Source organism: Thamnophis sirtalis, unplaced genomic scaffold, assembly GCF_051295495.1.
Source record: "Thamnophis sirtalis isolate CommonGarterSnake01/CBP01778 unplaced genomic scaffold, rThaSir2_p1.2 scaffold_4, whole genome shotgun sequence".
NCBI classification, from domain to species: Eukaryota; Metazoa; Chordata; class Lepidosauria; order Squamata; family Natricidae; genus Thamnophis; species Thamnophis sirtalis.
This window is the reverse complement of record NW_028261384.1, coordinates 20956937-21216169: the sequence shown is the minus strand read 5'-3', so window position 1 is coordinate 21216169 and position 259233 is coordinate 20956937. Positions and strand designations below refer to the sequence as shown.

At 39.4% G+C, this 259233-nt stretch overlaps 1 protein-coding gene across 18 annotated transcripts; it reads left to right on the top strand.

Annotated features, from left to right (window-relative positions):
- The first annotated feature begins 83861 nt into the window (after positions 1-83861).
- Positions 83862-256385, top strand: SVIL (supervillin). Of its 18 annotated transcripts, XM_087712568.1 has the most exons (41): positions 83862-83996; positions 131144-131218; positions 178922-178991; positions 183793-183884; positions 187530-187587; positions 187687-187838; positions 189538-190189; positions 194436-194519; positions 196511-197386; positions 197819-197989; positions 198641-198675; positions 201080-201141; positions 201415-201554; positions 202210-202305; positions 204452-204701; positions 206731-207283; positions 209565-209754; positions 212739-212871; positions 219152-219199; positions 219680-219757; positions 224759-224906; positions 226403-226492; positions 226572-226658; positions 230948-231125; positions 231958-232130; positions 232288-232443; positions 233675-233811; positions 234261-234408; positions 234541-234686; positions 236580-236755; positions 238432-238573; positions 239130-239406; positions 239917-240068; positions 242901-243006; positions 244957-245164; positions 246227-246360; positions 246922-247077; positions 247808-247951; positions 252449-252570; positions 254177-254332; positions 254422-256385. In XM_087712568.1, exons 5-41 carry the CDS (start codon positions 187580-187582, stop codon positions 254506-254508), a joined length of 6651 nt encoding a protein of 2216 aa, XP_087568694.1. In that variant the 5' UTR covers positions 83862-83996; positions 131144-131218; positions 178922-178991; positions 183793-183884; positions 187530-187579; the 3' UTR covers positions 254509-256385. The 18 variants fall into 18 exon arrangements, with proteins under 18 accessions (XP_087568694.1, XP_087568695.1, XP_087568686.1 ...); XM_087712569.1 differs by lacking the exon at positions 178922-178991; XM_087712560.1 differs by lacking the exons at positions 83862-83996; positions 131144-131218 and adding an exon at positions 135457-135602.
- Positions 256386-259233: the final 2848 nt, after the last annotated feature.

Below are 259233 nucleotides of genomic sequence, written 5' to 3'. Positions count from 1 at the left end.
CAGATCACATGGCCGGCAAGCCACTCCCACAAAGGAGGCCACACCCACAGTGTAGGTTCCAAAAAAATTTGAAACCCACCACTGCTCCGGAGCCTGGGGAAGATGAAAACGCCCCTCCCCTGCCCCTGCCGTGGTAAAGAGGCTGACTAGGCCATGCCCACCATGGCCACGCCCACCCAGCACCTGGGCACAGAAGACATTGCTGAAATTTTTGAAACCTGCTCCTGGTTACAAGGTGCCTAAATTCTGACAGGAGAGGAGAGGGGAACGGACACTGCAACAGTTGTAAGCGTGAGGACTAGTTGTAAGCTACTTTTTTCAGTGCCTTGTAACTAAATGAATGGCTGTAAGTCAAGGGATTCCTGTCATGGGCTCGGCTCGGCTGCTAGATCCGTGTTTCTCAACTTTGGCAATTTTAAGATGTGTGGATTTCAACTTCCAAAATTCTCCAGTCAGCAATGCTGGAGGGTGAGAAACACTGTCTCTCCAGCTGTGGACTGGGGGGGGAGGGGGAGTCCCTTAGGAAGAAGTCTCATCTTATACACCTCCCCCTCCTTGGAGCCCCTTCCCCCAAGCAAGAGACCTTTTGCTCTTCTTCTGTTGCTTTCCAGGGCTTCTAAAGGCCTCTCTCTCTCTCTCTCTCTCTCTCTCTCTCTCTCTCTCTCCCTCCCTCCCTCCCTCCCTCCCTCCCTCTCTCTCTCTCTCTCTCTCTCACACACACACACACACACACACACTCACACACACACACACACACACACACACACCCTTCACAGGGCTTTGTTTTTCTTTCTGACTTGTCCTATCATGAAAATAAATGATGAGAGGGAAGAACAAGGAATGAGGGGGGGAAAAATCTTTTTTTACACTTGGGGAACAAAGCTGGCAGCTGTTTAGAGGGGGCATAGCTAAAATATCAAGTTCCTAGCCCTTTTACTTTTTTTTTCCTAATCAAAGATAACTTAATTAGCCTGATTCATTGTTTGTCTGTGTGTGTGTGTGTGTGTGTGTGCACTTGCACGTGTATGTGATGCATTTGTGTAAGGTTTCAGAAGTCCCAGATTTAAATGCCGACGCAGTTACCAAAGTGAACTTGGACAGGGAAGCTGCCACTTTAGTCCATAGTTAGAACTGAGGTGACCATAAGGCTACTTTGCCATGCTTTATCCGTGTTGTGATGATCGAAGGTTGCATTTAATGCTAATGAAAGTGCTCTCCTTTGCCCAAGGTTTTATATTTTATTACCAGTAATTAGGAAAATTAAACAACAAAAAAGCAAAAATATCAAAACAGGAAAGAAATATGTATACACACCAGAAGTGATATTCTGCCTGTTCACCCCGATTTGGGTGAACCAAGAGTGGCATTGACAGGAGGCTCTGCCCACCTGCCCAGACATCATCATGGACGCTCTGCGCATGCGCAGAAGCCCCGTGCACGAGCTCCATGTTCCGAACCAATAGCAAAGGAAAGAGGATTTCATACCTGACACATAAAACAAAATTTACACTAGAGCAAAGATTAAAATGAAAATATGAAGAAATAAGTATTGTTAAACAATTTTAGTTTCCCTTCCTTTATTTAATGTTTTAGCTTTTTGTGTGAAATATATTGTATGGTATTCAGAGAAACCATTTTTGCTGAAATTTGGTTAAACTTTTATAAATACATACAGTAAGTTTTTCCATTGTCCAATTTTGGTTGCCCAGACTTGCGTTGTCGGCCAGGTAATGTTGTGTCAGACTGATTCTTGCTGCTGTCAGCATATTGCAGAATAAGTTGTGATGCTTTCAGTTATACTCTTTGGCATCATGCCTAATAATGATCCTGGTAAAATTCCCTTAATGCTTGACAGTACCACAGAAGATATTTATTTATTTATTTATTTATTCATTCATTCATTCATTCATTCATTCATTCATTCACTCACTCACTCACTCACTCACTCACTCACTCACTCACTCACTCACTCAGTTGTAAGACCATATATCTCATCCAAACAATTCTGTGTACAAATGGTGAAAAAAAAAGAATCCAATAAAGACAGATTTTAAACCATTTGATAATCAGTTTAAATGAGTATGTACTATCATTAGGTATTATCAACCACAAATTAAAGAACTCTTTAATTCAGAGAATCTGAGTCAATGCTGCTGTCTCCATCCAAAATTTATTGAAATCTTTTTTTAGAAGGCTGCTAATAAAATTGTATGGACAAATCCGTGTAGCCACTTGAAGTCAAGACTAACTAGAAGGACCATAAGAACAACAACATGACAAAAACTCTGTTCTTATTTCAGAAATTTGATGATGGTCTCTTGTAGTTGTCGATAGTATTCTGAAATGCAGGTTCCCAGAACAAGAGTGTTTTTTCCCCTCCTGGCTTGAATGTGAGAGAGGAAAGGAAAGTTTGTTGGACATATTTGTCTGTGGTGCAATTCTGGATTTTGATCAGAATTTTGGAAGAGATGTAAGATGTAATTAAAACCAGAAGAATAGAAAATCATCATACTTGACTGAAAGCACAACGCTGCTTGTGCAACAAACCGCTTGCTTAAAAGTTGGTGTTTAGCAACTTGTGGCTGGGCACACCCAAAGCGATTAGTTGTTTAGAACAATGTTTATGTTTGACCTGATTTAGTCCAACCAGGACTAAATATATGGCAGTGATGTTTATGAGCTGTTTTCCATGCCATTAACCTCAGCCAAACACCAAATTATTTTGCAAAACAGCTGCAGACCAATCCAGTATAACTATTGAATTGGTTATTGGGGTATAAAAATTAATTTGTTAAAAAACAAAATGCTGAAATGAGAGCATAGTGAATGGTTAGAAATTTTGGAGATTGTTGCCTGGTCCTTGGCACTCTGGTATTCATTCTATATTGCTTGGATACCCCACACATTTGACATTTTGTAAACATCTATGTACTCTTACAAAATGCAACCATCTAGGTCAGGGGTGTCAAACTCGATGCCCGCAGGCCAGATCCAGTCCGTGGGGTGCTTAAATCTGGTCTGGAAATAACAAAGGACTAGGTTGCAGTGCCTCTGGCATCCAAAATGGTCTGGATGGCTTCCTGCAGCACTCTGCCAACCAAAAAAAGGATACGGATGCCCCCTCCCCCGTGTCCCGTTTTGGCCGGCAGTGTGCTGCAGGAGAATGTCCAGGCTGAAAATGGGGCATGGGGGATCCAGCCTGTGGGGTGCTTAAATCTGGCCCACAGGCCTGGAAAAGCAAAGGATTGGGCCACAGTGCCTCCAGCAGCCAAAAAGGTCTGGATGGCCTCCTGGAGCACTCTGCCACGGGTGGCCCTTCTGCATCTCATTTTGGTGAACAGGATGCTACAGGAAGTGTCTATTTCACCTCCCCTGTTTCCCCCTACCTTCCCCAGGCGACCCGCAGAGGAGAACTACAATGAAATTTCAAAGAATCCAGTTTGACAATCCTGATCTAGGCGAGTACTCAGAGTGGCTGGTTTATGTATCTGCCAAATTGTTCAAATAACAGGTTGTTACTCCATACCTGCTATCTGTCAATGAGTCTCTTCCTGATGGTGGGTCAAGAGGAGTGTTTCTCAACATGTCAGTTTTAGACTGGGTGCCCTTCAACTCCCAGAATTCCTCAGCCAGCATAATGAACTAGAAGATCCTATGATGACAGGATCAGAAACCCAAAGCTAGTAGAAACAAGCCACCTTTCCGGTTTAAATTGACCTTAGGTCAGGGGTGGGTTCTAGTTGTCGCTACTGCTGGTTCGCTCATGGCCCTGCCACATGCTTCATGTGCATGCTCCACTTGATGTGCGCTCTGCACGCATACGCAGTATAATAAAAAATTGCTCTGTGCATGTGCAGAAGCAAAAACCCAAGATGGCGCCACCTAGGGTGCTGCTGGGAGAACCAGTTTGGGAGCGTGGCAGGCCTCGGTAGCTGTGGTTAGGCCCCCAAACTACTACTGGTTCAGCCAAACCAGTCCGAACCAGTAGGAACTCACCACTGACTAAGGTGTTAGATAAGATCTGAAAGACATTTTTTGAAGTGTGATCAGCTCAGGAAGATACCTCTTCAGATACAAGACAGTCTCTCCTACAAGTCAATCCAAAATGCCCATGGAAGACTGTATCTGCAGAAGCCCAAATGAGCCCAAAAGAGTTGGGAAGATCTTGACTCATTAACCACATCATTGAAGAAGTATACTGGATGGGTGTCCAAAGTAACAATTAAGTCAAATGAAGACAGAAAACAGCTTTTTAATAGAACATATTTAGTTGCCTCATCAAATGAAGAAGGCTACTGGACAATGTTGCACTGCAGTTTGAATAAGGTGAGGATGAATCCTCCAACTCCCTGAGAGGGTATTCTGGATATGAATTCTGGAAGCTGAGTTCTAAGAGTACCTCAAAAGTATCAAGTCAGGTGCAAAAGATTTTTGCAATAAAAGAACAAACTGCATATGTGTTAAATATACTTGAATAGAATATTTGGAACCAGAGACTTCTATGAAGAGTGAGCTGCATTCCAAAAAGTAATGGGTTGGGCTAGTATAAATACCAAATATCATTGTGTTTGTTTATTTAAACATTTCCAGACTGCTTCTCACTAATAAGCAATTTGCAATTAGTTGCACTTAAAGTAGAAAATTAAAACAGTTGATAAAAGTGTACATTAAAAGAGCATATACACAACATACAAAATAAAATAAGTAATGAAACAAACATTTTAATAAATCCTGGATTTAGTTAGTAATAAACAGTTACTCTTCTGTCTCCAACCTTCCTTTTTTACAGAAGGTTCTTGAAAGAGTGGGGGGATCACTCCAAAGCAGTGTTTCACAACTTTGGTAACTTTCAGATATGTGGATTTCAAGTGCCAGAATTCCTCAGCCAGCATAAGGAATTCTGGAAGTTAAAGTCCATGTGTACTAAAGTTGTCAAGTTTGAGAAACACTGCTTTAAACAAAGTAGATTATCTGAATCCAAAACTGATTTCAGGTTTGATAGGGAAGGGATATAACATTGACTACACTAATACTTTTGTTGATATTTAGAAAGACATGGTGTATTTCCTTTTTGCTCTTATTAGGCCTCTGGTAGACTTTGGTACCATAAACCATAGTATCCTCTTGACCACTTATAAAGGATGGAGATTGGGGTTCTGAACTTTAGTGGTTTCACTCCTTTCTCATCAGTTATTCTTCATTATACATCATCATTCTGGGCCACATTGACCATGTGGTCAAAATCATGGCCCAATGTCTAGAGGCTTTTAAAGTCTTGATTGAAAGAAATAGGTTGAGTTTTTCTTTCTATGTAAACGTTCTCTGTTGGCTGTGATGTCAAAGGGTTGGTACTTCCTCTGAAATAGCAGATCCAAGATTTGGTGATTCTTTGGGGCTCATAGCTAATACTGGATGGTCAGATAGAACCTTAGACAGGGGGATTTTGCCCAACTTCACTTAGTTATGGACTGAGTAAACCTGGGAGCAGCAATTATTCCCCACCCGGTTGAATTATTTCCATGCACTCTTGAGAAACAGCAATTGGTACAAACTGTAGCAGCTCACATATATTAAGTGGCACTAGGAGACCATGAACATATCACAGCTGTACAGCATGCCCTCCCTTGTCTACTAGTAGGTTTTTGTGTTCCGTGTAAAATGCTGGTTTTAACCTATAAATGGCTTAGTATCAAAGATCACGTTAGGACACAGGTAAGAACACTGTATGTGGAAACATGCTTTTCTTTTAAAACCAACACTCTGAGGTTGGGATAGAAATTCACAACAAGCCAATGAAAATAACAAAGAACTGGAGTGTTACATTCCAGTTCCAATCCGTAGTACTACTCCAGCATTTTGAATTAACTGGACTTTTCAAAATGTATTCAAGGGGAGACCCATGCACAATACATTGCAGTAATCTAAATGAGAAACTACCTGATAATAGCTTTTGATACTAGATTGCCTTTGTCCATTTTTATTTGATTCCCTGTTTAATAAGAATTAAATAGCATTAATATTTCTCTTTAGTCATGTATTCCATAATGTCTTCATATTGCTGTTTTACAAATTAACATTTGATTATAAGTTGGCAGGTCTTTAGAGATCACATGCTATTCTGAAACCTCAAGAGGGGAATCTTCGCATTGGTCTTATGGGACTAAAAACATCCAGGGGCTGTGAAATACCCCAGTCATTGCTAGGAAGATGAGTTTATTCCTGTGGAGAAATAAAAGTTTACATTCTCCATCTTGTCAATTATCAGCACTGCACTTTTTCTTTCCTGTCAAGTAGATTAGAAAGGCTTCAGCAAACAAACAATTGGATTTTATTTAGTGCAATTTATTTATTTGTTCTATTTTTCTGCATGGATTTTGGAGAGGAAATGTAGGCTAACAAGAGGAGCAATAATGAAAACAATGTGTTGTAAAAGGGAAAGAATCTAAACATATAAGGAAGTATCTGCTATCCCTCCACTCCCGTTCCTGCCTATCCCATCCTTGTATATTTGAGACCATGTCAATCAATCCTTCTGCTGAAATATACGTATTTTGGGAGGACATGAACCATTTACTTGCAACATGGTTTCTAATCAGTTTAGACCCATTTCTCATCCTCACACAACTCCAACAGGATTTCAACTCCCAGAATTCCCCAGGCAGCCAAAAGAGTTGAAATTCCATATCTTAAAATGCGTGAGGTTGAGAAATACTTGTTCGGATTGAATTTTTTTGAAATACAGATAGTCCTCAAGTTACAACCACTTGTTTAACAACTGTGTTAAGTTGTTAGTTAGGACAGTTGAAGTTGTGATGGTGCTGAAAAAAAGTGACGTATGACCACTCCATACACTTTTTTAAAAAAAGTAAATGTCTATATCACCCATCTCTTTAAGAGGCTTAAAGTTATATAATTAAAATACAAAACAAAAGTTTAAAACATTAAATAAAAACTAAACATCTAAAATTTAATTAATTTAAATTAAGATGGAAGAAAGGAAGCAAAATGCAAGTGAGGAGGAGTATCTCAAAAAGGTGACTTTGTAACTCAGAGTCCTTGGTGATTTCTGAGTTTAGTTATTTTCTTGCAAATGTTTATTTTAAAAAAATTGTTTGTAAAAACTTCACATCTTTGCAACACATTACATTTTTACCTATCTGTTGTGTCTGTTTTATCTATACAAATAAATCTTTTATAACTATGACTTCATATGCATTTACATTATTTCATACTTTTTTCATTCTATATCTAATATTCTATATGTTCTATGTATAGCAGTTTTACTACAATTATGTTGTTTTGTATAATATATAATATATATTTTATAACTATTACTTTATATATTTGTGCATTTACATTATTTCATACATTTTTCCATTCTATATGTAATATTCTATATATTCTATGTATAATAGTTTTTACTACATCTATGTCATTTTGTGTAATATTTATTTGCAATAGTCTATCTCATATTTCAGTCTTTTAATCCTTTTCCTTTCTTTTTTGCTTTCCTGCTTTTCCCCTCCTTTCCTCTAGCCAATTGTACAATAAATCCCATACGGAGTAATATTTAGATTCGTCTTTCTCTTTTAGTTCTTTTGTGAGCCTATACGTGGGGCAGCCCTTGAAGAGCATTCGGAGACTTCAGCTCGTCCAGAATGCAGCCGCGCAAGCGATTGTGGGTGCACCTTGGTACACCCACGTTACACCTATCCTCCGCGAGCTGCACTGGTTACCGATTGGTCTCCGGATATGCTTCAAGGTGCTAGTCGTCACTTATAAAGCCCTTCATGGTATTGGACCTGGGTACTTGAGAGACCGCCTGCTGCCAATTACCTCCCAAAGACCCATTAGATCACACAGATTAGGCCTCCTCCAGGTTCCGTCTACTGGCCAATGTCATCTGGCTACTACCCGGGGGAGGGCCTTCTCTGTGGTGGCTCCGGCCCTTTGGAACGAGCTCCCCGCAGAGATTCGGATCCTCACCTCTCTCCAGGCCTTCTGAAAAGCCGTTAAAACCTGGCTGTGTCGGCAGGCCTGAGGTTGATGAGTTCCCTTCCCCTCTCGAATTGTGTGGCTGTTGGTTGTTTTAAATTCCCTTGGGGTTTTTTGTTGTAGTTCTTTGTGTTTCCCTTCCCCTCCCTTGGGTTTGTGTGCCGCCCTGAGTCCCTCCGGGAATAGGGCGGCATATAAATAAAATGAACCTTGAACCTTGAACCTATCCATCTCTGCACATTCCAATATTTTTTTAATTACATTTTCTTCTGTTGGTATATAATTATTTTTCCATTTTTGTGCGAATATAATTCTCGCTGCCGTAACGATGTGTAAAATTAAGTATAGTATTTTTTTCATAATTTCCTTTTATAATCCCTAACAAAAATAATTCAGGTTTTAGTGCAATTTGACATGTAGTAATCTCCTCTAGCCAATTTTTTATTTTTTTCCAATACTTTTTCGCAGCTGTGCACGTCTACCACATATGGTAGTATGTTCCATGTTGTTGGTTGCATTTCCAACAGATAGGTGAACACTCCAGGAACATTTTTGCAATTCTCGCTGGTGGAAGGTGCCATCTGTAGAACATCTTGTACATCTTGCAGATGTTTCATTATCCAAACGATGTAAAGCCACCAATGCTGGGGTCTGCCTAATCTATTAACCACCTCCAAGATGCCACACCACCACTGAGGCCCAGGGGTGCTGGAATGCCTTTCAGAAGACCAGAAGGTGGGTGTAAATCTCACCTCGAGCGGGCATGATGTTCCAGATGGTGGGAGCCACAGGAGAAAATGATCTTCTAGATCCTGCCAGCTAAAATTCCTTGAGTGACAGCATGCCTCTTCTACCAGCACAAGTGGGGCGGGCTAATCCCATTGGGATGAACTGGTTCTCAAATACAGACTGTGATGGGATTCAGCTAGTTCAGGCCGGTTTGGACAAACCGCTTGTTAAATTGCTGGCTGGCCCATCTCCTCCCTGCCCCGCCTCTTCCAGGAGTCCTACTAGGCCCAAAACAGGGCACGGGTGTGCGGCATGTTTCCCCCGCAGCCTGTTTTTGCTCACAGGAGGCTATAGGGAGTCCTACTAGACCTAAAATGGGCATGGGCAGTGTGGCATGTTGCCCCTAGGGCCCATTTTTGCTCCCAGGGGGGTGCAGGAGGCAAGTGCTGTCTGTGACACCTCCTGGCCATGCCCACCATGGCCACGCCCACCCAGCCAGTCATTAGGGCAGAAAACCAGCCATTAAATTATTTGAATCTCAACACTGAGTAAAGAAATTTATGATCAAGCACCCCCATAGTAAGGTGACCAGATTTTCAGATTGGTAAAGAGGGACACCTTTGACCAGGGGGGAGGGCATGATTAAAAATTTTATACAGAGCAACAAAAATTTTCATACAAAGCAAAAGTAGTATTGTAATAGTTTTTTTTTAATTTCAACATAACTACAATTTACAAATATAAATTGTAACTGTTGCCAAATATCAAAATTTTGATCACGTGACTATGAGAATGCTGCAACGCTAAGTGTGAAAATGGTCGCTAAGTGTGAAAAATGGTCATCAGTCACTTTTTTCAATGCCATTGTAACTTTGGTCACTATACCATGTTGTAATATAGTTCCTTGTGTAGGTGTGTGTCCTCCATGGCCTAGTTCATACTAGGGCCTGCAGAGCCACGCTGAATCACACAGGAGAAAACAAACTCCTAGAACTCCATAACATCCTGATATCCTGATAGTGCAGAACATAACATCCTGATAGTCCATAACAAAACATCCTGACCAGGATCCTGACCAGGATATGACCATATATAGACAGAACTTCCCTGAGCAGTAGATTAGAAATTGTACTTTTACAGGCTGTTTTAATCACATGCTATTGCTCCTCCTGCCTTTGTCCTATCTCAATAAAAGGGGCTCTCAGACTCTCATCTGGGTCGCTCCATCCCGAGAAAATTTGTCTCCTGTCTTTTCTCAACATTGGCCTCATGGACGACCCACGGGAACATCACATTTGGTAGCAGAGGATGCTTACTTCACAATACCACCTTTCTGGCCACAGTTCTTAAGTGAATAACTGCAGCTGATAAGTTAGTAACATAAGTGAACCTGGTTTCCCCATTTGACTTTGTCAAAAGGTGATTATATGACCCCAGGACACTGAAACCATCATAAATACGAATCTGTTGCCAAACATCAAAATTTGGATCACGTGACCATGAGGATGCTGCAATGGTCGCTAAGTGTGAAAAATGGTCATCAGTCACTTTTTTCAATTCCATTGTAACTTTGGTCACTAAGCCCATTATACCATCGTTCTTGCCACAGTTCTTAAGTGAATAACTGCAGTTGGTATTTTGTATTTTGGATAGAATCTTTTTTTTAAATAGCTTAAGACAATTTTAAAAAAGAATCCACACAGAATGAATTGAAGTAAAACATTTCAAACTATTCTTTCTATGCACAATATATTTCAAAGTATTGTGCATAGAATTTTTAAACATGGTTTCACTTCAATTTATTTTGGATAGAATCTTTTTTTAAATAGTCTAAGACAATTTAAAAAAAGAATCCACATAGAATTTTAAAAAATCCTATGCACAATAAATAAAATATTATTTTAAAATACAATAAAAAATAAAAGAAAAAAACCCAGCTCACTTAGCAGCAGGAACAAGTGAGCATTCCAAGTCAGCCCAGAATGAAGTAGATGTTAATACAAAGAATTGAGCAAATTGAAATGGTGAAATTAGTCAGGGAAATATTTTTCAAAGAAACTTTGCCACGATTTTTTGTACACGAGCAGACCTCCAACCTCCGTGCCCCTCCCCTCCGGAAAATCCAAGAAGTAACACTCGCGACCTCTCTAGCCAAGTGTTTCCTGCAGCTCTATGGTACTTGGTCATTTTTTCTTATAAAATGAGGTAAAAGGGGTGCGGGGGGGTCTGTTTTGTTGCTTTAACATTTTAATATCTTCAATGAAAGTACTGAGACAGAGAGAGGGATTAGACAGAGTGTCTTTTGTCTTGCCCCGGTTAGGATTTCTTAAGCAAATTCACTGGGCTTTCAACATGAAGCCAGAAAATCGGGACTTTTTAAAAACGGCTTGGGACACGGGACAAATTGTTATAAAGCATGATTGTCCCGCTGAAATCGGGACGTCTGGTCACCTTACCCCATAGTCATGTGATCAAAATTTGGACACTTGACAAACCAGCATGTATTCACACTGGTTGCATCATCTCAGTCTCACATGATCTCCAATTGTGACCTTCCCAGGGGACTTACAACAATGCATGAAGCTAGAGTTTCTTAACAACCGTGGTAATTCACTTAATGATTGTAGCAAAAAGATTGTAATATTGGGTATGACTTACGTAACAATTGGATTGCTTAGCAATAGAAGTTCTTGTCTGAATTGTGGTCATACATTGAAGTTTACTACAGACTTTCCTTTGTCAAATCTTAGGTTTAAAAAAAAAATCTCACACACCATATCATTTTACAGAAGTAAAAGAAAACTCTTTCTCGTTTGAACTTCACCTGGCAGATCTGTCTGGAGCAGATTGCACATATTAGAAGATTGTGGTCCATTAGAGGCTGTCGAATTAGTCAAGCTGTGGGCAGAAAGAGGCTGGAGAAGGCCTTTGAGCTTAGAAACATCCTTCGCCTGGTCTGACAGCTGGAATTTGGAGTGTTTTTCCAGCTGCTTTTGAGGGCTCCGGCTATCACCCTATCCAGATGTTTAACAACCCTCATTAGGCCTCAAGTAAAGGCAAAGTTTTGTGGGGGGGAAATAAGCCGTAGCTTCATTTATCTATTATTTTAAGATTCTCCTAAGTAGTTGGCAGAGACAAGACAAAGCAAGACATGTGGGACTTTGTAGACAGGAAGAAATCCAAATAGCCTGAAGAGATGCTAATATCCCAGATTCAGTCCATACTCAAATCCACAGAGGAAGAGGGATTCTATGAGGCACTACTACGAAGTCTGGTAATGTCATTAGGATTACAGAAATATTTTCGGTAGAATTTTAAGGTACCAAATGAGATTGCCAATAGTGAATGAGGTGTGGTGCTAACTATCCTTATGGAAGCAGCAGCTGTGTATCTAATTAGCCCCCAAATCATTTCTGATAGTACTTGCTCCCAAGAAAACCTAAGAAGCTAGGTTATGTTCACACAGAATCCAACTGAATTGAGGCGGTGTATTTATTTCATAAATAAATAAACAAATCTTTGATCCAAATAGTTTGTTATTGTACCATCTACATGCATTGCAGATTCATTGAGTTTTAAGTCCAAATTCTGTCTGTTTCCAAGCTATTGAGAGAAGCCTCATAGGCTCAACTCAAGCTAAACTATAAATACTGATTTAGGAACTGTCACCCCAGTTCAGCTCTGTCATGCCTGCGTGTGCACCTCCCTCCAGCCAGATGGTCTTTGGGTCTCGGCCACACATGCATGTGGGGTATGGGGGGGGCATGCTATAGCAATAGCAATAGCAATAGCAGTTAGACTTATATACCGCTTCATAGGGCTTTCAGCCCTCTCTAAGCGGTTTACAGAGTCAGCAAATTGCCCCCACAGTCTGGGTCCTCATTTCACCCACCTCGGAAGGATGGAAGGTTGAGTTAACCTTGAGCCAGTGAGATTTGAACCGCTGAACTGCAGATAACAGTCAGCTGAAGTGGCCAGTTGTTTCACCGGATTTGGCATTGGTTACTAGTCGGGCCCCACCCAGGGGCCTAGGATGTCGTAACATATTTTTGTAATATGCGTGCAGATCCAAGCAGTGCGGCTTTTTGCATTTGACTGATGGTGATTTTGTCAATTTTTAACTGTTTTAAATGTAATTCCAGTGCTTTTGGAATAGCACCCAGTGTGGCACACTGGGTGCTATTCCAATACCACTGGAATTACCACTGCTGGTTTGTGCCATAGTCGTTGAATTTCAATTTTTAAGTCCTGATATTTTGCAATTTTTTCATGTTCCTTCTCGGCGACCCTGCCGCAATGTCACCTGGTATTGCGATGTCTATGATTGTGACCTTATTTTTCTCAACCAGTGTGATGTCTGGTGTATTATGCGCCAGTATTTTATCCTTTTGTATACGGAAATCCCATAAGATCTTGACCATCTGATTTTCGGTGACTTTTTCAGGCTGATGTTCCCACCAGTTTGTTGCTGTTTTAATATTATAATTTTTGCACAAATTCCAATGGATCATTTGTGCTACTGAATTGTGCTGCAATTTATAATCAGTCTGAGCGATTTTTTTATAGCAGCTGAGTATGTGATCAACAGTTTCATCAGCTTCTTTGCAAAGTCTGCATTTGGCATCATCAGAGGATTTTTCGATTTTGGCCTTAATGGCATTTGTGCGGATAGCTTGTTCTTGCGCAGCCAGGATTAGTGACTCTGTTTCTTTCTTTAATGTACCTGCTCTTAACCATAACCAAGTTTGTTCACTGTCCACTTTATCTTTTATTTTTTCCAGAAATTGGCCATGCAATGCTTTGTTCTGCCAACTCTCCATTCTTGATTTTATCACATCCTTTCTGTATTCTTGTTTTGTCTGTTGGACCTTCAGTAGATTTTTGTTCTTTACTTCGATTAATAGATGTTCTTGACTTTCTTTTAAATAATCAGCCAGTGCATGTTTTTCTTCTTCAACTGTTTGCTTCATTTGTAATAATCCTCTGCCACCTGATTTTCGGGGCAGATACAATCTATCAGTATCACCACGTGGATGTAAACTGTAGTGCATTGTCATTAGTTTCCTGGTTTTTCGATCCAAAATGTCCAAATCAGCTTGTGTCCAGTTAACTATACCAGCTGTGTATCTTATAACTGGTATTGCCCAGGTATTTATGGCCTTGATTGTATTTCCACCATTCAATTTAGATTTCAAAATTTTCCTAACTCGGTTGGTGTACTCTCGTCTGACAATAGTTTTTACTTCTCCATGCTTGATATTATCCAACTGCAGAATGCCTAAGTATTTGTAGGCTTCATTTTCTTTGCATTTAATTAGTTGGCCATTGGGCATTTCAATTCCCTCACATGCAGTGATTTTGCCCCTTTTTATGGATACAGTGGCGCATTTTTCCATGCCAAACTGCATTGAAATATCGGTGCTGAATACTCGGACTGTGTTTGTCAATGATTGGATTTCTATTTCTGACTTTCCATACAGTTTCAAATCATCCATATATAGTAAATGCGAATTTTTTTCAGCTTCTTTCGCTGTTTGGTAGCCTAATTTCATTTTTTTACTGATAGGGGGATCATTGCAATGATGAAGAGAAGAGGTGAAAGTGAATCACCCTGGAAAATTCCTCGCTTGATATTAACCATTCCATAGATCTCATTCCCTACTGCCAACTCAGTTCTCCATTGTTTCATCGCCTTTTCAGTAAAGGATGTAATATTTTTGCTAATGCCAGTTGTTTCTAAGCATTTTATGATCCAACTTTGTGGCAGTGAGTCAAATGCCTTTTTGTAATCAATCCAGACCATATTCAAATTCGTTTTTCTGTTCTTACAATTTTCTAATATTATTTTATCAATTAGGAGCTGATGTTTTGTGCCCCTGCTCCTTCTTTTGTTGCCTTTTTGCTCTACCGGCAAGATGTTGTTTGTTTCCAAATAATCCATCATGTTATCTGCAATAATGCCTGTGAGTAATTTGAAGGTTGTTGGCAAGCGTGTTATTGGTCTGTAGTTTTCAGGTGTTGTTCCTTTAGTTGCATCTTTCTGAATCAAGTATGTTTTTCCAGATGTCAACCATTCATCAATTTGGCCCTTTTGTAAAATTTCATTCAGTTGCATGGCCAATATTGCATGTAAACTGGTCAGATATTTGAGCCAGAAACCATGTAATTGGTCCTTTCCAGGTGATGTCCAATTCTTTACCTTTTTTACTCGATTTTTGACCATCTCATTTGTTATTTCTAATACTTGCATTTGTTTGTTGCCAATGCTTTTCTCAAAGTCCTGTATCCACTTTGCTTCCTTATTGTAGTCCTTTGCATTTTCCCACAATTCTCTCCAGAATTCAACTGTGGCCTGCTTTTCTGGTTTTTCACTTTTGGTGTCACCATTCACATTAAGACTTTGATAAAAACACCGTTGGTCTGATCGAAATTGCTGATTTTGTTTATATTGAATGATTCGTGCCTCATATTTTTCAATTTTTCTAGCTGTTGCTGTTATCTACAATCTACAATCTCTGCAGCTTCATTGATGTTTCTTGTATCCAATCTATATCTTCTGATTAGCCGATCTATGGTTTTGTTGTTTTTAAGCCGTTGCTCATGCATGTTCTTTAAATTACTAGCATCTGCCCTTAATTTTTTGACTTTTTGTTCTAATTGAATTTTCCACTTTGGCTTTGATGCTTTTTCTGTTGTGTGACTAGGTACTTTGATTTTAATGCCTAGTTCATTAATGACTATTATAGCTGCACTGTACATTAACTAGTTCGTTTCCAAGATGGATCCCGATTCAATTGTTGAAAACACTGCATTAACCATTTTCATGATAGGGGTCAAAATTTTCTTAGGCACAGTTTTTAGTGATGGTAAACGTTGCCTTTCCTCATTAAGCAGAAAATGCTCCATGATCTTATCCTTCAATTCTTTTTGTTTTTGAGTTAGTTCATCAGTTGGTTCAGTGATAACTAGTTCTAGTGGTGGTGGTGTTATTTCCTCCCCGAGAGCTTCTTCTGGGAGTTCTACTATAATGTCTTTAGTTGTGTCTTGAATATCAGTTATTTCCGCTTGTGATATTGTTTTTTTGGTTTTGCAATTTGCCTGAAGTTTCCTCAAGTTCAACTTCACTAAACACTTTATTCCGTATAATAAATCGCCTTTGATCTGCTAGTCGTTGTTCACTAACATTTGAATCTGGATATTGTTGATTCCATAATTCATACATTCACTTTAAATAACCTCTTTTTTCTGGCTCTGTGTTGTAGTAATAGGCCATTGTGGCACAGTTTTCATCTGCACTATATTTTTGTTGTTTTGTTGGCTGGTCCACTTGTAGCCCACTTGTCAACGGATGTCCAGGGACCCCAACATCCGCCGCGGCCCTTTTTAACCCGCGCGACGACCAATGCGGTATAAAATTTTTATTCGTTTCTTTCACCATATTGTATGGGTTAGCGGGGTTTTTTTATGGGGCCAGGTTGCCAACCTGACCCCAACCTTCCTCCTTTCTCATCTCATCCGGGCTTGGGACCAGCAATGGCGGAGTTGTTGTTGTTGTTGTTGTTGTTATTACACAATTGTATCACAGCGGCCAGTTGTTTTGCCGGATTTGGCATTGGTTACTAGTCAGGCCCCACCCAGGGGCCTAGGACGTCGTAACGTATTTTCATAATATGCGTGCAGATCCAAGCAGTGCGGCTTTTTGCATTTGACTGATGGTGATTTTGTCAATTTTTAACTGTTTTAAATGTAATTCCAGTGCTTTTGGAATAGCACCCAGTGTGCCAATTACCACTGGAATTATCACTGCTGGTTTGTGCAATAGTCATTGAATTTCGATTTTTAAGTCCTGGTATCTTGCGATTTTTTCATGTTCCTTCTCGGCAACCCTGCTATCACCTGGTATTGCGATGTCTATGATTGTGACCTTATTTTTCTCAACCAGTATGATGTCTGGTGTATTATGCGCCAGTATTTTGTCCGTTTGTATACGGAAATCCCACAAGATCTTGACCATCTGATTTTCGGTGACTTTTTCAGGCTGATGTTCCCACCAGTTTGTTGCTGTTTTAATATTATAATTTTTGCACAAATTCCAGTGGATCACTTGTGCTACTGAATTGTGCCGCAATTTATAATCAGTCTGCGCGATTTTTTTTACAGCAGCTGAATATGTGATCAACAGTTTCATCAGCTTCTTTGCAAAGTCTGCATTTGGCATCATCAGAGGATTTTTCGGTTTTGGCCTTAATGGCATTTGTGCGGATAGCTTGTTCTTGCGCAGCCAGGATTAGTGACTCTGTTTCTTTCTTTAATGTACCTGTTGTTAACCATAACCAAGTTTGTTCACTGTCCACTTTATCTTTTATTTTTTCCAGAAATTGGTCATGCACTTGTTGTTTTTGTTGTTGTTGTTGTTATTATTATTACCAGTATATTTGTGTGTATGTGTGTGTGTGTGTGTATGTGTAGATAGATAGATAGATAGATAGATAGATAGATAGATAGATAGATAGATAGATAGAGATAGAGATAGAGATAGAGATAGAGATAGAGATAGAGATAGAGATAGAGATAGAGATAGAGATAGAGATAGAGATAGAGATAGAGATAGAGAATTTTTCTCTGCTTCTGAAAATGATACATTCTGACAATATACTATATTCAAAAATTTTGAATACAATAATAAAACTCCAAAAACAACCCTTCAAATGGTCATTAAACAACTTGTTGTAAATTGAAAACTAACTTTACATCAACCAGCTTTCCAGAGTCTTTCCATTTTGTTCCACATGAAGAAAATATATTGCTTGACTATAAGACCTTTGTCATGCCTATATTATGAAGTAGGAGATTTTATTTTATGCCAGAAAGACAAGAACAAGTGTCTTTTACTTGGATCCCCCCCCCCACTTTTCTGGAAGCAGGCTAATATAATGCTATAGGGCTTCTCATGGAAAAGAGCAGCTGGGTTCTTTTCATTCCTTTAGCTGGTGTAAGAGGCCTGACTGTCCTTCAGCTTGCTTCTTCAACCTTCGGAGATCAGCCAAGGTCAGGGCAATGATTTTGAAATGGTTAGGGCAAACCCAGAGTTGAGCTTGACTCTTGACTTCATAAATCTCAATGCCAGAGCTCAGTTCAACTCGCTGAAGGATCAGAGTGAAATACTACAGTGCTTGGATTTCCTACATTTTTTAGGTTTTTTTTAAAAAAAATTAAGCATTAGTTGCTCTGGCAGCCTTCTCAAATGTATTGCAGGCTTGTTTAATCAGTCACAGTCAAAGTGCTGACTGGGCCTAATTGTAGTATAGTAATCAGAGCACAAAGGAGAATGGGAGAAGGAAAATGCTGGTCCCAAGAAGCATGGAAGGCGAAGTCTTTTGTTCAGATCCAAACATTTAGACTCCCATTGGTTTCCTTGGGGGAACAGTAGAACTCCTGCCCTTCAACAAATATGAAAAATGAATAATCCCCATTGTTTACTTATGGGGTTATGCACTATATTTATGGGTCAATGAATAAAAGCTTGGCCAGAGATTACAGAAGTTGGCCTGCAGTTCTCATGATTCTTCTTCATTACCTAGGGTGAATGGGAGTTGGGGAACATATGATGTAAGCAATGCCTGGGGGAGCATATGATTTAAACAATACCTAAGATAATTTGTGTATCCAACATTATAACACTGCAGAGCTAATATTTTCGAAGGAAGCAAGGAATTAACAAATAGATAGTTGGGCTGTAGGTAAAACAGCCTCCAAATCTAATCAAATATAAATACCAATTATAAGTATAATGGGTACTAAGAAGAAGGAGGTTAAAAAACCTGGGTTGTTGGGAAGTCATAGAACAAACTTAAAGTTTTGTGTAAAACTCAAATATGTCTTTGCTTTTGAGGATCAGCTCACAGTTTTTCCTGTCATGGAATATATACAAAGAGTTCTTGGTCAAAATGGAGCTAAATCAGTGGTGGGATTCAGAGGTGGTTGCTTCCGGTTTGGCCTGGATTGGGTGAACCGGTAGTAGCGGTGGTGGGAGGGTCCGCCCACCCAACTGGACACCCACATGTGCAGAAGCATCACACACATGAGCTAACTGGTAGTAAAAAAAATGAAACCCACCACTGGTGGGATTTTAAAAAATTACTACCTGTTCTGTAGGCGTGGTTGGTAGGCATGGTGTGGCTTCGTAGCCATTGCTTGGTGGGCATGGCAGGGGAAGGATACTGTAAAATCCCCATTCCATCCCAATCAGCTGGGACTCGGGAGGCAAAGAATATATGGGGGTGGGACCAGTCAAAGGAGGTATTTACTGGTTCTCTGTGTTAGATACTAGCTTCAGTTATAATGGTTTCCACCAAGGTCCTCTGTTCCGGTGGGAACAGAGGTTTAATCTCATTGGTCGAAGGGTCTGACAGCTCCCTATAAAAGGGCTGCTGTCAGACTCAACCTTCGCTGGATTGTTCTTACTTGTTGTGTTATAATAAAGAGCTGTTGTTGCCTTTAGCCTGAGTGTGCCTTTCTATTACCCGATCTAACATCTGAACTACTCAAAATTTCCACTACAAGTTCTCCAGAACTGGTCAGAACTTGCTGAATACCACTTCTGGGTTAAACATCATATAAACCCAGTGAATCATTACTGAACTGATTGCTTCCAAATACTCTTTGCTCACTGACTGAATGTAGTTTGAATTGTTTCTTCTCTTAAATACATACAACTTAAGCAAACTATTTTTGAAGTTTGTTAAATTAAGGTGGCAACCCTGAGTGTTTTTGCAAATAAATACTGTTTCACTGAACTATGAATTATCTGATGCTTATGAGACTTTGATGTCCAGAGAATTATTGGTGTCTGACACTGGCAACAGGTCAAATCACTGAACATTCACATAAAATGGTTTCCCTTTTGTCAATTCATGCCATTGATTAAGTCATAACTTCCTATACTACATATTCCTATATTACAAAAAATATCTAGTATATCCAGACATTATCTACCCAGCCATACACTGTCTGCAAATAAACTATAAATATTGGTTTCACATCAGAGTCCATATGAACACATTGTTTATACTTTTGCATTTACTTATTTGCGGTTTTACCAAGTTGAAATATTGAAATATGACATCAAGCTCTAATCCAGATCAGAGAAAGCAAAGACAAATGGCAAATCATACACACACACACACACACACACACCCCTACCTTTTTAAAATACTTTGGAGTGTTTAAATGATTAGTTTTTCTAAATTAAGAAATGGATCTTATATACCTAATGACCAGTATCATCTTTAAAATATTAATTATTCATGAAATACATTCCTTTGTTGTTTTATTAAAGTTCCTTGGGTGGGTTGAATGATTGATGTTGCCTTAGAATTAGGTTTGGAGTTGCTTCATACAGATGTGTAGAATAGCGAATGCATAATTGTAATCAAAATACATACTATTGGATAGGTTTTTTTTCTCTAAGGAATCTGAAGTGATCAAGCAGAAATTGTTTCTTGTATTCTAATTCAATCAGGGCATATGAGTAACGTGTGCTGCTTTTCCCTCTCTATTATCTGAAAATATTTGTCAATTTTTTTAGACTCCAGTGTTCATTACATACATAGATACTAGAACTATTTAGTTAGTTAGTTAGTTAGTTTGTCAACCATGTACGAGATAACAGGTATAAATATACACATGGACATGAACACAGGAAGTGGGTATGAATAAATGAGGACAGTAGGACAGGGACAGTAGCCATGCAGGTGTGCTTATGCACACCCCCTTACAGACCTCTTAGGAATCGGGGAGGTCCACGGTAGACAGTTTAAGGTTAAAGTTATGGGGATTTGGGGATGTAACAACAGAGTCGGGTAGAGCATTCTAGGCATTGACCACTCTGTTGCCGGAGTCATATTTTCTGCAATCGAGTTTGGAGTGATTTACCTTGAGTATGTATCTATTGTTTGCCTGTGTATTATTGCGTGTATTAAATGCTGGTGTTTTTTTTTTAAATGATGTTGGTCTTTTTAAGGAAATGTCCATTTATCAAGCCACCAATAGTGTTATTGCATGTCTTCCATTCCAAAAATAAGCCTCCTTGAATTCAATTAGGCTTACTCTCCCGCACCCCTTCGTGTGGTTAACTATTGAATAAACCACAGATTTAGTCAAAATGAAACAAGCCATTTTGTGTGTAAGTTTTTTTTGAGAGAGTTTTCTGTTCCATGACAGGGACTTTACACAAGAGTTGATAACTCAGAAGTCTCTCAAAAACATCTGGTCAGAACTGTAGAGGGCTTGGTTCCTCCATTTTACTGAGAGCATCTGACACAGGAAGTCCATTAGTAGCATGGATATGAGTTATTGAAGGAATTTTTTAGCAATCTGAATTCAAAACCTGGCTAGCACAACCTAGCCTACAGAGGGATTTGAGGGAAGCAGATTTTATTCTGGAAAAGGTGTGGGACCAGAGTTGAAATCCTCCCGGTTCGGCCGAACTAGTAGAGATGAAGCTTCTAAGGATCGTGCAGCTCAGCTGTGAGCTGCACGATCATCGGAAGCTTCTGTCCCCCCCCTCCCCCGCTTTTTAAAGCACCTTTTCCTGCTTTAAAAGTTGGGAAGCTTCCAATGGGGGGGGACAGAAGTCCTCCCCCCATTTTAAAGCATCTTTTCCTGCCTGTTCGCCCAAATTGGCAGGAAAAGAATTGCTTTAAAAAGTGAAAAAAGTTGCCCATGCCCACCCAGTCACATGACCCTCCACAAGCCACACCCAGAGAACCGGTGCCAAAAAATAATAATTTCACCACTGTGTGGGACCTCTTGATTTTGCTTAGCCCTGGCATTATTGCCAATAGTGCAGAATGGTTGGCAATGTAATGTAACATCTGGAAGGCCAAATGTTTCTCATGCTCCCTCATTCTTGGGAGTCTAGGCATTTATTCTTAATTTTAAAGCAAGGTAACATTGGGGAACATTAAAGATTCAGATAGATAAATTCCTGTTTTGGGTGTTTGAAAATACTTGTACGCTGTGGAAGAACATATCAAAAAGCTTGTGTGTCAAGTTTAAAGAATCATATTTGAGTGTCTCCTTTCACTATCATCAGAGATATTATTGTCATTCCTTGATATTCCAAGGCAATCTCATATCCGCCACTTGCTATACCCAAGTGAATGTAATATCTTAATATCTGTAATACTTTGTTTCTTTTATTGAGAAGCCATGAATTAATTTGTTTCAATTTTTATGGCCACCCACCTCAATTTTATGACTCTGGGAAATGTTGCTGATTTCCAATTGTGTAACTGAAACTAGTTACTGTATATGCTGGTCTCTAAGTTTTCTAAAATCTTGTGGTTCGGTTTGCAACTCCGTGATGTACAAAAATATATGTATAAAGGGAAAGCTCATAATTTGCTTTATCGTGAGAACCAAACACAGAAATTAGATGAAAATTTATATGTTTTTTTAAAATTGCAAACTGATGTGGAAATAAAAATGATGGGATGAATTTAAGATTGGCAAGTTCACTCAGCCTGAATAGCCATATTTTCCATTACTTTAAAAGCCCAGAGGGTAAATCTTTGGCTTAAAGACTTCAGTGTTTAAAATATATTTCTATAGTGATTGTGGAGGAGTCTCTATACTGTGTGATCCATGTGTGTTATACTAGCAACCAAAAATGTATCTTCCTAACAGATTTCTAGAGTTTCTAATGTGGAAGCCAATTGGTAAAAGAGGAAGATGTGCTACCTCAGACAAACAAAAGTTGAACAAAGTGATTGAAGTATCTAAAAGGTGTTTTTTTATAAAAAAAACAATTATAAGGACTGTCATGGCTTCTTGTGTCAAGTGACCTGCATTTTTCTATATAGGAAATCTAAATGTGTCTTAATTCAGAATTTGGAAATGGAAAAGTGCAATATAAGAGAGACTTAAAGGAGACAACGTCAGTTTTGTTCAAACTTTGGTTTATTAAAATGAATTAATGTTTGTACGAATACTTCCCAACCCCCATTTTTATGGATTAAAGTCATTTCTCATTAGGCAATTTGCAAACCTATTGTTTGTCTTTCCTGTACATAATTAAGTTTATTTTGCCAAGTTCTATTATTAGCCCTAAATATGATGCAAACAAAAACTAGAATAAAACGTTCTGATTCTTGGTTCATAGAAGAAAAAGACAGGAAAGTCTTTATCTACTAACTTTAAATTCCTTTAAAAATGTTAGGAAATCAATCAGATCACCTGAAATTAGATAATAGTTCTAAATCTGAACTATGCATTATATTAATACAAGAAATGATCATTTGTTTGCCATAATATGAATCCAGCATTACAAATGCAGATTAAAAATCTCTGTTTTGACCACCTGAAGTTTATCTGAGTAACTGGGGACATTGTAACCAAAGTACAGGGTTGGGAAAGTATATAAATATTGTATTGCCCTCCAAAGCCATGAATGATGATCTAACACATCACAAAATACCCTTATTGGGTTTTTCCAAAGATGCTTTGTTTATTACAATCAAACAAACTGAAGGGAGTAACTGTAGTCAAGCAGAAGTTTTAAATTTATTGTAACCTTGGCATAGATTATCAAGAAAGCAAAGTTGTTTTAAAAAGAAAGGGGCCATGAAAAATAAGATGTTTTTCTTTTTCTTGGAAAGTGAAAGAATTAATTTTGGGAATCTGGATATCTTAGAGCAGTGTTTCTCAACCTTGGCAGGTTGACAATGGGTGGACTTCAACTCCCAGAATTCCGCAGCCAGCCATCCTGCCTAGGGAATTCTGACAGTTGAAATCTACCCATTTTCAAGAATGGTGTAATTGAAAATAATCCTGTTTTTATTTCATTGTAGCCAAAAGGGGGAACAGGAGTTCCTCAAATTATTTTAAAAAATCAATAAGTTGGTTATCACTTGGATCATGTGCCTAATTAGCAAAAGCAATGGCATTTAGACTTATATACTTCCCCGTGGCATTTATAGCTCTCTCTCTCTAAGTAGTTTATAGGGACACAGTGGCTCAGTGGCTAAGATGCTGAGCTTATCGATCAGAAAGGTTGGCAGTTTGGCAGTTCAAATCCCTAGCTCTGCGTAAGGGAGTGAGCTCCCATTACTTTAAGGTGACCAGACGTCCCAATTCTCGTGGGACAATCACGCTTTCGGACAATTTGTCCCTTGTCCCGGGGCGTTCTTAGAAAGACCCTATTTTTGTGACCGGACCCAATGGGGATTTTCTAAACCCCATTGAATCCAGAAGAGGGGAGAGAGACAGGGAGAGAGAGAAAGAGGGAGTGTGTGCACAGGAGTGGGGATTTTTTAAAAGTCCCATTGAATCCAGAGAAGGGGAGAGAGAGGGGGGGAGTGTGTGCACAGGAGTGGGGATTTTCTAAAAGTCCCATTGAATCCAGAGGAGGGGAGAAAGAGAGAGAGAGAGAGAGAGAGAGAGAGAGAGAGAGAGAGAGAGAGAGAGAGAGAGAGAGAGCGAGCACAGGAGTGGGGATTTTCTAAAAGTCCCATTGAATCCAGAGGAGGAGGAGAGAGAGAGAGAGAGAGGGAGGGAGAGAGAGAGAGAGAGAAAGAGGGAGTGTGTGCACAGGAGTGGGGATTTTCTAAAAGTCCCATTGAATCCAGAGGAGGAGTGTGTGTGTATTTGTGTGTCTGTGTGTATGTGTGTGTGAGAGAGAGAGACTATCACTGTTATAGCTTATGATTCTTGATGAATGTATTCTATTTTTTTTTAGGTACACCGAAGACAAATTCCTTGTGTGTCCAATCACACTTGGCTAATAAACTACTCTACTCTACTCTACTCTACTCTACTCTACTCTACTCTACTCTACTCTACTCTACTCTACTCTACTCTACTCTACTCTACTCTACTCATTTCTATTTCAATTCTAATAAGGAGTTTAGCTTCTCTCTCTTGAAAATGTAAGCTAGCATAATGCAAGCTAGCTTTAGCTTTCAAACAGTTCATTTAGTGACCAAACTTACAATGGCATTGAAAAAAGTGACTGATGACCATTTTTTACACTTAGCGACCATTTTTCACACTTAGTGACCGTTGAAGCATCCTCATGGTCACGTGATCAAAATTTTGATGTTTGGCAACAGATTCATATTTATGATGCTTTCAGTGTCCTGGGGTCATGTAATCGCCTTGTGTGACCTTTTGACAAAATATAAAATTTTTAATCAAGCCGTCCCCCCGCCCCCAGTCAATGGTGTCCCTCTTTACCAATCTGAAAATCTGGTCCCCTTACGTTATTTGTCCTAGCTCCTGCCAACCTAGCTGTTCTAAAGCATATAAAAATGCAAGTAGAAAAATAGGAAACACCTTTGGAGGGAAGGGAGTAGCGTTCTATGCACCTTTGGCTTTTAGTCATGCTGGTCACATGACCATGGAGACTTCTTTGGATAGCACTGGCTCTTTGGCTTTGAAACGGAGATGAGCACCTCACCCTAGAGTGTGAGCACATACCAGGGGTGGGTTTCTCGCCCCGTTCCAACCGGTTGGAACGGCGCCGGCGGTGTCCTCGTGCATGCGCGCACGCATGCGTACTAGCGTCTGTGCGATGCTCCAGCTGCTCCTGGAGGATCGCGCAGGCGCTGTGTGCATCCTGCGCATGCGTGGAAGCGCAAAACTCGTTAAAACCGGGTAAGGAGCGCAGGTGGGCGGGTGCGCCCTTTGCCGTTCCCGGAAGTTACTTACTTCCGGGTTCGCCAACCAACTGGTTCGCAGGGACCGCCGCGAACCGGTTGAAACCCACCCCTGGCACATACGTAACACATATGTGCGAGGGGAGCCTTTACTTTAAGTAGTTTACAACGTTAGCATATTGCCTCCAACAATCTGGGCTCACTTTACAGTACTGACTTTGGACGATTGTAAGGTTGAGTCAACTTTGAGCCTTATCAGGACTGAGTTCCAGGCTGCAAGCAGAATTTGCCTGCGATACTGGATTCTGACCACTGTGCCCCCAGGGCTCCAAACTAACCAAATTGCAACCTTCTGGACTATGAGAGCTTCCTTTTTACATCACACACTTCCTGCCTCCCTTTCTTTAAATTTCCTTTGAACTAAGCCTAAACTGTGGTTCTATTAATTTGTTGAGCTTCTTTTGCAAAGGTCTTCCTTGTTCAGTTAATGGTCAAATATTCTTATTAAAAGTTCATTAGATGGCAGGAGTGTCCTCATCAGAGGTGGGTTCCAGCCGGTGGTGGGTTTCAAATTTTTTTAGAACCTCTTCTGTAGATGTGGCCTGCTTTGTGGGAGTGGCTTGCTGGCCATGTGACCAGTTAGAGTGGCTTGCCAGCCATGTGACCAGGTGGGTGTGGCTTGCCAGCCATGTGACCAGGTGGGTGTGGCTTGCCAGCCATGTGACCAGGTGGGCGTGGCCAACTTGTAAAATGTGGTGAAACTCACTTAATAATGCTCTTGCTTAGCAACCAAAATGTTGGCTCAGGAACTCTGGCATTTGAAGCACACAAGTCTTAAAGCTGTCAATTTACAAGACCCTTGCACCCCTAACCCTTTAGGGGAAAAAAACCCAGGGGTGTTCAAACTTGACAGCTTTAAGACTTGTGGACTTCAACTCCCAGAATTCCTCCTCTCGCTCTTCATCTTGATGATGTGCTGATGGGCGGGGGGAGGGAGCTGGAACCAGTTCTAAATGGCACTGTAGATTTGTGGAACTTATAGAAGAGGTTAGAACTGGCAGGAACCCAGCCCTGTTCCAGGTTCTTCTACTGCCAGTTCACTGAGGGACGTGCTTTGTTTGTATGTGCTTCAGGCAGGTGGGCACTTCAGGTGGGCGTGTGTTTTGGGCGTGGCATGCTTGATGCGTGCTATGTGTGCATGCATAGTAGTAAAAAATTGCTTCTGCGCATGAGTAGAAGCAAAAAACAAGATGGCGGCTCCTACAGCGCTGCTGATAGAACCGGTTCAAGGGCATAGCTGGCCGAGTTACTACCTACTCGGCCGAGCCCGTCTGAGCTGGTAGGAACCTACCCCTGGTCCTCATCCCACATAGGAACTGTATATTCCTATTCTTAAATCAAAACATCATGGGCCTCTTTAATGACCTGGGAACTTATGATGCTAGCATACGGCTGACATTCAGAGTGATTTCCCATCCATGAGCTCTTATGAACTTGGGTTACGTTTCCTTAACGTTGTTCCTAGAACTCCCTACAGTGCATTTGGCAACATAAATGCTTTGCTGAAACAAGGGGTTTTAAAGTATTTTCAAAGGAAAAGGAGAGGTAGTTGTTCTTAAATCATTTGCCTGATGTAAAGCAGGTTTTGTGTTGACTTGGCAAATGCCAGGAGAAGAGTCAAGATGAAAGGGATGACAGAAATGTCAGCATTTTTGAGGCTCCCTACCTCTCTTGCCAAATGAATCAAAATCGGCAGCAAAGTTAGCTGGGGGGGACAAAAATAATAGGGAGAAAATCTGCAAGATAACATCTGTTCAAGTGTCAAAATTCATTAATGAAAAGTTGGGGAAACCTGCAAGCCCACTCAGGGTAGTTGTAAAATCTGTGATTCTCAGCATATGTGCAAGTCAAGATCACATTATCATTTTTCCTCCCATCAGATGCAATTGCATCCAACAGATCAAAAGAATTCTGGTGCAGCTTAAGGAGCATATGAAAATGCTTTACGCATGTCGTTACTCAGGAACTGTTTTAAAACTGTTTTTAGCTTTGTTGTAGTATGTTGCCCAGAATCACTTCTTTTTGTGAGAAAACAGTTATATAAATTTGATAAATATATAAACAAACCCTAGGGGCTTTCTGCTTAGAAATTGGATTGCAAATGCAATAGATGTTGAAAATGCAAAATAAAGCACAGTGACATCATCACATTGTAAACAAATATGGAAGCAGATTTTAAATCATCTTTTAATGGTATATTTGCATGGATCTACAATCTACAATCAGATCTACAATTAGATCTACAATCCCTTTCAGTATAATGTCTATGATTTGAAGAAGAGAAAAGATATTAACATTAAACAGGCATGTAAAACCCCCTTTCTCTCACTAATTATTAGTGAAATAATTGTTGCAAGTTGTTTTTCCTTCCAGCCATATTCTGAACATTACTCACTTCTTGCGTGCCAAATTTGTCATGTGAGAACCACGTCCATCCTACAAAATACATTTGTATGTTGTAGTTACATGAGTGAATCTTGGAGGGACTGTCGAAGAATGGTTAAGAGGACAGAAAATATGCAGATCTTATTTCGAAGTAGTAAAGCACGTAAAATGTGCCCTTAGGTCCTGCTGAATTATTTGATCACAACCATATAGAAAATCATTTCTTGCTTCACTTGGCTTTTCCTCTTGTTCATACAAAAACTACTCTAAACCACAATGAAGCATTACTTGGTTTGCCTTCCTGTTTCTACAACAGTCAACCAGATTCTCCAACCACCGTTGTTGCTCTAGAGCTATAGTTCCTGACATACTACCTTGAGATCTTCAAGGAGCAAATGCCAGCACTTGTACCTACTGACTACACCAATCTCCATTAATTTTCCTCTTTCTAAAGTCCACGAAACCTGAGTAACACAAAACAACTATCTTTAATTAATCTACCAAGTTTGGGATAGGGACCTCAAATAAACTTATCATGGAATTGTTTCTTATTTTTAAGCGAAGACCACCAAAACAAAAACTCCAGTGGAATGACTGAGTTCATTGAATGCATGAGTGTTCATTTTGGAATACTCACCATATCAGTCAAAAGGAAAGCATATCAATTAAACAAACAAACAAACAAATCTTTCTTAGAAAAGAAACAATGTCAAAATGCATGTATGTTGTAAGGCTCACACAACACCATCTATATTTAGGAAAGTTACATTTTACATACAAAATACCAATAGTCCTTGACTTAAAACTGCTTATTTAGTGATTGTTTAAAATTACCTGAAAATGGTGGCTTATAACCATTTTTCACATGTTGCAGCATCCCCAGGTCACGTGACCAAAATTCAGACTCTAGGCAACTGGCTCATATTTTTGGTCGCAGTGCCCTGGGATCATGTGATCAGTTTTTGCAACCTTCTGATATGCAAAGTCAGTGGGGAAGCCAGATTCACTTTACAACTGTGTTACTAACTTAACAACTGCACCAGAAAGGTCATACAATTGGGCAAAACTCTCTTGACAACTGCCTAATTTAGCAAGAGAAATTTTGGACTTAATTGTGGTTGTAAGTTGATATGTACATGATAAGAAAAAAATGAAAACAGTAGGTGAGGCTGTCATTAAAAAGGTAAAATTATGCTGGAACTGAGTCACACCAGTTTATATGCAACATTTACAGAGACTGGATATGAATTGATCTGTGTATTTCTAGTTTGGGGCTACTGGTCTCTCATAATATTTCTATTTATATTTTATGTCATTCTTCTAAATCTTACCAGAACTAACACAAAGCACTTGGCAGGAAAAGAGGGAAAATAGGAGTGGTGAGGCTCGGATTACTGTGTTGAAATTATGGTTTGCTTACACATAATCTGGCTTATTTTGAAGGCACCAGAGCTTTTTCCCTTGGGTCTCTTGTTTCACACTGCAGGGTGCTCTGACCTTTACAAAACTTTGATTTGGGAATTGATTGCCTTGGGATACTTATGAATGATGCCATAAATTCCATGAAACTGCAGGAAGTAGTTAGGAAAAGACATATAAACCCTAATCTTCTTTGACATCTCTCAGGGTCACTGTAAGCTTAGCGCTTTTTCTATGTCAACATCAATGGCCACCAACTGTGAGCGGAATTTTCTTTCTGCAGCAAGGGTTCTCCACTTGAGTAGCTCGCGGGTCATAATTTCAAAGGAGTTAAGGGGAAGTAAGTCATTTTGTATAAAATAGTTAAGTTTGAATGATTATTAGAACCAAATGGAAAAAAATATGGTGCTACCCTCCCTCCTCCCAGATATTAAGTACAAGATATAAAAATAATTTATCCGCCTGGCATTTGCAAGCAGTGAAAAAGAGAAAATTACATGATGTCAGGGTTCCAAGTAACACCCCCAATGAAAGAAGACTCCGAGGATTGAAGTTCCATTTTATTAGAGACGTCATATTGGCACACCTGGGAAAACACAAATCCAGGTTTTTCCCACCCAAATTAAACTCCAAGCCCCTGCCCAACACCCACATGTCCGTCACATGGTCCAATCACGCACCATCCCAGGTGCAGGGCAAGATGTCCTTGACTCTCTGAGAAAGGAATGTAATTATGACTATCTGTCTGTCTGTCTATCTATCTATCTCTATCTCTATCTCTATCTCTATCTCTATCTCTATCTCTATCTCTATCTCTATCTCTATCTCTATCTCTATCTCTATCTATCTATATCTATATCTACATCTATCTATCTATATCTATCTATCTATCTATCTATCTATCTATCTATCTATCTATCTATCTATCTTCCATATATATATATATCTTCCATACTTCATATAATCCCACTCTCATTTTCCCACAGCATTGAATGTGGCAGGCCTAAAGGCCTAATGCAAAAGATGGCTTCCAGGCCTGACACATAAATGGACAGTGGATTATGATTGTAACAAACCGGCATAGTATGAATGAGCAAAGGGCTATACAAGCAGAAGTCAAGAACTAAACATACCCATATATCCCTTGCCTTCCATGCATTTGCACTTACTCCAAATACAGCACTCATCTGTGTTTTCTTATTTATTTAGTGTATGGCATATAATGTCAGGGAAATCTACAAATGCTAGACACAATGCAATCCTGACAACCTTAATTGCTACTTTACTCTGTTTGGCGCTTGCGTCTTTATCCTTGGTCATCATAGGGAGCAAACTAGCTTAAACCAGCTGACTAGCGGTACTTGGCTTGCTGGCTTTCTAGGCTCCTCTGCCATCTTGCCTCGCCCTCACCTCATGTTGCATTGTCTTGTGTCTGGCCAGGTCCAGTGCCAGCTTCTGCTCTCCACATGTACATGAACGCAGCTAGAAACTACCAATTTATCTGCTTGCAGTATTGCATGCTTTCAAACTGGGCAGGAGCTAAGGAAGAAATGATGGGAGTCCATGCTTCTCATGCGGCTGGGCTTGAACTGCTGGAGTGTAGACCATTTCTGGTTGGCAGTTTCAGAGTCACTGAGCTGCTGTGCCACCATGACTCCACCCTATGTTTCCTTTCTAGACAGAAAGAAGGATGAAATAATAAGTTCCTTCTTCCTGGTTGTAGACTTTAGGAGAAACCCTCTCATACTACCGATGCTTACAATACTAGACAACACAGTATCAACAGTAGAGACCTTCAAAGTTCTAGGTTCTATCATATCTCAAGATTCAAAAACATCACCAAAAAAGCACAACAGAGAATGTTCTTTCTGCACCAACTCAGAAAGCTCCAACTCCCCGAGGAGCTCCTGATACAGTTCTGCAGAGGAATTATTGACTCTGTCATCTGCACCTCTATAATTGTCTGGTTTGGCTCTGCAACCCATATAGACTTAAGAGGATAATTACAACTGCAGAAAAATAATTACTACCAACCTGCCTTCCATTGAGGGTCTGTATACCGCACGAATCAAAAAGAGGGCTGTGAAAATATTTACAAAAAAATTGAATTGTTTCAATTCCTACCCTCAAAACGACAGTATAGAGCACTGTACATCAGAACAACTAGGCACAAGAACAGTTTTCCCCCAAACACCATCACTCTGCTAAACAACTAATTCCCTTAACACTGTAAAACTATTTACTAAGTCTGTATTACTATTAATCTTCTCATTGTTTCTATCACCCCTCCTCTCTCTTATGACTGTATGACTGTAACTTTGTTGCTTGTATCCTTATGATTTATATTGATTGTTTCCTAGTATGATTTGATTGCTTATTTGTACCCCATGACTGTCATTAACTGTTGTACCTTATGATTCTTGATGAATGTATCTTTTTTATGTACACTGGGAGCATTTGCACCAGTGGTGGGTTCTGGATACCATTGCAACCGGTATGGTGCAACGGAGCCTGGCGTCCACCACATGAATGCGCATAGCGTGCGCATGCATCCTTACCTCCTGCGATGCACTGTGTGACACTCCAGCTGCTCAGTGGAGCATCAAGCAGATGCCATACGCTGCATGTGCAGAAGAGCTCAAATGCAGGTAAGGAGGGTTGGCGGGCAGGTAAGCCCTCCAGAACACCATACTGGAATGGTACCCAGTGCTGCCAGCAGGCACCGGTACGCCCATACCGGGATGTACCACCTGCAACCAACCACTGATATGCACCAAAGACAAATTTCTTGTGTGTCCAATCACACTTGGCCAATAGAGCTGAGGGGGCACAGTGGTTAGGGTGCAGTACTGAAGGCCACTACAGCTGACTGTTATCTGCAGTTCAGCGGTTCTAATCTCACCGGCTCAAGGTTAACTCAGCCTTCCATCCTTCCGAGGTAGGTGAAATGAGGACCCAGACTGTGGGGGCGATATGCTGACTCTGTAAACTGCTTAGAGAGGGCTGAAAGCCCTATGAAGTGGTAGATAAGTCTAACTGCTATTGCTATAAAGAATTCATTTCTTTATAGCAATAGCATTTATAATAGCATTTATAATAGCATTATAAAGAATTCATTTCAATTCTATTCTATTCTAGTGATATACTGCAGTTTTTCTTACTCAAACAGAAAGTTAGCCTAGAGATCTAATAAGAGTTGTGTTCAGAACCCAGAGCTCAGTTCAAGTGCTGATGGGGATTTCCAGGGATTGAGCCAGAGGCAGCTATCAAATGGGAGTTAGGAATATGGCTTTAGAGCAAGAACGTCCTAAATAAAGTTAGGCTGAAGAGATAGAACCAGGAAGACCATTATTCATAACTTTAGCTTTCAGTAGTCCGTCTCGTTGCTAGACGGAAGAGTTAAGCCTATATTCTGGGTTTAGGCCCACTGTGGGAAGTACTCTTTTTCAGGCCATGGAAGTGTGGTTTAACCTCAGGCCATCCCTGAGTTGATTTTGGCTAAAACTGACCTCTTTTTTCTCAGCCTTTATTGTTTTTCATATTTGCACTAGTCTAACCCTGCCAATTAAACGTGTCATGTGAACATTGCCCTTCAGTAATCAACAGCTCTCTTGACCGGGCATGAATTTTCCAAAGGAAGCTCCAAGCTGTGTTAGGAAGAATCAGGTTTCCTCCCACACAAATTCTGATTGCAGAACTGATTCAGCATAAGTTTCTCTATTCTTCTTCTCGATTGGAAAGAGTCACTTTCCCCACACTCTGGTGGGTACTGCATTCTGGAAACAGAGAGGAATTCCCTGCTATTAACAAATAGTAAACAAATAGTAAACTTTAATAAACTTCTGTTATTAAATTTCTGATGCATTCTGTATAAAGACCTTTAAGGAGAATCAGTGTGATCAAGACCGTCCATCATAATCAGAACAAATTCACTGCTTGACATTTTCCTTGCCAATATTTCCATCCAACTAACTTGTCAGAGCCTGTGATAAAAAAAGTATTAGAAACCTTATCCTGTAAATTATATCCTGATCAAGAACTATCTGTACCCCGTCACCTTTTAATCAATGTTTGGCTGAGATCTGAGCAACAGAGTATGAAGAGTACTTGAAACAGATTAAAATAATTATTTACAAGCTGATTCCTCTGAGAGAAATACAGTTGTTTTCATCAAATAATCATGACTTTTCCCTTGATTTTTCAACTGACTATATCTCAATAGAGCTTCAAGCTGAATATGCCCCACCCGGATTTCTAATGTTTTAGAATTTCATACAGGCATTCATTTCTATAAATTGTTACAAGTTTAATCTTTCCATATTTTTTTTGGATTTATGCTTAACTAATTACACAACCATGCTCCTTTGGTAAATATATTGTGAGTGGATTTCTCCATATTAGTTCATGTTTGCACTGATTTTTTGAATCGTTGGACAATTCCACAAATAACATCCTGCCCATGTCTTCAGATAGGAGGTGGTATTCAGCAGGTTGTGACCAGTTCTGGAGAACCGATAGCATAAATTTTGAATAGTTCAGAGAACCAGTAAATACCACCTCTGACTGTCCCAGCTGATCGGGAGGGAATGGGGATTTTGCAGTAACCTTCCTCTGGAGTGGAGAGGGAATGGAGATTTTACAGTATCCTTTCCCTGCCACACCCACCATGCCATGCCCACCAAGCCATGCCATGTCCATCAAGCCATGCCACACCCACAAAGGCATGCCACACCCACCAAAGCATGCCATTCCCACCAAGCCATGCCACACCCACCAAACCATGCCACACCCACCAAGCCACACCCACAGAACTGGTAGTATAAAATTTTGAATCCCACCACTGCTTCAGACATTTTCAGAAACTGAATATCATGGAGACGACAAATGTGGGGAAGTGGTGGTCATCCAGGAGCAAGTGAACTATAGTTCCCAACACATAAACCCTATTTATAGGATTTTAATTATGGCAATCACAAGAAATCTGAAACCTTATGGAAAGTTATGTTATATTATCATAGCTGGTAAAGCATTGATATGGCTCTGACTGGTCCTAGAACATGAAATTATTGGAGAATTGTTTTAACCTATAGAAGATTGTATGTGTATGACATGTACTTGTGTTTTTAAAACCTGGTATCATAGCGAATTACTAAAAAATTCTCTATAAAGAATAAAACCTACTTCATGTAGTCTGGTGGGTGTTCAATCATTTGACTTGCCTCACATCATTGAGTGAGCATGAATTATCTTAGGTCTGCATACAAAATGTATAATGAAGTCAATGTATATAAATCTCATAATAAAGTTAAAAAATACAAGCTATGTATACGCTATGTATATTTCTTTATATGAACACAAATTGAGCTTTTACAGCATGAACACATTCAGGCAGAGGTTGAAATGCCCACCCATCATCCTTGAATAGAAAATTATACCACTGTGAAGCTGGCTGTGTTCAATATTGAGACAACTGAAGAAATATTTAACACCACTGGTGAAATTCAATTTTTTTTACTACCAGTTCTGTGGGCGTGGTCCTGGTGGTCCTGGTGTGGCTTGGTGGGCGTGGCAGGGGAAGGATATTGCAAAATCCCCATTCCCACCCCACTCTGGGGCCAGCCAGAGGTGGCATTTGCCGGTTCTCCGAACTACTCAAAATTTCCGCTACCGGTTATCCAGAACCTGTCAGGACCTGCTGAATTTCAGCCCTGTTTAACACCATTAAGCAAACACTACCTTAGGCTAAAAGGGAGGAGGGAATGAGAAAGCAAATTAAAACTAATTCTACTTTGATTTCCTCCTCCTCCCCTTTCTTCTTCTTCTTCTTCTTCTTCTCCTCCTCCTCCTCCTCCTCCTCCTCCTCCTCTTTCTCCTCCTCTTCCTTCTCCTTCTCCTTCTCCTTCTTCTATATTTTACTCCTTATAATACATTATGCAGAAAAAGTTTGGAAGAAATTTCAAATGACTTATCTATGAACTTGCTAGATTTATTTGCTTACAAAGACACTTTCTTAGACAAAGTCCATTCTTCCCACATCATCTCTGTGGACTTATTCCAAAAATCTTTTGAAATAAGTTATGTCAAAAAATGAAGCTCAAAACCACAAGATTGAATCTTGTAAATGAGGCGATTATGAATCTCCATCTACTCTGAATGGTACCAACTACATAGAGCAAAATCAAAGGAGCATCTGCATTATGGTATGTGAGTTCCTCTCTCTGTCTAGTTGCTATCTAGATATTATCTTGCAGGTTAAATATACTTTAAATACTGTAGTAGTATTAGCCCTCCCTGAACAAAATTACAGACTGCTTATTTAATTCTTCCCAAATGTATAGTCAAGGATTATAGTAAAACTATATCAATCAAGCACAAAGTTATCCAGCCAACATGTCTTATTTACAATCTTATTGCTTTACTTGAACACATAATTGGAAATAAATATATTAGTAAATATGTGCCTAGTGAATTTTTCTGTGGAGGAGTGCTTGTTCTTGATATTGGCTTTTGTCAATCTTAAAATTGTCCCAGGTTGTCAGGCAGCTCTCTGAGGTAAAACAAGTCTATGTTACGGCCTGCATGGAAACACATTTCTTGTAAAGACAAATTAAAGAAACCAGGAAAAGCAAATGTTCATAGAATCTAACCATTTATGGCTTCCCAGCTGGGGAAATCACTTACTGTCCAGATTGAGGAGCACCCATGTAAAAAAATAAAATAAAAATAAATAGCAGACACTGTTTTTCCAATGGCATAAACTCAAACTATGCAGAAAGCTGCAACATTTATGTCAGAAAAGGTTTTTTATTTCTTTTGGCAGGCTAAATAACTGGAGAACATGGTCAACAAGAATTCTACCTCTTGTCTCATAATAACAAGCACAATGTGATGCTGGATTTAAGATGATTTACTACACAAAGGGCACTATCTCTATTGAATCTTCAAGCTCTTGGACTACTACTCCTTCACTCTACTCTCTTTTCATTTGGAATGTTTTCAAATAGGGCTTTTGTTGGAGGTCATCCTAACTGATCCTGCTTGTGAGTTAGTACACAACCTTTCTCACCCTTCAGATGTATTGAAGGACAAGTCCAGGGTGAAATTCAGCAGATTCTGACAGGTTCTGGGGAACTGGTAGTGGAAATTTTGAACCGGGAAATATCACCTCTAGCTGACTCCAGAGAGGGATGGGAATGGGGATTTTGCGATATCTTTCCCCCAGGAGTATGGAGGAAATGGGAATTTTGCAGTAAGCTTCCCCTGGAGTGGGGATGGAATGGGGATTTTACAGTATCCTTCTGCTGCCCTGCCCAACAAGCCACGCCTGCAGAACCGGTAGTAAAAAAAATTGAATTTCACCACTGGATGTCCCTAAATTCTCAAGCCAACAGCTAGAAAATAACAGCTCGAGGAGTCCTGACCTGTCCTCATTAATGGATCTAGAACCCTTTCCATACTAGAGCAGCTAAAACAGTTTCTCTAATCTACCTATTGGACATAACAGGATATATACTGCATTTTTCTGAGGGAACTTCCTGTGTAGAACCCTAAGAACATCATCATTAAGCTTTCTGAAGCAATGCAAGGCTCACCTGTGAAATTCATAGGGAAAAAAATCAGGTGATGGATTTCCATGATCTGTCAGGCTTAGTGGGAAGGGAACTGTTTTATGGAAGAACCACATATCTTGTGATAAAAATGATCTCCCTATATGATTGGGCAACACATTAGGAGATGAGACCTTATAAACGTTTTCTAGTGAATCCCTTCTTCAAAAGTTTTCCCAGTAAAGATAATTATGATAATCGTCAGTCAAACTGAACTTCCTCAATACACACACACACACACACACACACACACACACACACACACACACTCTACCATCACCACCACATATCACATACCACAAGACCAATCTGTCTCTGGGGAGTTCTCAAGCATTCACTAAGATTTCTCCTTTTGTTCTAGTTCCAAGAAAAATGAAAAGATACTTTTGATATTCCTATCCAGAGTCAATATGGAAGCTAATTTTCTAGACTCCAAAGGAATTAAGTGAACTTTTAAAAATACATACATAGACAGTGAGAGAAGAAAAGGGGGAAAATCATGCAGAATTCAGATTAAATCAACTCAATTTCTGCTTATGTTTTCTGTGGAAAACGTCTGCTCAGATTCACCGTTTTATGAAGTTTTTCCAAAGATCACAACAATGACAGATTGTGGTCAGCATTCACTAGTATTCAGGGCTGCTGTCCTACCATTATTCAAATGAAACAACCAACTTGAGCCTGCAGATTCTGGCAAATGAAAAAAAAAAGGCTGCTGAGTAAGGTTGCCATCATGGTAGAAGATGCCCCTCAGTTACCTGTGTTGGAGTAAAGTTCAGGTGATCACCTTTAGCATCAGGCTGGGCAACACCATTTTTTGCAACTACTTTGGGGTTAATTACACTATCTGTGTCTATTTGCAGCACATTTGTCCAACATGGTGACTTTCAGATATAAGGTTGCGCAATTGGCAACTCTAAATCTCAACTAACAAATGCTCTGTGGCAATAAAAATCAGAATACCAAATAAAAGTTGGGCAGAAACATCCTTGTAGATGACCCACACTCTGTCAAGGACCTAGGAGTACTCATCTCACACAATCTAAGCCTCAGAGCTCACTGTAACAGAATTGTCAAAAAGGCATTAAGAGCTGTTAACCTAATTTTGTGAAGGTTCTTCTCCAGCAACAAGGTACTGCTAACTAGGGTATGCAAAACCTTTGCCAGACCAGTTCTCGAATACAGCTTGTCTGCCTGGAATCCACACTGTATATTGGACACTAATAGGTCTAGAGGTATTTCATGAGAAGAGTCCTCTACTCCTCTGCTCACAATAGAATCCCTTCTATCCCTTAATTGGCCTTCTGCCAATTACCTCCCTGCGACCAATTAGATCTCATAGATTGGGCCTCCTCCGAGTTCCATCTGCCAGCCAGTGCCGGCTGGCAATTACAAGGAGGAGAGCCTTCTCAGTAGTAGCTCCGACCCTTTGGAACGATCTCCCCGTGGAGATTCGTACTCTCACCACTGTCCAGGCCTTCCGCATAGCCCTTAAGACCTGGCTAGCCCGTCAGGCCTGGGGACAAAGATAATTGCCCCTCCCGAATGATGAATGAATGTTGCTCATTATTTTATTCTATGTTTGTCTACGTTATTGTTTGTATATCCCTCCCTTGATTTTATGTAAGCCGCCCTGAGTCCCCTCAGGGAAAAGGGCGGCCTATAAATGTTAATAAACCTAAAAAAAACCTTATGCCACCAGGCTCAAAATTTTGGGCTTGGACAATCTGGAACTGCGCCACCTGTGGTCAGACCTAAGCATAGTACACAAAATTGTCTGCTACAACGCCCTACCTGTCAATGACTACTTCAGTTTCAACCACAATAATACAAAGGCAAACCATCAATGCAAACTCAAGGCAAACCACTTCAAACTCGATTGCAGAAAATACGACTTCAGCAACTGAGTGTTCAATGCCTGGAATGCTTTACACGACTCCGTTGTTACATCCTCAAACCCCCCACAGCTTCAACCTTAAACTGTCTGCTATGGACCTCATCCACCAACGTGCCTTCCACCCCTGTCCTACTGGCCCCATTTACTTGTATTCATGCCCTTTGTTCATGTCCATGTTCATACTTATACCTGCTATCCTGTACATGTTTGACAAATTAATAAATAAATATGACATAAATGGTTATCCTGATAAAAGATTATGGTATCTGAAGTCCGACACATCTGGATCAGTGATGGGTTTCAGCCAGTTCACACCTATTTGGGAGTACAGGTTAACTTTCTAAGCAGTTCAGAGAACCGGTTGTTGGAAGAAATCACCTTGTGTTTTTTTCCACTTTACAGGGTTAATCCTATAAGGAAGGCAGGAAGGAAACATCTTTATTGGCCTGCTTACAGAAACTGCGTCTTCGGTTAACCCTTATTCTATTGTAACAGCTAAGGTGAAGCGCCCATCAAAGTGAGTGACATTGAGTTGGCCACGCCCATCCAGTCACATGACCACCAAGCCATGCCTACCCAGCTGGTCATTAGGGGAAAGAAACGGTTGTTAAATTATTTGAATCCCACTACCGATCTGGATGGCACTAGAGTGGGGAAGGCTGGCATAAATGCAAATCTGCCAGAAATTTAAACACCCCCCCCCCAACCTATTAGCATAAGCAGGAAGTTTAGCTGTTCAGACTATGGATATACAGCCTGATCTTAAAGTGACATCCTACATTGCCCAATTTTTCTTGTGTTTGGTTTGGAATGAATGGCTTGTGTGCACAGTACATGCCCTGAGCTTACGATCCTATTCTTCTCTCTAAATCAAAACATGTCTGTTTTAAAATATGTGTCTTTCATGGCCAACCCACACAAATGTTCATCACTGCAAGTATGCCCCATCATAAATGTATGCTAGATGCTTATACCATTGTGCTGCTGGTGATAAAGGATGTTTTCTTTTGCTGACACTGTACTTCAAGCCCCATGGAAGTGATTTCCTCCCTTATGATTGCTTAGTGAATAACATTTCCACAACTCAAAATGTGCACAGCAAGCATACTGGATATTTTTTAGAGTTGGATTGGAGAGGGGGGAAACTTGGCCGCACTTGGAAAGAATTTGAACAGATGTTTCCAAGCAAAGATACAAGTACTTTCTTGTCTTAAAGGCATTCCCTTGGGTGAGACAAGGATAAAAGACCAATGGTGAGTTTTTTGCATTGTAATTATAAAAGGAATACTCATGTTGCAGACCTAAGTAACCCCTGCTGCTAGTTAGAATTTACATGACATAGAATAGTAAAAACTGCTTCAAATGTATTTTTTTTTTTTGGTACAATGGTTTTGTTGATTTCTGGCCTTCCAAGGAATTCCCAGTGTGGTATACAACCTAAAAATTATGTGCACAGCAGAAATTCAATTTAAATAACAGCAACATTCTAGAACATGATACATTTCAGTAGTGTAACACTGCAGGCTGTTTTAATTAAGAGGAAAGTGTGAGAACAAAGCTGTAAAACATTTGCAAATCGTATTGATGGTGCTCAACTTAGAACCATTTGTTCAGTGACTTTTCAAAGAGATAATGGCACTGAAAAAATGACTCATGACTGGTCCTCCCCTTATGATCATCCTCACAGTGATATCATCAGAATTTGGGCACTTGGCAACCAGTATGAATTCATGACAGTCACCCAAGGTCACGTGATCCCCCTTTGCAACCCCCCCCCAACCATCTTACTAGAGCCGAGATGGCGCAGTGGTTAGGGTGCAGCACTGCAGGCCACTTCAGCTGACTGCTAAGCTGCAGTTCGGCGGTTCAAATCTCACCGGCTCAAGGTTGACTCAGCCTTCCATCCTTCCGAGGTGGGTAAAATGAGGACCCAGATTGTTGGGGGCAATATGCTGACTCTGTAAACCGCTTAGAGAGGGCTGAAAGCCCTATGAAGCGGTATAAAAGTCTAACTGCTATTGCTATTGCTATTGCTATCTTCCGACAAGCAAAATCAATGGGGGAAACCAGATTCACTTTAACCACTACATGATGAACTTACCTGCAGTGATTTGCTTAACAATCATGGCAAAAAATTGGACACAACCCGCTTAACAATTGCTTTGCTTAGTAACAGAAACTCTGGTCCCAACTGCTATCATAATCTGAGGACTACCTATATTAGAGCAGAAGTGGCTAGATTGCGGTACTGCGGGCTATTCCTATGACTGCCGGCTGCCTGCAATTTGGTAGTTCGAATCTCACCAGGCTCAAGGTTGACTCAGTTTTCCATCCTCCCGAGGTTGGTAAAATGAGGATTTTGGGGGGCAATAGGCTGACTCTGTAAACCACTTAGAGAGGGCTACAAAGCAGTGTGAAGCAGTATATACCAGTGGTGGATTTCAAAAATTTTCACTACTGGTTCGGTGGGCCTGGCTAGGTGGGGGGGTACTGAGTGGGTGTGGCCAATTTGACATCACTCACACCCATGCCCATTCAGTCACATGACTCCCACCAAGCTACGCCCACAGAAAAAGGTAGGAAAATTGTTGAAGTTTTTCTTTACCTGTGCAAGAGATTTCCCTACACACAACAGCTGAGAGACGGTGGCAGTGGGGCGCAATTTGGGAGTGACAGATGGGGCAGGGGATGGGACAGGGTGGGGAGGGGCGGGTCATGAGATGAGCATCTTACTAGAGACTGGCAGCTCTGGATCTTTTTCGGGGCCTTCTTTAAAAAAAAAAGAGCTTGAAAACTTCCCAGGATGCTTTGGGAGGGAGAAGTAGGGTAGCGTCACACCCCACCCCCCCCGCCTGGGCACCTGCAGCCTTGGAGAAACTCTTGATCACTGGACAGTAAAGAAAAATTGTTAATTGCCTTGCACTCACAAGAAAATTTTCTATATGTGCAAGGGCTGGGAGTTGCTCCAGAGTTGCAGGGGGGCAGTCAACAAACTTTGCAGCCACTATGAAGCTTGCCAGGCCAGGCGGCCCCCTCTCCCACTGGGCTAGCATCTCCCAAAGCTACCGCTGTTGCAGCTGCGGCAGGGATGGGACGGGGCAGCCCAGCAAGCTTGGTGCCTGAAAATGGTGCAGAGGCACGGGTGTAAGCTGGGAAGAGGGTGCAGCACATGGGTGGCTCCCTGCAGCTTTAGTTCATTCGGGTTGCAGCTGAGCTCACTGGCTTGAGCCAGCAGATGGAGCCACCACAGGGTGCGGCTGGGAGCATGCTAACCTTGCCCTCCCCAAGTGCTAGGATTACGTCGTTGCCATCGCCCCTGCCCAACTTGCCCCTGGCTAGCTCCCAAGCTAGGAGGCAGGAGCTGGTTCCCCCTCCCCTCCCTATCGCCAAAATGAGGTACAGGATGCCATTCAGGCAAAAAATGGGGTGCGGGGGAATGTACGCTGTCCTCCATGCTCTGTTTTGGCTGGCAGGGTGCTGCAGAAGGCATCAGCCCATCTCTCCCCCGCTGTCCCCGCCAGCCTGCAGAGTAGAACTATAATGCTGATCCAGCCCTGGCTGCCCCTGGCTTATAGAATATCCTTTCCCTGGTGATTTGTGAGGCTCCCACCTTTTTAGCCTTTTGGAAGGCTATCAAGACCTGGATTTTACCCAAATGGTAGGATAGGATAAACTAGAATAGATAGAAGAAGGATAATTGGACTTGCTATGAGGCGTCATATTGACACTATAAGAAACCTCTGGCTGCTGTGACAAGGGATTCATCCTTCTTTTATATACAATATCTGAGAGGCTAGATTGCCATCAGTTTGGGTTGGTGTGACAGTAAAAGAACGCTGTCAAACTAAGGCTGATCTCAAATATTCCTTTCAGCTTGATGATTTTAGAAAATTGAATTGGATAGTAATTATTTTTCTTTCTTTCTTAATTTATAATCTGTTTTCCTCCAGGAGGCTTCCTCCTTCATCGTCCCAAAGGTGCTTTTTCAAAAGGCAACTGGACTTTTTGATTTTTCTTTGAAGACATTTCACTTCTCATCCAAGAAGCTTCTTCAGCTCAGCTTCTTCAGCTCAAGCTTCTTCAGAGCTGAAGAAGTTTCTTGGATGAGAAGTGAAAGACCTTCAAAGGAAAACCAGAAAGTCCCGTTGCCTTTTGAAAAAGCACCATTGGGACAACCATGACCTGGATGACTGAGGGAATGTCTGCATAGACATTCCCTCCTTCAGTTCTCCCTCCACTACCAACTATAGGATCATTTGAGCTGAAAGATAATGACAGACTTCAAATCACCAAGTGACCTTCAAAAGCTGAAGGTAGACTTGCATCTAGATCTCCCCAGTCCTACTCCAAAACCTTAACCTTTATTCTATACTGACTTCAGCCACCAAACTATCTTGAAATAATTGGTGGAAGATATTTAATGAACAAAAATTAGATTTGCAACAAAATGTTGGAAGGCAGCAAATGAATGCAGAGCTGTATTATACAGACAGGAGGAGGAGTAGCAGTAGCATAACAGTATAATGTAATATGAAGACAAAGAATAAATGTTTGCAAAGGAAAGAAGGATTTGTGAATATCATGGAAAAAATAATTAAAACCAGGCATAGCTGCAGCAATGAAATTTATGCTTGTTGCCCAAAAGAATATGCTAACTTTGCCGCATCTCTGGCTGTTCAGTTGCAGAAAGCACCAAGGTACATTTCAAGAAATACATACCTTGAAGAAACATATATATTTGATTACTGAAAGGGAACAGATTGTGTTTTTTTTCCCTCTGCTCATCTGCTTTCACTATCTTCTTGTCAAAAACAATAAAGAAGTGGTCTTTAGGTTTTCTTCTCCATGGTTTACAGCAGCTTGACCCTATACTATGGGTCAAAATTGATCCGAATGGGGTAAGTTAGGAGACCATTTCATCTCTCATGGGCTTGATTTCAATGAAAGACTTCCATTGTTGCTTTTGAAAAAGAAAGCTGTGTTGACTATTCCAATCCTTAAATCCTTGCAGCAACACTTTTATTTTGGCAGGAAAGTTGGTTTGATAATATTTCAGAGATTTAAGAAGCAACTTCTCCAGTCTGCTCTAGTCAGAGCAGGTTGGTTGGTGGTCTTTTAGAATAGGAGTTGGGGAAAAGAAATTATATTAAGTTAGTTCACTTAATTTGGTTCACTAAATAAACGTAGTCGAGATCACATAACTCACTAAGCCATAAATCTTGCTTTTCAAAATACAAAGCCTGGGTGTATACATAAACTAAACTAAAAGCAAACAAACCATATTATGACCTAATATGATATGTTAAACCAGCTGGTGAATAGGCATGATTTTATAATTTAATTGCGCTAAAGATTGACAAATTGTTCATTGATGAATTTCAAAGACGATTCTACTTCCTCTTGTTCGCCCTTGATTAGCAAATCTACTGTTAAGTGACTTCTAACTTATGATGTCACTGAAAAAGTAACTTTATGAAAAGCTGGCAATGAGTCGCAAACATCAGCATGTGATGTCAATCTCAGTGGCGGAATTCTTTTTTTTTCACTAACAGTTCTTTGGGTGTGGCTTGGTAGGTGTGGCTTGGTGGACGTGTCATGGCTTGGTGGGCATGGCTTGGTGGGTGTGACAGGGGAAGGATACTGCAAAATCTCCATTCCCTTCCCACTCCAGGGGAAGGTTACTGTGAAATCCCCATTGCCTCCCGATCAGCTGAGACTTGGGAGGCAGAGAATAGATGGGGGCGGGGCAAGTCAGAGGTGGTATTTATTGGTTCTGCGAAGTACTCAAAATTCTGGCTACAGGTTCTCCAGAACTGTTGAGAACCTGCTGAATACCATCTCTGGATGTTATGCTTAATGATTATGGGTGATTTGCTTAACAACTGCAGTGTAATTGTAAGTCTGGCAAATGTGATGGGGTTTTTTTTCATTTTTTTTTTCATTTTCCCTTTATTTGTATGCCGCCCTTTTCCCTGGGGGGACTCAGGGTGGCTCACAGTTCAAAAAAGGGGGGGGGAGGACAAACAATTTCCAACATACAGACAATACAACGTATTAAAAAACACAACAGCCACACAAATTCGAGTGGGGTTAGAGTCTTAACCCCAGGCCAGCCGGAACAGCCAGATCTTTAGGGCGGCGCGGAAGGACTGGAGGGTGGTGAGGGTCCGAATCTCCACGGGGAGTTTGTTCCAGAGGGTCGGAGCAGCCACCGAGAAGGCTCTCCTCCGGGTAGTTGCCAGTCTACACTGGCTAGATGATGGAATTCGGAGGAGGCCTAATCTATGCGATCGTATCGGTCTAGTGGAGGTAATTGGCAGTAGGCGGTCTCTCGTTGACTTAATGACTGCATTGCTTAGTGATGGATATTGATGGTAACAATTTCAGTTGTAACCAAGAGTATTCACTTTGTCATCGTTGTAGTTAATGAAGGTTTTAAGTAACTAGAAAGACACAAGACTGGGGAAATCACAAATCTTGGTATTTGGGAGAGCTATTAACTAAATCACCAGAAGTAACTTTAGGATAAAATTCTGGATCAAATGGGATAGTTGTGCATATGTACTTAATATTTGTACATGAGCCAAAATAGTCTGAGAAGCAAAGATTAGAAACACCAAAAGTGGTTTTATATTCTTAATCTTATATAGGGAAAAGGTCAAGAACAAAAGCCCTAGGAAAAGTTGTAGATGGTAAACAGAGTCATCATATTAGAAAGACAAATCATGCCAATTTGGAAGATAGCAGTGAAGCTAGCATATTAGATATAGGTAATCCTCAATTTAAAACCATTCATTTAGTGACTGTTTGAAATTACGGCACTGAAAAATGTGACATGATCATTTTTCACACTTACGAACGTTGTAGCAAACTTGTGGTCATGTGATTTAAATTCAGATGTTTGGCATTGGCACGTATTTATATTGGTTGCAGTGTCCCAGGGACATTGTGACTTCTGATAAGCAAAGTCAATGGGGTAATCAGCTTCATTTAACATTGAAGTTACTAATTTAACAACTGTTGTGACTCACTTAACTGTGGCAGAAAAGCTTATAAAATGAGGCAAAACTTACTTAGCAACTGTTAAGTAAGTGTTAAGTAACAACTGTTAGCAATAGAAACATTGGGTTCAACTGTGGCCCTAATTCAAAGACTGTGAAGTGTTCTATAAAAGTCAGCTATTATGGGCTGGACAAAATAAGTGTAAAACCCAGTATTGTCACCCAGATCTACAAAAACAACAGAATTGTGATAGTTTACTCGAAATGAAGTGCCAGAAGATTAGAAAGCAGGGGGTGGGGGTCTTACTTTAAGTCTTGGACAACAGGGAAGATGCTCTATTGTTTATTTATTAATTAGACTTATATTCCGCTTCATAGGGCTTTCAGCCCTCTCTAAGCGGTTTGCAGGTTTTTTTAGCAAACTGAGTCAGCAACGTGCCCCCACAGTCTGGGTCCTCATTTCACCCACTTCGGAAGGATGGAAGGCTGAGTCGACCTTGAGCTGGTGAGATTTGAACCGCTGAACTGCAGATCACAGTCAGCTGAAGTGGCCTGCAGTACTGCACCCTAACCACTGCAGAGTTATGCATTTGAGATCTCTGCCTTGCACTTTCAGTATCAGGTAGGGTTGAACGCATTGACTTTGTCTCATGGTTTGCAGGGGTTAGGGAGAACCTCTAACTAAGATTGTGCAGTTCGGAGAATTCCTAAATCCCATTCCTGGCTAGCCCTACCTGCCCCTCCCAGGAGTCCTTACGCGGCTCGTTTTGGATGCAGGTAAATGCAGGGTGCGCATGGAGGCTCGACTCCCCCTTCCCAAAAACCGGGCCCACTAGAAGTTCAGGAAGGCCAGAAACGGGCCCATTTCTGGCCTCCAGAGGGCCTCCAAAGCCGGTGAAGGCCGTTTTCGCTCTCCCGGAGGCTTAAGGGAAGCCTCCAGAGCCCAAGGAGAGCAACAGACACACACACCGCCATGGTGCAGGAGGCTGAATAGGCAATGCCCACCATGGCCTCACTCACCCAGCAACCAGCAGAGAACCCCTTGCTAAAATCTAAAATATTTTTAAATTCTTAAAAGTGTTTATGCACATATCTGGAGGATGCAAATTAGATAAATATTACTTGACTTTTGGATCCTATTTTTCTCCATCATTATGAAGAATATAAGCATAGTTCTTTTCCCAAATCTGTTTGTGAAGCACTAACATATCCTTCTCCTTCCAAACACATACTGAATCAAGAACAGAAATCTTACGTGTGTATTAACTTTCCCTGGGTTTCTTTTGTTTGTAGGCATTTTTTTAAAAAAAAAAAATCTGTAATTTTCCATCTCAGGATAATGTCCAAAAGCTTTGTTTATTTGTAAGACCTGTTGGAAATGATTAAGTGGAGGGCAAATGCACTTATCTCTGAAATATATAAATATAAACGTCTATCATCTTGTATTGCATTCTTTCACTGAAGATATGGGTTTCATATACAGCTTTGACCTGGGTTGAAAACCTTATTAGGGAAAGAAAGAAGACCATGATTACCATGTGCTTGGAATTTCATCAGCACTTAGAACTGTTTGTCTGGAAGGCAAACTTTTAAAAACAAGATAAATTGCATCATGCTCCCAAAGTACAATTTCTGACTAATAAATTGTTTCAAGAAATAAAAATAATTGGAACACCAGGACTTGGAAGAGCATTCAGAGTCTATAAGAAAGCTTCAATCAGAATAGAATGCACTCATCTAGCAAAGGTGAAAATCCTTTCACCTGATATTCCCAAAAATGCTTTTTTAAGAAGGCAATTGGACTTTCTTGTTTTTTTTCTTTTAAAGTTGTTTCACTTCTCATCGAAGCAGCTTCTTCAGCTCTGACAGGATAGTGCAGAATGGAAGGATTTATATTCCTTCCAGACAGCTGGTCATTTGCATCCTATTAGAGGGTCATTGAAGCACTTGGGGGTTTATTTGTGTCCTCAATCACCTGAATAGTGCTCCTGGTACCTGTAGTCTGCAATCCGCCTCCCTCTGGAAATCCATTCCTACTCCCACACCATTCAAAGGGTGTTTATCCCAAATTGTATTGCTGTAGAGAATATCAGTCATCCAGGTTGATCATGGACAACCATGACCATGATGACTGAGAATCTCTGCAGGCTTTTCACCTGATATGTCGTTAAGGTTTTTTTTCAAATGCTCTGACTTCAGATTTTATGTTGAGGAAATCTTGGAGCAGAAAGCAGCATTTGAGGGTATTTCTCCAAAGTATGAACTTTTGAATAAGAGTTTTTATCTTGCCTTCTCACATCCAGCCATACCAGAGCAAAGCAGCAATATTCTTACTACAGTTAGAATAGAATAACAGAGTTGGAAGGGAACTTGGAGGTCATCTAATCCAACCCCCCTGCCTAGGCAGGAAACCCTACACCACTTCAGACAAATGCCTATCCAACATCTTCTTAAAAACTTCCAGTGTTGGGGCAGTCACAACTTCTGTAGGCAACTTCTGTTCCACTGATTCTAACTGTCAGGAAATTTCTTGAAGAGCCAAGGTGGCGCAGTGATTAAATGCAGCACTGCAGGCTACTGCTAGATCAGCAGTTCAGCGGTTCAAATCTCACCGGCTCAGGGTTGACTCAGCCTTCCATCCTTCCGAGGTGGGTAAAATGAGGACCCAGATTGTTGGGGGCAATATGCTGACTCTCTGTAAACTGCTTAGAGAGGGCTGAAAGCCCTATGAAGCGGTATATAAGTCTACTGCTATTGCTATTGCTCCTCAGTTCTAAGTTGCTTCTCTCCTTGATTAGTTTCCACCCATTGCTTCTTGTTCTACCCCCAGGTGCCTTGGAGAATAGTTTCACCCTCTTCTTTGTGGCAACCCCTGAGATATTGGAACACTGCTATCATGTCTCCCCTAGTCCTTCTTTCTATTAAACTAGACATACCCAGTTCCAGTTCCTGCAACCGTTCATATGTTTTCGCCTCCAGTCCCCTAATCATCTCTGTTGCTCTTCTCTGCACTCTTTCTAGAGTCTCAACATCTTTTTTACATTGTGGCGACCAAAACTGGATGCAATATTCCAATTATTTGACAGTAATTCTTGCCAAACTCAACAGTGGTTAGTTGGAATAGGATTATGCTATGCCTGAACTAGCCAACAAGCTTCATTAGCTGAATAAAATTCTTGCTCCTAAACCTGTACAACGTGTTTAGATAGACAACTTTTAGTCCTGATTGGTTTTCATTGTTCTTTAGCATGTTGTGTTCAGCCTACCTGGTTAGTTTCCATTTCAATGTACAGATAGTCCTTGATTTACAATAGTCCATTTAGTGACCATTCAAAGTTACAACAGCACTGGAAAAAGTGACTTATGACCAGTTTTCACCCTTACGACTTTTGTAACATCCCCAGGATCACATGATCAAAACTCAGATGCTTGGTAACTGACTCATACTTATGACCGTGGTAGTGTCCCAAGGTCATGTGATCACCGTTTGCGACCTTCTGACAAACAAAGGCAATGGGAAAGCTAGATTTTCTTAACAACCATGTTACTAACTTAACAACTGCAATGATTCACCTAACAACTGTGGCAAAAGGGGTCATAAAATGGGGCAAAACTCACTTAACAAATGTCTCACTTAACAACAGAAATTTCAGGCTCAATTGTGGTAGTAAGTTGAGGACCAGCTGTGTTACAAGTCCCAAAATGGATTAATTCAATTATTCAAGAGTTTTGGACAGACCCCTCCAAGGAATGTCAGGAGAAAAGAGATATAACTGGAATATAATCCAGAATCAGTGGTGCATATAATAGAAAAGAAAGTGACAAAATAACAATTAAATGTGTTTTACTTTAAATAGCAATAGCACTCAGACTTAGCCCTCAGACACTTCACAGTGCTTTACGGTCCTCCCTAAGCAGTTTACAGAGACAGCGTATTGCCCGCAACAATTCTGGTGCTCATTTTACCGACCTCGGAAGGATGGAAGCCTTAGTCACCCTTGAGCCTAATAAGATTCAAACTGCCAAATTGCAGGCAGCTGGCAGAAGTAGCCTGCAGTACTGCATTCCAACTACTATGCCACCACAGCTCTTGTATATATGATAAAACTTAAAACTTCAAGAAGTGAAAATGCAAAGAATTTGAAAGCACTACCATGTTTCCCTGAAAATAAGACAGGGTCTTATTTTCTTTTGACCACTGAAATAAGCATTTGGCCTTATCTTCAGGGAGGTCTTATTATTTTTGAGGTGCAGGAGGCAGTGAGCGTGGTCACTTCATGGCTGCTGCTGTGTTGCAATATTTTCAGAGAGGGCTTATTTTTGGGGGAGGGCTTATTTTAGAACATGCATTCAAAAGCCTGATTGGGCTTATAATTTGGGGAGGTCTTATTTTCGTAGAAACAAGGTAATAATAAAAGTTAAGGAGCAACATGAAAAAAGTGAGACGTTAACTTGAAGACCAAGTTAAATGATTACAGCAACCAGTCTTAGAACAGTGAAAATATTGAAGTGGTGAATACTTTTTGCCTTTCATGATCAGCCATGAAAGAGGAACAAGTAGCCAAGAAATATGCTACAGTCTAATACCTGATAGAACAACCATGAAAACCCAGGAAATGATATTCAAATGCCATGATGTGTATATACCCTAGAAAAGTCAAAGGAGTCAAGCTGTAATGATCCCAGTGACACTATGGAAGTAAAAGTTGGACTTTGAAGAATAAGAATAAAAGGAGTATTCATGTTTTTGAATGTTGGTGTCACATAAGACTGCTGATCATACCCTAGAAAATAAAGGAATCGTTAAATAAATGAATCCAGATTTCTTACTTAAGGCAAAAATGTCTACGTTCAAGTTATCCTATTTTGATGTGAAGACCTAATTCTCTGGAGAAGTTAATATAATGCTGGGAAAGGTGGAAGAAAAGAGAGAAGAATAATCAGCGATAAGGTGATCCACTCAATTTCATCAGTGATGGGTGCGCCATTAGAAAACATGAAGGACCAAGCTAAGGACACATTCTCATAGAGAAAATATACAGTATTTGTGTCATTGCTAAAAGTTGATACCAAGATGAGCATTCTTGCTCTAGGCTAAACTCAATCTACCCATTGAGTTAATTAAACTGTTGCAATTATTCTGAATTCAAATCATCATAAATTAAGTTTGCTTAATAATGCTCTGAACTTTCTCTAACGCTTTCCATTTTAATCACTTTAATTCATCCAACACTTACCGTCAAGATCCATTTATGAGGTTTTTTTCTCACCCCAACCCCCTCTTTTCTAGAAGCTACAACTCTGTGGTTTCTATGTGTTCTGGAACAATATCTCTCCTCTGGAGTACATTTTTTCTTCTTCTTCTAAGTGGCGCATGTCTAATCTATTTGTGAGGATATCTAGACCTAGAAGATTAGGTAGTCAGATTGTACATTGTTGGAAATGTTTGATTCAGCATTGTTGCAATTTTTGCTTTAGCTTTTTTTTTTGCTTATTTAAAAATTGAGTAACTTAGATTGTGAATAATTTCAGTAAATAAATGAACTTAGATATTGTCCCTGAATGGAGATAATGCTTATCTCAGATTGTCCATTCTTATCTGAGCTGAACAGAGCTAGGCAGATGTGAATGTGAACTAAAAGACTTGTTTTCTAATAACAGATTGTGGATAAAAGGTTTCGCACAAGGTTGTTCATGAACGTAAGTACATATTGTTTACTCTAACAAATTACATAGTATTGGATCTGATCTGACTATCTACTAGGCAGTTTTCTGTGGGACTTAGCAAAGTGTGCTTAGAATGATGGAAGACACTGTTTCAATTCAAAGGCATCAGATTGGAGATGGATGGTGTCAGGCATTACATATTATTAGCTTTTTCTATCTTGTATTGTATCATGTCTTCTGTAGTCATGACATAAGCCTAAGATTGAAAATCAGGCTTGTCAGATTCTACATCTTTTCTATCATGCTCTAAGGAGTGGGGAGTTGGTCTCTGACAGAAAGCCACTTGAAGAGACTAGAAGCATTCTGAAATGTGGATTTACAGCTGGTTGTTACGTATAAGTTGGGTTGACAAAATCAGAAATGAGGAGGGGATAAGCCACTTGGGAAAGCCAAAGGAAATAATCAAACTATCAAAAAAGCGAAAGATAGAATATTGTGGACATGTAATGCGATAACTGGAAAAATATGGCATCCTTCACTTAATCTTCCAGGGAAAAATTGAAGGCAAATGAGGTCCAGGTTGAAGAATAACATCATGGCTTCAGAATCTAAGGCACTGGTTTGGATAAAACTCAACAGTACTTTTTTGTGTGGCTGATCATAAAAATAGGATCGCCAACATGATTGCCGATGACAGATACAAGAAAAAGAAAAGAAGACGCTTCTATTATCTCTTTTAATCTGGATCTATGTTCCCCCAGTGACTTAAGCATTGCTCGGCCATTATTGGGATGATACAAACCTGTCTTTTTGGGAACAATCAAGTAATTATGCAAACTGCTTTAGTTCTTTGTTCCTTGCACCATAAACATGTCTTCATATCTTCTTTTTTGCTTTTTCTTCACAGTTCTGCATTCACGTCATTGCTGTGAGCAAGACAGCCTTAAGCCATTCATAGTTATATGACAGATAGTGTTTTGCTCTCATTCCAATAGCATCCAAGGACAGCTTCAAAGTACAAAATCTGGCTGGCTTTGCTTCCCATTATCTTAGAGTCAGGAGACTACCATTACTTGAAAAAGGCTGGTTAGGATCAGCAAATTCTGTCGGGGGAATTTTCTTTTAACCAAGGATAGGTGGAGTACCCTTTAACTGAAGAATAAGGAAAGGTCATTGGTGGGAATCTTGATGTAACTTCTTCCCAAAATCAAAGCAAATAGCACAAAGGAAGTGTTTCAAGATGTAAGTGGCTTAGTTTGATCGTTTTAGTCTAATCTGCAACTAATCCTTGGATTTTGATTTTGCAATCTTTGTGGGAAAGCAGAATTTCCAAAACCAAGTCTTAGGAATGCTGATTTTGGCTTCAGCACCTTTGAGAGGTAGTTACTTTTACCGCCAGACAACAGACAAGCAGAAATTAAACCACAGAAGTTGAAATGTGATGTATTCTGTTTTTTCTTCCCCTTTTGGCATAAAGGTAAATAGACGCTGTAGTCAAAGGTATAGAATTATGTAGCCTGAGACAGGCTTTTATGTTTCTGAAACAAGTTAGACATAAAGGGAATAGGTATGCATATCATGTCGGGGTCAGTTTTTAGGGATAAATAAATTTGTCTTCCTGTTTTGGCATCTTCCTGTTTGCTGTTTTTCATACTTAAATTTGATTGGGATATTTTAAAAATATTTTACAGAAAAAGTATACATTCTTCCTACTACTGAGATTTTTGTACACATGTATGCTTTGTTTTACTTATTTGAATTTATTAGCTACCCAATTGCGATAGACTCTCCGTGGCTTAAACCAGGGGTGTCAAGCTGGATTTCTTCAAGGGCCGGATCAGCATTGGAGCTGTCCTCCATGGGTTGGCCAGGGGGAGAGGGGAGACGCGATGGATGACAGACAGGATGGACTCCTCCTGCAGCACCCTGCTGGCCAAAACACAACCCCGCACAAGCCCCTCCCTTCTCCCTCTGCCCCATTTTTGGTAACAGAGACACCCTGGAGCGGTTCATTGCTATTTCCAGGCCACTCTGTGGGCCAGATCTAAGCATCCCGCAGGCCGGATTTGATCCATGAGCCTTGAGTTTGACACCCCTGGCTTAAAGCATACAAAATGCAAAACGTGCTTCCTATAATGTGGGTTAATATATTGTTTTCTGAAATATTTATTTTTATTTGTTAAACATAACTTTGTGATCACAGTTTACACAAGATACTAGCAAAACTATACTCGAGATGCCTCAGAGAAGAAAAAATACCTGATGCATTGAAAGATGCTGAAATGATTCTTACACACACACACACAGAAAAAAAAAACAGAGGACCAGGAGGATATAAAGAACCATCATCCAAAAAGCCTTCTTTCAGTCATCTACAAGGTTTTCAACAACATAATAGTAAAAAGAGTATTGAGAACATTAATATTCTCAATATTGATATTATTGAGATGCACAGCCAAAGAAGCAGGCAGTGGCTACAGCACAATGGATCACATTCAGGTTGTTCAGCAAGTCAATGAACAACACAACGAGTACACCATGGCTCTGTGCATTGCTTTCATCGATTATGAAAAGGCATTTGACTTGATTATTCCAGCAAGCAATAATCAAGGCACTGCTCAACCAACCTCCGGGGGTGATGTCAGGACAAGTGTGGGGAAGAAATCAGGGCTCTGACTTCTTATCTCAATCTACACATTTGGAGGACCCCTGCGGGGGTGCGCTAATCTTGGAGAGAGACATGGAGGAGTAGGGAAACCCTAGGACTAATGAGGCGGAGGGCAACCGCCCGCTAGGACATGCGGATACTCTTTTAATCCGGGATGCAAGCGTCTGCCTTGTTTCAATGGCGGACTTGACGTATCGACAAACTATCTAAAAGGGGAAGGAAGAATGTAATCAACCTGTTGTGTCATCGAGTGGATTAGTGGATTGGCTTGCGAGTGGAAACAGCAGTGAGTGTTGGCAGAAAAGGAAGATCACAGAGAAGAACAGGCAAAGTAGTGAGTCTATAGAGATCAGGTGAGAGCCCTATAGGAGAGCGGCCACTGTAGGAAAGAAAGCGGCAAATTTTTAGAGGCAAAGACCGGCCCGAAAGAACTAATTGGCGTAAGTAAGCAAGCGGAGGGGAGACAACAAGAAAGAGCACGAACTGGCTCTATGACATACAGACTCAAGTGGTGGAAAAGAAACCGAGAAAAAAGGAGGACTTGGAGAATGGTGGTGTGCTTGGGGGCGGCGGCTGACATATAGCAGTTAGGAAAAAGAAGAGGACAACAAAATGGAAGGGGAAGGCTGATGCAACAGCTGTGCTGAAATTATCTAGAACTATTTAGAACAGAAGAGCGTGGACAATTTTGCAGACTGAAAAGAAAAGTAATTCAATCCAGAACTTTAAAAAAAAGTAAAAGAAAAGGTGTTGAACAAATTGACTGCATTAATAGTTTAATAAAATAAGTTACAATTATATATATTTATATATAATATTTATAATACCTATAAACAAGTACTCAAATCTATATTTATATTTATAAACAAGCAAGTGGAAAGCTTGTGGATATACTTATATATATATGTCTATGGTTATAAATATCTATTTGAATTAATTGCAGTAATTACACTAAGGATATAATAAAATAATTACATTTTTAAGCTATAGCACTGTTGGTATAAATGAGTACTGAGTACTCTCTCTGTTCTTCTCTCTCTCTATTTGCTTTTTCCTTCTTATTATTACTGGTTGTTATTGAATAACTTAGGCATATATATATATAGACATTATTTAAGTTGCTTATACTGCTTTAGGCCTATTGTTTGTGGATTATTATAGATAGAACAAGTTAAGTCAAGGAATTATTTAAAAAAACAACAGCAAAGCATATATATTATATTATCAGTAGGTTTAGGTTTAGGTTTTGTCTTAGGTTTTATTCAACTTGTATGCCACCCTATTCCCGAAGGACTCAGGGCGGCTAACAAAACCAAGGGAAAGGGGGGGAACAATACAAAAGGGAAGGCAACAGAAACAAACAACAATACAAAACAATTTTAAAAGGCCTCAACAAGCGCACCAATTCGAGTGGGGATGGAACTCAACAGCCCCAGGCCTGCTGGAACAGCCAGGTCTTAACGGCTTTACGGAAAGCCTGAAGGGTGGTAAGGGTCCGAATCTCCATGGGGAGATCGTTCCAGAGGGCCGGAGCAGCCACAGAGAAGGCCCTCCTCCGGGTGGTTGACAGCCGGCATTGGCCAGCAGATGGAATTTGGAGGAGGCCTAATCTGTGGGATCTAATGGGTCTTTGGGAGGTAATCAGCAGGAGGCGGTCTCTCAAGTACCCAGGTCCAATACCATGTGGGGCTTTATAAGTGACGACTAGCACCTTGAAGCGTATCCGGAGACTAATAGGCAACCAGTGCAGCTCGCGGAGGATAGGTGTAATGTGGGTATACCGAGGTGCACCCACAATCACTCTCGTGGCTGCATTTTGTACCAGCTGAAGTCTCCGAACACTCTTCAAGGGCTGCCCCATAGCAATAGCAGTTAGACTTATATACCGCTTCATAGGGCTTTCAGCCCTCTCTAAGCGGTTTACAGAGTCAGCATATTGCCCCCAACAACAATCCGGGTCCTCATTTTACCCACCTCGGAAGGATAGAAGGCTGAGTCAACCCTGAGCCGGTGAGATTTGAACAGGCGAACTGCAGAACTGCAGTCAGCTGAAGTAGCCTGCAGTGCTGCGTTTAACCACTGCGCCACCTCGGCTCTGTGGAGCGCGTTGCAGTAGTCCAGTCTTGAGGTCACAAGGGCGTGAGTGACTGTTGTGAGAGCCTCCCGGTTCAGGTAGGGATGCAATTGGTGCACCAGGCGAACCTGGGCAAATGCCCCCCTGGTCACAGCCGACAAATGGTGATCTAAAATCAGCTGTGGATCCAGGAGGACTCCCAAATTGCGAACCCTGTCTGAGGGGCGTAAAATTTCACCCCCCAGCCTGAGAGTTGGAGAACATGGCCAATTATTGGGAAGGAAAAACACAAGCCACTTGGTCTTGTCAGGATTGAGAGCAAGTTTGTTTACTCCCATCCAGACCCTGACAGCCTCCAGGCACTGAGACATCACGTCAACCGCTTCACTGAGTTGGCACGGGGCGGACAGATACAACTGGGTATCGTCCGCATACTGGTGATATTTTATCCCGTGCCGCCGAATGATCTCACCCAGCGGCTTCATGTAGATGTTAAACAGGAGGGGGGATAGGACCGAACCCTGTGGCACCCCATATTTAAGGGGCCTAGGGGTCGACCTCTGTCCTCCAACCAACACCGACTGCAACCTGTCTGAGAGGTAGGAGGAGAACCACCGAAGAACGGTGCCTCCCACCCCCACCTCTCGTAACCGTCGCAGAACGATACCATGGTCAATGGTATCAAAGGCCGCTGAGAAGTCAAGGAGCACTAGGACGGAGGAATGGCCCCCGTCTCTGGCTCTCCAGAGATCATCGGTCAGTGCGACCAAAGCAGTTTCCGTGCTGTAGCCAGGCCTGAATCCAGACTGAAAGGAGTCTAGATAATCGGTTTCATCCAAGGACCGCTGGAACTGAGAGGCCACCATTTTCTCATCAACCTTCCCAACAAAGGGGAGGTTAGAGACTGGATGATAGTTATTTAAAATGGCTGGATGCAAAGACGGCCTTTTCAAGAGGGGTCTCACCACCACCGCCTTTAGGGGGGGTGGAAAGAACCCCTCCTGGAGGGAGGCGGTAACTATCGCCTGGATCCAGCAATATTTAATGTAACAGTGTATAGCCTATTAGCAGCAAATTTAGTCTTGTGATTAAAAGAGGGGGGAGAATATTGATAGAAAAAAAAGATAAGTTGAAATAAAAATAACAGTCAAGATATCGGATGCTAATTTGGGACAACATATATAATATACTAAAGGAACAAGATAAATTTTTAAAAGAGATAGTGAGTATCATAACAACATCACTGAAAGCCGGGAAAAAGACAACTGTAAATTCAGCAACAGAGGTATTGACTGCTTCTCCAGCACCCCAAAGGTCAACAGAAGGAATGGCTACAATGGAAAAACCAGATTCCAGATCAAATATCGAAAATGTGCAGGCAGCATTGCTAACCATCCAAGAAACTCTGATCAAGCTTCAAGAGGCAGTAACTAAAAACCACAGTGAATTGAAAATGGATATGAATGAAATGAAACTAGAGATGAGTGAAATGAAAAATGAAGTTAAAAATGACATACAGAAATTAGATAATAAAATGGGAATAATACAACAAACACTGGAAAAAATGAACAGTCAATAAAAGCGGCAGAAAAAAGAACAGAACAAACAGAAGAAACTAGACTTAGTTGAACAGCAGATGAAAACATCAACCAAAAACTTTGGTAAATATACCATTTCATACAAATGGCTATCCAACATCTTCTTAAAGGCTTCCAATGTTGGGGCATTCACAACTTCTGGAGGCAAATCGTTCCACTGATTAATTGAGCCAAGGTGGCGCAGTGGTTAAATGCAGCACTGCAGGCTACTGCTAGATCAGCAGGTCAGCGGTTCAAATCTCACCGGCTCAGGGTTGACTCAGCCTTCCATCCTTCCGAGGTGGGTAAAATGAGGACCCAGATTGTTGGGGGCAATATGCTGACTCTCTGTAAACCGCTTAGAGAGGCCTGAAAGGCCTATGAAGCGGTATATAAGTCTACTGCTATTGCTATTGCTATTGTTCTAACTGTCGGGAAATTTCTCCTCAGTTCTATGTTGCTTCTCTCTTTGATTAGTTTTCACCCATTGCTTCTTGTTCTACCCTCAGGTGTCTTGGAGACTAGGTTGACTCCCTCCTCTTTGTGGCAACCTCTGAGATATTGGAACACTGCTATTATGTCTCGCCTAGTCCTTCTTTTCATTAAACTAGACATACCCAGTTCCTGCAACCGTTCCTCATGTTTTAGCCTCCAGTCCCCTAATCATCTTTCTTGCTCTTCTCTGCACTCTTTCTAGAGTCTCAACATCTTTTCTACATCATGGCGACCAAAACTGAAGGCAGTATTCCAAGTGTGGCCTTACCAAGGCATTATAAAGTGGTAGTAACACCTCACGTGATCTTGATTCTATCCCTCTGTTTATGCAGCCTAAAACTGTGTTGGCTTTTTTGGCAGCTGCTGGCTCATATTTAAATGGTTGTCCACTAGGACTCCAAGATCCTTCTCAGAGTTACTACTATTGAGCAAGGTACCACCTATACTCTACTTGTGCATTTTGTTTTTGTTGCCTAAATGTAGAACCTTACTCTTTTCAGCATTGAATTTCATTTTATTAGATAGTGCTCAATGTTCAAGTTTGTCAAGATCCTTCTGTATCTTTAGCCTATCTTCTGGAGTGTTGGCTATTCCTACCAGCTTGATGTCATCTGCAAATCTGATGAGTTCCCCATTTATTCCCTGACCAAATCATTGATGAAGATGTTGAAGAATACTGGGCCTAAAACAGAGCCTTGGGGTACTCCACTGCATTACACACACACACACACACACACACACACACACACACACACTCTTCATCTAAGACTCTGTAGAGATTCTCAGTCATCCTGGTCATGGTTGTCCCAAGGATGCTTTTTCAGGAGGCAACTGGACTTTCTTCTTTTTTCTTTGAAGATGTTTCGCTTCTCATCCAAGAAGCTTCTTCAGCTCTGACAGGACAGTAAGGAATGGAAAGATTTATATTCCTTGCAGATAGCTTGAATCAAATTATAGCTCATCATCTCTCAATTGATGCCTTCCAGAAACTGTTGTTTTCTGTGGCTTTTGAAACAAGGTTTTTCAACTGATTCTTAATACTTGACAAATGCAGGGCAAAGAGAATGCCAGGAAAAGGAAAATCTTGGCAGCATATCAAAGGCAGAAGGTGCAGCCCTGAGATAAGTGGCAAACAGAACAAAGGAACCCTAGTTACTTCAACAAGTAAGCCACAGCAATATTCACTGTATTTTCATTATCTTTCAAAGAGGCATTGGTTTAGAGGTTGGTAAAGCAAGAGCCAGCAATTCCCAGCTGTTGTATGGCCACTAAAAGCCACACCATAGCACTCTTAATGCAGAAGAGAAGAAGGTCCTCTATGCATAACTTTGTCCTGCCAATGGGAAGTCCATTTGTATGTCTTAATGATTGCTAACAGTATTCTAATCTAGCTGAGCTGCATCTTTCAGGCTACTGACAAAGCAAGTTGAGAAGTCAAGCTATGTTTTGAAGGATCAAGTAAAATATGTGATGAACCCCCAAGGCTTGGTCACAATTCTGATATAGGCACCCAGCTGAGGGTGACATTTATCTGACCTTGAGTGATTTCAAAAAGCTAAGTAGTTTTAGACCTAATTAATATATTGATGGAGTGGGAGACCATCAGGAAATTCCAAATGAGAAAACTGGAAAACATCCAGGAAGAACAGAAAGATATGTCATACTCATTTTGTGATCCATGTGATATAAAGTTACTTTTCAGATGTGTATGGTATCTCTTTGACAAATGAGGTATAAATGGAGAGAAATGTAGGAACAATAATACATAATATACAAAGTCTACAGGTATTTCCTTGACAGTCAGCTCATGGGATTTGCAATCACTAATGTTACAATGAAAGTAAAGGTTCCCCTTGCACAGATGTGCTAGTTGTTCCCGACTCTAGGGGGTGGTGCTCATCTCCATTTCAAAGCTGAAGAGCCAGCACTGTCCGAAGACATCTCCGTGGTCATGTGGCTGGCATGACTAAACACCAAAAGTGCATGGAACACTGTTATCATTCCACCAAATGTGGTCCCACTTGCATTTTTACATGCTTTCAAACTGCTTGGTTGGCAGGAGCGCACTCTGGAGCTCAGGAGCTCACTCTGTTACGCGGTGCTAGGGATTCGAACAGCTGAATTGTTGACCTTTCTGATTGACAAGTTCAGCCTCTTAGCCACTAAGCCACAAAAGGACAAATTAAAGGTTACCATACTAGAATCTATAAGTTTAGTGAGCTTGATGGGCATTAGATGTAAATTACATGTACCTTATACAAGAGGAAGAAAGGAAGGAAGGTTATCCATTTCTAATCACAGAACAATCTATTGTTCACTTGCATCATTTCTCTTACAATCCAAGATTCCTGATACATTATCATTTGCATTCAGGTCAATGTTATCTTAGATTGGAATACTGGCTTATCCACTGGGAAGCAAGAGCTTTGGGGGCTGGTTTAATTGAGGAGGAAGAGTGATTGAATTGAACATACTTTGGCTAATCGAACTATCCATTTCACCAATGTACAGATCTGCATGTATCTCACTGCACAAGAACCATTTCACAAATGCATGGCATAACACAAAAGAACACATCTATCAGAGCAAGATTCAGCAGTCCATCTGCATCTGAAAGATAAAGACCATTCTTCTGAAGATAGCAAAGTCCACATTCTGGACAAAGAGGACCACGGCTTTGAAAGATGAGTCTATCTATATTAAAATTGAACAGCCCTCTCTCAACAGAGGGGGAGAGATATGACACCACCTATCCCTTGTCTACAACACAGTCCTTTCAGAACTCCGAAGAAGATTCCACCCATTTGGACTCCAATTCAGGTGACCCTGAGAGTTCTGATAAACCCCCAAGTGGCCTCAGTGACTCTCAGAAAACTAACTATCAACTTTTAGATGCTAATAACCAAATGACTGCAAGGGATATAAATCCTTCCATTTTTCATCATTCAACCAGAACTGAAGAAGCTTCTTGGGTGAGAAGCAAAACCTTTTCAAGGTAAAAAAAAAAACTAAGAAAATTCAGTTGCCTTTTGAAAAGCACCTTTTGAACAAGCATGACCTGGATGATTGAGAATCTTCATAGACCCTTCCAGGATGGAAATCCCCGCACCTTTCATACCCCAGGCCAAGCAGTAGAGCCAGGTTTTGAGGGTGGGCCCAAGAGAATGGGGCCAGATCACACCTTGGGGACCATGATGTTTTCCAGACAGTGGAAGCTATGTCAGAAAATTAAACCCCTTTCTCCAGCTGGAATTCCTTGATTGATGGGGTGTATGACATGGCCATTCTCCCAGAATGGAAAGGGAACATCAACCATGGTGGGATCCTGCCTGTTTAACAACCAGTTCATTGATAGCGTGCACAATTTTAACAAAACTTACCTCCAAGTTACTTCTGGGGAGTAACACAGCTGAGACATGACAATCCGCTCTGCCACACAAATCAGCTGAGATGTTATAGGTAAGTAAAGTACAAGGGTGGGCAGGTGGGCCCATCTGATCGTCGGAGTGAATCGGTTTGCTCCCCAGCTGATCGTCAGAGCTACCGGTTTGCCCGAACCAGTCCAAAATGGCTGAATTCCACTCTTGATATCAACCCCATTGGAGTGAAATGTTTCCTCAGATAGAATGACCCATGCCATAAAGGGCCTAAAAGTCATAACAAACACATTTAATTGGACCTGGAAAAAACCAGGCTACCAATGTTCTCTCTACCAGCCTAATTTGTTACCTACTGTATAGATAGTTTCAGAATAAATGGATGGCATATGAATTCCAGTTAAGTTCTGATGCACTGAATTCACAAAAAACATAGAACTAAAAATCTATTGATCAAAACCCTACCTAGGCACTAGCTGCATAATCATTTGGGAAACTGATTTAATTGCCAAAGAGCAAAGCTCTAAAAGCCATTTTCGGAATGAAAATGACTTTTCATAGTTCTCATAGTTTCATAGTTTTCATGTTTGAGTTATTGATTCTTAAGTGGCTTAAAGAGAAAGTGAAGCAAAATAGCCGGTAAAAAAAGAAACAGAAATGGTAAGGGCTAAACAAAATAAACAGAATCAAGTCAAACTGTACAAAGAACTTTATGAAGCAGGAATTTAAGAAGAAACACAGGCTTCTCACTTGGTTTCTAGGAATAAAGCAAGGTGTATTGTCTTTACAAAACCCTAACATTTATTCATTGAATCTGTGGTAACAGGAGACTACATTCAAGATTTCTGATTATGCATATAAATCTTACAGACAACTTCTTTTCTTTTACCCGAAGTATGAATGGAGGGAATGAGAGATGGAGTCAGAGAAAAGTGAATTAATTCTAGTGAATGGAATCAAATTCATATTTTTCCATTTTTAACATTTAAAAAGCACATAGTTTTGGAATTTATTTTTCAAATTTTCAGAAGCTAAAATGCCAGTGGTTTTCAAATGAAAATAAGCACCTCCACTTTTGTAAATGTAGCAATGAACAATTTTCTTCCCTGACTTCTAATCAAACTTGTCACCCACCAACTTAATATTAAAATAATATTTTAACTCACCTCATTATTTCTCACAGTTACTTAAGGTTTTATAAATGTATACAGGGAAAAAAGGAGGGAAAATACTGTAATTGTTTTCATATATTTCCTTTAATTATTGGCACTGGAAGTAAACTTAGTAAGGGGTTTTAAAAATCATTTAAAGTAAAGCAATCTCCCTAATTTATTTAGATACATATGTTAACATAAATATTGGTATTTGTCGTGATATTTGTTCTTTGAATTGAATAATAAATAAAAATGTAAAATCTCTTAGCATAACTCCTAGTTTTGCTATGGTGCTAGTTCTGGTTTATTTCTGTGTTAATTTTCATAGAGAAATCTGCTATTCTATAGTCCAGATTATCAGAACTACTGGTTATATTTTGAAAGGTGGTAAAGACAGTTTTCTCTCGAGCCGATCAAGTTGCAGAAAATAGAGCATTGATTTTACAGATTCAGACTTTGTCCAGCCTCTGAATGCCACACAGAAAGAAAGAGAGATATAATTCTGAAACATTTTTATAATGTACAAAAAAGGAAGAGGCAATGAAATTGAAGAGCTACTGAAATTAAACCAAATGGAAAGTGGTTGATGTATTATGGACAAAACAAGGATAGTAAAACATTATTGTTAATTCAGAAAGCAATTGAAATTCATTCTTTGCACTAGCATAAAGATCAACTACCTTCTTGACCTTTTAAGAACACCGTCTTCACCGAGGCCCATATGTTGTCTAAGACAGTTCTGATAGCTAGAGTTCCATTTCTCTGATCAAATCTTGGCACTGAAGCTGATGCATATTGAAATTTCACTTCACCAGGATTGCTTTATGTATTGGAACAGTTTCCATGTACAATTCTTTTGGACATATGAAATAATCTGCAGATATTTCCATATACTTAGCACTCGCTGGAGAAGACTCCTGCCAGTCCCTTGGCCTGCAAGGTGATCAAGCTGGTTATTCCCAGAGAAGATCAACCCTGACCGCTCTTTAGAAGGCTAGATCCTGAAGATGAAACTCAAGTACTTTGGCCACCTAATGAGAAGGAGGGACTCCCTGGAGAAGAGCCTAATGCTGGGAAAGATTGAGAGCAAAAGAAGAAGGGGACGACAGAGAATGAGGTGACTAAATGGAGTCACCAAAGCAGTAGGCATGAGTTTAAATGGATTCCAGGGGACAGTAGAGGACAGAAAGGCCTGGAGGAATGTTGTCCATGGGGTCACGATGGGTCGGACACAACTTCGCAACTAACAACAGCAGCCCTTGGAGAACCAGTTTAGTGTAGTGGTTCAAGTTTGGTTTAGATACCATGGGATTGTAAATTCTAGTCCCAACTAAGACATGATAACTATTGGGTGACTTTGGGTCAGTTACTCTCTTTCAGCTCAATCCACCTCACGTGATTGCTGTTTTGGGTTGAAATAGGAGGAAGAAGGAATATTATGTATGTTCCACACTTTGAATTATTTATAAAGTAATAGGTGGCCAAAGTACTTGAGTTTCATCTTCAGGATCTAGCCTTCTAAAAAGCACTCAGGGATAAAAATCTAACATAAATGTACATACAAATATAAATACTTGGGCCATGAGTCTTGTGAAAATAATGTTAATGATTTGTTGGATTCATAAGTTGCATTTCAGCCAAAGAATGCTAACTGCCTTGAGCTCCATGAAAAGCACGATTGACAATATACAAAAAGAGCCTGTTAATTCATCCACCAAACTAACTTACATGTTGCAGTGGAATAGTTGAGCCAATAAAATGCAAAGCTGAAGATTTCAAACATTCATCTCCCAGAAGCTACCTGGGACTTTATATCCTGTGTCCACCTCCTGATTTGAAATAATAGCTTGTAGTTCCTGCTGTTACCCATCATCTCTTCTGGTTTTCCTCCCTTAATCCTAGTATGTGAGAGAAATAAAGATTTTTATTCCTTATGCTGCCTTTATGGCAATTACCCTGTTTACCTGAAAATAAGATTTCCCTGGATAATAAAGCCAATCAGGCTTTTGAGCGCATGTGCTAAAATAAACCCTCCCCTGAAAATAAGCCCTCAAAATATTGCAACACAGCAGCAGCCATGAAGTGACCACGCTCTCCACCTCCTGCACCTCAAAAATAATAAGACCTCCCTGAAAATAAGGCCAAGTGCTTATTTTGGGGGTCAAAAGAAAATAAGACCCTGTCTAATTTTTGGGAAAATACAGTAGAATATATTTTAAAAGTCAAAATAATTTTTATATTGCACGCTCCTGGCCATGTGGCATAGAAGTATGTTAAGTGGTGATTTTAGGCTTTTTTTTCTTTTTGAGAGAGAGGCCAATCATACTAGACATAATATTATTTAGCATATGACATATTATACATGAACTTGCAATATATCTTAACCTTTCATCTAGATATTTTATCGGGATTTTTAATTTAGATGAAATACTAGAGATAAAAAGATGAGATATTGCATTTTCTGAAACTTTTATGTCAACATTCAGTGCTCTGTGCAAAGGATTGTACATCCTCCCACTCAGCTATTTAACTTTTAGAAGGTCAAAGTTCAGCAGGACTGAACTCTGAAAAATGATATTGCTCATACCACAATAAGATAAAAGCACAAAGTACAGGCAAGTGATTTATCAAGGACAAACACAGTACTAAAAGATAGAAACTGTCCTTTAATTAACAGGAATAACTTGGATATATTCTGCCTGTTTAATTTTGAAATTAATTTAAAACATAATTGGATACTCTTGTGTTTAGCCTATTTGCAGAAATATTGCCATGCCTCTGAGTTTATTCAGATTTATGCAAATCTACTTGCTATGGTGCCTCCTTTTCTGTTATTCTTCACCAAAGTTACTAGGCAACAATGTGTAGAAACTGATGGAGATACTTTTCAAAATTAAAAGAGATTAGGTCCAATGGCATCTAAGAGAAAAATCAATCTCATTACAACAGAGGGCATTATATGCTCTTTGGGTGTCCCTTCTTTTAATCTTCTGAAAAGGGATTTGCATCTGATGGAAACCTATTTGTTAAATTAAAGAGTGGAAAGGCTTAGATAGGAGAATAAATTACAGATGCTTGGATTAGAGAAGGGTTTGTCATTTCCTGGGTCTAGTTGATTAAGTCAGTATCTAAGAAATCAGTGATGGAAAAGTTGCAGCTGCTTGTGCCCTGAAAGGAGAAAAGTTCACACATAAGAGTGGGGTGTTGTTATAAGGCAGTGTTTTTCAACCTTTTTGTGCAAAGGCACACTTTTTTCATGAAAAAAAATCACGAGGCACACCACCATTAGAAAATGTTAAAAAAATTTAACTCTGTGCCTATATTGACTATATATAAAGTAATTTTCCCACGGCACACCTTACACTATGTCACGGCACACTAGTGTGCCGCGGCACAGTGGTTGAAAAACACTGTTATAAGGCTCCAAGGTAAAATACACCATGTGCCCTACTTTATTTCTCTCATTGCAGTTTCCGAGTAAGTTCTAAGCTACAGTTCTAAGCTACAGTTCTAAGCTAGGGTTTGCTTAACCACGGCAGATTCACAGAATATGCAACAAAAGTATTATGGCGTTACGTATCAGGGGTGGGATTGAAAAATTTTAGCAATTAGTTCTCTGCCTGTTTACTGGGTGGGCACGGCCATTGGGGAGTGGCCTCGTTGGCTTCTCGCACCAAGGAAGTGGGGGGGGCATTTTTGCCCTCCCCAGGCCCCAGAAGCTTTCTTCGAGCCTCTGGGAAGGTGAAAACGGCCTCCCTCCGGCTCCAGAGGCTTTCTTCGAGCCTCTGGGAAGGCGAAAACGGCCTCCCTCGGGCTCCAGAGGCTTTCTTCGAGCCTCTGGGAAGGCGAAAACGGCCTCCCTCGGACTCCAGAGGCTTTCTTCGAGCCTCTGGGAAGGTGAAAATGGCCTCCCTCGGGCTCCAGAAGCTTTCTTCGAGCCTCTGGGAAGGCGAAAACGGCCTCCCTCGGGCTCCAGAGGCTTTCTTCGAGCCTCTGGGAGGGCGAAAATGGCCTCCTCGGGCTCCAGAGGCTTTCTTCGAGCCTCTGGGAGGGCGAAAACGGCCTCCCTCGGGCTCCAGAGGCTTTCTTCGAGCCTCTGGGAGGGCAAAAACGGCCTCCCCGGGTTCCGGAGGCTAGAAACATTTCCAGACTTCTGGTAGGCCAGTTTTTCGTCCTCCCAAAGCCTCTGTGCAGGACCTGCATTTAACTGGCAGGATGAATGGGCCTTGTTGAGATTCCTGGAAGGGATGGGCAGGGTCAGCTGTTCCTTGTAACTACTGGTTCAGCGAACCAAATTAAAATCAATATCTGGTTCACTTGAACCGGTCTGAACCAGCTGAATCCCACCCCTGCACATAATGCATGGACCTAATCTCAGTTCCAAAAACCAAATAAATAGCTCAGCGATATTTCACTGGATTGGATCATTTTCTTTTCCAGACACAAATGGATGCTATAGGAGAAGTTGAATCCTCAAATGAGAGAGGAGATTCACACACATTGAGAAACTACCCTAACAGTTTCTGCTATAAATAATGAAGAAAAACTTTTGTATGCCCTTGAGTTCATTCCTGTTAACTGCCTGGTGAAGTCGCTGCAGTTTTCTTGGCAAAGTTCAGGAACTACCATTACTCCCTTCCAGTGGTGGAATACGACCAGTATGCCTCAGTACGAGTGTATCAGTGTCTGCTGGGAGCACCAGGTACTGTTACGGTATGGTGCTCCAGAGGGCCCACCTGCCCACCCGCACTCCTTACCTGTATTTGTGCTGTTTGGGGCTTCTGCGCACAGAATGCACGGCGCCTGCACAATGCTCCGCCAAGCAGCTGGAGTGTTCCGGACGTGTCACAGAGCATCGCAGGTGGTGCTGTGCACATTCATGTGGTGGACGCCTGGCCCCGTTGCACCGTACCGGTTGCAAGGGGATCCGGAACCCACCACTGCTCCCTTCCTAGGGCAGAGAGAGAGAAGGAGAGGGAGAGGGAGAGGGAGAGAGAGAGGGAGGGTAGGAGGGAGAGAAGCCCAAGATCGTCTAACTGACCTTATGCCTGAAGTAGGACTAGAAGTCCTGAACTCATTGTTTATAGTCTGGTATTTTAATCATTACACTAAGCTGCCTCTCTCTCTCATTCACTTAAACATTATATATATTTTTTCTAGAGGAGATGGTTGAACTGCTGATTGTTTGGTTGCCCTTTCCGTCACTGGAGCTGGATTTTGTTCTCCTTCTTGGAGGAGAGATTAAACTCTCGTTCTCATTCCTGTCATTACATGGGATTACTGCAACATTGACCAAGCAGCAGAGGATCAAGGCTTCTGTGAATCTAACAGTACAGCATGTACATCCTTGGGTGCCAAAAATACTAGAGAGGCACTGAGAGTTGTATCACATTTATAGATTCTTCATAGCTTAACACCGTGTCATAAAAACAGTGCTGAAGTTTTGTTATTTGATATTGGATATGGCATGTATTCCTCACAACAGATTTTTTGGAGAAATGGCACCCTGTGGCCCTTTTTAGGGTATGCCCTTATTGTCTCGGACATGATTATGGCAAATTATAGACCCTAACTTTGTCCTTGGGGTGCTATTATATTACAGCATTGTCCATTGCATGCAAATGTCACTCTTTGGATCTCCAGATTCTCTAGCGATTAACATTTGACTGGGACTGAATTGGTCATCTAAATAATCTTGCCTAAACTACTTGGACCTTACAAGGGAGCACTGGTAGTTCGACTGATTTCTAAGGCCTTTTCCATTTGAATGGTCAAAGTTTTGCTCGGTTAGTTTGATCTAGTTAGAATGCATCTGGTTTGAGATTGTTTCATTCTTAAATTTTATCTTTGTTTTAAAAAGTGTTCCAAGGATTTCATTAGACTTCAAAAGCAGCACAAAATGATCAATATGAATAATAAATGAAATGAAAATTCATATACTGCTTATGCAAAAGCCTCGAGTCTACACCCTGGTTAGTTCACATCCTGAAATGGTTTATTTATAACTATTGATAACAGTTTGTCCAACAAGAAAGATATTCTAGCATTATCTCCACTTCAGCCTAAACAGCTAACCAGCTCTTCACATTTTACTTTCGCAAAGGACAATTTAGTTTAGGGACAGTGCATAATTTGGGCTAATTGGGGGCATTGCCCCCCGCTGCTCGACACTCCATGAATGTGCCCCCCCCCGTGCATGCGTGCAGATCTCCAGCATGTGCCCCAGACCCCATGCCTGCATGGCAGAAACCCAAATATCAGCTGGCTGACGGGAGGCGCTGGCGCATGTGCGATGGACCTGAGCTGGGGCAATGGCTTGTGTGCCCACAGAGAAGGCTCTGTGTGCCACCTGTGGCACATGTGCCATAGTTCCAGCATCATGGGTATAGGTCTTCTTGCCATCCTACATCCCGATTTTATTTTGAGAACAAATTGAACAAGCTTTTAATCAATGTGTTAGCAAATCAGCTGGGAAGAATCTTGACTGAAGGATTCTGAAGGCACGGATATCTTACGAGCTCTAGATCTCTCATGTGCACAGAACACAGAGTGGCAAGTTAATCTGCTTAGGAAGTGGAACACCACCTTCAACCTTTCCATTTCCAGAGAATGAATTCAGCCTGGTTTGCATGTCCTCCTCATTTCTGCTTCCTTGCAGCATGAAAGTCTACCCTGTTTATCATCATGGCAACAGATCCTTCAGTGGTTATATGGATTTAGTCCAAGGTCTTTGGAGATTCTCAGTTATCCAGGTCCTGGTTGTCCCAAAGGTGCTTTTTTTCAAGAGGCAACTGGACTTTCTTTGTTTTTCCTCGAAGACATCACACTTTTCATCTGAAAAACTTCTTCAGTTCTCTAAACTGAAGAAGCTTTTTGGTTGAGAAGCAAAACGCCTTTAAGGATTAATTGATTGATTGATTTGATTGATTTATTACATTTATATGCCGCCCTTTTCCCCGAAGGGGACTCAGGGCGGCTCACAATTCAATCAGGGAAGGGGGTACAGACAGGGGGATAAAAAAGACAAGACATAACAATACAAAATTTAAAAACACACAACAACCATACCATTCGAGAAGGGGGGCGAAAACTCTTAGCCCCAGGCCTGTCAGAACAGCCAGGTTTTAAGGGCTTTGCTGAAGGCCTGGAGGGTGGTGAGGGTTCGAATCTCCATGGGGAGCTCGTTCCAGAGGGTCGGAGCAACCACAGAGAAGGCTCTCCTCCGGGTGATCGCCAGTCGGCATTGGCCGGCGGATGGAATTCGGAGGAGGCCTAATCTGTGGGATCTAATCGGTCTATTGGAGGTAATTGGCAGCAGGCGGTCTCTCAAGTACCCAGGTCCAATACCATGAAGGGCTTTATAAGTGAAAGACAAAGTAAGTCCAGTTGCCTTTTGAAAAAGCACCTGTGGGATATGATAGTCCAATCTTAATGTCAGAAGTCCATGTATTGGTGGGAGTAGAAGCAATGTTTGGCACAGATAACACCAGGTGGCTTTCACACACTCTTAGTAGGGGAAATATTTTCCCTTTTGCCCCTCTCTCTGCCTCTTGTCAAGCTTTTCCCTTTTTATTAAAAAAACAAACAAACCCCAAACCCTGCCATTTTTGTATTTTTTCCTCTTGAATATGGAACCATCCTCTGGAATCTTTGGTATGGTTGCCAAAGGCTAAAAAAAGTCACAGGAAAGTTCATGAACAACTATTGTTTGAAGCCTGAAGGATATTCATTCCTATTTTACAATTAAATAACTGAACTGTGCAACTTGTCCCCTGGGGCACAGCATTGTTGCTGAGCCACTTAAAAATCCTTCCATCCTCCCTAATTCTTCACGATCTTTTCCCACTCCTTTTTGTCTTCTATTATGCAGAAAAGCCAAAAAAATCCTACCATTTTTCAGACACATAAAGATTTATCTGCCCTACTGACTCTTTCCTGCCTGTGAAAATCGAGATCCATTCAGGTATACTGTTTATTTTTATTGGTTGACTGTGGAGCTTGTACTGCTGTGCAAGATCTTCTCGATACGTGCATTTGGGGTTTTTCTTTTTGGCTATGAAAAACAGAAGTTACAAAAAAACTCCAGCAATCTGATACTCTTGAACTGAAATCTCAGTTCTAGGCTTCGAAAAGCCACATCTTCTGCAGGCAAGTTAAGAATAACTGTAAGAGGAACTATTTGAAAAGGTTTGTGATGCTCCAGCCTCAGCAAGCTACAAATGAGTAATAAATTCAATTTCAGTAGAGGCAATAGTAGCATGGTTAAGTTTTTGTTGTCCTCTATTAAGGTTCTTAACAGTGTTTCTTCTTATTAATTAAAGTTGTGAATAGACTAAAATTTCACAAAATGGATATTTCCTCACTGGTTTTACTTTTAAACCAGATTTTTTTTAAAAAAAAAGAACTTAGAAACTCAATGTTAAAATTATTATATCCATCTCAGTATCTATGTGAAAATTGGTTCCTTCTGTCACATCAAACGCTACTGTTTGTTAACACTTCTAGGGAGCTGTATGCAAGGCTTTCAAGGTAATGCACTTTTGCTGTAGAGATTTTCAAGGGGGGAAATTATAATGCAAATCCGGTGTTTAGTTCGATCCCTGGACCAATTCCAGGTACTCATAAATTAATTAGCAGATGTTTGCTCTCTCCAGATCTGCTCTTCTGAAGGTGAATAGGTCCTATAGCTTTTCCCACCTCCCTGAAAGCCCATATGAGTTTCTTAGCTTCTTGACATTTCCAAGAAGCTAATTGAGAATGTACGAATCTTGAACTAAAACCATCTTTTTGGGGGCAAGAAAATATCTTCTTTTACCCTCTATGAAAGCTGGATACAAAGCAAATGGGCTTTGAACAGGCATAGAATGTCAAGAGAAAGTTAGCAATAATGTAATTTTCTGATATATCATGTGTTTATGGTTTAATGCTTTATATGTATGCAACCAAATTTATCTAATATTCTGTGTTTAGGGAAAGTATATGTATATATATTTTAAAAAGTATAGTTTAGCATTCCTCATAAAACTTTGAATCCAGCCTAAACTTTGTCATAAGAATAAATGATTTTTGACAATTTTTTAATGTAGTTCTCTCCCGGTATGTTAGAGTACAATGTCCATTGTCCTGCAATAACTATAATTGTATAATAATATATTGTATATTACTGGAAAAGCTGAATGCAAAACCTCTAATTAAGATAAAGGTTCCCCTCACACATATGTGCTAGTCGTTCCCAACTCTAGGGGGTGGTGCTCCTCTCCATTTCAAAGCTGAAGAGCCAGTGCTGTCTGAAAACATCTCCGTGGTCATGTGGCCAGCATGACTAAATGGTAAAGGTGCATGGAACAGAGTTACCTTCTCACCAAAGGTGGTTCCTATTTTTCTACTTGCACTTTTTTTTTTTTACATACTTTCGAACTTCTAGGTTGGCAGAAGCTGGGACAAGTAGTGGGAGCCCACCCTGTTGTGAAACTCTAGGAATTCGAACTGCCAATCTACCAACCTTTCTGATCGATAAGCTCAGCCTCTTAGCCACAGAGCCACTACGTCCCATTTACCTGATTAAGATAGGTGGATTTTAATTCCCAGAATTTCCCCTGGCTGGAGGATTATGGGATATGAAGTCTGAAGATCTTTAAGTTGCAGAGATTCATATGGGTAGTCCTTTAGGTATGACCATGATTAAGCCTGGAAATTACAGTCATTCATTCCAATGGTGGTAAAGTGAGTCAGCCTATGACTACATCTGATTTTACGACTTTTTTTTTGCAGCAATTATTAAGCAAATCCAGGAGTCATTAAGTAAATCCATTGTATGATATGGGTTTCATTGGAAACGTAAAGACCAATTTCTGGCAGAACAATCCATTGTGTTTATCTGATTGCAGAATGTTGCAAACAGTGTAAATGTGAGTCGGTTGTTAAGTGCCAAAATGTGATCATGTAAGTTCAATGTTGGAACTTCAAAACAGGGCCATATGTAGTTTGTTTTGGGAACTGTAACTTCACACAGTCACTAAGCGACTGATCATAAGAGTCAATGACTACCCATACAGATAGGGAATTCTTTCATTGATATTGGTTAAAAAAAACAAAAAAACACTTGCACTAATATTAGAAAGGGGAGTGTAGGGAGGAATGTTTGCCTAAGAAAAATACATGGTTGCAGTTCCCAAGGAGACAGGTCTATGCCCTCGACATTCTCCAGTTTCAAGATACTGCATTGTTTGCAATAAACTATGGTTTGCAGTCTAATGATATGGGCCCTTTGTATACCCTTCCTCTTCTGGAATGGCCATAAGGAGAGGGTCAGAAGTTTCCACTTTTGATTAAACATCCTTCTCCGTCTTCATTCACTAATAAAACATAGACATATCTGGTATATGCACAGTGCATGAATTATAATCTTTAAAGGTTTAGGCCAGTGATGGTTCAGCACCGAGTGTTGAAACTGGAGTGTGCGCGCTCTGGAGCACCACAACCTGGAAGAGAGCAGCTGGTTGGTGCACATACGCATTGCGGCCAGCTGCACTTCTGGGTTCTGTCGTGTGCATGAACGCCAAACAGATGGTCTGGCATGCATATGCACTGGCCAGCTGTTTTTGTCCAGTGCTCTGGGCTTTCGCACAAAGACCAGGTGCCGGCGTACATATGTGTGCCGGAGCCCGGAACCTGGAAGAGAGCAGCTGTCCGAAATGCATGCGGGTAGTGGAACCTGGAAGTGCAGCTGGTGACAGTGCATGTGCCCACAGACAGGGCTCTGAATGCCACCTCTGGCACACATATCATAGGTTCGCCATCACGGGTTTAGGCTGATGGGGCATACTGTTCCTACGTTGATAAACACAATATTGTTTATCACTGGCAGCTGTTAGATTTAAATTGGTCCTTATTTGATGCACATGTGATGAATGTAACATTGCCAAACATAAATTCTTTAGTGTCTTTGGCAATTTCTTGCTGTTGCAATGGACCGCTAACACAAATGGTCACTACCAGGGGTGGATTCTGGCAGCCACTCTTGCTTGTGGTTGTGCAGCGCATGCAGCACTAAAAAAATGCTTTTGCGCATGCGCAGAAGCAAAAAACAAGATGGTGGCATGGGAGAACTGGTTCAGGGACGTGGCAGGTCTGGGTCGCTGCAAGTTCCAGCGGCCAGGCTGCCAAGTTACTATCGGTTTCAGCCGAACTGGTAGGATATCTACCTCTGGTCACCATATGGTAAGATGTTAAATGACTATAGCTATAAATGTTGGAATTCATTAAGCTCTATGCATTGGATTCATTCCTCTTTGCGCATGTGTACACACACACATATGCAGATAAATGGGGGAATACAGTACAGATAGCCTTCCAATTACGACTACAATTTGAGCCCAGAATTCATGTTGCTAAGTGAGAAATTTATTAAGTGAGCTTTGCCAAATTGTATGATTTTTTTATGCCAGTTTTGTTAAACGAATCACTGCAGTTGTTTAATTCATAACACGGTTATTAAGTGAATCCAGCTTTTCCATTGATTTTGTATGTCAAAGGGTCACAAAAGGGAATCATATGAGGCCCTCCGAAGGTCTGTTTTTACTGACAGAGGAACCAGTGAGGTTCCTTCGCTGTTCCCAAGGCAGCCCCGTGGACGAGATCCGGCCCCACGGGCCTTGAGTTTGACACCCGTTTTAAAATGTCTATAGAATAAGCAACTTTGAGTTGCACAAACAGGCAGCATACAGATAGTCCTTGACTTATGACTGGTTGCTTAATGACAAAAGTTCAAAAGAGGTAGGTGTTTGCAACTGGCTCACATTGATTACTTGCTGCAGTGTCCCATATGCCCACAACCATGATTTGCAATGTTTTTTTCCTACAATCTGGGAACCCAGGTTGTACTCAGAAGCATTCAAATTGCAAACCTGGACAATGCCACATGTAGGAAGGCTGAACTAGTAATTATTATGGCTATTAGGCTTTTAATTTACAGCATTTGAGGACATTCTGTGAATTCAGAAAAATCTAGCCCTTGATGGCGGTGAATCTGTGTCACACAAAGCCCTCTCTGTGGGCACACAACCTGTGTGGGCTCGGCTCAGCTCTACCGTGCCTGCACGCATGCCTTCTGCTGGCCAGCTAATTTTCGGGTCTCTTTCGGACATGGCGGGCGATGGGATGCATGTGGGATAGCCATGTGCATGCGTGGGGCAGATGGAGGGGTCAGGTGCAAATGTGTGGGGTCACATACCCATGCGGGGGACGGAGATGGGAGTGCAGGGGGTGGGGTATAACCCCTGTGGTTCATTTTTGGTCCCAGGAGATTGCAGGGAGGCCAACTAGGCCCAAAAGACGGGACAGGGGGTATCACATGCACATGCGTGGGGAGGACAGGGAGCATGGAGGGCATGTGTGCATGCACAGGGGGCCAGGCAAAGTAGCAATAGCAATAGCAATAGCAGTTAGAGTTATATACCGCTTCATAGGGCTTTCAGCCCTCTCTAAGTGATTTACAGAGTCAGCATATTGCCCCCAACAACAATCCGGGTCCTCAAAGTGGGTGTCACACACACACATTGCAATATGGGTGTGCGCTTGCTCGTGGCACGACAAAACCGCACTCGTCAAAATAGTGGTGATAAAGTCACGTCGCTAAAGCCGCGACATCATCACCACACGTCAACACCGCCGCGACAACAGCGCGGCAACAGAAGGGTGCTTTAAAACAGCGCCGCGGCAGAAAGCCAATTTAAATTAAGGTAAGGGTTAGGATTAGGTTTAGGGGTTTGCTTTAGGGTTAGGTTTAGGGTTAGGGTTAGGGTTAGGGTTAGGTTTAGGGTTAGGGTTAGGTTTAGGGTACTGAGGTAGGGTCGCGTTTTTCCTTAGCGCTTCGAACGGCGCGGATTAGCCCTTTGCGCTTATGTCTCCGCGGATAAGGGCTTCGCGGTATTGTGGTGGAACCGCGCTTGCTTTTGTCATGTGACTACAAAAAGATTAGCCATCACTGATCTAGCCTTTAAAGCAGAAATTCAGACTAAGATTAGGGCTATAGTGTTCCCAGAGGTGGGTTGCAAATCCCAGCGCTATTGGTTCGCTTGTGCTCGTGCCGCTTCTGCGCATGTGCAGAAGCATCCGGGTGGAGCCTCTCACTGCCGCCACTATTGGTTCATCCGATCTGGGCTGAACACAGAGCAACCCACCTCTGAGTGTTCCTATGGGGTGTGTATGTGTATGTGTATTTTGGTACCTTCAACTGGCAACTGTCATGACAAGTCCCTGCATTTTTCTTGGCAAGGAGTCCTTTGGCCTAGCCTTTCCCCTGCTGGGAGAAAGAGTGGCCCAAGGTCACTTGGCTGGCATCCACATTTAAGTCAGGACCAGAACTCCACATCTGTTTCTAGTGGCTCGCAGTGATGCTACCCCTTGGCTTACTTAATTATTGTTTCTCTATTAAACCAATTTTTCCGGGTTGGCGTAGCACAGACCACGAATTGAGCAAACGCGGCTGCGTTTTTAACAACAGATTCTGTTGTGAAATGCATTGTGTGAATTTTCTCAGAAAAAAGACTATCCTGAGAGCTGAATTGCAGTGGCCGTTGGGAATTGTTGTGAAATGTATTTACAGACAGTGCAAGACCTGTGAGCATACGGGGCAGAAGCCTTTTTTTAAAATATCATTTTACGAGGTCTGATCCCTGCAAGGCAGATTGAGAGAGAGAGGGAGAGAGAGCGCGCTGTAGAAAAGTCAATCCATAACCGGCGCGTTGCCCGTGGGGGAAGAACCACGGAAAGCAGAATGAGACGCGGTTCCTTTAAAATGGAGTTAAGAGCCAGGAAAAAAAAAAAGAAAGAAAGAAATAAACCGGGCAGCGGCTCAATTTTACAGATGCCGGCGAACCAGGTCGGCTGCCAGGCTGTCGCTTTCTGGAGAGCAGCTGCGGCAGCAGCGCCAAGAAAGGCTCGCGCCTTTGCAATTAATAACTCCGCGGGGCTGCCGGTTGGGAGAGGTAAGTCGCGAGATCGAGGTGGAATTAAAAAAAAAAAAGCAACTTCTTCTTCTAAAAGCAGAAGGGAAATCCTCTTTCTCAATGCAAATTTTAAAAAAAAAAGCCTTTGCAATTTGCAAACGTGCTGCCTTAGTTCTATGAAAGTCGGGTGTGTGTGTGTGGAAACTTCGCCTAGGAATTGGGCCGGCTGGTCCGCTGCTTCACACTAAAGGCTTGATTTTAATGCAATCAATGATCTGAACGTGGTCTAGACGGCAAGCGAGCTAGCCAGTTTTCGATTCGCGTCTGGGGCGAGGGGTAGCGGCTGCTGAGTCAGGAGGCATTTTTTCAAAGTGACTTTGGAGCAAGGATTTTGCAACAGGTTTCTTCAGTGGCAAGATGTTGCAAGGACCGTCCCTTCTACGGAACTCGGCTCTTCTTCAGGAAACAGCCTGAAAGTATGCTTTGTTTCGTGGTTCTTCGCCAACAAAGCTTTCCTTACAGAAACGAATGCGATTCGAGCCTGGCCACTTATGCTCAATGGACAAGGAATTTCCTTCCCCCACCTCAAAAAAATAGGACGTCGTAAATTTGCATAAGGTTTGTCTAGAAATGAAAAAAAAAAGACGAGCGGAGGAGCTGCTCTGTCCTTTCAATAGAACCCACTATCTCTTGCCCCTTGCAGCAGACTGACAAGATAACATGTAGGTTTAACAGCTCCGTCTGTTATTCATTTGCTAATTGTGGATGGCCAGCTTCAAGGCCCTATCTGTGGGTCTTTCTTTTGTGTTTTGGTCTAGATAAAATAGCAACAGACAAGTTGTCAAAGGAAGGGTATCATCTTTGTAGAACAGACTACAGCAGACCAAAGTCATCTTTCCATTTGGTTTTGTCACCAAAAAAACCCCCCATTTCATTTAGTCAACTTTAATCAATTGTGAACCAGCTTAAACTGCCACCGCAACTCTAGGTAGCATGCAATCTTTTTAATTATGTGCCATAAAGTGGTTTTTGACTCCTAGCAACCAGATACATCAGGCATGTTCAACTCATGGGCCGCATGTAGCTCTAGAGAGCTAGTAACATAGCCCCACAAGATCATAAACCTTAAACATTATTGTACGCACATATATTAACTATATTACATGCCTCATAGGAAGCCTAGGCAAGCCAAAAGGTTAGACATGGTTGACATAGATTTCCCCCAGGATGATTTAGCCCTAATTGTTCTTTCAAGCCTCCCAATGGTGCACACATCACTATAAACAAAACAAAATACTTCGGCAACCCTTGCTGGGGAATCCACAACTAGAAACACTATGCAGACATCCATCGGTTTCAAAAGTGGGGATTCAAATTGCCTGATGAAGAATCTCCAAGACCTTCTTAAAAGTCAACAAGGTCCTGCCATGTGGACTTGTGTGGGTGGGTGCTGTTTTTTTGTGGGGCCTGCCACAAAGAAGCCCATCTCTGACACAGTTCCATAAGATGGAATTGTTTTAACAATGTGATTTGATATGAGCACACTCGTTTAGATCCCCAGAATATACACAAACAATTCAGTTGTGCGCTTCCTTTTTTTTACCACTGGTTCACTCATGTGCACAAGAGTCCAGTGGGTGGACGGAGCCTCCTGCTGCCGGCACTAACAGTTCACCCGAACTGGGAGCAACCCATCCTCTGAAACAATTGGAGAAAAGCAACGACATAAATATTCAAGAAAGAGCCAGTTTGCTATAGTGGCTAAGGCATCCTGTTAGAAACCAAGAGATTGTTAAGTTCCTTCTTGAGGCACAAACCTAGTTGGGTAACTTTGGGCCAGTCACTCTCTCTCAGCCCTAGAAATTGGGCAATGGCAAACCACTTAAGAAATCTTGATAATTGAAGAGACTTCTGCAGGCAGTCAACCCTGATTTGAAGGCATTATCTAAATAGCTATCTCTATCTAGATAGAGGAGATCAGTCCTAGAGGAGATCAACCCTGACTGCTCTTTGGAAGGCCAGATCCTGAAGATGAAACTCAAGTACTTAATGAGAAGGAAGGACTCACTGGAGAAGAGCCTAATGCTGGGAAAGATTCAGAGCAAAAGAAGAAGGGGACGACAGAGAATGAAGTGACTGGAGGGAGTCACCGTTGAGCTTGAGGATGGTAGAGGACAGGCAGGCCTGGAGAAATGTCTATGGGTCGCAATAGGTCGGACATGATTTTGCAACTAACAACAACATCTAGATAGCTATCCAGGCGCCATTATTCCCTAAACTTCTCTCCCAGAGAAGCCTGAAGGTGATGCTTAATTAATGGAGACATTATGTGTATAAGGATACAAACAGCATAGGCAAGTGTATGTGTGTACACACGCATACACACACACACACATAAAGTATATTAATAAATTAATACCAAAGGCATTGTTTTCTCTGGACGTTTTTATGGAATTGCAGAACCCTGTTTGGAATGCCCTGATTTTTACTGCTTATATATCAAAGAGTTCATTTGGACATAGCTCCAATATTCAACTTTTAAGAATATCATCTTATTTTGGAATTCTGTCACCCTCGGGCCAAAGGATTACCTAGAGCAGGGGTCAGCAAACTGCGGCTCTGGAGCCACATGTGGCTCTTTCCTCCCTCTGCTGTGGCTCCATCACCAGTCGGCGCCACAATTTTGAGAGGAGCTTCCGGTGGGGTGGGGGAGGGAGAGAAGCACAGTGCGCTAGGAGAAGACTCTATGGCAAGGGGAGGGTTTTCCAGTTGTCTCCACTATTAATAGGGCTTTCAGTTATGACAGAGGAAAAAGTACACTGTGCAAGGAGGAGACTGTATGCTGGGTGAACTGAACTTCTGGTCAGCTCCAGAATTGAACAGGGGGCTTCCGGTTAGGACCTTTGTGGTGCCCGGTGTTTTCTTTTCTGTGGGAAACGGGTCCAAATGGTTCTTTGAAGGTTTAAATTTGCATCTCCTTTAAAACAAAATCCTGATAATCTATATTAAATTGTACTCAAATGATTCCTTTCTTAAAGAAAGTTCAGCATAGTTCAATATAATAAGAATAGGATAATTCACGTAATTTGGTGCCCAAGTAAAAATATTTTTAATGGTATTAAAGCCTGGGTAAGATAGATTCATACTATATTGAACCGGTATTTCTTTTACTAGGCAGTTAAAGGTAAAGGTTCCCCTCACACATATGTACTTCCCTGTTTCCCAGAAAATAAGAGTTCCCCGGATAATAAGCCCAATTGCGCTTTTGAGCGCATGCGCTAAAATAAGCTCTCCCTCCCCCCAAAAAAATATTGTAACATAGCAGCAGCCATGAGGTGACCACACTCGCTGCCTCTTGCGCCTCAAAATAAGACCTTCCCGAAATTAAAACCAAGTGCTTATTTTCGGGTTCAAAAGAAAATAAGACCGTGTCTTATTATTGGGGAAACACGGCAGTGCTCATCTCCATTTCAAAGCCGAAGAGCCAGTGCTGTCCGAAGACGTCTCTGTGGTCATGTGGCTGGCATGACTAAATGCCGAAGGCGCACAGAACGCTGTTAGCTTCCCACCAAGATAGTGGTGGGATTCATTTTTTTTTACTACCAGTTCTGTGGGCGTGGCTCGGTGGGTGTGGCACGGGAAGGATACTGTGAAATCTCTATTTCCTCCCCACTCCAGGGGAAGGTTACCTCAAAATCCCCATTCAGTCCCAATCAGCTGAGACTCTGGAGGTAGAGAATAGATGGGGGTGGGGCCAGTCAGAGGTGGTATTTACCGGTTCTCTGAACTTCTCAAAATTTCCACTACCGGTTCTCCAGAACTGGTCAGAATCTGTTGAATACCACCTCTGCACCTAGGGATGGGTTTCTGCTGACATTATTGTTGGTTCGGTACATGTGCAAATTTGCACATGTGCACTCACTCCACTGATGTGCATGCCTGATGCCTGCTCTGTGCGCAGTTGCCTATAAATAGGTCTGCACATGCGCAGAACATTTAAAAAGGTCAAAAAAAGATGTTGCGGCAACTGAGTAACTGGTTCGGGGGCGTGGCGAGCATGCCATTCCTACCAGTTTGGAGACCCAGTCACCATTTCCACTACTGATTCTACTGAACCCGTGCAAACCGGCAGGAACCCACCTCTGCTCTGCACCAAGGTGGTCCCTATTTTTCTACTTGCATTTTTTATGTGCTTTCAAACTGCTACGTTGAAAGAAGCTGGGACAAGTAACGGTAGCTCACTCCATTATGTGGCGCCAGGGATTCAAACCGCCAAACTGCCGACCTTTCTGATTCGACAAGCTGAGCGTCTTAGCCACTGAGCCACCATGTCCCTTAACTAGGCAGTTAAAGAATAGCATAATTCAGGTAATTTAATGTTCATTTAAAAACATTTTTAATAATATTAAAGACTGGGAGTAAGGTAGATATTTTAACTGCCTAGTAAAAGAAATACCGGTTATACTTGCACGACACACTTATCCATTATTTATTCAGTTAGACCATAAACCAATAAACTAATCATATGTGCTGAGATTTAAAATATGCTCATTATGAAGAAGTTGGATTGGCAGTAGGGAGTCAGATCCATGTTTTCATTCAAGCAATAGTCCCGTGCACTCCCTTAGCCCAACCACTGCATAGGGAGACTGTTATACAGCCAAAATGAATGACAACTCCTGTGTGTGTTGCCTGAACTTAGAAAAGGCATTGGATAAGTGCAATTAAAAGAAAAAGATGCAGTGGCTCAATGGCTAGGTCTGCAGTTCGGCGGTTCAAAACCCTAGTGCCATGTAACAAAGTGAGCTCCCGTTACTTGTCCCAGCTTCTGCCAATCTAGCAATTTGAAAACACGTAAAAAATGCAAGTAGAAAAATGGGAACCACCTTTGGTGGGAAGGTAACAGCTTTCCGTGCACCTTTGGTGTTTAGTCATGTCGGCCACATAACCACGGAGACTTCTTCGGACAGCGCTGGCTCTTTGGCTTTGAAATGGAGATGGGCATTACCCCCTAGAGTCGGGAACGACTAGGATATATGTGTGAGGGGAACCTTTACCTTTAAGTGCAATAAGTAAGTTCAGTGTACCTTGTAAATGTAGCCAGTGGGATGGATGATCAAATGGGGATCCTGTCCTCAATTCCTAACTTTGCTGGAAAAAGATGAGGAGGAACAATAGCTGAATCTATTTCTTACACAGCAGTTTAAAAGGAAACAAATGGTTTAAAAATCAGACTCGGCTCAGGTTTAATTTTCACATATAGTTTATACCTTGTACAATAATCTTGTGCAATAATCTTAACAACCCAACGACTTACTGCGCAGCTCACCTGAGGTTATCAAATCTGTTGAGGGTCTGCTCATGTCTGCAGTTTTTTGGTATTTTTAGGTACGGAACAAATGAATGCTATGGTAGGTCCTAAAATAGGCACACTACAATTAAACAAAAAAGAAGAAACTTTGCTTTTGTTCAGCCCCCTGTAACTTATATGGTTCTCAGCTGCCCAAATCTAGGATTGTGAGCTCCAGAATATACGATTGGGATGGTAAATAAATTTTGGGGAAATATAGTTAACCATGTCTTTGGGCCAAAGTTACCCCAATCTCAGGTTATATGTTTAATGCACATACATAATTAATATACTGCTTTGAGTATGAGGGACAAAACAACAGTTTTTACCAAGTAATGCAGATATGGGGCATGGCTCAGTGGCTAAGATGCTGAACATGTTGATCAGAAAAGTTGGCAGTTTGGTGGTTCAAATCCCTAGTACCGCATAATGGAGTGAGCTCCCATTACTTGTCACAGCTTTTGCCAACCTAGCAGTTTGAAAGCATGTAAAAATGCAAGAAGAAAAATAGGGACCACCTTTGGTGGGAAGGTAACAGCGCTCTGTGCTCCTTTGGCATTTAGTCATGATGGCCACATGACCATGGAGACGTCTTTGGACAGCGCTGGCTCTTTGGCTTTGAAGCAGAGATGAGCACCGGTTCCTAGAGTCGGAAACGACTAGCATATATGTGCGAGGGGAACCTTTACCTTAATGCGGATTTAACACATATTGTTTCTAAGAGGTAAATTGTTCCAAAATTGGAATTTGGAAAAGTTAGATTAAGAGTTACAGCAGTTCAACTCAGCTATCCATCTTCATGGTTGAACATCGTTATACAACTGACAACCACAATTAATCACAATATGTGTATGTTAATTTCCTACATCAACCACTCTAGAAAGCTGTGCTTATGATACAGAGGGAATGATTGGTTCCAAATCACGCAGCGGCATGGCTGGGGCTAGATTCAGTCCTGAATCTTTTTGGTTCTACTCCAGTAGCATCTTAATCATCATCTTCGGCAAATCCTGGGATTCCTAAGAGCCTCTTGGAAATCCAGAAGTCCTGGGATTTCCCGGAGGCCTGCTTTAGAAATATTAACCCATCCTGACCCGGCTGAACTTTTTCAAAGCCGCTAAGCAAGGCGCATAAAGCCTTTTATGATCTCCCTTCCCGAGGCGAGGTGGGCTTCGGAGGTGAAACCACCGCAGAAGGCTTAAGAGAAGAAGAAGAAGAAGAAGAAAAATCTCCCAGAGCTAGAGAGCCACTTTCCCTAAATGGGAAAAAGCGCTCTTGACATGCCCCAAAGTAACCCTTTGTTCTCACCGACGCTCCCTGAGCGCTGGGAGCTGCCCAATAAAATCAACCCTCCGGCGGGGCACAGCTGATCAAACCTCGCCTTTCTTTTCTCTTCCTGATTCATACCCGGGAAGGGGGAGACAGGGCGCCCCTGGTCTCCGCCCCCACCGGGAGGAAGCGTTTCCAGCTCGCTCGCTCTCGGCGCTCTTGTGCTGTGTGGCGGACAAGGGTGCGGCGGAGACGGCGGTAGCCCTCCCCTTCCGTCCCAGCGCGAAGGCACTCCTTGGCGCTCCTGCCCGCCCGGGGTCACACAGTTCGGGGCGGCTGCTGCTGCTGGCAGTGGGTCGGTCGGAGCAGCTTTCCCTCCAGCCAGGGCCAGGTCGGCGGCGGCAGCACCGGCAGCGGCAGCAGCAGCTGCGGTTCCTGCACGAACCCAACTTTCCCATTGGGCGCCTGCGAGCCTCCCTGGCCGGCCGCCCGCCCCCGCCAGCTGCTCGCGCTCCTTGCCTGCTTCGCCGCCGCGCGCGATTCGGCAGAAGTTTCTCCTTTGTTGGGGAAAAGTCGTGCGCTTCGGCCAGCCGGGATCGGGGGACGCCAGGGGAGCAGGACAGGTGGCGGACGTCGGCGCTGGGTTGGCAGCCTGGGTCACGCAGGTAATGTGTCTCTTCCGGCTCGGGACTTTCTTGCGCTTTCTTTTTTTTTCTTTCTTTTCTTTGCAGCGAGGCGGCCAATAACACTGGCCCTCCAGAGAAGGAAGAGGCCAGGTTGTGTGAAAGAGAGACGGGGTTGCGGGTAAGGGGGGAAGGGGAGGGAGGTAGTAAGATGGTTTTGCAACGCCACGCCGTTGGGGAGAAAGAGGGAAGGGGGCTCGCTCAGAGTTGAGGCTTGCGGGGGCGCATTGAGAATCCCAACCCTTGGGGTGGGTAGGGGGGAAGGGAGGGCAAGGAGGGCTATTGTGCATTGCCAGGTGGTGGGATCCCCCCCCCCCCCCAGTTGCCGTTCAAAAGCTCCCTGGGCTGGAAGCGAAGCTGGTTTCCAGGGCATGATGAATTGGCTGGCTTCCGGGGACGGTGCACATCCGCCCACTTGCAGAGAAGCAGCTTTCGGCTAAAGAGGTGCTCCGGGAGCAAGATTGTAGCCCTAGTAAATTCCGTTTACTGCTCCGATGTGCCTTGCTTGCAGGCTTTCTGTCAACCACGTAAGAGCAACGCGTTCTTGGAAGCCATCTGACAGCGCGGTGTCGAGTCTCACAAGGAGTGCCAAGTTTTGTTTGTTTCTGATATGGAGCGAGCGCCCTTTAATAGGCTTATCAGCGGGTCCAAAGTGGGGAAAATAGCGTAAAAAATTCCATCCTTATGCGCAATAGAAGCTGAGGGAAAACACGGGTAGCAAGGCTGTCCCCCTCTTCCATTCTGAGATAAATAACAATACATGTTGCTGTCTAAGAAGTGGCTCCATAAAAACCATTCAACTCAAAGTCTAAAATCATTTCATTGCATCACTGGGCAAAAGCCAGATAAAAGTTAAACATGCTTCAGTCTGTTTATATTTTTACCTACTGCTTTGGAGTGTTTTCAAAGTGTTTTCTCATTTCAGCAATTATGTCAAATATCAACTAAGTCCTTTTAAATTTTTACTTTTCTCCAGGCATCCCTTGAGATTGTCCTCATTGAGTCTAAGGAGCCATAGCGCGTATGTAAAGCAAGCTGTTATTTGCAACTGGATAGATTTTAAACTTAAAGTGCTTTCCAAGCTGGCTGTCTTGAATAATAGTAATGTTTCCTATTATTCAACTGCAGGGGTAAATTTGATTCTACCTTCAGGAACAGAGCAGTGTTAAGAGAAAGGGATTAGCTTTCAGGAAAAATGATACTAAATGTTAAACAAACCTTTGTTTAACTTAACATTAGTTATCTTTGGCCATGGATAGATTCAATTTTTTTAGAATTCAGTTCATTTAAATTGTATATATAGGCAGACATACAGGGTATTTCAGATTTAAGTTTTAGAAATGCAGCCAGCTGCTAAAGAGATGTAATCCAGATAGTTTTTGATATTGCAGAATGAATAAACCAGAGTTGGGAAATTTTCAGCCTGACATATTTTCAGCTTGCCTGTTCTTGCACTGCAGTTGGACTTCAAAAAATGTTTCTTTAGGTGAAGTAGAAACTTCTTAAAAGTCTAGATCTGATCCAAACTCCTTGCCCTCTTCCCTTCTTAAATAACCTGTAAAATACCTTTGGCTAATACTTAACAAATTTCTCATTCTGACTTTCCTAATGCACATGCTATTTCTTATAGCAGACAACGTAAATAAAAGAAGCACAGTTCCCAAATTTAGAGGTAAAACCTTGAACCATAGCTCTTGGCCTGGTACCCCATAAAAGGATTTACTCTTAACTAGTGATGCCTTCCAAATATGGCCAAAGTCTTATCTTTTAGCTTCTTTTCATCACTGACCATGTTGGCTGGGGCTGCTGGGAGTTGTAGTTCAACAATATTGAACCTCAGTACTGCTTGGAATAGAGCCAGTGAAGTGAGTATGGTAAAAATCTGGTTCTATTTATTTTGTTAGCATTATTTTTCCCAAAAAGGCTGATTTGATGACTAAGAAGCTTTGTTTTTTGAAAGGCAAATCTTACCCTGTGTTTCTTTCCTAAGAGTTATGTAGTCTGTTCAATATAGAAACAAGTCTTTCTGATCCTCATTTCTTTTAGCTACAATAGTAGCAAGAATAAATGCCAATTAAACATTTTGTGGGGGGGAAAGGGTTTTATTTTCATCTGGAAGCCACCATTGAAAGGGTTTTAGATACACTACTGTAGTAGCCTGCCCAAATGTTGTTTTTTGTATTTACAGCCCACATTTTAGCAAATTCTTCTAAGAAATACAGACTCCAAAAATCTTTCCATATTCTTATTTATTTGTGGCCTGACAGGCATGTTTTAAAAGTAAGCAGAGTAGTGAATGACACAAATGCTTAAAAATCCACTTAAAATGTCCTTATAACTCAAGAAGGAAAGAAAAAAGAAACACATCTGGAAAAGAAAAAAAAACCTCGGGGAGTATCTACCTAAAGGTGTTTCCTTGCCTTCTTATGGCCACATTTGTGGCTCTTGTAGCATTCAGTGCAAATAGATCAAGCAGTACAAACGTGAAAATACATCCAAGTAATCTGAGGAAGCTATTTGAATGAGAGCACTGAAATTTTGCACACCAAATCAAGAAAGAAGTCCAATTGCTATGACCCAACTTTTAGACAGCTTTACCTGGATGTCTGAGAATCATCATCAATTTCAATGCAAATAGATACAGAAATAAAGAAACGATAAAACAGCAACCAGAACTTTTATTTTGTTTTACAAAGCTATTTATCAGAAAGCCGTTTTTACCCAATTTAAGTAAAACCCTTTAAGTCTGTGTAAATGTCCCTGTTTTGTAACTGGGTAATGCCCTTGTTATCCAAAGAAAGACTAATTTTATCCAATTTGGGGTAATTTAGCCAGATTTGGGAAACACTGGGTTAAACTAAAATTTGCAGTCCTGCTAGAAATTGCAGTCGGTTCTTCAGGCCAAAGTCCTTTCTGAAGAAGAAAGCCAACGGTGGTAGGTGAAAGGAATGATTGGGAAACTAGTTGGCTTTCTCTATAAAACTCTGCTAGGATTAAATTATATTGGCCTGCTAAATTGTTCAAAAACAGAAGGCAGTTACTGTATACTCTTACTTCTGATGAGGCTAAACCCTTGCCTAATCTTACACTGTGTGTGTGAGAGAGAGAGGGGGGGGTATTCATCAGGTTCTGACCAGTTCTGGGGAACCGGTAGTGGAAATTTTGAGTAGTTCGGAGAACCGGTAAATACCACCTCTGTCTGGCCCCGCCCCATCTATTCTCTGCCCCCTGAGTCCCAGCTGATCGGGAGGAAATGGGGATTTTGCAGTAACCTTCCCCTGGAGTGGGGAGGGAATGGAGATTTTGCAGTATCCTTCCCCTGCTATGCTCACCAAGCCACACCCATCAAGCCACACCCACAGAACCGGTAGTAAAAAAAATGAACCCCACACTGGTGTGTGTGTGTGTGTGTGTATGCGTACCCATGCATCTTCAGCTTTCGACTCCTGGTAACTGCATGGATTAGTCCCTGCAGTTTTCTTGGCAAGGTTTTTCAGAAGTAGTACCAGTGCCTCTTTCCTAGGACTGAGAAAGAGTAATTGGCCCAAGGGTCATCCAAGCTGTCTTTGTACCTAAGGCAGAACTAGAACTCACAGTCTCCTGGTTTCTAGCCTTCTGCCTTAACCACTACATTAAAATGGCTCTCTTATACATTTCAAAGGGCTTACATTATTGTTCAGTGACTCTCCATTGGGCTTTCTTAATAGGCAATTTTCAGTGAGAGTGGTTGCAATGAAAGCCCTTTCCATTTTTCTCATGTATTCAGAAGCCTGTAGCCACTTGGGAATATACCAGATGTTCAGCCTTATCTTCCTGGAATCTGATGAGAAGTTTGGGATTGGAAGAAACTCACAGTGTGAATCTCTGCTATAGCTTTTATCATAACTTATCACATTGTCGGTTAAAACTTGCAGCTCTGGTAAATATCTCCTAAAGGCAAGCCACATGGTTATCGTCATTCATTGTATGTGGCTTAATCTTCAAGCCATAATGTTAACTAATGTCTGTGAACATTTATATCGTCCTCTTTGGTATGAAAACCATTATCACTTTGTTGAAAAGGAGAAATATGGAAAGTTAAATGAATGGAAGTATTTATAAATAGTTCTACCAGTGGCTACAAGCTATGCAGAACTTTTGAAATGCACAACATTTCACTTGTTTCATATTTTGCTGCTGGACTGCTGAAGATTTCTTAAAGTTTTGTGCATTGGTGTTATTTAGCTGTGAGTAAAACAGAACTGAGTGTCAGGTTACTATGTTCTTCCCCATGTTAATATCCTCTTTGTTTTGAATCACTTCAGTTTGAACTTCTATAATTACTGTGGTGCTAAGTATAGACTGGGCTGAAGTCTGAATTGTTCAAAACTATTTTGTAAGCTAAGTGTTCTAGCTAAGCTGAATAACATCCAAAAAACAGTGCCTGGAAGTGACAAATGTCATAGTTAAGAATAGTCTCCTATCCATTTTAAGATTTTAATCTTTTTAAAATCATCAGCATTTCAATCTTGTTCACGTCAAATGTTTGCTTAATTTGCTGGCCCTGGGTAGATATAAATGCAGTTTTAATTACACATTTAATTGTAGTTGGGAAAGATGTACTTATAAGTAAGTAACTTAAGATGTAAGGTTTCTTAAATGTCTTACTGAGTAACATGGTGAAAGTGTAACGCAAAGAACTAAAATTTGTGAAGGATTAGAGATAGCTATTGGTTTTCTCTGGTTGTGTAGTCATCATTGTATTTCTAAAAGCTCACCGTTAGATATAATGAGCTGAATTTGGTTACTCTGATCTGGCAAATTTAAATGAGATGAAGATATGAAGCAGTTTCTGCTACAAGATAATCTTAGAGGGCTGTAATTAGAATGTATGGTCTTTATATACATTTAAATGCTCTGATCTTGGTTTTTGAAATGATAGTAGATGACTGATTTATAATCTTAAATTTGTTCCTGCAGATTTTGTTGTTTCTAAAATTCTATGGCATGATCGAGGTAAGAAAAAGCTGTTTCACTTGAGTAACTTTGATCATGGTTTATGCAATTTACTTGGAATTGTGGGTTCCAATGAGATTCTGAGCCAAGAAATAAAGCTACACTGGTTGAGTTAAACCAGTGTGTAGAAACTGAAATGTGATTGACTTGTTAGAGGTTCAGTCTGTTATGTAAACATAGTTTTAGTTTATGCCAGTTTCTAATCCCTGCTGGTTGGAATTAGTAGTTTAGAGTCCAGTGTTTTGAAATTTCATGTCAAAAAGGTGAGTTTACTTTCATGGAATTGTAATTTAAAAACTGGACATGCTTTACAAACAAGAATCATCCTTAGCTCAAATCTCAAATCTCCCAAATATTTCTTGCCTATCACAACTGTAGTACAGCAAGATGCTTTGCTAAAAGCTGTTCTTAAATCTTCCAGATTTTAATGAAAAGATATTACTGTTTATAAATGGAATGGATTTAAAGATTGTGTTTGACTACTCTGTTTATATTTAAACAGGAAGAAAAAAAAATCACAGTATGTTTAAGCTTTCTTTAAAAAAACAATCCTTCTTTAAACTAGCAACGAAAGAGAATGTATTGAGTTTATTTCTGTTTTTGAGAATGCAGAAATAAAGACACATTCTGGAGATTCTATAGATTATTTAAATTTAATAAACAGTCCTTCTATTTGGGATTAAAATGAGACCTTCTGTCTTAATCCTTTGGAATTTTATCATTCATGGGAAAAGAAATATTTCAGAAAAACATGAATAGGAGCGCAATTTTTTACCTATAAAAATCAGATGCCATGCACTATTGGGAGAACATGCGCTTATAAATTATTTTGCAGTAATCAATATGCAGTGATCATGAACAACACAGATATACTTAAAATATTATTCATATTCAAACATCAAAAAATGTAAAACCTCCTCTATTGATGAAATGGCTGGATTCACATATCTTTTAGCCCCAAAGTGGGGAGGGGGAGGAAAGGTTCCTACATTTTTTTTTTTTTTGATCTTGTGGAAATTAGGCTCACAAATGAGACACTTTTACCCAATAATCCCTTATCATCCATTCACAACTCTTTCTTCTGATACCTTGTCCTATTTATTTATTTTTAATTGCATTTTTACCCTGTCCTTGTTCAAGATAGCTCATAGGATCATAGTTACAGATGACTTAACTCTCCAGGCTAAATGAAGATTAAGCTGGGTTTTTCTGATCCAGGTGTAACATAGTGAACTGTAATGTATAATATTCAGCTGATGCTTTTCAAATGCTGAGGCTTATACCTATATGTGCAAAACTGGATATATACCAGTGGTGGCTTACGACTGGTACACCCCGGTACAGGTGTACCGGTGGCTGCTGGGAGTACCAGGTACCATTCCAGTAAGGTGCTCCAGAAGGCCCACCTGCCCGCCAATGCTTTTTACCGGTATTTGAAGTTTTCGTGGCTTCCACGCAGGTGCACGGAGCACATAGCGCCTTGGCAATGCTCCGCTGAGCAGCTGGAGCATTGCGGAGGGGTCATGGAGTGTCGCGGGCGGTAAGTACACATGTGTGTGCTGTGCGTGTCTGCATGCACACTGCGCACGTTCATGTGGTGGGCACCTGGCCCCGTTGCACTGTACCAGTTGCACTGGGATCCAGAATGCACAACTGATACATACCTTTTTTCTTTTATGTATTTTTAAAGTAATGTCCAGTTATTTCAGATCAGTAAGTATCCAGTAATTAATATTCAGCAAAATGAATTCAAGGGGAATCTTGACTGCAATAACTGAACTGCTTTCTTTGATGCTGAGGATTAAACGATTTGTTTTACAATCTCTTGTTGTAGCTACTTGTGCATGGTAAGGAACAGCTGGAGTGCATGCGCCAGGCTTGAGTTGGCTGCTTGTTACCCTTGCTTCATGGTGTGTGTGCCTCTAAACATGCAGCATTATTTTGGATTATAGCCTGGCCAGAAGTGTTTTGCATTTCCCAGCTGTTTCACAATTTTTCTCTGCGTAGCCCCATCAGCTGCTTTCACATATGTAATTTCAGCTATGTTGGTGCTCTGATTTCTGTTTAAACCAATTTAACTACTTATTCAGCTCCTGATAGAGTAAGCTTGTAAATGGCTAGAATAATTTAAAAGAAGCTTATTAATTCTGGGAGTGCTTTGACAATGTGTAGTTGCTAACATTTGGCAATCTAAAATGATTTGTCAAATGAGTAATGTTATAATGTAGTACCTAATGCGATATATAATAGTATCGGATTACAATGGCAGACTAAATTTCAAAAACAAGCAGAATTTAGAAAATACACTTAATCATTGGGTTAAAGAAAAATGGTAAGTAGGCAAGAAGTTGAATGAAATATATAGACCTTCATAAGAATTGACCAGCACCTGTTTTTCAAATACATGGATTCAAATAATTATTCAATGAGAGGCAATGACAGTTTCTTGGCAAAATGGACTCTGGTCTTATGCAAGAAATAAGAAATTCCTGAATATCAGAAAGGACAAATTGAGAAGAAGCTGTTAATTCTCAGATATCTTTTTAATCGATATATACTGGCTCTGCTGAACATTTAATTATCATAGTACTATCTTACTGTATGTCTAAGGATATTTACCCATGTAGTATGACTGCATTATTGTTCTCATCTTTTTCTCATCTGTTCAATCACACTTGGCCAATAAAGTATTCTGTTCTATTCCCATTTTCCTATACGCCGTTCGGAGAGTCCAAGCCTGGGTTAAATTCTGCCTGACTGCCCTGGACTGAATTGAAAGATCTTTAGCCATGCCTCTTCTTCTGGCTCCTCAGATTTTTTCAATTCAGCCTAGCCCAAGGACATGTTTTAAATGGTTCCAGACTATCAACAGATATTTAACCTTAACTTGGACTTTCCGACCAAATTCTTCTTCATCCTGCAAAGAAATAAGGTCTACCTTTCAGTTCTAGTATTTGAGTTTATTGCTGCTATTTGCTGCCAGCGCTTGTCCCAGGCTTCTCTGGGCGCACGCAGTCCCTTTAAATTGCTGGGCGATGCTAGCCGACTTGGGAGCCGCCACAATCGCTCTTTATCTTCGTGCAGCGGTCAGCGGCAAAATGGCCCAGCCGCTTGCGATATACTTGAGTGTTGGCCGCGACGGTCAGTGGTACGAGGACCCAGCTGTTCGCACCATCGCTTTGCAGATTTGAATTTTGGCACCATTTTTCCAGCAGTTAGTCATCGTGGTGGCCATTTTGGTTAAGGGAAAAACTTCCGCTGGCCATTTTGTTTGCAGTTTTGCTGCGTTTTCCCCTTCCATTAATGAGTCAGTATTGGAGAGTGGTGGCAGCGCGACTTGTTCTGTCCGGCAATCCGGCAGTCAGTCGCTCCTACCCCACTGATCGTTAATTGATCATTAACAGTGAGGTGTTGGTCCTTGCCTTGAGCCTCCTTCCAGCTGTTAACCCTGCAGGTGCTGGGAGGTTGAATCTCGCCCCAGAGGTTTCCTTGTGGCAGCACAGGCTTAATTACTCATTTCAGCCATCAATCTTCACGACTCTGAATCAGCAGCTGCAGCTACCCTCACATCCCCAACAGTGTTACAGGTGATGAGTGGTACCCAGAGTACCCTTACTCACAGCATAATGGCAGACAACACTAATCAAAGGCAATGCAGCCAGGGGCCTCTAGCAGCAGGAACCTTATTAGACAGGCTAGCAAAGCAGCCGCAGAGGCCCTCAGCAGACAGAGCCAGGCTGGTGGGAAGAAAGGAACAAAGCCCCAAGACCAAGTTGCCCCCAGGCACCAAAAAGCACCAGAACAAGCCCGGCAACAACTGGTGGCTAGTTCTCCAATTCCTGCAGTGAAATCACCAGAGGCCCCAGCTCCTACTAATCAGGACTCACCATGGTCAGGTAGTGAGGATGAGGGCCAGGAATTTTCATCAGATGACTACTCTGAGTCAGCTAACTCCCCTAGCCCATCCATGGGAGGTAATGCTGATTTGTTTCAGTGCTCATTAGAAGCAGAGGATTCACCTCCCGTTTTATCACTGGCTCCACAACATCCTCTGCTCTGCCGGGCCACTAAGTGTAGGTGGCCCTCTCCCCTGAAATGCAGGAAGTCATAGCCAAAGCTATATCCCAGGGCATTGCAGAGGGCCTCAAACAATGTGCCAAGGGATCTCGCAGGTCCAGGTCTTCTTCCTCTAGAGCTGTTCCTTCAGAGTCTCCCCAGGGATCCGCCTCTTCCCATTCCTCACTAGACAACAAGGATTCGGCTGTAGATGAGGAGGTCCTTTGAGAGCAGGATTTTTCCGGGGATGAGGGAGCCATCACGGATAAGCCAGCCTTTACTGGGTTGTTTAAACATGCTTCGTTCAAAACATTCTTGAGCAAAGCTAAAACAGCCACTTGTATGGGAGTAACTGCCACTGATCCTTCTGCAGTAGATCCATCAGACTCTAGCGAAGATCTTTTTGAGAAACCAGTTGTTCCCCAGGAGATTGTGCCAATTCCCACTATGTTTTTTAACATAGTGCAGCAACAGTGGGTTCAACCGGGCACTCTAGCCACACCTGGTAGCAGTGATAAAAAGCTTTATATGGTGGATGCCTCCCTGGAGGATTTATTAAAATTACCTCAGGTGGATCCTCCGGTATAAGCCCTTACATCCTCCTCAGTCTTGCCTCCTGACCTATTAGAGGGCTTGAAGGCAGAGGACAAGAGATCAGAAAGGGTATGTCACAAGACCCATCAGGCGGCTGCCTGGGCCATTAAGACAGCCACCTTGGCATCTTTCATGTCCAGGGCATCTCTCCTCTGGTTCAGACAGTAATCTGCCAAGCTTCCAACAGGTGACACCAAACTGAGGCAGGAGTTCAATAAGGTCTTAGCGGCAGCAGAATACACTGCGAATGCCACCCTCAACTCCGCTAAGTTCGCCTCCAGAGCCCTTGCCTCAAATGTCACCACCAGGCGGCTTTTGTGGCTTCACTACTGGAACGCTGACATGAGGTCCAACTGGAAGTTGACCTCTGCCCCCTTTAAAGGAAGGGAGCTTTTCAGGGAGATCTTGGACCCTGTCCTAGTCGAAAATAAGGACAAAAAGAAAGTTATGCCATCCGTCACCAAGAAAACAGAGTGCAAAAGCTCTGGTTATTTTAGAAAGCAGTCCTTTTATTCCTCAGAACCATCCACTAGCACCGGTCAGTACCACTGCCCATACAGTCAGGGACCAGACCGGTCACAAGACCATCAACCCATTTGAGACAGGGCCAGACAGTAATCCTTCTCTAAGTGGCCCTTTTGTGGCGGATCAGGCTCTAGGCCTTTCCGTCACTATAAGTGACAGCCAGTTGACCATTGGAGGGTGCCTGTGCTTATTTCAGGACCGATGGGAGCAGACCACATCAGACCAGTGGGTACTTCAAACAATCTGCCTGGGTCTGACTCTAGAATTAATTTTCCTCTCTCCCCGCCACTTCATTTGCTGCCCCACTCCTTTCTCTCCAGCCAAATGGCCCCTATTGGAGCAAGAGATCCAGCACCTTTGTAAGATCAGGGCAATAGAACCAGTACCAGCAGGTCAAGAGGGGTCAAGTTTTTACTCGATCCTGTTCATTGTCCCAAAGAACTCCGGAGAGTGGAGGCAGATATTAGACCTCAAAAGACTAAATTACCATCTAGCATACAAACGCTTCAAAATGCAGTTGCTCCAGTCGATCTTGAGCTGCATCAGGCCAGGGGATCTACTAACATTAATAGATCTCATAGAAGCATACTTTCACATTCCTGTCTGCAAGGCCCACTGCAGGTTCCTGAGAGTCTACTATGCAGGAACACATTATCAATACCGAGCACTACCATTCGGCCTCTCATCGGCTCCCAGGACATTTACAAAAATTCTGGCAGCCATGATAGCGTCTCTGAGGTCACGTCCACATCATCATACAATCACCGTCCTGCCAGCAAGCGGTCCAAGACCTCCAGGTGACCATGAGAGCCCTGCAAGACCACGGGTTATCTGTCAACATGGACAAAAGCCATCTCACTCCCACCACCAGGTTGCTGCATCTTGGTGCCATAATAGACACTGTAAGTTGCCAAGTCTTTCTGTCGCAGGAGCAGATCTCCAGCCTCAGACAACTGATTCTTCAGATGATAACCTCGCGGACCGCGCCCATCATCCTGCTGTCAAAGCTGCTGGGCAAGATGATCTCTTGCCAATCAATAGTACCGTGGGCAAGACTACATTCACGACAATTGCAATGGTGCCTTCTACCCCACCAAAGGGCCAAGAAGAGCAACTCCCCTTCTCTGATCTCAGTTCCCCTCAAGGTCCAGCAGTCCCTGAGGTGGTGGGATTCTCCTGCTCTGACCAATCGATCACTCAGAGTGGTGCCTGCATCCAGACTCTTCCTCAAGATCACACAGAGGTTTGGCTGCGCTTCAGTTGACCTGTTTGCCACCCTGGAGAACACTCACCTCCCTCGCTTCTTCTCCAGGTACAAATCTCCAAGAGCAGAGGGAGTCAACACCCTTCTTTGCCGCTGGCCATCCGGCCTGCTCTACGTGTTTTCACCATTGCCTCTCCTTCCCAGCGCCATCTGCAAGATTCTCATAGAACAGGGGAAGATAATTCTCGTAGCACCATTTTGGCCCAGATGGGCCTGGTTTGCCGACCTCGTGAGTCTCTCCATCAACAAGCTGTGGCGAATTCCTCCAGGAGAGGTCTCTCTCAGCCAGGGGGCTCTATTACATTCGGGACCCCAATGGTTGCAGTTGGTAGTCTGGCACTTGAGAGGGACCGCCTAGAGATGGACAGGCTCTCCTCCAAGGTCATCCAAACCGTCCAGGCTGCACGTCAACCATTGACTACCAGAATTTATGAGGCCACTTGGGTGGCATTCGCAAAATGGTGAGTACCTGGCAGATAAATTCCACTTGCGCCTCTATACTGCAAATTTTGGACTTTTTGCAAGATGGATTGAACCAGGGGTTGGCAGCAAACACGCTCCATTGCCAAGTGGCGGTGCTATCTACTGTCCTCGCTCCCAGTAACCATCTATCCCTAGCACGTCATTCCAAGGTTTGCAACTTCCTGAAGGGAGCTTCTACCTTGCCCCTCCCCCCCCGGTCGTTCATTGATATCCGACCTGGGAGTTGAATGGGGTACTCTGGGCTCTAGTCGAGTGTCCGTTTGAGTCTGTGACCTGAAGCACCATTCAAACCTGTGACCTGAAGCACCTAACTTTCAAGACAGAATTCCTGACCATGATCACCTCGGTACGTAGGATTTCGGAGATGGTGGCTTTGTCAGTCAGAGAAGACTTGTGTGTCATACATCCAGGCAGAATCATTCTCCGCTTAGATCCTTCGTTTCTCCCGAAGGTCATCTCATAGTTTCATCAGATCCAGGAAGTCATTCTTCCAGACTTTTGTCCTTACCCAAGACATCCTACAGAACGCAGATGGCACAAACTGGATGTGTGTCGAACCATTCGCAGATACATCAAGCGCACTGTGGTGTTCAGGCGATCGGAATTGCTTTTCGTTTCCTTTCAACTTGCTACCATGGGGCTCAAAGTCACCTTCGCCACATCGGCCGATGATTGCATGCTTGCATTGCCCTTGACTATCAGCTCCAGTCTAAACAAGTATCATACCGCATCACGGCCTACTTTACAAGAAGTGCCGCGTCCACAGCAGCCTGGGCAACCAAGCGCCCATAGAAGAGATCTGCAGAGGGCTACGTGCGCCTCACCATCCCAATTTGTTAGATTTTTTTAAAAATTAAACCTAGATCCTACAAATTGGACAAGTTTCCATCAGCGGAAGCAGCATTTGGGAAACGGGTCCTTCAGGGTATCCATGCCTCTGGAGAGACCACCGAATCACGTTCTTCCCACCCTAGTGACATTTAGCTTGGGTATATCCCATGCTTGGACTCTTCAAGCAGCATACAGGAAAATGACCATTGGCTTACCTGAAGGGTTCTTTTCTGTACGCTGCGAGGAGAGTCCAACCCCGCCCTAGGGTCTCTCTCCCAGCTTCCATTTGTATCTGATTTGAACTTACTTGATGTGGATTTGTGATTTTTCTTTCCGAATTTGACATGCAATCTATTTGACTTAAACTAATGACAGACTCAATGGAACCACCTTCGAACAGTGTTACAGGTCCACGCCTTCATCAAAAAAATCTGAGGAGCTGGAAGAGGAGGCAGGGCTAAAGATCTTTCAATTCAGTCCAGGGCAGTCAAGCAGAATTTAACCCAGGCTTGGAGACCCCTCGCAGCATACAGAAAAGGACCTTTCAGGTAAGCCAATGGCCATTCCCATCCCTTCCCTTCCATCCAAATTCATTCTATTTTATTCTATTCTATTCTAGCTGTGGCAAAGATTAGCGCTCCAGATGTTGAACTATTAACTCCTAATATTGTTCAAAGTTGACTCTCTTCACTGAGGTTGCTTGGAACAAATACTTGGAAGTCATATCATATCAGCCTTCATTTAAATAGAGACATATGGGTGCCAGATAGTTTTACATAAATTAAAAGCTGGCTCATGTTTTGTTTGCAATCATTTGTAAATAATGAGGTTATTGCCTTGTGCGAACACCATAAATCAGTCAGCCATAAAGTAGGAGAGGCATTCATATCTATACGGAGTTGTTTGATGTTATAAATGTTAAATTGCCGTTTTCAATCTTTTGTATTTCTAAGTCCAGTTAACTGTGGGGTGTTTTTCAAAATCCCATTTTATGAATCCTCCAATTAAGGATTGAAGATACAAAGTGGCAGGAAAATCAAACTTCTCCATTACAGAATTGTCTATACCCCATTTTCCCAAAAATAAGACCTCCCTGGATAATAAGCCAAATTGGGCTTTTGAGCGCATCCGCTAAAATAAGCCCTCCTCCAAAAATAAGCCATAATAAATATAATAAAATAAATATAATAAATATTGCAACACAGCAGCAACCATGAGGTGACCATTCTTGCATGTAAAAAAAAAAAAAAACCTCCAGAAAAATAAAGCAAAGTGCTTATTTCGATGGTCAAAAGAAAATAAGATTCTGTCTTATTTTTGGGGAAGCACAGTCGCTATGAACCATATCCACTGCTATCTGCTTTGCTTGTGGAAAAGTTGGTAATATAATGAATTATTGCCAATTCTTCGTACACTGGCTTATGATATGCTAAATAATAGTAGAGAAATTGGGATGCTCCTAATATTATTTTAAGTATTAGTGTGTGAAGCAATTATTTCAAGTTTGAAAAGAGTTGTTACTACTTTTCTGCAAACTTTGAAGTTTGAAACTGGAGTTCTGAATTCAGAATAAGTCTGTTCCGAATTTGGAAGGGTTCTGGAATGGGACATTTCAACCTCAACATGTTTCAGATTCAAAATATTGAGACACTCTGAATTGTGAAATGCTTGAACTGTCTGTAAACAAATTTGTCTGAGTTGGAGGCTGACTAGATGAAGCAGGCTGTGTAAATAGTGTGAATCAGTGTAGTCATGTGCAATCTTTAGTATTCTCTGAGCTTGGTTGTTTGCTTGCACACATTTTATTACCCAGCCAGGTATCATCATCAGTGACGTTAACCTGGTTGGGTAATGAAATGTCTGCAAGCAAAGAGTCAAGATTACAGAGCACTAAGGATTCCACAGTTAAATCCTGAGCCAAAAATATTCTTTATTGGAAGAGTATAGTTCTGCCTTTTCTTTTACACACAGTTGAATTAAATTGAATTAAAGTTTCTGAAGTGTTTCTCATTAAAGAAAGAGAACCAATACCTAGTTTTTTGTTGAGTTTGGCAAACCGGTTAGACTTGTTCTGGAAAATCTATGTTTTCCGGAACATGTTTGGTTTTTGTTCAACCTTTCGTTCAGGTGGGGCAGGGAACTCTCCCCAAAAGTCCAGGAGAGGAGCAATGGAAACCAAACAGAGACAGCGCCTTCGATCACGTCACTCAGGCAAAAACTGTCTTACTTTACAGCAGGTGGCGGCAGCGGCGGATGTGTGTGTGTGTTGCACATAAGGCAGCAACCCAAGGTCAAAACGCCGGTCGAGTGCTGAAGTGAGCGGGTATCCTGCCTGCAGTTCCCATGCTGGCTGCCCCTTCCTGGTCAGAGCTGGAATGCCTCCGCGTTTAAGCGCAAGTAGATGCTGGCCTTCCTCCGACCGGCCTGGGCAGCTACTGGAGAGACATGGGCCCATTTCAGCACCTGGCAGCCAGATGCCCTCGCTTCTCCAAGCATTTCTTTGCTAACCTGATTTCCAGCTTCATCGCGTTTCTCTGTGGCATTTCTCGCCATCATGTGCAGGAAAACAAAAGTTTGTGGGACTTTAAAAAATTCAATCCATTCCAACTTTGCATATATTTTTTTTCACGAGAAGCTGGAATTGATTGAACCTTTTTTTAAGGGAATCTGGTGGTGGTGGGTGGGGCAATCTCCGTGGCATGGTGCTGTGCTGCAATGGAGAAACAGGAAATGGAACAGCCAGCATGAGGGAAGGAAGAGCAGGAAGAAGAAAGGGAAAGCGGTCTCCTCTTTCCCTCACGCCAGCTGCTCCATTTCCCGTTTTTCCATTTCAGTACAGCATCCAGGATCTACATTGATAGCCGGAGGGGGTAATTTAACAACTGGTTCACCCAGGGTCAGATTGACCAGAGCAGGAGGCTTGTCCCACATGTGTGGCAGAGCTGGAGCACAGGGATGGGCCACGACGGCCAACCTGACTCTGGGAAAACCAGTTATTAAATTATTTGAATCCCACCACTGGATATATTAGTCTGTAGTGGCAACAAAAGCTCCAGGGTTTTGGTATCATCTTCCCTGTCTGTCTAAGTCCTTCCCCGTTAATTAATATAAAAGAGATTATGTAGTACTGTTAACCTATATGCCCAGTCTTTTTCTTGCTGGAGTTGGAAGTTGTCTTATTTATTTATTTATTTATTTATTTATTTATTTATTTATTTATTTATTTATTTATTTATTTATTTATTTATTTATTTATTCATTCATTCATTCATTCATTCATTCATTATATTTTTTATTCCACCTTTATTACTTTAGAAGTAGTTCAAGTGGTGAACATATATACAGTAATACTCCTTCCTCCTAATTCTTCCTTACTCCTTACTCCTAATATTTTCACCACCATAGCAACCTTGTAAGGTCAGCTGGTCTGAAAGAGAATGATTGGCCCAAAATCACCTAGATGGTTTTCATGCCTAAGGTAGATTAGAACTAAGTCTCCTGGTTTCTTACCTTAACTACTAAACCTGACTTCCTATTATGGATGAAATTCATCTCGTATTTGGAACAGTCTTTTAAGTTTTATTCCTTTCTTATTTGGGAATCTTGCTCCATGTCTCCCAAGTAAGACCTAAAGATTTAGCCTGAACTTAACATGTAGTACTGTACATTTCAAAAGCTTGCTTCTTCTTCTGTCTATAGCACAGAACTAAACTTCTGTGTATTTTTCTTCATTTGTATACATATTCTAGAGCTGCCTGTAGGAAGTGTATTGTAATTATTTATACTGTTCTCCCAAAAATAATTTAATTTTTTTTTTATAAGACCTCCCAGGATAATAAGCCCAATTGGGCTTTTGAGTGCATACTCTAAAATAAACCCTCCTCCAAAAATAAGCCATCTCTGAAAATACTGCAACACAGCAGCAGCCAGGAAGTGACCACACTTGCCTTCTCCTGCAACTCAAAAATAATAAGACCTCCCCAAAAATAAGGCCAAGTGTTTATTTCGGGGGTCAAAAGAAAATAAGACCTTGTCTTATTTTTGGGGAAACACGGTAATTATTACAATAAAAAGGCATTATAATATCTTACTCAAGAAATGTTGATTGAATTGCTAATCTGAGTGTTTTGGAGGCAAAACACTATTATAGAAATCTCTCACTCATGACTATTTCACTAACATTCTTAATATTTTATTGGGAAAGATATACGTTTATGAACAGATGGATTTGTTCATTGGGCAACAGAGATGAGCCAGTTTATTCAGAAAACAGTTGTACAAAACTTTTCATTGCGAAACTTCATCTAGCAGTCAGCAATTCCTAATTGCTTGGAATGCTCTTCAAGTATAACATCTCATTATAATGATATATAATTATCTCATTAAGAAATGAGATAAAAAGAATGACACTTAAAAGAAGAAATCGGTTAAAATTTATGGCAAAAGCTTAGCATGACTAAAACTACAATATAAAATAAATTTAGAAACATATATAGAGAACAGTAAAATTCAAGAAAAAATTTCAGGATAAGTACCAGGAAAACTATATTTTAAATATTAATGAATTGACAGTAGGAATTTTCATTTTCACCAAAAAATCAGAAATAATCCTCCTCAATATATTCCCACAGAATGTTTTTCAGTCTTTGTAACTGGATTGTAGGGCTATCTATTAATAATTGCTTCTTTGACTTCCTATAAGCTTACCCTATTTTTCAGATTATAAAACGTACCTTTTTTCCTCAAAAAAAAGAGCCTGAAAATCTGGGTGTGTCTTGTACACTGAATACAGTGTTTTTTGCCTCCCGAAGCCCCACCCCCTTCACCAAAATGGCCATGCATACCCTTAGGGAGTCTTTCAGAGAGCTCCTAGGGGCTAGGGAGGGCAGAAATGAGCAAAAAACACCCGCCCCTAGCCCCAGCAGTACTCCGTAAGCCTCCATAAGGCTGTGCATGCAATTGTTTTGATTAAAAAATGAGCTTGCTTTAGTGGCTCGTTTTTTGGGGGGACCACCCCCAGGAGGACTTTGCAAGCCCCCGCCCCAAGGCTATTCATGCCTCTTTTTTTTTGACAAAAGGGGCCCATTTTTGAAAAAAATGGGTCGTTTTTGGGAGGTTTGCAGAGTGCAAAAATGTTTTTTTCCCGTTTGGAAAACTCTTTAACTGATTGATGAGATTAGATAGATCTAGTGCTGTGCCAGCAGAAACAAAGTCTTAGGTGCTGCAGATTGTCAGCTATTTCCTTCCCCAGCACATGGATAAATACACCTGGAAACATCAAACTACCTACCCCCCCCTCTCTCTCTATCTACCTACTGTATTTCTCTTTCTCTCTCTCTCTCTCTCTTCCCCCTCCCTCCCTCCCTCCCTCTCTCTACCTACCTACTCACTCACTCTCTCTCCCTACCTATCGACTATATATATATATATCACTGGGGGATTCTGGGAAGTGAAATCCACACAATTTAAAGTTGCCAAGTTAGAGAAACATTGCCATAGATATTCTAAGCTGTTTAGGGTTTTATACATCACCACCCACACTTTGAATTGTATCTGTTGGTTTACAATGGGAATCATATCATCACTGCATTTTGCACTTGTTATTATGATCTGCAGTGGCCATAATATTTGCAATGCTTCTGTTTCCATCACTCTTTAGTCATCCCTGATAGATCTTGAACGGGTTTAGAATTGCATTTATATAGATTTTAACACTTCCAGCATTTCTTTTCTGTCAGCTTACAATTGGTCTCAAATATAAGAATGAAAACATGCATCCATCATCCATTCCCTGCTGGTTGGGAATTCTGGAAACATATTCTAGGAGTTACCAGATTGGGAAAGATTGTCTGATGTCACTTGGCAGTTATTTACTGAATTTGAGCCAGAGATATTTTTCAATCATACCTGAATATGCCAGAGATTGAATCTGTGCATTCAAAGAATGTGATCTATCATTGAATTATAATCAACACTATTTGAATGGCCATGTGATAAACAAACAGTATGATACTACATTTTTCAGCTGTGATTATATTTTGTGTTCTTGTTATAGATCATGGATTATACCTTGCTTTTCTCTTCCTCTATTTCTTTACATGGACCTTGCATGTTTATTCTCTCTTCCCCTATTTCCTTATTTCTTTAAACAAATTATATGCACGCAGACACAGACAGACAGACAGACAGACAGACAGACAGACACACACACACACACACACACACACACACCCCAATTGTATAGATTTTGGCATTTATAGTAAATAGAATTTACGATTTACGATTTTACGATTTTATTGTATTTCTATGCCACCCTATTCCCAGAGGGACTCAGGGCGGCTCACAAACCAAGTCGGGGGGGGGGGGGGGACAGAGAAAGACAACGGACAACACAACACCACAATTTTTAAAAACAGTCAACAGCCACACCATTCGAGCGGGGACAGGAACTCATCAGAAATGCATCAGAAATGCACTGAGCAGAGTAAAACCAAATATAACCCCAAGAAAATAAATTTAAAATTCATTGGGTTACATCTATGAACTTACAAGATATATGCTTCAGTAGACAGAAAATCCTATTCTTGTAGGATTTGTTATATTTGTTATATGTAGACTTGTTATATTTATTTACCATTGGATATGGATTGTCCTTTGAATAGAATCAGTTCTGGCCTAGAAGATGTTTGTGGTTTACCAAATACATATGTTGGTTTGACTTCATTTTAGAAGATGTAAATAGTGTAAAATCTGGATTTTTGAATAAAGCAATATATGTTCAGTGAATTGGGGCAATTGTTTATTGAATCCAAATCCTAATAATGTAAGTAGAATTGTATCATTAAATAAGGTGGATTTGCATCCATGTTCATTGCTAGTGAGCTGTTTTGCTGAAGTATGTCACAACTTCTGTCTACATCTTGCTGTTGCCTGCAATGCTTATTGTACTCTTGGGCAGTACTGTATTGTTCTAGTGAAAAAAGAGACTATCAAGAATAATATGTTGGAACTAGACTTTAGGTTGCATGAATTATTTATTTTCCTTTCTGTTCATTAATTAGAGGATATTTCCTTGAAGCACATTGAATAAGAAAGAATTCTGATTTAACCCACGGGTGATTAGTAAAGATATATCTAGATTCTAGCCACAGATGGGTTTTCTGGGCATTTCTGTCCTTATTCGTTTTAATAATGTGGTTGTGTTGTGTGATGTAATGCCCCAGTCTGTTATCTTAAATGACAGTTTCACAATCTTTGGATGTTAGCTTTTCAAACTATAATTATGGAAGCTGTAATTCAGATTTTGGAGAGCATTACATTTTGATTTCTTGAAAGTATCTAAGGTAATAAGGATTAACCTCCTTCAATATATATACGCACACATATATACATAAGACTATTTTTTCTTTTAGGAAACCACATTATTTCTAACATGGGAAATGTTTCGTGCTATTCAAAGCATAGTAAATTGGGAGTAAATGTCTGGCTTTTTAAATTAAAAACTCATGAAATCTGACCAGCTAATGAATTATGTTATTAAATCAATTATAATATTGACTTAATAGCCTGAGGGTTAATATTCCTGTATCTTACATTAATTTTCCAAAAAAACATCTCCAATGTATTCCAGATTAGGTGAGCATTGTGTGGGTGTAAGTCAGGGGTTCTCAAACCTTTTTAAACAGGGGGTCAATTCATAGTTCCTCAGCCTGTTGAGGCTGGGGGGGGGGGGGCATGGCTAGGTGGTCAAGTGACTGGTGGGCATGGCTAGGTGGTCATGTGACTAGGTGGGTGTGGCCAATTTAGCAGTCCATTAACAATGCACACAAATTAAACTTTAATTTGTTTTGCTCCTGGGGGGTGTTTTATTTACTTTTGTTTGTATATTGCTCTTTTTGGTTGACATTTTTTATAGATCATTTTTTAAATTGTTTAAGAGTCTAGTGGTCCACTTCAGGAAACTCAGTCTTGCAGCAATTCTTCTTAGCCCTTACAATCAGCAAGTCTCTCTCTCCCCCCACCTCTCTCTCCCCTCTCTCCCTCTCTTGTCTCTCTCTGTCTTTTTCTCTCTATCTCCCTCTGATATGTCTCTTTTTCCCTCCCTCTTTCTCTTTCTCTCTCTCTCCCTCTCTCTCCTGGAGGCAGGAGAGATAAAAAAATGAGGCACACAAACTCCCTGGGAGGCTTCTGTGTGCCCTGTTTTGACCTGCAGAGTGCTACCTGAGGCGGAAGAGGCCAAAAATGAGCCCATTTCTTGGCCTCAGGACATCTGCATGCCCCGTTTTTCACCTCCCTGCCTCCATTAGCATTCTGCAGGCTAAAAATGTTGGCCTTACCTTCCATTTCCAGCCTGAGAGGCTCACAAAGGTAAGGCCTGTGCTTGGCCAAAGGGTGGGGTCCTGTGGGTGGACAGAGAAATGTGGGTAGGGCAGCCTTGTGGACCTGCATGGGTTGGATTAATGACTTCGGTGGGCCGTATATAGCTGGTGGGCCATAGTTTGAAGACCCATGGTCTAAGTCATTCCCATAGTAGCTGTCAAAGTTATGGTAGAAATATGTTTCTCAATCCTGACAGCTTTTAAGATGTATAAACTAGTGTAGGGGTGTTAAATCGATTTCATTGAGGGCCGCATCAGGGTTGTGTTGTTGACCTTGGGATGGTGTGGGCATAGAGCTCGATGTCACTCATGTTGTGGTTGTGTGGTGGCCAAGCGCTCTGCCAATGAAAACGGGTTCCCAACCTCCATTTTCACCTATGTTGGCCTCCTGCAACCCTCTGCCAGCCAAAACAGAGCTCATGAGGCCCTCCCAAACTCTATTTTCACAGGCACCATGGGCCAATCCACTGCTGTTTCCGGGGCAGACTCACAGGCCAGATCTAAACATCCTGCAGGCCGGATCTAGCCCACAGGCCTTGAGTTTGACAAACCTGGTCTAGTGCATGGAGATAAACTCGTATTGATAACCGTCTTACCTGAATTATGGAAAGAGATGATCACAATTATTTTATTATTATCCCCAGGTTTCTGTCTCTATCAGGGGTCCTCAAAGTTTTCAAACAGGGGACCAATTCAATGTCCCTCAGACTGTTGGGGGGGCCAGACTGGTTGGGTGAGTGTGGCTAGGTTGTCATATGACTGGATGGGGGTGGCTATGTGGTCATGTGACTGGGTGGGTGTGGCTAGGCAGTCATGTGACTGGTGGGTGTGGCTAGGTGGTCCTGTGACTTGGTGGGCATGGCCAATTTAGCAGTCTATTAAACAATACACACAAGCTTTAATTTGTTATGCTCCTGGGGGTGAAAAGGAGATTAGTTAAGGGATGCGGCTGCCTTGGGGTGAGTGTGCCTCTTTTCCCCCCATCTCTCTCTCTCTCTCTCTCTCTCTCTCTCTCTCTCTCTCTCTCTCTTTCTCTCTCTCTCTCTCTCCCTCCCTCCCTCCCTCCCTCCCTTTAGAAACGGGCCCATTTTTGGCCTCTTCGGCCTCCAGAAGGTGGGGGGCAGTGGGTAGGTGGGGCGATGTGGGTGAGGCAGCCTTATGGTCCCTCGCAGGCTGGATTAATGGTTTTGGTGGGCCGTATCTGACCCCTGGGCCACAGTTTGAGGACCCCTGGTGTATATGGTACTCAAATGCTCATAGGTCATAGTAGTGTCCTCTGGTGTTGTTTTGAAGGATATCTCAGAAAAGATATACCTGTTCCTGTGAAAAGATATAACTCCTTGTCATTTCTTAGAGCCGAGGCGGCGCAGTGGTTAGAGGGCTGTGTGAAGTTTCCGCTGTTCGCCCATGAGGCCAATGTTGAGAAAAGACAGGAGACAAATTTTCTCGGGATGGAGTGACCCAGATGTGAGTCTGAGAGCCCGTTTTATTGGGATAGAACAAAGGCAGGAGGAGCAATAGCATGTGGTTAAAAACAGCCTGTAAAAGTACAATTTCTAATCTACTGCTCAGGGAAGTTCTGTCTATATATGGTCAAATCCTGGACGTCATTGGTAGGGCACATCTCAGGATGTTATGTTATGCATTATCAAGATGTTATGGCTTTCTCGGAGCCAGTTGTCTCCTGTGTGATTCAGCGTGACCCTGCAGGCCCTAATATGAACTGGGCCATGGAGGACACACACCTACACAAGGAACTATATTACAACAGTGCTGTACTGCAGCCACTTCAGCTGACTGTTATCTGCAGTTCAGCTGTTCAAATCTCACCGGCTCAGGGTTGACTCAGCCTTCCATCCTTCCGAGGTGGGTAAAATGAGGACCCAGACTGTGGGGGCGATATGCTGACTCTGTAAACCGCTTAGAGAGGGCTGAAAGCCCTATGAAGCGGTATATAAGTCTAACTGCTATTGCTATTTCTTTTACTGTAGTTTTTTACTGTAATTTGAAAAAGGTATCATTTATGTGACTATCAAGTAAACTTTTCTTCCTTCTGAACTTGGAATAATTTTTACGATTGAAAATCTAGACTTGGCTGCCTTACCTCATTTTTCCAAGTCTGACGATATATTATATCGATATACTACAGGTAGTCCTCACCTTATCACCATTTTTTTCAGCTACCATCCGAAATTCACAACAGTGCTGAAAAAAATCTAGTCCTTGTACTTAGGATGGGTCCTTACACATACAACTGTTCATGTGATCACAATTAGGGTGCTTGGCATCTGGCTCACATTTATGACTGATGGCAGTGTCCTGCTGCCACAGGACCACAATTTATGACCTTTTTGTCGATTTCCAGAAAAATTATCCATTCGGAAGAAGGTGTGTGTGTTTAATTATCATCCTATCAGTCATAAAATTGGGTCCGACTCTACATAACGGGCATAACAATCGTATGACGAAAATTCTAGTCCCGATTGTGGTCAAAAATTGAGGTCTACCTTTATTTCAATTTTCTCTTCTAGTTTTAACAGACCAAACTTTCGTTCTCTTACTCTGAAATGCCTTGAAGATTGTCCATTTTCTCTGTTCATGCTTTATTCCTTTTTGGTTTTGTGGAAGAATCTCAAATAAAATTTCTCTAAGGAAAGGAATCCATCAACTTGGTATTTCGTGAAAACATGTAGCCTTTCTAAAGCCAGTTCTCAGATCTTTCTTAACTGATTAAACTTGAAAGAATACAGTTCTGCCTTGAGGGACACATACATGGTTTAGGTTCATTCGTAATGAAGATTTAGGGAGTTGGATAAAATTCAGGAAAAAGATTTCCCAGAATACAAAAAAAGAAAATGGTATTTCTATAGAAAATGTTTGACAGCTGAGTAAACAAGTTTATGAAAACCCACCCAAACTCTCTTCCCCCTTTGCTGTTAACTAGTCCTGGTCTCCCAGTCATGTATTTTTTGGCTGAATATTAGTTTTCAAGTAAGATCTGAAATATTGTTCAAATTTTAATAGGTATGGCATGAAACTGGGCTTGGAAAATTCTTTTTCTTGTGTTCTCCTCCACATAAGATAGGATATCACACGTACAGTGGTTTTCAACTTTTTGAGAAAAAAGTTGGTAGAAGAGAACATTTGTATTTCAGGAGTAAATTATGGTGTCCTTGTTACCCTCTGAGCTTGGTGGTTTTCTTGCAGACGTTTCATTACCAAACTAGGTAACATTACCTGATGATGTTAACCTAATCTAGTAATGAAATGTCCACAAGAAAACCACCAAGCTCAGAGAGCAACAAGGACACAACAAAAACAGTTCTTTTCCTTATAATGTTTCAAATTTTGTTTTTTAAAAATTACTCCATGGTCTGTTAAGATTTTTAAGCTAATGCCTGCCTTCTAGGTGTATTTATGAACCACTACAAACAGCTAGAAACTCTAGGTGGCTCTACCATTTAACTATAGTTAATGCTTTTTTCTGGTGGTATATAATAAAAATATAAAATTTAAGAGGAAATGAATGTTCTTCTGAACTTAATGAGGAAGGTTCTCTAAAGAAAGTTGTGAGACTGTTGGTTTATCCTTTGTCTAATCCTTTTGGAATTTTTCAAGAACCGAGGCCATCATTTCCTGTTGAGATGTTTATTTTCTATACTGTACTTACGTGATTAGAAGTGGGAAAAGATGTTTTTAAAAGAAGAGCAGATTCTTCTGTTTCAGTTATTAATATGTAATGCATGAATTGAAGTGGTCAATGTACCGATAGAAATGAAGATAGTTGGTCAAAGTCAGTCAGGAGTCAGAAGATTTTACATAAGGTTCATCTATGTCATATTGTATAAAGAAATCTAGTTTTAGTCACTGAAACTCTGTATATTTGAAGCCCAAGCACTACAATGTCTTAATTGCCCCTCTTTCTCCAGGATAGGGGACAAAATGAGGAGATATCCTATATAAGCAGACTTGAACTATTAGAGAAAAGTCAATACTGCAGGCTACTTCTGCTGACTGCTGTCTGCTTGCAATTTGGCAGTTCGAATCTCACCAGGCTCAAGGTTGACTCAGCCTTCCATCCTTCCGAGGTGGGTAAAATGTGGACCCAGATTGTTGGGGGCGATATGCTGGATCTGTTATCTGCTTAGAGAGAGTTGTAAAGCATTGTAAAGCGGCATGTAAGTCTAAGTGCTATTGCTTTTACAGAAAGTCAGGAGATAAATTTGGAGGGAGCCAATAGCACATCTGTCTTTTAAAATAAACCCCGCTAGAATGTTCTCATCTTAGAAAGTTGAAAAAAACCAGTTTTGTAGAGAAAAGACAATGTTTTAAAGGATAGTATAGCAGATTATTCTGGCTTGTACACTGACCCGTTTATTCTAAATATGGCTCCCTGAATTTGTGTCTTAATGAAAACCTCTGGTTCAAAGTTAAAAGGTACTTTTAGTTTCATCCTTGCCAGCACATACATGCATAAACTAAGGCATGTTCTATAAGTGTATGCATCATCCTTGACTAATGCTTCAAGGATGGGTCAACTGATGGAAACTGCAGTTTATGGAAGTAGAAGTATTTTGAATACAGTTAACTTTTGATAGTATACCTGTGAATAGCAAGATATTTGTTTTGGCATGTCACAAGGCACATAAAGAATATATGTGAGTTTTGTGGGAAAAAATGCTAGTGGAGTTTGCTTCCTGAATAAATATGATTTTCTGTTATTGTGTTTATTGTATCCCTAAACTACAAAATACATTTCAAAAAGGCAACTATATCATAAGATCTTAGAGGAAGATATTTTAAATGGAAGACGGCATTGAAAATGATGACAGTATCAAGGAAAATACTATGGGTTTCTCAATTATGTGATTGAGCTAACTTCATATCAAGCTAAAATCTTATATTGACTGTGAACACGTAGAATAGTGTGACTGTATTTTGTTTAGGGATCACAAGAAACCAGCATCACAAGAAAAACATGGGTTTTGTTCAGACTTGCTTTCCCCAAATCTAAATGTAGATTTCCTTGACTTCCTTTTAGGCTGTCAACTTTCAACTGATTTTAGATATCTGGCATGGGTTTTCATATTTTTTTTCAGAGAAAAGAAAGGGGATTATTTTTGCAAAAATGCAACCACTGAAGAGCCTTTCCCATGAAGCATTAAATGTATTATAATCTTATACAAATAGACCTGAATGACAGACATTTCTAGCTTTTGAATCTGGAATTTGGGGTATGCAGCTGGTGAAGTAATTGCTCACCGGATTAATTTTTGGGACTCCTATACAAAAGAAAATACCTTCAGGCAAATATATATAAATATTAATATTTATAAATGCTTATTGTAGCAGCAGGGCCAAGCCTGTAGAATGAAAGTTCAGAGGTCTCAAATCATCTCACCTTTCTGCCTTAGTATAACTTCTCTATCACTAGCTGTCTATGCTATTTCACCTGGCATCCTTTCCCAAGCCTAATTTGTATGAGAGGTAACAAGGCTTCCACAGTATGTTCTGTTTTACTGCTGAATGTGTATGTATATATGGAAATAATGAAATAATGTTCATATCTCCATCTAGTGGTCATATAGCCTTGAGCATTCAACATTTATTTTCTCTATTTTGACAGGATAGATAATTCCTATAAGAGCTAAAGAAAATGAAACTTTTTTTTTTTAAAGAACTTCATTTGTTAACATGGAGCCATCCCCTGGTTAAAGGAAAGAAAGGTGGAATTCCTCAATAAAACAAATACTTTCCAATAACAGAATATCAAAGTTGGAAGGGATTTCAGATGTCTTCTAGTCCAACCCCCTGCTTAAGCAGGAAACCTTATACCATTTCAGACAAATGGCTGTTCAATCTCTTCTTAAAAACCTCCAGTGTTCGAACATCCAAAACTTCTGGAGGCAAGTTGTCCCACTGATTAATTGTTTTAACTTTTAAGAAATTTCTCCATAGTTCTAGGTTGGTTTTTTGGATTAGTTTCTGTTAGTTAAATAAATTAACATGGGGGGGGGGTCTAAGAAAGGAACAAGAGATAATAAGATCATGCTGGTCCTCTAGAAACTGCTCTTTTGTCACTCAGCTCAAAATATTACAGAATTCCAAGCTTATAAAGGAAAAATGATTATTGAATGATTCTAAGGCTACATTCATGAATCTAATAATAAATCTATAACAGTTTTGGATTTATAATTATGCACTATTTTGTACATCGTCGTAAGGGGGAAAAGATATCTGCACACCAAGAAAAATAAAAGTCTAATGCAATATCATTATCTAATTCTACAGAAACAACCTAAATATTAATGCAAAATCTTCTTTCTCCTGAATTTCTCACAGCTTTGGAGGACAATGCAATGATGCACATTTTTTCCTAGTTCAAATGTGACAGTTTTTTCCCAAGTTCTGTCTTTGTCTTTTAAAAATAACAAAACTTTTTATTTATCAAGGAGGGCACCTCCTGAAACGTAACATTAAAAATTATACCTGAAAGGTGTCCATTCATTTTCATATTTAACTTCATGCATTTAGTTTTAGGAATGAAGTGGTTTTTAACTTACAATCTTTTGTTTAGCAACTGCTTCAAGTTACAACGGAACTGAAAAAAGTGACTTACAACTGGCCCTCACATTTATGACCATCGCACCATTGTCATTTATCTGCCCCCTTGCTTAGCAATGGAAATTTGGGTCCCAGTTCTGGGACCAGACTGCCGCTAGTGAGTAGTGCTATAGCATCACCTGAGCTAGTTGACTTTCCTTCTTCATTACTGCTCAGTAGTTGGAAGCAATAAATGTTTCTCGTTTAATTTCTTTCTCTTCTTATCTGAAATTAATTGAAATATTTCCATAAACAATAAATCAGTGTATCAAAAACTAAACATTTGATTTTTCACTTTGGCTTCATTGTCCAGATCTCCCCCTATAGGTTTTTAAAGCTATATCATTCTGTTTCCTTATTCAGTGGACTTAACAACAGTGTTTCCTAACTGTGACAGATTTGCAGTGTGTGGATTTTAAATGTCCTAGCCAACCTGGGCATTGTTGAGAATTCTCTGAGTTGAAGTTCACACACCTGGCAATTGCCAAGGTTGGAAAATAGAGATTTTTGGGAAGCTGTCTAAGGCAATCTTCATACTGCCTTACAGCAGCATGTTCATATTACAGATAATTCTTGACTGGCAACAGTTCACTTAGTGACTGAAAAAAACGACTTATGATCATTTCTCACACTGATGACTGTTGCAGCATTCCCATAATCGCGTGATTTTCATTCGGATGTTTGATATCTCACTCACATTTATGATGTTTGCAGTGTCATAAATGTGAGTCATGTGATCACCTTTTGCAACTTTCTGTCAAGCAAAGCCAATGGGAAAACCAGGTTCACTTAACAACCGTGTTACTAATTTAACAACTGCAGCAATTCACTTAACAAATGTGGCAGGAAAAGTTGTAAAATGAGGCAAAACTTAGTTAACAAATTTTTCACTTAGCAACATAAATTTTGGACTTAACTGTAGTCATAAATTGAAGACTACCTGTACTTGTAAAGCAAAGGAAAAAGTAAAATATCTCTTAAGTCAAGCTCACCCTTAGAAAGTTTCTGGACATGGTTTCTTGGATGTGAATTGTTCTTGCTTTCTACTTGGATTCTTTTCAATTTTTCCAGTCTTACCAGCCTGAAATGTCTTGGGGTTCTTCAATCCAAAAACTAAGCAAACCTCAAACTTAGATATTGAGCCCAAGCCATTGTTTAATCTGTTGACCCTCTAAAAATTCAAAATCCTTACCTTGTAATTGCAATTACTAATAAAATAAATGTTTATTTCTGTGGCAGCCTTTTTTTTTTTGAATGACTATTTGGTGCTGGCTTAGAATTATCACTTACCTTTCTTGAGATAATTATCATTTATACTTCTATTGCAGCTCACTTTAAACTTGGCTTAAAATGTCCTTTCATGCAACTTAAATGAAATACTGAATTAGAAGTTCGTTGTTTTGCAGTGAAATGTGATAGACTGCATCTGGGTTAGCAGACCTTCTAAGATACTCTGACAACTTGATTGTAGTGTAATTCAAGTATCCTGCATCTTTTCAGCAGTAAAATATGAATCCTGTGCACAAAGAAACCAATTCATCAGTTTAAATTCCTGAATTCACTATAGGTAGAAAAACTTAATCACAGGCTTCTGCTCCTCCTGATAAATTTGTCCACAATTGAACTTTTGCGATAAAATATAATAATTATGAAATTTAGGATATGAAGAAATTGGTATAAGTATTCATTTTACTGAAGGAGTCCATGTTTACCATTATATTTTAAACCATTTTTAAAAAATATCTTGCTTCTCAAGTAGTTTTCTCTTCGTCTGTGAAGATTTAGGCTTTTAACTGTGTTAAAAGTCCATGAAACTCTTATGTGACTCTTGGTGAAGTTTGTATCTATAAAAAAAATCAGCAAACTTGTATAAACACATACCAGTTACTTTGCTTATCATCTTTCCAAGAAAGGCTTTAATTAGTGGTTAGATAAGAGTGATTTATTGTCTTGGACTACAGAGCTTATATCCGTATTCTAACTTGGAATCTGCATCTGTTTTTCAACTTGCTGTCTTCCAAACCCGTTGACTTTTATCTGTGTTAGCTGAAAATTAGGAGAACTAACATCCACACAGCTAGAAGGAATCATATTAGGCAAGGCTACTGATGTTGTGCAGCCATACTGGGAGATGATGGCAAGAATTAACTTTGGGATTTCTTTTTCTGTTTTTTGTATTTTGCAATCATTGATAGTTTCTGTATATTTCTAGTAATAAATTACACTCAAGTGAGGGAGATGGATTAGAACCTTTTGTTGTTCAATAGTAAAACTTTTTTAAAAAGGAAGAATAGGGCTACTCTACATGGAATACAGGTAGTTTTTGATTTACAACTATACTGAGCCTGGAATTTCTGTCCTGCTGCAGTTATGTTGAGTCATATCCAATTTTAGGACAATTTTTACATTAATCAAATCAAACAACCATTAAGCAAATCCAACTTCTGCAATGACCCCCCATTTTGCCATACATCAGCAAAAAAAGGCCACAAGTTGCAATCATTTGACTGCACAACACTGCAACTGTCATAAATGAGAGCTGGTCATAAATGAGTTTGAATTGAGCATCACCTCTGTAATTGCAGAAGTGAGGCAACAGTGTAAATATAATCACTTTTTTGCATAGCTTTTCTAACTTTAAAGCAATAGTTAAGCAAACGGTTGTAGGTCAAGAACTATCTGTACAACAATCTAAGTGAACAGTAGAGATATCCAGCAAAGTGTTACTTTTCTGTGTATTATTATCATCATCATCTAGACATTTCCTAGAGTTTTGCAGCCCAGATATAATAGTCCTTGAATAACAGAATAACAGAGTTGGAAGGGACCTTACAACATCTGTATGTCTTTAGGCTTAACTATAGACTTAGACACCACTTCAAAGTGCTTTAAGCCCCCTTGAAACAGTTTACAGAGTCAGCAAATTGTCTCCAACAATCTGGATCTTCATTTTACCCATTTTGAAAGGATGGAATGCTTCCTAACATCATATCTTATTCCAAAATAAATATAGGGGAAATATAGGATGTGTGTGTGTATCTCTGTATTTGTATCTATCTATATGTGAAAGTGTATTAATGATTGGACAAGGCAGAATGGCAAACGGCTTTCCAAATATTGCCAAGAAAAATGCACCTTTACTTTCATACTATTACAAAGAGATGTACTCAACATAAAGCTGTTTTTACTCAAGTAGAGAAGGGTGTCCATAATATGACCCCCAGGTTTTTTAAACCTGTTCTTCATATAATCTGCAACTTTGATGTTCTGTCTACAATAAGTATGGGTGATGTATGTTTCAAATATACATCCTTTAAGACCCTGGAGCTAGTTTGTGATACAAATGCACTTTGGTGCCACATTTTGACATTTGTGTTCCTAAAAACTACTTTCCTCTATTCTACCTCCAGGCTGTTGCATTTCATAGTGATGTAGGAAGCTATAATGTTGTCCTGGAGCTCCAAAATCCCCCCCCATTCTCTCCCCCCCTGAATATATGGATGAAAAGGATTATGTATGTCCTGCAAACAGGATACTGCATGCTGAAAGAACTCGGTTTGTTAATGCTCATATATCAAAACATTTGCATCTGGAAAGTCAGACTGATATCCATAAATGCAAAATCTTTTCAGATGGTTATAGTGACACAGACCTGATGGATATGAAAACAGCAACTTCTCCGCCAAACAAAACAAAGGGAAAAGAACACACCCTTCCTGTATACCTACAGCTGAGTATCTGTTGCTTCATACAGATGAAGCAAACTTATTTCAGCACTCTTCTCTGGTTGAGGATAGGGATGGGGAAAACTTTGCCAGTTCTGGTGTGGATCTGAGGAAATGGACTATTATCTACAGCAAGATGTCAAACTCAAAGCCCCGGGGCAGTGGTGGGTTCCGGCTGGTACGGTCGTATTGATAGTAGCCTGGAACAGCGGCCATTTTACCGGTACAATCGCTCGTTTGGCCCACCCACCCACCCGCATTCAATACCTGTTTTTAATGCAACCGGCCAATTGCGCAAGCACGCACAGTGTGCGGCGCCTGTGCGACCTCTGACAAGTAGCTGGGTGTCACAGGGGTGGTGGCGCCTGTGTGCATGTGATGTGCATGTGCACGAATAGGACGCCTGGCCCCGTGCGCAGCATACCGGTAGCGATGGAGAACAGAACCCAGCTCTGCCCAGGGGCCTAATCCGGCCTGGGGGAGGATGCTTAGATCTGGCCCATGGGACTGCCCTGGAAACAGCAAAGGACTGGCCCACAGTGCCTCTGCCAGTACAAACAGAGCTCAAGAAAGCTTCACGTGGCCCTTCCGAACTCCGTTTCCACTGGCAGAGGATTGCAGGAAGCCGTTGCAGCTAAAAACGGAGCTCAGGGGCCAGTTTTTGCTGGCAGAGTGCTCAGGCCCCCGTTGAACTGGCCACACCCACCCTGCCTCCCCCAAAGTCAAACACAACCCTGATGCAGCCCTCAAATTGAGTTTGACACCCCTAATCTACAGGGATTGTTGGGGCAATCAATGTGTGAGTCTTTGAAAACTCTTGGTTACTGCAGGTTTATGGAGATACCTTCTTGGGGGCCACTTCAGAAAAAAATACTTATTAAACTCCTGGCTTAACTCTAGTTTTATCAGAAAGCAAAATTATTAAAATAGTGAGATCTCTTTCCTTACTTGTTTGCAACTCTGTAAAGGCTTTAATTATTGGACTTGTCTTTGTAGACCTGTTTTATCCTTGAATTCCCTAGGGGTGGTTAAATACCATTCCTGTGGTTTCTGTCGGGATGCTAGCTTTTACATAATAGAGGAGGATAGGAAGTGGGGGAGTTACTGTAAAGCAAGAGTCAGCAATCTTTGGGCCGGAAGCCAATCTGGCTGTCAATGCGGTCCAAGGATCTCTGCTTGTTTTTCCTGCCAGGAAGTAACCAGCTGCTAGAAGGAAATCTTAACTGCTGATTTCCTCTTGCTATTGATGGCTTGGAATCAATAATGATTTTGAAAACTAGTTGCTCACCTCCACTATTGATCTCAGGCGAGGCTGTTAGAAAAATCCTCACTGCCTCCCCTTTTTTCACAGCACCAAAATCCCAGCAAGGAGGACAATGGAAGAGTGCAAGAGATGGATTTTGGCAGGGTGGATTTGATTTAAATCAATCCGATTTAAATCACAATTTAAATCCTTAGTAAAAAGGTTTGATTTAAATCAACTCGATTTAAGAGCAACTGTCCTGCAGGGGCTCCTCCTCCGCTGTTGACTCACTGACAATCTCATTCATTTTAATGGGAAGGCTGGTGGTGTGGCAGTGACACACCACCAGGTGAGGGACATGGCGGGCAGCAGGTGAGTGGATGCCTGCTAACAGGAGCTGCCATGATGGATCTGAAATGACGGGTGCTCTTTAAATGTAAGAACCAGGGTGGGATATAGCCAGTTTGCATCATTTCGGTAGAACTGGTTGTTAACTTTGTGAGCAATTTGGTGAACTGGTTGTTGGAAGAAATCATTAGGGCAGAGAACCGGTTGTTAAATTACTTGAATCCCACCACTAATAAGAACTCATTCTTGCTGCTAGTCAGAATTTTTATTGTTATTATTTGCAAACAAAATGAAGGTTTCCTATTTAGCTTGCAGAGCTATTTGGCTTGAATTCATTGAATGAGTTGAAAATGTAAATATTTCGGAATATACAGCCTCATGCTACGGAACTAAGATCCATTTCATGCTGAATAAACTAAATTATTAATGTATCTTAGAAAGCTACCTTTAGATAGATTTTTATTCCAAAAGTATTTTATCAAAATAAATTTGATAAAAATTTTAAAAAATCCTATTTAAATAAAAAAATCCAATTTAAATTTTAAAAATCACTTTTTTTTAAATCATCAGTTTTTATTCATCCTAGATTTTGGATTAGAAAAAGGATTAAAAGTGGATGCATAAATACTGCCTCTGATCTGGCTACTTGTGAAACTCTCAGAGGCAAATGTGCTGCTATAAAGAAAAGAATGTGTGCCTTAAGGGTTAAAGTGGGAACATTAGACTCAAATCCACCCGCAATTATGGAAGCTCATGATGTCCTTAGGCTAGTCACATTCTCTTGACCCACCCACTTGCGGGGTTATTTTGGGTATAAAAGTAGAGGAAAAGCTGTTAGAGATGTCACTGAATTTTCGGAGAAGACATAGAATATAAATTTAGGAAATAAATACCTTCAATTTTTTGATTTTTGAATCTGTAGATTACTTGTAGACTTCTTTGTGTGCTTCATTTCAATATTTGTATCAAACTCACTATTAAATACATTAAAGTCATAATAAACACAAGATGTAATCTTTAGATCCTCTAATACAGGGGTATTAAATTTGCGGCCTGCAGGCCTGATGCATCACTCACTGGCCACGCCTACCCCCGATTTAGCACAGTGGGAAAAAGTCATGATGTGTCACATGACGACAATGTGACACAGTGAGTTTGACATCCCTGCTCTAGTACCACTTGAATGTATTCAAAATTGAATGTTGAAACAGCTGTATATGGATCCTACTTCAAAAATAAGAGCTTTTTTTGTTTGCATGTTACAGAAACCCATCAATTTGTAAAACTAGTAAAAAATTGACTTTGGCTTTGTATCCATTTGGTGAATGAAGAGTTGATTGAGTGATTGACACTTCTGCATTGCATTATGCAAAACAAAGTTTTTGTTTTGACTTGCCCTAATTCTGTTTACAACTGGAAAGCTTTATGGCTGCTGTCAAGGTGATAAAGCCAACAGAGCCAACCAAATAGTAACATTCCTTGTATAAGGAATTAAAGTGCAGTGATAATACCAGAAGAATAATTCTGTAGGATCACTAATGCTGCATTTTGGTCCAGCATTTTGTTCTCACCAAGAGAAAATCAGGTACCGTATTTTTCAGAGTATAAGACTGAAAATCTGGGTGGATCTTATACATTGAATACAACATTTTTTGCCTCCCGAAGCCCCGCCCTCTTCACAAAAAGTGCATATCCTTATGGAAGCTTTCAGAGTGCTCCTGTGGGCTGGGGAGGGCAGAAATGAGCAAAAATGGGCCGTTTTGTGCCCCCCAGCCCCCAGCAGCACTCTATAAGCCCCCATAAGGCTATGCATGCAATTTTTTTTTATAAAAACGGGCCCGTTTTCTGCTCATTTTTGCCCTCTCCAGAGCATTCTGCAAGCCCACCCCCAAGGCTATACATGCCTTTTTGGGGGGGGGGGAAATGGCCCCTTTTTGCGAAAAACTGGCCATTTTGGGGAGGTTTGCAGAGTGCAATAACTTTTTTTTCCCTTTTGGAAAGCTCTTTAGTTATAATGATTGATGAGAATTACATTGATCAAGTGCTGTGCCAGCAGAAACAAGTCTTATGTGCTGCAGGTTGTCAGCAATTTCTTTCTCCAGCACATGGATAAATACACCTGGAAACATCTACCTACCTACTCTCTCTCTTTACCTACCTACCTACCTACCTACCTACCTACCTACTTACAATCTCTCCCTCCCTCCTTCCCTACTGTATTTCTCTATCTCTTTCCATCCATCTACCTACCAACCTACCTACCTACCTATTGTATTTCTCTCTCTATCTACCCACCCACCTACCTACTCTCTCTCTCCCTACCTACCTACTGTATTTCTCTATCTATCCCTCTATCTACCTACCTACCTACCTACCTATGCTCTCTCTTTCTCTCCGTACCTATCTACTATATTTCTCTCTCTCTCTCTCTCTCTCTCTCTCTCTCTCTCTCTCCCTTTATCCACCTACCTACCTACTCTCTCTCTCTACCTACCTACTGTATTTCTCTCTCTTTTTCTTCCTCTCTATCCCTCTATTGACCTACTTACTTTTTTAAAAAATTGCTTCTTCAAAACCTTGGTGCGTCTTATACTCCTGTGCATATTATACTCTGAAAAATATGGTACTTCAGGGTGCTTACAAGGAAAAGAGATGGAGATAGGCAACCTTTCCTACCTTTTTTCTCTGCAGTTATTATTTGGATGCAAGAGGCACCAACTTGGTAGTAACATTAAATCTTCAAAGTAATCCTTGGTAGATTCCCCCTCCCTCCCATTTGCTAAATCTCCTTTTTAAAAACCATCTAATTTAGTAGCCATCATCATGTTTTATGGAAATGAATTCCAAAGGTTAACCAAGGTTAACTAATCAAGGAGAGAAGCACCCTGGAATTACGGAGAAACTTCCTGACAACGAGAACAGTTAACCAGTGGAACAGATTTCGTTCAGAAGTTGTGGGTGCTTCATCACTGGAGGTTTTTGAGAAGCTACTAGACAGCCATTTATCTGAAAAGGTATAGGGTCTCCTGCTTGAGCAGGGGGGTTAGACTAGAAGACCTCCAAGGTCCCTTCCAGATCTATTCTGATTGATTAAGCAAATTAAGATACATTACAACACATGGGTCTTAATGCAGTAAGTAAGTTCTTGGGGGATTTGTGTGTGGCCACTGTGAAAGATTTTTTTTTCTTATTCATATTCTTTGTGTTTTTAATCAGTTAACAATCCATAAAATCCCAAGCCATCCCATTCTACATCTTCTTAGCGCCTTGTCAAAGGCTTTCCAAAAATCCAAGCCTACAATGTTTACAAGATGACTTCTAGTCCTTCCATCTACTGACATTTAAAAACGGTTGGATGGGAGTCCCAACTTTACAGAACTGCTAATTTTTCTTCAGCAAGACTCATTGTTCTGTGTACTTAACTATTTTCTATGATTTCTCATCTTTATCTGTTTGCTCCAAATAAACTGACTTTAATTTCTTTAGTCCTCCCCCTTTTAAAAAAAATGTGTTGAACTGGATAGCTTCTAGTCCATTGGGACTGAGGCCTGTTTGAGGGATAAATTGTATATTTTTACTAAGAGCTCAAGAAATCTCTGAGAAAGTAGTATAAGGCTGCCTTTTTTCCCCTGCTCTTGTGTGAATATAGCTGATTAAAGTTTCTTTGAAAAAAATATGGTTAAGTAATCCATGGCTTATGAATTCAGTAATTTTAATTCACTAGCTCAAATGTATCCATAAAAGGAAGGATTTTCATCTATTTTCTGAGGAGGACTATTTGCAGTGAGAAATCCAGTTATGTAGAAAGTGCATTACTAAAACAGTGTTACCTGTCCAGTTTATTTGCTAGAAGTGTGGAATACCTTTGTTAAAATTGTATCTGCCTCAAAGAATTCTGCTTAGTTAACTGAACTGTGTTCAGCTACTTTTTAAACCAACATTAGCAGATAATCTGGGGTTAACTCCTATTTTTATAAAACTAGGTGGCTTCCATTAACCTTCCCAGGCAATAATTTAGTTGCATATACTGTTTTGTATCACAAAGCTATAAGGTTTGTCTAATTGATACACACAAAGCTTTGTGCTAAAGAAATTTAGTAATATGGTAGAAAAGTTTTCTACCATAAAATAAAAACTACCATATTTTTCAGACTATAAGATGCCCGGAGTATAAGAAGAGATAATTTTTTTAAAAAAAAATTTGCCCTCCTAAACCCTCTGCATGCCCCATTTTTTCCCACAAAAAACAGGGCGTGCAGAAGGCTTGTGAGGCCTGTAGAGTGCTCCTGTGGGCTGGGGAGGGCAGAAACACCCACATTTCTTTTGAAAAATGGGTCAATTTTCACTCGTTTGTCTCCTCCCCAGCGCCCAGGAGCACTTTGCAAGCCTCCCAAACCCTCTGCACGTTCATTTTTGCAAAAAAAATGGGATGCGCAGGATAGGGTTTCAATGCTGTATTCAGTGTATAAGATGCATCCAGATTTTCACTCTCTTTTTTGGGGGGGAGGTGCATCTTATACTCCCAAAAAACAGTACATTAGATCTATTTTTGTTTAGGATACAATTTTTGCATTAAATCATTCTATGAACCTTCTCTGATTTAAGGAAATATTTTTGCAAATGTTTTACACATAAGAGCGGGTGATATTTTTGCCTGTGGTTTGCCTTTACGAAGGGAAAATGTCAGTAATATTTGCAGCTTATTTTGCCCTGCTATTTATTAGAAAATAAATATTAAGTTTTAATTTTCAGGCACTTCAGAGAGGCTCAAAAAAGCCTGAGTGCCAAATATGCTCCATAGGTGAGATGAGTATAGATGACAGATCCATCCTTAATTAAATGATAATCTGTTTCTCAGTATATAAAACCAACATGCTTGCATTTTGTCTACAGTACATGATTAAATTGCTGCTTAATTCATTATAGCAGTTCTAAAAGTATAGGCTTTCAGTTTCTATTGAGAATTCTACTGTCTGGGGAATTCTGGGAATTGAAGTCCACACAACATCCAAGTTTTGGAGGTTTTATTTATTTACAGAATAACAATATTGGAAGTCACAGCCGGACAAATAGTTTTGAAAACTGTGTCTCTCCATGGGCTGTCAGACTCCTAAAAACCATATGGCACTACAAACAGGTTAATATGACAAATTTCACTAGTGGCAGTGTAGTGTGTAATATGTATATACCATGATATAAGATCACACACCAGAGTAATATACATGTTGCACAGAATATGACATACATATGGAAATGTATGACTAGTTTTTTCCCCCTAACTACTTATAAAAGTAAAGAATTATTCTTTATATTATTCATGTTGTCTTGTATTCTTGTATGGACGGCACCAGTAGAGGCTAAACCAATTTCATTGTATACATGATGTACAATGACAATAAAGGCTTTGAACTTTGAACCTTGTAGGTCATTTAGTCCAACTCGCTACCTAAGCAGGAGACTCTATACCAAGGGTATCAAACCCATGGTCTGGATGCATCACGCACTGGCCATGCCCATCCCCTGTTTATTGAAGAAGAAAAAATTCAACCATACATTATGTGATGACAATGTGATGACATGAGTTTGACACCCTTGCTCTACACCATTTCTGACAGATGGCAGAAGTCTTTTAATTAATGAAGGTTTTGATTGTTAGTTTTATCATTAAGGTAAGATTAGTATTTAAATGGGGTTCATGTAAACTAGCAATAGTGAAGCGAATCATAGGAAAATAAATAGCATACATGGAAGAACTACTGTATTTTCTTTGTGGTTTCTTAAGAGTTCTGTGATTTTTTTTTAAAAAAAATACATCTGTAACTTGTTCTTAGCGCCTACATATTAAGCAAAGGCTGAAAAGAATGTAAGCTTTTTGAGGGTTGCTTAGTGTTGCAAGCAGTTGGAATAAAAAAATAATTTCACTAGATTATTATTAGGCAACAGGGCAAACTATAAGATGATTGATTGGTTAAAAAAAAATCCCCTGAAATTTTTTTTGGCTCCTGGTGACCATGGACACACAATGTTTATTTTTAGAGTAAGTTGTACCAATTTCAATGGAATGTATTTCAATCACTTTTAGGAAGGAAATGGTCTTTCAAAGCTTCATTACATTGTTCCTCAGGAGCAGTAATCAGCCATGTGGCACAAGAAACACTATCAAAGCAACTTTTGTGATTGTGGTTTCCTGCCCCCACTTAGGTTCTTTTATCTGGATTTCAAAATTCTTACGCACATCTTCATAATTGCTGGAAATGTGGGTACTTTTTGGTAGTTGTCAGGTCTGCCGTTCCTGCCAAAAAAAGCCTGAACACCACAATAGTCTCTTCGTTGACCAACCAAGCATCTAATCTATTGTTTTGACTTGTAGAAAGTGGCATTCATGAATTTGTATAAAATCGAAAGATAATAGAGAACGATGACCAACCAAAAAGAATTTCAAGAGAATGCCAAGGATTATGGAGAATCTTCAATAAATTATTAGGTCAGTGTGCAGTGCTGTGAATTTTTGGGTTTATTATTCATAAGCTGGCACAGGCTGGTGCTCCTGGTCCAAGGGTGTCAAGCTTACGTCATCACATAATGTATCGCAACTTTTTTTCCCCTTTGCTAAAACGGGGGGGCATGGCCAGAGTGTGACGCATCCAGCCCGCAAATTTGCCCCCCTGTCCTAGTGTTTCTTCCTGTCATAATGATTTCATAAACTTAGAAATATTAAAATGATGGCTTGGTTTTATAGTCATTCATGAATTCCTGGCTTGTCACTCTGAACCTTACCAGAAAATCATAAACCAAGAACAGACTCCAGCTTCTTTGACAAGTGCAGGTCAGAAACCTAATTGTAATCTACAGGTAGTTCTTGGTTTATGACCATAATTGAGCCTGAAATTATGGTGGTAAGTTGTGGCCATTGTTATGAGGCTAACCACATGGCCATCATTGATTTTATGTCTTTTTTTTTTTTTTGCATCAGTTGCTACACGAATGCCAGTCATTAAATGAATAGCATGATCACTAAGCAACCAATTTTCTTCAATGGGAATTTTTTGCTAGAAACCAGAAACAAATATGGAAAATCATGTTCAATTGAGTATGAGATGCTGAAAAAGGCTACCGATATGAGCTGGTTGCCAAATGCTCAAAATATGATCACATGACTGCAGAGGAGAATGTGGCCATCAGAACCAGATCAGAAGTAACTCTGGGAGGTCTGTTGTAACTTTGGTCACTAAGTGACCAGTCATTAAATGAAAACTACCTATAGTAGCAAATAAGCTAGTACTTTTGATTTTTTTTGGCTTGTTTTGCCACTCTGGCAGACAGAACTATGTAAGAGCAAAAGGTGAATATGTCCAACATACTGTTTATGAACATAAGCTAGAATTTATAGTAACACTGTCTTAGTGTATGACTGCATCTGGTTAAGTTTGTTTATGTTTCCCCAATTATATTTTTAAATTCTCTTTGAAGCTTAAACTGAAGTAAATCATTGTAGTAATGTGAAATAGATTAATGCTCAAGTTATGGCCAGATGGTTATGTTTAAAGAGTTCCATGTGGCTGGCAGATAACTATTTTGCTCGTGATATTAAACAAGAAAAGACAGTTGGCATCTGGTGCTTTGCTTGGAAAGCCTGCTGTTGTGTTCGAAACAGGTGATCCTATCACCTTTTACTTTGCCATTTTTAATTAATACTGCTGACAGTGCAGTCAATCGCATCTGTAGTAAAGCTTTTCAAGCTGTTTGTTTGCTCTCTGAGCTAGTCTGCTTCAAGCAAGATGTTCCTTAACTTGTAGAGTAAGAGTAGGAATAGAGTACAACAGAATAGAACAGAACAGAATAGGACAGAACAGAATTTTTATTGGCCAAGTTTGATTGGACAGACAAGGAATTTGTCTTTGGCGCATAAGTTCTCAGTGTACATAAAAGATATAAGTGATAAATCATGATTTCTTTTCTTTATTTGTATATTATTTGTATAAGGATTATTCTCTATACCAGTGGTAGTCAACTTGGTCCCTACCACCCACTAGTGGGCGTTCCAGCTTTCATGGTGGGCGGTATGGGTTTTGTCCGATACTGAAGCACATTCCTTTTTCAAATTTAATTGACTTCCCTACTTTATAAATCACCATTACTATGGGCGGTTAGAAAATTTTACTACTAACAGAGATACAAAAGTGGGCGGTAGGTATAAAAAGGTTGACTACCTCTGCTCTATACTATTCATGTTGTCTTGCATTTTCTGTTATGGATTGCACTAGTGGAAGCTAAAGCAATTTTGTTATATACATCTATTATTATTATTCGCAACAACAGAATTGTATCACAGCGGCCAGTTGTTTCGCTGGATTTGGCATTGATTACTAGTCGGTCCCCACCCAGGGGCCTAGGACGTCGTAACGTATTTTCGTAATATACGTGCAGATCCAAGCAGTGCAGCTTTTTGCATTTGACTGATGGTGATTTTGTCAATTTTTAACTGTTTTAAATGTAATTCCAGTGCTTTTGGAATAGCACCCAGTGTGCCAATTACCACTGGAATTACCACTGCTGGTTTGTGCCATAGTCGTTGAATTTCGATTTTTAAGTCCTGGTATCTTGCAATTTTTTCATGTTCCTTCTCGGCGACCCTGCTATCACCTGGTATTGCGATGTCTATGATTGTGACCTTATTTTTCTCAACCAGTGTGATGTCTGTGTATTATGCGCCAGTATTTTGTCGGTTTGTATACGGAAATCCCACAAGATCTTGACCATCTGATTTTCTGTGACTTTTTCAGGCTGATGTTCCCACCAGTTTGTTGCTGTTTTAATATTATAATTTTTGCACAAATTCCAATGGATCATTTGTGCTACTGAATTGTGCCGCAATTTATAATCAGACTGCGCGATTTTTTTACAGCAGCTGAGTATGTGATCAACAGTTTTGTCAGCTTCTTTGCAAAGTCTGCATTTGGCATCATCAGAGGATTTTTCGATTTTGGCCTTAATGGCATTTGTGCGGATAGCTTGTTCTTGCGCAGCCAGGATTAGTGACTCTGTTTCTTTCTTTAATGTTTTATTATTATTATATTATTTTTATATTATTATAAAATAATGATTTATTATTATTATTATTATTATTATTATTATTATTATTAATCAAAACATTCATCATGAATCATAAGATACAACACTTAGTGATAGTCATAGGATACTAAATAAGCAAGATAAATCATACCAGGAAACTAAATAAAACATAAATTGTAACAATACTAGCAACAAAGTTATAGTCATAAGTAGAAGAGATAGGTAATAGGAAGGATGATAATAATAGTAATACAATCTTAGTAAATAGTTTGATTGTAAAATACCTAACATTTTAATTTTAATAGTTTGATTGTAAAATACTTTATTGATATATCTTATGTTGTGAAAGCATTTCATTACCCAGACAGAAACAAAATGTGTATTTCCTGGTGTTTATAGGATTTGGAAAGAAACATTTTCTAAGATAGGATTATAGATCAGAGAGATAGTAAAGTTGTAAGTGAAATTGGGAGATTGAGAGTGGAGGATAGATGTAGTGATAGCAATATTTCCTTACGTGTGAAGGTTAAATATTGAATAGGTACAAAAGCGAATGTGACTTATTGTCAATTACTTTGGTTGGGTGAGCAGGCAATATTTCTTCCACAGGGTTACCATCTTTAAGTAGGGTATATGGATTTTTGTTCTATATTTTCTCATCATGATTTATGTTGCAACAGATGTTGGAGCACTTAGCCGGTCTTGGTTGATCTCAGAAAAGATAAATATGATTGGACCTATCATGTTTCCCCGAAAATAAGACAGGGCCTTATTTTCTTTTGACCCACAAAATATGGCTTGGGCCTTATTATTAGGGGAGGGCTTATAGTTTTGGGGTTGTAGGGCGGCTGTTCCCGAAGAGCCGGGGACAGCCTGAGGGGGGAAGTAGCCATGAGGTGACCACGTTCATGAGCAGCCGCCCGGCAAACCGTCTCTCTAGCCGGGCAGAGCACCATTCACTGACCTAGGGGGGTATCCCTAAGGCGCCAAACCACGTGGCACTCTGCCTGCCCCCCAGCTCCTGCAGTTTGGCACATTCGGAATATCTCCTAGGTCAATGCATGGAGCTCTGCCAGGCTGGAGAGGGTGGTTGCGGCTGCTCTAGGAGTGCACTCTATGGTTATGGGCCCGGCACCCACAACCACAGACTGCACTCCTAGAGTGGCCTCTGCTGGAAGAATCGGAAGCCGAGATCCGGAGTTTGGAAGCCGGAGAAGAAGTTATGCTTGGAGCATGGCGGTGGTGGTGCCCTGGCCCTGCAGGTAGAGCTGGACCAGGGCATTGTGAGGCTGGGAGGGATGCGAGGAGGGGGTGAAACAAGCGCTCATGCAACCACCCTCTCCAGAGCTCCATGCACTGACCTATGGGGTATCCCGAATGTGCCAAGCTGCAGGAGTTGGGGGGACAGGCAGAGCACCACGTGGCTTGCCACCTTAGGGGTACCCTAAGTGAATTGCGCTCTGTCCGGCTGGAGAGGGTGTTTGCCGGGCGGCTGCTCGTGAGTGTGGTCACCTCATGGCTGCTTCACCCCTCAGGCTGTGCCCAGCTCATTGGGAGCCCACTCATAAGGAAGCTCGCTCACAAGGGAGCAGCCACCCGGCACTCCCCCCTCTGGCCAGGCAGAACGCCACTCCCCAACCTAGTGGTATCCGAAGGCGCCAAGCAATGTGAGCACCTTTGGGATACCGGTAGTTTGGTGAGCGGTGCTCTGCCTGGCTGGAGGGGGGGTTGTCCAGGGGCTTATTTTCAGGGAGGACTTATAGTTTTGCCCATGCGAAAAATGTGGCAAGGTTTCAGGACAGGTCGTATTTTCGGGGAAACACAGTAGGTGTTTGGGTGGGAGACTACCGATAAATGCCAAAATTGCAAAGAAGCCTGTAACTAAAAAAAAGGAAAAAAATCTGGAAGAAAGGCAGTTCTGTGTTATTCAGAAAAATGTACAGACCATGGCCAGCTCAAGGGAAACTTTATCATGTATGCATTAGCTTTATTCCTCATTCTCACACCCTTGCTTTCCAAATAAAAATGAATACTTTCTGTAATTCTATCAATAAGGCATACACAGGTTGCTCTAGCTGCAACTTTCTGTTAGGCTTTGTAGTAATCCCCCCCCTTCCTATCCCACTTAAGACATGTAAAGATGTGACATTGTACATTTTAAAGGCTGGAGAGATTCACCCATATCATTTTAAGTTGAACACCTCATTAGTTTTGAGACTTTGTTGCCGTACGTGACCTAAATCCAGTAGTGCCAATATTCTAAATCAGTGATGGCGAACCTGGCGCATGCTCATCAGGGGTGCAACCCAAAAGAGGAGCTGCCCAGGAAGCATTCCTGCACCAGAAAATGAACTTCCGGTTTCCGGTATGCCCATGAGCCCTAGCCAGCTAGTCTTCCAGTTACTGTCAGCTGGCCAATGCGCATAATCACGCTGAAAAATGGAAGAGCAGCTCTTCCAGTTTCCGGCACTGCTGCACCTACAAAGGCCAGCTGATTGTCATGCGTGCATGCACTCCAGAAACCCAAAAGAGCAATGGGTGCTGCCACAGGTGCCAGGCGGCATGGCTCCGCATGCCACTTCAGGTATGCATGCCATAGGTTTGCCATCACGGTTCTAAGGTGACCTGTCCCATACTTCCCTTCCCTGCCCCCACCATGTTTGAATTCAAGCACGGTGCATCCAACCTGCCTCTTTCATCAGGACCCAGATTGTTGGGGGCAATATGCTGACTCTGTAAACTGCTTAGACAGGGCTGTAAAGCCCTGTAAAGTGGTATATAAGTCTAAATGCTAGTGATACAGTATTTCATTCAGTATTTAAAATCATTGGCTTACTGTCATCCATTAATCTAGTTTCTTTTACTTCTGAGTATACTAAGACAGTGTTTTTCAACCACTGTGCCGCGGCACACTAGTGTGCCGTGACATAGTGTAAGGTGTGCCGTGGGAAAAACACTTTATATATAGTCAATATAGGCACAGAGTTAAATTTTTTTAACATTTTCTAATGGTGGTGTGCCTCGTGATTTTTTTTCATGAAAAAAGTGTGCCTTTGCACAAAAAGGTTGAAAAACACTGTACTAAGACATACATAGCAGTGTTCCTCAGCAAAATATCTCCTTGGTGGCCTTGGGCCAGTCCCTCCCTCTCAGCTCAACCTCCTTGTTGTTGTTGTTGTTGTTGTTGGGAAAATAGAAGTAAGAAGTGTTATATACTGTATGTTCACTGCCTTGAGTTACTTACAAAGTCATAAATGTGATACTTCCTTAGCACACTAGAGGTCATTGTATAATGAAAGGAACTCCTTCAGAGGAAGGCTAGAGTTTCTATACAGATTTCTTACTGAGTAAAGTCACTCAAAAGAAAGCTGTTGCTTTTCTTTTGTAGACTTTTAAAATTCATTTTTCATATTTTTCTTCAGTATCTCTCTTGGAAGAAGGCCTTGTAAGAGGTTCTTGGCTGATAATATAGCACTGTTCCAATATCTAAATAGTATTCCAATATCTAATACAGCAATGTTCCAATATCTAAGGGCCTGCCAAAGAGAAGAGGGGGAGTCAAACTATTCTTCAAAGCACCTGGAGGACGAATAAGAAGCAATGGATGGAAATTAATCAATGACAGAACCAAATTAGGACTAAGGAGAAATTTCTTGACAGTTGGAAAAATTAATCAGAAAAATCACTTGCCTCCAGAAGTTGTGAGTGCTCTGGAGGTTTTTAAGAAGAGATCGAACAACTATTTGTCTGAAATGGTATAGGGCCGTGATGGTGAACCTATGGCACGCATGCCGTTACCACAGGTCAGATCTCCGTGGCGTTTATTTCGTGAGTTTCTCTTTCCCTGCAAACAATGAAACAGAAGCTCATGAAAGAAAAAAGATCTTACCTCTTGCCGGGCTGCCAGTGTTGGGATGCCCTGCCATCCGCCATCCAGCTGGTCTTCGGATCTCTGCTGTGCATCTGCGCACATGTTTGTGAATGCACATGTGGATGTTCGCCCACGTGCACATTTGTGCATATCCATGCATGTGTGTGTGTGTGCACCTTTCAGTTTGGGCATGCACGGGCACAGTTTGGGCACCTGGTGTCTAAAAGGTTCGCCATCCCTGGTATAGTGTTTCCTGCTTGAGCAGGAGTTGAACTACAAGACCTCCAAAGTCTCTTCCAACTTGGTTATCCTGTTACAAGTAAAAGAAACAAAACCAGAGTACAACTTCAAGTGAAGAATACCATATGTGAGACGCCCTGCCGTTGCTTCAACATATTTGACAAATATTCAAATCATGATCTATGATATCAGAGTCTGTGCACATTGATCTTCTTGAGAGTCATGTTCTGTGTTTGAGCTCTACAATCTTAGTTCAGAATTCAGAAAGGGTTGGTTATATTCACATTGCTTTTATTAGCATGATCTCATGTACTCTCAACATCAAACTGCTAATCTTTCAGATCATCACCTTTAACCCTATCTGTTGAGGACTTCAACATAGTGCACTGTCCTTTGCATTCATAAAATTTCAGATGATGTTGCAAAATACTTAAAATACCTCTTTAAGAAGTTTACCTCTTAGAACAGGCCATGTTTTCTAACGTGCAATTTATCTACTCCTTACTATGATCACAAGTGGCTTCATGGTGTGGTGGGACATTAACAAAGTTCTTCATTAGGCAACCCTTAAGTCAGTGATGATGAACCTTTTTCTTATGGGGTGCCAAAATTGTGTATGTGTATGTGCGTGCTATCGCCCACACCTATTCAATCCTCCTTGCCCACCTGAGCATGCAATCCCCTCTTCACATGCATGAATGACACACACACACACCAGGCTCCGGAGGCACATGTGCTCCGGAACAGACGACTGGCATGCCACCAAATATGGCTCCGTGTGCCACATGTGGCATGCATGCCATAGGTTTGCTATCACAGCCTTAAGTTCAAACAGACAATAATTATTTCATTTGACTTGTCGGTCCCTTTAATAATCATATATTTTTTTTATTTCCTCTAGGGAAAAGTAACTGAAAGTTTCTCCGGAGGGCTGGTGTCGGTCATTGTGCCCTAGCAGTGAGGAACAGCGGTTAAGGTGAGCTTCTTAACGAAAGTGTTTTTTAGAAGCAACATATCTCAAATGTTAAATGTAACGATTTTGTCCATAACCTTACTTCTTGAATACACTACAAGGAAGATTCATTGCATCATTAATTCAGTTCTTGAACCAAACTGATAGATGTAAAATTTGGCCTATATGATAATGATAACATGATAACTATGTGGAGTAGTCCTTGACTTAGAAACTGCTCAAAGTTAGGATGGATATATTTAGAGACTGTTTATGACCCAGATTTGAAGGTCCAATAGTTCCACATGCCCTCCCACAGTCAAATGATCAAATGTTGGGTACTGGCAATATGGCATCATTTTTTGGGGGGGATGCAATGTCCCACAATCACATGACCACCGTTTATGATGATTTTGTTGAAAATTGGCTCCAAATTCCAGGTTTTGGGGGGACACCACACCCATGCTAAACCATTGGTTTGCTAATGACTGCAGCATTAAGTTAAGAAGTGCGGTGGTTCACTTAACAACTGCTGCAAAATCATTTTAGCACCTTTATGCCGTATGTCCAGGATGGACAGGCTCTATTACAGTTCTAAGGCGAGTATTTACCTGTATTGATCACATAATGCAAGGTTTTGTCCTACTCCCTTCTCAATGGACTCGATATTTTCACTGCTGATTACTGAATCTACTAGTGAAGCTTCAACAATGAATACAGTAATATAGCAAGGACTATACAGAGTTTTATCCTATAGCAAACTGGCTATTAAAGAATGAGTTCTGGCTTTCAGGCAAGGAATCTGAAACATAAAATAGGGCATCCTTTTATTTTTCTTTATCTATATAGCATATATTACAATGAGGAGCAATGGAAGTATTTCCTACATATTTTCGGTAATGTTAGGATAGATACATATAGTAATACTTACAATGTCTCAGTCAAAGTTGGTAATCAACCGGATTGGACCAGTTCAACCGAACCAGTAGTGGAATTCGTGGGTGTGCCAGAATTCGCGGGTGGCTCTATTTCGTACTATTTAGGGACTTTTTTAATCAAAACGCATGCATGGAAGGCCGAGTGCATGTGTGCACATACATTAGCAAACCAGTAGGAAAGGTAATGTTACTGGTGGCTGAGTTTGGCCTTATTTTGTGATATAGATTGCTCCCAAATATTTTCAAATTGAATTCAATGAACACTGATAAAACTGTAACTTTCATACAGGCAAAATTCTGAAGAATTTGTAAGAAAATGGAAATGAATGTAAAACTTGGAGAAACCTATAATTAGTTTAAGAGCAATCCACCTAAGAAGACTCAGTCCTGTATGCTTTCCCATGCCAAAGCTATCTTCTATGGACCTGTTTCCTATCTAGACAAAATAGGATGTTACTCCTTAAAAATTAATAATTATGTTCATAATGTCCATTAATATTATTGCTGTTCTTGTTTCTATTATAATACTGATAGCAGAAAGTATTGCAAGTTATCCAAAGCATTATAAAAAATAAAATGGTTCTCTCTCAGCCTAAGTCTTCTTACATGGTTGCTGTGGGGAAATAGGAGGAGTAGGAGTATTATGTGTACAGATAGTCCTCGACTTACAACAATTCATTTAGTGACCATTCAAAATTACAACGGCACTGGAAAAAGGGACTTATGACCATTTTTCACACTTACAACCATTGCAGCACCCTTACAGTCACATGATCAAAATTCAGGTGCTTGGCAACTGACTCTTATTTATGACCGTTGCAATGTTCTGGGCTCGCATGATCAGCCTTGCTTCTGACAAGCAAAGCCAATGGGGAAGCCAGATTCGCTTAACAACCATGTTATTAACAAATGCAATTATTTACTTAAAACTATAGCCAAAAAAGTTGTAAAATGGGGCAAACAAATGTTTCACTTAGCAATATACATTTTGGGCTCAATTGTGGTCGTAATTCGAGGACTGCCTGTATTTGCCACTTTGAATTATTCATAAAATAATAAAAGTGGTAATTAAAGAAGTAAATAAATAAATGTTTTAAATGAAGTACCGTATTTTTTGGAGTATAAGACTCTCCGAAGTATAAGATGTACCTAGCTTTTTTTGGGGGGGGGGACAAGAGGAAAAAATCTGCCTCTGCCTCCCATCAATTTTCCTCTTTGCAGCAAACAGTAAACAGTAAAGATGATATACACTGTTTGTAGTGTTACATTTCAGACTAAACTTGTACAGCTGCTATTAAAATTGATGTGGCTTTCCAGAAGTATACATTATTTTCTGATATTTAAAAGAAGATACAATAGCACTGGGCCTCTTCAGATCAAACATTTATTTTAAAAGCTTCTTCATTTTGTTAAGTTGTCTAGAACAATAATAAAGCAGTCTTTAAAAAATAAGTCTAATAATTTGAACATTCTATAGGCATTTATAGTTATTGACTTACCTCCTTACAGCAAACAGCCTGAATAGCACAAGGGAAAAAAAATCTGCCTCTGCTTCCCAGCAATTTGCTTCCTGCAGCAAACAGCAAGTTTCACTTTCAATTTCAGCCTGGGCCTCCTGATCATCAGCTGTTTCAGGCTGTAGGGATTGCCATAGCCTATTACCACCTCTGCAAGCCCCATTTTTCCCGTTTGCTGCAAGGAGGTAAATTGCTGAGAGGCCAAAGGATGGGGGTCGATGGGTAAGTGGGGTACATTCAATGTATAAACACAACCAGGTTTTCACCCTCTTTTAGGGGGGGGGAGGTGCGTCTTATACTCCAAAAAATACGGTATATAAATAAATACCTACCGTGCATGTGTTGAAACACTCAAAAATTTCAATGGGATATACTTTTTCCACACTGTATCAGAGATGGTATTCAGCAGGTATTGACCAACTCTGAAGAACCGGTAGTGGAAATTTTGAGTAGTTCAGAGAACTGGTAAATACCACTTCTGGCTGGCCCCTTCCCCATCTATTATCTGCCCCCCAAGTTCCACTGATCAGGAAGAAATGAGAATTTTGCAGTATCCTTCCCCTGAAGTGGGGTGGGAATGGAGATTTTACAGTATTCTTTGCCTGCCACACCCACTAAGCCGTGCCCACCCAGCCATGTCATACCCACCAAGCTACGCCCACAGAACCAGTAGTGCAATTTTTTGAATCCCACCACTGAAGTGTATGTAAGGCTTTTAGAATATCCTAAAAAGTGTATGCGTAATCTTGTTTGTGGATGAGAATCATTCTGTTTTCCAAAAAGAATCATCTTCAGAACCTAGTAGGACCCACGGAGAAGGAATGTTCTTTGTTTCTTGGCTTCGGACCTTCTCTTGCTCCCTTCCCTTGCTTTCCTCACTTCCCCAAATTTCTATGGAAAAAACTGCTGAAAATGATATCGCTTCTTAATTCTTACCATGACTGACATAGTAGAAACTAAACTAATCTTAAAAAATAAAAACAAGTCTTGTGTATTCTTGGCAACAATGGAAGAAGAGGTTAGCATTTGGATTTTTTTCTCTCCAAGTTTACTATCCAGCTTTTTTGTTTCTTGGTGGCGTCCTATCCAAATAGCAAGCAGATCTGATGATTACCATTTCAAAGGTCAGCCAGGGGAAGCTGTCTGCTAAGTTTCTTAGATAATAAACCCAAACAAGCCAGAAAAATAGCACCCATCTCTTCCCCAAATCACACCAACCACACCCCTTTTGCATCATCACAACCTCTGTAAACAGATAAAGTACTCACAGCAAAATCTCTTCTGCCAGACATCCTTAAGGAAACGTTTGTGCCAAAGCCGAGTCTTGACATGGAAAGCTGGTTCTGGGCCTAAGTCCAATCTCAAATTAGACGCTGCCTGTGATGCCCGTAGGTACCATTTTAAAGCTTCCTGAGCAAGTTAACAATATTAAACCCTCTCCTGAAAGGGATGACGGCATCCTTCTGACTGGGGTGTAGCTCTGGTGCCTGCATTTATTGTCTAGATAGTGTTGGGGAAGTACAAGGCTTTGTGTTCAGTCAGTGGTTAGCCCTTCTGGAGACAAGCTGCTTGAAAGACAATTGTTGGCTATGCGCTTTAACTTCTAACTCCGCAAGTTGCAAACAACACAGTCCAAAAATGCCTCTCTGGATCATTTCAAGCTCTCGGGGAAACATGAATGCGCTTATTAGAATTGTTTGTGAATGAGCCAATCGAGATGGCCTGGCCGCGAGGGTACAGGCAGTGTTTTCCTCCTTTCTCTCCTCCACCCTCCTCACACCAAAGGGAGGAGGGGAGAGTGAGGCAGAAGATATAAGCTCAAACAAAGCGAAGCTGTGTCTCTGAATCGCTCACATGCCCCGGATAAGTAAAGCTTGACCCTGAAAGTGAGAGGGTGAGAGAGAAAGAGAGAGAGAGAAAGAAGTGGAATTATGATCCTAACAATGGAAACGGGTAAGATTTTTACCGGGTGAGGGAAATACAAGCAAATGTGCTCATTTCAGTTGATCTCTAAAGGAAATCCGTGCCTACACCCTAATTAGTGTGTGATTGGCTTAAAGAGTATCTGTGGAGTATGTCATATGAAATCCTTGTGGGGGACCTTCATCCCTGCAATATGCCATTTTTAATGGAGCTAGAAGTGAGATGGGAGGTATTGGCAGGCAGGCAGGAACAAATCTCTCTGATCAAGCCGTGGCTCTGATTTATTTCACAGAGAGTCATCTGTGCTAAGCATTGAGAAATTCCAAAGAAGCAGTGTGTGTAGCATAAGGGAAATTTTAACAGCACGCTGTGAAGCCTGCTGGATGTTGCAAACCCCATGATAATACAGGTTATTAGGTGGCTATGAAAACTTTTTTTTTTAATTTAATGCTGCATACTTTTTTTTATTATTATTAAAGGAAGAGACAGTTGTAATAGCAACTTGCGTTACTAGAAACATTTCAAATGTCTTCTCCAAAACTGTGCAGAGGGTGTGTTATGAGTAAATGTTGTTCTGGTTAAATGGTCATGAAGAATTCACATTTGCTGGATGGCTGTGAACAAAGGCATAATTTTGTTCTTGCTGTAGGAGAGAGTCTTCTAAAAATGGTACTTATACTTAATGAAACGCCTTGGTTCTAATATGCATGTTTCATTTTTCTTACATTTGCTTACATGACTATTGTTGCAAGTTTTACGGATTTACTTAAAAGTAAGTGCATAATGTTCAGTAGGATAACTGTAGGTAAGGTTGCAATTCTGAGCCCAGTTGCTTGGAAGCACGGCTCTCTTGAGCTTTGTTTCAAGTAACACTTAGTTTTAAATAACACATTTAAAAATTATTCGGCTAACATTATATTTTATTGTTTTCAAGAAACCTGGAAGTTATGGTCAGAAAGGGAATAGGACTGACTTTCAAAGATTAAACCAGTATGGTGTAGTGGTTAAGATGTTAGATTGGCACCTTCAGCCATGGACGTTCACTTTGCGCCTGTCACTCTTGGCCCATCCTACCTGACAACATTATTGTGTGGGAAAATGGGACGCTTAATGAGTTCCTGTACAAATGATAACATGATTAAGTTTAGCAAATTAATAATTATAAATAATGAAGTTTTAGTTCCTAACAGAAGCTATTAATTGCTGGTGATCTGGGTTCCAATTTGTGCCAGGTTATGTCTACCTCTACAAATTGTATTAATAAATAAAAGAAGACAGTATAGTATGATTCTTGTCATTTCTGTGAAGCTTGAATAAATTAAATTCCCTGACTTGAACTGAATCATAGAATTACTGTATGTTTGTTGAAACATCAGCATTCCTTAAACTATTAACTGTGAAGGATTACAATTCTCCCTCAAGATCTATTGTATTTTAATTTGGCCTGGGTATCTCTGACTTAATCACGGGAGTTTTCTTTCCTATTCTGCTCTCTGGTTATTTTTCCCCCCTTACCAATAATGATTTTAATGACAAAGCTGTTTCTTAAACTGTGGGGTGCTCTTCGCAACACAGAATCTTTTGCCCCCCTGCATTCTAAAGGAAGGGGGGAGCATTAGCCATTTTCTATTAATCTGATGGGAGAAGTGACTTAGTAGACATCACTCTGATCCCAAAGTATTAAACTGCTTACTAAAATGATGCAGACCAGATATGCATCTTTTTGTTTCCAAGAAGCATTTTCCTCTTGTTAATCTCTTCCCTGCAATTGACCCTCCCCATTTTTGTTTTTTTAGGATATTTCCCCCGCCCACCTCACTTTTTTGTTTGGAGAGTGAGGAAGTGCACCCACATTTGAAATAAAGACTAAGATTGAAAATTTTGACAGAGGAATAGGATTTGGACTTGCTGCAGACTAGGACTGTTATAACAGCTGACCTGATCCTTCTGCATTTCAAGAGCTATTTATGGTAGATTAGCTGGTATCAAAGCTCCAGTGTTCAGCCCATAAAAGGTTGGTCCTGTGTGAAGCTACCACTCTGCATTTGGCTAAAGTTCGGGAGCCTATAGTTGTCTGTGAAGGAATTCCAATGATGGATAGAAATGCTAAACCAGAGAATTGTTCTATTGAGAGTTTCAGATGCTGGACAACATTTGAAAGGAAGGTTTTTGCATTAATGTTTTGGCCCAGACTTTTAGTTCTTGGAGTATAACTTTTGCACATGAACTCTTATTCGGTGCGTACATACTATTGGAAAGTACCTTTCTAAATTCATCTGGCACTGAATCATCTTGGCCAGTCACAGATATACTTTCAGAGCACTATATGCTAGTAACTTCTTACGTGATGTGTCACTTAGACTTAAATATTTGCTTTTGAGATAATTTTTTGTTGATGCTGCAGCATCTTCTGAAGTTTAACTTAGTTCACTGGATTTAAATGTTTTAGAATAGTGGGGTTTTTTTTTCCTTTTGTGAAAGTTGTTTTTTTCTATAATTAAAAAAAATAAGCTAGGGTTATAAAAAACAAGACCAACAAGACTTTTGAAGTAAGTAATTTCTACTTTCTTGAAATGTTTGGTAGTAAAAGTGTTCACAGCCAGTTGTTTGAGAATGTTTGAGCTTTGTCAGCTTGTTATGCGAATGAAGATTTTTTTTTTTGTCCCAAGTTTGTGCATGTCAGTCATTCAAAATGTTTTGAATCTGTTTTCTTCTTTTTTTGTGAGTATTGGATAAATTTCGTTATGGATGGAATGTTTTCCTCAATGCCTTTTTGTGTGAAGTGTGTTATAATTAATGATAAATGTGTTGGCCTTTAAATACCAATGAGATACACCAGGTTAAATATAGCATGGGAGGTTAATATTTATAGTGGAAGATTTGCATGGCCTTTATTAACATACATATATATATTATATTATATTAACATACATATATATAACATACATATATATAACATACATATATATCTGTTACTAAGCAAAATAATTGTTAAGAAATATATATACATACATACATATACATATATACATACATACATCACACACACACACACACACACACACACACACACACATATATATATATATATATACACACATACATACATACATACATATTGAATAAGAACTATCCCCTCTAAACTGTTAGCAGTACACTTTTTATTGTCATTAAATTTAAATGTTATGCTGAACTCCTTTTTCTTCTGATTTCTGAGTTGACATAATCTGGTTTAGCACAATATGCTGAATTATATTATGTTTAACCATGGTTTGGTGAATGAACCATAGTTGGTTGGGTTCATTGAGTCACAGCTCCTTAATAGTGAATTACTGCATAATTGGCTGGTTTCATAACACATTAAGTCCAAAACCATGATTCAAAGGCTATAGTAACTATGCACACGCAACATGTTAAGCCCAAATTAAATAGTTTAGAGCAATTGGTAGTGACAATCAGCCATTTGTTCTCCCTCATTTGGCATTTCTGGGAAAGGAAATGAATAAAGTTTCAAAACAAAACAAAACAAGAACAGCATTTATTATGGAACATAGCCTTTAATATTTTGGCCTGTTTTATAACCGAGTCATTCATTTCTTAGTACAAGACTGGCAGCATACACATGTGTTCATATAAATACCGCATGATATCCTAACTTAATTTTGTGAATAAAAGTAAACTGTGCTCCAAGATGCCCTAAGTTCAATTTTTATTCAAACATCAAAACAGACTAGATCTCCTAGATAGGAAGATAGGATATTATAGCACATCTGCCTCCCTCTGTTTATGTCTCTATGTTATAACTTTTTTTTAAAAAAAAAGACTTGTTCTGTCTTGTAGATCTGTTGTAGAGATGTGGAACAATGAGACATTTGACATACTAAATATATTAGCATGACCAGTAAACCTATTAGCTAAGTGGAAAATGAAATCAGTCCTTTGTAAAACACACTTGCCAGAAAAGTAGTTATGGTGATAAACTACAAAACAGAATTCCTAAAAAGCCAATATTTTGAAGATGAGAACGTTGAGACACTATTATATTCACATAAACTTGTTTTCTTCCAATAATCTCATGCATACCTCTATGCAGGATTGTGTGTGAAGATGGGCCTTTCTAGACAGTCCTTAATACTCCAATAAGTTGATTGTCTTTTGCATGGATGCAAAATGAGAATTGCTTCAGTGCAGTGTAAACGGATGCTAAAGCGCAGGGATGCCAAACTCAAGACCCGCGGGCTGAATCTGGACTGCAGGATGCTTAAATTTGGTCTATTGGACCATCTTGGAAACATTGATGCCTTTGCCAGCAAAAACAGAGCGCTCCCCCTCCTGAGCTCCGTTTTCACTGGCAGAGTGGTGGAGACCATCGAGGCCGAAAACGCAGTCCAGGAGCCTGTTTTACTAACAGAGCGCTGGTACGAATGATGTCATGCCCCCCTGGCCATGCTCCCCTTGAGGTCAAACACAATCCTGATGCATCCCTCAATGAAATCAAGTTTGACACTCCTGATATAGGGCCAGTACAACCAACATGGTTAATTTATTATTTATTTTATTTAATTCGGTTTCTATAGTTGCCTCAACCAAGTGACTCCGGGTGGCTTAAAATTCTAAAATGATAAATCCATTAGAAATTTTGAAAGAATAAAAACAAATATACATAGCTGCAATGAGGATTAATCAAATAATAGTAAAACTAAGTAACAGAGCCCTTAATACCTTCTGAGACCCAGGTACATAGCTTGCTCAGTCCCCTCCATCTGGCCTTGTTCATACTGTGGCTAATCAGGTATGGACATTGCCCTAAGGGGCTTCCATGCTGCTGTTTATATACAAGGCAAAAGACATCTAGATTTTACTTTTAAAACACTCTGATTGTGAACTGATTATAGCTAAAAGTTTTTTTCATCTCTTCTTTAACCAAGTGTTCTCGTCTGTTTCAATTGGAAACATATTGTACTAATGATTTTTTATAGAAACTCTCTGAATACAGCCATCTCTCTTTTTCTTCTGATCTAGCTCCCCCAATATTTATTTATGCTAACATTTTAATACAGATAGTTTTTGCCTTAGGACCAAAATTGAGCCCAAAATTTCTGTTACTAAGCAAAATAATTGTTAAGTGAGCTTTGCTCCATTTTATGACCTTTCTTGCCACACAGATGAATCATGCAGTTGTTAAGTTAAATTAGGTTAAATTAAGTTAAAATACGGTACTTCCTGTTTCCCTGAAAATAAGACCTCCCCGGATAATAAGCCCAATCAGACTTTTGAGCGCATGTGCTAAAATAAGCCCTCCCCTGAAAATAAGCTCTCCCTGAAAATTTTGCAACATAGCGGAGCAGCCATGAGGTGACCACACTCACCACCTCATGCACCTCAAAAATAAGATGTCCCTGAAAATAAGGCCAAGTGCTTATATTGGCGGCCAAAAGAAAATAAGACCCTGTCTTATTTTTGGAAAAACACGGTTGTCAGAAGGTCGCAAAAGGGGACCATGTAACTCTGGGAAACTGCAACAGTCATAAGTATATGCCAGTTCTCAAGTGGCCAAATTTTGTTCTCATAACCTGGCCATGCTGCAAGAGTCTTAAGCGTGAACAATGGTCCTAAGTCACTTTTTCCAATTCCATTCTAACTTAGGACAATCACTAAATGAATGGTTATAAGCTGAGGACTACCTGTATAGCCCTTTTTTGTCTTGTTTTAAAAGCTGCAGTATGATTCCCATCTTGATTTATTCTATTTAGATCATTATATTCCTCTCTTGAAATGAGCAAAGGGAAAAAATGCTCACTAACAGCTAACAGTCGTAACATTAAAAACATGTAATTAATATATAAAGCTTCAATGGATGAACTAAGAAATTAAGCTGAACCAAAAGGTCAGAGTTAAAAAAGCTTATTAAGCAAAAAAGCAGAAAAAAGGAACTCAGAATTTTTTTTCTCAGAGGAAAGAGCTTAAATCAAAGTGCTTTTAAGAAAGCATGGAAAGTTTCTTATGGAAGAAATTTATATCTTAAGCCCAGACATTCTTAAAGCCATCAACAAACTTATGTGTTGTCATTCTAAATGGAGAAAGCTAAGACAGTTTCTACAATAGATATACTGCTTTCTTCCTAAGTCGCCCTTTCCTAACGTAGCACCTTCCTGATTGTTGAAGTAAAGCTCCCATCATCCCCAAACAGGACACCCTTCTGTCTCATAAAATTGGGATTTATAGCCAAATGCTTACTTAGAGTTTCCTAAATACAAACCATTCTTATGTCAAATGCAGATGTTTTGAATGGTGGTGGATTCCAGATATCTAGTCTTCCCATAGCCAAGTCTTTCAAATTTTACACCTGAGTGGAGCAAAGACTGAATGACTGATTTTAACTAATAATGATAGCAGAACTCTACAGGTAGCCTCAGTTGTACCCTCAGAATGTGGCATAGTCAGTAAGAATATGTTCTTCCTGACCCTCAAGTGAGCAGAAATATCTCAAGCCATGCTCTGTCACTGTCTAATAACCCTGTGCCTTGTATCCTCTATCAGTTTCACACTGATAAAGGAATCCCTGCTACTTTAAAAATACACACACACACACACACACACACACACACACACTCTTAAGATTTCAAATTGGAACTCTTTTGTTTGGTCACTATGGTGGTACATACCAGAACCTGTGTGCTATAAGCAGTTAAGATGTTGCCTTCACACTGGGAAGACCCAGGTTTGGATCTCCAGGTCTGTCTTGTCCTAAATCAATACCTTAATTGGTGATGCTATGCAAGTTCACAACCAGCAAAACCTGTCTACAGAATTGTTGTTGTGAGGAAGTGTAGAACATAGGGAAAATGACCTTGATGAAGCAAAACAACAAGCAACATCCAGATCATGTTTGTAAATGGATCAGCTAGACACCTCCCTAATTCACTGAACTATAAAGATAAAGAACAGCAAAACCAGAGTTTCTGTTCTGTTTTTATAGCCAATTGCAATAAAAGTTTTAGCACTTTTTGTGGAGTTGATTTCTTGATCTGGGCTACTAGTGGAGCCAACAATAAGAAGGGGGAGCTGCTAGAAGACAGTCAAGATACAAATCTAACATGTAAATATAAATAAATACATCCTTCTCACCTTGCCACTTTCCCCCAGAAGGCAGGATCATGGAGGCAAGTGTCAAATGTCCATTCCAATTATTGTGTCCGGTGCCCAGTAAAAGAGAGGATTTTGGATTGCAGCTGTTTCTTCAGTGACAATTGCTACTTGCAAACATAAGTTCCATGCTGCCCTGAGCCTTAATAGGGTGATCAGTCAACAACTTCATGTCACTCTTTGTAATTAAAGAATGGACAAGACTGTTATTGAACACTGTTCTTCTGGGGAAATGACAGGTTCAGACAATCATTGAAACTAATGATAAATAATTAGCTTTCCCAAAGCAAAATAATTTGAAAGCAAACTGAAAACAAATTAATTTGTTTCATAAAGTGGGAAGATATATTTAAAGCAAATTAAATAAACATGAGTAACATTCCCTTTCTGAATAGCACCGATGTGGTTTCATGCATTAAAGCATATTTATAGAAAAGGCGTATTCTTGGGATGAGAAAATTCAACAAGATTTGAAGGGCTCTTTTTGATATACAAGCTGGTTGAAGGGACATATCGTCAGAATATTTTATTGTTAACTGTGTCCTGCACCTGTAATCCAGATGTTACGCACCAGGAAAAAAAGCACTAGGACATTCTGTTCCATATCACAGAACAGTAAGCACGAATAGCACAGAAATAAAGCATATGCTGTTTTCTTTGCAGAAGAAGCTGATTATTCAGTACTCCAGAGCACTGTTTCTCAACCTCAGCAGCTGGGGAATTCTGGGAGTTGAAGTCCACAATTGCTAAGGTTATAAAGTTGTTAAAGTTGAAATATGATCTAGGGAGCTGTCAGGCACAAAAGACCAGCTCCACATGCAAAGGTTCAATTATGCTGATTTATTGCTAAAAGCCTAGGCACAAGAATCTTCTCAACTAATACAGGTAGTCCTTGATTTACAACCTCAATTGAGCCCGAAATTTCTGTTGCCAAGTGAGACAGTTGTTAAGTGAATCAATGAAGTTGTTAATTAGTAACAGTGAATCTGGCTATCCCATTGACTTTGCTTGTCAGATGTGTACAAAAGCTGATCACATGATTCTGGGGCACTGAAACCATCATAAATATGAGTCAATTGCCAAGCATTTGAATCTTGATCATGTAACCATGGGAATGCCAGAATGGTTTTTAAGTGTGAAAAACAGTCATAAGTCACTTTTTTCAGTGACGTTGTAACTTTGAATGATCACTAAATGAACTGTTGTAAGTCAAGGACTAGCTGTTGTCAGCACTTGCTCAAATAAGCACTTTGCTTGTTGGCTACGTAGGGATTCTAAGCTGAGCCAATTCATCCTTCTATAGGAGCTTTTCAGATAGGCAACTAAATAAGGAATATTACTATGTTCTGCAATACTTCAAAAACCTTTACCTGATTGGGAAGGCAATCTAAGTGAGCCTTGGCTGCCAGAAGCTAGTATTGCTGGGAGCTAAACTGACTTACTGGTTCTCCCACCAGAATTTGGCCAACAAATATTTGCTCACCTGTTTTTCACATGTGATGAATTACAGTGGGAATGTCTACTTTGGTTTGATACTGGAGAATAGATAATGTTTCATGATCAATAATTTAATAAGCACATTATATAGGTTATTTGGCTGTGTTGGCTGAAGAATTTTAAGAACTGAAGATGGAGCCATTTTGAAAGTTTGGCAGGTCTTTCTAAACATATTTCTAAATCAACCTCATGGTTTAAATCTGCATCCAAGAGATGTTTATCATTAAATATTTGAGCCATAGTTTATAAAATAGATGTTTCCAGTTGTTCAATAATTACACAACATGGATCAAAACTTTAAAAGAGGTCAACACATTTAAATTCTTGCATAGCATGATCATTCTGATCTACTGATTTTATAATTTATTTAGTTTTGCTGAGAGGGATTATCCTCCCAAAACTGTAACTAAAGAGCATAAGCATTTATTCACTTTTTTCTAATGTGCTGTTAATGCTTGCTTATTTTGTTAATGTTATACGTACAAAATGACTAGTTGCTATTTTTTTAATTATCATGGAGATAAAGCTTTGATAATGTGTCACTGTAGTGGGATCTCTGACCTTGCATCCTCCAGAAATGTTGTTGGCAATGAAGAAACCTAACTCTAAGTTTCTGCATTTCATTTCTTTCACTGAATCTACCCTCTTGTCAGACTGAAGGGTATAATTTCTTCCTTTGACCTGAACTAGTAGGTAAGTTTAAAAAATTAAAATAATTGCCTACATTTGAAAGTTGTAAGAAGAAACTAAACTGTGCTTGTATCTGCAACATGTACAGAGAAAATTCATTCTAGTTAAAATATAAAAGTATAACTACAGATTAACTGTATCATTAATATTCTGATCATAATTTATTAACAATAAAAACATTAACTGTTGCAGAAGTTTGGAATATTAGCATTGCTTATATCTCTGTTACAATATTCATATTCACTGTATGCATAGTAAACTAAAATTCAGGAGTTATCTATCATTCTTATATCTGCAGAAAACAGTACTGGCATGAAATTTGCTGCCCTTCTCACTGAATCCAATCTTGCTCAGATTGTGTATGTTCTGACTTGCTGCCAAGTATCCTAATTTTGCCTGATGATATGCAGTAAGCAAAGATTTCTTTGGTTGTGCCAGCTCGTGGGAAAATCGTCTGCCATGTTTTGCACTACTCTAACAAAAATAAGACCCAACTGTTTTCTAGACCCTTTTCTGTGCCCTCCCGCCTACACCACACACCCTCATAAACTAAGCTCAACAAAACAACCCAGATCAGAGTCAGAAGGAAGCTGGGTCACAACAATACTCTTATTTAAGATTTCTTTCCTCCTCTCTTCCTTGTTGTTGTTTTTTTAAATAGGCAAAAATGCCACTTTCCAGATTCCTCTGTGTTCAGTTTGGGAGAGAATTGAAGGGCAAGAACTATCATGGCACAGTTTTGTATTTCAGCCTTGTGTAAGTGTAGATAAAAATAAAGGTAAACGTTTCCCCTGTCCAGTCATGTCTGATTCTAAGGGTGGTGTGGTGCTCATCTTCATTTCTTAGCCAAGGGAGTCAGTATTGTCTGAAGACACTTTTGTGGTCATGTGTCCAGCATAACTATTTGCCAAGGCACATGGAACGCTTTTACCTTCCCACCAAAAGTGATACCTACTTATCTACTCGCATTTGCATGCTTTCAAATTGCTAGGCGGACAGGAGTCGAGGCAGCTAACAGGAGCTCACTCTATCCCATGGGACTCAGGTCCCGAACCCCAGGCTATCAGCTTTCCAAACTGTCAAGCTAAAGGCCTTTAACCACTGAGCCAGAGCTATATGACCAGTGTAGTACTGCCTTGTCCAGCTTCTTAGAGAAACAAAACACTGGTTTGATTGTAGGTGAGGTTGGCTAGGGACAAGAGAAGAGAGGCTGTGATGTCATCAATCTGAAATAGTCAATGAGTTTGCTCCTCCCCTACCTGCTATCCACTCCCACCTGAATTCCTCTCTTGGGTAATGGGTTGAAAAGTATAATTTGTATTTGTTATTCAGTGGTGTTGGCATAAAGAGGAAAATATTACCTTAATACATGTACATTTAAAGGACAATTTAAGCCTGTCTCACACATGGATTGAAAATCAAAGAAAGACAACATGAGGACATAACCCAGAAGAAAAATATAGTGATAAAACGTTTAATGAAAGTTGGAAAACTCCTCAGTGAAAATACATTTAGGATAGGAATATGACATAGTTCATAAAATAGTGGCACCTGGCAGACAGCTGAGTCATAGCTTAAGTCATAAGTTGAATTTGAAATCTACATGGCAGGAATTTTTTCCATTGCTATAGCTGAAGCAAACCACAGACTTGAATTATTTTGCTACAAACTTCATCTTCAAAAGTTGGCAGTTTTCTTATCTTTGTGATAGTTTTAAATTCTAATTAAATCTGAGCTTTACTAAAGAGCCCAGATTGGGCTGATTAAGAGACACATGTGGTATAATGCACACTATTCTACATCTATAGATCACATTCATAGTTAAAAAAAACAATGTACATTGTTGTCTATTGTAAACGTTTTTATTTTATGATATGATGGGGAAATTTATTGGGATGTTAAGAGCTTACAGATTTTAACAATGATATCATGGGTACTATTAAAGAAAATAAATCAGATTAGATAAAAGAGCAGCTGATGAATGCATGAGGGTTTTTGAAAGTAGGAATGATCTGGTTGCTTCCTGAAGTATTCAACTATGGTGTTTATAAACGTATCTGTGATCTACTGAACTTCACAGAATAATGTGTCAGAGACTTAAATAGCTTCTGCAAATGGGCCAGTTCCTGGCATACGTTTTAGCATATGGCAGAGCCTTATGACATATGAAACAATTGCAGGGATTGGGCATATCTAATTTAATGAAATGAATTGGTTGATCATAGTTTAAATCTTCCATGCGGATTGGCAAGAAAAGAGACTGGGGAGAACAACTCTCAAAATGCTGTTGTAGATAGACTGAAACTTGAAAACCTGGAAGAAAGTGGAAAAGAGGAAGAAAAGGGGGCAGAAGTGGGAGAGACATTAGACATATTAAGCATCCTGACATCCAGAAGGGGATTAAGCAGGATATTTTTAAGACTCGTATTTCAGTTCAGTTGCTAATTTTAAATTTGTGCAAGTGACCTGGAGGGAAGGGCTAGTTATCATCTAATTGCAGATTATAAAACCAAATTACATTTGCAATTATCAAGAGAAATGCATAAAAATGAGAGTTTGTTTTTTTTAACCTACTTTGCCAGTGATCTGCAGCTGGAATTATTTTACCAGTAAACTTATATTAAGTATTCTCTTTATAGGGTACTATAAAATGAAAAATTATAAATAAACATAAGCATTTTTCATCCCAGTAGGATAAATGTGAATTTTAACATTGCTGAGAGCCTTGTGATTCTTTTAGACATTTTGTTAACATGGTAAACAACATGAGAAGATGAGCATAACTGAGCCCTTCACATGTAAAAATATCTAAGGATACTTTGCCTCTTAGTTCTTTTGAAAGTGAAGGTTGTGACAACTACCTGGGTCATATGTGACTTGACTCTGTGTGCAGTGGTAGCGACCACATGAGGTCATATAGCTTGTAGGTTATAACCTGCAGCCTCTCTTGAAAAGGTTTAGGTGACCAGTCTTTCAAGTCAGCATTGGTCTTGCTCCCTGAAGGATATTGTTATGAGTGCATGCTGATCATAATAGATGGGGATTGTAATGATTTGTACTTTGTACCATATCTACCATTTAAATTGGGCATAATTTCAAAGTTCAGCTGAAGTTTGAAAATTCAAAGACAGCTGGGGGGAAAACAGTTGGATGGTTCTTGTTTGGGTTAAACCTATGAATTGTCTCTCACTTTAAAAAGTTATGGGGAACTGTTCCTAATCTGATGCCTTCTAAAACACAATATCTCCCACATATCTGCCAGAATGGTTAATAGCATCAGGAGCACATAGACTTGCCAAAGAATTATGTGTCAAGTATATTGTCAGATAGTATCAACCTGGCCAATTCAATTCAAAAGGATTTACACAATCCTAGTTCTTTTGATTAAACAATATTAGGATTCCAAAGGCATGCTTTCCATTGGAATAAGGTTCCTCCACTCCAGGACCTCCACATTTGGAGGGTCTTGAAAACCTGACCACCCAACTTTTGACAAGGATGGGGATAGCCAAGGAATGGATATGTGTTTTGTTGCTGCCATCTTTGTTTTATGTTTCTTCTTGTAGTACTACTATATTATTATTATTTAATCATGTTATAGTTTTCATATTTTTTTGAGAGCTGCTCAGAGTTCATATTGAGAGTATAGTGGTGTAAAAATTAAATTAAGTAAGTAAATAAATAAATAATAAAGTGATGAAATATAAGGAAAATAATCTAAAAACAAAGAAAAAATATTTCCTATTTGGTGGCGCAGTGGTTAAATGCAGCACTGCAGGCTACTGCTAGATCAGCAGTTCAGCGGTTCAAATCTCACCGGCTCAGGGTTGACTCAGCCTTCCATCCTTCCGAGGTGGGTAAAATGAGGACCCAGATTGTTGGGGGCAATATGCTGACTTTCTGTAAACCGCTTAGAGAGGGCTGAAAGCCCTATGAAGCAGTATATAAGTCTACTGCTATTGCTATTTAATTTTGATCACTGATTGATAAATTTTTAGAATTTCATAATTATCCATTCAACAAGTTCAATATAAGTCTTTACTCTTTATCCATCAAATTTCTTTGATTTCTATCCTATTATTTAGTAAGTTCTCTTTTCCTGTTCAAGTCAAAACCTTGTTTTTTCAATAATTTTTAGGTACAATTAAATTATTTCTAAGCACTTCCAATAAATAAAAGACTAAGAACATTTTATTTGTGGTATGCAAGCTTAATCAGAAAATTTTTCTTTCCATCAACTGCTTGGGATTTGAAAGAGGAGAGATTTGTTATGGCTGGTAGGATTACATAGGAATTGGAAAATCTTTTCTGTCCTGTGTTTAAATGATTCTGCTAGCAAGTGTGATTATGATCGGTCAAATATGTACCTGCAAATTTGTTGAAAGTTTGGAGCATATAATTTTGCTTCTGGTTTAAATATCATGTTAAAAATAAGAATATTGTCTTGTGTTAGCAATTCATACTGTTTAATTTCAGATTACATCTTTTACATCTGGCATAAATTACCTTTTGAAGCAGAGTGAGACAATCACTGGCTGTGGATGTGGAAAGAATTTATGAAAATGACAATCTTTGTAATTTAAGAAGCATTATAAACAGAGATGAAATGCTTCTGTAATCCTGGCAGGAAAGAAACAAGAAAATAATAAAAGTGACATTGTGGTTTGGAGAAAAAAACCCAAGCAAACTTAAAAACAATTCACAATGTTTGAAATCCAGATGTTTTATTCATTTGAAGCATTCCAAGTTTTAATTTTAGGCATCCTGTAGAATAGGGTTGGAAGAAACAATTCTTTGATCCAATTTCTAAAGAATATTTTCATCATACTTTGGAACTCTCTGAATCTGCCTATGAACCAATTCACATAATTAGGGAGTGAGATCTGCAATTTTTGTCAAATTTGGAATATGACTTGGAAATCAAAACACACACACACACACACTCTGACGCGCGTGCACAAACACACATACACACATGTACTCCAGATACACATATCATATATTAAGTAAATGAGTTGCAAAAATATATAAATAAAAGTAGATAATGTATTATATTGAGAAAAAAATCTTGGAAAATGAAAAAGAAACTTCTCAAGACCAAATGCATCTTTTTATATGGTCTCCTATTGCTTTCTCCTGGATTTTTTTCTCTCCTTTTAACTATCCTTACGTTTCAAAGTTGTTTCCCATCCAAAGATTAGGCACACTTCACAATGCTTGGAGATCAATTCAGTTAAATTAGATATTTTAATGTTAACCACATCAGAAATGTCTAATTATCCTTTAACTAATTTTAATTATCATTTGAAGCCAAGATGAAGTCTAATTTTGAATACTTCATAGAGGCAATTGTTTTTATTAAGAGTTACATCTAGAGGAGATAAGTTGAAGTCAGTGAATCAGTCAAAAATCAAATCCATTGGGTCCACTTTATGTCTAACAAAGTCTAACAAAGCATAAGTGTTTGCTCAATTTTTGTTCTATTCATTTTATGAATAGATGGTATTTTAGAAAATTACATTTATTTTTAAAATGATTGGCAGCATATGAGTGTACTGTTGGTGCCAGTTGAAAGGGTCATTTCTTTGATTGCCTGTATAGCACTAAAAACTATATGTATATAAAAAAGCTGATTGCTTTTTTTCAGATAGAAAGCACAATTGACACCCAGCAAATCTAGTTCCTTAATGAGAAAGGGAAATAATTATGAGCTTATTGATTATGAAGTCATTTGTTCTCTGTATTCTTCTCGAGTTGTTGTAAACTACTAAACTTTGGTATACTGAAGTTTTAAAGTATGTTTTCTTCAACTATAGTGGGGAAAATAAATTTTAGACCTATATTTGGAATCCTAGAAATGACCCTGTTGAGAAATCATCTTTAGAATAACATGTTCAGTGTTTGTATGCTAGAGGTAGATTATTATGATAAAAAAGTTGTCCAAAATGAAATCCAGTCTGCAGAATGCACTGTAGGAATTGGACCATCTGTAGAATTCTGGAAGAAGTCACAAGTGAAAGTAAAATATTGAAGTTGCAGGATTTGAAGGTTCATTTAAAGCACAGGGTCTTAATAAGATTATGAAAAAAAAAAACCTACAATGAAGGCTGCTTATACCATGTAATGGTTTCATTTATTTGCGAAAAATAAAAAACACTCAATTGAACTTAGTATTCAAAGAGACTAAAAGTTACATAATAGAAAATATGAACAAAATTACCTTTTAGGTATACCTAATATGTAGCTTTGCAGAATATTGTTTTTATTGGTAACAATATCTGGATGAACATAGAATCATGTTCATATATATAGGATTATCGAAATATACTCTACCTCTATGAACTGATAGTCAATATTTCCAATTGGTGATCTTCAGGATCAATTTATTTGAATATGCATATGACTGGTTTTCAGTGATGATCATGAATTTTGAAAATCTTTCCCAACATAAATGTTTGTGTTCCAGCAGTTTAGGCTTCTAAATAGTTTGTAGGGCATTTCAGTTAAAAGCAATGCATTGTTTTGATTGAAATAATGTTGAAGCACTGTAATGTAAATAATTATTTAATTGATTTCAGTAGTATAATGCTGATACATTAGATTTTTCTACTGTTGGATTTTTAATATTGTTTTTAAGAGTATCCTTTAAATCAACAATATAAATTATTATTAGAAACTATATTTTGGCATCTGTGGAAGCCACTTATTGGACATCTATGCCCTGAACATTTATAAATAAGTAAGGTTTATTATCTTCTATGATACATTTTTCAATTATATATGAGAACCTCTCTGAAGTTTGAGCCACATAGTGCTTGCACCTTATTAGTAAGATTAATATTGTCTGCATACATATTTTTCTGAATATTACAAGAGAAAAAGAAAAAGGAAATGTAGCCCAATAAGAGAACAAACATGGGTTTGAGGCACAACAGCATTTTCTTTAAAAATAACCAAGTCAAGATCTTGTCCCAGGGGCTATAGATGGGGACGAAATACTCAGCTCAACCTCTGACATGGTCAAATAAATGTTTGGACCTCCAGATCAAAAATGTTGCATTATTATACTGGAACAGGATCCTACTTCTCTCATTATGTTTAATGTACAATTCAGGATGGGTGGGTGAGATATCTTCTTGAATTCCCAGCTCTTATTGAAGGAGCAGGTGGCACCTTGGCTAAGAAAGCCTTCATACAGATTAATCTAGTGCGTTGATTGTACTCATACGTGAATCAGAAGGCCTTTAAGGCAGATACTGATCTTATGATCCTCTTGTGTGTGGATACTGCAATGCAGTCTATATAGGGGTGCCCTTGAAGACCCCTGGAAACCTGAAGCTTGTCCAGAATTCAGTGACACAGGTTGTTATGGCTAGATGCACACATAACAACTCTGCTTTATAAACTGCATTTGTTGTCAGTAGGCTTCCTGGTAAATTGCTTATTAATGCTTTAAAGTTAGTCCTTGAGTTACAACCATTCGTTTAATGATGTTTAAAGTTACATTGGAACTATAAAACTGATTTATGACTGGGTTCTCATACTTACAACCATCACAGTCTCCCCCTAATCACATAATCAAAATGTATTTATAATAGTTGCAGTGTCCTGGTGTCATTGGATCACCATTTGCAACTTCCCCAGCTGGCTTCTGACAAATAATAGGGGAAGCCAGATTTGCTTAATGATCATGTAATTCAGAGTTCTCCAACCTTTCTGGGTTGGCGGCCCAGAGTGTGGGGGAAGGGGATGGTTTTGTGGGAGGGGCAGGCGGGCACCTGTTAACCCACACAAGAGGGGTTGGTTGCGAGTACATGTAACACTCGTGCGAGTGAGGCCCAGGTGCAAACAGCTACAACCTGATATTGGGCTATGACCTACAGGTTGGAGACCCCTAGTGTAATTCACTTAACAACTGCTGTGATTCACTTAAAAGCCATGGCAAAAAAGGTCATAAAGTCAGCCTTGATTCACTTAATAACCACTTTGCTTAGCAACAGAAATTCTGGTTATAAGTTGAGGACTATCTTCATAGCCTAGTTGTCTGATCATCTACCTTCTCTAGTTTGTGCCCATCCCATGTGACTGGGCAGAGTTGGCATGTTCTGAGTCCCATTAATTAAACAGTATCGCCTAATGGAGTAAAGAAGTATGTCTTCTTTGTAATAGCACCTGCCCTTTAGAACAACATGCTGCCCAAGATTTGTACAGTCCCCACCCTGGCTTTGTTTAGACAAGCTTTTGAAAACTTGCTCTTCCCCGAGGCTTTGAGATTGAATGGGTGGTGGATTCCTTATAGGATAAAAGGACAATTGGAGGTTGTGTTATGCCGTTTTATACTGCATTGCTTTAAACTCTCCTGTATTGTGTCCTGCCCAGATCCGTGGTAGACTTGGGTGGCCTCTTAATTTAATAAACAACAATGTTTTCTCATAAGAGTCTTCCAGTAAATGCCTACTGAATGAAGGAACAATTTGAACTGAGATTTTGAGGGCCTGATGTTAACTGGTATAGTTTAGCATTCTTCAAATTAGTATCTTTCAAATGTTTTAGTTTAATACCCAGAATTTCTTCTTAGTATTCAGTGATGATATTTGCTTTGTAGTCCATTATATATGAAAATTACTAAATTGGCTATGTGATCTAATTTAGGATTTAGAATTACTTTATTTATATGCCGCCCTTTTCCCTGGGGGGACTCAGGGCGGCTCACAATCCAAGGGGGAGGGGGTTTAATGGGTTGGATTTCTTTTTGATAAGGCAACTTAATTTCAGGAAGCTTATGAAACTTAAGCAGTTGATTTATTTTATTAATAGGCTTAAAAGTGGAAGATCTGATTGAATATGGATGTAATAGAAAAAATAATTTTTCAGTTAATATTTTCTGATTTGTAAACACTATGTATCTTTCTAAAACAGCAATTAAAAGTTTACCAAAATATATATAAACCTATAAATTACAATCATTAAAATACACACAAAGCTGAGGATTTAAAGCAAAACTTTGGTAACATTGGAAATAAGTGGTGAAAATATGCAGAACCTTGATTTAAGAGCAGATGAGAGTTTGGCAAAGTCCTTCCTGGAGAATAAAAGCTAGAAATAAAAATATATTTTTCTCCTGTTACTTATTTAGAATTATTAGATATTATCATTCCAAACACTCTGTTGTTGTCCTTTCTCCATGTTTTATCTGAGAGAACTCGGGTGGAGGGAAGGACTGAGGTGAGCCAGATCTCTTAATGCTAACAATTTATTGCTAACAGGTTGCCAAGACGGCATTTCACTACGCACGTGTCTCAGCTAACGGCAACGCTGAGACCCTGCTTGACAGCTCTTTATATATGCCGGTTGTCAAGCAGGAACCAATCAGAACTGAGTATGGCGCCCCCTAGTGGAACCAGGAAACTGCCATACACAGCAGTCCAGATCATGATGCCTGGAGAATTCTGGCAATTAAAATCCACACATTATAAAACTGAGAAAGTCGAGAAATAAATTTGGCTGGGGAGGGGGCTGAAGAAAAATTCTTAAATCCTTTAAGTTTAATATAAACTTTATAAATTTGGGAGAAAAAAGTGCTGCATAGAAGCTTCCTTGCTTTTGGGCTTTTGGGCTAATGAAAAAGCATGTGCTATATTTCAATACATTAATATATCATAAAGGAAACAAGTTAATACCTAATTTATATGAGTTACTGATTACTGAGGCAAAACAGATGCAAGAATGTAATGCTTTAAGCATGTTTCATGTGTACTCTCTGAATAATTGTTTGGAACAAAAATGCAATAAATGTGGTTTGGGGTTTAAAGTTTCTGTCCTTTTTCCACGGTTAAGTTGGAAGTAGGGATTTAGGTGACTCAGAACTCCTTCCCAATTCTTAGAACTGTGAGGAGTAAATAGTTGGGACAGACATATGTTACATGAAAGCTTTGGAATATTATGTTCTCCTGAGTCCCATGCAAGAGTTTATGATTATATTCCCTTGATAAGTTACGACTAATTGAAATGGATTTTGGCAGAAAAATGAAGTCCTAAAGGGATTGTTTGCACACATAGTAAATCATTTAAATATGGCTTTATTGTCTGAAGATGAGAAGGAAATTGAACACCTGTCTAATAAAATTATTCTGATGAGATCATTCTACCTCAATTAGGCACTCCAGTTTTATTGTTTCCTACATTTTCACACATAATTAATTTCTTAAACTGAAATCATATAGTGGTATTTCTCATGTGAAAAATAGCCTTATATTTTGCCCTGTACTAAGTGTACTTGGCTTAGTGACCATTTGCAGTTACAATGGATCCCCTAAAACAGCAGTAGTACTTAGACTTATATACCGCTTCACAGTGCTTTACAGCCCTCTCTCTAAGTGGTTTACAGAGTCAGCATATTTCCCCCAACAATTTGAGTCCTTATTTTACCCACCTTGGAAGGGTGGAAGGCTGAGTCAACCTTGAGCCCGGTGAGATTCAAACTGACAAATTGCAGTCAGCTGGCAGTCAGCAGAAGTAGCCTGCAGTTCTGCACTCTAATCACTGTGCTACCGCGGATCATTAAAAAAAGCTACTTAGAAGCTACACTTCCACCCTGGTCATGGTGACATGACTGTATTTGGGACAGCTGGCCCATGTGACCACAATTTACAATGTTTTACTTCTAGTTTCTAAAGAAAACAATCTGTAGCAAGAAATGATTTCGCTTAATGACCGTAACATTGGTTCAATAACCACATGTTCATTTTATAAACACAATGTTCACTTAACAACCACTGCAAAAAGGATTGCAAAATCAGGTCTGGTCATGTAACCGTTATATGGTTATCAAGACCTTCAATCGTAATTGCTAAGCTCAGTTGTGGTCTTTAGTTGAGGATTACCTGTATATGTTTCTATCCCTTTGACATATATTTTATCTCTACCAGGTTAGTGTCAAAGACTGACTGTCGGTACTCAAATAACATCAGTATCTATTCTAGTACCATAATCAGGTGGTGTGGTCTGACATGATCTCTTACCTTGTTTTTAGTCTTTCTGTCCTCTGGCTACTAAGACGTTGCAATAAATTGGGCATTACACTGTGTTCTACTGTTTGTTGTGCATGTCTGAGACAATGCATTCTGGATCTTTGTGGTTGTGGCCAATGCTACCACAATAATTGCTGCTGGATACCTTACTCATTGAATGTCACGTTCCGGCATTCACGTTGCATATAAATAGAGATTCAGTTTGTTTGGTGAAAAACTTTTATCTCTATCTAAGAAACTATGTGATAACCAGCACTGAATGACAATGATACATAGGTAATCAAATCCAAGTCAGTTCTAACCAAGTTAACACCATCACCCATATATATATATATACCATTACCCCACCCAGCTTCACCCACAACTCCACCCTCATGACACTCACCCACCATCACCAATCACCATGACCCACACCCTCAGCCACACCCCCACTCAGTGTCATCATAGGCTCTTTCCTGGTTAGCCGCATCCGAGCAAAAGTTACATCAGGCTAGGCAGTTGCACCCGAGTAGAAGAGTTACATCAGAGTAGGAAGTTGCACTCAAGTAGAAGAGCCACATGTAGCTATAGGCTCAATCGATATCAGAGAGGCAGCATCAACATGGCAGCATTAGTGGCATGTAAGCATGGCCGAGCGGGCATGGTGATGGACAGGTTCTCCCTGGATGGCAGCCTGAGGGCTGACATGCTGTCCCCCTAGGGGCGGAGAGGATTCTGGAAGACAAAAAGTGCTATTAGCAGTATCCTCTATAGGTTTATCAGGATATTGATGATGGAACCGGGCGATCAGGCGTGGTGCACTCACCTCAGATGACCTCACCCATCTTGCGTCTGTAAACGGGTATCACTTCCAAACTACTAAATACTTTAAAGTGCCATGACGACACGGGAATTTACTATAGGTTCGATTTCATAATGGCGTTCATCATCAACCTACACCGGAGATGGTGGTGTTGGAAGATTAGGCAGCCCAGTGGTGGTCACCGGTTTGAGTAAACTGCTGTGAAACACTGGGTGAGTTTTTTCCAACATGGGAAGCAGCTTTAATTCTACCGTGACAGGATTAATTACTCTGACGATTGGGAATGGACCTATGAACTTGGGACCCAGCTTACAGCAGAGCACTTTAAGGCATATATACTTGGTAGATAAAAATACCTCATCCCCGACCCGAAACGTTGGTTGTGGACTGCATTTCTTGTTGGCGTGTGTCTTGTACGTGTCTGCTGCAACCCGCAATGTTTTTCGGACATTTTCCCACACTGGATACATGTAGTCTATCCATTCCTTTATAGTTCCATGATCAGCAGTGGCTTGAGGACATTCAGGTATAGCCATGAAATCAAACCCATTCACAATATGGTAGGCGATATAACCAGTACTACTATGTACTGCATTGTTATGTGCAACTTCAGTAAATGGCAGTAGACATGCCCAGTCAGTTTGCTGGTAATGCACATAACAACAGAGATACCGTTCCACTGCAGCATTAGTTCTCTCTGCTGTGCCGTTGGTAGCCGGATGGAACGCAGAACTCAAACCCTGAGAGGACCCCACCCTCTTCAAGAAACTGTGCCAAAATTGAGCAGTGAACTGTATTCCACGATCTGAAATTATACATTTAGGTACACCATGCAAATGGTAAATATTTACTAGGAATAGTTTGGCCAATTTTTTAGCTGACAGAAGCCCTGGACAGGCAATGAAATGAGCCTGTTTTGAAAAACCAACTATTGTCCAGATAACAATATTCCCCTTACTCTCCGGCAGCTCCACAATGAAATCCATTTCTATGTCTTCCCAAGGCCGAGTGGGTTTTGCTACTTGTTGTAACAAGCCAGGTGGCTTTCCTGGCCGGCTTTTCATAGTTGCACAAACGTTACAACCCCAAACATATTCCTCAATATCCCGCTTCATATCTGGCCACCAAAACTGCCGATTCGTCAAATGCAGTGTTTTCAGGAATCCATAATGTCTTGCTACCTGTGCATCATGACAATGCTGTAAAACTGCTATCCATTGTTCTGTTGGAACATATATTTTTGGCCCTTTCCAGGCTAAACCATCTCTTTTGATTAGAGTCTTCTGATTCACCTGGAACCAAGGGTCTAGTGGAAGTGTATCTCTAATAGACTGTGTGATATCAACTGGTGGCTTTCTGCCATGACTGCTGGCCGCTAAAGGTATATTCGCTGGGGAAACATAGGCTGGAAAATCTGCTCTCGGTCACTATTAAATTGTGGCTCCAGTGACAAAGCGTCTGCCATAAAATTTCACCCACCAGGAATATATTTCAGTTGGAAGTTAAACCTATGGAAGTAGAGTGCCCATCGTACTTGCTTGGGCAACAGCTTCCGGGGAGATTGTAGAGCCTCAGGTTCTTGTGGTCAGTCCATACCTCGAAGGGAACCATAGCCCACTCGAGTAAATGCCTCCATGTAAGCAGGACCCATCGCACCGCAAAAGCCTCCTTTTCCCATATAGCCCATCGTTGTTCTGTGTCACTTAGTTTGCGGGAAATATAGGCACAGGGCTGCAGCTCTCCTTTTTCATTTAGTTGGCGTAAGACAGCACCCACTGCTACATTGCTCGCATCTGCCTGCACTATAAATTTCCTGGTTGGATCAGGATGTCTCAATATTGGCTCATGTGCGAACAATCCCTTCAATGTTTCAAACGCTTTTTGACAAACCAGATCCCACTGTAAGGGTTGACTTGGACGGGGCTTTCCGGCAAGGTGTCTTGTTTTCAATAGGTTGGTAAGGGGTAAAGCCACCTTGGCAAATGATGGTATGAACTGACGGTAGAAGTTGGCAAACCCCAAGAAGCTCTGTAATTGTTTCCGAGTTCTTGGAGCCTGCCAGTCCATTACTGCCTGTATCTTTGCCGGTTCCATTTCTATTCCCGCCTTGGAAACTCTATAGCCTAAATAGTCCAAACAGGTTTGGTGGAATTCACATTTAGATACTTTGACATACAATTGGGCTTTTAACAATTTGGTCAGAACTTCCCTTACCAATTTTATGTGCTGATCCATGGTCTTCGTGTAAATCAAAATATCGTTCAGGTAAACGAGTACACCTTTATAGATATGTTCATGCAGTACCTTGTTTATTAATTGCATGAACACCGCCGGTGCTCCTTGTAACCTAAATGGCATCACCCGATATTGGTAGCTCCCCATGGGACAGTTAAAGGCTGTCTTCTACTTATCCCCTTCTCAGATCCTGACATGATAATAAGCCTTCCTCAGGTCTAGCTTGGTGAAAATCATTCCCTCAGATAAATGGGCCAGCATATCCATTATGAGTAGCAGTGGGTACATATGCTCTACGCACACTCCGTTTGTACCCCGAAAGTCTACACATAGACACAGACCACCATCCTTTTTCTCTCTGAATAACACAGGGGCTGCAATAGGGGATCTTGCTGGCTGTATAAAACCCCATGCCAAGTTCTTGTCAATATATTTTCTCATCTCCTCTAACTCTTTGGGTGTCATAGAGTACATCCTTGGCTTGGGGAGCTTGGCTCCTGGCACGACTTCAATAGCATAGTAGAACAGTGTGGAGGGAGGACGTTGCACTCTTTTTCACTAAAAACCTCAGCTAAATCGGTGTATTCCTCTGGGACTCCTACCAATTGGTCCAACCCTTCTACATCTCTACCTTCTGCTGCTGACCATTCCCTGTGAGCCAACTTCCTGGGCTTAGCGGTTCGTGTGGCAGTGGTTCAGGGCCCACCCCAAGGCGTATACACCGACAGCCCCCCCACACCATATGAGGGCCCCCCACTTATCCAGCCATGCAAGGCCAAGTATCACAGTTTCTGTCATCTGTTGCACTACAATAAACCAGATTAACTCCCAATGGTCCCCAAGCTTGAGTCTGATTTTCTCTGTAATCTGGATGGCTGGTGCCCCACCCAACACTGACCCATCTACTTGTTCAAACCATAAGGGACGGGATAGGTTTCAAACTTTTATCCCCATCTCCCTCACCATGCTTAGACTTATGAAGCAATGAGTACTCCCAGAATCAATTAAGGTGTCATATGTCCAATGCCTCTGAACAGTGAGGATAACAGGCACCCAGAAGGGTTTTATTGGCCTACTCACCAAAGGGTCATTTTCACCCTATTCATCAGTTTCGCACCCTTCCGCTGGAGGACTTTCATATGCTAGATCTTGAGAGTCATCAACCCCCACTATAGAGTTTTCAGTGGCAGCTTGCTGAATGCCCCGAGATTTCTCCGGCATTTTCCTCATGGTTTTCCGGGTCGTACTAGGTGGAACTGGACTCACCTGGACTGGCTGAGACTATGCGACTGAGGTCATCGTGTTGCAGTCCACTGCTCTGTGCCTGGATTTTTCACACCGGAAACATATAATGGGAGGTCTGTTTGTTACTGTTTTTTCCGTTGACCTTGTCGCCAACGTCAAGGATCCCGGAGAACGGCTCACTGTATGGTCAAGGAAATGGCGTGGTCTAGCATTTCCCTCATCTCTGGGTCTAAGGTCCCTGAACTCCACTTCTAGTTCTGTAGCGGCTTGATACCAGGACCACAGCCAGGGTTGTAAGCCTCGATATTCACATGCCTGTTGGATTGATCTATCTAAGCCGATCTTAAACTGATATACTATCAGTCACTCTGGCCAACCTCTTATTTTTCCCGACAACCACCAGAAATCCCGTATATAATCAGCAACAAGTTGGCCCTTCTGGCATAATGCCATCAACTCCCCTTCAACCCTTTGTACCCGGGTCGTATCCTCAAACCATTCTTGGAGGGCATCCAAAAAGAGACCACAATGCCACAACTCTAGACTGTGTTCGCTGTAGAGGTCCGTGCCCCAATCTGCAGCCTCTCCCTCCAAGACCCCTGCAATGGCCATCACTATGGCCCATTGTGAAGTGTACAAATAGCCAACTTGGTCCATATGCTGTATCACATGACCCAAGAAAATGGCTACTTTTTCTGGGTTACCATCGAAAGAGACCTTCAAGGAGGGAGGCTCCCAAGGACCCCCCACTATAGTGTGGCCTTGTCCACTCTGGCCAAGTATAGACTGGATAGCCACTAGATACTGCCTGTGGCGGCCAACGTTGACTTCTGTCGTCACTTAGCAGTTCCCTTTGCTGTTTGGGTGGAAGCCTCGCAGGCAACTGTGGGTCCAACTCCCTGCCACTGGCCTGGGTATATTCCTGGGATGCACCCAACCTCAACTTTGGACTGGCTAGACGGAAGCGAGGGATAGGCTGGGAAGGGGGATGTGATGTATTCCTGCTATCTGACCAGCCGTCCCCTCTGTTCTATTGATAACCAGAACTGCTATCACGGAAGCTAGCCTCCCCAAACCACTCCCTCAGACAATCCATCGTCTGGCTACCCAAGGCAGTGAAGAAGCTCCAATCATCTCTTCATCTTCAGTCACCCTCCTTTCTCTCCACCGAGTGAGGTGACCCCCCTGGGGAGAAGGCACAGGTAGTTCTGAGCTGGTTGTTAACTCTGTACGCTTCCACCACTCATTCACTGGCACCACTGGTTGATATGTAGGAATAGGCCCAGTGGCAGAGGCCTGGTCTACTAAGGGACTCTCCTTACGTCTTACAGCTACCTCTGTTTCCTCCTCCTGTGTTGGAACGACCAAAGGAGTGGTCTCAGGTATGACCACTGCTGCTGCCTCTGCTCCTTCAGACATCATTCAGACCAAATAGGAACTGTGCGAAGTGAAGTATTGATAGGGGGAGAACTGATTTTTCTGTCATGGTCCGACATTCACGTTGCATACAGAGATTCAGTTTGTTTGGTGAACAACTTTTATCTCTATCTAAGAAACTACGTGATAACCAGCACTAAATGACAATGATACAAAGGTAATCAAATCCAAGTCAGTTCTAACCAAGTTAACACCATCACATACATACATACATACATACATACATACATACATACATACATATACACACACATATATACATACATACATACATACATACACCATTACTCCACCCAGCTCCATCCACAACTCCCCCCAGATGACACCCACCCACCATCACCAATCACCATGGCCCACACCCTCAGGTACACCCCCACTCAGGGTCATCATAGCCTCTTTCCTGGTTAGCCGCATCCGAGCAAAAGTTACATCAGACTAGGCAGTTGCACTCGAGTAAAAGAACCACATGCAGCTACAGACTCAATCGACATCAGAGGGGCAGCACCAACGTGGCAGCATTAGTGGCATGTAAACATGGCCAAGCGGGCATGGTGATGGACAGGTTCTCCCTGGATGGCAGCCTGTGGGCTGACATTGAACCTGTATATTCTTGATACAAATCATGTACTGTTTTCAGAACTGTTTGTGCCAAAAAAAAAAGTTTTCAACTAACAATTTTAAAAAAGCAATAATTAGAAAGGGAATTATTGTCCAAGAATTTTAAAAAGCAATGATTAGAATGGGATTTACTGTCTCCATCAACAAATACTTTTTGTGGCTATTAAGGAGGAGCCTGATTGAAACCAGGTGAAAATATTTTTGGTTAAAAGAAATTATATATAGATTTCTAATATAACCAAGAAAAATTTTATGATGACACTTGAGTTTCATATAAGTGTAAAAAGGTACCAGGGTTTGAATAGTGCTCAACTGTTAGGTTATTAGCCATCATGCTGCTGATGGGAGCGGAACGGAGTAGAATGGGTAGTTTTTAGTGTACAACCACAATTGGGAACAGACTTTCTGTTGCTAAGGCAGTTGTTAAGGGTGTTGTGCCCAATTTTATGATCTTTTTGCCACTATTTTAAAGTCAATCACTACCTTTGTTAAGTGTAGTACAGCAGTTAAGCGAATCCACTTTCCTCCATCGACTTCGGTTGTCAGAAGCTGAGAAGATCAGCGCATGTGCGAGGAACATGTCTGCCGAGTCCACCGCTCTGGCGTCCGTACAGGGAAAACAGCCAAAAAAGGGAGAAATTGGCCTCAGAAATTGAACTGGAGAGAGGCCAGGGTTTGAGCAATTTCCTCGGGGGCCTGGCGCTGGCAGCAGACTGGAGAGATATTGCTCTCCAAGGCTGCTCTTTGAGAAAGACGCCGACGCCGCCCGGGAGCCGCTCGGAAGACGCCGCGACCCAGCTGATGACCCAGCTGGCCTTGGAGGGCATCGGAGAGCGTTCCGAGCGTTCGGAGAGTCGGAGAGCGTTTGGAGAGCGTTTGGGAGGCCAGGGTACGAACGACTTCTTGGGGGTCCGACGCTGGCCGCGGTCTGAGAGCCAGCTGGCCGGAGAGAGCTTCGACCGGCCGGAGAGAGCTTCGAGTGTGCTTTGCAGCTGTTGGGCGGGCGGAAATGGCGGCGCTTCGCTGAAGGCTCCGCTTCGGCGTTTTTGGACCTAGGCGTCTCAGGCATTGACAAACAACTCCGGACCAGCGTTTTGCGAACTTTTACGGTCCTAGCCTTGGCCCTATTCCCTCTGCTGACCGAGAGGACCCTGGTGTTTACTGCTTCCGGAGGATTACTGTTATTAAAGGAGGTGGGTGACTCGAACGAGGCTGGGGAGGCAAGGCAGCTTGTAGGGCAGCCTGCCGACGAAATGCTGGAAAAATCACGAGCAACATCTCCAACATCTCTAAAATATAATACAAATAACTTACCCGGAAAGCCTAAGACCCAGGGAGCCAAAAATAGATCAGCTGGCGCTAGGGACTACCTCTGGAGTAGAACTGTGGATTGGAAATGGCGGTGGCGCTCTGTGGGGGCTCCGTCGCTTGTTCCATTTTCTAGCTATGCTGGCTTGCGATGGGAGCGACCCACGACTGTGCACCCATCCCCAGGACTATCTTTGGGCCGTCAGGACGCTGCAGCCTCGGATTACGGAGGCTTGGGCGACTCTGGCGGATTCCGGGCTGCATCTTTTGTACCAGCTGTTCGGCGGCGAGGGGGAGAATATCAACGTGGTGGCAGTGGCATTGTACTTTGGCGTCCTTATCGCCTCCCCACCCCTGCCCCCTGTTTGCTTACAGGAGGATTGTGGAACTGGGGAGACCACCCCTGGAAGCCTGAACTCGCACTTTAAATTAACGAACTTGCGCATTTTATAATTTCTTTCCTTTTCTTTTATCTTTTTCTTCTTCCTTTGCATGGGTTATGTATGAGATACGTATGAGATGATTGAATGTCCCACTTTTTATGATCATACTGTTGTAAATTTTGTGTTTTTTAACTTTTACGTGGGGACTGTTTGGGGGAGTGTTTGAGTATGTATGATTCGGAGGACCTGCCGGGAGTTGCGGGGGCCATGGGGGTGGCTGAGGGGACCAGAGACACGGGAGAGGGTCGGGGTATTGCGGTCGTAACAGGGAGGGGCAGATACGGCGGGGACTTTAGGGCAGGCCATTACCGGGGAAGGAGGGTTCGCTACATCACAGAGATCCCTCCTTCCGGCCCTAGGAGCCCCACTCCAAGACCAGATGGCGCAAGTAATCAGGACCCTGGTCTCAGGCTGTTGTCGCTAAATGCCAGGTCTGTTGTACATAAAGCACCTCTCGTCCGGGACTTAATTTTAGACGAGAGGGCAGACCTGGCATGTATTACTGAAACCTGGCTGGGCCCAGAGGGAGGAGTCCCCCTTGTAGAACTGTGCCCAGAAGGATTTCAGGTGCTGCATCAGCCGAGAGCCCAGGGAAGGGGTGGAGGTGTGGCCGTTGTTATCCGGGAGTCGTTAGTTCCTCGTAGGGTCCCTGCTCCGGAGATTGTCGGGTGTGAGTCTTTGCTGTTAAAGTTGGACCTCAAGGGTCAAGTGGGTTTGCTGCTAACGTACCTGCCTCCCAACAGCGTTGCAGCAGCCCTCCCCTCGCTCCTCGAGTCAGTAGCCGAGCTGGCGATTGAGTTCCCTAGGTTGATGGTCCTGGGGGACTTTAATTTGCCGTCGCTCGGTGAAAACTCTGATGGGGCGCAGGAGTTCATGGCTTCCATGACAGCCATGGGCTTGACTCAAGTAATCCGAGGCCCAACCCATTCAGCGGGACACATGCTTGACCTCGTATTTCTCTCGGAGCAGTGGATGTGTGATCTTGGTCTGAGGGGGAGTGACATCATACCCCTGTCGTGGTCAGACCATTGCCTACTGAGGCTCGACTTCCGGAGGCCAAACCCCCACTGTAGGGAGGAGGAACCGACCAGGTGGTTCCGCCCCAGGCGTCTTATGGAGCCAGTAAGGTTCCAGACAGAGCTTGGGGTTATTCCTGATACTTTCGCCCACAGTCCGGTAGAGACTCTGGCTGCTGCGTGGCATTCGGCAGCGTCAGAGGCCCTCGACCGGATTGCGCCACTGCGGCCCCTCCGAGGCGGCGGATCCCGGAGACCTCCTTGGTTCACCGAGGAGCTCCGGGAGATGAAGCGCCGGAGGAGATGCCTAGAGCACCGTTGGAGGTCCGATAAGTCCGCAGCGAACCGAGCAATGGTAACCACCTGCACCAGGGAATATACTAGGGCACTTAGGGCAGCCAAAAGATCACATATAGCCTCCCTGGTCGCATCCGCTGAGTCCCGCCCAGCCGCCCTGTTTAGGATAACCCGCTCCCTATTGAACAAAAGGGAGGCGGGGGAACCCTTGCAGGGCAGAGCTGAAGAATATGCCCAATTCTTAGCGGACAAAATTGCTCGGTTTCGGACGGACTTGGACTCCACACCCGCAGTTCCAGCCGAGACTCAGGGGGATCAAGTTCAACAGCTCTGGGTTGAGTTTCAGGAGGTTACCCCCGGGGATGTGGACAAGGCCATGAGAGCTGTGAGTTCCTCCACCTGTGCTCTGGATCCGTGTCCCTCATGGCTGGTTTCTAACTGCAGTGAGGTGACACGAGGCTGGATCCAGGCGGTTGTAACCGCCTCTCTTCGGGAGGGGAACTTCCCCGCCGCACTAAAAGCGGCGGTGGTGAGACCCCTTCTGAAGAAGCCATCCCTAGATCCAGCTGTCCTTAACAACTACCGCCCGGTCTCCAACCTCCCCTTTCTGGGGAAGGTTGTTGAGAAGGTGGTGGCCTTCCAGCTCCAACGGTCCTTGGAGGAAGCAGACTACCTAGACCCCTTCCAGTCAGGCTTCAGACCCGGTTACAGCACTGAAACCGCCTTGGTCGCATTGATGGATGATCTTTGGAGAGCCAGAGATGAAGGACATCCCTCCATCCTGGTCCTCCTTGACCTCTCAGCGGCTTTCGATACCATCGACCATGGTATCCTTCTGCGAAGACTGCGGGAGGTGGGAGTGGGAGGCACCGTGTTACGGTGGTTCTCCTCCTACCTCTCGGACAGGTCGCAGTCGGTGTTAGTGGGAGGGCAGAGATCGTCCCCAAGGCCCCTGAAATATGGGGTGCCGCAGGGTTCGGTCTTATCCCCCCTACTATTTAACATTTACATGAAACCGCTGGGAGAGATCATCCGTAGGCACGGGATTAGATACCATCAATACGCGGACGATACTCAATTGTATCTGTCCGCCCCGTGCCAAATCAATGAAGCGGTTGACGTAATGGACCGGGGGCTTGAAGCCGTCATGGACTGGATGAGGATTAACAAGCTTGTGCTCAACCCAGAAAAGACCGAGTGGCTGTTGTGTTTCCCTCCCAAAAATTTGGCCACTAATCCAACACTCAGGCTGGGGGGTCAAATTTTACACCCCTCAGAGAGGGTTCGCAACTTGGGAGTCCTCCTGGATCCACAGCTGTCATTCGACCATCATATAGCGGCTGTGACCAGGGGGGCATTCGCCCAGGTACTCCTGGTGCGCCAGTTGCGTCCCTACCTGAACCGGGAGGCCCTCACAACAGTCACTCGGGCCCTCGTGATTTCTAGGCTGGAATACTGCAACGTGCTCTACATGGGGCTGCCCTTGAGGTGCATCCGGCGACTTCAGCTAGTGCAGAACGCAGCCGCGCGAGTGATCGCGGGTGCACCCCGATTCACCCGCATTACACCTATCCTCCGCGAGCTGCGCTGGCTACCTGTCGATCTCCGGATGCGCTTCAAGGTGCTACTGATCACCCATAAAGCCCTACATGGCAGTGGATCTGGATACTTGAGAGACCGCCTTCTGCCAATTACCTCCCTACGACCTATAAGATCTCATAGGTTAGGCCTCCTCCGTATTCCATCGGCCAGCCAGTGTCGGCTGGCAACTACAAGGAGGAGGGCCTTCTCAGCAGCGGCCCCGACCCTTTGGAACGAGCTCCCCGTAGAGATTCGTACCCTCTCCACCGTCCAGGCCTTCCGCACAGCCTTGAAGAACTGGCTCGCCCGTCAGGCCTGGGGATAAGGACCATTACCCCGCCCGAATGTTGTATGCATGTTGTTTGCTATTTTATTATGTGTTGTCGTCTTAGTGTTGTATTCCCCCTTCCCTGGTTTTCTGTGAGCCGCCCTGAGTCCCCTCAGGGAAAAGGGCGGCCTACAAATAAAATCAATTCTAATTCTAATTCTAATCATCCATGGCCATCCCTTGACCTGACATGCAGCTTGCTGATTGCTATATAATCAGCATGATATAAATACATGCTGATTGCTAAGTGCCCAAATTTTGATCCCATAACTATGGGGATGCTGCGATGGTCATAAGTGTGAGGAACAGCTGTAGGTCACTTTTTTCAGTGCCATTGTAACTTCAAACTATCACTGCCCCAAAATCGTAATGAACAGGTTTGAGTCCCCAAAGAAGAAAGAAGCAGACTGTAAGAATGAGTGCTGAAAAACAAAATCTGGGCCTGTTCTTTAACAATCGCAGGAGGATGTACTGCTGACAAATATAGAAATTGCAAACTGCTTTTGCCATTACCCCATCCTAAATATATTGAGTGTTCTCACTGCTGATCTTGCAGAGCAGACATTAGTAGTTTTTGGGATGACGACAGCTGGCAGAATTAAAATGTCTTTGGGAGCCATAGCCATATTCTAGACAAGCTAATGACAGAATATGGCCCTTATCTGAAAGGCATGGGTTGAATCTAGAGAAGATGAAATCAGAGTTGAGTTAGAGTGGAAGGGGTGGATATTTTAATAAACTTATCTTTCTGCAGTAAATGTGATTTTTCTCTTTCCTTGGTCCCCATAGATGCAGATAAAGGCATCTGTAACACCCTTATCCAGATGCCTTTTCATTATAAGAGGATGAAGTTAAATTACTAGTCCTGCTAAACAACTTTTGAAAACGACTAAATTCTTAACAATATTCCTTATAGATGCATTCCCTATTACATTCATCTCATAAACTGTTTTGTAAAAGGCCTACTAAAGCAAGCTAGAAACCCTTTAAAGACTTTCCTCCTTTTGATCACAAGATTCTGGGATATTTTTCATAGCAGATGCAGCATCAATGCTATTTTAGGATTACTTCCATGTTAATTTTGTCCTTGGTATATTTTCATTTGTACATATGCACACGAATGCAACCATTGGATCCATTTCTAAATAAATAGCCAATACCTTGCACTTTTTTAAACCACTGCACTGCTGGGAAAAGGAGGACAGAAAATAACTCTTCTGAGGAAAATTTATTCTCTTTTGGGCATTAATGTATGTTCAATCCTGTTTCATCCTCTTAAACAATTGCGTTGCTTCCCAATATGATTGCACAGTTGCATCTTTCTCTATGACTACTGGCTCACATTGTTAATCTGAAAATTTTCTGTGACTTGACAGAAATTGTCTGTGTTGAGAATGGCTAGTTGAGCACCCTCTGCCTGCCGAAAGGTAGGATGTCAGTTTCTTGTGAGGTAAACATTGCATGACCTATAAGCTAGCCAGTCAGCTCATACATTGCCTTATTAGGTAAGCAGCTGGGGATTATGTCTGAGGACAGAATTGACTATATGGCTAGCCGAACATCCTTCTGAGAGGGAGGGAGGGAGAGAGGGGGGGAGGGGGTGCAGCCCCTAAAGGATGTAGCCCAGTCGAAAGACAATCATGGTGCTGAGATTTTTTTTTTCCATTTGCATTTTCATTGAATATGGAATTTACACTGTGTGCATTATAAACTGTAGTGAAAAGATTCATCCAAATAGTTCATGAATTCAGGAAGGAATAGAACAGTCAGAGGCCTTTTATTTTACTGTACCTTGAACTATATTATATGAGTTTTCCATTACTATAGTAGTTTTGCTAATATTGATGAATTTATTTTATTTTCTTTCCTAATTTATAAACATTTACTGATTTAGAGTAAAAAAATTAGCTCATAAATTTAACAATTGGAACTTAAAAATAATAGACGTGTGGAAACGAGTATGGAAAACAGGCTTTTAGGCTGTGATCATTTAATAAAATCTGATAATTAAAAAAAGCATAGTAGGTTTAAAACCAACTCAGAAAAACCAACCCAAGAATGCAGGATTGCATAAGTACAATCGTCCAAGACTAGGCAAAAATAGCACAAAACTATTGGTGAGAAGGCAATGTGACGTGATTTGTCTAGGGTTTAAATTACTATAAACATGAATTGTTCTATTCATGCTGTTTGCAAGAGTCTGACCAATGGGTGACACTGATGCACTGGCACTGATCTGCAATATAATTCTTAATATAGAGCTTCCACTCTGTACAAGGCAGAATTATAGGCACAAATTGCTCTTAAATAATATAAATAATTACAATTTGACTTTTATGTTACTTCTCTTATATGCAAACAATACTTAAGGGCATTGTAAGTCCTTAACATGTTCCCTTCTGCCAGCCCTTGGTAGCTTACTCTTGTATGAGGGGTTTTAACGGAGTATCTCCAGGATTTCCAGCAAGAATTTTACACAATTTTTCTAGCAAACGCCAGAATAGAGCTTTTTGCACAAAGCACATGTTCTATCACTAAATTATTCCCCCTCCTTTTACCTTCTCTCTATCCAAAGAAACCTTCTATTCCTAAAAATTTCCAGGGATCAGAACATTCCTATTGCTGCAAATGAAAGTCCTTAAGATGACAAACAGTACACAGGTTTGCTATATTTCTACATTACTTAAGGAGATGAATATAGTCTTTAGATGGAAGATTAAGATAAAAATGCTAAGAATCAGCTCTGATTCTTCACCAGTACTGAAGGAAACCATTGGTTTTCTTCTTTTAAAAAAAATCAATTTCTTGTTTCAATTTTTACACACACACACACACACACACACACACACACACACACACACACACATATCCTTAGGGGTTTTTCAAATGAATAATTCCTCAGACCCAATTAATGTATTAATACATTAATATCATAATTGCTTTTTGATACTGAATCCAGAATTAACTGGATTCAAGGTATGATATACGCTAAATTCTCAATATTACACTTTGTATAGGCTTAAGTCCTCTGCTGAGTCAGATATCATTCATATGCTTCTCTATGTGTGTACATTTGCACACACATGTATTTTGTTCTTAAAAACAAATGCAATACTGGAAATTATTTCATAGCTAATAAGAACTTCTGTATCTAGCTCAAACTCTAAACTGCCAGAATGAAGCCACCTTCTTGGCTTTTTCATGGCCAAAAATAAATAATAATTTTTTTTAAAAATCATAGCTGGTAAGATGAAAACTTCAGCATGGATTACAAAGCTTTTAAAATTCATGTTTAAAATGCTCCTATGACAGAGAAAAACCATTGGGATATTTAACGTTGAAATGTTATTGAAAGAAATGAATGTGTAAGTCATTTGTCCTGTTTAGTTTTTATTAATGTCATGTTTATGGGGGTTTTTTTTTTGTTTCCTTGGTTTTTCTTGGGGTTTTTTTGCAGCAGGGAGTGAGGGAATACCTTGTACTCTATTTGAAGTAATACCTAAAATTGGTTCAATGCAGCCAAATATGGTTTACAGCAGGAGTCTAAATCAAAATTCTCTAGCGAGCAAGTTTGGAAACTCCTGGTTTAAAGTAGTACCAAATTCTAGCTGTAAATGGATGTGTCCCAAACTTTCAACATTCTCTAAGACAGTCTTGAATTATTGCCTAGCAATAGATCTGAGTGAAGGAAAATAAAATGTATTAAAACATGTTTCCCACTGGAGAGATGATCTCATGTCAGGAAACTTTATACCAGAATGAAACTTACATAAATAATATCCAGTTGGAAAACATCATCTTTGAGGAGTGAAATAAGAAAAAAAAATCTCCATTATACATTTACACACCCAAATATGTGTTACATTTTAAGTGAATTCCTCCCTTTTCCACATTTGATTGAATGCTTTAGTTGTGGTGTGACCCACCACAACTTGGGATTGGGGTTGAAAAATATCCAACATTTGCTGATTGTCAGCTAGCCAGCCCATGCAAAATGAGTAAATCTCATGTTTGTCAGAATGCATGCGAATCTAATTCGGGAAGAGGAAAAGTATGAAAAGTTGATGCATCTTGCAAATATTATTGTGAGTTTCTAGAAAGCATGTAAGTGGACATATTAATTATGGGAGGCTAGATAGAGCTTTTGTCCATGTTTATGTATAAATGGGCAATTGGAGCAATGTAAGCTTGTGCACATTCTGATGTGTCAGAACAACTCATAACTGACCTGTAGACCATTTATTACCACTGATAGTGAACTTAGAGTCAGTTGGCCAGTTCAGCAACCCAGGACAAGTCCTCTACAAATGAGTCAGTGGTGGGATTCAATTTTTTTTTACTTCAGGTTCTATGGGCATAGTTTGATGGGTATGGCATATCTTGGTCATGGCTTGATGGGCATGGTAGGAGAAGGATACTGTAAAATGTTCATTCCCTCCCCACTCCAGGGGAAGGATACTGTAAAATCTCCATTCCCTCCCCACTCCAGAAGAAGGTTACTGCAAAATCCCCATTTCCTCCTGATCAGCTGGGACTCAGGAGGCAGAGAATAGTTAGGGGCGGGGCCTGTCAGAGGTGGTATTTGCCGGTTCTCCGAACTACTCAAAATTTCCTCTACTGGTTCTCCAGTACTGGTCAGAACCTGCTGAATACCACTTCTGAAATGAGTTTGCTGGAAAATATTGCTTTGACTTTCCCTAGGAATAATGGCCAAGAAACAGAAGGAGAAAGGTCTATTATCATACCTCACTTCCCAATTTAGGATGAAATCTACTAGGATGAATAATATAACTGACATATATTTCTAGGTATGGTGACTATAGCACCATTAAAATTTGAGCTTGTTTTTTCTCAAATCAAGTTTTACTCAGTTACTTTCTTAGCCTTTTGGATGTCTAATTGTCATCTTAGAATTGTTGATATGTTCATACATTCTATTTTGAAGCATTTATCTTTTCCTTCATGTGTTCCTCGATTTACAACTGTTCAGTTAGTAATCATTCAGTTAGAACAGCATTTAAAATGTGACTTATAAAACTTTTTTTCCACACTTGTGATTGTTGCATCTCTTATGTTCACGTGACAACTGGTTCAAATTTATGACGGTTGCAGGATACCAGGATCATGTGATCATCTTTTGCAGCTTTCTGATAAGCAATGTCAAAGTGGAAGTCAGATGTCACTGAACAAATCCAGTGATTCACTTAATATATGCAGCAGAAAAGTTGTAAAATGAGACAAAACTCACTTTACAAATTTTTCATTTAGCAACATAAATTTGGGGCTAAATTGTGATCGCAAGTTTAAGACTACCTGTACTCATGCAAGTCCTATTTTGTTATGTGTTTTAAATAATTCATAGTTTATTTTGAGGAGTGCCAATTTGTGTGTCGGGATTTAATATCTGGTAATATGCTGCTCAAAAATGACTAGGAGGCACTAACTGAAGGTGTTCCCCTGTCCTTCATTTAGGAAAAGGAAAAGTGTGTTTTTTCCTTTGGAACTTGCTCCCTTAGCTCTGGTAGAGGAAAGAAAGAAAATGCTGGTACCAAAAAACAGCTGAATGCAATGACTACTACATCAAACCAGGCTCTCTTGGGGATAGAGCACACTAGTAGCTGAGATACCTGTTTTTAGGATGCTTCAATCTAAAATGAAGTCACTGTAGATTAGTTCTTACAAGCTACTGCATGCTATTGCAAATTGAAGTATGTAACTCAACTTTACTGATGTCAAGTAAATGACTCGCAATTTTTTCAGATGCTAAGTGCAGCTTCACTTTGATTGAGACATTTTTGAAAATCTCTGTATTAAGTGCACTAAGAAGGAAGTTCACTTTCTTCCTGCCCTACAAATCATTTTGTTTTGTTGAGTCAGGTAGTACACGAGTTTAATGTATTATGTTGATTGGTCACACAGTCCTTCCACAACTGGGTTTGGCATTTTTCACCATCTATTGAGTCCTTCTTAAGCATCAGGCTATTACAGTATTACTACTGTTGTTTTCAGAAGTGCTACTTAATTTTCTCCTTTTGTAGCTTTCAAATGGCCTTGATTTCTATTAAACTTATCCTTTGTATTTACACCTGGTAGGAGTAACAATTAGTTAAATTTCAACTTTTGTAAAGGCTGTTGGCTGATACTAGTAAACCCATTGTTGCTGTTAGTCTCTTCTCTCCTCATTCTTCTTTTCTGTAGTGACATTATGCCCTAATTTCTACAATTTATGCTGATGGTTGCATGCTTAATCCCCCAAGAAAAGATTAGATGCTCTAGTTTAAAAGAAAAAAAATATGGTGTGATATTCTGTGATGTATTAGAACTGGCATGCCCTGCCTTTGCCATGCTTATGTGTCATTGTATAAACAAGCTTTGCTCTTTGGTATGTGCGTGAATCCATTCTATCTGAGTAGAAGAATTTTGCTAGCTGCCTTAAGATTTGCATTCCCAGGTGGAATTGGATCATGATTTATATGTCTGCATCAGAGAAATAGGTTTGACATCTGTATGAATCAAACTTTTTATATGCTTGCCTAGTAATTGCATTACAGTGAGCTGTTTGAAATATTTTCTCATAACTTCAATCTATTTTATCGTCTAAAAAAACAACTATGAAATTGAAAAGCCATTTAAATTAATTCTTCTGAAGGAAAGGGGGATATCACAATTTATGCAACTTTGGACTTCTGAGTATTTATATCATCCAAATTTGTCACTTGGATGGCCACTATAAAAAAACGGGCACCAGTACCTCAATACTGGGTTCACTGGTAAAGCAAGAGGCTCTTAGTCAATATGACTGAACCAAGTATTTCTAGAATACAGTAGAAATGGTTAGCATGAGTTCATTAAGCAAATATAGCTACTGGCCTGAAGAACAATTATCCATACAGTGGTAGCTAACTATTTTAGAAGATGTGAAATAATTTATCTCTATGTACATAATGGGTCTAATATGTGTTTGTATCAAAATGGCATTAATGAATACCAGTCTGTCTGTTTCTTTCCTTTCTATCATCCATCCATCCACCTATCTATCTACTTATCTATCATCTAGCATCTAGAAGAGATCCTTTAGTAGTACTATGAATTTTGCACCAGCTACAACCCAGAAATTCTATATGTGCTACTTATTTTGTAATAACCCTAGGTACATCTTTTATCTTTGGTGGGTTTGAATTAAGCACCCAAACTAGAAAGCTTTAAATCATCTGCTTCCACTAGGAGTTTTCCCTTCCCTAATGTTGTTACAGAGCATATTTTTAATTGTCTTCCATTGAAGATAGGAAACATTTCTAAACTATTGCAGAATCTTTCTATGAAATGGTGGCTACGTATGAAATATATTGTATACGGTGTATAGTTCCATAAATAAGACACTGGATGTTCTTTATTTTTTATCTTGATCTGTAGCAGGGTGTCAAACTGGTGGCCCAAGGGCTGGATGTGTCACATGCAGACCATGCCCACCCCAACTCTGTGAAGGGGAAAAAGTCATGTGACGGCAACATGATGCCGCAAGTTTGACATCGTGATGTATAGGAAAGGAAATGAATAGGCAAACGAATTCAAAGTGGTGCATTTTCTAGCAGCACCAGTTTAGAAAGAAAACAATAGTTGTATTCAGTATCTAGCCTAGTTATTATAATTATTATATGTGGTTTTAATTATAGTTCAGTGGGGTTTTTGGAGGAAGAGCTATATGTAATATTTTGATGTATACCAGATTTTCAGGCCTGGATCTGCCTTTATGCTACAGATTCTCTCTATAATCAACCAATTAAAGATTGCTGTGGAGCAGTTTAAATAAAAGGAAAAGCCTACCGCCACTTTTTGAACTATTTAAGTAGTTGAACTTATCCCCCAGTTTATTTGGGACCGTGAATCACTTTTTCACTTCAAATGGAAAATGGAACATTTTGACCTGGGAGTTGTGCTCTTGATATATCTCAAAGGGCTAGGATGAGTCTGGCCTGAACACTTGGAACCCTGGGCTTAATTTCTTGTGGTTTTGAGGGTCTGTCTCTGGAAAAATTAATTCAAGATGATAGGAATGAGACACACATGTCTTCTGCTTTTCAATTGCTGCAAGGAGAGCCATATTTCATGAAATAAGGTATCTAAATTTGAGTCAAATCTTAAATGTAAAATACATAAAACATTCACTTGTCTTGAGAAGAAGCCATATTTCTTTTTTCTTTTTTTTAAGGAAATGTAAGACTTAACTGCCTAAAAGCAGTTTATAAAGTTAAGGTTGAAATGAAGTCAGAAATCAGATTAATGTTGTCCTCCAATTTTTGTGGCTGCATTCTTAGTGCCATGTGTCTGGAATTTAAAATATTTTGCAGATGGATGGCTCTTAGAAGTCCTTCGTTTTGTTTAGCTCTTATCCTATACTTTCAATCATGGGTTGCTTTATTCGGATGCCCATAAATTTAAACTTTAAAATGTTTTGCTAGTAGCATGTTCTCTAGAGAGACATATCTTTGGCATAATGAACATGAATACCAGCATAAACCTTTCCAAAGAGTGGAGTAATTGGTTGTTAAAATTTTCTGTTTAAGTTATTACTGTGGGACAATTGATGAAGTTCCATAATCTTGCCATGAAAACTGCCAGGACTAGTCTTTGCAGTTGTTTTTAGTTTAGTTTTTTTTTTAGTTTTCCCTTTATTTGTATGCCGCCCTTTTCCCTGGGGGGACTCAGGGTGGCTCACAGTTCAAAAAGGGGGGGGGAAGGACAAACAATTTTCCAACATGAAGACAATACAACATATTAAAAAGAAAACACAACAGTCACACAATTCGAGTGGGGTTAGAATCTTAACCCCAGACCAGCCGGGACAGCCAGATCTTTAAAGCGGCGCCGAAGGACTGGAGGGTGGTGAGGGTCCGAATCTCCACGGGGAGTTCGTTCCAGAGGGTCGGAGCAGCCACTGAGAAGGCTCTCCTCCGGGTAGTTGCCAGTCTGCACTGGCTGGATGATGGAATTCGGAGGAGGCCTAATCGATGCGATCGTATCGGTCTAGTGGAGGTAATTGGCAGTAGGCGGTCTCTCAAGTCAGGAGTCAGGAGTCAACATTGGTCTGATGACACACACAAATGTTTGTGCATTCATATTCACAGTTAAGTTGCATACAAACTTATAGAATATATTTTTCATTTTTCTTAAGAAAAAAATTATATCCATTTTAAAAATTCTGGACTATAAACACCCAGTTAACTAACACTTTGCAAAATCTGTGATATTACCATTCCCATCACGATCATCCAGTGTGTTTTACCATTCAGGTGCTTAATTTTTTGCTTGAAATATGATTACTGTCTTGAGCTGTTCCAGTTTTCCAGCTTATTACTATGCGTTTACTGTACTCCCAGCAACGTAATAGCCTCGCAGCTCCAGTCCTGGGCTATGCACAATCTCTACTCATTACTAAGATAGACCTGCTTGGGGCTAGGGTTGCCTAAGAATTAGCTGTTTTCGTGACTTCCTTCTTTGCCGAGTGTCTTTGCATTCTGCATCCATGTTCCAAAATCCTTGGATATCCAGCTGTTTGCAAAATGTCAGATATTTGGAACAGCAAGGTAAGAATTATATCCACATCAAAAATAATGCAATTCATTGTCACTTATGTGCTTTCTAAATGTAAACAAATTGCTGTATTAAGGTATTCCCCCCTCCTTAATAGCAGCAGAACACATTTGCTTCTTCAGTTATCAGTATTCATTTTAGCACTTCATTCTTACTGCTCTTTCAAAGGATTGTATTAATCATGTAATTAGCTTAGCTAGCAGTTAAATTAAGTCCTTGCTGATGCCAAGGTACCTTTAAAGATTTTTTTAATGATACTGTTCATGTCTTCATGATATGCTTACAATAAGCAGAGGTTTGGTTGCTGACAAAAATATTTTTTTTGAAAAGATTGTAAGAGTCAAGAGCTCAAACTCGGAAGCAAGAAATCATATAAAAACCTTTAATAAACTCTGCAAATACATGAAGGCTGCTTTCTAGGGAGTTTTATTAATACAGTTTTAATTCTGAATCTGTCTGAGCAATAAATTATACTTACGGAATGGAAAAAGTACTAGACATGGTTTCTGGATTAGCAGTGGAGAGAAGAACATTAAACTTCATTCACCTCATTTAAGTGAAAGGAGGGGGAGGGGGAGATTTTTAAAGATATACTATCAAAAGTGCTACACTGCTACATTATCACTAAAACTTCATTTATGGAACTTTTTGAGATTATAGTAAACTAAAACTGTGGAATTTGGTCTAGAAAGTATGCTCCAAATTTTGGGTTCAAACATTCTAGTGTGGCTTTATATTTCATGGCTAATAGTGTGCCAGAATAACCTTTTTTTCTTCATAATTGTTCTTCATCCTTCTCTGTGTTGTCCTTCAGGGTTACAAAAGAACACACTGTGTGTTCTATGTTGAGACTTTTATGGTCGAGAGAGTTACATTCCAGGACTTGTATTGAGTTATATACCATTTAAAGTTTTATGCGTGCCTGATTCTAATTTAACCAGACACAATATTATTAACATCTACCCTTTGTAGCAGTACCAAGTAGATATTTTAACATGATTTTTGAGGGGATCCTGATGTCTTTCCTTTCTGCCAAGATGTATTGTTAGTCACCATCCTTGATTTGGCATCTAACTCTAATTGTTGCTGTTACTGTATATGACTTCCCTCTGAGGTAAGAGATGACAGCTAAACACATATTATATACCTTCTGGCTACCATTGGAAGGTAAGCAAATAGGGAGAAAAATTATGTTTTAACACCAGTGTAGTTAAAAGCAACTTAAACTTGTCTCATGCATGCAATATTATGGAACTTTGGTAGACAAACCATGGTGATAAATAAGATTCATGATTGTGCCCCTGTTAGTGCAAATTCAAAAAGACCCTGATTTTCAAACAAAATCATAACAGTATCTACCGTAATTTGTAATCTTTAATTTAAGTAATGCATGTTTTCTTTGTTTTGGGGTGATGGGAAAAATCTAAAACTGCATACAGTACACAGGAAATAAAATGATGATCTGCAGAATATGGTTTCTTCTTATCCAAATGATTAATTTCTCTTCTGGTGAACAGATAACCTTTTATTGATTACATATTATTTATCTCTCTTTTACTTGAGAATCATAGAAATTGATAAGAGAAAAACAAGTGATTTTGCTATGCTGGTTTGTAAAAACAATTCAGTAATGCTATCCCATTATAGTACAGATCACATGGATGGCATAATGCCAAATTTGGATGCAAAATGCAGTCACGTGTCAACATTTTTTGGGAATTATGAATGATTATGTTCATGGAAGTACAGCGCAGAAGATGTCCTTTCTATAAAGAAGTATGATTTAATACACATGCGCGCACACACTCTATAAATAACTTATACTATATGACAGATTTGTATAGACCAAACATAATTGAAATAAGATTTAGAAGCATTTTTACAGTTCTAGATCATATTTCACAAGTTTCTACTTTCTTTTATCCCTACACTCTGCCCAATCTTGTCTGCTTTGAATTATGAACTTTTAAATCATTACAGGTTAATTGCTATTTAAGGCTCAAAATGCCGCTAACTGTTTAAAGATTTTTCCTTACTATCAAATTGTGTATTGGTGGATAACTTTTTCCACCACTCTTATTTCAGATTTTGACAAAGAGAATTTGTTTACGTATAAAACTCCAAGATTACTCCAGAGCAGGAGGAGGACTTTAAGGTAAAACATTCTTTGCACTTCTTGTGTATAATGAGTCAATTTGCAGTGAGACCAAAAAAGAACAGGTTAATTTCCTTTATTTCATGACAGTGATTCAGGAAGAAATTGATCTATAGTGTTTGTGTATAGGATCACTCACACTCCTTAAGAAATGTGTGTAATCAATTGTCACACAAACACAAAATCTTTGAAGGCAAAATACTATACATTCCAAAATTAGCATTTTATTTTGTGATATTTTTGTGCAATTCTCAAATAGAAATATGCCCTGTCCTTTGTACTGATTTAATGTCACCTTGTTGGGGTCTTGCTAATGCTATTTATGCTTTTGTCAATGTATTGTACACACATTAGCATGTGCCTCTTTCAGGTAAATACCACATTTTAGATTCTCAAAGAAGTGGTTTTTGACTTCAAAATCTAATACCACAATAAATATATGGTTTTGTGCAGATCTAAATATGCGCATATGTCATCTCTCCTATGGGAACTGCATTGGCTTCTGATTTGCTCAAGGTCCAATTCAGGCTGTTGGTTACCTTCAAAGCTTTACATGGTTTGGACAAGGTTATTTGAAAGGCCATTTTCTAACCAACTTACCAGAGTGAGGAGGTAGGGAATCTATGGATTCTCTCTCCTAATGAGGTACATCTAGCAGGACCAACAAGAAGGGCTTTCACCGGGGAAACTTCCTCCCTGTACAACATCCCTGCAGAGATAAGATTGGCCTCCACTCTTTCGCAAGGCCCCAAATGATTTGGTTTTGCCAATTGGCCAAGAAGTCACAGAATGGGATGGAGCCAGGAATGATCATTTGATTAGTATCATTAGGGAGTTGGGGATTTATTGCTTTTTTGTTTTGTTCATATTAGGTTTTTATTTTTGTAAGCTACCCAGAGTCACAGAGAGTTAGTTAGGTAGCCATATAAATGTTCATAAATAAATACTGTATTTTTGGAGTAGAAGACGGACCTTTTTCCCTCCAAAAAGAAGGTGAAAATCTGGGAGCGTCTTATACACTGAATACAGCCATTTTTGGCCTTCCGAAACCCCGCCCCCACATCCTGTTTCTTGCAAAAATGGACCCGCAGAGGGTTTGGGAGGCCTGCAAAGTGCTCCTGGGTGTTGGGGAGGGCAAAAATGAGGGGAAATAGGCCCATTTTTTGCTTGTTTTCCCCCATCCAGCCCCCAAACACTCTATAGCCCTCCCAAACCCACTACATGCCCTGTTTGTGCAAAAAATGGACCTGTTTTTCACCTTCCAACTCCCCCACGCATCATATTTTTCCCCTCCCCGGCCCCCAGGAGCACTCTGCAGGCCTCCCAAGCTCTCTGCATTCCCTGTTTCAGAAAAAACAGAAAGTCCTAAGGGTTTGGGAGGCCTGCAGAGTGCTTCTGGGGGCCGGGAAGGGAAAAAAACTTTTTTAAAAAATTTACCTCTTCAAAATCTTGGTGCGTCTTATACTCCGGTGCGTCTTATAGTCCAAAAATGTAAATGGGAGAAGAGATGGATACCTGGTATTTTTATATATGACTCTTAAATGGTTAGGCCTTGAAAAATACAGTAGAGTGTTTGCCTTTATTTTGAGATGAAATTTGTTAAATTTTGATACTTTTCCCCATAGGAGTTCAAGGTGATAGCCATCTTTTGAAGAGAGATAAAATGAGCCATAATGACACAATATGATTATCCCCAGGGTTTATGTTATTCACAATTAGGTTAATAGAATGGATGAAAGGCTACATGTCACAACATAGTGAGCTCTTTGTCACAAAAGAACTGAGGTGGTGCAGTGGTTAGAGTGCAGTACTGCAGGCCACTTCACCCGACTGTTAGCTGCAGTTCGCCAGTTCAAATCTCACCGGCTCAAGGTTGACTCAGCCTTCCATCCTTCCGAGGTGGGTGAAATGAGGACCCAGACTGTGGGGGCAATATGCTGACTCTGTAAACCGCTAAGAGAGGGCTGAAAGCCCTATGAAGCGGTATATAAGTCTAACTGCTATTGCTAATTAATATTTGCAATAGCATAAGAGTTTGGCATGATAATTAAGCAGTTTTCTTAAAACCACCTGGGTTTAAAATGGTAAAGAAGAAAACAAAATTAAAACACAGAATTCATTGGGCCATGTTTTATGTTCACTAGCAAATAGAATAAGTTACATTTGGGAGGGAGGAAAAGGGAAAAAAACATTTTTTCATGATTTTTTTGTGAATTGTGAGGGATTTTTAAAAATCCCTCTTTTATAATTTTTTATAAATAACATGCCTCTCCTTTCTCCTCCTATTTTCTCTACAATAACAATCCGGTGAGGTAGGTTGGGCGGAGAGAGAATAACTAATCCAGGACTAGAATTCTCCATCTCCTAGTTTCTAAGCTAGCACTTTAACCACAACAAAAATTGGATCTAGAATTTGTATTTTTTTCCCCTCTTGTTCTCAAAGACTTCTTGGGCTAGTCCCTGCAGTTTTCTTGACAAGGTTTTTAAAAATGATTTGTCATTTACTCATTCATCGGGCTAAGAAAAGTGACTGGCCCAGTCACCCAGCTGGCTTTGTGCCCATGATGAGGTTAGAAGTCACAGACTCCCAATTTCTAGCACGATAGCTTAAGCACTACAACAAACTGGGTCTTACAATTTGTAAACAATTACTTCTAATTAGCTATAATTTATACTTTCAAAAATGGAATTTAAGAAGTCTGTAAGTAAATTGTCTAGGTTATTAAGTTACAAGACTGAATGCTGCTTGAAATATGACCTGTATTACAGCAAAATATTAATTTTCCAAGTGATTAATATCCCATTTTCATAACATTAAGAATCTGAGCTAAATTCGGTATACTACTAGAAAAGTATGACAAAGAGAACATATATTTAATACTACACATGAGAGTTGTATTTGCACAACACCAAAAAAATGAGGAAATTCCTACAGATGAAAATATAATTTAAAAATTACTAGACTTTGAGGAAATGGATAGGTTAACATTAAAGATAAAGAATAAAGAAGATACAGAATATTTTACAACATGGGATTTATTTTATCAATGGTTAGATAACAGAGGTAGAAATTAGAAGTTGGAAGAATACCACTATGAATAAGTAGGTATTATTATTATTATTATTATTATTATTATTATTATTATGTATAACTAAATTGATCCAGACAGTACTGTTTATTAAGCACTTATATATGTTAAAGAAAAATGTATAAATAATTTTTTTTAAAAATAAAGAATTTGAGGTAAATTCATTAAGAATGAGGCATATTCTGCTGTAAGAGACTTCATGCATGATCTAAAGGTTTTAACATATATTGTGATTCCCTGAAAATAAGATAGGGTCTTGTTTTCTTTTGACCCCCGAAATAAGCGCTTGGCCTTATTTTTGGGGAAATCTCATTATTTTTGAGGTGGAGGTGGCCCCTTAACCACAGCCCATGGAACAGCTGATCCAGAGAGGGCAGGAAGTTCTGTCTCTGTTTCTGGCACATTCTTGCCAGCCCTAGCAAGGGCCTGCTGTTCTTTTTGCGGCTGCCACTAAGAGAAGGGGCATGGTATCTAGGCTTTGTAGGAGCAGCCTCTGCGAGGCCGTTCTGCATGGATGGCAGGTGCATGCAGGGCACTTGGGCATGTTCCCCCTCCCCCCAGGAAATTGTGGAGACCGGCTGCACATACATTTAAATATTTTAGGGAAGTCCTTATTTTCAGGGGAAGGCTTATTTTAGTGCATGTGTGTAAAAGCCCGATTGGGCTTATTATCTGGGGAAGTTTTGTTTTCATGGAGCGGTATAAATTTAATAAGTATAGAGGAAATATCTCAAACTATATGGAAATAATATAACGAGAAAAATAAGTTTAGGAGGTTGTCTTCCAGGTGAAATTCAAGATGTTGGTTGCTACCTGCCTTACTTGAGGGACCAGATCTCTCTATTTCCTCTACTCATTCCATTCAATCTGGCAGGAGAGGCATCCTCCAGGTCCCGGTGATTAAAGAATGACATCTGGTGTCACCAGGAAGTGTGCCTTTTCTGTCATAGCACCTGCCCTTTGGAGCACCTCATTATCCATAATTAGCTTAGCTCAACTTTGCTAGCATGTAGGAAAGTGCTCAAAACCTAGCTGTTCTCCCAGGCATAGGAATCAGGAGATTAGAAGGTCCTGTGAGGTTTTCTTGACGGCTGTTGAGAAGTTATCCTAAATTGCCATTTTTTGCCTTCCTATCACATGGAATTTTTTTTAGTTATATCTATTATTTTTATTTATCCATTATTTACAAATTATTTTTGCCACCTAAATATGAATACATCAATGAAGGATATATTAACTGTTTAGACTTTATCACTGTTCCTATGGTATGTCTTCATATGTATCTTCAATGAAAACCTGTCAGGCAAGTTTAATCAAGATTGATCCCCATGTCTCCAGAACAGGAATAGTTGTGGGATCCTTGGTGTCATCTGATCTCAGTTATTTTCTTGCAAGCATTAACCCACTAGATAACAATATCAGTGTTAGAAAAGTGTTGGGTTTTCTCTCTGTTTATATACTAGTGGTTTGCCTTGTCAGTGTTGGTGCAAGTGTTGGTGCAATTGTTTTCTTTTTGGTAGTTTCTTGATGTTATCTAGTTGGGTAATGAAATATCTGCAAGAAAACAAACAAGTTCAGGGAGAAGAGGTCCTGTTCTTCTTTACTCCATATTATGTCCATGATAAAAATAATCTTTGTGTTTTAATATACTGTAACTAGATTAATATCTGGAGCTCTTGCAGCTTTGTTAAAACAAGGTGATGATGCTTTAGTTTTCAGAAAGAGTTTTCATTTGAAGATAAAGAAGACTTTTCAAACAGCACTAAAGATATTGATGCCAGCCTTTTAGCAGTGTTACCAAAAGGTACGTATGAGGCTTGTAATAGTTATGTTTCTTTATAAACAGCATCATAATATGTGTACTATAAGACATTTAATCTTGGAAGAGAATTTATTTCAGTCCATGCTAAATGTGACAAAGCAGAATAAACATTAAATATATGCTCTTCCGACAGTTCATTTTTATCACCCAAACAATGAAACTTGAATATCCATCAGCTGTTTGATATGAAAGCATTGTTTGGGTGCAAAAATTGAACTTGGGAGAGCATTTATTAGATGTTTATTGTGGCATGCCATATTTAAGCTGCAAAGGATTGGTTATATTTTAATCATAAATTATTCCTAAAGCAATTCAAGTTTTAAATAACATCTGCCTTCAAAGTCAATGTGTAATTGCAGTTGTTTAAAATCGTATGTCTTGTTTTGTTCAATGACTTGCATCCAATGGGAGGGAGGGAGGAGGAGACTTTGGAAAGCGAAATTGGGACAATTTGTGAGGAATTGGGATTAGAAAAAGCGTGCTGAATATACCTATTTCATGTCTTAAAACCCTCCCAGCTTTCATCCCACATACAAATTAGTAGATTCCATTCAGAATGGAGACATGGAGTCTTCTGTGCACAAATTTCTTACCTTTGGTCTAAATAGTCACCCTGGACTTCAGTGTGTAGCTACAGATACAAATAACATTCAGATGTGACTCACGCTGCTTATTATAGAAGAAGGCAATTGCTGTTTTGCACAGGTGTAGATGATCAGACTGTAGTTTCCCTTAAGTACAGCTATTCTGTTTTTTAATATTTTGAACTAAGTATTTGTTACCGCATTGCTTCCCTTAAATGATTGAGGTTATCATTGCCACAAGAACTGATTATAGGTGGAGCAATAGCACTACAGTATATACTGCATCACAGTGCTTTACCGCCCTCTCTAAGCAGTTTACAGAGTCAGCATATTGCCCCCGACAATCTGGGTCCTCAAATGCATAAAAAAAAAAAACATCCATAGGATTGTTTATATGAATTTTTAGTCATTTTTCTTTCTTTTGGATAAGATATTGTTATTAAACTATACTGTATGCCTTTCTCTTGTGACTGGAATTACAATAAGGCATTCAATTTTGCTTTTAAAATAAATTGAAAACTACTGTCCCAAGATCTGTATCTAAGAGGAAACTTTTTATGCCTTAAGAAGCTTCTGCCAGATATTTGTTCCTTAATTATAATAGGAAGACTGTTCTTTTCTGTAATTTAAAGCTCCTTGAAAGGCAGTGATGTAGGCCAAAATATGCTCTGTCTTTTATTACTTTGATGTATTTGTGGTGCATTTGGGATGTTCTTAGGGCTTGCATATCTCAACTCCTGAAATGTGTTTATTGGGTTCATTAAACATACTTTAAACAACATTCAGCTTTTTAAAAAATGATTTCTAATAGAATATATTTTAGCATAACCCAGTTTATATTATGGAGGCAGGATGCTGAATAAAGTTGCTGCTGACATTCTGCATGCAAAATCCATAAAAGAAAAAGATTTAAGGAAATCATTACTAAGGCATATACTTTTAAAATGCCTCTTCCTTCTTTTCTAAACATTTTGTTAAATTGTGGCTTGATTGGGCTAACGTTCTGCAGCCCCCATGTGCTGGCTGGGGAATTCTGGAAATTGAAGTCCATATATCTTAAACTTGCTAAAGTTCAGAAACACTGAGCTAAACTTTATTCAGCATGAAATTACTTACCATTAGTAGAATTGTGAAAAGAGTAAATAGGTGACTTGCACTAGTGTCATACACATGCAGAATGTACAGAAAAAACACCATTTAATGTGTCTTCCAGGAATTTATAAGATCTTCTGTATATCTTTATATGTAAGCTGAAGTGATTTTTACTTATGTGAACATATCGCAAAAGTCTATGTACTAACTTGTATTGACAATATAATTAAAATATATTAATAATTCTCTACGTAGATAGGATCTAAACTAGGTAATTGATACGACCTCTCTGGAATTTAAAGCATGGAAAATGTGTAGCCCTAGATAGATTAGTGTGTGCTATTTTTGTCTCAAGTCTTGCTCAGAAAAGTTTTGGGAACTATTCTTAAGGCCATTGCTTTTATTTTGGCCTACAAAATTGCATCGTACTCAGTGCAAACTTTGCGTTACTGCATCTTCAGTGTTCTTCAGTGACTCATTCCTGAGTATGGATCAATGACTTTCAGACATTAGATCACATAAAGAAGGAAAGTCCATGTAAGTTAGAGGGTAAAAAAAAAACATACTTCACATTATTTCTGAAGTTTCAGTATGGTTCCACAGATAGCACATTAAAAGAAATGTATGCTCTGATCATAAGATCCAGTTTTGTATTAAAGACTAGAATGAAGAGACTATAAGTTTTAGTTCTACCCTAAATGTGAAAGCTAGTTGGATGGTTTTTGACCAGATATATTCTATCAGCCCTAGGAGGTCAAAGGCAATGAAAAAATCAGTCATTAAAATGTTGACAAGAAGACTGTAGAGACTTGTCCAGGGAGTCGTCAAAAGTCAAGGCTGATTTGAAGATACAAAATGATAGACTCCTCTGACCATGCGTCATTTTGATAATATTATTACCATTGCTTATATTGCCAGTGTGGTAATATTTATTTATTTAATCACACTGATATAGCCATCCAACTCTAAGTAGTGTACAATTTAAGCAATCATAATATAAAAAGTTATAAAAATATAGGCAATCATTTTTTTAAAAAAATAAAAATCATTAAAATCATTAAAATTACAGACCACAAACCACAAGTATAACAATCACCTGTTACTCATAACGAGAGAACCGCCTTAAAATGTTTCTGGCTCCCTGGAACCCCCTAACCTGGCTACATAACCATGTCTTGGAGAACTTCCCAAATTTAACAAGAACAGAGTTTACTTATGTTCAAAGCGAACAATGTTCCACAGACAGGCCCTATGGTACTGAAGTCCCCTTCCTAGTCCCATCAAATGTAGGTCGCTCTCAGAGGAAATCCTTAGCATGTCCTCTCTATCAGATCTAATGGAGTGGGTTGGTATAATCAGGAATTACCGTACCTCAGATAATCTGACCCCCTTCCCATGAAGGACTTTAAAGGTCAAAACCAGCATCTTGAATTAGCCTGGGGGAAAAACCTTACAGAGCAGAGGTATGATGTGCTATTCTAAAAATCTTCTGTGGATATCTGCTATGGAACAAAGGCAATTCCAACAAATAGATTTTTAAAAATATGTTGTAAAACATTTTGCTTTCATACACCAACATTGGTATATGACTAAATATCATTATGGAACATTTTAAGTATAAGTTAAAGCAGCCTTTTTTAAACTCTGTAAATTTTAAGATGTGTAAACAGCCAGCTTCTCTGGTTAAGAGATTTGGAAGGTTGAAGCCCATGCATCATAAGGTTGAGAAACACTGACTATTAATATTATTCTGATAGAGTTAGTGGCTTGCAAACATTTGCATTATATATAACCTATGGAAAGCAAGAAAGATAAACTTAGCAAATAATTGGTAAATGAGATCACTATCTCATTTCATTTATTAACAATTGTTTTATGAAAACACAGGCATTTCTTTTTACAACTATATTGTTTCAAATTTCTAATGTTTATTTTTTATTTATTTTTTTAGTTTCTGAATTAAGAAAACTCTTTGAACCAAACAGGCAGGATATTTTGGAAATGAAAAGGTATTTCTCCATCTTTATGTTAAGCGAAGTATAAGCAACTTCCTTTTCCCTAGGTGACATTTATATTACACTCTCTTATTTTTATTTTCTCTTTTACAGGAAAGAGAGGATAGCTAGGCGTTTAGAAGGAATTGAGAATGATGTTCAGCCCGTCCTTTTGCAAAATTGCCCTGGATTGGTCACCCATCGTTTGTTAGAAGAGGATACACCAAGATACACGCGTGCGACTGATCCATATAGTCCTCATTTTGGTAAGGAATACATTTGTGATATATATTCATGTTGCCCAAGTGCTGTCCTAAGTTTGAGTTCCTAGAAGCTGTCATTATCTAGGGTGTTATGAATGTAACTGCTTTTACCTTATAAAGAATATCAGAGAAGGGTTTTTTAAAGATATTTTATCATCGGTTAAATTCAGACATGCCTGCCATATCAGATCTGGCAGAAACTTCTATTAGAAGAGTAGAGATAATATTTGGCTGGTTCTGTTTCTTCTTGCTGCATTCACTGGTACTCCCAAACTGTTTCCAAAGGGTTTGTCAGCTCTCTAGCGTAGATACAAGTGGTTCTCTAATTACAATTACAATAGTAATTACAAGTGTTTTTAAATACAATTACAATTACTACAAAATAGTAAGTTGGAAGAGACCTTGGAGGTCTTCTAGTCCATCCCTAGGTAGGAAATCCTACACTATCTCAGACACATGGCTATCCAGCATCATCTTACAGACTTCCAGTGTTGGAGCATTCACAACTTCTGGAGGCAAGTTGTTCTACTGATTAATTGTTCTAAACTTACGACTACAATTATGATTGGAATTTTGGTTGTAAATTGTTTTGATTATAAGTTGAGTAACAGACATGCCCAGGCCCTATTTTTCAATGGTGGTCATTAAACAAATCACATGAGTATAAGTCTGAACCATGCAATCATTAAGAGAACCACATGGTTGTTAAGTGAAATCTGTTCTCCCAAATAGACGGTTTTTGCCATCAAAGAACAAAGTACATTGGAAACTGTCAAAAAAGTTGCAACTTGTGGTCACATGACCCTGAAATATGATCACAGAGATGTAGTGCAATGTTTTAATGATGGTCGGAAGTCTTTTATAGGCAACAATTTCTGAGAGTTATTAAATGATCGGTCTTAAATTGAAGATACCTGTAGATAGTTCATGAAACTGCAAGTCAAAAGAGGATCAAAGCAAATATTCCTTATTTTTCTTTAGTGGCACATTGTAAATCCTTATTACTTCTAGCTCCACCTCATGGTATGTTCTATCACACAGTTCAGAGAAATAGATGACTTTATAAGGACCTAGAAAAACCTGTTTCCATCAGCATCAAGATTAGCCTGAATATCAAAAGAAAATAAAGCATTAAAAGTGTAGGATTGCAAAGCTGTGGTTATATGCTTTTTAAAAAAAAAAAAATAATACAGGTCATATTTAGAAAAAGCTGTTTTCTAACCTTAAATACTTAAGAGATTTTTAAATATATTTGTAAACACGTTTGATTCCGAATGCAGTAGAAATCAGGGAATTCCTGACTCTACAGACATAAAATGTCTTTAAAAACATGATTACAATGAAAAATCCAGTGATGTTTTTTAACCTGAGGCAGAGAAGGAAAGAATCTAAAAAGGTCCATAACATCTTTAATCAAGATCCAGGAGTTTCCTATCTCAAAAGCAATTGGCGGAGAAGCAAAAGGCTTGTATCCCAATTCTGTTAAGCATTTCCCCAGATGTGTTACAACTAAAATTCCTAGAATTTCAGCCAGCAAGGTCAGGTATTTGAAAGACTGTAGTTTCAAGAAAGCTGCCTTGCCTATGTTTTCAACTGTAGCTGTGGTAAATAGCAATGCTTTAAATTCAGATCGTTACTTAGATTCTTTAAAGTCCAGCATACGCTTTATGCTGATACATCTGATTCTTTTGTGTTGTTGTAGGAAGATCAAATGAAAAGGAATTTTCAGATCCTCTGTTAGAAAATCAGCCTAGATCCAGGCATCAAGTAGAATCCACAGCAGGAAAAACAAAAAACCCTTCTTACAATCCTTTAGTCATGGATCCCCAAGGACTTGAGTCCAAAGCTGAGAGGATAGCTAGGTACAAGGCAGAAAGACGTCGGCAACTGGCTGAAAAATATGGCGTCTCCATAGATTCCGATGTGGATTCAGAATATTCATCCAAATACACAAGGACAAAGAAAGACCATGATGTGTCTGAGAAGAAAGTATTGAAAGGTGGGAAAAAAGAGGATGAAGGTAGAGATCACAGTTCATTAAGGTTTGAGAATAAGGAACTGAGGAATGCTGCTTCTGAGTCAAAGGAGTTTCTTGAGCATGATGACAAAGAGAGTTCTCCGGAAAGAGAAAAACTCCATTTGAATGAAGGCAGTGAACCAATAGTCCCTGAAACTGGCTTGGTCAAATACAATATACCCTCTGCATCAGAGAATTCCACAGGTTTCTCACTTCTGGGTTATGACTCTTCCATAAATGAAGTACCAAGTTCACCAAAGCAAACTCAGAGTGTTTCTCTTTCCACACCAAAGCCAGGAACATCACAAAGTCCTTCCCTGAACGACCCCAAATTAGGGTAAGTCTGCTATTACTGCCATTGTTTACTGAGCTGATTTGATTTATATGATCCTATCCAAAGTCTTTACAGTAGCTCAATGTTTGATCTATAGAGAAAAATGATGATAATAAAGGAAATGCTGATGAGAAGAAGAGAGGGGCAAAGGGTTGTTCGTAAGAGGCATATTTTATAGAAATGCATCAGATTTAATATTAGAGGTATAAATAGTACTTAGAAATCATATTTGATTTACATTACTAATAATGTAGAAAAAAAGGAAGGAGGAATGCTTCTAAAATGAGTTTTGAAAAAAGAAGTTGAAGCAATGATATAGAGAAAACCTTTCATGATTGAAAAGCTCCCTGAATGGAGCATTAGCAGAGAATGCTTGAAAATCCACTGAAGAAGCAGAAAAATATGAATGCATACTTGTTTGTACTTCTATTAAGAGAGTGAAAAAAGCATAAATAACAGCAAGCCCAACTTTGGGTTTTGCAACGAAAGGTTTATAGAGATCATCTCTTTTTTTTTTTAAAGCCTTGTTGAGAATGAAAAGAAATTTGAAAAAAAAAATCAAATTAACACTTCAAAATATAACAATAACAGTAAATAGTCCCAAACAATAAGGACATTTCACTGGAAGTTATTGCTTAAGAATATCTGAAGGGTTTATTTTTCCTCCCTGGGTCATATATTATACATGGAAAATGCATGTTTCATTATCAACCATTTGCAAAAGTGTACTTAAGTGTTTTGTTTTGAGGTGAGAGAGTAATCTATATTTGAATCCTATTACAGGAGATTAAAATAATTGAATAGTGCTCAGATTTATTAAAGCAACTTATAGTAGAACTAGTAGTGAAGATACAGGTTGTCCTTGACTTAACTGAGTCCTGAATTATGACTGTAAGTAATTTCACTTGTTAAGCAAGTCATATTGTAGTTATGCCTGATTTTACAACATTTTTTTCCGTAGTCATTAATTGAATGCCACATATGTTAAACGAATCCATTGTCTGCAGTGACTGGTGTGGTTTTTTTTACCAGAAACTAGAAGTAAACACCAGTCCCATGACTACGGGATATTGCAAACAGCCATAAATGCAAGCTGATTGACAAGCACTCAAAATGCAATCATAGGACCGCAGGAGGGCAATTATTGGATTATCAAATCCAGTTCATAAATGCCCTCTTTGGGGTCCAATGAAGTTTCAAATTGTTACTAAGCAACCAGTCATGTCACCTTTACTACCTGTATATTTATGGCCATATCAAACATTTAGGACATACAAAGTTCTGTATCAATGACAACATTTCATAAAGTAGAGCAACAGACAAAATCAAGGTCAGCAAAGGGTTTCCAGCTGATAGGCCAGGATTTAAAAGTTAGAAAGCAAAAGGTACAAGATTGGTTCGGGAAAACAATTAGTCGAGTCCCATGCTGCTGTCAGGCCAGGAAAGAGATGTATGCTAAATGGGCTCAGCCTACATCTGAACTTACCCAGTTTTGATCAATCCTGATTGTATAAAGTATATTAGACAGTACTGAGCCCCCAGAATTCATTTCAAATACACATCCAAATACATATTCCTTCTAAATAAACCTCCTAGGAAATTAAAATTAGAGAAAAGTTTCAACACTACATCAGTAAAACAAAACTTTTGGAATAAGCTTTGGAATTTATCACAATCTTTCAATGTTGATTCAAAGCGTTGTTTCCTATATAAAACCATCAGTTGGGGAAGCACCGCTGTTATAACATTCACTTCTCCATATATGTGGTTTTGATTCACATTATCTTTTTATTACTTTATGATTACCTAATATAAATTCTGTAGAGTATGTTCAAACAACTTTATCATCACTTTTATTACACTTTCAGCGATAAAGCAAAAGTGCTAGTTCTTAAAACTGACAATTATTTTAGATATGCTTCTTCCATTCAATTTATTAAAAAATTCTAAACCAATGAATTACTAAGAAAGTAAGGCTATAATCATAGATTTTTATTTATACAGATGACAGTCACTATCATTTTCTTTTTTTCAAACATTTTAATTAAATCATCATTATAAAATACAAAATATGGTATTTTTCAAAGTATAAGATGCACCTGTGTATAAGACACACCAAGGTTTTGAAGAGGCAAATAAAAAAAGTTTTTGCACTCTGCAAACCTCCCCAAAGCAGCCCATTTTTTGTGAAAACGGGCCCTTTTTTTAAAAAAAAAAGGCATGAATAGCCCTGCGGGTGGGTGGGGGGCAAAAACAAGCAAAAATGGCCCATTTTCTGCTCATTTCTGCCCTCCCCGGCCCCCAGAAGCTCTCTAAAGGCTTGCTACAAACTATGCATGGCCATTTTGGTGAAGGGGCGGGGTTTCGGGAGGCAAAAATGCTGTATTCAGTGTATAAGACGCACCCAGATTTTCAGCCTCTTTTTTGAGGGAAAAAGGTGCATCTTATATTCTTAAAAATATGGTATAAAGGTAAATAGAGGAACATTAAGGAAGGAAAGGAAAGGAGAAAGAGAAATGAGGAAGGGTAGGAGAAAGGAAAGAAAAGGAAGCATTGACTTCCCACTCTCTCTGTTGCAGTAAAATAGTACTCTGATTAAAGAAGAGAACATTAGTACTTTTGTTTCCACATGGAAACAGCTTCTGAATTTCATGCTTGATGTGGAAAAGAATGTAACTTTGACTTTGGGTTTTATAGATTAGATTGATAGATCTTTATACAAATGACTTGTTCATTTTATGGAAAAACAAAAGTTGTGACTTGATACTAATGCCGTAATACTTTATACTAATACTAATGCTTTAATACAACAGTTACTGCCTTTTTCAGCGATGCCTTCCATAAATTCACTTCTGTTTTATAAAATTGCCCTTAGTCTGGGTAGTATTTTGTATCTGAAGAAATCATTCCTAATTGCAATTTCCCCAGTCTTTTTGCCCTGTGTTTGATTCTCTTCAGTGTAAAGTTTTTCTAAAGCAGATTTTTCCCAATATGGTCCTTTTTATATACTTTGACTACAAGTCTCATAATTCCCAGGGCTAAATACCTGGGAATACGTCAAATACATCTGGAATGCACCACATTTGGAAATAGTTGAATCAAATTACTTATCCACAAAGAAGATCTGGGCTAAGACAACCACACTGGGAATTATGCACTCTGTTTCCTCTTTTTGTTATCTCTACAATCTCTTGTTTCAGCATTAGCATTTTGCTAGTTTTGTAATTTGAAAAAGTGTAGCTTCCAGATGGCTTTAAAAGTTAATAAAACTTAGTAAGGCTGGGCAATGTCTGTATTTGAAGAAGAGACTGTGCAATGTCTGCATTGGTATGCATGTTGCATCTTTGACAATTCCTAAAAGACATATATGATATAAAGTGGTGCTGATACGTGATACGTGACGCACCCCAAATTTCATTTTCACTTTTGTATCCTAATCATTGCACAAGGATTGCTTACTTTTACCAATACCAGCCAAGAAAAAAATAGTTGCTATGAGAAACTGGCCCAAAACATCTATTCTATTAATCTTATTAATAAATAATTGAGTGTGTAAATTGTTATTAAAAGATATAATTTTGTTTCAGTGTCAAGCCTTTTTTTTTTTACATATTGCTGTTTGCTTTCAAGCAAGAAATGACAAATGGGTCAATCTTACGCATATGTACTTAAATCATAAATAAAATGTATATGTATGAGATTAATAAAATCTCATATAAATGTATATATTTGCTTGTTATAATATAGGTATGTGGGGAAGTGAAGAATATTCTGGCATTAACGCTTTTCAGGTCCAGGATATTTAAAGCTTTGAAAAATTATGCTTCTTAAATAAAATATATGTTAAAAATAAATATATATTTCTAATAAAGGATTCAGTCTAACTAATTATATAAGAGATTATATGGAAATGCTTAAGTTTTAAATTTTCTTATGTCTTGATATTTAGAATTCCATGCCCACTTTAAGTCAAGGTATCATTTGTTAATTTAGTATTAAGTATTGCCTTATTTCTTCAGTATTTCTTATTCAGATTAAACAATATTTCTTATTAAGATTAAATATTTAGAAAAAATATTTCTTTGTGAATCTTTCTATATTATGGACTTGTGCCAGTAGAAGTAATTTTTATAGAGGGATCTCTAGTTATGTTCACATATAGCATATGGTTAACTAGGGTCAATAGAGGAGTTGAGTGTACATGTTTTGAATAGTATCTGAACATTTTCTGAAGTTCTATTTTCTGTAGTAGTACAGGGAAAACAAAATCCGATTGGTTTCTTCAGAAAGATTCAGATGGGGACACAACTTCACTTATCAACTGGCCCTCCAGGTATTCTGCCATGTAGCTGTGTGGTGTAAATAATAATTGGACTGTAATATTTTCCTCTTTTTTTCTTTCACCCATGATCATTTTAACAAAGGTCATTAATATTTATTGATGGCATGGAATTATAAATCACTGTCTCTAGTTAATGGACCATTTTTGGTGCACAGTGTTCCCTTAGGAAATCCTGGTCACTCACAATTAATTGATGATTTGTTAATAGAAATTGTTCCATAGCTACAGAGAAAGTGGAACTGGCTAAATTTAAGCATTTTTTCACACTTTTATGTCATTAATTTACTCCGTTGCCTTGCATTCAGTAACACTACAGAATAACAGCCTGTGAAATGTTTCAAGTACTAAATGCAGAAATGTTTCCCATACTGGGTTGTTTCCCATAGTATTTAATTCAATAGCTTTTCTTTATAATCAGAGAAATCTTCCGGCTTATATATGAGTTATTTTCATATATAAGCGTGAAGGAGCCTTCATTGACTAACAAATGCTGGCAAGTAGCTAGCTTTAATAAGCATTTAACAATTTCGATAAATATGTTTTAAAATTTCAGTGACTCTTAATCACAATATTGATATATTACTTCCAGAATCACAAGGTACATTTTTTTAGTAGCACAAGATTTAAGAGAGCCAGTTTGGTATAAGAGTTTGTGAGCTCTAGTCCGACTGATATAGAAAACCAAATAGATCTCCGTGGACTAGTCACTTTTAGCTCTACAAGAAAAGAAATGGCAAATAAGATCAAAATCCTATTGCCAAAAAACTGCAGAGAGTTGTCCAGGTAGTGTACAGGGGCAAAGAAAATTTGCAGGCATCCCTTCTCCCAAAAAGGACACAAGATTGGGAATAGGACAGTGCCAGCTGAACTGACATTCCCAGTTGCAAGCATCTGGGTTTCAATTTTGATAATAGAATGTTAGAATACATATCCAGTATAATATACAGTGCTCAGCACCTTAATTTTTCTGTTTCAGAATTATTGTCTATTTTGCCTAACATCTTTCACAAATAACACATTTATGTATATTGAAAATATAATAGTTCTGTGTGAATACCAAAATTGAAGGTTCTCTTTCGTCTCTGTTCAGAAATTTGGCATTGTTTATATTTGAAACAATTAGCTCTAATTAGACATATGTTGTCCATAATTTTAGAATCATTCTTATCAGGAAATCAATTAAGTTCCAATTCAGTGCTAAATTGCCTGCCAACAACTCTGTATATTCACCAGATTCCTTTTCCAGAACATTCTACTTTATATTCTTTTAGTTAAAAATAATAAATATATGGGAAGTTGACAAGTATGTTTACGACAATGCTTCAAAGCATTGATGTGACGGCTAGGTTTCCCAAGAAATTATGTGTCAGAAATGGTGGTTGATGGCTTCATTAGAAAGTGTTCCTACCTGCTAAGAGAAAAAAAAGTCAGTAAGATGAAATGGGAAAGGGAAACTCTAGGATGTTTCAAAACTTTACAGGAAACATTTTTACCAGCCTGCCTCCTAGTAAAAAAGTGTTCTGTGTTTGGGTATACTTCCCACAGCAGCCATTTGATAAGAGTGCATATGACAAGCTGTCAAAGTCCATGTATATCCACGGTTCTGCAAACATTAGAAAAGGTCATGTTCAACACATTTGAGAACAAATGGCCTACTTATTATTTGGGAGCTAGACTACACATTTAACTGTTCTTAATTTGGCCATATTGCGCTCCATATCCACCCTACCAAATTAACATTGTAGATCATAAAAGTTTAAAAAGTAGCTATACTGATATCAGTGACCAGAATCATGACACGAGTGGGGTGAAATTGGCAACAAGTAGTTCATGGAAAGATTCTCTGCGAATTCCTGTTTTTAACAATATCTAATACTTTAATGTTACTGTCTCTTCCCAAAGTTGGTGCATGTTTTTTTCTTTCTTTCTCCTTTTCTTAGTTACAGCTGAACCACTTTTTAATCCATTTTTCTTTCTTAAAGAGTAAAAGTTAGAGAGAAACTGGTGAAAGAGGAGAATTCTCGTGGAAGCCTTGAACTTCTCACAGACACTATGTCTCAAAGAAAAATTCTCCCACTACCTGTTAATGTTGTGCCTCTTCAGTCAGAAACATCTGCTTTCCATAGAGTTGCCAGTAAGCCATTTGATTTAGCCTGCCAACCAGCACATGGCTATGTTCAGGCTGCTGAAATTGCTAATTCAGCTCAATTGGTGGCACTTGAAGAACCAAAAAGGAATACTACTAACAGGATTCCCATACAGGCCAGTGCCAGCTTCGTAACTAGATTCCCACCAGATGCTAGGATGGACAATGAGAAATGTCACTTGATTCAGAATTATGGATCACTCAAGCTTGATTATTCCGGATTGGAGGCTGAGAAGGAAAGACAAGCAGTTCGAGCTTCAGAGATGCAGAGGCAAATGAAGAGTAGAGAGGCCTACCGTGGAGAAGATGGATTTAAGAAAGATTCAATTGTGAAGCTAAAGTCTTTGAAAGTTGCGAAGGATCTAAAGAGCTTTAAGGAGTGGATGCCTGAACCTAAGATGAAGATTCATGAGAATGTTGAGAAAACCGAAAAGATTATGTACCTTCGAAGTGCTAGAGGGAGTGCACAGCCCCAGGAAGAGATTACTGCGAAACCCAAGTTCCTTATGCGCTCCCTATCGGATCACACTGTATCTCCTAAACTAGAAGTTTTCAGGAGTAAAGAACATGTTTCAAAGAACATCATGCAGTTTCAAAGCACTGAAGGAAAGATCCCCAATGGTGAGGTTACTGTGGTTGATACAAAAGTTTCCGTGGCCCAACTCCGTAATGCCTTTTTGGAAACTGCTAATGCCAAGAAGAAACCTGAACTGTAGGTGACATTTTCTGGTTATTATTGTTATTACTACTGCTACTATTTAACTGATGTGAACACTTGCACGTCCTTGGCATAAACGGCACTCAAAACTCAACATCAGTTGCATTCTGCAGCACCTCAAATACCCAGTGTAATTTCCATCTAGTATGTTTGACACAATGTTGGCCTCCATCTTCTTCTTCATACATGCTTCTGCTTGCTTAGTGCAAGTTCTGATGTTGGGTGGCTGGAATGGAATGACTTTGTACTTTTTCCTGTGCATGGTTTTTTTTTTCTGGAAGCATGCAGAGCGAGCAATAATGGACTGATTTGATGGGATGCTTACATTTGACCTTCATCTTTCTCTTTTCTCATTCTTCTTTTCTCCCTGTTCATCCCAATTCTTTTGTTGTTCCCTCTCTCTCCACTTTCTGCCATGTTAAAAAGCGAGTCTCAGTGTGAGATGCAAACATCAGGTACTGATTTGCCGGGCACTGCTCAAAGCGAAAAAAGGTCACGAAAGCCAAGGCGGTATTTTTCTCCCGAGGAAAATAGAAAGACTTCTGAGAGATTTAGGACTCAACCCATAACTTCAGCAGAGCGAAAGGAAACAGATCGGTAGGCATTTGTAAAGCTGAGATCACTGAATAATAGTCCATATATTGCACTTTATATTAGTAAAATAAACGAGACTCTTCAAGGTCTTTTAGGATTTCTTTTGTTTTTGTTTTTAATTAAAGTTAAATATTATTCAGCCAGACTAATAATGCAGTTGGAAAGGGCTGATTTGGAGGGAGTGGTTTTATTATACATTGATATATATATGCAGACACACATGTACATAACTACATTCTATTCCATATTCGGTACAGGAAACAGGTTGTCTTTAAAAGTTCAGCATGCATTCTAAGGTGAAAATAGTAGCTTATCCCTGCAATAGATTCAATCTATAATGTTTTAAGCATTTTTTTTAAAAAAAACCTGAAATCGGTGCTAGATGTAGTCATTGGGGGAGCATTTTAAAGTGTTTCATTTTTATTATTTATGTAATGAATTACCTGATTTCATTCTCCTTCATGCAACTTACATCTGGCTGGAATTGCTTGCGATCCTGCTTTCAGGTTATTTGCAATCAAAAGATTATTGCAAACTGAAACACTGTCTTATTTGTGGTTTCTCTTGTCTTCCTTGATTTCAAGTGGCTTATCTTTTTCCTTTGTAAAAATAAAGATCATTGATTTATCTTTTTCCTTTGTGAAATTTCCACAGGTCCACTTTCAGTCCAGAAATGCCATCTCCTGAAGGTAAGATTTTTTCTTGACCGTTTGTATTTTTGCTTATTGCATTTATATCCTAGTGTAATTTTGCAGGATGGGTTTGATGTATCTAACACAGAGAAGACATCCAGAGGTTTGGAGTGTGATATTATTGTGTTGATCTACCCAACTTTATCTTATCACCACAACAATAGAAAGATGTTGCCAATGTGTTCTCCAGGTGGCTGGAGACTATGGCAGTCTGGGTGTAAGAGAACTGGCTGAAGGTAAACTTCAGGTAGGGTACAGTTCGGAGTGTAAGAGAACTGGCTGTTCTCATTTCTGTCTTTCTTGGGGTTCATCTTCAGCAAGTTCTCTTACTCTCAGACTGTCATAGCCTTCAGTCATCTGGAGAAGACATTGACAGCATCTTTCTATTATTGGGGTGATGAGATAGAATAGAAAAATCTGAAAATACTAAGAAAATAAATAATAGGATAGAGCAGAACAGGAATATTGGAAGGGATCTTGGAGGTTTCCAGTCCAACATCCTGCTCAGGAGACCCTAAACCAGTTCAGACAAAAGATAAAGTTGGATAGACCAACATAATAATGATAACCACACTCTAAACTGTATTAGAAATAGTATCCACCTCCTGCAAATTGCTATCTTCACTTCTTAATGTTTGCTGATATTTAATATATAAACATCAGGCTATATTTCTTTGCTAGGTGGACTGAGTGAAATGTTTTCCTAACCTCATCTGAATACAGAGATTAACTGGCAGGTTGCTGGATAGAAATTAATCTGAACATTACACAAACATCCTCTTGCCTTCATATGGATGTTAAAGTGCGTGAACAGGGATTCACCCTTCCAGTACCACATAAGATATAATGAAACATAAAGATATTATATTCAACACCTTGTGAGTAGCTAGTGACGTTCTGGTCAAATAGGTAAAAGGTAAAGATTTCCCTTGTCCAGTCATGACCGATTCTAGTAGCCGGTGCTCATCTCCGTTTCTTAGCCAAGGGAACCAGCGTTGTCTGAAGGCACTTCAGTGGTCATGTGGCCAGCATGACTATGCTGAGGTACACAGAACCCTATTACCTTACCACCGAAATGGTACAAATTTATTTATTTGCATGCCTTCAAATTGCTAGATGGACAGGAGCTGGGGAAACAACAGGAGCTCATCCTAGGTCTCAACGTGTCAACCTTCCAGTTGACAAGTCCAGAGTAAATGTATATTTTCAAAAACACCTGTTCTGAAAGCAAAGAAAAAGAAGACACTTTGCTTCTGACTCTTCCTAGGTCTTGTTCGAAGCTTTCCTGGTCTTTTTAAAATGTTTCATGTGCTATTAAACCTGTTAGGGATGTTAATTTTCAGAGTGGGAAATGTTGACATTAGAGGACTATGTAGGAGGCAGTGCTTTTATGCTATAGCCATCAAGAAATACATTCTTCTTTTAACTTTCAAGAGCAAATCAGGCGGGCCAGGTCTTGTTTCTTTGTTGGTGTGATAAGACAATTTTTGGAACTAAAGTAAAGGATATCATCAGAGAGGTCAGTGTCTAAGGGCTAATGAATAAATCAAACAGCAACTCTAAAGGTCACATCTGGTCTCAACGTGTGCAAACCTGCTGCAAATGCAGGCTTCCCTAGATGCTATCAATTTTTGGAATTAATAACAAAAGGTAACGTGAAAACATCCTGACTGCTGCAGTTTTAAATGCTTTGCCTCTGGGGACATCTGGTAATCAACTTCAATAAAATTTAAAGATCGGTTGGAAGATAGAGGTATAGGGCAGAAAATAGATTGTGTTGAAGCATTACCTGTTTATCCGCCCCACAGTGTCTTTCTTCCTGAAATAGCTGGAGAAGACTTTAGGATGGTGTTCCAACTTATAGGCAGAGGTTGCCAGATATGCTTAGATGTTCATGGCCTCTCTGTAAGCCCTACAACATAAACCCAGATGAAGATACTGATTCTCTATAGGAAGAGTAGAACTCTGTTGGAATAGGTTATAATAAAAGAATATTGCAAGAGTGCCCATGTTTTCTGTTTTATAGTCTGAGAATTTGGGAGAAACAGTCTGAACCTTTTTTCAGTATTTTTCCCCTGCCTGAACTTAACACAGATCATCCTAACAGCTTCTAGTTGCCTTCTTAATGGTCATCTCCATGACTCCATACATTCTGTAGAATCTGTGGGGTTTCAACCGGTATCAATGCCATTCATTCATCAAGGAACCAAATGGATGGTGTTTCTTGTGATTGCTAGTTATTACTGTAATAAATCTTTGTCACAGACTGATGACAAATGATGGGGCTTATCTATGGATGGGGCTTACCTATTGAAACTCAGGGACTCTATTATAAGTATGTGTTGTGGAGAATCAATTTAGATTGTCTGCTCTAGAGCCTAATACATCATTTTTTCTATAGATGAAGAGAAATTAGATGAAAGAGCTAAGCTGAGCGTTGCTGCAAAAAGATTGCTTTTCAGAGTAAGTATCTTATTTTTTCTCAAAAGATGTAAATTTTTCATTACTTCAGTTTAAGGAAGGTGCGTCAAACTGGCGGCCCACGGACCAGATGTGTCACGCATAGGCCATGCCCACCCCAGCTCTGTGAATAGGATAAATGTTACGGCAATGTGACATGGCGAGTTTGACACTCATGGGTGTAAACTCTCATAATGCACTAGAGATTTCTTCTCCATAAATGTATTGATCCAAGACCGAGGACCTCTTTTTAAGCTGGTAATATATTCATTCCAGGAAATGGAAAAATCATTTGACGATAAAAGTGTTCCAAAACCACGTTCAAGAAATTCTGCTGTGGAGAGAAGATTAAGACGGATGCAAGATAGATCACGGACACAACCTGTTACACCGGAAGAAGTGGTCATTGCTACCACGTAAGTCCTAGAAATATGTTACCTAAAATATTTGCTTGGCTTCTTAATTAGACAGTTTTACTTCCATTCATGAAGTATTTTCAGCTAGGTAATTTTGAAGGGGTTCTAGCAGAGGAGTAACAATTTTTAGAAAATTGTGGTAGCTTAAAGGAGAACAACTATCATTTTTTTTTGAAGTCAGTGATTTAAATCAGGACAAAATACATGTATACGCTAATTAATAAATCACAGGTGATACTAGGATATACTTGATATTTTTGGAGTTATGAATGAAGTGAAATCAAATATATTAACTTCCTTGAAAAACTCTGCCAGTGAAATTTCATAATCGACCAGAATCGCAGAAGCCTTCTAAATGCATGTACCCTCCTAATAATGTATTCATATTCTGTATGTTTAAAATCCTGCGACTGTCCTTCAAATCTCTCTGCTCTTGAAGACCATATAAAAATCAGTTAAACTTTTTGGGAAACATTCCTGTCAACAGATAACTTGGCCTTCAAAATGCAGTTTTATAAAACATTTATTGAACTTTATTCAACTCCGGAAAAGCTACTGTATATCTTGCACAGTGAAAACTATATGCTTTCCTTAATGCTGTTCTTTTCTCTTTCCTTGTGAATTTTTCTTCCTCTTGGCTATTTTTTTTTTTAAGTGAACCTACCCCTGCCTCATGTACTGTGAATACCCACACTGTAGTGGCAAGAATACCTAATCCCACTATAGTTAAGAGCACTGTACATCCTACCAGGTACTGAGAGACGCAACTTGCATGTGTAACAGGGTACGCAAGCTTCATTGCTAGCAAGTGCATCTGTAAAAGCAAGCGTACTGGATGATTTGAAGACCTTTAAAGAATGGTTGCCTTTCTTATTAAAAAAACCTTTCTTTGTCTACTGCAAAAGCAGTCAAACATTTTTGCTTGTTGCACGCTTGATTCAAGAGCTTTTCGATTAGGCACAGTATCTGATTTTTTTTTTCTTTTTTAGGGGGAAGGTCTTATTCTCAAATATAAAAGGGGGGAAACGCATGGAGAAAGTCAGATATACTCATAGGACCTTTACTTTCTGTCTCCAGTCCCTTAACAGTTAGAAAGATTAATGGAAGGATGAACAATTGCACCATCTATAGGTGTAAGCATAAATTCCTCTTCTTGTTTGGGTTGCCCTTCAGCTGTTTAATACTTGTGAAAGAAACTGAAAGGGACAGAACTGAAAGATTAAAAATATGGTGAGAAGAAACAATTCAGAATTTTTCTAAAGCCCAGTGACTTTATTGGGATTTCTGTTTCTGTTGACTGTAGCTGACTTTGCCAGATGGTCATTTTTAAATTGCGAAGATGAATTGATAGATTAACAAATATCTTTTTACCCACAACATAGACCATCGTGGCTCATCCTTCCATGACTCTTGACTGCTTCCCAATGTCTTCGTATATTTATTGGGAGAATGTGTTTGAACTTAATAGCTTAGGTGAAAATGGAAAATGGGATTGATGAATCCAAGCAGGAGGTTAGCGAGATTAAACATCTGGAAGAGAATATAGTTCTTAATTTACTCTGCCAGATAAAAAAAGTTGTGTATAATAAATAAAGTATACTTGAGGACTGCTCAACTTTTGTGTTTAATCAAAAGAATAAAATATAGGATTATATATTTATATTAGAGCCGAGGTGGCGCAGTGGTTAGGGTGCAGTACTGCAGCCACTTCAGCTGATTGCTAGTTCTGCAGTTTGGCGGTTCAAATCTCACCGGCTCAGGGTTGACTCAGCCTTCCATCCTTCCGAGGTGGGTAAAATGAGGACCCAGATTGTGGGGGCAATATGCCGACTCTGTAAACCGCTTAGAGAGGGCTGAAAGCCCTATGAAGGGGTATATAAGTCTAACTGCTATTGCTATTGCTATAGAAAGTTAATTACACTGATCTCACAAGTTTAAGCTGATTCAGGCCGTAAGCATTATGCATTCAATTAATGCCCATTACTACTCTGTTGACTTTCCCTGAAGTGTGAGAAATCTTGCCAGAGTTTCCTGACTCATTCTCTCTGTCTCTCTATATATTACATATGTGCCCATGCACACACAAAAACATATACATATATCCCAGACCAACATAGAGAATTTGGAATAATTGCCATGTAACAGTGTTGCTGTCATTGTTGCCTGTTTTGCATGTAGAAACCCATGCATGTGGTGCTCACTATAGATCTTACGAAACATCTGACTCAGTTCTTCCTGCCCCTCCCATGAATTGAGCATGCTGCACAAAGATTAATGTTTACCCCACTTCCTTTTGTTGGTGATACAAGCTTGAAAGACCGCATAAGCAGTAACAACAGAATAGATATTGTTTTAGCATAGTCACTATTTTTTCTTAAATTGTAGGCAGTGAGTGGAAGGCTAGATAAGGTGGAGGGATATCCCTCGCCCTAAAAATGGATTCCTGCGAAGCAAAAGTAAAATGTGGTTCAAGTTTGGTATTCTTTTATGCATGTTACTATGAAAATGAAACAAATGTCTTGCTAAGTTCACAACAAATAAGAATCAAAATGAGAGTTTTAAAGAAGAAATGTTGAATTTAATAGCTGAGAATGCAGAAGAGCCTTTCATCAAGATTATATACCCTCTGATTTACGATATTTAGCTACACAGTGTAAATTGGTGCATGGCATAGATAAGATTGTTGTGACTCTTTGGGGTTTTAAAACACTGGCCTTAGATAAATGTGGAATACATGATTAAGAAAAGATAATGCATATCCAGCTGCACAAAACCAAGTTGCCAACACTTTGCTCCTGACTCTTCCTAGGTCTTGTTCGAAGCTTTCCCGATCTTTTAAAAATGTTTCATGTGCTATTAAACCTGTTAGGGATGTTAATTCTGAGGTTTCCTTTAAGGCTGCAAGCATCTGCCCATCAAAAAACATCAATCAGAGAAGAAATAAAGGAAGCCAAAGATGCTGCTGAGCAAGATCAGTCTGGAGAACCAGATTCTTCCACCCTGAGTTTGGCTGAAAAGATGGCCTTATTTAATAAATTGTCTCAACCGATAACAAAGGCAGTCTTTGTAAAGAAGAGGGATCTCAGAGAAAGGAGATCGAAAGCTCGTTATCAAACTCAGCCTGTCACCCTTGGAGAAGTTGAGCAGGTACAAATGCAAATGTTTTCTTCCACATGGAATCTAATGTCCTCTTTCACATAAAATCACATAAAAATGTAGTCCAGCACTTCATCCGACAGCAGCTCTACTGCTGTTAATCAAGCTATGTGATTAGTGTCTCAGCATGTAGAGATGACCCCTTGTCATGAGACAGACTTTAAACACCCAAAGAAATTTTTTTTATAATGCAAAGTAGCTATCTGTACAAAATTATTTATAATTTTTCAATCTGGTGAAGACAGTACAACATTGAAGTGACATGGTTTTTAATAAGACAGTTATAACGGTACCTAATAGCTGTGCTCTGCCTAAGCTTTTCTAAATTTCTAAATGCAAAGGCTGCCTCACATAAATTCTGTAAGTTCTTGAAGTACCTGAAACTGTTAAAATCTGTCTTATTCAGGAAAATGTGCTGTGATGTATTATCCTAAGCCAGGGGTGTTCAAAGTTGGCCACTTTAAGACTTGTGGACTTCAACTCCCAGAATTCCCCAGTTGAAGTCCACAAATCTTAAAATGGCCGACTTTGGACACCCCTGTCCTAAGCAGATCTCAAGTTCTAATCACAATTCTAGCCCTGAACTCCCAAAGCTGTGTACTTGCTCTCTAATTCTAAACTTGTTTACTAGGTAAAAAATAAATCCCTCTTGGTTTAGGTACAAGTACACCACGATTTTTTTCCATATTGGAAATTTAACTTTAGAAGCCCAGCTGCTACATGGAACCAACTTGCCTATAAATAGGGTAACCATGGACTGTGTTTATCTTCAGGGTTTAGATGATTTGGTTTATATGCAAGTTGTTTCCTGCCACTGTTGTTACACCCAATAATTGAACACAATTTTTATTAGGATCAGTGACCAGTGCCTATTCAAGAATTGTATCTATCTTGTTTTCATCTGTACGTGATCAATATTGCTAAACTAGCTTTCAGTGTTGAAAAATCATACAAGTAGCAAATATCTTCTTTTAACATTAAGTTAAGTATAATTGACCCATGTAGACATAGGTGTGTTGAGCTAATCTGGATATAATCATGTTCTGCAGCAAATAATATTTTTAAAAACCTGGTACATTCTATACATTTTATTTAAAAGTGGTAGCACTAGTAGCTTAAGCATATGTGTACAGTAGTTTAATTGTAGAATTAAAATATAAAAGCTAATGCTTCCTGACCATGTACATAAATACTTAAAATACAGTGCAAAGTATTTTTTTCAAATTAAACTATTATATTTTTATCTTACTGTTCCTCCAACTTATATACAAGGTTCTCACCAATTCCTTTTTCCCATGCTTATTTCCCAGAACTTTTAAAAGTTAGATTGTATGAGTTCATATATTATGCTAAACCAAAATGTCATTTGTTTGTATTTTGTGCTATTCGGTTCTTTATTAATTCAGCTGAACGGAGTCAAGCAGATGATGATTTAGTGTGATATATGGACTTAATTGGAAAACTTTCATCTGAAAGTCACCCAGCAAGTTTTCTGCTGAATGAAATATTTAATCTGAAACCCAATTTCTCTTTCTAATCCTCAGATAGAGAACTTGTGGCCTTACAGATGAATGCTTGACTTTAGCTGTCCTAATCAGAAATTGGGGCAATAAAAATTCTAATCCAACATTAGGAAAGGTCCAAGATTTCCCACTTCTGTTTCTGATTTCCCACATTCATCACCCAACCTATATGATTGTAGGTTTGTTAAGATGTGAAGAAAAGTAGGTTTGTAAATAAATATACTTCTCAGTTGATGAAAAGTGAACCATGGAGAATCTTGAATTGCAACTGTTTTCAGAAGCAGCATTTGAAAAATGTGGAATTATGGCAGAAGAGGAACAGAAAACACAATTGTTCTCATCTATCTCATTTTTACTAGTTTCCTTATGCTTCTGTACAATCATGTTGCCAGCTCAGCATCTGAAAGGTTACAATAATGAATAGCTAGCATAATTGCTGGTTATTACACAGTTTTTCTTGTAGACAACCAGTTTCAAGTCTATATCTCATCCCATAGGTACAAAGTGACAGTGAGAAGTTCAGTCTTCTGTCTCCAACTACTATAACATCTGTGTCAACCATGATATCTGCATTGTCACCATTATTTAATAAAGAACTCCACGTGAAGGCAGACGAAGATCCAATGACCGGTAAACCTGATTTCAAGTACCACCCTTCAGTGGAAAGTATGGATTTGTCATTAAAAATCACCCCAAAAACAGAATTGCGGCAGCCTGTGGCAGAAATCAGAGAGAACAATCAGCAGTTGAGAGACCATGAAGAAGCAGAGCCCAAGGAATTTGCAAAATGGGAAATGAATGGCGTAAGAAAGCATAGCTCCTTTGAGGAAGAGCCCCCACATCCTCTTCCTGATAAAGACTACAACAAAGAGATGAAATATGCATTCCCAAGAAAAAACAGCATGGAATTGCTTAGCCCACAGTCTCTTTGTCAGTGTACTGAAGAAAAGGTCATTGACATCCTGCCAGCGAAACAAGGAGTCAAAGGGCAGTCCTTTGAGGAGCTGATGGAGTGTGAAGGAATTGCTATGGACTCAACACTGCAAAGAGGTAAATGGTTCACTTCCAGTTCTTCGTTTGTCTAAATAAATCTTAATCTTCTCATTATACGAATTTTAATCAGCATTTAGCTCCCAGGGAAGGTGTGTGTTTGTATATGTGTAAATGAAAATGAAATGATAGGAAATGGATTGAAGCAACATGCCTTGTAAGCTATGATCTAAAAATACCCTTCCTTCCTTTTATAAATTCTTGTGTTTAAAATGTGCATTTTAAAAAGCTGCCTGATTAACTGGAATACATTTTTTAGTTTGTTGCCTGATTAATCAATTAAATATAGCTGTCCTAAATTCAATATGTGATTATAACCTATTAGTAGTTATTCTCAGGAAATCTATTTGATTATCAAATGTAGCAGTTAGATATTTTTCCTCTTTAATAAAATCAATGATGCTATTTTAATATCAATCTTCCATACGTTTTCCAGGGGGGAAAAAATCACAGTATAGCATGTGTTATTCTCCCCAGAGGCACGGAAAACCAAATTTCTAAAACTCAAGTTATGTTCAAAATTGTATTTATTTACTTATAAATTTTATTGGCCACTCACCTTAGCACAGGGTAAGATAAAGATAAAGATAAATTACCTTAAAAAGGTCTATTTTTCTTTATTCGTCTTTTTTTTTCTAATGCAAATTTGCTGAAATACTTTTACTGATTTAAAAAACGAATTCAAAATCATTTCTTTATAAAGTAATGTTTTATTCAGTGACATTATTTATAAACCATGGTTTATGCTTTAATTTATTGTGCACATCAAACCCTTGAGATTTAGTAAAGGTAAATTATGGCTTTGCATAATATGTGAACCAAATAAGTATTTGAATATTTGTACAACATATTAAAACATATGTCTTACTATAAGAATAAGGGCTAACATGCAGTTGATACTGATTGATATTTAGTTCTAAATGTTTACCTTTTTAAAAACAATCATTAGACTATTTGTTTAAGACATAAAAACCTTTCACGCTGCAATTATTTTATTCCCTGGCAATAAAACAATCCCAACAATCACATTATAGTGTTACAGAACAAATTTTTAAAACAAACTGACAGTATTTTTTTTCTGAACAATTGAGAAAAGTCAACTTTCACCTATAGTAAGAAATCTAGTATTCTTTTCACAGTTCCTTTTTTATGTGATATAGGATGAAAAGTGCCAATTTGTTCATCAGGAAAAACCTACTAGATATTTTGCAATCACCTTATGGAGAACCCAACTTTTCAGAAATTACCTTTGTATAGAGGCCTATTTTATATATTTGAACTAAGGGTGATATGATTTAGTGACTTTGAATTGGCAGTCTTACAGATACAAATTCTGATTACGTTTATCTTCTATATTATTATGAGCAGAAGTACTAAGCAAGGAACACAAATAGTCCATGGGCTTTGGATCTATCATCCAAAATCTAACCAGGACTAAAATCAACCCAGGTCAATTCAATGCTGCCACCTGCTGAGAAGTATTTGTTATTACTAATCCAGACAAATTGGAAGGTTCTTAGGAATATTAATAAAAACTATGAAAATAAATAGTGCTTGAATAATATAAAAGGTTATCAGAATCGCTATTGCCCAGTGAATTGAACATTTGAAATTAAATTTATTGAAAAAGTAATAGCGTTATATTACAATTGCTTAGCACTTCAGGCATTTGGGAAAAAAAGTTATTTTTTAGAGATTAATTTAGATTATTATGTTTATTAAATTATAAAAGGTTATTATTTTAGATTTTTCCACCTCTATTATTTTTATAAATAACTCGTAGTAGTGAACATAGCTAATACTCCTTACTTTTATTTTCTCCACAACAACCAGTAAGGTAAGTTGGGCTAAGATAGGGAAGCCCAGAGTTACCCAACCAGGTTTCATGCCTATGATGGAACTAGAACTCACAGTATCCTGGTTTCTAGGCTAGCATTTGTGGCTTGCAGCACGTGGAAATGTGAAAATCATAATGCCACATCCAAAGCAGCGTCATCTTTTCCAAGGCACACCAAGATTGAAAATCTGTCTGGAAAGTTGAAAAACCACATCCAGACATTATACAGCTCTATGTAATCACCAGGAAGTCAATCTTGGAAGATTTTTTTATCATATTTTAAAAGCTGCAGTAATCTATTAACTGTGAGGACAAGCATTAACATTTAGTTATGAGTACTATAAAGGCATATTAAAAAGTAGAAGTCGTTTATCGATTTAATTGATGCAAAATATGCAGGAGATTCTTGCAATGAAGCACTAATGATGAATTTCTCCCCTTCAGAGATTGATGAACCATCTTCAGAGTTTAGAGCAGCTGCAACAGAAAGTGTTTCTCAATCAGCAGCAGTGCTGTCCTGTAGGCAACAGGAAACCTTTGAGCTGTTAGGAAAAGAAGGCTTTAGTGACAGTAAAGCTGAAATAACAGAGGACACCCTTGATGCATCCAGCAAAACTATGTCCATTAAAGAAAGGTAAATAGACTCTTCTGAGTGTATGATTGTCCTCTTATTTATAGGAGGAGTCTAGTTTAGTAATGATACAGAAGACCATTCCTTGTGGACAATCTTCATCTATATAGTGTACCTTGGTACTCGCCGTTAATTGGTTCCAGGAGGCGGAGGGAGTACTGAAAAACGGCGAGTACCAAACAAACCATGTGACTTAGCACATGACCCTTTGTAGCAAGTTGCGAGGCAGCTGAGACCTAGTAGTTCTAGCTTGCACATTGAGTACCAAACAAATGATGAGCATTAGGCGACCTAATCTTCACATTGAAATGCGTCAGGGTACCAAATTTGATGAGTTTTAAAGTAGGCGAGTACCAAGGTACCTCTGCATATTTTAAGGCACCTTTTTTTTACTGCTAAAAATAGAATAACATGACCCACAATCCTATCAGATAGTTAATTTGTTAACTAAGCCATCCTTGCAAACATGAGAAAACAGAATCTGAAATGTGGTTTTAATCAGACAGCTGAATAAATGGTTAACTTTAAGGAGAGCAAACCAAACAATTGCATATTACAGTTATTCTGTAGCCAAAATATAGCTGTGAATCCAGCATTTAGCGAGTATCCTACTCTTCTTTTTTAAACAAAGAGCTTTTTTTGGTGGTATGTTGTCGGCATCGAACTGAAAAAAAAATGTTATGCTTGCTCAATCCATATGATGAAGCAGAATGAATTATAGCAATTGAACAAATGAACATGTTACAATACACTATTTCACATCTGTGCAAAATCTAAGCTCTCTTGGCATGGTTTCCTTTTAAGCATACATTATATACAATTCCCAATACAGCTATTGGCCACACATCGTTTTTTCCATGGCAGGATTGCAAAGTAAAACTGTAGTTTGATCGTTTTAGTAACTTTCAGAATTATGTCAAGATGTCAAGATTTTCATACAGCAAGCAAGAAAGTAACATTTGCAGGCTGCATGAAGAACTGGGACTATAGGTAGTTCTCAACAACTATCTGTTTAGGGACCTTTCAAAGTTATAATAGCACTGTAAAAAGTGATTAGGACCATTTTTCACACTTACAACCATTGCAGGATCCCCATGGTCACATGATTAAAATTCAGATGCTTAGTAATATTTACGATAGTTGCAGTGTCCTAGGATCATGTGATCATCTTTTGCAACCTTCTGATGAGCAAAGACGATAGGGAAGCCAGATTCACTTAACAACTGTGTTACTAACTTATAAACTGATGGGATTCACTTAACAACTGGGGCAAGAAAGGTTGTAAAATGGAGGAAAACCTCACTTGGAATAGAAACATTTGGGTCAATTGTGGTCATAAGACCAGTCACCAGTGCAAAGTTTGCCACCTTCATAAATTTCCTGGTGGGGAAATATTGTGTTGTCATCTCAGAATTGTCGCTAAAAATCCAATGTTTTCATCTGTCCAATAAAATCTCCTATGGAGGAAAGTGGTGGTCATAATTTCTGGAGGAGGGATTGGAAAAACAATGGCTGGCAAATGACAGAGAATATTAATTTTGATGTCAGTCTATTGCAGCCTGGCTTCTTATAAGTACATTATATCCCTCAAAGAGAGGAAAATCAATCTCTCTTGAACAAGAAGTAGCATTGTTTCTCCTAACTTATATCTTTGAACATATAACTTAACACTCCGTTTTGGAAAGGAAAAGTAAGAATAATTGTATCCAACCATGGTATGGACCCATATTTGTACCAAAACTCAAGTGCGCGTGTAGATTATGATAGAGGTGTCAGATTAAGTTCAAGTGATTTGCTAATTGGGTGCTGGAATAGATGGTACAGCTGTGTATATTTCTGTCTCCATTGTAAATTATCTTTTTTTATCTTCTTGTTTATTGATAAAATTGCTCGTTAGTCTTGCATCAGCGATAATTGGAATATGTCATTTTTTTAAGGGCCAAATCCAGGTTGCTTATAATCATATTGTAATTCTTATCATGGCAGATAATATTCTATATTGTTTATTTGTATTTTAACATTCCTTTTTGTATAATGTCAATTCACTTAAGGTTTCCTTTTTTGTAAGGGAAAACAGAAAGTAAATATAAGGAACATGAAATGAAAGAAGGATAATAGTCCATTTATAATAGAAAAATATGTTTGAATTCATTTATCTGCCCTGAGATAAAAAAGTTCAAGTGGAAACTGAATTGGGACAGTGTCCTCTGTTGTGGTGCTCCGTTTCTCAATCTTACTTTGAAAATTCTAATGTTGCATTTTTGGATGGCCTTCTTTAAAAGCACCTTCACAGCACTAATGTCCCTACCTGTACAGACATTTCGGATTTTGGAATAGGATATGATCAAGATTGAGATGCCAGTTCTTAAATGTGGAGTGGACATCTTCATTTAGTATAGAACATCCTATGTTTGAGTATTTTCAGACCTCACTATTTGGTAGGGCGTGTCTGAATTTGCTTCAAGTTGTTGTTGTATCCTTTTTGAACTGCATGCAATATTCCAAGTGGTGTCTGACCAAGGCATGGTAGATCTCAGGACCACACCACCAGCGTTCTTGTCTTTTCTTTCTTAGTTTTAATTGCCAGTCTGAGTTTCATTGGGTCACGCCCAAAATAAGATGAAGAAGAATGCCATTTTAGTATTTAAAAGAATAAATACAACTCTTGATATGTTTTTCAAAAGAACAATTTAAAATCACTTATTACTGAATTTTTGTTCATATGTGATGTTTAAATGATCCAGGATTCATTGTATCTATGTAATATTACTTTTATTTAAGGATTGTGTCATGGGTTAGTTACGAAAAAAAAAATTTCGTATAGAAAAGAATATGAAGTATGATTATGTCAAAGAGTAAGGTTTCTGAAAGTCAGAATTTGCTTTGTCTCCATTATTGAATGGAATTCTCAATGGAATACATTTAGTTACTTCACACAATTTATATTCATAGATCCAACCAAGTCCATATATTTTTCTTTTCTTTAGGCTGGCACTCCTAAAGAAGAGTGGTGAGGAAGCCTGGAAAAACAGATTGAATAAAAAAACGGAGCATGGACGAGCATTAGGCACTGAATGTAGCCCTCAACTACAGGAGAAGGAGCAGCTATTTACAAAGAAGGTACAGTTCCCTATATTTAGAAAGCATTCCTCTTTAAAATGTTCTTTTTTTACTTCAAAAGTTTCCATAGTGGGAAAGAAGTTCTAAAAAGACAAAAAGTTCCATATATTACACAATATTAAATCACTCATAGTATTTAGATTGGCCGTACCATAAATTTAAGTGTTTTATATGGTTTCCATTGTGTAACCTCATTGGTTTGCCAAAAGTAGTCATCTTTATACAATATTTCATGCAATAATCTGTCAAAAACAATCTTTATAAGCATATGCTACAGTAAATCATGTACTTTTAAAGTACAATAAATTCTATACTTTTAAAGTTTGGTATTTTTATATTTCTTTAAGTATTTCTGAAGCAATACATTATTTCTATGGTTTTATAAGAAGGTAAGATATAATCTAGAACTGTTCATATATTAGGATTTCATCTCTCCCCAAGTTTCAAAATACTCTGAACACATATTTCTGTATCACATCCTGGATTTGGTTTTATGTAGGTTCTCAGCAATTTGGTTAGTATTCCATTACTCAGGCTGGGGGGTGAAATTCTACGCCCCTCAGACAGGGTTCGCAATTTGGGAGTCCTCCTGGACCCACAGCTGACCTTAGAACATCATTTGTCGGCTGTGACCAGGGGGGCATTTGCCCAGGTTCGCCTGGTGCACCAATTGCGTCCCTACCTGAACCGGGAGGCACTCGCAACAGTCACTCACGCCCTCGTGACCTCAAGATTGGACTACTGCAATGCGCTCTACATGGGGCAGCCCTTGAAGAGCATTCGGAGACTTCAGCTCGTCCAGAATGCAGCCGCGCGAGCGATCGTGGGTGCACCTCGGTACACCCACGTTACACCTATCCTCCGCGAGCTGCACTGGTTACCGATTGGTCTCCGGATACGCTTCAAGGTGCTAGTCGTCACTTATAAAGCCCTTCATGATATTGGACCTGGGTACTTGAGAGACCGCCTGCTGCCAATTACCTCCCAAAGACCCATTAGATCACACAGGGCTGGCCTCCTCCGGGTTCCGTCTACTAGCCAATGTCATCTGGCTACTACCCGGGGGAGGGCCTTCTCTGTGGCAGCTCCAGTCCTTTGGAACGAACTCCCCGCAGAGATTCTGACCCTCACCTCTCTCCAGGCCTTCTGAAAAGCCGTCAAGACCTGGCTGTGTCGGCAGGCCTGGGGTTGATGAGTTCCCTTCCCCCCTCGATCTGTGTGGCTGTTGGTTGTTTTTAAATGCCTGTATTTGTAGTTTTGTGTGTTCCCCTTTCCCTCCTTGGGTTTGTGCGCCGCCCTGAGTCCCGCTGGGAATAGGGCGGCATATAAATAAAACGAAACCTAAACCTAAACTTAATTCCCAACATGTATATCCCACAAGTCAGTCCACTCCCAATCTTGCCAGTGTATTCCTGTCCACTCATCCATTGCCAATATCCTGTCATGGCATAGCCACCAATCTATCTATCTTGTATTCTCCTTGCTTTCACTTCTCAGCTGCTTTTGCAACTAACATCCTAGTTTGGGATATCCCAGTGGCTCTGCCCATTGTCTTTTTTTTTCTTCCAACCAGCCCATATTTCTGCATCCTACAGACTAGCCCTGCTTTATTCTATAACTAGCTGATAATCCAACATTGCCTGGTATTTATTTATAGGGGGGGAAATGTCCAGACCAAACGTAATTTCTAATATAGGATTTCCTCCCTTACCAGAGGGAGCCCCCTTGTGGAGTACTGTGAAGCCACTACCATGGCAACTCCACTGCGCTGCACAATAGAACCTATTTTGCAGCAATACAATAGAAGACATTTAAAGGCACAACAGGCTGCATCTTAATAGAACATACTCCCCAAGGGATGTCAGGGATATCTTACTCCCACAGTGTTTGTCTCCAGAGAATAAGTCATCTGTATACCAAGTTTGGTTGAAATTGCTCTAGGCTTTCCAGAGTTATAGATAGATAGATAGATAGATAGATAGATAGATAGATGGATGGATGGATGGATGGATGGATGGATGGATGGATGGATGGATGGATGGATGGATGGATGGATGGATGGATGGATGGGTGGGTGGGTGGGTGGGTGGGTGGGTGGGTGGGTGGGTTGGGTGGATGATAGATAGGTAGGTAGGTAGGTAGGTAGGTAGGTAGGTAGATAGATAGATAGATAGATAGATAGATAGATAGATAGATAGATAGATAGATAGATAGATAGATAGATAGATAGATAGACAGACAGACAGACAGACAGACAGACAGACAGACAGACAGACAGACAGATAAATTCATTCATTCATTCATTCAAAACTTGTATTTTGGCACCTTCTGAAACCCCTCCATTATGAGTAGTTTATGGATGAAATGTTTTGGATATCAGTGGAGAATAGCAGTTAGTAATTCAGTATATCCTATCTGGCTCTAATTCTGTATGAAATAGTGATGTGTATCTCAGAAGGAAATTTTGAAGGCACATGAGACACTATGACACATGAACGCATAATTTGGGGGGGGGGTTCATTGTGGGAGGACTATCATGTAATGGTAGCCAAAAATCAGGATTTGCTAGTATCTTTCCTGATTAGCACAAATAGGACATTTAAGATTATTCCTTAGAAAGCTATGCTTAAATATTTTTTCTCTTAACAGCAGGATAAATGATTAAAGTAGATCAATGCAAAAATGTTGTGCCATTCAGAAGATGCTCCCCGCCTGCTTGTTTCCTCAAAGCTGGCATGTGTAAGGGTTGAGTAAGCTGTTCTTCTGTCTCTGTACCAGTCAAGGCAAAACACATCCTTTTGGGGTTGGGGCAGTGTTGAAACTTGCAAGTGGACCATTGTTCTTTTGGCATAGCTCTTGCCTCATCAGCTTTCTCAACTCTTGGGTGTAAGCACGTCATTAGTAGTCAGCCTTTGGTGCAGCCGAGTCATGTAGGGAAATGAAAAACAACACCCTGGCCATGTCCACCCTGATCCCCCAAGTCAAACACAATCCTGGTGCCGCCTTCAATTAAATTGAGTTTGACGCCCCTGGTCTAGAAGCCCTCTTTATTTAAATGTGCAGAAAAATTGCACATTAATTTCTTCAGAGGTGGGTATTGTGCATACAGCATTCTACATATCTTTCCTTCTCAGAAGAATTCAACAGCGGCTTTTAAAAGCTTTCCCAATCAGCTTCTGTGCAATTACACAAGTACAGAAGTGTTGTTGTTTTTTAACAAAGGGATTGAACTGGGATGGTTGCTAGCTTTTTTGGGGGGGGGGATATTGATGAGGGGATTGTTCTTATGAGAGACTTTATTACAGTTCAAGGGACAAGACTGAATTATGTCTTTTGCATTCTTATTGACTGGCTTCTGGTGGGAAGCATTTATTTGCTCATGGAGATTAGAAGATTTTCATTGGATTATTGGGCCAGTATGAGCCAACATAATTTCATGGCTGGCTTCAAAATAATGTGCAGACACTCCAGAATGAAATTGAGGCTACACAGAAGTGTCCATAAGCGTCAGCCAGACATTTGAAACAGGAACACATTTGTTTAAAACGTGTATGAATTGATTTACTTGTATAGGTGTAAATTTAGATTTCCAAATTTGAGATTGTTTAGGATCTAAAAAGCAAAACTTAAAATTTGCTCTGAAATTGAAGCCACAGTCATTTTTCAGTAGAGGTGTATCTTGTGAGTGGCCAGGTATTCCATTGAGCAAACTGATCAATGATTTCTGCATGTTACATAATTTAAATCTCAGTTTACAACAGGTTTCTTCCTGCCTGGGAATAAACAGGTTTATTCCTGTTTGGGAAACACCAAAACTGGTAATAGGCAGTCCAGACCCAAGAGATTATTTCATCCTCTGATGACCTTAGGAACACATCAGTTATGTATTTATTCTTTCTGAAAGTGTAAACCCATGTAGAACAAGCAGATTCTACTTTACAAGATCTCTATCAGAATTCAGTCTCAATTTATTTATTTTGTCCACTACGTCAGTACAACCAGACTGTAGTTCAGAGCATCCAACTTCTCCTGATTCATAAGGAAAAGAAGAGATGAATGCTGTTAGCTTACTAACAACATCTAACATGAATAATGCTACTGATAAGTAGTGTCATGTGACATCTTACACTGTTGCTTGCTGGGAGCAGAGTTAGAGTCACCTAATTCTACTTCCTGAGACAATGCTTTCAAATTAGGAAGAAAATAGTACCACACAACATTTCCAGTCCCCTCATAGAAACAGGCCCAGAGAATACCCTAGTCAGCTATGAAAATTACAGACCAAACAATCAACATCAATAAAGCCCCATATCTCTATTTGGGTCATGTATCAAGGCAGAGATGGTTGATTCAGTTCTAGAGCTAGCAATGAACCCAATCTGAAAAGAGCGGTGTTTCTTGACATGCTAGACTGCATCAGTGTTGGGATTCAAATAATTTTACAACCGTTTCTCTGCCCTAATGACCAGCTGCGTAGGCATGGCTTGGTGATTGTGTGACTGCATGGGCATGGCCAACTAAACATCATTCAAGTCGATAGGCACTTCACCTTAGTTGTTACAATGTAATAAGGGTTAACCGGAGAGGCAGTTTCTGTAAACAGGGCAATAAAGATTAGGCTAAAAACAACACCAGAATGTTTTCTTCCTGCCTTCCTTTCAGGATTAGCCCTGTAAAGTGGGGAAAAAACAAAAGAAGATTTCTTCCAATAACCAGTTCTCCAAACTGCTTGGAAAGTTAACAACCGGTTCTCACAAATGGGTGCAAACTGTCCAAATCTCACCATTGGACTGCATGTATTAATTAAAAGTTCTAAATATTTGTGAGATTTTTTTTCTGAAAAAGCATCTCTAAGATTACTCCAACTGGCTTTATGGCTTAAAAGAATCTTAAATTATGGGTCAGTACTATAACAATCATGCTGAGAATTGTTTGACAAATAGTTGGTGATAACTTCTTTATTTAATTCAAATCAGAGTTGCTGTTATTGTTGGTGCACACTATTAGGTAGAATTGGAGCAGTGTATACTTTTTCCTTATATGTTTTGCATGAACCTTGATACAAAAAAAAATATAACCATTAAATTAAATTTCATTGGAATAAAACTGGAATCGTTTTAAACAATAAAGTGGTGCCACCAATGCTTGAATAAACTTTAATTAGTAACCTTTTCGTTAAGATTGCAAATTATCTAGAAATTAAAGACAGTCCTAAAATATTTAGGCATGTTAATACTTTGAAATAATGTAAGAAACACCCCACCTTCAATTGTTTTAGCATACTTATGTAATGGTATGTGGGAATGACTTTGGGAGACAGAAGGAAGAGGCACAGCCAGCAGAATGATCAAATAAGAGGCAGATGAGCTCATAGAAGAAATTGGGGGAGATGGCACACATCTCACAAAGGACCCTCAGTTTCTTGGGTTATAAGGGTGAAGGGGAAAGATGTACTTTTGGATTTGCAAGATTCTATTAACGTAACATTACAATAAAGTAGAATTAGTACATATGGGTATGTTTCCTGTCTGGGCTATCTCACAATAAAATATTTCAGAATGAGGAATTTCAAAAGTTGATAGCTGTGAAGTCTAACCTTGACTCTTCTAAATGCAAATGTTTTAAATTAAGATTAAGTTGTATGGTATACATTAGTATGGAAATTATGAAGTTGTAATCGGTTTAATATTTTTAAAACATCCAGATAGGAGTAAAATTGTATCTGAAAAAGTCCTTTTTCACATTCTCTTTGTGTTTTAATTTTTTCCTTTTTTCCATAGTTTCACAATCATACAAGACCTCTCCCCACCAAAAAAAATCTCTCTATTAAATTAATTTTTCCAATAATGAAATGGCCACTCTTTATTACATTTACATTTTGAGCACCAGATTATCCACTAAGCTTGGGGGTCATTATGTCATAAGATTAACCAAACCAAACAATTTTAATTATACTTTATTCCAGCAAATGCCTCTTGCAAAAGATTAATCTTTCAAAACTTACTAAAAATGATCTTGACAAAATTGAACAGAAGGAGAAGTTACCATTTTAAATTGTTGTCTAAAGTATGAATATATTTCTAAAAAAAGAAGTGGTTAGTAATTGCTTTGTCCCTGTAGCTATCAGTTGGCAGCCTGTTGACATTGATAGCTTTTCTTCCTCTTTTTGTCACCTCTTAATTAGACAAGAAACCTTACAATTCAGGACCACAAGGTAGTTCTTTCCAATTTTTCCCTTCTCTCATTCTCTGCAATGTTTCCTGTCTGTTTCAACCTGTAGGAAGAAGGAGGAGGTTCAGATGATAAAGCCATATCTAAGCTTCTTTGGGTAAGCCTGACATGAATGCATAGCAGCTATTCTAGGCACGCAGGCTTATTGTTTTCTGGTTATGGCCAGCTTCATGTTCAAGCACTATGTGATAGTGGTGCATCACAATTATGGGCACTTCTTTGTTTCTAGCAAGAGCCAAATACATTACTAGCCAAAGTATTGCTGGTGTGATTAAAAGTCATTCTCCATGCTTGCTTTCTTCAAATCTTTCTATCATCACTAATCCTTCATCACTAATTCTTTCTATGGCTGCATCTGAGTGGCTATAATAAGTCTAACATTCTTGCATGGATTTTCTTGTTTGGTTATTACAAGCACGTTGGCTAGATTGACAAATCCTGAAACACTTGAGTGTAAGAACGTTCATCAATTATTTGATGTAAACTCATTTCTTCTTTTCTTCTCTTCTCTAACTGTCTAACATATCGTTTCCATGTCTTTCTAATTCTGTCCTATGCTTCTGCTCCCCGTTCATAGGAACCTGTCTATGCTTCTACTTATTCTCCTGCTATACTTGCTGCCCATAAACTTCATTCCTTCATACCTATTAATCAGGTGAGCAAATCTTGCATACTCTAGGCTAGGTCTTTAATTGAGCACTTATTCAACAAAGGTTTCCCCACCTCCATGTATATCAATCACATCTTTTCTGTCTGGAAGTTCTTAGAATTGTATTCCAATATATCAATAGTTGGAGAAATTTGTATAGAGTAAGACTCATTTCTTCTCTTCATTCTCTTTTTTAAAAATGTACTTTCAGTTCTAGCTCACTTCTTAGACATCAGTGATAATAAGCATAACAGGTCATTTACATTGTTTTCCAATATACAGTGTGTGAGAGAAAGATAATGGGGGGGACGGAGGGAGGGAGGGAGGGAGAGAGAGAGAGAGAGATGCCAATCAGCCTTAACACTTTTCTTGCCTAGATTTTCAAAAGTGGCTATACTATTGCCTTCTTCCTAGGATTGGCCCAATGTCACCCAGCTGATTTTGTAGGACCCAGAACTCTCAGTCTTCCAGTTTCTAGCCTGGTGCTTTAATCATTATATCAAACTGACTCCATAATCTGTAAAGTCAATAGTTTAAAAATATAAGAGTTTGCTTTCAGATTAGGAATTCATAATACATTTTGAACTGCAATGTGATAGAAACCTTCATAAAGTACATTTTATAGATATAAATTTCTTATCTCTTTAATCCTAAATTAAAGAAGGCAGCAATAGTGGAAGTTATGATTTATTTGCTTAATATATTTCACTACTTACATAGTCAAAGGTACTCCAAGAGTGATGTGCATATGATCAGTTACAAACACTGCCCACAAGCTGATAAAGTTTAAGGAGGAAAAAAACAAGAATTCTTAGAAATCTTTAATAATCTTACAGTATAACAATGAAAATAATTTAGTGAAGGAAAAAATGAGTCCAGAAAGAACCAGTGAAATTGTTTTAATTTCCCTTTAAAAAAAAAAAAACCTTCAGAAGTTTGCCTAATCACATTCTCCACAATAAATATCTTCAGTCAACATTCTGTTATTATTCTGGATATTTCTTAGCTCTTTTTCTCTAAAACAAACTCAAGTCTTCTGAATATACCTAGGAACATTTTGTATAAGAATCCAGAAGCTTGAACCAAGTTTCTGGGTTGGTAGCTAGATTTGCAAATTCTATTTTGCATTATCTTTGAAAATAACATTTATTAGTGTGAAGGCACCATTGTGACATGAAGTTCTTGATCACAAACACAAACCATTGCTTGATGTTCTAGATTTAAATTACCTTAAGTATGATAGTTTCTCTTTGTATTGCCTTAACAATTCAGATTGGAGATCTTGGAGTCCCTGCTTCAATTCTGACCCTATTTTTGTGCTGTATTTCTTTCTGATACTTGGATTTCTTTTATCTTAAGTCAATAGTGCTAGTTTGACACAACCAAACCTCCCCCCCCCCCAAGGAGTTTGACCATCATCTTTGGAGATGGAAGGTGAAATATTGACTTTTCTGCCTGTTTCTTTGGCTTAGCAATCACTGAAATGAAGCAGTTTTGAAAAGCAATGATCTCAAATATCATTGTATTCGGCACAGTTCTCAGAATATGCACATGCATTATTTGTGTGGCTGGATTTTACTTATATGAAGTGAGGGTTTTTTTTAAAATCTAGAGACTCAAATGGGTGTAAATGGCACTTATAGGCTGTGTATTTTTAGGAGTATAAGATGCACCTGTTCCCCCCCCCTCCCAAAAGAGCATGGAAATGGTAGTGTGTCTTATACACTGAATGCAACCATTTTTAGCCTCTTGAATCCCATTTTTGTGAAAAACAATCCATTTTTCGCAAAAGCAGAGGCTTTTTTGCCTTTCCTCAGCCCCTAGCAGCCCTCTGCAGGCTTCGGCAGGACCAGGGCAAGGCAGAAACAGGGGCATTTTTGCCTTGTCCCAACGCTGCTGAAACCTTCAGGGGGCTGAGGGAAGGCAAAAACTTTTTTTCTTACTTACCTACCTCTTCAAAATCTTGGTACATCTTATACACCGGTGCATCTAATAGTCCAAAAAATATGGTATATTAAAATTTACATTACTGTAGAAATAGACTTTACTTTATACAGTAAGGCATTTATTTCACTTTGTTCTGTATTCTTCCTTTAATATTTGTGAGCTAAGATACCATCCCAAAGATCACTTTTTGTATATTTGTGTTTTCCATCATGAAGCATTTCAGCATTGTTTATAAGGTCAAAAGTTAATATGATCTTAAGTAGATCATCTCTGGGGTATCTTACCAAATATTCTCACCTCAGGAATGAATAATCTTAACTTTATGCCTTCTATTTTATTGAATTCTGAATTGTTTGTACAAGCAATTCTTTTTATGAGAATTATGGTTATGAGACAGGGATAAATTATTCAGTTGTATCTTATCTTATTCAGATGACAGGATAAAGGTATCTGTCCAGAACATGTGATTGCAAGTTAATGATCCTTACTATAAAATGCATGGGTAATATTTAAATTATTTTTTAATGCCAAATAGCAGTAGCACTTAGTCTTATATACTGCTTCACAGTGCTTTACAGCATTCTTAGCTGTTTACAAAGCCAACATATTGCCCCCAACAACCTGGGTCTTCATTTTACCAACCTTGAAAGCGTGGAAGGTTGAATCAACCTTCAACTGGTCAGAATCGAATCCCTGGCAATGGACAGAGTTAGCCTGCAATATTGCATTCTAGTCACTATGCCATCATGGCTCCAAACATATAAGAGTTGTTTGGAGTTGGGCAGCATCAAATTGAATTAATTAATTAATTAATTAACTTTGTTGCTATAGTCCTATTTGATTCTTTGTCCTGATGTCCTTCAATTTCTGACATATAGCTCCTTGTATACTCATTAAAGCTCAAGTGAGACTTTTTGTCAATAGAAGTCCTGCATCCTTCTGGGGGGAAGTTTTGGGTTGTATGATTTTGTTCATTTGTGCAAGAATCATTTGTACTATTAGTTGCATAATATAATACATGGCTCTTTTTTGTTGTATAGTGGAAGTGAATCCAGGGTATGTGGATGTGCTTTATGATTCTACAAATACAGAATATTTTGTCAGGCTCTTATAGAAAAATTCTTATTTCAACTGATGGTCTACATCTTTTAGTGGGATTATATTGTTTATAACAGAATATATGAATTTGATGTATATTTGTCTTGTTTTTATAAAAGCATAAACTTATGTGGCAATCCTTGTTTTTTTCAGGATTTAGCTGGTGTTTTGTTTTTTTTGCATTTGGACTAGTAAATATTTATTAGCACATAGCTAATAAAAAATGTATAACATTATTTTTTTAACATGTCCTTCTTGCTTGTAGCCTTACGATTTATACTGATATTTTTTCCTGATTGCTTATTTGTTCCCTATGACTATCATTAAGCGTTGTACCTTATGATTCTTGATGAATGTGTCTTGTCTTTTTATGTACATTGAGAGCATATGCACCAAAGACAAATTCCTTGTATGTCCAATCATACTTGGCCAATAAAGAAATCTATTCTATTCTATAAAGAATTCTATAGAAAAAATTCCCAGGTGCTCACAAAACTTGAGCTGATTTTATTCTATTAGAAATCCTACACTTTGGCAAAGGACCATTAAATATAACAAATATTTTATTTTATTCTGCCTTCATTTTTAATTAAAATATGTAGCAAATCACATGGTTGTGCAGAAAGCAATGAGTGAAATAAGTTGGAGGAATAGTTTAAAAAGTTCTTAGTATTTAATCTACATGGTTCTCTCTAAATCTTGAGGTTGTTCTACAATAAGCGAAGTACAGGTTCATTCATTTCCAAGTGGTAACTAGTCCATATACACGCAAATTAAGAAAAAAAATCACCAGTTAATATTTTTGAGAAAATTATTTCTTGTGACATTTCTGCTAAAAGAAAGATAATACAGTTGTTGGCAATGCAGATGAATACTGCTGAAGAATTGTTGATTAAAGTGGAAATATTACCGCTTGATCGTGACCCGTCAAAACTGCGGTAGACGAAAGCATGTACCTGACGTCATCAGCAGCGCGACGAAAAAAATTAAAAATAAATTAAATTAAAATTAAAATTAAATTAAAGCAAGCCGATTCACATAAAGGTAAGGGTTAGGGTTAGGGTTAGGGTTAGGGTTAGGGTTAGGGTTAGGGTTAGATTAAGGGTTAGGGTTAGGTTAAGGGTTAGGGTTAGGTTTAGGGTTACGTTAAGCGTTAGGGTTAGGGTTAGGGTTAGGTTTAGGGTTAGGTTAAGGGTTAGGTTTAGGGTTAGGTTTAGGGTTAGGTTTGGAGGGGTTAGGGTAAGGTTTTCGCTTTAATTTTAAATTTACCGCTCACAGCGCGATGTTTTCATCGCGCTGTGATGATGTCACGTACGCGCTTTCGTCGAGCGCGCTTTTGTCTACCGCGGCTTTGTGGTGGAACCCCGCTTGATAAATGGATTGCTTTTATCTGAAAAAGGCATAATTTGTATTCTCCCAAACTACCAACTGTCATTTTTTCTTTATATAGAAAGGCACTATACATAGTAATCAACCAAATACTAAACATACAAAGGTTATTGACATTTAAATTAAATAAATAACCAGGTTATTTATTGTTGCACACTATGCTTGGGAACAAGTTTTGATATAATTTTGAGAAAATAAACAATTCCCATAGGACAGACTATTTGGAAAATTACAAATTCAATATCTGGCATTTCCAGTTAGATTAAATGGCAGGTGAGGGGGAAAATATCCATGACTGAAGCCTTGGATAAGATCATCGTATATGAAGCAGATCAAGGCTGTGATACAATTTTGCAACAGTTTTATAGATGCATTCATTGTACCTTGAAGGCCAAAAAAGGGACTTTTGTTCGATTCAATTGTATTATGAAAGAAAATAAGTACAGAGTACTTTGAAATCTTTAAAGTTCAAAATTTTAGTATAGCCACTTGAAACCCTAATCTAATCACTTAATCCTATCAAGAGATATATAAAATATTGATAACTACATTTATTCTTTGGAAAAAAAACAGAGGAATGTGGATACCTGTGAAAATCAAATGACAATTGAAGAAAGAAAGCAATTAATAAGTGTTCGAGAAGAAGCTTGGAAAGCTAAGGGCAAGGGAGCATCGAACGATTCTACCCAGTTTACAGTGGCTGGCAGAATGGTTAAAAAAGGTCAGCAAATTTATTTAATTTTATTTATTTGTTTGTTCAATTTCTATAGCTGCCCTTCTCATCCAAGTGATTCCGGGCAGCTTACAATTGTAAAACAGTTAAAACAATTAAAAACAAGGAATCAGTAAATTTATCCTGTGTATCTGGATTTTTAAAAAGTTAGAAACCTGAAGCAACCCAAAAAGATTTTGCCAAGGATTTATGTTGCCTTCATAATTTTTTATTTTGATCTGCATATTATTTAAGTAGTCATTTCAGTGATATTTAAAATTCAATTGGGCAGAATATCACCAGCAGCAGAAACCGCAAACTATTTCTGTTCTCAAGTCTGCAATGTTTTTATATCTTGATGTACATAATAGGTTTCCATTGAAATGAGAAACAAAATACACCATACTGGAGTGAGCGAACTGATTACATCTCATGAAACCACTTAAATGAAATATCATACTATTTTTACGATGCATTTATATTTTCTTCCAGCAGCTTAACTGATGGGCTTTTCTATTAGGAATAAAGAAATTTTCTTGGTTTCTTCAGAGCGCAGCTGTCTGTGAAAGCCCAATTAAAAAAATAGAAACACATGGCCAGCTTTTTATCTAGTTTAGATGTTGCTTAGTTAGTTAGAACATTAATATTCCTTACCAACAATCATTTGTATATAAGGCTGCCTGGTATTATAGTTTAACAATATTTAACATTAAGGTGAAAAATTCACTTGTATAGTCTAACTTTTTATTCTATCCAACAGCCACATTTGCACAGAAGGAGTTAACAATCTGCAAATGGTAGGCTAGAACTGAGCCTCCAGGCACAAATGCCCATGGATTTATTTCTTAAGCACTCTAGAGAATTTAGAATGAAATTTTAAAGAAGTCCTTAAAACTTCTTCAAGGATTCCTCATTGAGAAAAAAGAAAGTTATTCTGTCAGAGGTGTCAATCACTATTAGATCTTCTAAATTATAATATTGGGAAATGTTGGCAGACCATGGAAATGGCAAATTGTAAGATCTAACAAAAACTAGAACTCAATGAGCTATATGTTATTTTGTTAGCATATTTCAGTGATTTCTTGCAATATGATTAGACAGGCTAGGCAAGACTGCCTTGAAAACATAACATGTGCTTTACCCTAAATATGTTTCTGGAGATTTGCCACAATTGCTCCAGCAATTGCTCATCTTTTTAATTACTATATTAAAGCAAGGAATTGGGTTATTTGTATCTTCAAAAATTCTGTTTGATTCCCCTAAAAGCTACCCATATTGCCTATTATTCACAGAATCTGACATTTTACTTATTTAGTTGATTTAAGCATTTGGTGAATGCACAATTTATTCAGAAATAGAGTCTCTTAATGTCCTTCAAGGAATATACCTATGCCAGCCCTTTTTGATTGCCTGAAAAGTTTCGGGCATGCCTGAAAACTAGATTGTGCAGAAAATTGGAAACATCCATTCTTTGATATGAAATTAAGTATTTTATTATTCCACAGGGTTAGCATCACCAACTGCCGTCTCTTCAGTGACATCTCCTTTCTGCAGCAGACTAAAATCAACCTCCTCTATTTCAAAACCCCTGGAAGGTAAGTCGTTAAAATATGTAAGAACAGTTTGAATTATTCTTTTTAAAAAGTTGATTGTTTTTACTTTTATTTTCTTTAGAAATTGAAGCTAGGCCAGATATGCAGTTAGAATCAGACATGAAGTTGGATAAACTGGAAACTTTCTTAGGAAGACTCAACAACAAAGGTCTGTAAAGTCTTAAGAAGGCAGCCTGTCTTTTAATTTGCTGTCCTGCGTAAAGAAATGTACACATTATTCCAATAATGGTCTATGGCCTATATTAAGAATTATAAGTAAAGACTCATAAGCAAAAATGTATTTTCTTAAGCAGATGGATAGCACCTTGTAGGATGTAACATATACATTTAGTTCATGCTTGATAATGTTCATTGTTCAAAATATTCAATGATCTAAATATTTTCATACGTTTTTCACACGTAGAAACTTTTAAGACATATTAACTTGTACTCCCGTAATTCTCCAGCAAATTTGCTAACTGTGGAATGCTGGGAATTGAAGCCCTCACAGTTTCCAAGTTTGAAATACAATGCTTCAAATGGTTTATATATATATATTTGTACAGAAATATTAATAGTATAAGTATTCTTTATTTTAAAAATTGCTACAGTAAGTCTTCCTGCTAACCATAACTAAATTAGAAAATGTTATAATGGCTATATAGAAGGCTATAGAAGAGCCAAGGTGGCGCAGTGGTTAAATGCAGCACTGCAGGCTACTGCTAGATCAGCAGGTCAGCGGTTCAAATCTCACCGGCTCAGGGTTGACTCAGCCTTCCATCCTTCCAAGGTGGGTAAAATGAGGACCCAGATTGTTGGGGGCAATATGCTGACTCTCTGTAAACCGCTTAGAGAGGCCTGAAAGGCCTATGAAGCGGTATATAAGTCTACTGCTATTGCTATTGCTATTGCTATTTTTTTTAATAAAAAAAAACAAAACTGAAAAATAATGATGTTCCAGAGAACACAAAATATATTTCTCATGACAGTTAGGGAGCAAACATGTCTGAGACGTAGATTATTTTGAACTTTAATCTTTGAGTTTCTGATTGACATACACCATGGTCGTTTGTTTAGTTCAAGGGTAGTCAACCTTTTTATACCTACCACCCACTTTTGTATCTCTATTAGTAGTAAAATTTTCTAAGCGCCCACCAGTTCCACAGTAATTGTGATTTATAAAGTAGGGAAGTAACTTTACTTTATAAAATTTATAAAGCAGAGTTACAGCAAACCCCTACCGCCCACCATGAAAGCTGGAACGCCCACTAGTGGGCGCTAGGGACCAGGTTGACTACCACTGGTTTAGTTACTTCATACTAAAGGGGCAGGATGAATAATTAAAATAGATTTTTGCTACCATGTTTTTGCCATCTTCTTTTAGACGGTATTACAGTTTTTAATAGATAAGAGAGAGGGAGTGTTGTTCACCTTTACTTAAAGCAACTGATTTTTTGTTAAACTATTATATGAAATGCTGCTCGAGTGAGAGAATATACATTTTGACCATCTTGTTGCTAGCCCTTTCCAACTTGGTGTTTTCAAATGTCCCAGGTAACCATTCCCATAGCCCCTACTCATTGATCATTGAGGCTGTGAGAGCTAAAAATTGTCATCACTTCTCTATTCACCAGAGAAAATTCCATTTGTTTCTGCAACCAATTTTTTTTTTAATCTTCTAGTTTGCTTATAAATCTTTGTCTAGCATACAAACAATAGGAAATTCATGGTCAAATAACTAGTATACCTTTCAGATTAAAGTATAAGACCAGGCTATCTAGCTATAATGCTAGTTCTCCAGTATTGCCAACAAGATACTTGTAGACAGTCTACAAGCAGGACATCGAAGAAGTTGCATTGCGCATTGTTTCCTCTTAAAAGTGTCATACCATATGAAAACCACTGACTGCTGACAACCTTTTGTACACTTTCTAAATTTGTCAATTTCCACTTTACAACTCTTTGAGTTATTTAAAGAGTTTAAAGTGTTTAGAGTTTTATTTAGCTTGTATGCCACCCTATTCCCGGAAGACTCAGGGCGGCTAACAATAAGAAGGGAAGGGGGGGGGGTACAAAAATAAAAACAACAATTAAAATTCATCAACAGTCATAACATAGAATGGGGCTGGATAATTCAACAGCCCCAGGCCTGCCGGAACAGCCAGGTCTTAGTTGCTTTGCGGAAGGCCGGAAGGGTAGTAAGGGTCCGGATCTCAACGGGAAGATCGTTCCATAGGGCCGGAGCAGCTACAGAGAAGGCCCTCCCCCGGGGGGTCGCCAGCCGACATTGGCCGGCAGATGGAATCCGGAGGAGGCCTAGTCTGTGGGATCTAATAGGTCTTTAGGAGGTGACTGGCAAGAGGCGGTCTCTCAGGTAATCAGGTCCGATACCATGTAGGGCTTTAAAAGTAACAACTAGCACCTTGAAGCGTGTCCAGAGACCAATGGGAAGCCAGTGCAGCTCGCGGAGGATAGGTGTAATGTGGGTGTACCTAGGTTCACCCACAATCGCTCACGCGGCTGCATTCTGGACTAGCTGAAGTCTTTGAACACTCTTCATGGGAAGCAGCCCCATGTAGAGTGCGTTACAGTAATCCAGTCTTGAGGTGACGAGAGCGTGAGTGACTTCGAAGGGCCTCCCGGTCCAGATAGGGTCGCAATTGGTGCACCAGGCGAACCTGGGCAAAGGCCCCCCTGGTCACAGCCGACAGATGATGTTCTAGAGTCAGCTGCAGATCCAGGAGGACTCCCAAATTGCGAGCCCTCTCTGAGGGGCGTATAATTTCACCCCTGAGGCTGAGAGATAGAATAGCTGGACCATCCTTGGGAGGAAGCATCAATAGCCACTCGGCCTTGTCGGGATTGAGCACAAGCTTGTTCGTTCCCATCCAGACCCTGACAACCTCCAGGCACTGGCACATCACTTCTACCGCTTCACTGAGTTGGCAAAGGGCGGACAGATACAATTGTGTATCGTCTGCATATTGATAATATTTAACCCCGTGCTGGCATATGATCTCACCCAGCGGCTTCATGTAGATGTTAAATAGGAGGGGGGACAGGACCGAACTCTGCGGCACCCCATAATTGAGGGGCCTAGGGGTCGATCTCTGCCCTCCAACCAATATCGACTGCGACCTGTCCGAGAGGTAGGAGGAGAACCACCGAAGAACGGTGTCTTCCACTCCCACCTCCCACAACCATTGCAGAAGGATACCATGGTGTATGGTATCGAAGGCCACTGAGAGGTCAAGAAGCACTAGGATAGAGGAATAACCCCTATCCCTGGCTCCCCAGAGATCAACGATCAGCGCGACCAAAGCAGTTTCCGTGCTGTAACCAGGCCTGAAACCGGACTGAAAGGAATCCAGATAATTGGTTTCATCCAAGGACCGTCGGAGTTGAAAGGCCACCACTTTCTCAACAACCTTCCCTACAAAGGGGAGGTTGGAGACTGGATGATAGTTACTCAAAATGGCTGGATCCAGAGAAGGTTTCTTCAGGAGGGGTCTCACCACCGCATCCTTTAGGAGGTGTGGGAAGGACCCCTCCCAGAGAGAGGTGTTAACTATCTTCTGGATCCAGCCACGTGTCACCTCCCTGCTGGTCAAGATCAGCCAGGAGGGACACGGGTCCAGTATACAAGTGGAGGCACTCACCGCTCCCATGGCCTTGTCCACTTCCTCAGGAGCAACAAGTTGAAACTTGCTTCATAAAATTCGCTCAAGACCTTCCCCCGGTACCTCGGTTGGTACCGTGCAATTGGAGTCCAGATCTGTCCGAATCCAAGCGACTTTATCCGTTAGAAACTGAACAAATTCCTCAGCTCTACCCTGTAAAGGGTCATCCGCATCCCTCCCAAGAGGGAGCAGGCTATTCTAAACAAGGCGGCTGGGCGCAATTCAGCGGATGCAATAAGAGTGGCAAAATGCACACATTTCCGTATTGCCACGAGATAGGTCCTGATAAAGGCTCTCATCAGTGCTCGGTCCGGCTCGGAGTTACTGGCCCTCCAGCGGTGCTCTAGGCCATCTCTTTTGGCGCTTCATCTCCCGGAGTTCCTCGGTGAATCAAGGAGCTCTCCTGGATCCACTACCTCAGAGAGGTCATAAAGGCGCAAACCGGTTTAGGGCCCCCGCCGCTGCTGTATTCCAAGCAGCGACTAAGGACTCCACCGGATTGTGGACGAGAGTGTCATGTATTTCTCCAAGCACCGTCTGAAATCCCATAGGGTCCATCAGGCACCTGGGGCGGAACCACCTAATCGGTTCCTCCTCCCTACAGTGATTGATTGATAATAAAGAACCATCCAACCAACCAACCATACCAAAAGTGGTATGCTTTTATGTACCAAATCGACAGACCAGCACTAAAATGAATGTTTTTGTGATAGAAATTTTAAAGTCAAAGACTGCTATAATATACAATATTACTATATAATCTTAATGTATTCTGTAGTTGCTGGAATGCAGGATACAGTCTTGACAGTCACAGGAAAGTCTGTGAAAGAAGTCATGAAATTGGATGACGAAGAAACATTTTCCAAATTTTACCGATGCATGAGTTTTCCACCTCCCTCTTTGCCTGTGGAGTTGGATGAAGACTTTGATGCCATATTTAATCCCAATTCACCAAAGTGAGTAATTTTCCTTTCATTCCTTTAAAATTAGTGGAAGTGTAAGGACCAAGAATAAGTCATTTCTGATATATCATGCTGCAAATTTGGATTATCACTTCTGTTAACTTCTTTTCTGCGTGTTTATGGTTGGAATACTTCCAGTTTTTCTTCTTTTGTCTTCCTGCATCTTATTCCTCATCTGATTCAGGAGGTGACAGAAGAATCAAATTTTCACAAAGGAAATGCTAAAGAAAAAACATTGGAAAATAAAAACTCTATAATTTGAAGAAAATGAGAGGGAGACAAATAGTGGTTGTAACAATTTATTAAATTAGCATTTAGGGAATTTTCAGCCCAAATATAATACTTCCCATATTAATTCTGTCTTTCTATTGAGGTTGTCATATCAAATCACAAGAATATTGAGCAAATCACAGGATTGAAAATCATAATGCAAGAAATAGTCAAAGCATCCAACTCTCCTTCTATAAGTAGTTACATGTTCCTTTTTCACTGCAGAAGCTATGTTCACCCTTCCACTACTCACAAGGCCAACTTTATTGTGTGGGTCACAATCACTTTGTTAAGGTGTTGCTCTGTAGCCCCTTCAGAATGATTTATATGGTGTCACAGCAGTTCTGATGTGTTTTGTTGTTTAGGCACAATAAGACGACAGCTTTAGGCACAAGAGGGTATTTGAGCCTCTAGTTTTGGCTGACAAGCCTTCAATGCAGCCTTTGCTTTTCTGGATATTGGTTAGTTGTAGATGTAGAGGTTAGTTGTATTCCGTGCCTTTAAGAAAAGCTGGTGATAAATGGTAGGTTAAGTGGGAAGATCTTTTGCTTTTCAGGCTGATTTCTTCAGTAACAGAGCACAAACGGGCTGTGAGGCCTACACGCAGAGTCCAGGCCTCCAAGAACCCTTTAAAATTGCTAGCAGCAAGAGAAGACATTCTTCATGAATACACAGAGCAGAGATTAAATGTGGCCTTCGTGGAGTCGAAGAGGATGAAAGTTGAAAAAAGTAAGTTTAGGGTTCCAAGCTAAATAAATATTGGAAACAAAACATAACATCCTTTTTTTGTTTTTGTATGTATGTATGTCTCTGCTCTTTCATTTATTTTTTCTGTATTTTCTTTTTTCCCCTTTCTGTCATTTTTTTCTACTTTGTCTGTCTTAAGTGTCTGCAAACTCAAATTTCTCAGAGGTAGCACTTGCTGGCTTAGCAAGTAAAGAGAACTTCAGCAATATTAGTCTGCGTAGTGTCAATTTGACGGAGCAGAATTCAAACAACAGTGCTGTCCCATACAAGAAGCTGATGCTCTTACAGATCAAAGGTAGGTTTTTAATTACATTTTTAATTAATCCAAAATGTTAAATATTGGCAATGAGTTTCAGTGATTTTTTTTTCAACTATGGAGAAGATGGGGAAAGGGAAAGAAAGTCGCTGGTAACCATGGTTAATACATTGATAAATGTACTTGTTATCTAGTAATCATGTTCTCTGGCATATATCGTTTTTTAAAAATCACATTAAAATCTGGCAATATTAGTAAAAGGACTTGAATTTAAAAGTAGTTGTTTATTACTTTTACCTTATATCTTTATGAATAACACAAGGCAGTAAACATACCTAATTAATACTCTTTCCTCTCCTATTTTCCCAATGACCTTGAGAGCACGACCAGCCCACTCCAGTTGGCTTTCATGTCTAAAATGGGACTAGAACTCACTAGTGATTGGCCCAAAATCATCCAGCAGGCTTTTATGCATTAAAATAACCTTTTCGTTTTAAGATTGATATCCTAAGATGATCCTAAGAGTTGCTGAAAGTGTGATAGTGACATGGTTACAATGCAAAAATAGAAGAGGCAAAATTTTCTGTCCTTACCAATTTTGAAAGGTTTGGGATAGAAAACTTGTGTAGATCAATGTAATGCAATTATTTGAGCTCTTCGTTTAAATATTTAAAAACCTTCATTGCTGAAAATGAGCAATTTATTCCCAGGTCAAACCATCATGGATTGCCCGTTCTATTTTATAAGATAGAACAGGACAGGACAGAATTCTTTATTGGCAAAGGAATTTGTCTTTGGTGCATAACCTCTCATTGTACATAAAAGCTATAGGTGATAAATCATGATCATAGTCATCATAAATATACATTCATCATAATCATAAGATACAACACTTAGTGATAGTCATAGGATACTAAATAAGCAATCAACATAAATCATACTAGGAAACTAAATGAAACAATATAAATAATAAAGATACAAGCAATAAAGTTATAGTCATAAGTAGAAAAAGAGATAGATAATAGAAAGATGAGAAGAATTTAATTTAATTTATATATTAAAATACTTGATAGTTTTGTCTTAAGTGAATGGTTGCTTCAAGCCAGTTTATTCCAGGCATATGTTCAGTTTCTGCTGTTATGACACATTAAATGTCATTTAGAAAATGTATTTGTCTGAGATGAAGGTCCTCTTTCTAAAATAAACATATCCAGAAGTTGCCTCTAGTCCCTTATTTATAGAATGTTGTTGGATTTTTTTTTCTTTTTAGGAAGAAGACATGTCCAAACTAGATTAGTTGAACCAAGGGCCTCATCACTTAATAGCGGTGACTGTTTCTTGCTGCTCACGCCACAGTTTTGCTTCCTGTGGGTAGGGGAGTTTGCAAACGTCATAGAAAAAGCTAAGGTTAGTGCTTGGAAGGTCTGAGATAGGCACAACCCTTGGTTTTCTTTTCTTTTTGTTAGGTTCACGGGCATTTGCAAAAATAACCATGCACAAGATTCTTAATGTCTGTAAACACGGTATGAATGTCGATGGGAAAATACTTACAGCCCACCACCCCCTTCTCAATTTTTTTCCTCGCTAAAAATCATCAGGGAAAAGAGGTCCACGTTCAAGAAGAAAAAATAAGTCTTGAATGACAGGAAGTCCTTTCTGACTTTTGCAGTTCAATGGGCTGTGTTCTCATTAAAATGGAAACAAGGGAACCTATCTGTATTTGACACAGTTTCCATCTTTCAGTTTAGTATGCCCCATAAAATTAGCAACAAGTACACATTCATTCTTTTCTGAATAGTCCAATTGTCCCCAAAGCTTAGGCAGTCCTATTCAGCTAATCATGTTCAATTTCTTAGGCTTCGGAGCTCGCAGCTTTAATTCAGACAAAGCGAGAACTTGGCTGCAGAGCTCCTTATATACAGACCATAGAAGAAGGCATCAATACTCATACTCATGCAGCCAAAGAATTCTGGAAACTCCTTGGTGGGCAAACAAGCTATCAGGGTAAGAGTGGGTTTATTTTTGCCATCTCCATGCATTTTCCTCTTGTAAGAATATTCTTAAATTGCTTTTTTTTTTAAATTGCCATCCCTGGGCTGCTTTGGTAACATGTTCATTTTGTCTGCCTCTTTCAAGCGGCTGGAAGACCAGAGGAAGACGAGATGTATGAAGCTGCAATAATAGAAACAAATTGCATTTACCGGCTGGTTGATGATAAACTTATTCCTGATGACGACCACTGGGGGAAGATGCCAAAGTGTACATTGTTAAATTCAAAAGAGGTATAGTAAGAGGCATTTCCAGTCTTAAAGAGCCAGCTTAAGTGCTGATGAATATGTATAGGCAGGTAGTCCTTGACATGCAACGTTTTGTTTGGGTTATTCAAAGTTACAACGGCACTGAAAAAATGATTTATGACCTTTTCTCACATGACATTGTAACATTCCCATGATCACGTGATCAAAATTTGGATGCTAGGCAACTGGTTCATATTTATAACCGTTGCAATGTCCCAGGGTTGTATAATTCTCTTTTGGAGCCTTTTGGCAAGCAATTGCAGTATCTCACAACAACTGTCTCGCTTATTAACAGAAATGTTGTACTCATTTGTGGTTGTAGGCTGAGGGCTACTTGTATCTTCTTTTCTCACATGCTAAATGTTCATTTCCTCTTTGGGCTCAGAATTGGTTGTCTTTTTTTTTTACTGTCAAACATAATGTGTATAAACCTAAAAGCTTCCAGTGAATAAATAAGAAAACCAAGCAACCTTATAAGAAGTAGATTGTAATATTTGGGTTCCTAAAGAAAGTTAGAAAGGTAGCTAAGTCAATAAGCACTATTAAAGTGGAATAATTAAACTTGTATAATTAAAATTGGAAACTTCACATTTCTTAAACAAAAAAATAATCTTGTGATTATTTTAATTGAAATTATATGACTGCAAATATTCTGACTTATAGAGAAGGCAGCCAAAAAGCATTTGCGTAAGGAGACTGTTCAACAATCACATCCAAAGTATGCATTATATTTACGCAGTTGAATGAATTGTAGAAAAAAACGTACGCAATACACAATTACATTAACAGCTAGTGAAGTAGAGGCACAGAGGAAAGAGGAGAATGTAGCACATCATATATTTTACCAAGATACTACAGTAGAGAGGGATAAAGTAAATTCATATATCAGCTAAGCCATGCAAGTCACAGAGCATCATATGGTCCTGCTTCATTTGCATTTCCATTATAAATAATCTATAATTTATTTTGTTTTGCAGCAGAAACAAATGAAATTAATGTCTGTAATATAAAATGAAGAGGCTTCTTAAAAATGCAGACCAGACATGGTAAAGATACCAAGGATAACCAATTCAAGGAACAGCCTGCTTCCTATAGATTAGCCTCCCTCAGATGTATCATTACACACAGTTTTGTATTATGAAAACAAGCTTTAGACAGCTTTAAATTTACACAATTTCTCCTCTTCCTTATCTTTTCATATGAGTTTAAGGAAGAGTTTCAAAGCTCTCACTTCAATTTTAGATCAACCACTAGTCATCATGTTTCCAGTATTCAAACTTGGATTGGATTGGATTTATTACATTTATATGCCGCCCTTTTCCCCGAAGGAGGACTTACATTAAGTAATCTTAAATATAGTTTGTTGAAAATAAATTCAAATCACAGTATTCAAAACTGGTTTGTTTCATCAAAGTAGTGGATCTTTAATGCTTTGATGCTGTGCTAAATTTTCAATTAGCCTAAAAACAGAATTATCATCTTTATGCCTCCTCAGTCTGACTAAATAAAATAAGGAGAGGGGAAGTGGTCAATATGGACAATTTTAGTTCATTCCAATATAAACAATGCTTTGTGGCACCTGAAATAAGACAAATAAGCATGTATGAAAATATGCATCAAAAGTTCATAAAATCCCCAGATGAAGACTATCAATCAATCCCAGAGCTTGCCTTTGTTCTTTATTCATTGGGCATTTTAATGAATATTGACAAGTGTTACTGCTTGGATAAAAATTGAATGTTGTTTCTGTATTTCCCCTTGTCCATTCAAAAATTATTTCTTATTTCCTTATTCTCCCTCTCCCTCCCTCCCTCCCTCCCTCCCTCCCTCCCTCCCTCCCTCCCCCCCCCCTCTCTCTCTCTCTCTCTCTCTCTCTAGGTCTTGGTGTTTGACTTTGGAAGTGAAGTGTATGTTTGGCATGGGAAAGAGGTCACACTAGCTCAAAGAAAAGTTGCCTTCCAGTTGGCCAAACACCTATGGAATGGGACTTTTGACTACGCCAATTGTGACATCAATCCCCTGGATCCTGGTGAATGCAATCCTCTTATTCCAAGGTATCAAACCTAGTGACAGTGATGGTGTTGCTAATCTTATTTAAGAAAAGAAATCTGTTAAGATAATAATTTCAATATTATTTTTCAAATTATTAGAAAGTTGTGTCCCTAGGTTTTCCCCCCACATATGATATATACAGGGGTGGGCTGCACTTACGTTCACAAGCAGTTCGCTGGTAGTGAGCATGCATGCGTAGCAGATTCGCTTGCGCGCACCCCTTTGGGAGTGAAACGAAGCTTCAAAGAAGCAGGTAATCAACTCAGGCAGCTCCAGTGAGTAAAGCAGGGGTGGCGAGAAACTCAGTTGGGTATTGAGAGCAGAGGGAACAAGCCAGAAAGTTAGTTATAAATGGATATCTTAGCACAAGGGTGAGTGGGCGGGCTCAGCCACCAATCAAAGCTAAGGGTCCGCCCAAACATGTGTGACCATGCAGCAGCCCACCATTGGATATATATCAAAACTGTCTTATTGTAGGCAGGAACACAGCCTAATTAAAACCAATACAATTGTCCTTAATTGTAAATTCCATGCAATCAACAGGTAATCATGTACATGTTGAATGGAAAAAGTAATTCGGATATGGTGCAAAAGTAATATGGATATAGTGCAAAACTAGGTCATCAGAGTTTCTGTTTAGAAATACACAAGAAAAGATAGAAAGGCCAGACCAAATTGAGAGTGAGAGGAAGTTGATTCCAAGGCGCAGAGCATTTCGAGGGTACCGTAGATTGAAGATAGCTTGTCACTAAAGCATAATTAGCAAAGAAATAGTTTCCAGTATTTGCTTATCTGCAAAGAGGGATAAATATACAAAGAAGCTTCATAATGCAACTCTAATTCCAGCATAGCTAATATGAATATAAAATTCAGCTATCATACGTATAATTCAGTCAGCTCCCAGGATTAAAGACATATTATTTTTTACAAGATTTTTCTTGCAGTACTGTGCCACGCTACCTTCAGCCCTTCAATTTTCTCTGGTGTCACTGCCCAAACTTTTCTGAGATTAAGGTTCTCAGATATCTAGGTCACAGTCGGAATCTGCAGTCTCCCATTTATGGGGACAAAGTCTCCAAAGGCCTCTATTGGCTTCTCAATATCTTCAAGAGTTGGGGGGGGGGGGATATTGACCTGCAGTTTTCAAAAGTCAAGACTCATGACTATCAAATTATGAGCTACATATTTTGTTAATACTGTGTCATGCCTACAAGCCATCTTTTCTTTTTGGACTTCAGGCATGCCACACTTTCTAATGTGGGAACCTGGGAGGGGGAATTATGTGAAGTTGGGTGATATGTAGCCATAACAACATTGACTCTTAGAAAGTCAAGATCATCCTTTGTCTCTGCACCTGGCCTGAACTGGATGGGTGAACTCTGTCTTCGTGGCAATGGAAGATTGGACCATGTGATGAGCTTGTGGTTGTTGGGGCAGGATCTTGAACTTTGAACTGGGTGGGAAAACATGGAAGCTTTCAGATTTGGGTTTTCCCAGATGTGCCAATACGGCTCTTTTAATAATTTGCCTTGGACTCTGCTTTTATTTCAGATGCTATTTGTAACCCTGACATACTGTTTATTTAGTTAGTTTTGGTTGGCTGGCTTTTCTTTTCTAGCATAAAATGTTACATGATGTTGGAACAGTCTATGTGTTTCTCTTTCTTTTTGTCATTCAGAAAAGGACAAGGGCGACCAGATTGGGCCATTTTTGGCAGACTCACAGAACACAATGAGACAATACTATTTAAAGAAAAATTTCTTGATTGGACTGAATTGAAGAAACTTACTGAGAAGTATTCCAACGAATCCCCTCAGAAGGTGGTTTACTTGTTTATAATCTTATTACTTGTTTATAATCATTTTATTAGGAATCACTTGATAAATGTATGGTAAAAAATTTTTTTGGCATGAAAGGTATCTTGCTTTAAAAAAAACAGCTAGGCAAAAGAAGTTGTTTTAAGTAGATTTATAAACAGCCCAAATTAGTGATTGACTCAATGAAAATATAATTAGGAAACTTTTTCTAAAATCTGCACAGTAGTCACTAGAATACAGTAAGTATATAATAGATTGATTTAATCTTTTCTTGGTGGTGGTGGTGGTGGTGGTGGTGATAACTTATAAAAATAAATGAGATCTTCATGCATGAGACTGTTTATCATCAGAAACCCAAGTCCTAGTATCTCAGGTAAATTCAGAGGGTAGTTGAATTACTTTCAGTTCTTTGGAAATACAATTTTTGGAGAGCAGCGTGAGTGAATTGTTGATAAAAGCTGTTTATACGCTAGCACTGTAATAAGACTTTTGACTTTATATTGTGATATGAACAATGGACTTGCTGCCTAATACTAAATGGTGTTGTGTCTTGTTGCAGGAAGAAACCAGATCTGACACAAAGCCATATGATGTCCTGCTCATGGTCCCCGTCCCCCAGGCAACCGTTGGCACTGTCTTGGATGGACTAAATATTGGACGTGGTTATGGATTCATTGAAGGAGATGATGGGAGACAATTCGAAATTATCACCATCTCTGTGGACGTCTGGCACATCCTGGAATTTGATTATAGCAGGCTTCCTAAACAAAGTATTGGACAATTTCATGAAGGCGACACATATGTTGTCAAGTGGAAATATCTAGTGAGCACTTCAGGTCAGTAAAATATCTTTTATTATGACTTAAGCTTCTATAAATGATATGCTTAAATAAGGTGAAAGCACTCCCTGTATCTCACGATAAATGTTATTTATTCAAATGGCTATTCAAGGCCATCGGAAGTTGATTATAGAGTTTACCATGTTAATTTGTAGGAAGTGCTTTGCTTCTGAGGCAGAAAACAAGTGATGAGTGTACATTCCTCTATGTGATATCATATGTGTGTGTCTGCTATGTAATTAATTAATACAAATCTATACTTAAAAACGTGCACATTTTTAATAAGACACGATGGGCATGTATAATACCACAAACATATTGAGTTTGTTTGAAGGGATGCTGATCAGTCTCCAGAAGATTTTGGTCTGTCTGAATATTTATCTCCCAGTACTTTTGAACAGCATATTGAATTGCTTACATACAATGTTTGTTAGCGCAGCTTTGGTTGTGAATTCTCAGCTGGGTATATGCCTTCCAAGTTACAACGTGTTTGTTTTGATCTTGCAGTTGGAAGCAGACAAAAGGGGGACTTACAGACGAGAGTCGTTGGCAAAGAGAAATGTGTATACTTTTTTTGGCAAGGGAGACATTCTACTGTCAGTGAGAAGGGGACTTCGGCATTGATGACTGTAGAACTCGATGAAGAGAGAGGTGCACAGGTGAAGAAAACAGAGATTGGCAGAATAATAGGTTTTGTGAATCTGGGGTCTCCAGCTTCACTCTTTAAACCGAGCATATTGCAATCCATCTAACTCAGGGGTGTCAAACTGGCGGCCCGCAATTCAGATGCATCATGCGCAGGTCACGTCCACCCCACGTCTGCGAATGGAAAAAACCATTGTGAAATGTCACATGACGGTAACATGACTTGGCGAGTTTGACACCCATGATCTAATGTGCATAGGCTTCCATGTCTTTAATAGCACAGGGCAACTTACAGAAATGTAATAAAACAATCCTGAAAAGAAACACATAATAAATGGATACGGATCAATATTAAAATTAGTGGGTGGATAAGTATAGTTTTAACTTTCTCCTAATCTGTAAGATCTTAATCAAGGGGAGGCTTGTTTTAATTCCAGTCGAATTTCTTTTATATCTGGACACTCCTCCCCCACCTTCCCAAGGAAAAAATACAATTCACCTTGGCCAGGGATGGACAGGTTTGAAATTTCTGAGCCATACATGGCCACCAAATCCTCTTTTAACACCCTTCTAACACCAACTGAAAAACGTTAGCAGATTTCACATCATCTTGAGATTACATTGTAGTAGAAGCTCTAAAAAATTGTTAACTCTTTAAAAAAAAAACTAAGAAAGATTATAGACAAATTGGATGGCATGTCCTCATGCACATAACATCATTGCCACATTCCATTCAAGCCCTTGCTGAAAAATATATTGAGATAAGACCTAACCATTAAAAGCTTTCCCAGTTCTAACTTGGTAAAACGTTTTAAACCCAGTAGTTGGGTTTCCATTGTTTTTGAGTTTCATCAGAGAGAATAAAGACTAGTTCAACTGACTCCAGTACTGTGACCAATGCAATATTCAAGTTTCAGACATGTATGACTCTTCCTGGGTTGGTCCAATGAAGTGCCACTAACATGTCAGCTAATAATGCTCTTTTTATATTTTAAATAAGAGTCAAACTTTGTTCGGAGGAAGATTATTGAAATAATTACAGGTACAGGTTGTCCTTTTTTTCATTTTTTTCCCCATTTTTCACTTTATTTGTATGCCTCCCTTTTCCCTGGGGGGACTCAGGGCGGCTCACAGTTCAAAAGGGGGGGGGGGAAGGACAAACAATTTACAACATGGAGACACTACATCATTTAAGAACACAACAGTCATACAATTCGAGTGGGGTTAGAATCGTTAACCCCAGGCCAGCCGGGACAGCCAGATTTTAAGGGCGGCGCGGAAGGACTGGAGGGTAGTGAGGGTCCGGATCTCCACGGGGAGTTCGTTCCAGAGGGTCGGAGCAGCCACCGAGAAGGCTCTCCTCCGGGTAGTTGCCAGTCTACACTGGCTGGCTGATGGAATTTGGAGGAGGCCTAATCTATGCGATCTTATCGGTCTAGTGGAGGTAATTGGCAGTAGGCGGTCTCTCAAGTCCTCAATTAATGACCAATCATTTAGCTATTCCTTGAAACTACAACAGTAATTTCAGTAATAAACAAATAAACAGTAATTTAAAGAAAGTACTTAAAAGTACTTACAATCCCTTCCAAAATTTTGACAGATTTGTTTAATGATCATTGATGTCTTCCACAAAAAAGGTATCCTGTTTTCCCGAAAATAAGATCTCCCTGGATAATAAGCCCAATTGGGCTTTTGAGTGCATGCATTAGAATAAGCCCTCCCCGAAAATATTGCAACACAGCAGCAGCCCTGAGATGACCACGCTCGCCACCTCCTGCACATCAAAAATAATAAGTCCTCCTGAAAAATAATGCCAAGCACTTATTCCGAGGTCAAAAGAAAATATTTTGTCTTATTTTCGAGGAAACATGGTAACAAAATGGGGACAGTCATATGAGTGACTGGCTTTAAAATCACCATGACTTACAACCAGTGTGAGCATGCTCCATTATGGTTGTAAATTGGGTATTACCTGTATTTAATCTACATTAAAGTCTATGTTTCAATACTACCAAATAGTTAAATGTATCTAATAATATATTAGATTTCCAGAACAGATGATAATAAATAGTAGGAATAATCCTTTGGCTTGAAAAAACTTTAGATGAACTCTTTACAGGGCCTGCTCTAAGCTTGGCAGTCTTAATTCACCGAACATATGGATTTGCATACCAGTTGCATATGGTTTTGTGCTGCAGTTTGGACAAAAGATTAGTGACAGAGCTCTTATATTTTCTGTGCTGAAGAACCTAGATTCAGTTGCCAGCCTCCCAGTAAGACTAGCAACAATTCTCACCTGAAACTGTAGAGAATCACTGTCATCCCATTTATTATAAATAATACCTAAATAAACAGATCGTTTGGTTTGGTGAAAGGCAACTTCCCGTGCAGAATAGTTTTGTGGGAACAACCCTGTTGCCAGGGAACAACTATAAAAGCAAAGCATTTGCCAGCAACAATAAGATTCTCACTAGAATGAAACTTTTTCAAGGGAGTCTGATATAACTGCTCAGAAATTGGGCAGTTCTAAAAGTTATGTAAACAATGCAAGAAAATTTACTTGCTCAATATTAACGCACAACCAATACTATATTCAATAATATTATTTAATTGCACAAGTGGCAAAGCATTAATAGGTCTAATGGGTTTAATGGGATTAGTATTAGTATTCTAACCCATTGGGGCAGCCACAAATAAGGCTTGTTTTTTGTTAACCTTTCTTAGTTCAGACATTCTGTGCAAAGCCCATATGTAGGAAAGTCCACATATTGCCTTCAAGCCAATTATACTGTGGTCTTGCATAAATCTTAATTTGTTGTGATTTTCAATTACCACTTTTTTTTCAGATACAAGTTCTTCAAGGAAAAGAGCCTCCATGTTTTCTCCAGTGTTTTCAAGGTGGAATGATTGTTCACACAGGAAGAAGGGAAGAGGAAGAAGAAAATACGCAAAGTAAAAAAAAAAAAGCTTCTTGTTGCAATAGTTTTGCTGAAATGTGAAGGGACAGGAGAGTGACCTTGTGTGATAAATAAACTTAAATGTAATCCTTTCGCCATTTTATTTAGTTAAAATGCTACTTCAGAAGCCATTACAGATGGTCCTCATTTTGCAATTTAGCCAGCAATATAATCATTAAGTGAAGCGGTTACTAAATGAAATTGTGGCAGTGCTTACTATTTTACTTCAGCCTTCCTTTACAGATCTGCAAAGGTAGTAAATATGAAGATTGAACCTACAGTTACTTTTTCTTCATCATCATCTAAAATTGTGAACAGTTGCTCTGTGAACCAGTTGCTAAACAAGAACTGTGTGTAAAATTAGGGGTTAGTCCCGGAAGTGAAATTGTATTAGGGCAAATCTGATACATTTGAACATATGTGAAATATATATGAAATGCCTTTTTAGTAACTGACTAGCCACAGCAATTAAGGGGTAGGAGAAAGAAGAAGAAAATGAAAATCTAGATTGATGGCAGTGATTCTTTTCAGCCAAAAATAACCCAACTTCAAAGCAAGGAAAAGCTCAGGGCTTGGTCATCTCAATTAATCCAACATGGGGCTACCCTAGAAGCGTGACCCGTCAAAACCGCGGTCCACAAAAGCGCGCTCGACGAAAACGCGCATTTGACGTCATCACAGCACGACGAAAAAAATTAAAAATTGAAATAAAAATAAAATTAAAGCAAGCCGATTCACATAAAGGTAAGGGTTAGGGTTAGGGTTAGGGTTAGGTTAAGGGTTAGGGTTAGGTTTAGAGCGTTAGGGTTACGTTTAGTGTTAGGTTAAGGGTTAGCGTTAGGTTTAGCATTAGGTTTAGGGTTAGATTTAGGGTTAGGTTAAGGGTTAGGTTTAGGGTTAGGTTTGGAGGGGTTAGGGTAAGGTTTTCACTTTATTTTTACATTTATCGATCACAGCGCGATGTTTTCGTCGCGCTGTGATGACATCACGTACGCGCTTTCGTCGAGCGCGCTTTTGTCTACCGCGGTTTTGTGGTGGAACCCCCTAGAAGAGTACTTGGAAGTTATAGTTGGCATAGAATATAGCAGTGCTAACAGTTCTGGGAGCCCCTATGGTGGCCTACTTAATACCCCTGGTATTGGTGGCTACTTTGCTTCTAGATCCAGTTCAAGGTATTATCTTTTTCAAAGCTGTTTATGGCATGGATCCAAGTTAATTGAGGAACTATCTCACTTCAATGGGTTTGGTACACCCCTCCCACATCAATAGAAAGGACAGATTGTGGACCCCACCAGTCAAGGAATTCCAACTGATGGGGTCAAGGAGAAAAAAAATTTCTGCTCTGGTTCCTGTACACTAGTACATTGTACCACTAAAGTTGAGATCTTCACACATATTCTTGGCTTTCAGGATGAACCTGAAAACCTGGTTCTGCCAATTGGCCTTGGAATCCAATGAGACATTTCATACAGTAGTTAGTGGATTAAATGAAGATTCCACATCTACCCTATTGTATATTGCTGCTTTCTTGGCTATTTAATGGCAGTATTTATTGTTTTTTTGTTTTGATATTGTTATTTGGATTTTGTAAGAGTCCCCTCATATAAATTTAATAAATAAATAAAGTTCCCTTATAAAAATGTGAATAAGCCACTGCCAGTCAGTGGATAAACATTTCTGAAATAGATAAGCCCTTGCTTGATTGAGTATAATGTAACTTATTGAATTTTAACCTCTACTTTTACGAGATCCTGATAGTTTGTTCAGATAGGAGATCATCATTGTGGAATTGGCATATCTACAATCAAAATGCAAAGCAAGAAAAAAAGAAGAAGATTCATTATATAAACAGTTCTTGCTGATTTTAATTTGTCCAGGCAAAATTTGAAGATTAACTTATGAGCCAGCTTGACAAGTGCATAATAAATACGTGTTTTCAATGCAGGTGATTGGCGACTGTATTGCGTTCGAGGAGAAGTTCCTGTTGAAGGGAACTTGCTTGAAGTAGCCTGCCACTGTAGCAGCCTGAGATCTAGGACTTCAATGATTGTTCTCAACATCAACAAAGCCCTTATTTATTTGTGGCATGGCTGCAAAGCCCAGCCACATACCAAGGAAGTAGGAAGAACAGCAGCTAACAAAATAAAAGAACAGTAAGTAGTAGAACTATTGGTCTGTGACTGCATTTGTAGAACTCATACTTGTCAACTCAAGGCAGGGATGAAAAATGATCATGCACTAGGGTAATATTTAAAATTATGCTACTTATGTAAGATATTTCTAAACTGGCTTCAAATGTTTTTCCACTTCACCATACAGATATGACTTCATATACATACATAATTAAAATTAAAAATAGCAAAGTCAATAAACCATTCTATGTCATCTTTATTCATTGCCATTGCTCCAAGGAATTCAAGATGGTTATACTGTACATGAATTTAATGTTCCATTTAGCTTCTCAACAATCCCATGAAATAGGTCAGGCTGAGCAGCCGTAATCTCCTTAAGATCTTCTCACAAGCTAAAGTAGGATTTGAGCCTTGATCTTCCCAATTGTAGTCCACTGTTCTTTAAGTTTTAAAGCTTTTCAGCTCCGTAGTTATCTATTACTAATTGTGTGGAGAAGATGAATTAAGTAAAGCTTTTCTCTATCTGTTCCTAAAATTGAAACTTATTTATACATCTATTAGCAATAGATTTTGAATGGATAAAATGTATTTTTTTCATACAATGAATAATTTACTTTATAGCATTTACTAACTGCCACAAGTTCTGAGGTTTACTAACAAATGGGCTAAAAACAAATTATATCCCACTTTTGAAGTCTATTAACATTTAATAGTTGTGAGGTTTTTATGGGAGTTCTATATTCAGAGTCAGTACAGCATTATAAAAAAAGTCGTATTCACAATATGTTAGACAGCTTTGCCACAGCATCTGATTGAGTGCTTTAGAGAGCTGAATGCTGGACCTTGGGAATGATTCAGAAGGAATGCATTGTTGTCCTTAAATTGGAAAATGAATTCAGCGCATGTGGTTAAGTGAGCATAATTTGCAAAAGGGAGCAAATGTCCTTTTATGAAAAGAGATAAGAGAGATGATGAAGCTGGGCGAGAGTTTTTCCCTAGATTTCTCTCAAAATGATTGGTTCTTGGTATGAATTATGCTGGATTGCTAATTCTAAATCTGACGGACTGATAATTGCATTGTAGATGTCCGTTGGAAGCAGGATTGCACAGTAGTAGCAAAGTGACAATACATGAATATGATGAAGGAACAGAGCCACTGGGATTCTGGGATGCCTTAGGAAGAAGAGACCGAAAAGCCTATGACTGCATGTTGCAAGGTAGGGTTAGGGTTGTTTTCTTGGGATGTCTTTAAGATGGCCAAGATCTTTTAATCTTTTTTAAAATCAGTGTCTGTCAAAAACGGAAGAATGTGATCAAAATGTATTGGATCACATTTTTATGTAAAATGTTTTAACTGAACCCAAGTAGTATCTTGATTTTAAAATTCTGCATACAAAAATGAATGTATTAGAGTAAAATAAAGTTCATTAGGTAGGAGAACCTATAAAAACCGTAGGTGCAGAAATTTATATACAAAAATAGACATGAATTTCCATAAGGTTTTCTGGGGGGGAAATGCAAACTAATGTGAATCAGCTGATCTGTTTTCTAAAAGAAAGTAAACCAATTTATTACATCCATATTAAGTTAATTTAAAATCTACTCCTTGTCAGAAGTACAATGAAAGTAAGGCAGTCACATTATGTTTTCAAGAGCTTACATCTACATTACCAATCCTATTCACTTACTGCCATTATCCATCTATATAAGATTTGGACAAGAAAAAAAATGTAACATCCAAATTGTCTAATTTAAACATCTTGTTTTTCGTTTTAAAGATCCTGGGAAGTTTAATTTTACACCTCGCCTATTTATCTTTGGAAGTTCATCAGGAGAATTCTCAGCCACCGAGTATATTTATCCATCAAGAGACCCCTCCGTGGTTAACTCCATGCCCTTCCTTCAGGAAGACCTCTACACAGCCCCCCAGCCAGGTAAGTTATTTAGGGTACAGCAGGGCTGGGGAACTATGGCCTTTTAGGACCTGTGGATTTCATGCTGGCTCAGGAATTCTGGGAGTTGAAGTCTACAAGTCATAAAAGGGCCATTGTTCCCCACCTCAGGAGGATAAATAATGTTATGAAATTGTATATGTTGAACATCTGAAAATCCTTGTTTCTAGAAAGATGCTTTTGTTTAGATTTGAAAACAGTGAAAATATGTGTGCAATAGCGTGCCAAGTATTATTTTTATAGCCTTTGTACCATACAACATTTGTGAAGGATTTATAATTGTCATCACCAAAACCATATGGAGAAATGAAACTTACAACAACAGGCAAAGTGACAGTTCTCTAAACAAATAAGAATTTCTTCTGAGACATCCAAGGAGAAATCACTATTCCACTTTAGGAAAGGCAACAAATTTCCTGCATTTGATTTCTCGATTTGTCAGGTCAGGATAGCAGTTTATGCAATACCAAAAAGTGTCCATGTTATGTAAGACAGGGTGGAGAAGCTCTTCATCCTCTCAACCCCTTTCATATTGCTGCAGAATCGCACTTGATAATATTACCACAGTAAATGTTACTTTGAGCCCAGGTACTTAGGAAACTTCCAAATGTGCAGACTAGGTGTATATCTATCTTGGTTTAGGTCATATGAAATCTGTATGTGTAGTCTTTGGAATGCCCTTTCAAAAATAACATTCATTTAATCTGTGCAGTTCTCTTCCTTGTTGACAATCACCACGAAGTATATCTCTGGCAAGGTTGGTGGCCAGTGGAAAACAAAATTGCAGGATCTGCCCGAATCCGGTGGGCTTCAGACAGGAAATGTGCCATGGAGACTGTCCTACAGTACTGTAAAGGTAATAATAAATACAGGTATGTTTGAAATGGTGTTGATGCAGCCCAGGAAGAGAGAAAGATAGGCAGCCAAAAATAGTATCATCAAGGTGGATTTTGCTTATTGATGTGGAACAGGAATGCACAATGTAACAATGCGACTATGAAGTAAGTGTGTGGCAACTTAATCTCCTTAATTCCCAATCTTAAAATATTAAGGCTGGGAGTTCTGAGTATGTGTGTATGCGCACGCACACATACACACATACACACATTTTCTTAAGTTTTCTATCCCAATGGGTAGTCCTTACCGCTCCAGTAATCTTCCTAAAACATTGGCAGGATTAAGAATAGCCCAGAATTCTTGACATTTCCTTCTATGAAGGTTTATCTTAGCGTATTCTCGAACCCATGAATGGCAGAAATTTCACACCCTCCTAATACTTTTTTTGAGACTAATAATCAGGACTGGATTATGCAGATAAGTGTTGGGAATCATACATTACTTTCAAAAATTGTGTTGTCCTGGACATGAAGAACAGCTAGCAAAATGAATTTTAGCGGAACTTCATATTAGATTAGAAAACACAAGAGAGTGATAGAATATTCCCTGCAAGATTCAAGCACCTTCCTTAGCTATATGTGAACACCAGGTTACTTTTAATTAAACATAAAAAGTAAATGTAAATTCAAATGAATTGTTAGTAACCAACTGCTACATACACAATGTGTAATTTGACATTTACATGTTTTTTTTAAAAAACCTAGCAAATTCCATATTAACATTTTTTTCCTTTTTACAACAAAATGGTAATTCTTTAAGTATTATCATATCTAGAAAAAAAGAGAAAAACCCATAGCCTATATCTTCTGATGAGTTTAGAACGTTTTAGCATTATATGTTGTTCAGAAAATTTGGTATTATGATATAAGGGGAAAATATCTGTACAGAATGTGTTAAATATTTGTCTGTAACAGAGTATAATAAATTACAGCATTTTATTTATGTAATAATGTCGTGCTGTAGAATCACATTACATTTCATTTTTCTTCCAACTGCTCGTGTATTGAATTTCCCAAAAGATTGGTTATCAAGATTCTTGAAATTTAGCATATAAAGTGTTCTGAAACATGAACATTACAACAACAACAACTAAAGTGTACAGTTTTTTTTTTTTTTTTTCAAATATATTTTATTCATTTTCACATTCCATTTTACAGTCACTTATATACTGGATATTTGCTATAAGAAAAGAAATAGAACAAGATAAAAAAGAAAACACAACTCATCATTCACAACCCCACCTGACACTTCCATCCTCCATACACCCCATCTTCCCCCTCCAACTTTCCTTTCCTCCCTCTAACACTCCCCTCCTACTTCCCTTTCCCCTCAAACCTTCCTTCTCCCCTTACTCCCAGCACGCCCTCCTTACATTCCCCTTACTCCTTCCTTACTCCTCCCTCTTCTTTCCCTCTACCTCCCCCCTTGGTGTATTCCTTTATTCAACTGTTGTTTATTAATATAGTATAATAAAAAATAAAATAAACCAAGGAAAAAAAATATAAAGAAAGAAAAGAAAAGAAAAAAAAAAGAACAACCGTATACAAGTGCATTCTTTTTCTTATTGAGACTATATTAACACCCACCCACCCACCCACCCTAAATCCCCATCCCTAATCCTCCCGACTTCCCAGGGCCCACACCTGGCACTGCCCTCTGTCTAAAGTATCTTATGATCGTATGGATTAAAAATAAAAGTAATATATTAAAAAAATAGATAAAAAGAAAATACAAATTATATAAAGGAAAAGAAAGGAAAAGAAAAAGAAAAGAAAAAAAGAAAAAAAAGAACTCTTTGTATTAAGCTCAGCCCCCCATCTTTATTTATGTTTAAATAGTGTAAATCATTCTATATGTATTTTATTCTCGTCTCTTGCTTCTTTGTTATTTACCCCAACCTCCTGTAGACTCTCCAGATTCCGCATGCATTTTACCCTCATCCCTTGCTTCTCTGATATTTACCACTATCAAATTTAGTTTACAATCTAGCTCAAAATAATTTCACCAAGCTTTGCCTTCTAATAAAAATTAAGTAACATGAATCATTCCACATATTCAAATAATACTTTCAACAAGAATCAGTTTACCTTCTATTTTAAAATAATCTCAACAAACTTTCTCTTCTAGCAGGGTTTAAACAGCGTAAATCATTCTGCATACATTTTACAAATATACATTCAGCATCATCTTTGTTTATGTTTAAATAGTGTAAATCATTCTATATGTATTTTATTCTCGTCTCTTGCTTCTTTGTTATTTACCCCAGCCTCCTGTAGACTCTCCAGATTCCGCATGCATTTTACCCTCATCCCTTACTTCTCTGATATTTACCACTATCAAATTTATGCAGACATTAATTTACAATCTAGCTCAAAATAATTTCACCAAGCTTTCCCTTCTAATAAAAATTAAGTAGCATGGATCATTCCACATATTCAAATAATACTTTCAACAAGAATCAGTTTACCTTCTATTTTGAAATAATCTCATCAAACTTTCCCTTCTAACAGGGTTTAAACAGCGTAAATCATTCTGCATACATTTTACAAATATACATTCAGCATCACCCCACCAATATCCGATTCCGCTTTTTCTACCGGAGAGAAGTCGCAAACCCCCATTCAATCCACAACTTTGACGAATATTTTAGAATGTCTAAATCCTCGATCTCCGCTTTTCTGCTTCTCCAAGGGAGGGAGAGCTACCCCCTCCATCTTGCAATGGAATGTCTAATAGGAAAAGATCATAGTCTAAAGACTGAGTGCCTTGCAAATTGTTGGATCTAGACAAAGTTACCATATCTTAAACCAGACAAATATTTTGAAGACATAGCTAAATCCTCGTAAAGTGTACAGTTTATTGATGTCACTGTACCAGGAGACGCCAGAGTCGAAGAGAAAGAACTGGAAAAAAATCACGAAATTACTTGACATGGCGATCGAAACTACTTGATTATGGATGAAACATGTGACAGTGATGGCCATTGTCATGGGGGCACTTGGCACTATGTTCAAGAATTTTATAAAGTACATCAAGAAATTGCAGCTTCCTACAATAACATCAAAGGAACTGCAAAAAACTGCTCTACTCAGAACAACATACATTTTAAGAAGATACATGGTCAATACTTAGGACACTGGCAGCAGTTGCCTGAGTTTCACGTTTCATGAATAAAAGTTTAGAATAATAACAAAATAACAGCAGCTCTTAGATCCTTGGTTGAGATTTGAAATGTTAAGTTTTTGCCAGTCCTAGACTCTGAATCAAATAATAATAATAACAACAATAAAATAATAATAATGCTGCAACAAAATCTCACAAACTGGTTATTTACAACATTATGATCAAATTGCCAAAATCATACATTGGAAGCTTTGCTTGAAGTTTGGGATCAAATGCAGCAAAAATTACTGGGCACCCCAAACAAGGTTCTTGTGAGACTTTTGGATTCAAACTGACAGAGATGCAGCCCACAACACTCTTGACATCACAATTGTGGAAAAGTCTGGCTCATTGATATTGCAATACCAGAAAAATGCACGAATTGAAGTGAAACAAGTAGAAAAAATAACAAAAGACTGATTTGCAAATTGAAGTTGAGCGATTGTGGAAGAGGAAATCAATGATTGTACCAATAGTAACAGGAGCCCTTGGAGCAATACCCAAAAGGCTGCCTAGGTACATGGAAATTTTGAATTTATCAGACCTCAATATTCTGAAAAAAAGCACCTTACTCAAAACTGCCTATATAAAACTGTTACTTTAGAAGCTCTTGGGTCCTTGGTTAGGACTTGAACTGTTAAGTTTTTAACCAGTCACAGACTGTGAATCGAATCAAAGATTACATCTTAAATAATAATCATTATTATTATTATTATTATTATTATTATTATTATTATTATTATTATTATTATTATTGCCTACATCTTGCAATGATACTTTTAATACCATCAAAAAATAATATCTGCCTATTCCATGTTCTTGAGAGGAGTCGATAGGTGGATAAAAATGCCAAATCCAGTCTAAACCTCTAGCTAAGTATGCAGCCAACTATAATAATGAAAAATTTGAAATGGAAAAATATAGAAGGCCAAAACAATAACCTGATCCCATCCAAAGGCAGGAAGATAAATCTGGTTAGATCTATCTGAGGAAGGAATCCACATCTACGATGCCTCACATACAATAATTTATTAATGTTACTTATGTATTGAAAACTGGGGAAGTTGGGCATGGGACACATTCTTGAAGCAGTCAAGCAGCTTCCCACTGTCCATAAAATAATTTGGTTTCAGCCTCTTTAGTGTTATATATATGTAAAAATCATTGTGTTTGAAATGTCTACTGCAATATAAAGTGTTTGGTGTTGGGTTTGCTCATAAATAATTCAGAATAGTAAAGAGGGAATATCAACAATAATTTATTTTGTAAGTAACACTTTTTTCTTAATGTATAGGAAAGAACGTGAAGAATCCTCCTAAATCTTACCTAATCAATGCTGGTCTTGAGCCTTTGACATTTACTAATATGTTTCCCAGCTGGGAACACAGAGATGACATTGCTGAAATCACCGAAATGGTAAATGAACTTTTCTCTTCAGCTTTCTCGGTTTTTTTATCTGCATTTGAACATGCTGGAGCATCATGGTAGGAGGCACAAAAATCCAGGGGGTTAACTAGGATAAAGTGCTTGAAGCTTTTCAGGGCAGTGAGTTTAAAACAATAAGGAGAGGGTGGATTCTAACTGAGATTTTATTACCTATTCATTAATTTTCCAAGGCTCAAGGAAATATACTAGTGCTAAAACAACAGTAAACTCAAGGCTGTTAGATAGAGGGCCAGGGGTTACTCCTTATCTTTCTCAGGAAATGGATTTCTTGTTTGTGGAAAGCTGGAGTTTGTGATGGTTGCACCTTTTCCTTTGTAATATAATGGAGCGCTTTATTTAGAAATACGTAGGCTGCAATAAAATTTTAAGGTAACAATGGGAGAATATTAATTTGTAAATAAAGTATGAAACTTAAGACTGAGCCAATTAAAAATAATACGATGCCACAGATCTTTTTATAGAATCATAAGATGTAAAGATTCATAGAGACCAACCCAAACAACTCCCTGCCCAGGTCAACCCCCCCACACACACTTTTAGTGCATCCGTGGCAGATGGCCTTCCAGGCTTTCTTTAAACATCTTCAGAAAAAGGATGTCCTCCCTTTTCAAAGCCATCTGTCAGAAAGCTATTACAGTAGAAAATTCTGTTTGTTCAATCAAAATCTGCCTCCTTGCAATATAGTTCCAGCTGCTCTTTTCCTATATTCTGGAATAATTAAACAAGCCAGCTGCTATTTTCTATATGGGACCCCTTCAAATGCTTGAAGACAGCTATCGTATGGTGTCTTCCCACAAATCTGTTTTTTCCAGATTAAACATAGCCAGTGTCTCCAACTGTTCTCTCTACATTTTTCCTCTGTTACCATATTTCTTTCTGGTAGTTCAGGGCCCATCCCAAAATGTGGTGCTAGAACCAGGATACCATATTTTAGATGTGGTCTGACAAATGCCGAATAGAAAGAAACTTTTCTTTTGATCCTGTCATAAAACCTTGGTTTATACGGTGTAGGATTTCATTCCTTTTTCCCCGCCACCTCCATAACAGTGTTGGCTCTTTCTCAGGTTATATATATCACCAAGACTCTCTGATCCTTTTGCTGATCAGTATGGCTCCCCAGTCTTATATTTATGTCTCTAGTTTTTCTGATCCAAATACAAGACTATGAATTTGTTTCTATTGAAAGTCACATTGCTACTTTCTGCTTATTGTACAGTATATCTGTAACGTTCTCAGTTTTTTGAAAATTTGATAAATATTTCTTCTAATTTGCCAATCTTATGTATTTATAAATATGTTGGATAGGATGCAGAATGGAGCCCTATAACTTGGACTAGAAAACCTCCAAGATCCCTTCCAACTCTGCTATTCTATTCTATTCTATTCTATTCTAAGTAAACAAATCAAATAAACAAACAAACATGATTTCTCTGTAGAGATTACTTGGCTGAGTTGGGGGTGATAACCCCACAGCTTTGCTTCCCTGAAGAATTCAAACTCCATGTAAAACTGTTTGGTTCAGATTATTTTTGCTTATTTGGGTTATTTTGTTCTGTGATCTCCGGTTCTTCCTCAGGATGCCGAAGCTTCTAATCAGATCATCCTGGTAGAAGATGTGCTGGCCAAGCTATGCCAAAAGTTTTATCCACTTGCTGATCTCTTAGCAAGGCCTCTTCCTGAAGGAGTGGACCCACTTAATCTTGAAATCTACCTTTCGGATGAGGACTTTGAGGTAAACTAGAAGAAGTAACTGACTGTTTTGTATTCTTTTTGTATGTTTGTCTACGTTTTTCAAAATTCTTTCTTTCTAATCATGTCTAGGCTGGATTACAGTTAACTAGAGAAGAATACAACGCATTGCCTTCCTGGAAGCAGGTGAACCTCAAAAAGGCCAAAGGGCTTTTCTGAAAATGCCAGAATTGTAATCATGGGCCGGAGTGGAACGTGACCCCCTGACATTTTCTGCACCTCTTGGCCAACGTAGGATGCCCATTTTCACCCTCAAAAGCGAGATTCTGTTTGAAGTTACTAGGTTCTGCTATAATGTTCTGAAGTCATTTCATAATGTAAATGTGCGAGAAGCATCTTTGGAAGACGTTTTGTGGGCAAGAACTCCAAAGTACAGGCCATGTTTAGAAATTATTTTCTTTGTACTCTGAGCAGGAACTTTTCTGGTAGCCGATCCTTTGGCTGCTCACACTACGTGTCATTTAGGTTTTGAAAATGCTCTTTTTGTAAAGTTTTATTTTGTTCAAGCTGTGGATTTTCAACAGGATTTGTATTTATGTAAACGCATAGGAGAAGGATGTATTTAACAATGCAGTTTGTATTATTCATTTTCAACATTTTTGTAAAGAAAGTTCCAGGAAAGTAGCTAGACTTATTATTTTATCTTGGACTCTCTCCCTCCCTCCCTCTCTCTCTGTTTTTAAATGCAAAAGTATTGTTCTCAGAGCTGTTTTCATCTGCTTAACTGAACAAAGAATTATCATATGCATTTCTAGAGAATCTCACTGAATCCAAATTTATATCCCAAAAATGTATAGTGCCTTGTTTTTTGTTGTTGTTTGTGTACAGTTTATATACCAGAATATTGGCCTGCTTTTTAAAATGACTCAGAACATACTCTACTTTGATAATAGTAGAAACTAAAAAAAAAATCCTCAGTTTGTAATAATGTGGCAAACATAAATCTTCTTTTGTGATAAAGACTTAAAGCAAGGTTTCAGAATAAATTTGTAGCAATGGACTGCCTCCTTATTCTCTCCTTTGCCATCTGAAGTAGATAACTGGATGGAGCATCTTGCTTTATGAATTACTGTGGAAAATGTTTGCATTGAGAGCAAATGAGCAACATACCTTTAAGAAAATAAATAAATCCATAGACTCTTTTCATCCTGTTTTCATGACTAAAACTGTTCTGTTCAGGCAATAAAGATTTCTGATTGTATATTTTAAAATGTCATAAGGTAGGTGCTGATCTATACGTAAAAACTGGGCACCTATATTGCAGATTCCCCTGTCTAAATCAAAATGATGTCCCATTACAACTAGCAGTTTTCATCTCATGGGAGTTGAAGTCCAATAAGATCATGCTAATAGAATAATGTCTTGGCCATTAAATCCTCTCCTTCAGAGTCAATCTTTGTTGTGTCTTTTGGCACTAACAGTACCACAACTGTGTGGCACATAGAGTCAAGTAACTTTCTGTTTGTTATTTGTAGGGAAAAGGAGGCTAAGGAACAAGTATCTTTTTAGAAAGTAGCTTTCAAGGAGCAGATAAACATTACTTTCTGGGAATGGTTTAAAATAGCATTGCAATGGAGTATATATGAAATATAACATTTACTACTCCAGACTTAGAATATGTGTGTTAACCTAAGTCCCATTAATTTTGATGATCCATAAGCATGATATATGTCTGGATCCAACTTAGACTCTTGTTTCAACTTTTCCTTATATGTAAAGCTGTAAGCGTAATTTATTGTGTGTTCAGTAAATGGTGGCTACATAAATCTAATTTGAAGTTCAGATTCAGTCCATGAAACATCTGGCTAAATCTTGATTCTGGCAAGCTTCTGTGCAGTGTCAAACTTGCAAAGGAATTATTTCATTATGAGAAAATAATGAACCCCTATTTCTGTGGCATTAAATTTAGTATTGATTTGAACAAAGGATGTTTGACAATGTTTGTATACTCTGTAAGCCTGTAATGTTTATTCTTATACACAAGATGTTTCTCTCCTTTTTCTCTGCAACATCACAAATAAAGTATTCAATTTCTAGCTTTTAGTTTCAGGAAAATATTCAATAGACTATGATAACTGAGGGGGGGGAGGAATCACCTTTAGACAAGGAACGTCTCCAAGGCATTAAGATAAGTGACATGTTGAAGTCTTCAGATATTGTTCTTAGTCTGACTAAACCAATTGCAGGCAAAACCTATTGAATTGCCATGGCAAATAAATTTGCACTAATTTTATAAACACAAACTTTAAAAATGTCTGATATCAAGTACTGTCTAAAAATACTATCAAATATTAACCTTCAAAGGGAACAGCTACAAGTTAATATATCTGATATATCTATATGTTTGAGCTCTGTATTTAGGACATTTATCCTGAATTCCTTGCACTTTTCGTCAGAATTATTTGCTAGAAAAAGCTTGATTTATGTTATTGATTAGAATATTCTGTTAGGAAAAAAATCACGCTAAGTTTTGCAATTCAGTCATTATGGCCCTGCAGCTTCATATTTCTACTAGCTTTTGTATTTCATAATAATAAACCTTTAATTCATCTGTAGCACTAGCAGTAAAGAAGGAGTTCTTGGTTATTTTCTTGCAGATGTTTCACTACTCAAACTAGATAATATCATTGGAAGGAGTGGAGAATTCCAGTCCCTACCAGAACTGATTGTGTTATCTATTTTGGGTAGTCGAGTAAACAGCCAAACTCAAGGAGCACCAAGGACCCTTCATTTCAACCTGAGTGCAAATATATTAAGTCTTGAAAGTGAGTTACTAGAAGGCACACAGATTGCTAGGTCTTGTGGTTAGTTTGGCAGTTCAACCATTTTCCTGTTCTGCCAGATACAACTCTTTCCCTTCTCCTAATCTATTCCTATCTAATGTGGCATTTCCCTTCTCAATATTTTCAACTAGCAGTTCTGAGGATCGTCCAACAAACACATCTGGAGAGATGGACGCCCAACAACTCCTTTTGAATTTACAAATAAAATTCAGATTTGTTATTTGTGTAAACATAACCTGCTAAAGGAGGTTTTTGCAAAGCAAAATTGAAAGTGATCAAGTTTGTTTCACCAGATTCGTACAAATATTTGCTTCCACTGTAAGGGAAATGCCTTTACTATTGAGGGCTGTGACTTTCACATAGTTGATTGTAATTTGGAAGATTGATTGTGGAAGAGAGGGTACATCTGGTTTGTATCACCAAGACATCATCCATGTGTCAGGATTGCATCAGCCAAGATCTCAGAGCAGGGAAGGATAGGGTTAGTAAACTGGATCTATGCAGTTCGGCAGAGAAAAGATCCTGCTTGTGTGCTTGAGCTAAGGGACAATTTGGGTGTGTTGAAGTCCATTAACCCTATTAATCCAGATTCCATCACACGCATGCGTGCCAGCCAGCTGCTCTTCCAGGTTCGCATGAACACCAGGTGGCCGCACACATATGTGTGATGGAAACTGGAAGAGCAGCTGGCGACAGCATGCGTGCCCACAGAGAGCTCTCTGCATGCCACCTCAGGCAGGCGTGCCATAGATTTGCCATCATGGTCATAATCATAAGTGAAGTTCCAGACCTTTCAGAAAAACTTTGAAGACAGAACTGACCATTCGTTGTCTGCAGTTGAAGAGCCGTATTACACAATATATTTTTCATTATTTGGCTTATGCTTCAATGCTATTCTTTGTACATTCCCAACCTTAATACTGTAGGCAGGAACATAATCTGCTTAGAATTGCTTAGCTTGGAACAACATAGTAATAAATAAAAATGATATAATCCATACACTACTTTTACTCAAAATGATGTCGTCCTTCTGAAGTCATTCAAATGTTCACTGGAAATGTCAAGAAAAAAGCTATTTAGCTTCTAGGTTAGAGTTTATCAACCTTGGAAACTTTTAAGAGGTATGGACTTCTTGAGGTGCCCTGGAGAATTTTGAGAGTTAAAGTTAAACTTTCTTAAAGTTCAAGGTTGAAAAAGACTTCTAAGTGAGCAGTAAGTGAACTCAAATGCATATAACGCAAGACATGCATATAATATCTGTACATACAACCCTGGTACGTAGGCAAGTCAATAGGTACAGACTTGTGCAAAGATGTTCCTCTTGGCAAAAAATTTTGCAGTGAATATCTTCAGGAGAAAGACATTATTTGCAAAAATGCCAGCAAGAGCAGGCTCCTGTGATCAGCTGTTCACATTTCATAATGCCTGAGCAGTGGTTCTGTCCTTTTCAGAATCAAGATAGTAGGCCCCAATATCATTAAAATAAATGGGGCAGTAAAGAAAGCAGTGAGGCAGATCTTGATGTCTGAACTGGCAGCTGGATTGTGCCAGCAGGATTTGATATTAATCTACCATCAATCAATACCATCCGTATAGTTTGAAATCTTTGAAAGCCAAGCACAATTAATTTGAAATTAAATTGTCTGGGTGACATGCTCCCTTGTGATTATACAGCTTTTAGTATGGAACGAATTCAGAGTGTGTGACAGCTGCCTGTCAGCCCTAGAATCACCGGCTCATAAATGTGGCTGCATAGTATCTCATGATGATTCAACGGAGGCATATCCATGACTGAAAGAGGATATGTTTACAAGAGACTTAACAAGTGCTTTATTCCCATGTTTCCTCGTACTTCAGCTTTCCAAAACCCTGGCTAAATGGAAGCTTGCTATTTCTCAGCAAGATGCTCCCTTTTTGTCCCTTTGAGGTCAATATTGATGCTTGGCAACTACCTGGACAGGCCCCTTTAGTTTTCTCAGCAGGATTTCCATAGTTCTTTGCCTTTGCCTTCTTCCTAAGGCGGAGAGAAAGTGACTGTCCCAAAATCCTACAGCTACTGGCTTTGTGCCTTAAGGCAGAACTAGAACTCACAGTCTTCCAG

Excerpts from the sequence above, each read along its gene's own strand:
- SVIL (XM_087712558.1), top strand. The coding sequence starts at position 176,769 with ATGTTCCAAAATCCTTGGATATCCAGCTGTTTGCAAAATGTCAGATAT. Across the intron at positions 231,126-231,957 it reads TTTAATCCCAATTCACCAAA|GCTGATTTCTTCAGTAACAG; the intron begins GTGAGTAATTTT and ends TTTGCTTTTCAG. Across the intron at positions 240,069-242,900 it reads ATGAAGAGAGAGGTGCACAG|ATACAAGTTCTTCAAGGAAA; the intron begins GTGAAGAAAACA and ends CTTTTTTTTCAG.